This window comes from Boleophthalmus pectinirostris, unplaced genomic scaffold (assembly GCF_026225935.1).
Source record: "Boleophthalmus pectinirostris isolate CB_2022bp ecotype Guang Dong unplaced genomic scaffold, ASM2622593v1 HiC_scaffold_2, whole genome shotgun sequence".
NCBI classification, from domain to species: domain Eukaryota; kingdom Metazoa; phylum Chordata; class Actinopteri; order Gobiiformes; family Gobiidae; genus Boleophthalmus; species Boleophthalmus pectinirostris.
In genome coordinates this window covers 24,818,606-25,036,605 of record NW_026571152.1, presented here as the reverse complement: position 1 = coordinate 25,036,605, position 218,000 = coordinate 24,818,606, and the positions used below count along the sequence as shown (strand labels likewise).

General features: G+C 38.3%; 12 protein-coding genes, 4 non-coding genes and 1 pseudogene across 21 annotated transcripts; 7 read left to right on the top strand and 10 right to left on the bottom strand.

Annotated features, from left to right (window-relative positions):
• The first annotated feature begins 22,031 nt into the window (after window positions 1–22,031).
• On the top strand, window positions 22,032–25,241 carry LOC129409458 (uncharacterized). Its single transcript, XM_055155591.1, has 4 exons — window positions 22,032–22,268; window positions 22,661–22,716; window positions 23,505–25,109; window positions 25,185–25,241. Exons 1-3 carry the CDS (start codon window positions 22,087–22,089, stop codon window positions 25,076–25,078), a joined length of 1,812 nt encoding a protein of 603 aa, XP_055011566.1. The 5' UTR covers window positions 22,032–22,086; the 3' UTR covers window positions 25,079–25,109; window positions 25,185–25,241.
• A 6,054-nt stretch (window positions 25,242–31,295) lies between these two features.
• On the top strand, window positions 31,296–48,261 carry slc12a3 (solute carrier family 12 member 3). The gene is made up of 27 exons (XM_055155272.1): window positions 31,296–31,571; window positions 32,374–32,508; window positions 32,853–32,928; window positions 33,028–33,123; window positions 33,451–33,590; window positions 34,225–34,335; window positions 34,599–34,710; window positions 34,784–34,914; window positions 34,986–35,070; window positions 35,615–35,775; window positions 36,874–36,981; window positions 37,051–37,174; window positions 37,933–38,034; window positions 38,124–38,279; window positions 38,863–38,962; window positions 39,105–39,213; window positions 39,625–39,627; window positions 40,894–41,031; window positions 41,884–41,990; window positions 42,076–42,158; window positions 42,232–42,309; window positions 42,927–43,025; window positions 43,429–43,540; window positions 43,979–44,065; window positions 47,666–47,804; window positions 47,880–47,947; window positions 48,120–48,261. The coding sequence occupies exons 1-27, from the start codon at window positions 31,296–31,298 to the stop codon at window positions 48,259–48,261; spliced, it is 3,078 nt and encodes a 1,025-aa protein (XP_055011247.1).
• Window positions 44,184–44,255, bottom strand: trnap-agg (transfer RNA proline (anticodon AGG)). Its single transcript has one exon. It is a non-coding gene; the product is annotated as a tRNA-Pro (tRNA).
• On the bottom strand, window positions 45,821–45,892 carry trnap-agg (transfer RNA proline (anticodon AGG)). The gene has a single exon. It is a non-coding gene; the product is annotated as a tRNA-Pro (tRNA).
• trnap-ugg (transfer RNA proline (anticodon UGG)) lies at window positions 46,704–46,775 on the bottom strand. The gene has a single exon. It is a non-coding gene; the product is annotated as a tRNA-Pro (tRNA).
• Window positions 47,014–47,085, bottom strand: trnap-agg (transfer RNA proline (anticodon AGG)). The gene has a single exon. It is a non-coding gene; the product is annotated as a tRNA-Pro (tRNA).
• A 1,783-nt stretch (window positions 48,262–50,044) lies between the features above and the next one.
• On the top strand, window positions 50,045–55,094 carry herpud1 (homocysteine-inducible, endoplasmic reticulum stress-inducible, ubiquitin-like domain member 1). The gene is made up of 8 exons (XM_020934930.2): window positions 50,045–50,370; window positions 50,810–50,887; window positions 51,299–51,370; window positions 51,764–51,903; window positions 52,066–52,176; window positions 52,257–52,634; window positions 53,886–53,979; window positions 54,094–55,094. Exons 1-8 carry the CDS (start codon window positions 50,215–50,217, stop codon window positions 54,274–54,276), a joined length of 1,212 nt encoding a protein of 403 aa, XP_020790589.1. The 5' UTR covers window positions 50,045–50,214; the 3' UTR covers window positions 54,277–55,094.
• A 742-nt stretch (window positions 55,095–55,836) lies between these two features.
• On the top strand, window positions 55,837–60,042 carry cetp (cholesteryl ester transfer protein, plasma). The gene is made up of 17 exons (XM_055155692.1): window positions 55,837–56,128; window positions 56,336–56,450; window positions 56,538–56,669; window positions 56,744–56,814; window positions 56,968–57,055; window positions 57,155–57,224; window positions 57,377–57,437; window positions 57,505–57,596; window positions 57,671–57,770; window positions 57,884–57,963; window positions 58,027–58,077; window positions 58,383–58,538; window positions 58,928–58,995; window positions 59,097–59,139; window positions 59,217–59,292; window positions 59,384–59,469; window positions 59,561–60,042. The coding sequence occupies exons 1-17, from the start codon at window positions 55,993–55,995 to the stop codon at window positions 59,636–59,638; spliced, it is 1,503 nt and encodes a 500-aa protein (XP_055011667.1). The 5' UTR covers window positions 55,837–55,992; the 3' UTR covers window positions 59,639–60,042.
• A 9,245-nt stretch (window positions 60,043–69,287) lies between these two features.
• LOC110169373 (BTB/POZ domain-containing protein 10-like) lies at window positions 69,288–81,515 on the top strand. Its single transcript, XM_020934905.2, has 8 exons — window positions 69,288–69,442; window positions 75,596–75,825; window positions 76,521–76,809; window positions 77,398–77,500; window positions 78,367–78,487; window positions 79,486–79,683; window positions 79,768–79,878; window positions 79,992–81,515. The coding sequence occupies exons 1-8, from the start codon at window positions 69,414–69,416 to the stop codon at window positions 80,447–80,449; spliced, it is 1,539 nt and encodes a 512-aa protein (XP_020790564.1). The 5' UTR covers window positions 69,288–69,413; the 3' UTR covers window positions 80,450–81,515.
• Window positions 81,516–82,110: 595 nt separating this feature from the next.
• bmal1a (basic helix-loop-helix ARNT like 1a) lies at window positions 82,111–103,416 on the bottom strand. The gene is made up of 20 exons (XM_020934876.2): window positions 103,287–103,416; window positions 97,705–97,896; window positions 96,665–96,728; window positions 94,250–94,397; window positions 93,608–93,628; window positions 93,426–93,458; window positions 92,960–92,989; window positions 92,312–92,469; window positions 92,059–92,138; window positions 91,764–91,856; window positions 91,397–91,514; window positions 90,517–90,666; window positions 86,756–87,002; window positions 86,563–86,669; window positions 86,312–86,462; window positions 85,984–86,063; window positions 85,808–85,916; window positions 85,186–85,279; window positions 84,946–85,030; window positions 82,111–84,162 (listed from the first exon to the last, which is right to left on the bottom strand). Exons 3-20 carry the CDS (start codon window positions 96,708–96,710, stop codon window positions 84,008–84,010), a joined length of 1,905 nt encoding a protein of 634 aa, XP_020790535.2. The 5' UTR covers window positions 96,711–96,728; window positions 97,705–97,896; window positions 103,287–103,416; the 3' UTR covers window positions 82,111–84,007.
• A 2,552-nt stretch (window positions 103,417–105,968) lies between these two features.
• On the bottom strand, window positions 105,969–106,086 carry LOC129409653 (5S ribosomal RNA; annotated as a pseudogene).
• Window positions 106,087–116,805: 10,719 nt separating this feature from the next.
• Window positions 116,806–179,083, top strand: ppfibp2b (PPFIA binding protein 2b). 6 transcript variants are annotated; one of them, XM_055155206.1, is made up of 26 exons: window positions 116,806–116,988; window positions 133,624–133,710; window positions 135,605–135,813; window positions 146,525–146,611; window positions 150,435–150,548; window positions 154,295–154,459; window positions 160,619–160,816; window positions 162,549–162,641; window positions 166,688–166,799; window positions 167,673–167,734; window positions 167,825–167,900; window positions 167,981–168,063; window positions 169,015–169,082; window positions 169,162–169,227; window positions 169,715–169,775; window positions 169,938–169,985; window positions 172,369–172,519; window positions 174,143–174,278; window positions 174,951–175,070; window positions 175,167–175,317; window positions 175,917–176,028; window positions 176,149–176,237; window positions 176,313–176,435; window positions 176,531–176,656; window positions 177,087–177,275; window positions 178,042–179,083. In XM_055155206.1, exons 2-26 carry the CDS (start codon window positions 133,629–133,631, stop codon window positions 178,267–178,269), a joined length of 2,949 nt encoding a protein of 982 aa, XP_055011181.1. In that variant the 5' UTR covers window positions 116,806–116,988; window positions 133,624–133,628; the 3' UTR covers window positions 178,270–179,083. The 6 variants fall into 6 exon arrangements, with proteins under 6 accessions (XP_055011181.1, XP_055011183.1, XP_055011182.1 ...); XM_055155208.1 differs by lacking the exon at window positions 160,619–160,816; XM_055155207.1 differs by lacking the exon at window positions 169,938–169,985.
• A 154-nt stretch (window positions 179,084–179,237) lies between these two features.
• rep15 (RAB15 effector protein) lies at window positions 179,238–183,318 on the top strand. Its single transcript, XM_020935020.2, has 4 exons — window positions 179,238–179,545; window positions 181,142–181,204; window positions 181,659–181,949; window positions 182,369–183,318. Exons 3-4 carry the CDS (start codon window positions 181,698–181,700, stop codon window positions 182,912–182,914), a joined length of 798 nt encoding a protein of 265 aa, XP_020790679.1. The 5' UTR covers window positions 179,238–179,545; window positions 181,142–181,204; window positions 181,659–181,697; the 3' UTR covers window positions 182,915–183,318.
• Window positions 183,319–183,396: 78 nt separating this feature from the next.
• poglut3 (protein O-glucosyltransferase 3) lies at window positions 183,397–187,528 on the bottom strand. The gene is made up of 6 exons (XM_020934850.2): window positions 187,179–187,528; window positions 186,761–186,958; window positions 185,819–186,102; window positions 184,992–185,208; window positions 184,410–184,606; window positions 183,397–184,149 (listed from the first exon to the last, which is right to left on the bottom strand). The coding sequence occupies exons 1-6, from the start codon at window positions 187,420–187,422 to the stop codon at window positions 183,709–183,711; spliced, it is 1,581 nt and encodes a 526-aa protein (XP_020790509.2). The 5' UTR covers window positions 187,423–187,528; the 3' UTR covers window positions 183,397–183,708.
• A 313-nt stretch (window positions 187,529–187,841) lies between these two features.
• On the bottom strand, window positions 187,842–194,495 carry LOC110169327 (NADH-cytochrome b5 reductase 2). The gene is made up of 9 exons (XM_020934851.2): window positions 194,377–194,495; window positions 194,171–194,311; window positions 193,679–193,751; window positions 192,424–192,530; window positions 192,187–192,316; window positions 191,904–191,987; window positions 191,273–191,358; window positions 191,101–191,200; window positions 187,842–188,109 (listed from the first exon to the last, which is right to left on the bottom strand). The coding sequence occupies exons 1-9, from the start codon at window positions 194,389–194,391 to the stop codon at window positions 187,937–187,939; spliced, it is 909 nt and encodes a 302-aa protein (XP_020790510.1). The 5' UTR covers window positions 194,392–194,495; the 3' UTR covers window positions 187,842–187,936.
• A 673-nt stretch (window positions 194,496–195,168) lies between these two features.
• LOC110169478 (ovochymase-2) lies at window positions 195,169–207,435 on the bottom strand. Its single transcript, XM_055155884.1, has 14 exons — window positions 207,363–207,435; window positions 206,304–206,401; window positions 205,397–205,494; window positions 204,764–204,936; window positions 204,593–204,688; window positions 203,570–203,751; window positions 203,276–203,493; window positions 201,489–201,641; window positions 200,898–201,031; window positions 200,071–200,214; window positions 198,688–198,812; window positions 198,531–198,624; window positions 198,330–198,461; window positions 195,169–195,284 (listed from the first exon to the last, which is right to left on the bottom strand). The coding sequence occupies exons 1-14, from the start codon at window positions 207,433–207,435 to the stop codon at window positions 195,169–195,171; spliced, it is 1,836 nt and encodes a 611-aa protein (XP_055011859.1).
• Window positions 207,436–211,605: 4,170 nt separating this feature from the next.
• Window positions 211,606–217,993, bottom strand: far1 (fatty acyl CoA reductase 1). The gene is given in 5 exon segments (XM_055155577.1): window positions 211,606–214,009; window positions 214,846–214,887; window positions 214,889–214,971; window positions 215,335–215,464; window positions 217,729–217,993. Coding segments are annotated over 5 exon segments (621 nt in total). The 5' UTR covers window positions 217,935–217,993; the 3' UTR covers window positions 211,606–213,849.
• Window positions 217,994–218,000: the final 7 nt, after the last annotated feature.

The following is a 218,000-nucleotide window of genomic DNA, read 5'->3' as shown; positions in this document are numbered from 1 at the left end:
CCCCTGAAATCTGCCAAAATCGAGCGGTGGAAAAATATGACATTTTTCCAAAATCATTTGACAACAGTTGACAACTAGCTGCAATGTGAGGAAAAATAGAGAAGTAAACAATAAGTAGAACGTGCAAATAACATTCAATGCAGTTAGGTGCTCTATTATACAACACTGACTTTATGAGCTTTAAGCCATGTTATAATGTTGTTCCCTCCTCATAACCATACCTGGAGTTGTGTTTTTGTTTCATTCACACATGTTTGAATAACTCTTTATTATTACTAAGTCTACATCTTCAAAGCTCAAAATGCTCTGTTCACCCTTGTGATGTCATGGAGTGGTAGCTTTCATGTTAACAGCTGCCTTTTACCTTTAGTTCAGAAGAAAGGCAATTCCAGGGATGAAATCATCCAAATGATTCTAGGGAAGGTTTATGGCATTTAAAACACAGTGGAGCACATCCTGTATTTACACATAGCATCACAAGGTGGAACAGTTTTCTGTTCGAGAGAAGACCTCAGGCTACATATGCACTGTTTGTGTTTGTTAAAACACAACTCCAGGTTTGTTTGTGATGAGGAAACAACATTATAATGTAGATCGGAAACTTGTGTTATCTGGTTTGGTATTGGAAAAGGGCAAACTTGTCTTATCTATTGTTGGGAGTGAGCTCTGTTGTCCTAAAAAATAATCTGGTTATAAGGCAGTATTGATACACAGACTTGCATAAAGGACAAATGTAAGTATTGAATTCAAAATAAAATGGTCTCTTTTCTTTTCAACCATTGCTGCTGCCCTGCCCAGTGAACAAACTTTTCAAATGAACAGTGTACGTGTGTAGAGAGAGCTTGAGATAAGATCAGAATTAAGATCACCGTATCAGCTTTATAGCATGTAGAAAGGAAAGCATCAATCTAGCCAACAGGCCGTTTCATCTCCCTGTTCTTTCACTGCATTTGGTGGCAGGCAGCGTTAATCTGTCAGGTATACGGTGATAAGGTCGCTTGGGAGGAATGGAAATCTCTTAACATTTAGTTTTAATGCTAACAGTGAACATTCATGATAAAATCATTTACACCCTTCTGAATTATCAAATAAAAAAAAAAATCCCAGATACTAACCAACAATAAAACAAAAACTACTACAAAAAACACATAAAAAAGATAAAGTTGGACATTTCCTGACTAGTGCTGATCCATATTAAAACTAGGGGTGTCAAATTATCGCGTTAATTGCAATTAATTAATTACAGTCATATTTAGCTCGTTATGTTTTTTAATCGCGTTGTCATTTTTAATCTCTAACTTTACTGTTTCTGTATGCGAGTTGCTTTATTATAAAATCTGTTTTTATGTGTTGTTGGGACAACAACACACACACAAAAAACACATTTATAATTTTTTTTTATTTCGGTAATTCCACTCATTGCCGGAAACCCACACAAAATGCGCGCAGTAAGAGCGATGCAAACGTCATGTTAACGTTGGCGGCGTCAGTCGCACAATGGACGAGGTCGAAGAGCCAGTAGAACAGAGTCAGCAGTGCACAGGTAAAAACACATTCGTGTGTTGGAAATTATTCTCCCGATGTGAAATATAAAAGAAAATAACAAATATAAAATCGCCTACAACTTAAATGTCACTGGTGAAAACAACCTGCATAGGCTCATGATGTCTGCACTACTGTCCTATGACCACAAACACACACAAACACACACACACAACACAACACACACAACACACACACCTTCATCATCGTCATTAACCTGAGAACGCGCGGACCACGTTTCCTTCCGTAGTTACTGCGCGGACACCGCTGTCCTCCCGTGCGCCGCGTACGTTTTCTCGCGTACGCTGCGTAAACCGCGCTTCCTCCTGTGCGCCTCTAAACCAGAACTAACACCAAGACTAAAACCGGGACTAACCCAGCCCCGGACTAAACCAGGACTAAACCAGGTCTAAACCAGAACTAAAACCAGAACTAAAACCAGAACTAAAACCAGGTCTAAACCAGGTCTAAACCAGGTCTAAACCAGGACTAAACCAGAACTAACACCAGGACTAAAACCAGGACTAAACCAGAACTAAAACCAGGTCTAAACCAGGACTAAACCAGAACTAACACCAGGACTAAAACCAGGACTAACCCATTCCAGGACTAAACTAGGACTAAAGTAGGACTGAAGCAGGTCTAAACCAGGACTAAAACCAGTGATCTCATATATAAAGCATTTCTCTATCAATAATATTTTTAAGGAAAGACTGGACTGTTTATTGTCTTTAAGTAGACAAACGTTATTATGTTCAGATTTCCTTGTCTTTGCTACTTTACAGCAGTTTTTTATTCATGGAGACTTGGGCTCAACAGCCAATTTGAAGGGAACAAACAAGAACAACATTTGCAGGATGCGGTTGCTACATTCATGTAGTTTTAAAAAGCATGACAATATCAAGTAATCCAAAGTATTCAAATTACGTTACTCACTTTAAGTAATTAAATGGATTAAGTTACAAACTACATTTTGGGATATGTAATCTGTAATCTGTAGGGGAATACATTTTAAAAGTGACCTTCCCAACACTTCAGATTAGTAATAGTAATAATAATGATACTGTGGAATGTGACTGCATCTGTTAAAGTTTGTTAAACAATAAATGACTTTATAAAGTCACTTTTTTTGTTCTATATCAGTCTTTTGATCTGCCACAATAATGTAATAATGAATTTAAATGAAAATACCTCAAATTGAAGGCTTGAAGCAATTTTAGGTAAGATTAAAAAGAGATTAATTAGATTAATTAATTACAGATCATAATTAATGAATCTCTCCATTTTTTTAATCGCATGACAGCACTAATTAAAACTAGTAAAACACCACATCATGTACAAGTGGTATCAGAATTGGTACTGAGCTTTGCCCTAAATCAGAAGTATTATGCAAAATAGACTTTCTAGAGTTTTTAATCATGTTATAGTTGTTTCCCCTTCTCATTTCCCCTCTCAAAGTTGTATTTGCACTGATTTGTGCATGTTTGAGCACAAATTACTGCTTATTTTTAAGACGCCATATTTCTGATCCACAACCTCTGTTTTCACCGACACTTGTTACTTGTTTCTCCAATTTTATTTTCTTAGTCAGTGATACGCACAGGATAAAATGAAAAAATATATCTACTACTAGCCACCATGATATATCTGCAGCTATCCATCAACTCTGTCAACTCTTTGTTATGATGACATTTATGGTGACGTTGGCTCCCTTTGGGCACCGCAGTTTTCTAATGCGAAGGTCAGTGGACATATGTCTTTTATTAAGTTGTAAATTCATATTGCTATTGAAAATGTGCAATTTATAACATAATGGTCAAATGGTGTTGTGGATTATAACTAGAGCAGGCTCAAGCATAATATGTGTTCTTTGCAATCAATTGAGTTTGAAGCCTTCTATGATATAACACATAATAACACGTTTGAGAAAGGTCTATCAAAATATTTTAAAGAGTGAAACATGTTTATAATATGTATAAAGAGGACTGTATTAAAAAAGATGTACTGTTAATGCATTTTAGATGTCTTGATTGATGCATCTGTAGATGGTAAGAATCATTTTCAAAAAGCATGTCCTGGTTTTACTATGCCAGAGTGAATGAGCCCTCTTAAAATTTCAGTCATGGATCGCCTTAGAGCAGTGAGGTCAAAGGGCAGACAGGTAGTCACACATTAGAATACAAACAAGACAAACAAGGACAGCAAACCATAATGTGTTCAAATTAGGAAAAGGTGAGCTACAGGGTTCACTGCCACAGCAATACTGGAACAATAAACTAGCTTCTATTTAAAGGCCCTACATTAGGCAAAATTTATTCTTGTGAGCCTAAATATGAGGGTTTTGCATGTTAAATTTGTGAATGAAACAAAACACAACTCCAGGTATGTTTGTGATGAGGAAACAACATCCTAACATAGATCAGAAAATAGCATTATATGAGCCCTTTAAAAATTAGTTATAAGTACTGAAGGAGATTTTAATTACTCCTCCTTGTTCAAACCCCACAGATTTTTCATAGAAGACCTTTTACACAAAAAAGAAAAATCGCTGTAATCTTAAAAGCCAAGCTGTTTATTAAATGTGCTTGCAAACGCTGAGACAATTTTGAGCGGCACTGAAACTATTACAATATGTCCCTATTTTAAGCTCCACAGCCCCATCACTGACTCCATCCTTCTGTCATATTCATCACACTGGTTTTCTTGTCTCTTCCAAAGCAAATCTCAGGCCTGTACTCTTGCTGTCGCATGATTGGTTGTCAAACTGGCTTCTAGAAATGCTGTCTCTGTGGCTCACCAACCTGTTCAGGAAACTTCTGCCTGCCCTATGCTGAAATATCACTTCTGAGAGCTGTCATCTCTCCCATGCAGCCTGCACAACTCTACAAATGTCTTCAAACTCAACACTGGAACTATAGTGTAACTTAAAACTAGGCCTGTCATGATAATTACTATATATGAAAGCTGGAACAATATTTTTTGGGGTCAATGTTTATCATGTACACATTTTATTTGTACTACTGAGAATTTTTTTGTTATTTTCTGATTATTTTATAAGATTTAAAGGTTGTATGGAGGATTTTTTTTTGTTTCAAATTGTCAATGATAGCATTATAGAGGTGCAGTAGCCTTGTAATTATGATGACCAAAAAAAAGAGAATAAAAATTCATCAACTCTGGACGTGGTGGGGCTAAACATTTGCCAATAGATAACGACACTGCCTCATTATCTGTTAGCTGACAGGCTGTCAATCAAACTCCCTACGTTTCTAGAGTAACTGACTTGCCTGCGCGCCGCCGGTACGTGGTTTACGTACGCCTGTCACGCAGTCCACAGACGCAAGATGCACAGACACTGTTTACTCCACCAACGCAACGGTTCTTAGCGGCTTTTTTTACCTATATCTTCCTCGCAGTTCGCACAAAGTTTGTTGCAATGGCAGACAAGAATCCAGGAGCAGTTAGACGCAAAAGAAAGTCCGTTTTTGAGGTCGCTGAAAGAAGAAGACAAGGGGAAAAGCAGCGAAGCCAAACTAAGGTGATTCTTGTAGATTCATTCCAGCGATGGCGCGACTGAAGCAGACGCAGGGTCTAAAGACTGACGCATTGGTCGCCAAATTACTCCTGGACAGGTCACTTCTGCTTATTATGAAAACGTACTTTATTTCCAAGAGCTAGTCAAACGTTTTTCAGGACACGAATGCGATATCCTATGTCTGAAAACGTAATTTTCAAGGCAAAGAAAGAGTCCGCTTGCTGCTGCGTGTTGTAGCTAGTTCATTCGCACTGAATCTCCACGCACTCTTCTCTGCACCCCTTTCCTGCTCCTGTCCCCGCTGCCCGTTCCGCTCTTCCCCCTGCTCCTCACTTCTCCGGGCACGGAATCTCCGCGCACCGCTCCCCTCTCCCCTCTCTCTCTCCTCTCTCCTCTCCTCGCTCCCCGTTCTGCTCTTCTCCCTGCTCCTCACTTCTTGTCCGCGCACGAAATGTCCACACACCCGCTTCCCCCGCTCCTCACTTCTCCGCCTTGCCTAACCAACACTGTAGTTAGTTGTTTACAAGTCATGTGCAGCGCACCGGCTGTAAACAAACCTGTTTCTGGCGTAAGGAGGAGGAGGGAGGAGGCGTTTCTACGTAGGGAGGGGGGGTGGTTTCACGCATGCGCAACATTTGAAAAAGGACAAACAGTTGCTGGATTTCTCGTTCCTTGGAAAATCCTCTATACAACCTTTAAGTTGTAAATGGTTGAATTATTCATTACAGATGCAAACTGTACTTAGTTATTTCATTCTGCTGTTTATATATTGCATTTTTAGAATAGTTTTTGTGGTTTAAATCTGATCTAATCTGCTCTTCAATATTATCTTTTGTCATCTATATTTTCCTCAGCAAGATATCGCACTTCAAAATTTGTTATCATGACAGGTTTACTCAAAACAGTTTTCTTTTGGATGTAAAGATGTGTTTCTTCATATAGGCCTGAAATAAGCATGTCTTCTGAGCTAATTGAAAGGCAATTGCTAGAAACACCAACTAACCAAAAATGCATAAAAAACATCTTCAACATCCTCACTCTCTCTTAAAGGTGGTCCTACATTGCTCAAAAGTGTCTTTTATGAGCTTTAAGACATGTTAGAATGTTTTTACCTCATCAAAAACATACGCAATCCCTTACTATTACAATATTTTTTGGACTATAAGTCAAACTTTTTTTCATGGTTTGGGTGGTCCTTTGACTTATACTCCAGTGTTTTTGATGAGGAACAGTATAAAATAGATTAAAAAATAGTGTAATACGGGCCCTTTAAGCACTAAGCTGATCTGAGTAATGTCCATCAAGGGTCACTCCAGAAGAGCTTGTCCAACACTTATAGAAGGAGGACTTATTGGAGGAGGTAGGAGGCACTTTAAGACATGCTCCCTATGGCCCATGTAATATGTGGATACAGCGCATTAGGCTCACTCAGAGAGACAGACCAAATGTGCAATTACTTTCACATCATCTCAGCCAAGCGGAAGATTGGTGCCGCCCAAGTTTAACAAGAAATTGCGATCTTAACTACCTCTGAAACACAGCAGATGTCCCAGCCATAAAATGGACATTCAATCAAAAAGATGAAATTCAAAAGAAGAGGAAGGAACATTTTGCACTTCAAAAGATACTAGAAATTTGTAAATTTTAGACTTTCAATTTCACACAAAGGAGAACTCAATAGATAAAATGTAATTAGGAATCAATTCATTTTGATTGACGTTTTTGTTTGTTTGTACTAATTTTGCTGCGAAAAACCGATGGAAGATGATTAGTCTTATTAGTCTCATGTAATTATCTGTCTTATACACTTCAGTGGAACAGCTTTAAAATATTTTCTTTTTAGTCGGGAAGTTTTGGTTTAACACTTACTCCCAGATGTCTCCCAGCTGAACGCCTCACCTGCAGAGCTTAATCACATCCAAAATAGGCTGCACTTTTACCACATATAGGAGCCCCACATGTTAACTGAAGGGGTCGATGGAAGTCATGGTGAATACAAAAATGGATTGTAGAGATTTAATTAAAGCAGTAAGATTGTTGTGTTGTAGCTTTGGAATTTTCCCCATCTGTGCAAATAGGAACAATATGTATTTATCTTAAGTCTTTAGTCTTAAGTCTCGTTCAAAAATCCCTACTCTGTTTATCTGTTAAATGTGCTCTATAAATAAAGTCTTACATTCTTACTTAAATCTATGTCAAAAAAGACAACCAGTTGACGACACCAGGTCAAGATACAGATCATATTTGTGGAGAGGAGACCCCACTCACAGTAAAACTGCATGCTTTTCAAGGTATTTTATCAATAAAAACAGCAACTGAATAAATGCAAGTGTAATGTCATATAGTGGAAAATTCCAGACAAAATCCAGCACCTCCATGGAGACAAGCAGGTGGCATACCCCCTCTAGAAAGCCTACACATTGCAGCTACAAAGAAGAAATTTGGTAATGGTATTTCACATTTTTTTCTAATGTACTATAAAAATGTACAGTTGAACCTTAGACTTTGACAAACTTTATTGAACCAAATAAAATCCCATTTGACACATTTCTAATTCAATTTTACTTTAGTAAGGCTGAACATACTCCCACTTGTACTTATTGTTCCTGACCCACCATGAGAGAATCACTGCCCTTGGAAATAGTTTCTGAAGAATTTTTTTTTCATTGGTGGGGCCCTAACAAAAAGAAAAAATGCTCTTTCGTTTTCATGCTTTCTTCCTCTCTTCCTCTCTTCCACTTATCCTACAGCACATTGACTTTTCCCCCTTTTGTCTTGAGCTCATTCTAAGAAAACAAGTGCACAGAGCCGAGCAGACATATTGACTTTGTGTCACCCACCCTCACAGCCTGACCCCATCTATACATGGAGCTGTATATATGGGTCTAGCTCCAGAGAGCCCCACTGAGAGCAGGTGGCGTGACTGTGCAGAGGCATCATCAGGGGTCCAGATCTGACGGACAGGAGGCACACAAAGGAACAACCCAGGCACTCTTTGCATTACACTGTTGACATTGTCACAGTATCTGGTTATAATCAATCCTACAGTGTAAGCGGAGGAAAAAAAACTTGTGAAGCGCAAAGAAGCAGTGCCCTTTAGAAATCTGACAGACGAAGCATTTTCTCATATAGACTACAGAGAGACATAGCTAACTGCTGGCCACCACTGTTCACTGAGGAAGTGAGCATGGGTACATATTGGTTCTATACAAGTCTGCGCCCTGTTGACATCATGGACTGTATAAAGAAGTGGGACTACATCACCCACAGGGTTCGGCCCCAGTCAAATGAAGCTCACAAAGCTAGCAACTATGGGAGTGAATCTGGAACTGAATTCCATATTAGGAATTAGAATTTATGTATGGACAAAATATCAAAATAAAAACACCAGTATCATGTAGAGAGGGTTAATACGAACACTTCAGGACCAAAATGACTAGGCTTTCTGCAGCAGTTACAGAAAGTGGGGCAACAATTCCTCAATGTAAAAGCAAATGGAAACAGTGTTGATGGAGCCGGAAGCTCCCCCATGGTCACTTCCTGTTTAATCTCAGCAGCTAGCGGGTTACCTATGTCCATTTATATATACAGCCTATGGCTGCCAAGTGCACACTCCCTGCCAAACCAGTGGTGCATGCAGGAAGGGGGCGTGCACCTTCAACAACAGCACTCCTGGCTGGTTCTTTGGTTGTGTACTCTGATTTCCAAATAACCTTGCAAATTAACCTCTAGAACGGCTAGTCTTGATTGGCTTAATTTGGCTGCAACCAAACACCATGGGTGACATCACACTCCCACAGTCAAATGCTACTTAACATTGATGGTTCCAAAGCTTTTTTTATGGCCCAAACACTTAACCTAACACTATGAGATCTTGAAGGCCAGCATCAAAGGCTGGTTGCACTGGACATGACTAATCCACTACTTTGTACTGCCAGTGGACTTCACATGGTGGACTTCACACGGCAGACACCTCAGCGCTGAAACACTGATGTTATAAAACTTTGGATACCAAGAGACAGGAGTGAAACATGTCTTTGATACACCAAAATGCCTAAAATGCTACACAAGAAAACATAAATAAGACCCAGCCTCATTCTAGTTTACGACTTCAGTCCTCTGTTCATTAGAGGGATGTCAGTTGAATACAATGCTTTATAAATTAGTGCAGGTACTGAGTTCATTTTATGTACTCCAGAGACACTTGGAATAGTATCAAGTTTGTTGTAAAAATGTGTGTAGAAGGACATAGCATACCAGAGGGTTTGTGGTTCAAACCCTTTAACACCAGTCTTTGGGCAAGACACAAACATCTATAATGTTATCTAGTCAAAAATGCTACAGGTTAACAGTGCATGCAAAGAGCACAGCTGTTAATAATATTGAAAATACAACTGAATAGTTTACTTGCAAAAACAGACAAGTGCCATATGAAAAAAATTGGAACTGAAGGCTTGCAGTTGCCTTTTTCTGCATCTCCATTTTTCAATCTGACAGCTCAACTTTTCCTTCATAAAGTTTCCAAATCAGAATGTATATTCTGCTTGTGCCAATCTCTGCTGAAATCCTGTTTACATGAAACCCCTCCTGCTTGTCTGTTTTCAGGGGTTGAAGAGTGGGATTTGACATGAGATCAAATAATATGACCCAGGTCACAGGATTTGGATGAAAAATGTACTTTCAGCAGACCTACTCAGCCAATTAAATACAACTGTATATAGACACAGCCATGAACCAGAATTAGAAAGAAACACAAGACCTTCACTGAGGTAATGTGCTAAAGTACATTATTTTGCCTACTTTAAAAAAAAAAAAAGATTTATGAGAGGTTTGAGCTCTTGTGTCAGTTCATCAAATGCATAAATATGAAAGGCTGTGGACATGTTTATGTGAAGGTGCATGTGTTAAGGCAGTGTGTGGTCTAGACCCCATGTCCTGCTTCTCTGTGTTCACAGAGTCCACAGTCACAGTGCGACTGTCACTTTCCACATTGCCTCATTAACGGACTGACAACATGTCAGCGCTGAGCTAAGATTGGAAGCAGGCTTCAGCAGGTTTAACACATGAGCTGCTGAGGCACAGTATATGCTGTGGTTAGGTCTGATGTCTGAGTGACTGGCTCAGAGTGTATTAACCTGTGCTTATAATGCCAGGTCAACATTTTCAGTCATTTCACATTTAATCACAACTATTAACCCTTTTATTTCAGTCACACCACACTCAGCTCTGCCTTTTTGTTTACTTTACCTGTCGATGGTACTTTATACAAGTTTTGTGGCTGAAGATTAAAGTTTTGTAAAAGACACAGTCCTAAACTTGACTGTAAAGTTTAAAGTTTCGTTGAAGACACTTAGACAAAGAGACAGAAAGGTGGCCATGTAATATTCATTAATGATAAGCAAATCTCACACAGCCTGTTTATCTTGGTTTATTCTGTGCTTTTTCCCAGGCTTTATAAATATAATATCCCAGCTGAATAAAGCTCTTAGTAAAAGCAGCTGATATTGCCGTTGCCACAGAGCAGTACCAGCCCTGGCTCTTTGTTATCCTGACATGGCATACCTCCTGAAATGAGTCACCTATAGATTTTGTTCAAGTTATGCAGCTTCCCCCGTGTACAACGCTGCACAAATTCACTTTACTTATATTTTATGAAAAGCAAGTCAAAGTCTGTCTGGGGAAATAAAGAAATATAGTTGTGCTCTGAGACGTGTAAACAACGCAGTAATTTGATGTGATGTACATCAGTTTGACCACATCAATGAAAAGAGTTCAGTCCCTCGTGTGTGTTTTTCAAAAGCACTATCTTTATTAAGGAAATCTAAAAACACAGAATATGACTCAAATTACCGTTATATAGGGAAAATAACAAACTCCTAGATATTCGATTCAAAGTAATACATTAATTAAATATTCAGAACTATTTTGAATCTCATTAGCTGAAATTATGGTTTCATCTATTGAAAAAGAAGTGTAAATTTCCTCAGATCTAAAGCACACAATCACATCCAGCCAGTCCGGCCCATAAACACCTTGGACTTAACTAGTTTGAGTGAATACAAATAGACAGGTCATTACAAGCACCAGTAACCGTGGTAACAGCCTCTGCAGAGACTAAACATTACCTCAAAGGTAAAAGTCAAACGCCTTCCTGGTGGTATTTCACTTTTTAGAGGGCAAAATATTTCCATAGCAGACAATTCTGAGAAGTACTCTGCTGCAGAATGTAATTTACATATTTCACCACTGAATATATTTTTCTTTGTGTACATAGGCCTATTGAAATCAAATCAAACAAGCTTGAACATCTCACAAGTTTATAACATAATGAAATCATACCTTATACATCAATTTATCAGGAAGTCACAATTTCTTCTACCTAGTCCCTTCCTACAATTGTTTGTCACTGTCAACCAATCACAGCGTACCCTTGGTTCTCAATCAACCACCTGTCAAGCCATATAAATGTACTCTGCCCTCCTTTGTGTGGATTCAGTGTACTGTACCTCAGTGTATACAACTCTTCATCCTTTCTTCAGCGCAGCAGCAGAACCATCATCCACTACAGCCTTTCACTAACAGTACAAGTCTTAGGCTTTTAAATATATAATTTGGTTCACCATCACCATTGTGTCAGTCTGTCTCTGGAGGTCCCACAGGATCTTGGCTCAGACATTTTCCACTACCTTTCGAGGTGTTTCCCACCTTGACCATGGGGTGTGTTAGATCTGAGCTTCTATTGCGCTGGTTCTCAAGGCCTGCAGCCAGAATCTTCAGCCACTTCATTTATGTTCTGGTGGTACATCCCATGTAGGGGCTTGAAGCTACCTACCCCCTCTGTCTGAGACAATCACTGAACACCTCGTCTGTTGGGACCTTGTCCTTGATGTACTTATGTATTATACACACATGCACACACAGAGAGAGCACTAGTGTAGAGTTCATAGCTTTATGGATATACATATATAGGCTACATACCGTGCTGCTTTAGTTATGTTTTCAGATAAAAGCAAGAGTGTCAAAGTTGTTCAGAAATCTGTGACATTTGAAGGCACTCTCACATAGACACACACTCCCTCAGGATGGAGGACTCATTTTCTGTATCTGTTTTAATCTTAGCACAATGACACTAACATTTCATAGATCTACATATTCATGAATCCAACTTTGTACTTTTGTGTTTGTGTAACAGGCTTTTAAACAGTAAACACTCGAAGATTAAACGTTTAGTCAGGCACGGAAAACATACTGTATCTCCAAATTTGATTCTTTTAATTCAATATCAAACTACTTAAAGCTCAGAAGTCGATATCGTCCATAAATAATGGAATATTTTTCTGTATTACAGTGATGACAGTCTTTTGCATCTTTGGGTGTGACTGTCATGCACAAGTTAAACATCCAAACATTATTTTATTTGTAGAGTCATTCCATCCAATTCTTTCCTCACAATCAAAAATAATGGTGAGGGTCGGGGGCTGCAGTGCTCGTGATGTTTTATTCACATACATACATTTAACAGAGACTATAGTTAGGAGCAGCTCGGGGGGACCGTAGGGCACATGGACGATGGCAAGTCACATAGCAATAGGTAAAACACATAACATCATCTGACAAGGACAGGGACAGGTCAACACAAAGCTGGGTCATGGGCAATAAAACAACAAGTGAAAAACAAGTGATCCCAGACACAACTATGGAGCCTGTGAGTGAGAAGCCCCTATGAGGCCTCTGGCTACAGGACAGAGTAAAAGTCTGATTAACTTACACATTCACATAAAGGCTTACACAAGTGATTAAAGATGATTATGTAAAGATTCCCATAACACAACCCTATATTATATTTTCATTATATGCTAATTGTGTAGCTTTATTTCAGTTTTGTGGAAAGCCATTTTTAATTCAAATTCACTCTTTTGTCTGAGTCTTTGCTGATGTGATGAATGTTTTCATGTGAATGTTAAAGGTGCACTGCGTAACTTTTCTTGGAGAGGATACGGTTCGTGCTAGTCTCAATGTAGATATACTTAACTGTTCAGCCTAGAATGTTTCACAGTAAAACATAAAACGTATCTGTCTCAGAGGCAAGCAGGCCACATACAGATCAGTTTGGTGGAGAGGTGGGCCCGTTCACACAAGAATGAAAGTATTTCTGAACAATAAAATCACCGTTAATGAAAAAAAAGACCGAACAGACTTTCAATGTCATACTGTTGAACATTCGAAGCAAAGCAAAAACATCTCCCTTAAGAAAAGAAACGTGGCGTACCCTCCACCAGAAAAGATACACAATGCACTTTTAAAATCTACTGGCTTTGTGATTTGGGCCTATACCAAACTAAATTGAATTGATAGCTATAAAAATACTAAATAGTAGGTCAAAGTTAGGTATATTTTAACCTCTTCTCTGCTGGACAGCTTCAAATTGGTCAGTGCCAGAGGGCTGAAGATGTGAATCACTCAATTTTCTCTTTCTCGGCTCTCCTCTCCGTCACATCCTCCCCATCACTTGTGTGGAGCAACTCCGGAAAGCAGCAGGGTGTGGTTCATTACATTGAGTCATGTTGGTGATGGCAGGAGGAATAAACACTGGAGGGGAAAGAGAGGTGTTTGAGGGAGCTGGGACAGTTTGACTATCAACCACGGTCAGTGTCTTTGGAGCACTGGTCAAAATCACAAACACAACTGTTTAAGTTGAGAAAAACAGATGTCTATCTTTCTATTCTGTGCAGATTAAATTGGATACGTCATTTATCCATTACAAGAGTGTGGGTGTATGATTGAATAACCTTTAATCTTAACTAAACCACAAAATGAGGTTTTGGCTTTTTAATGGTCATTTATAACATTACCAATAGATGAAGCAGAATGCTGAAATGTGCTCACTATGACATATAATAGTTATCGATCTGACATTAAATGCAATAAATAACGTTTCTGGAGGACGGTCAGCCAGCTCATTTCCACGGAGATGTTATTGCTATGCCTAAAATGTTCCACAATATGACATTGAACTTATCTATTTTGGATTACAGATATTTTGGATCTATTATATGGAGACAAGAGGGTAACAATTCTAGCCCAAATTACAGTCAAATCTGTGGAGAAACAAACAACCTGCTCACAGTTAGAATGCATGTTTTTATGTATTGTTGAACAATAAAAACATGTGTAACTGAATAAATTCCAAATGGATATATTTATGTCATATTATCCAACCAACAAGCAAGAAAATTTCTATGGAGACAAGCAGGTAGCTCCTAGCCAGACTGGCGCCACCTAGTGCTCAATTTCATTTCTCTCCAGCGACTAGGTCAGGAATTGGAATACACTGAACGGTCTGCAAGAACCCTGGAAGTGGGAGTTCGGGCACCAGCCAATCAGCGAAGAGCCATACATTCTGTGTTGGCAGCAATTCCCGAGATTGAGGATTTAAAGCCAAAACAAAGAGAATGTTTGGTGAATTTTATCAAGGGGAAAGACGTTATTGCCCTTCTTCCTATGGGATTTGGGAAAAACAATATACTAGTTAGCCCCGTTAGCGGCGCATTACATACATCACGATCAAATAGCAGGGATTGGTAAAATTTTTAAAAAGTACCCGCCTACCATCGAGTGAACGAATTCTAACGTTGCGAGGTCAGACGGCTTCCACGAAGTGAAACCGGCTGATGAATTAGGCAACATAGCTTCACCAGAAAAGTTAAAAAGGGGTTGAAGGGCAATTTATAAATATGAGTGATTTTACTTGAACAAGTGAAATACCACATCATCACATTTGGAACCAGACTCCTGTTCTCTTCACCGACTTGCCAGTAACTTCACTAATTGCTCTCTCCCACAGTCGTGTTGTTTTGTCTCTATTGTGCGTATAATGATGGCATGTTGCATAAAATGATTTGCAGTATTTATGCAACAGCCAACTTTGGTAATGAAAAAAGAAAAAACTCTACAGTCCCAGATAATTACCAGGGAACAATGAGCAGTGATTAACTTCACCACTCCAGAAGCGACTGCAGATCCTGTGCAATGTGAGTCGCACAACAAGCATCAACACAGCGGGTAATCTGGTAAAGCATCACAGGGGTCAGAGGTGCCTAATGTAAATCTTACAAATGCAAACTAATTAAAAATGGTTTAATCAGAATGAGAGAGTTTGGCTGAATGAGATAACAGGAGACTGCAACCCACTTCACATCCACTCTGTTTTGGATTGTTCAGTGGGCTGGCTGGGGTCCTGCTGGAGGAGAGACAGGAAGAAAACTATGGAGCTTAATCTGAAAATTCAAGATAGTTAACAGAACTGGAGTTGCTAGATACTGTGGAATATTAATGTTTTTTATTAGAATGGTGAGGAGTGTTGGAAGTAAAATACATTTGCCTGGAGACTCGGTTCCTCTCTGTTCAGTTGCAGGAGGGTTTGATACCAGAAATTATAACGTATAACAAACAACACTGACAAAGTCCAGTCCCAGCCACTAATTTGTCTCTCATATGTGAAGGACATCTCTCAAATACCCACTAACATTCAGAATAAAGTCTATAACTTCCTTTATCTCATGTACATACAAGATAAAAATAATAATAATAACTTTACTTGTTGCTCCTGCAAGAATCCATACTGTTTCTCAGTGTTATGTTTTTTCGTTTGTTTTTACTTGTATGCCACCATGTTGCTTTAAAGGGACAGTCTGAAATTTTACACATAGGACCTAATTTCCTAGTGAGCCAGAGTGTTGGAGACGTATGGAGACACTTTTTAAAATATTCCATCCAGTCCTTGTATTTGCAGAGGTCGCTGGTGCTAGGCTAGCACATGTCAATGGCCATAGTTAGCCTGACACTAAAAACTTGCTCACTCCACAAAACACCCAAAGCAAATCTATTATTACACCAGAAAGTTGATGTAAATGTCTGGGTCAATAGAATAATTTTAGAAGTAAACCAATCTTGCATTTGAAGGATTTATGTCTGAGCAGAAGCAGCAAGTTGTACTTTCTGATAGAAAGGCTTGGCAGCAGCGGACTGGTATCAGCTAGCACCTATCTTATTGGCAAAGTAAAATTCCACTGCTGCTGAGAAAATAGTCCCTCAACATGCAATGATTTATGCAATGCAAGGTTAGTTTTATTTAGTATTTAGAATTTAGTGTTATTCTATCAACACAGACATTCACATCGATAGTTTGGCGAAGATTTAGAATAGATTTCCTTTGTGGGGTGGGTAAGACTGTTTTAAGTGGCAGGTTAACTATGCCCATTGACATGCGCTAACCTAGCACCAGCAACCTCTGCAAATACATGGATAGGATGGTATATTTTTTTTAAAAGTGAGGAAATAAGTGGTGGAGATATTTGCTTTACCTGTAATGTTTCACAGTTTGTAATTACTGTCAACATCTCCATGGAGACAAGCAAGTTCCAGATCTGTGGAGAGGCGACTTTATCCGCAGTAAGCATGATATATTTTCTGTATCTGTAAGTCAATAGATGCCTGATAGACAGTTTAATAATCTTCAACATCTTAGCAGACCCTCCATCAGAACAGTTACATAATGGACCTTCATCTACCACAGCTTCACTGAGATGTACTGAACATTTTGACAGCTTAAAATAAAATAAGAATTCCTGTTGAAGAAATTGCTATAACACCTCATACAGCTTTAAATTCACATGATTCTCGAAGCTCTACTGTAACAGGCAATGTCAGCTCACAGGAGACTGACACATGTGACAAACACCTCAGTGCTTCACTTTAGGATCCTGTTGACAATCACACAGCACGAGCTTCCCTGAAAAAGAAGTTTCTCTCAGTATTTCTCCTCATTACAAGGTCTGAGTAGTTCTAATTTTGAATGTAGGGACATTCGGTTGTCAAAATGACTATGTCAGTTTAACGTCAGGCAGGCAGCACAGACAATTAGATGAAGTATAATAGTGGGTTATAAGGTGGCTTCTACTACAATAGAACACATTATGAAATATTTTGCTTATTTTACTGCTTGAAAAGTGCCAATTGAAAGGCATAATAAACAAGACCTGTTACCTACGACGTCTAGTGTAAATGAAAAGTGCATTGTGTAGCATTTCTAGTGGGTCCGCTACCTCAGAAAGGTTATTGCTTTGCCTAGAACATTGTTTCCCAAAGACTGGGTCGCAACCCTCAGGTGGGTCACAAGAGATTTTTTTGGGTCACCTTGTCACGATCTGCATGTAGGTCTGCAATCTATAGTTCTGACACATGAGAGCGCTAGAGACTATTTTGTTCCAATATTTCTGATTCAATTAAATGTTGAAAAGAAAAATAAATGGGCTACATTTAATGTCCAAATAGGTGACTTAAATATACCTTTTATTGCTGGTTCAATTACTATTTTTCATTGTTTCATTGAAATGTTGAGTAATACTAATTGTTTAAAGAGATGCGATCACTCAGTCAACAATGAAATATCCTCATTAATGTTCAATAATGGTTAAATCCACTTTAATTTGTGATTAATGTCTATTGACTTCGGTTGTGAAGGTTTGTGACTTTTAAAATATGGGTGCCCAGAAAAAAAAAGCAACACTGGGAAACACTGGTCTAGAATGTTCCACAGTACAGATTAAACCAATCTATCACGAGGGGGAGAAGCAGGTTACAGCACTACACTTACACTTACATTACAGTTCAGATGTGTGGAGAGTCGCCGCTATTCACAGAAGAATTTATTGTATTTTTGAGTAACAGAAATACCCGTAATAAATAAATACTTGATGGATATGTTTAAAATCATACAATGAAACATTCCAAGCAAAGCAATAACATCTCCATGGATAAAAGTAGGTAGCGGACCCTCCACCAGAAAAGTTACACAGTGCACCTTTAAGCAAAAGGATATGTTTTGGGATACATCACCTATCTCGCAGTGGTTAAACTCTAGTGATCCATATGGCAAACTGTTGCATGTATTACTTAATGAGTAGAGTAGTAGTTTTAAATAAAGTATTAATGAGCCTACGCATTTGGACAGACTTTTCACAAAAGTTGAATTAGCCCATTAGCTCAGTAGCATTGCGTTTAAATCCATCTTTGAGGCGTTTCTAAGTAGATGGATGATAGCATTTGCATTGCCTGCTGTTCACCACTTCACATCCTCCATCACTGTAGAAGACGGAGGTCCAAGCCATTTATATAGCGGCATACATTTATTTCAAAGGAGATTAATCACAAATCTGCCCTACTTATTGAGAGAGAAAATCAAACAGAAACATTTTGTGTTTTAATTCTACAGAGTGGCTCAGCTTTAGTACAATTGATTTATGGAGTGAGTAAAGTTCTAATAATATGTACAGTCACATAAATTCAACCTTGACTGGCGGTAAATAGCATCTGCCTTAAAATGGAGTTAAGACACTGACACTGATTTAAAGCGATGTTTGGCATTCATTACGACATTGAACACATGGAAATTTGAAGCATACTACTCACTTGCTGAATAATTTACTTTAAATTAAAATCAAATCATCAAAAACATACCAGGAGTTGTGTTTTGTTTAATTCACACATGTTTAACACATAAACTCTATACACTTAGAATCATTTGGATTATTTCAGCCCTGGAATTGCCTATCTCTACTGAACAAAAGGTAAAAGGTAGTTATTAACTTGAAAACTAACACTACATGACATCACAAGGTCGAACAGAGCATTTTGAGCTTTGGGGATGCAGACAGTCCAATAATGCAGGATTACTCAAATGTAAATATGAATGTGAATAAAACACAACACAACTCTAGGTGTGTTTTTTTGGAGGTAACAACATTCTAACATGGTTTAAAGCTGACAAGAGTCAATTTTGTATAATATAGGACCTTTAACACTAGTTCTGTAAGGCTAGGGTTTTGATAATCTGAATCTTGAGAAAGAGCAAAATCCCTTTAACCTACAATAAATACAGTCTGTCTCTAAACCAAATGCATGATTTCAAGTCGTGATGAACAAATGCCTCCTAGTGGCCTTCAAGTGTACTGTCAAAAGTATAAGAATAGTTGATATGCTGATTGTTCATACCCATGGGAGAAACACATTGTAAAGATAATAACATAAGATAAGGTTAAGCAGCAGATCAATTGGTGAAGCTTTAAAATATGGATATGCAGAACAGAAATCATATAAACACATTATAAAGACAACTTTACTATCAGAATTCAGACTCCTTCCATCTGTGGCCAGTAGTTTTGTCTTGGGGCTGAGATTGCTGCAATGCTTCATATAAATCTCAATAATAAAGCCAGAAGGAACCCCCCACTACTCTACCTCCACACCACAACCCTCCCTGACAGCCAATGAAAGGACAAATAAATAAAGAGGCAACATAAACACAGCACCTTGAGGAGATCCATCATCATTACAGGGCTGTGTCAGGGTGCAGAGTTGGACCGGGCTGCTCTGCTCCGCTCCACTGAATTGGACTGGTCACCCTCTCACTGGTCTGCACACATACAGATGAAGGAAGGGAATAGCAGTCACACTTCAATCACTCACAGTTACAAGTAATGTGTGAAAAAACAATGTGATTTTTCAAACTACATTTTAGAGCTAAAATTGGTTTCAAAAACTGATATGTTTCAGATGAGATCACAACATCTATAGGCCGTTTTTAATTCATACAGATGGGGGCAGCAAAAATTAATATGAATGAAAACCAGATTTTTGCTGTTATATAGCGATGGGGTGTAGGCACAAAAATAAATGTATCAGCTTTTACATTTGTGAATTTACCTTTCAGATATATTACAATGTATTCAATACAAAAAACTGCCCTTGCCCCTGTCTGGGAGTGTGACACCTCTGAAAACTACCAATACTGAATAGTTTTAGAATGGTCTTCTTCATATCAGACCAAAGACCAAATAATAACTATTATTATGTTATGTTAAAATGACATTATATTGTCTATAAAATACTTTTTTACTATCATTGTGGTATTGGTATTGGTATTGGTATTGGTATCCTTAGTATTCTGTACACTAACCACTAACACAACAATTTTCTTGACTAGATTACACCAGCAGTACATCTGAAAGGGGTATACCCCATCTTTTTATGTTTTTTTTTTTTATGTAATGTGTATTATTTAACAAATAATAGTCAAACTTCTGACTTCACTTCAGACTGTCCAATGAAAAATTACACCAACAGATATAACTTTAGAATAGTTAAATCATTTTTTTTTAATGGATTAAAAAGAAATCTCTGCAAGAAAAAAAGTACCTCCTTTACCTCAAATTAGGCCTTTGATGATAATTATTATATTGACTCATCTTTCAAAACAGATGGAACAATTATTTTTGAGGATATTTATTGTAGGTACTTTTTCTTACTTTTCTGTAATTATTAGATTTGTACTGAAAAGGGTTGAATAAATAACTTGGATGACTCAAATACAAACTAACAGTTTCCTTCTGCTATTTATTCATTACAGTTTGTGTTTTTACAGTTTCGATATTATTATACATTTGGAATTTCTGGGGATAATTATTCTCTAGGGTTATTGCGTCAGTGGCATGAATTAGTTTCAGTTATTGTTTATCGTCATATTTTCTTAAGCAATATATTGAACTTCAAAATTTGTTATCATGACAGGTGTGTTTAATGTTTAACGTAGTTTACAGCTCACAGGAATGCATTTTGTTACCACATCAAAAACATACCTGGAGAATTTGAGTAAACCTTTATTATTACTCTGTCCACATGTCCAAAACTCAACATGTTATGTTCCAATTTGTGATGTTATGATGGTAGTATGGTCGTTTTCAAGTTAATAGCTACCTTTTACCTTGACACAGTTACTTTTTATTGAGTCCAAATCCATCTCCCGCCTCCAACTGGTTCAGAACGTAACAGCTAGACTCTTTACTTAGTTTAACAGACATCAACACATTACCTCTGTTTTAGCTTCCCTTCACTGGCTGCTTGTGTGTTTTAGAACTGATTATTAGAGTTTACTGATCATTTTTAAAGCTCGTTTAGGTCTTGCACCAAGTTGCATTTCAGAACTTTTAACCCCGTATGAGCCCTCCCGCAGCCTTAGATCCTCAGGCAGGTCCCTGTGGCTGTTACAAAGTCCAGGCTCCAGACGAAGGGCGATTAATTTTCAGTCTGGGCACCTCGGTTTTGAAATGACCTGCCTGAGGAGGTCGCACCATCAGTATCATCTTTTAAATCACTTCTAAAGAGTCATTTTTATTGGTTAGATTCTTTTAACTGGTTTTAGCTTGATTTTATCCCTTATTTATTTCTATTATATTTCTTTTATTTATTTATTATAATTTATTGCATTGTTTGCATCATTGCCTGTTTTTTATGCCTTGTGTATGCTATTTTTATGCTTTTTCTATGCTTTTTCTATTGTTCTTTGCTGCTTCTTTGTAAACCTTGTTTATAAAAGTTCTTTATAAATAAAGATTTATTATCATTACTATTTAGTTCAGTAGAGATTGACAATTCCAGGGCTGAATTCATCCAAATGATTCTAGTGAAGGTGTAGAGAGTTAAAAACACTGGAGTACACATCTGCATTACCACATGACATCACAAGGTGGAGCAGAGCATTTTCTGTGTGAGAGAAGAACTCAGCCTAAATATGCCGGGTTAGTGTGTTGGACATATGTGAATGAAACAAAACACAACTCCTGGTGTGTTTGTGATGAGGAAACAACATTATAACAGAGATCAGAAAATGGCATAATATGGGACCTTTTAATTTAGCGCTGAGTACTGTCCAAACATTATAACCGGATCCACTCTGCTCTGTATTGTAATTTTGGAGGTGATACAACCTCTTGGATGTAAGCCGCCATTAAACTCTCCAGAAGAAGAAGTCATCTCCATGTGTACGTATCTGGCAGTGCTTTGGTTTAGTTTAGTGCCAGGTCTGATCAGGGTGAGTGGAGGCAGCTGCAGCCTCGCCTGATTGGTGACACCTGTTTTTGAAGCAGTGCCAAAGACCATCTCCAGTGAACTTTATGAGGCTCACTTTGTTTGGCTTTGTGTACTGGGTGGAAAATACAGAAATACTGCATTTTCCCATTGGACGGCACCTGCCTCTGAGAGTTCTGCTGCGGAGAGCTGCAGACGCTGGTGTTTTGATTGTTCACATACTCAAGGTGATAGCTACAAATATGTCAGCTGTGGTCCATCTGACAAGGTATCAGCATTTGAGTTTTATTTCAAGTTTTAAAGGTGCTTTGTGTAACTTTTCTGGAGGAGTTTCCATCATCTGCTTTTCTCCATGGAGATGTCATTGCTTTGTCTGAAATGTTTCACAGTATGACATTAAAACTTTCTATCATCACGGAAACAAAACCAGGTCAGGTCTGTAGAGAGGCAATCCCATCAACAGTCAGAATGTTTGTTTTTCAAAGTATTTCTGAGCAAAAAAAGCACCTGTAATTAAATAAATGTGAGGTAAATCTGTTTAATGTCATGCTGTGGAACATTCTAAGCAGAGCAGTGAAGCCCATGGAAGCAAGGTGACAAACCCCGAACTGAAAATTTACAGTGCACCTTTAAGTGTTTTCTGGTGTTTTATGTTCACAGTATTTTGCTGGCCCTTTTGATATCTGATGTTGCCCATGCTGCAGCTCTTCCAAATGGTATGTGTCACTGTTTATGTTTACAGTACCTGGACCTAATATTGTGATAATGAGATACTTTTATGTGACCTTTTTTAAGTATTCATAAAAGCTATGGCTGCTGTTGGGAGGAGCTTTTTTCTAGTACAGTTTATATTTGGCAGACTGTCATGTACATTCATCAAAAAATGTACATGACAGTTCCAATTCCAGTATATGTAAGTGGTTGGGGCTAATGCATTTCATTTGTTAAAGGTCCTATATTGCACAAAATTGACTCTTGTGAGTGTTTAGTAATGTTATAATGTTGTAAACACTTCATAATCATACCTGGAGCTGTGTTTTGTTTCATTCACACGTTTGCATAAACTTTTATTATTAGGCTGTCTACTTCTCCAAAACTCAAAATTCTTTGTCTAAACCTGTGATGTCAAGAAGTAGTAGTTTTCAAGATGACCGCTACATTTTATGTTTTTGTTCAGTAGATCTTGGCAATTTGAGCTGAAATACATTCAAATGATTCTAGTGAAGATATGGAGTGGAGCACTTCCAGTATTACAACATGACATCACAAGTTGAAAACACTGTCTCTCTTTCGGAGAAGAAATATTCAAGGTGTGTGTGTGTCTTAAACATGTATAAATGAAACAAAAAGCAACTCCAGGTAAGTTTATGATGAGAAACCAACATCATAACATAGATCAGAAAATAATGATTATAATTGTGATGTTTCATCTGTAAAACTAAATTCAAGTCCTCATTATAGAAACCATAAACTTTCCTTTTTTTTTTTTTTTTTTTTTTTTAAGGTCATGCTAAGATTAGTTCAGAAGCCTGGCCGCCCCTGTATTGGGGGCCTCCTCCGCCTGCACAGAGTTGGGGGCAACCAGCGGTGCCCAACTGGCCACCTTCTGAAGGGTGGAGGGCTCCTAGCCCAAAATCATTAAATCCCATCATATTCCAGAACCCAAACACTGTCAAAAATATGGAAGGAAATGTCCCTCCTGAAAATGTCCTTCCTGAAAATGTCCCTCCTGAAAATGTCCCTCCTGAAAATGTCCTTCCTGAAAATGTCCCTCCTAAAAATGTCCCTCCTGAAACTGTCCCTACTGAAAAAGTCCCTCCTGAAAACCCTGAGACACAGGACCAAGGGGCCAAACCCAGGTCATTTCATATCAATTTTCAAGCTCCTATGTCTAACCCTGAGGATGGGAGCACGGGACAGGACTATTCTCAGTCACAGGGATCTGGTCACTTTCACATGGAGAGTAAAATTGAAAGTCCGTTCGAGGATTCTTCAAAGCATGGTTCATTCTACCCCAGTAAAAAGCACCAAGACTCTTCTAAGCACGGCTTTCATTTTAGCTTGTCTATCCCTCTACCTACAACAACTGCAGCTCCTAAAGCTCCTGCTAGTGTGTTCAATGCTGGACTTTCCAACACTGGTACCTCACACACAAGATTTTATAATTATCCTTATTACATGCCAGACGTAAATAAGCCAGTGTACCAAAAGCCATCAGGTACCAAGGTGGTTTCTCAGAGACCACCAGAGAGCAAGTTGGTATCCTTTTTTTCTGGGCTACTTGACCACAAGGGACAAAGCAACCAAAATGCCCAAACGAGTACTCGGACACAACAAAACCCAGTGTTTTTCAAGCCAGTGGGACATAATCATCCTTCAACACAAAGTCTAAGTGGCTCTCACCACTTAGACTTTGGTCATCACCAAACCCCGACAAACTACTGGAGGGGTCAACGGCACTTAAGTTCAGCTGATCCAGGAAGTGGTGTCCAGCATCCAGCCCAGTATCCGGCCCAAAATGTGCATTACTCTCATACGTGGTTCCCAATTACCAGTTCTGACAGTGCAGACGTTAGGAAAAGTGTTTTACAGTACGCTAAATATGTTAATGGTCAACTCATGATTCCATTAGAGAAGTGCCCCGGGTTTGAAAATTTTGCAGCCCTTTTACAAAATTACTACCAAGGTCAAGTTCACCACCATGGCCACACTCCCCCTAGTGGCCCAGTGCAGACAAAACCACACTATACAAATATGTTTCTAAATATGGAAGGCTACACACCAAATCCTACACAGGGAACAAATGTACAGCACTCAGGGGCATACCAAAAAACTCCTTTCAGATGGTGGCAAGACTCTAAAAATGTAAAGACTGATCAACCTAGTGTCCACTTTTTCAATCCTCAGTCCTACACCTCCTATGTGCACAAGGAGCCTAATTCACAGCAGTCTGTAGTGAAGCCTGGACAAACTAATTATATGGTACAACATGGGACAAATGTTGGATATGACCAGCAACCTGATCAGCAAGGTCAAAACCACTTTGAGTATGTACAACACAGTGGGCATTCCTACTGATGTGGCTGCAGCACCGGGAGCTCAACATACTGTGAGTACTTTACGAGTACTGTGTAATGGGGACTTTTGTCACTAATATATATTAATGTGTAGTTTTATGTTGCAGGTTCCAGAAGGAAGTTCAGGCAGAGTTTTTCAGTTCAATAAAGTGAACAATTTGTAATTCTGTTTCCTGATTACTCAATAGAGCCATGCTGCTGGCTACCTGAGGTTTAAATTTTACACCAGGAGTAAGTCTGGTACATGCATACATACTTATTGCTGGATTTTATGTAGTACAGCCAACTTAATATTATGAACAATATGTGAAAAATCCCTTAGTCATCCAGGTAGAATCCATGGCAAAGGAGAAACTCAGTTTGTCAACTGGACAAAAGTTTGTTTAGACCAAACTTTTCTCCAGTAGACAAAGTACATAATGGCAAAGGAGAAATTCAATCTATCAATATCATCTCACATGAGAGCTTCTGAGATGTGCTATCTAATACACTTTAGATACACTTTATTCAGTTATTTTGCATTACTTGTATGAAAATGCCCATCTTTTTAATAACTCCCCCGGCCTGAACCCTCAAACCTATAAATTAAAAGTGCTTCTTAACTTCTAAGGATTTATTTAAGGGAAATGGTTAACAGGCTGTCCTCCCCAGATACTGGAAGTACCATAGAGCTGTAGCTCCATAGAGACTTAACAGCTGAAAATATTCTAACAGATAGGTTTTATCTTTCGGATAAATGGTCCTTTGAGACATTTCTTTGTAATATAACAGTTTCAGTGTTCAAAAAGAAGATGGGAGAGTGCTCTGTCTGTACAGAACAGGGGTGTGTGGAGAAGAGCTTTTGTCTCACTGCTGCTGAATGAGGGAGCAGCACGGACACAGGCATGTGAACCTAGTGATCACTAAAAAAGCAAAACTATGATGGTGGATTTTCCCTAGCAGTTTAAGAGAATATTATAAAAAACTTAAAGGAACTAAAACACTTCACATATACTACTTTATAGTAGTTATACTGTAATTTGAGATCAACTCGATATCATGACCCTTGCATCGAAATACACATTGATTCATGGGATAACTGTTGTAGCATCCCTATTGTCTACAATAGTTGTACTATTACAGGACCATGTCAAAATGCAATAATAATCTTAATATTCCTTTAATAATAATAGTTTTGGTGTTTGCCTAAAGCTGATCTAAATAAAGATTGCTGATGACCTTGGAATCTGCCCAGTCATGTGGGAATTTGTGACTGACTGCAGTTACACATTACAGTAACACTACTTTGCAAACAGAAATGTTGCTCCATTAAGTGTTTTCCATTAGTAATTTGCATAAGTAATGATTTGTTTTACACAGTATTTGAACTGATTTTGAACTGATGTGAACAATGAAGGTGTAGCACACACATGTAAAGACATAATGCCTCACAATGAACAAGCAAAGACACACTCCTAAAATAAATAAATAAAATCTGATTTACTGAGATTCAGGAACACCTCAACCTCTTCCTGCTCCTCTTCAATGAACCACAGCTCACCTCAACCACAAATTACCCAGAAGCCCTTTTTATACAAGCTTATCCTGATAACAAATGTTTCTGTCTCACCTCTCTCGACCCCTCCCTCCCATGCCTCTCCAGACAGCGGGGAGGTCCTAAATCGGCTGGACTGACCGCCTGAGACAGAGCCCCCATCCTGAGTCTGTACCCGGCCATCACATCTATCCTTATCAATAATATGTTTATCGTATAATTGCTGTGGTGTAGTCCTTGCTTGTGATATGAGGAGATGAAAACCCCTTTGTCTAAGACCATGTCCCACCTGTGACAAGAACAGTAAAAGTGCTCATTTCTGTTTTGAGTTTCAGTGATGAAATTGATATTCAGTTAATATCAGTGGACTTGTTCAGTTGTTTTTTTGTTTTGGGCTTTGAAATCTGATTTGTTCCTTTGACTTATTTCAGCTGTAAATTTATTTCACTGAGGGACTGACTATAGACTAATAATTTTAGTTTTTTGTTTGTGTGTGGAGAAATGTTTTGGATTTCAGAATTGTAACCCCGAATTCTAGGGCCTATGTCAGTAGACCAGAGCCTTGTTTCTTTTATATCTCAGGCACAGGCCGGATTAGTCCTGCTCCCTGCACAGGATTTTCGGCTCTATTGGTTCAGACTTAAAACCAAGTTCTGTTATATTTTAGGGGTTTTGCAAAGACTACAATGCACAATAAAAAAGAATAACACATTAACAAATCATGAAAGTATTGATGATAATTGTAAAAGAAATATTGATGAATATTACTATTGGAAGATTTATCAACAGAACTTGTGGTGGGTAAAATCAATAACTGCAGTTAGAATAATAATGTGTCCTATATTTTGAGAGCTTATAAAGCTTCAAATGTAGAGATTTTGATAAAGAATTATTCTTAATTTGTTCAACAGAAAAAAATGAATCAACCTTTTTATCTAGCAGTTTGCTCAAAAATAAACCAGGCTTTTGTGGCAAGTCTCACACAAAAAATATTTTTAGTTCAGTTAAAAATGTAGTGGAGAGGAAAGTTCTGATACCTGCTCTCAAATGTTCTGAAGTAAAAGGAAAAAATGTACATTTTTAAAGTGGACATCAGAGAAGTACAGATACCTATTTTTTATGCTACATCACTGGTGTTTAGCTACAGTGGAGGAAGTATTTGATCCCTTGCTGATTTTGTAGGTTTGTCCACTGGCAAAGAAATGTACAGTCTATAATTTTAATGGTAGGTTTATTTTAACATTGAGAGATAGAATATCAAAAAGAAAATCCAGAAAATCACATTATAGAAAATATATTAATTGATTTGCATTTCATTGTATGAAATAAGTATTTCATCATTTACTGACCATTAAGAGTTCTGGCTCCCACAGACCAGTTAGACACTCCTAATCAACTCATCACCTGAATTAAAGATGCCTCTTTTAATTAATTACATGTATAAAAGACCCTTGTCCACAGAATCGGTCAATCAATCAGACTCCAAACACTCCAACATGGAAAAGGCCAAAGCGCTGTCAAAGGTTGTCAGGGACATGGGCTGGAATGGGCTACCAAAACCATAAGCAAGAAGCTGGGTGTTAAGGAGACAACTGTTGGTGCAATTGTTCAAAAATGTAAGAAATACAAAATGACCATCAATCGACCTCTCCACTCCACACAAGATCTCACCTCGTGGGGTTTCAGTGATCATGAGAACAATGAGAAATGACCCTAGAACTACACGACAGCAGCCAGTCAATGATCTCAAGGCAGCTGGGACCACAGTCATTAAGAAAACCATTGGTAACACTTTACGGTGCAATGGATTAAAATCCTGCAGTGTGGCTCGCCTGAAGTTTGCCAATGAACACCTGAATGATTTAGAGTGATTGTATCACACCACCTCCTCGTGTAGTCAATAAAGAGTTCTGTTTACTGATGGCTTGCCTAATCTTTATTGTGGCTTGTACAATCTTGAGACTTACAGGACACCTTTGATGCCACCAATATCACCAACGCCACCGTCGAACTAAAAAAATTAACAAAATAAAGACATGAACAATTACAAAAAACATACCTCGCTGGCTGACCCATACTTTGGAGGTAGAATGATCTTTCAACATAAGTTTATTAACTTTATTTTAACTTTAATTGATTTAAGTTTGCCGACACGCCACACTACTGCCTCTTAACCTTAAAGGTTGTATAGAGGATTTTCCAAGGAATGAGAAATCCAGCGACTTTGTCGTTTTTCAAATGTTGCGCATGCGTGAAACCCCCCCCACCCCCAAGTCCTCATCGCTGCAAATGACTTGTAAACAACTAACTACAGTGTTGGTTAGGCAAGGTGGAGGAGTAAGGAGTGGGGGGAGGGGGTGCGCGGACATTCCGTGCGCGGAGAAGAAGTGAGGAGCAGGGGGAAGAGCGGAGCGAGGAGCGGCGCGGACATTTCGTGCGCGGAGAAGAAGTGAGGAGCAGGGAGAAGAGCGGAATAGGGAGCGAGGAGAGGAGAGGGGAGCGGTGCAGAGAGGGGTGCGTGGAGATTCCGTGCGAATGAACTAGCTACAACACGCAGCAGCAAGCGGGCTCTCCTGGTTCAGTCCTGGTTTTGACATGGTAATAGACCTGGTTTCGTCCCAGTTCAGTCCTGGCTTAGTTCTGCTTTAGTCCTATTATTTATAAGCTCAACTAGAGCAAAACATGCACGGATGGCTATCCTATGCACACTGCTGTTTTTGAAAGCTTTCTTACTCCATATTTCTTACTCCATACGAATTAAATTAGTAAATTTACTCACCCTGAACAGCCCCTGACAGAAAACTGAGCTCCTTACAACAGACTCTCTCTGTTAACATTGGCAAGCACTTGTTGCAAAGACTCCATTAATTGTGACCAGCTCTCGTTTACTCATCTCTTTGATCGTCTTCATGCTCATCATTTACAGTATTGTCCGCCGAGTTGTCCTCCAAACTTGATGTGCACTCATGTTCAAACTGAAATGGCTCAACAGATCCCATGTTCATCTTGCTGAGACGGCGAATCCAAGCCCCCAATTGACTACGCTACCCAGAATGCATTGCGAAGTAAAGAAATACGGCAAACTACTAGTGATCGTATTTTCTCCTTTTTTATTAATGAAAATAATGCACGCTACTGACTCCATTTATGACCGCCCTGATGGTCAGACTTTTTTTTTTTTTTGATACTATGGAATTAATTTGGTCTCATTAATATTCACAAATACACAGATGGTGATCTACAAATAGTAATAGTGAATTCGCCCCTGCCTTCGCCCTATCAGGTGAAATTTCAGTCAATGAGAGCGAAGCGAATTTCGCTGTAATGGAAACAGCCGTTAATACAGTATTTTGCGGTGAAATAATACAATAAAATACTGTGAAATCCTGGTAATAATTAAAACAATAAAAATATTTACTGTGATGGCACTGTTTTTATCGTAAACTTCGAAATTACAGTCTCATACTGTGACCATTAAAGTTAAATACTGTAAAGTGACAATACGGCAATTTACTATATTTTACAGTTGAATATTGTGAAATCCTGGTAATTATTTACAGTGCACAGGACAACTTTATCACGTCAACAGGAGGATGAAAGGAGCCCTGTACTGTTAAAATCCTGAGTGACAACTTCCTTCCCTCTGCCAGGAAACTGGAAATGGGTTGTGGATGGGTCTTCCAACACAACAGTGACCCAAAACATACAGCTTAGGCAACGAAGGAGTAGTTCAAGAAGAAGCACATTTAGGTCATGGAGTGGCCCAGCCAGTCTCTAGACCTTATCCAGAAAGAAAATCTATGGAAGGAGCTGAAGCTGAGTTGACAAGCAAAACCCACAAAACCTTAATGATTTAGAAATAATCTTTAAAGAAGAGTGGGCCAAAATTTCTTCTGATATGTGTGCAAATTTGGTCAACGTACCAAATCTTTTTGGCTAGAGGGTTCAAATACTTATTTCACTCAATGAAATGCAAATCACTTTAAAGTTATTTTCTGCATTTTGTTTTTGACATTCTATCTCTCAATGTTAAAATAAACCTATACCATTAAAATGATAGACTGTTCATTTCTTTGTCAGTATACAAATTTACAATATCAGTAAGAGATCAAACACTTATTTCCTCCACTGTTTAGGCTATATTTTTCCCCTCCCTCATTATACTGACCTTCTGATACAAGTACTTTGTGTTGCCAAGGTCATGTTCCAGCCGAATTTTTGTCTAATAATGCTGTTTACAACATGTTCCATCATTGGCCAACTGCGCCCTCAGAGCAGATTATTCATTGACAAATATAATCTTTATTAACCATGCACACCTCATGTTTAGTGTCTTTGTCCAAGAAACAAATTCTAAAAAAAGAACCCATTAAAGTTTTGTAGTTACCAGAGTTCTCTTTGATACATGTCCTGACCTATAATTAACACTGGAGTAATAGCTCCTCTGGCCGCAGTAGAAACCGACCCCATGCTCCCCGCAATGACCTGGAGATGTAGAGATTAATAGTTCCTGTAATTGACCACTGGGTGTTCACTGAAGCAGCCTATTACATCCCTTTAGGCTGTTCCTGCTTTTTGAGGTCAAATATAAAGCTGCTTGCCTTGCCCGTCATGAATCACAACACACATTTAGCGCTGACACCACGCGCGCAAAATTATCACTATTTTGATTTTCCACTTGTAAATGGAGTTACCAGTGGTGAATGAAGGTGTCCGTCTCAATGCATTCAGACCCTCGGTGGTGTCTAATGGGAAGGCGGCCTCTTCGTCGGGGGAGTCGGAGTACTATGGGTATTTTGGTGACCGATGCAGCGTGGCGTCCAGCCGCGCCGACAGCTCGATAACCGGATACGAGACCCTGGACGCGCCCCCACACTACGACTTTTACGCCAACACTGAGGTCTGGGGCCGACGCAGAAAGTCCAGGCCCTCACTGTACCAGCTCTATGCAAACCCCCAGGTGAGGAAGACCCCTAAACCAGAGAGGACTGTTAAGCTAAAAAAAAAAAAATGTCTCTTACAACACGTGACTAGCTCAGGAGCAGTCGATTTTGTTCTAGTTCATAGATGGATTTTGGTTCAGTTAGAGAAGAAAAAAAAGAAACATTATTTACAGTAGTCTCTCAAAGTAAGACATATTAAAGGTGTACGATGTAACTTTTCTGGTGGAGTGTCTCCTATCTCTAAATGTTCCACAGGCATTAAACCGATATATCTCCATGAAGACAAGCAGGTGACACCAACAGGCCAAGTTACAAGTCAGATCTGGAGAGAGGTGACCCCACTCTCTGATAACTGCATGTTTTTGGCCAATAGCAATACCTGTAGTTGAACAAATGCCCGATAGTTAAGTTTAATGCCATACTGTGGAATATTTCAGGCAAAGCAGTATCATCTCCATGGACACAAGCAAAGGAACATAATGCAATTTTAGTTGTATATTGTTTCTATCTGTAAATTAGCCTAGATATTATGATATTATGTAAAAATAGTCTGGGATGCGGTCACACTTACACAATTATCACATCAAAATTGGGACTAAACACGGAACAAAACCTGAACCAGACCAGAACTGAACCAGAACTAGACCTGGGCCAAAACAAATCTACAGAAGTGATCTCAAACCAGGACAATTGTAAACACACTCTTACATTATGTGTTGTTATTTAAAAGACTAATTAAGAGTTCAGCAAAGTCTATACTGGTGTTATGATTGCAGCATTATAGAATAGTTTAATTGTTTTACATGCGCTGTGTTGTAGGAGGACTTCAAACCACCGGTGTACGAGGAGAGTCCTGTGGGACACTCTGGGGAAACCACTGATGAAGATGACGAAGATGAGCAGAAGGAGCCACCTGCTGAGCCCACTCGCTTTGGATGGGTTCAGGGGGTCTTGGTGAGTGTCAATTTTACACATGCAAAAATCCTACCACCGTAACTTATGTTTTACATTTATAGTAATTGGTTAATATCAGCTTCAGCTAAATGCAAAAGTGTTCCAATTGATTTCTCACAAATTAAATGTCTAATTACAATACTAGCTCTGATTGTTGCTTTAGTGCTATCATTCTTACATTACATTCTATTACACTTGTCTGTGGATGAAACAAAACACAACTCTGGGTATGTTTTTGATGAGGTAACAACATTACAACATGTCTTATAGCTCACTAGAATACATTTTGTGTAATATGGAACCTTTTTTACAGTATAATATAAAACTATATTTTCTGATTGCAGATTCGATGCATGTTAAACATCTGGGGTGTGATCCTATACCTCCGTCTTCCTTGGATTACTGCTCAAGCTGGTATCGGTATGTCCAGAAGATAATGAATGATTATTGGTAACTTGTGTCCAGTAGATGGCTATGATGTGAAATAATCTCTATGTCTCTTTGTGTATCGCTCACTAGGGCTAACCTGGGTGATCATTCTGCTGTCCTCTACAATCACAGGAATCACGGGCCTCTCCACTTCAGCCATCGCAACCAATGGAAAAGTAAAAGGAGGTTTGCATGACCCTTGTGCAATTTATAAAGAGATATATTCGTTAAAGGATATATATTACACAAAATCGCGAGCTTGAAGCCGTATTAAAATGTTGTTACTTCATCAAAAGCATACCTGGGTTGCTCAAACATGTGTGAATAAAACAAAACATAACTCGTTTTTTTTTTTGATGAGGAAACAACATTATAACATTGATCAGAAAACAACAAAACATAGGCCCTTTAATGACTAAATCATCACCTATTTATTTAGTTTTTTATGGTAAATCATCGCTCTGGCAGCTGTCTTATGTTTTTTATCATTCTAAAAGCCACTACTGTTCACAGGCGGGACATATTTCCTGATTAGTCGCAGTTTGGGTCCAGAGCTGGGAGGGTCCATTGGTCTCATCTTTGCCTTTGCCAATGCAGTAGCTGTTGCCATGCACACTGTGGGGTTTGCTGAGACTGTCACTGACCTCATGAGGGTAAGCAAAGTTTGCATAGCTATAGGCTCATCAGGATAATTACTATATCGACTTATAGTATAATACATGATAATTGGAACCATTATTTTTGTGATCAATATTTATATTTAGTTAGTTGGTACTAGCTGAGAACGTTTTGTTATTTTTTTTGTTCTACAGTTAGATTTGAGCTGAAGAAGGATGAATAAATAACTTGGATGTCTCATTATAGATACCAATTAACTAGTGTTTCATTATTCTATTTATTTATTACAGTTTGTGGTTTTAACCATATTATACATTTGGAATTTTTGGGGATAATTATTCTCCAGGGTTATTGTGTCAATGGCATGTTGTTTAATGTTATTCTACAACTATACATTATAGTTGTAGAATAAAATATAATATAATAAAGCCAAATTTTGAAGCAGAATATATTGCTACAGACAAATATTTTGAAATAATTTTGTGCCACTGATTAAGATTAAAATAAAGCAGGATAATCCCAGTAAACCATTTTAAATTTAAAAAGCATGGGCTGCAACAAATAAATAATGAATGAATAATTAGCCACTGCTTAAATCCTACAACTAAAATAACAAAAATGTACCCACAATAAATATTGAGATGATGATGAGATGACATGTTTCTGTAGGAGCATGGAGCTGTCATGGTGGATAAAACAAATGACATTCGGATCATTGGCATAATCACTGTCACCTGCCTTTTGGGCATCTCTTTGGCTGGTATGTCGTGGGAATCAAAGGTAGGCATCCACTTTCCTGTTTCAAGCTGTACTATGTAACTTTTTGGTTGGGCGTCCATCATCTGTGTGTTTCTGTGGATTTGTCATTGTTCTGCCTGGATTGTATGCACTTAATCTTTATAGTTAGTCATTAACTATGAGAGCTTTTCAACAGACATAATTGCGATCCCAGTGCACTGACTGTATAAGCAGTTTAGATAGATCGTTTTGTAATAAAGTCAATCTGATTCTATTTCAGAATAACAATACACCTTTGTTTCCAGGCCCAGGTTGTGTTCTTTTTCGTTATCATGGTTTCCTTTGCCAGTTACATTGTTGGCACTATCATGCCCGCAAGTGTGGAGAAGCAATCCAAGGGTTTCTTCAGCTACAGAGGTAGAGCTAATCCAACAAACAAACTCCATCATATTTTTCAGATGAATAAAATGATCTTTCTTGTTTGTAACAGCTGACATCTTTGCTCAAAACTTTGTGCCTGGCTGGCGAGGAAAAGAGGGTAATTTCTTTGGCATGTTCTCGATTTTCTTCCCTTCAGCCACTGGCATTTTGGCAGGAGCGAACATTTCGGGAGATCTCAAGGTTTGACAGCGTTTCTGTATCTGCTGACAATGTTTTTCCTCCTGAAATTAATAAGAAATATGTCCTGCTAGAATCCAACAGTGGCCATCCCTAAGGGGACACTTTTGGCTATTTTCTTTACCACCTTTTCATACCTCATCATATCTGCCACCATTGGTAAGTATTACTTACTGAAAAGAAAGTACATCCAAGCCTACTGCCATGTTAGAATGTTGTTACGTCATCAAAAACATACCTGTATTTGTGGGGGTTTTTTTCATTCACACGTTTGGGTAATCCTGCTTTATTAGTTTGTCTACATATCCAAGCCTGAACATGTTCTGCTCCACCTTGTGATGTCATGAAGCAGTAGTTTTCAAGTCAACAGCTATTTTTACATATTGTTCAGCAGAGGTTGTCAACTCCAGAGCTGAACTTGATGATTAAAATGATTATAGTGAAGACATGTGTAGTTTAAAAACACCTGTATTATCACATGATATGACAAGGTGGAAGAGAGTGTTTTCTGTTTAAGAAAAGGAGGGTCGGTGTTAAACATGTGAGTGAAACAAAACACAACTCCTGGTATGTTTGTGATGAGGGACATAATAGCATAGATCAGAAAATTGCATAATATGGGACCTTTACATTTTGAATATATGACTTCTGTAACGTATTAAAATTGGCAAGAAAATAGACTAACTTAATTGTCTTGTCTTAGGTGCTTGTGTAGTGCGCGATGCTTCAGGTGTATTGAATGACACGTTGGTAAACTCCTCAAACCCGGAGTCTTGTGTGGGCACAGCCTGTCAGTACGGCTGGGACTTCTCTGAGTGCACGCAGAATGGCACGTGCACATTTGGCCTTATTAACTACTACCAGGTGAAAACACACACCACAAATGCATTGAAGGAATAGTGTTGGTTTATATAAATGTAGTGTTGTTAAAGGTGCATTGTGTAACTTTTCTGGTGGAGGGTTTGGCAAATGCTTTTCTTCGTGGAGATGTTATTGCTTTGTCTGGAATGTTTCACAGTATGGTATTAAATCTTTCTATCTTTATGAAGACCAAACCAGACCAAGCTACAGGTCAGATCGGTGGAGAAGCAATCCATTCACAGTCAGAATACCTGTTTTTCTAGATATTTTTGAGCCATAAAATCAACTGTAATTGAATAAATGTAAAGTAGAGCTGTTTAATGTCATACTGTGGAACATTTCAGGCAGAGTAATGACATCTTCACAGAAATAATCAGTCGTCTTAGCCCCAACCAAAAAGTTACATAGTGCACCTTTAAGCTTGCAGGTTTTATTTTTTTTTATCAAACATATATATCATTAGCCTCATAGCCTGGGATGCACCAGTCCAGCTTTTTTATTTCCAATACCAGAGCAGAAACTAAAAACATGATTTATTTCCTTTACAACTAAAATAAAATAAGACAAAACTGATCCAAATATGGTACATAGCTGTTATTTATCTTCCAGCTAACTACAGAACAACTTCAACTACACGTTCAAACATTCAGAGACTTTCTGAGCCAACTATGACCAGTTAATGTTTTATTACATCAGTTCATACGTCCAACCTGCAAATTGACTGAACCAATATTTGGCAGCCGAAATTCGATCCAGCTAATTTTTCAGTATCAGCACCGACATTCAATACCAGTATCAGTATCAGTATCTGTGCATTCCTATTCATGGCATAAGTCATTTTTCAAGGTTTTCCGTGAACCTCCTAAAATAAATTGCCCAAGTCAATAAGATGCCCGGGGCAGTTTGTGTGTGTGTGTGTGTTTTTTGCCTCTAAAATGATTTATGATTGGCTGAGGACAGAACTAATGACACCTATAGATGCAGCCAGGTCTGGAGAGTAGAAATAGACAGAAAACTCAATTTGGCCTTTAAAATTACTTATACATTTATACTATGAGGTTTGCGATATAGTATAACATAGATCCATGTTATTGGTTCCAGACAATGAGCCTGGTCTCAGCCTTTGCACCTCTCATTACTGCTGGTATTTTTGGAGCCACATTGTCCTCTGCTTTGGCCTGTCTAGTGTCTGCTCCCAAAGTTTTCCAGGTCAGTCACACAGCAGAAGATTTCCTATATATAGAATAGTCTGGTTTAATCAATATTATTTTCCTTCAGTGTTTATGTAAGGACAAGCTCTATCCTTTCATTGGCTTTTTCGGCAAGGGTTACGGCAAAAATGATGAACCACTCCGGGGTTATCTGCTGACATACATCATCGCTTCCTGCTTCATTCTTATTGGTAAGACAACAGAGAATTGCATTTCTATGGTATATTCAGTGGTAGAAGAAGTACTCAATTCTGTGACTTCAGTAAAAATACAGATTCTGGAGCAAAAAAATATTCAAATAATAAATACTAAAGTAAAAGTATCACATGAAAACATCTACTTAAGTAAAAGTATTACAGTACCCATTTAAATTTAAAAACTTAAAAAAATATATTAAAAAAAATTTGTGACTATTTTAAGGTATAAGGCTTCTGAGTTACTGATTTTGATAAAGACTTGTACTGAATTTTCTTCAACAGAAAAAACTGAATCAGTTGTTTATTTCTAGCTGTTTTTATTTTTTATTTTTTGTTTTCTTAAATTATGAATGTGTTAAAAATAAACCCCTCTGGCTTTTCAGCAGGTCTCACACAATAATAAAAAATACTTAAAAAAAACAATATACTTTTACTTTAGTGTTCAAAAATGTAGTGGAGTATAAAGTAGATACCTGCTATCAAATGCACTGAAGTAAAAGTAACCAAAATATACTTAAATAAAGTGCAGATACTTGATACTTAAGTACAGTGCTTTACTATTTTTACTGTGTTATTTTCATACACTGGTTACATAAAAGTTTAAAAGAATACTTAAATGATCATCAAAAACAGTGCAGTAAAAATATATTACACATTGTTGCATTATAATATAATATAATAATTAGTAACTAGTGCAAGTAAACTAATGTTTTAATGTTTTGCTAACCAGACAAATACATTCTGTCCTATAGCTGAGTTGAACACCATTGCCCCCATCATCTCCAACTTTTTTCTTTGCTCCTACACACTCATCAACTTCAGCTGTTTCCATGCTTCAATCACCAACTCACCAGGTAGAATTTATTTATTACATCCACTGAAGGTAATATAATGAGTTATATACAGTTTGTGATATGAACACTGATGGGCTTGTGTGTGGCAGGATGGCGCCCTTCGTTCAGGTTCTATAGTAAGTGGCTGTCTTTGCTCGGGGCAGTTTGTTGTGTGGCCATTATGTTCTTGCTCACCTGGTGGGCAGCTCTCATCGCCTTTGGAGTAGTCTTTGTTCTTCTGGGATACACGCTCTACAAGAAACCTGGTATGTCTGGGCATTTTGTCTTCTCGTCTACCTCCTTGTCTTTCTTAAAGGTCCCATATTACACAAAATTGATTCTTGTGAACACTTAAGCCATGTTATAATGGTCTTACCTCATCAAAAACATACCTGGAGTTTTGTCTTGTTCCATTCACACATGTTTGAATAATCCTGGTTTATTAGTCTGACTAAATCCCCAAAACTCAAAATTCAGGTTAACAGTGACATTTTACCTTTAGTTCAGTAGAGATTGGCAATTTTAGGGCACAAATGATCCAAATGATTCTAGTGAAGTTGGACGGAGTTTAAAAACACAGTGGAGCACTTCCTGTATTACCACATGATATCACAAAGTGGAACAGAGTGTTCTCTGTTTGAGAGAACAACTAAACCTAAATATGCAGGATTTGTGTGTTAAGTATGTGACTGAAACGAGACACAACGGGTTTGTTTGTGATGAGGAAACAACATTATAACATACAGTAGATAAAAATAACATAATGTGGGCTCTTAAATAAGACAGAGATTCATAATTTAATGTTTAATCTTAAATTAAATTATGAACATAACATTCTTTTCTATGTAGCTGTGAACTGGGGCTCTTCGGTACAGGCCAGTTCTTACAATTTGGCTCTCAACCAGTGTGTGGGCCTCAACCAGGTAGAAGACCATGTGAAAAATTACAGGTCAGTTTTTTACATAGTATATTAGAAATATTGATATATTATACCAACAGATAAAAACTGAGATTTTGTTTCTGTTTCTTTTCATCACAATACTATGATAATAATATTGTAATAAAATAATAAGATTGTGCTGTCCTTTCAGGCCTCAGTGTCTGGTGTTGACCGGACCTCCCAGCAGTCGCCCGGCCCTTGTTGACCTTGTCAGCTGTTTCACTAAAGGCCTCAGTCTAATGATGTGTGCGGATGTTATGGTAAGTCATGATTTAAAGAGCCCATATTACACTATTTTTAATATCTGTTTTAATCTTGTTTCCTCATCACAAACATACCTGGAGTTATGTTTTGTTTCATTTACACAAACCCTTCATGCTTAGGCTGAGTTCTTCTTTCAAACTGCTCTGCTCTACCTTGTGATGTCATGTAATACAAGATGTGCTCCACTGTGTTTTTAAACTCCATACACCTTCACTAGAATCATTTGGATAATTTCCGTCCTGGAATTCTTTACTGGACTGAAGGTTGTTATGGCCCAAGATCTTCTATCTGAGCTATTGTGAATAGTGTGAATAGTTTTCCTGATGCGTGTTCCTGATCAAGAGGTCCAAATACTCCATTAAATGCTCTTTATTTCCAATACATTCCATTTAAGATATGGTCAAAAGACAGTACCTCCACACTCTGCAACACTACTAATTAGCCCTCTTAAATAGGGCGAGGTAACCATCCAAAGTGAACCACACTGTCACAGTCGTAGGAGGTGTATATGGAGGATACACCCCCTACAGTGTATAACAGTGGGTCCTCCACAGTGTTTGGCCCTTTGCCTCCCTGTGAGGTCAGTTTGGAGGTGTCTTCTTCATCTTTAAGGTTCATAACAGTTTGTTCCAGTCCATAACATGGTACATGTGTGTGTTCAGAGGTCAATGGAATAGTCTCTGTGTGTATGAAGAGGTAGTTGTCCACACCAGCCCCTGTGTCTTCATCAGCACAGGCTTTCATGTTAGCCTGAGGTGGTAATGAGGCAACAACATTTTGATCATGTAACACATTCTCTTCCTTTGATTTTACTTTTGCTTTGTTTGAAACAGTTTTACGGCCCCCTCTAGTGGACTTCATTAGGACTAGGTTAGCCTTGACTTCCAGTATCTGCATTTCAAGCTGAAGCTGTTCTTTCTTTCTTCTTATAATGGCCAACTGCCCTTCAAAAGCATGTTTCTGCTCTAGAGCAGCCTTTCTGACCAATAGTGCAGCAGTGTTTGCTTCAGCTTGTATGCGAGCAGCAGTGAGAGAAGATTTTAAACTTTTTGTAGTACTGTAGTAGCCATTGTCTATTGAATTTAACCCACCGTTTGTAGTATGTTGAACAAGTCGATCAAGGCCAGGCTCCACTGCTTTGTTCCAGTCCAAACTCCTGTGTGTCCTTCCTTCAAACAAACTATTCTGTGAGGTGTCTTTTGACTTAATATTGTGGCCCAAGGTCCTCTATCTGAGCCACTGTGGTTAGGCAAAGTGTGAATAGTTTTTCTGACACATATTCCTGATCAAGAAGTCCAAATACTCCTTTAAATGCTCTTTATTTGCCATACATTCCATTTAAGACACGGTCAAAAGTCAGTACCTCCACACTCTGCAACACTACTAATTAGCCCTTTTAAATAGGGCGAGGTAAGCATTTACAAAGGTATTGCAGCTACAAAGGTAAAAGCTAGTTGTTAACTTAACACTTTGGAGATGTAGACAGACTAATAATAATGGGTTACTCAAACATGTGAATGAAACAAAACACAACTCCAGGTATGCTTTTTATGATATAACAACATTACAACATGTCTTAAAGCTCACAAGACTCAATTTGAGTGATATAGGACCTTTAAAATCAAGAGGACGGTAGTAGTATCGGCTTAAATCTCCTGTGGTGATGTGTTTTGCAGTCTGGCCCCAGTGCCTCTGTGGTGCAGAAGGAAAACGGTGAGAAACATGTGTCATGGCTGAATGAACGAAAGGTCAAGTCCTTCTACAGAGGAGTGGTGTCCTCTGATCTGCGCACAGGGGTCAACGTGCTAATGCAGGTCTGAGTCACAATTAGTATATACAAATACTATACAATGTACAATGTTCTTAGCAATCAGCTATAGAGGAATAAGTACTCAATTTTTTTAGTTAAGTAAACGTACAGATATCAGAGTTAAACAATATAAAAGTGCCATATGAAAAATTCTACTTAAGTAAAAGTTACCTGTTTAAAAATGTGCATAAAATATTTTGCTCATGTTTAAATTTTTAAATGTAGTTATTTTGATAAAATATGTGTGTTGAATTTTGCCCATCAGAAACAATGGAATCAATCTTTTTATTCTGTTTTATTTGTTGTCATATTTTTTGTTTTCTGAAATTATGAATGTGTTAAAAATAAACCCTTTGCCTTTTCAGCAGGTCTCAAACTACATAACTAACTACATAACTACAAACTACTCAAACTACTACACTACTAATAAAAAATACTTTACTTCTGAGTACTATTTAAACATGTAGTAGAAAGTACACATACCTGCTCTCAAATGTAGTGAAGTCAAAGTAAAAAGGATCAACTACTATGACTAAAATGTACAAATGTGTATTTCCCCATTGAGAATCAGTAATGCGTGTTACACTTTGCAACATATATCACAAATTCAGTATGTAAATAAACAGCTGCATCATTTAAAAGCAGAAAACCCCTATCTCTAACTTTTATTTTACCCATTTTTATCTTCTCAGCGTGTTAAAAACATTTTCACACTCAAAAATTATAGTGTTATGTAACTTGATATGTACATTGTTTAATTTTCACTTTTTGTTCATGTTCTCAATGTGATTTTAAACTACAAATGGCAAAAAAGTGAAATTTGAACTGAGCTATGCAAATGTTTTCCTCACTCTAGGGGGCAGGATTGGGCCGCATCAAGCCTAATGTTTTGCTGTTAGGATTTAAGAAGTCCTGGTGCAGTGACTCTCCTCAGGCTCTCCATGAATACATTGGCATTCTGCAGTGAGTAGAGGAAGAAAGTCCCTCATATTATTGAAAGTCATTCTCATATATGAACAATGAGTATATTTGTATATTTGTGTTTCAGTGACGCATTTGAACTGCAGTATGGAGTGTGCATGCTGAGGATGAAGGAAGGACTGGACGTCTCTCACCCACCTCAGTCTCACGGTAGCATTTTCTCTCTCTCTCTCTCTCTTTACTTTCAGAAATCTATAGTAATACATTTGTTGTTTTTCTTTAGTTAATCCTGCCTTTGATGAAGGGCCAGAGAGTGTCTGCAGCACATTATCCAGAGCACACCTTCAGCCCAGCACTATTAGTATGTATATTATTATTTGCATATGGACAGTAGAGGAGGAAGTACTCAGTGTTGTTACTTTAGTAAAAATACAAATACAGGAGCAAAAAATACCCCAGTACCATCATATGAAAAAATCTACTTAAGTAAAAGCATTAAAGTACTTGTGTAAAAATGTACTAAAAAGTAAAAGTATTTTGTGCAGATTTTGAGGTCTTATAATGCTTCACATGTAGTGATTTTGTTAAAGATCTGTGTTGAATTTGGTTCAGTAGAAACAACTGAATCAATATTTTTCTACCTGTTTTTATTTGTTTAATTTTGTTTGCTCAAAATACAAATGTGTTAAAAATGTGTTAAACCCTCAGCCTTTTCAGCAGGTCTGAGGCAATAAAAAAAAACTTTTACTTTTCAGTCCAGTTCAGAAATATAATGGAGTAGAAAGTACAAATGCCTGCTCTCAAATGTAGTGAAGTAAACATAAAAATATCTACTTTAAAATGCAGTCAAGTAAAGTACAGATGCCTAAAATGTATACTTAAGTACAGTTCTTTACTACTTTTACTTTGTTACATTCCACCACTGCATATGAATTTAATGATAAAATAATGAAATATGATCTAATAAATGTGTTTTAGCCACTATCACAAGCTCACCCGAACCTCAGACGACGACAGTGTTCCGGAAAAAACAAGAAAAGAAGACTATAGACGTGTACTGGCTGTGTGATGATGGAGGTTTGTTTCTGTTATTTGTATCTAGTCTCATATTATCTCTCAACCTGCTACAGTATGAATATACAATCTTAGTATTACTAAAATTACTAACTAAGTATTACTGCTAACTAAGTGGAAATTGGTATACTAGTTGGCAGTTATTCAGCTATTACTATTATTTATAAAACAATGCTAGATAAGATAATATTACTTTTGTACAGTAATGGCTAAATACAGACAAAAATGTCAGTATGCTTTTTCTTTGTTTTGTTTTTTTCTTTGTTTTTTGTCAATAATCGTGGATAATCATAAAATCACAATATTTTTCCACACAGTAATCATGACTCAAAAATGTGATATTGTGACATCCATATTAACCACTTGGTATTAAGGCTTTTATTGTTCTGTTCATGAATTATTACAGGCCTTATCCTCCTGCTGCCGTACCTGCTGACCCGTAGGAACCGCTGGTCCAGGTGTAAGGTCCGAGTCTTTGTTAGTGGACGTCCAGACAAGAAAGAAGAACAGAAACAAGAGTAAGAACTTTTTATCATATACGGGACATTGTTTAAACCAAATCATTAATTACTAATTCGTCACAAGCATCCTTAAAGTTGCATTGTGTAACTTTTCTGGTGGAGGGCCCATCAAATGCTTTTCTCAGTGGAGATGCCATTGTTTTGTCTGGAAAGTTTCAGTATGATATGTATGACATTAACCCTTTCTATCTTCATGGAAACCAAACCAGACCAACTTATAAGTCAGATCTGAGGAGAGGGAACCACTCTCACAGTCAGAAAGCCTGTTTTTTTTAGTTATTTTTGAGCTGTGAAACAACCTGTAACTGAATGAACGTAAAGTACATCTTTTTAATGTGATACTCTGGAACATTCCAGGCAGCTAAATGACATATCCATAGAAACAAGCAAGTGACAGATCCCTAAACCTTTATACATTGAAACTATCTTTTTCAGGGTTTTGGCATTGATCAAGAAATTTCGTCTTGGCTTCCATGATGTTGAAGTCCTCACTGATGTCTACGACAATCCCCAACCTCACAAGTAAGACTCTAACAAAGCACCCTGCACCCTCAAATGAATGTTAAAATACATGAAATTGTTGCTGAGTTATCTATATATTTTAATGGTGCACTTTCTGTCAACTTTTAAGATAAAAAGAGGGCTCGTCCGGGATTTGAACCCGGGACCTCTCGCACCCTAAGCGAGAATCATACCCCTAGACCAACGAGCCACATCATTTAAGCTCAAACACAGACTTGAAATCTCCACCTCTGTCCTGTAAGGGGTCTGGAGTTGCTGATGTGGCAGCATTTATACTTGTCAAACAGTGCCACCCGATGGTCCAGGAGAACGCAGCAGCTACAGTATAGTTCAGTTCAGTTCATCTTTATTTCGGGCTCATGGTCCATTTTTAAAACAGACAAAGACTGTGGCAATACAAACAGTAAACATTTATGTTTTAAAAAAATATAAAATATATAAACATATAGGCTGGCCCAAGTATATATTTTGTTGAAGTAATGCAAAATAACCCAGATCTAATCACAACATTTATGTTTTGTAAAGGCCAGTATTTGATGTGACTGTTTCCACTTAAGCTTCATGCTCAGCGTATGAGTAATCAATCTAACCTCATTATTACGTTCATATGTCTCAGTTTTTGGTCTCAAATCACATCAGTTGTGCTCAACACCTGCCACAATTGTAACCTGTTGTATTTGAAAGCAGAAATCATATGCTTTTTGCTCTTCTAAATGAATGCAAATAGTTGTGATAGAAGGGCTCCAGACTTTGAAGAGAGAGAGAGAGATGCAGCCTAGGCAGAGGAGCAATCCTGTCCCTCACTAAACTCACTCATGACATGCTAAAACAAAGCTGGGAAGCACAGGGTCCCCCTCAAATTAAAGGTCCTTTATTACAAAAAAAATACCTGGAGTTGTGTTTTGTTTCATTCATACATGTTTGAGTAACCTTTTATTATTAGTCTACATCTCCAAAGCTCAAAATGCTCTGTTCCACCTTGTCATGAAGCAGTTCACAACGTGCAGCACAAGGTGGAGTATTTTCAGTGTTTTTCAGAACTCAACCTAAATACACAGGGTTTGTAACACACAAACATGTGTGAATGAAACAAAACACAGCACCAGGTATACAGAGATCATAAAATAGACCAATATGGGAACTTCAGTATCTGACTCACAATACAATAGTATCACGTTATGATCCCATGATATAGTGACACATCACATTAATTATGTGGTTTACATCACAATTTTCTTGACAATTGTTCTTTGCTAAACCACTGCTTGCAAATACACTCAAAACAGTGAATATGCCAGTTGTATTACTTAACCAAGTTTACTCTCTCAAAATAAGAAAAAAATAATACAGCAGCCCCCAGTATGCATTCACACCTCTATACTTTTTCTCTCATCACACTTACATGCAATTTGTCTTTTCTTTGATCAGTGATCTACAAACAAAAACATGGATTTAAGAAGCCGTGCTCTGGTGTGCATTTGTTTTGAGTATTAATTACATTCACTACATCTTTATCTTGGGCATGTCTAAACCATCTTCTGTTGCGACTTACTCTGGAACACAAAGCTTCAGTTTTTTCTATGATATGAAAGTTGCAATTCAACAAAATGCATATGAAAAGAGTATTTTTGTCCATGTCTTTGGTTCACATTGTACATACTTACAGGACCTATGAGCAAAATTTGGGTAAATTTTTCTGTCCGAGTTAATTAAACAATATTGTAATGTAAATTGGGCCTTTTTGATGTGGAAAAAGGGCTCGTCCGGGATTTGAACCCGGGACCTCTCGCACCCTAAGCGAGAATCATACCCCTAGACCAACGAGCCACAATTTTCAAACAAAAACACAGACCTGAAATCTCCACCCCTGTCTCATCCAGATGTTGTGATGTGGCAGGATTTGTACTGGTCAAACAGCGCCCCCCTATGACTCAGGAGAAACCAAGCATTGCATGAATTAGAGTTAAAGTAATACAAACAAAAACAAGTTAAATATGTTTTAACATTTCTCAGAGGGACCCACACAGACCTTCACATAGCTGTGAAGGTCTGTGTGGGTGAGAAATGTATGTTTGTATATAGTCCATGGTAAATACAAAACCATTAAAACTTCATATCTAACTCCAAAATGACACAGATTCTAGTGGGGCTGGCTCTGGTTACAGATCAATTTGAGTCTTTCACATGAAATTAATTATTGTACTCTGTTTAAGGCTACTTAGTTATGCAAAAAAATATATGCACATTTAAATACAAATTGAAATTGAACATACAGATGGAAGGAAAGATCTATATTCTAAGCTATTTTAAGCTTTGTATTTTACAAAGAGAATGCTTCTGTCCACTGATAACACTGTTTGAACTCATAAAACATCAATGCACAAAAATTTCCCATTAAAGTTTGAAAAAAGAAAAAACTGTTGATTATGTCTGTAACTGTATAATAACCACAATTAACCAGTTACTCTGATTAGTTAGAAAGCCCAATTTCAGCATGTCCTACCTACCTGTTGAACACCATTGTTTCATGTTTGTGCTACTGTATATTGTACGTGATTTGCTTTTACAGACCTATTATAAGGTGAAACCAATTACAGATTCTGAACTTCCGTATTTGGCAAGACAATTTATAAATTAAGGGCTCGTCCGGGATTTGAACCCGGGACCTCTCGCACCCAAAGCGAGAATCATACCCCTAGACCAACGAGCCACCTGTTAAACCTACCAATGACTCAGTTGTTTAAGCATGAGCCGTGCCTCAAAGTGAGTATGTCAACATTTGCTCTCAGCTTGTCCTTGGGCAAGGCACTTTGGCTGTGTGGGTGACTGGTGGCCAGTAAAGAGGGTAAGAAGCTTTATAGCAGTATGTAACAAGGATCAAACAAGTAGTTTTTTAATTGAACTGTGAAATTTAAACAATCAATTATTTTATTTGTGCAAGGTAGAAAGGGCTCGTCCGGGATTTGAACCCGGGACCTCTCGCACCCTAAGCGAGAATCATACCCCTAGACCAACGAGCCACATTCCCATGAACCACAACTCTAATCTCCGCCCCTGTCACCATGTCCCATCCTGTCTGGAGCTTGGGGAATACCCTGATGATGTGGCAGAATTCCCAATGGTCAAATAGCGCCCCCATGATTCATCAGTAGTAATGCAGCACAATACCTGCGTGTGTTGAAAAAAAGAGATCACTCTGGGCACTTCTACTAATCAATTTCTATTAGTGAGAGAGAGGTACTTTATTGATCCAGAGGGAAATTCACGTTTAGTAATGTGCTGCGCTTCTCTGTCACGTTTATGTGTCATAGTCACCACCTTGAGTCCCTAACTCTGGTACTACAAATAAATCAGTTTACTGTTGTAATATTTGTCAATTATTACTATTATATTTTCTATTATATTTTATAGGTTTTAATAATAATGATGTCCAAAATGCTCCAAATCCTTCTCAAAGGTGTACAAAATCCTAAGTGTACCCTGGTTAAATGCTTGCGTACCCCCCAGGTCCTCATACCCCTGGTTGGGAAACACTGGATAAGGCACTCACCTTCGATAAAACAAAAGTGCTAAAAAGTGTCACTGATCTCTTAATTTTAGTGTACAACTATTTGAGAATATGGTGGCTCCATATCGAAAGGACCAGAGCCCCAAACAAGACTTGGGCTGTACACCAACGAAAGTCTGCGATGGGCCCTGGATGATCACTGAGCAAGACTGGGAGAGGAACAAAGCCAAGGTGAAAGATCCAACACAAGCATTCAATTTAACTACATTTTGTTCCCAGCTCAAATTATTATTGTGTCTTATTCAGACTCTACGTCAGATCCGACTGAATGAGATTTTACTCGACTATTCTAGAGAGGCTGCGCTAATCCTGGTGTAAGTACCAAAAAAAAAAAAGTTGGCTAAATGTATTGATTTTGTTCAAAAACAGTTAGAAAGTATTTTATCTTCACCACACCAACAGGCCAGCTATGTGAAAAGTGCAACTGTGTAAATATAAGGGTGGCTGTTATCTGACTAAAACTTATGTAATAATTGAACCTTGCAGCACTATGCCCGTGGGAAGGAAAGGAGGGTGTCCAAGTTCTCTGTATATGGCCTGGCTGGACTTTATTTCGCGTGATCTTCGACCTCCCGTCCTGTTGGTCAGAGGAAACCAAGAGAATGTTCTGACTTTCTACTGCCAATAAGTGCCCTTTGTTATCCTTCAGTTATGTTATTATTTATGATTCAGTAGGAAATGTGAAAAAAATTAAGTATAATAGTTTGTGTATAGCCTGAATGACTTGTATATATAAGTATGGAATTATATAAGAGATTAATAAAAAAGAAAATAAGAAAGCTACTGCAGGGATTTGTAGGAAGCCATAATGTATTTGAAATGGTGGCACTTAATTGTATTTTATTGAGCTAATGTTAACAAGGATTAGTAGTTATAGGATTGCAATTGTAGTGTGTTGTGTGATTTTAGTGTGTGTGCACCTGTCCAGGGTCTGCAGATCTATCTACAAATAAAGAATAAACAATTTATTCACTGTTCATTGCCTAGCATCACAGTTGAGATAGAAATAATGACAGGTGTTTTGCTGAACCTTGGACATTGACCTTTCAGAGAAAAGAAAGTAATAAAACGAAATGTCATGAATTAGCTTACAATATTTATTTTTCTCGAAATGTTGTATTTAACCTGGTTAATCTGTGTGCTTCAATCTGGAACAATCCTAGTTTAGCTCTGTGTCCCCTGTCCCAGCAGATTTATACAAAACCAGTGATTTGTGTCAGTTTTATACAAGAAATGTCTCAGGTGTCTCTATTTTTGACCAATTTGATACCTGCCAACAGTAAAGAGATGCTTAAATTGAAATTTTTCATGAAAAAACAGAAATGCATCTTAAAAAATACTAAAACACAAAGAAAATGTGACTACACAGGCTCATGTTAGTTTTGAGTAAGTCATGAATGGGCCGAGTGCAAAGCAGTTCTCCTTAATAATGCACTTGTTTCACAATTTAATTATTACCAACTGCCCCAAACCAAAAGTGTCCCAGTTTCTGATTTTGAAATTCTGGTCACCCTATGCTTGATTGCATAACATAAATAACACCACACATGTGAAGTCCCTCCATTCTAAATGTGAATTAACATGCAAATAAAGTGACTGTTAACTGTTCAGATCTTTTCCCACCTACCTAAAGAAAATGAAACCATGCTTTGGTAATTTTAGAGGAAACAGGTTAATGATTAAGCTTTTTTTTGCAAAAATATATAATACAAACAAATTGGCAATGTTAAATGGTCAAGTAAATTAAGCATGACAAATTAGAGGTCAGACAGGAACAATGTAAATAAAAAATATAAATAAAACAAATTAAATGAGAGCTCATAGCTAGTGATAAATTCTTTATTTATAGCGTTTTTGATGTCCATAAAGCCGAGAGAGGCAAAGAAAAGTTGTAGCACTTTGATAAATTTTATGAAAAGGGGTTTACATTTCAAAAATGTGTTTTTGTAGATGAAATGTTTTTACTGATTAAGCAAATGATGTAACCATAGACTGCGAAAAGGTGCAACTGATGTAATAACGTGACTTTAATTTGCAAGAAGAGTCCTCCTCCTTTCCGCTGTTCAATGTGACAGACAGAACAATACACTCTCACAAAGTTGATTCATTTTAAAGACAATAAACTGAGAGAAGCAATTACCTAGTAGACATGTTTCGGAAGACAAAATTAACGTTTATTTTTTTGAGTATAACAAAACGACCAATGTGATGTGTTCTCAACAATAGACGATTTTAGCGGAAAAAAAACCCTCACTGCGCATGCTCAGATGTGCGGAGAGGGCAAAGTCTTTGCTGCACATTTGAGCATGCGCAGTGTGGTCTTTCTTTGCAAAGCCCTCACTGCGCATGCTCATATGTGGACGATTTCAACAGGCTCCACGTCGAGCACGAGCGTGGACCAGCCAATCAGCGGCTTCCACACTGTTTGGAAACAACTCACCACCTCCCTAAAGCCCCGTGTGTCAGGCTGCTCCCGAGATCTCATCAAGTGTCTTCAAACTCTGCCATTTCACGTTGATTATTTAAGACTTAGCGATTACTAACTGAATTTAAATAGTAATAGATCAGAACAGTGACAAACATGGAGGAGGCACGAGGTTCCCCACTGAAGACCATTTCTATCATCGTAAAAACGCCTAACCAGCATCAGGAAGATCAGACCGTCAATGGCGTCGATGTCAACTGGACTGTAAAGAACTTGAAAATGCATTTGTCTACTGTCTACCCCACTAAACCGGTGAGTTATCACGAGGAAAAGATCATCTATGTTACCGAAATAATTATATAGAAGCGCGCCATACCCTTCACGGGCTCTTCTGGAATGCCCCGGAAAACCCTGCCAAAATAGCTTTCTGACAATTTCGCTTTCGCAACCTCGCCTTCTAAGTTTTGACGCGTAATTCTCAAAGTTAAACTGTAAAAGAGGTGTTTTAATGATAATCCTTCGTCTTCGCCCATTATAGATACGACTAAAAGCTAAAACAGCCTTTAATGTTTACCTTTACGCTTTTAAGGCGTAAAAGCACTTTGTCAGCTGTAGATCACAGAGTACTGCTTAATGACTAGTGTCGAGGTAACAGTGTGGGAGACTGTACTCTTTTAATACCAGTAAACCTTTGAAAATTGTTTGCAGCATTGTTGTTTATAATATCCTTACAATTCTTGTTTTGCTACAGGCTGTGAATGAACAGAGACTTATCTATTCTGGCAAACTTCTTCCTGACCATCTCCACATTAAAGACCTCTCGAGACAGGTATATGAACCCACCCATGGCAAAGTCTGTTGTTGCTAATAGTGGATGTGACCTTGTTTTCCTTTGTTTCTTATCTGAACATGTCCAGTATAATGTTTCATTTGTTTTGTTTGTTGCATGGATCTTGGTCAAGCTCAAGTTACTGAAAAGGCTTTAACAATAAATCATAGCATTTTTGTGTACACATTAGAAATGTTATTCCCATCTACTTTGGTAACCTTCTTTAAAATTATAATTTTTTCAAACACTGCTTACAAGAAAACCATTTTAATAAATCAGGAAAATTACCAGTTTTGCCATTTCACCCATCTCAGCTTGAAAAAACTGAGAAACCATCAAACTTTGATCTTTTGGAAAAGTCTTTGTTTGAACCCTGTCTCTTATTGACATTTTCCATGTTTTTCTTTTCAGACTGACTCCACTGTAACATTGCACCTGGTGTGTGCAGTAAAGAACTCTCCACAAACAACAATGGCTGCAAAGGTAGGATAAAACATGTATTGCCTGCTGTTGTTTAATTCACTCATACAAGAGAAGGTGTATGATATATAAAAACAGATATTTTTACTGTAAAAAGTATTCAATGAAGGGCCGATTTGCTGTGCAGGAACAGACTGTACAGTCAGTTGAACAACAGGTGCATAGTTTCATATGGTGTCATTCTCAGCCAACCATGGAAGAGAGCACATTTTCACTTCAGGTTTTGGTTTAACCAAGGGGTTTTAGGCAAATTAAAAGAAGCCATTTTGATTTTCTTAAGAAAAAACGACACTGGGAATAGACAGATAATTACTAAATTATCTTAGATCTTCTGTGTACAATACAGAGCATGGTCTACAATAGTTCCCCTTTAACATTGTAAATCTATGTTTTCAGGGTAAAGAGGCAGTGACTTCACATTCCTCGCCCTCCAGCAGTGCTTCCACATCTGTCCAAGGTCCAGCTGCTCCAGAGCTAAGACAGAGGGGAGTGCCTTCCCCTCCCACTGGAGCTCCTGTGTGGCCCACAGCTCAAATGTAAGTTTATGAATGAAGCATTGGAATCCAGTCCAGCACTTTTATGAGAAGTAAACAAATTATTGAACACATTTTCTGTTCACATTTTTTTGTACTTTTGACATTATTCCAAAGTTTGATTTTTCCCAGTTTGCTTCATAGTTTGTTTATCTCTGTCCTTAGGTATGGAACACCAGCAATGACACAGCCATCATTCCCCACATACTCTTTGTACAGCGCCCAGCAGCTCCTATGGCTACAGCACGTCTATGCACGACAGTATTATATGCAATAGTAAGTTCACTAAAATATGACTGTCACAGCATCTTTGACCCTCTATAACTCTAACTGTGCACTCATCTTCTTCACTACAGCCATGCAGCATTGGCAGCAGCAAGCACAGGACCACTGCACCAAACCACAACAACAATAGCTCAGTACCCCCCTGTCCCTGCACCACATCAAGTACCAGTTCCAGCTCCTCTGGCCAATCAAAACCCAATCGACAACCTACCAGCCAATCAGAATCCAGCTCCGGACGCAGCCTTCATTAACCCCGGCGTAGCCAATCAGAACATGCGGATGAATGCACAGGGCGGGCCTGTGATGGAAGATGAGGAGGACATGGAACGAGATTGGTTGGACTGGTTTTACTCTGCTGCCAGATTAGGAGTTCTGCTCATGATTGTTTACTTCAACTCCAACCTCAGTCGCTTCCTGCTGGTGATGGGCATGCTGTTCTTCATGTACATGTAAGTGCACACAGCTGCATGTCCCACACAGCCTCAACATCTGAGGAATTTCAACCATAGTCCACAGCATAAACTACAGTTTCCCATTGAGTTTCCCATTATACTGTACTACATAAACAGTGTACAATAAGTACTGCAAAAGTCTGGTTCTCCACAGAGCTTGAGTGCCTGTTGCTTTAAAATGCTAAGTGTTAGTGTTGGACTCAGTTTGGAGACCTGACATAACATTATAAACCTGTTGAACAAGTGAAGTCTTACTGTAAACAAAGCAATAGCTGACATCTGAGCCTGTGCACCAAGAACACATGCAAACAAACCACTGCACAAACTCAGCTCTCATAGATGGGGCTTAAAGAAAAGTATAAAAAAAGTATAAAAGTATTGTTCAAGTGACTATTATCATCCAAAAACAATTATTTCAAAGCAGTGTTCTGTATTCTTTCTTACTGTACACTAACCAGTTAAACTCATAATAAACCAAGTGTTACACAGTTTCAGCAATCATATTGTTGCTGGAAGCCTGCTGGTAGTAGACAAGACAAGGATTTACACACAATAGTAAAATAACATAACTTTTTTGTTTCAGCTCATTTTCTCTTGTAACTAATTCACCTACTACCAAATATCTAGATTTATTATTACCTGTCTTTGTGGTTGTAATTCAGATGTTGTAGGAGTGTTTAGAGCACAATCTCAGAGTGAAAACAAACAGACTTTGCATGTTTTTTTCATCATATGTCAAAGTAGGAACTGAAATTCCCTTTTAAATAATATGAAAGATATTTCCTTTATGTTAAAGGAGCGTCTGTTTGCAATCAAATTAATAAATGTCAGAACATATTACTTCCTGGAATATTTTTCCTGACAACTAGAAAACTAGAGGAGCTGAAGGAAGTAACATATCTGAAGTTAAGATCATGTTGAGGGCTCACATGTCTCTCTCTGTTACGTAACTGCTGACCCTGATACACATTCCACTGGGACATGTGCCTCTTGAACCAGTGTGTGTGTACAGTGCTTTATTCACAGCTACACGCTACAAAATATATTGAGCATCAGTGGGTGGTTATTATGTGAAAAGTTTTGAACAGTTTACTGATGTGTTTTATCAGTACTTTTGATCAGGACTAAGCTACTTACTTAGGTGCTATTTTTATATAACAAATATTTGTTGCAGGAATGTCCCTCTTGAGGTTTCTAATGCTGGTATCCTGTACCTGATATTAATGTTTTTCTTGTTTTTCCTTACAGGTATACTGTTGGATGGTTCCCTTTCAGAAGACGAGCAGTACAAGTGCAACCCCCCATTCCTCCACAAGCCCCTGAAAACCAGAACCCAGAACCTGTAAGAATTCCTCTGTGCTCTTATTTGAGTTAGCGTCCCATTGTATTTAGATGTGTTTTGTTTATATGTACTTGCAAATGTGCTTAAATAAACATTCTTGTGCTTCTTCTTTAGGTTGCTGCTGATGAGGTGGACAGACCCAATGAAGATGGTTCTGAGGAGACTTCTGAACCAGGACCCATGACTGCTGTGTTAGTGCCTTCTCAGCAGGTGTCTGTGATGTGGACCGCCTGGGTCTTCTTCAAAACCTTCTTCTCGTCTCTCATCCCTGACGTCCCCCAGGGAGTCGCCAACTGAGATCCATCCTCTCCCTCACACACATGCACAGACAGACTTCTAAAGAAATATCCAAGGATTTTATTTCTGGAGCCTTATGCACAATAGCACTACCCTTTTGCTGTGCTAATTGTGAACTGGGAATAATCTGGACTGCAGATGTGTAAACTTAAGAGTAGGTGGCAGCAGTGAAGATGTACCTTACAGGTATACAGGTAATAGTGTATTTATCTTCTCAGTGCAGCATGTTACAGCCACCTGAAGCTGAAGTAGTAGAAATATACTATAAAACTTTATCAAACAATTTGATTTTAAAGTTTACAGAAAACACTGCATTGTGAGATGTTTCCTTGGAGAAAGAAAGCCTAATAATCATGACCAAATGTAAAAACTGCTCTTCACTTGTAAAATATGGACATATCTTGGACATTCTCTGAACATTTTGTAAATATATTGTGTATGTACTCAAAGCACTTTATAATATGTATCTTATGCAAGCCTTCACTCAAATGTTTAGGTGAATTTCAGTTTTTTAAAAGGGGCCCAATATCTTAAATCATTTAATGGTGCCAAAATGTCTTTTACTTTTAAAGTTGTTGTTTTTTTTCCAAAGTGGACTACAGCAGAACATTTTAAAATGTGGTAAAACACATTTGATAAGCTTTTTTTTGTTTTGTTTGCATTGAAAGTGAACTGCGGAAACAGAACACTGACGAGCACATTGGTTCATTGATTGTATATTTTGTTTATATTTTATGACACTTTTTTAGTTTATGGGAATACGACTGTTGTAGAAAGTGATGCAATAAGATACAATAAATATTCTTATCTGTATTATATTCTGCTTTTCTATTTGTCTTGGTTTATGTGAAAACAGGAAACACCACTACTCTTCTTTTCATGATTTACAGAATGACAAATATGTAGTACTGATGAATCTTTATTCGGATATCCTTGAAACAAATTTACGCTCACTGACCTTAAGTCAACTTATATGCAAACATACTTAGTAGGCGTAGACTTACACAAACTATTGATCCACTAAGGTCATAACTTGGTCACAGTAGCACAAACAGAAAGAAAAAAAGGGACACAGTGACTGGTAGCTTTGACACAATTTTGCACTTTTATAGAAAGCAATTACATTTTTGCATAAAACAAAATGATAAATAAGACCAGTGCCTTTATTCCCTATTTAAGATCTACCTTTTCAAAGTGGCCCCTCACATACTCGCCTCCTGTGTCCTTTGTGTTACAGCTCACAAAAGGAAAGGGCCATTAAGTCTCCAGGAGTCAGGACACAGTGTACTGTTACTGATGTACCTTGGCATCAGACCCTACTCAGAGCAAACTGAAGATTTGGATGCAATAGGAACGCAATAGTCATTTTAACTTGGTCTGGTGTGGTGTTAGACCAGAGGTGGGTAATTATAAAATTTGTTAAAGTTTATTTGCTTGAAGATAGAATTTTGTTAAATATTTATATATTTTTCTTCAGAGATTCTCTCAGTTTGGTGCATCCTACTCTAGTATTGATTTTTTCATTGTTTTATTTTACTCTGATTTTTGTCAGAACGAGTTGCACTTTGTCCAGTTTGCTCTGGGGTATTCTGTGTCCACTGTTTGATCACATCCCTGCTCACCATTGGCTAAAGACTCTGACAGCTGGAGAGTTAAAGGGACCACCAAGAAAGAGCCTGACCGATACAGATGTTTTCAGACAAGTCAAAGTGAAAAATGCCTTGGTGGTGGTCATTTCTTTTGCTGGTAGTGTGTACTGGTGGGATGTCCCAGGAATGTTTGAAGGATCCTGCCCAAGCCTACAAATTCACAGGCGTAGCCTGTCGTCTCACCTACCCTGCTGCTGTGATCTGTAAGTACTCATGTTTCTCTGTAGAGACTGCCTTTTGTGTGAATGAGAAACTAATGCGGCAGTTACTGAGGCCTATTTTTTTTACTTGATTTAGTAAAAATATTGAACAATCTATAGTATAATTGTTTAATACACATTATATAACAAACAATTAATGTTACATACAAATAATTGTATTCTTCAAATATTTTCTGTGTTTTGTTATAGTGAATGAGAAAACCACTAAAGTGATAGAAGCTGCATTCCAACACACCAAATATCCCACAATAAAAGGAGAGAAGGCTCTGCTGTTTGGGAGCAAAATTGTCTACGGACTGGATAAGTGAGGACACATTTGCAAAGATACATGAATGTTATTAACTATTTATTTAATAACTATTTATTTAAATGAGGCTTTTTATGTTCTCAGTTTAGAGATTCACAACCTGACCATTGGCCAGAGTACATTTGAGCTGCGCCCTGGTGAGGGTATCTCTTTGAACATCAGTAATGTGTCTGTAGTGTTCAAAGGCACCATACAGTATGCATACGGCAGCTGGCTGTGAGTCAAACATTAGTGTAAAATATGACAGTTATGTCACCATTTACTCATACAAATGTTGTTATATTTTTAAGTCTCAATTTTGGACATTCAGTGAATTTTGAAGTGGAGTCCCAAATTGACCTTGGGATCAATCCTAAACTGTGTATGTACCCAATTTTCACCTAAAAGTCATGAGTGTTTTGTCATTTTAAAATTGGCCTTCTTGAAAATGTTATCTGTAAAATGTTTCCGGTAAAAGTATTATGTTTTTTGCAAATGTTTTTGTTGTTGTTGTTGTTTATTTCTGACTTTTTAGACTGTGGTAATGGTAAAGTGTCAGCTGACACTTCTGACTGTTACTTGAAATTCCATAAACTGGACCTGCTGCTGCAGGGAGACAGAGAGTAGGTCAACTCTTTCTGCCTCAAAATCAAATGTTGTTTTTTTTTTTTTGTTTGTTTTGTTTTTTGTGTGTTTAACTTAAAATGTCAATATGTTAACAGACCAAACTGGCTAAAGAAAGTCTTCACCCATTTCCTCACTTTTACTATCAAAGTAGCCGTCAGAGGACAGGTAAGTTAATAAAGATAGATAAAGGTTCATTTGTTTCTGCAGTATTTTCATTAAAGCGTCAATAACAGTCTAATACACATTAACACATAAAAGACTTACATGTACTGGTGCTGCCTGGAGCGGCCTCAATCACATGTGTTATTTGTATTCAGATTTGTCAGGAGATCAATAAAGTGGCAAACATACTGGCAGACTTCATCCAGGACACTGCAGGTAGGTGTCTCAGCCTTCCTTGTGTGCTCCTGTGTGGACTGTCCATGACTGAGTGTGGCATTTGCAGAAAACTTCCTGACTGCTGGAGGCATCAGTGTGGACATTGGTGTCACTGGGAGTCCAGTCATCACCAACAACTACATCGAATCCTATCACAAGGTTCAGCAGACACAGATTTATTATCCCATAGTGTTCATTTTTTTCTGATTCAACTTTCACCACTTGTTTGTCAGGGCTTTACAAAATATAACAACACTACAGCTGTTATTGAAGAGTCTAAATTTAACCCTCGTCATCTGCCAGAGGATAGAATGCTGTACTTCTGGTTGTCAGGTACGTAGGTCTGAGCACACACCTCTATAGTGGTCTTTTGATGCTTGTAGCCTTAATTATGTGAACATGTTGATTTTCATGTTGTGTAAGGCTGTTTGTGTTTTTCATTTCAGATGAGCTGTTCAATCCACTCATCAAGGCTGCTCACGAAGATGGCCGCTTCCAACTCAACATCTCTGGACCAGAGCTCACTGTGAGTGTTGTAGTTATTCTCAGCAAATACTGTGATTATAAACATGTTTTCATGTCATTACAGGAACTTTTCAAGACAAATCCCCCTGATGACATGCCTGAGTTTTTTCAAAAGGTAAAACACAGTCCCATAACCACTGCCACAATAACAACAACCTCACAAAGAGTAGCTGACGCTGTGCACTGCAGATGCTAAAACAACTTTTAGTAGTATAAATGCTTTTTATCTTTTCTATGAACACAATTGCTTCTTATATTTTTCATTAATCTCTATAATTTTACCTAATGCATGTACATTACAGTTTTATCATAAAAATAGTAATTCAAATTTAATCAAGCAATCTCAGCATTTCCACAGTTTTTAGATTTATATAAAATAGTTCCATAAAAAGGTTCTTATTATGTCCTGTGTGAGTGTAGTGTATACTGGAGTCCAACTCTGCAGAGCTCAGAGTGTGGAGCACATCACCAGGATTCATGAACACATCCAGAGACTTTGGAAGCACTGTGTGGGCAGAGGCCTCAGGGCAGCTCCACTGTGGAGACTCCACTACACCAACCCTGTCCTTCGATACGGTCAGTGACAACAACAAACTCTCATAGGCTAAAGGCTAGTAAGACTGAGTGGTGACAAGAAAAACATGGTATCCTCATGTGCAATATGTACAGTTAAACACTGATGATATATTAATATTAAATCATCAAACACAACGTCTAGGTCAATACTAAACAAAAAAATGAATTTGAACATGTGTTGTCTTCATCTTACAAACATTCTTGGATCATCATTCTGGGCTTGAGTCTTGGTCTTGTTTTTGTGTACATACCCTTATAGCCTCTGCATCTTTTTATTACACTCTTCTATTATGCTCTATTTTTAGTAAAAATTTATAATTATTTTACTTTTGGGTGACATGGAGTAATATTCTGGCTACAGTGAGTTTGAAATAATTTTTTTCCTGTAGAATGTGATAACGGAGATTCGGACATCCTACGCTAATAAGAAAGTCTCCTTGCATGGTAAAGTCACAGAGTAAGTTCATGAAGCCAACAATAAAGGAACTTTGTACAGATTATTGATAGACTCTAAAATGTTTCAAAGCACTAATGATATATATTTTTTTTACTTTTTAGCATTTTTGTTAGTCCAAAAAAGATACCAGAAGAATATTATTCGGTAATATGTTTATTTACACACGACAATGGGAACTTGACAGATTATTAGCTGCAGTTTCTGAACTTTTGTTGTTTTAGATGGAAGGATACACCAAGGTTCAGGCATTTCTTGAAAATGCTGTGAAAAAGACAGGTGTGCTGAAGGTCTTGACTGGTAAATAACCTAATGAAATCTCTGATGCCATTGGAAATAAATATTGACAAAATAAAGAGTTTTTCTTTATTTCTCTTCTGCTGCGATACAGTTCTTGAGACAGAAACAACCCGACTACTCAACAAGCAAGGGGTCCATTTGTTTGACATTTACAACCCAGAAGTAATCCCTCAAGATGTAAGTGTCTTTTTTATTAACTACATGTTTTTGCATCTTAACATTATTTGGGGGGGTTTATGTCTCCTGCTCTTTTGCCTTTTGTCAACAGGGCTATGTAGTACTCCAGATGGACTTTGGGTTTCCACATCATCTTCTTGTGGAATTCCTTAAGAAAACTCTGGAATAGATAAACTGAAGAGTAGTGTGTGCACTGTATTTATATCAGTCTGAGTAATACAGTAACGCAGTCTAGTTAGGTCAGACTGGGCCATTTGTAGTCTACAGGCCTACAGCAGCACAAGTAAACACAACCCAGTGTGTGTATGAAACTTTGAAACTGTTTTGCTGGTTTTGTATTTGATTATTCTGAATAAATTGACATTAACAGATCCATTTTATTTTTAATTTCTTACTTTCACAAAGCATATGACACCATGCCATCATTGTAACTCTTGACTGCTTTGGTCTTGGTCCCAATTTTATCTCTACAGTTAAGATGCTCTACAAAAACATAAACAGTTGTGTCATGTTGTATCCAAATACTACTGTAAGATTCAGTAAAACACAGATGTCCCATAGCATCATTTCTGTTTTTGTTGTCCGTTAAAATGCTGTCATTACACATATTGAAAAGTACATTTTTAAAGGTATCTGTGTTTTTAATGAAGCAATTAAGATCACCCAATTGGCAGATGATGTTTTTGGAAGATTAACAGCAAGTCAAAACAGTAATGTCATTAGTTGATCAATTTTCTAAGGCCTCTGGTTGATATTAAACAAACTGAAGTGTGAAATATTATGATTATATGACACTAGGGAACAATCTGGGGAACTATATGTAACATCATTAAAAAGTGGTAGGTATCCACATAGGTAAGGAAATGGAAGTTTGACAATGGCTGAACTTTGATCCTAAGGTAAAGAAAACCCAACAAATCCTTAATTTGAGGTTACAGAAGGATGTCTCAATATTTGGTTCTATTAACAAAAGCAGAAGGCACCTCCAGACTTTCATATCCTGCACTTTCGCTGTACGTTAAAGATTCCACATCTAAGGACATAACCAGATTAACTGCAAACTTACAAATTGTATGGAAAAATAAGCATCATCATTTGAAGAAACAATCACTACATGGACCCAAAATAACAGAGAAACTGAAATGCTGGGCTTCACAGATCTCAGTCATACATTTGAAGTGAAATGGTTACAAGAATGTGACAAGAAAACAGATTCATTATTGTGTTTTATTCCTGATAATTTTTTCAGAAGGTGGACAACATAGACTGTATAACAAAATGGACTAAGAGAGTGCAACGTCATTCATAAAGTTCGGCTCCAGTCAAATGAGGCTCATGAGGCTGGCGGTTACAGAGGCGAATTTGCAGCCAGGATCACAGACAGAGCGGGTTAATGTGAACATTTTGAGACCAAAATCTTGAGGCTCATAGCAACAGTTACAGAGAGAGGGGTGACAATATTCCACTGTAATTGCATTGGAGCCAGAGTCAGAAGAAGCTGGAAACATTAAAATATGAATTGAATATACTGAAATAACTGAAGCTAATTTCATTCTGAAAACTTGGCCTAGTCTATTATGGCTGCGTCCCTCTAGTCCCCACAGTACGGCTAAGAGCACCATCTACTGGTCTAGATGTGCATGATACCCCAGTATGTGTATGATGACACATGAGAAATAATACAAAAAGGAAAAAAATAAACGGGGTATCTGTTTCTTTTTCTTTCTTCTAAACCTTTAATTATAGTTTTATTCCAACCTACTACACATGGCACCGACTATATGAGAGAAATACGCATATATAAACTCTATGTAAACTTTTCCAATTACAGACACAACAAAGGTGTATTTACAATCGGATAAAAATAGCTTGACAGATTTTTTAATTGCTTCATTAATCATATAATTAGTGCTGTCATAAAAAAATTGAGAGATTAATTAATTATGATCTGTAATTAATTAATCTAATTAATCTCATTTTAATCTCACCTAAAAATTGCTGAAAAAATACTTCAATTTGAGGTATTTTCATTTAAATTCATTATTACATTATTGTGGCAGATCAAAAGACTGATATAGATTAAAAAAAGTGACTTTATAAAGTCATTTATTGTTTAACAAATCTCTCCAAATTGTCTGTTGAGCCCAAGTCTCCATGAATAAGAAACTGTTTGCTGTAAAGTAGCAAAGACGAGGAAATCTGAACATGATAACTTTTGTCTACTTAAAGATAGAGAAATGCTTTATATATGAGATCACTGGTTTTAATCCTTGTTTTAGTCCTGGTTTAGACCTGCTTTAATCCTAGTTTAGTCCTGGAATGGATAATCCTGTTTTAGTCCTGGTGTTAGTTCTGGTTTAGTGCTGGTTTAGACCTGGTTTAGACCTGGGTTTTAGTTCTGGTTTAATCCTGGTTTAGTCCTGGTTTAGACCTGGTTTTAGTTCTGGTTTTAGTTCTGGTTTTAGTTCTGGTTTAGTCCTGGTTTAGTCCTGGACTGGGTTAGTCCTGGTTTTAGTCTTGGTGTTAGTTCTGGTTTAGAGGCGCACAGGAGGAAGCGCGGTTTATGCAGCGTAGCGAGAAAACACGATCCACACGCGGCGCACGGGAGCACGTCGGTGTCCGCGCAGTAACTACGGAAGGAAACGTGGTCCGCGCGTTCTCAGGTTAATGACGATGATGAAGGTGTGTGTTTGTGTTTGTGTGTGTTTGTGTGTGTTTGTGTGCGTGTCCCCTCATGTGGCAGGTCACTATAGGACAGTAGTGCAGACATCATGAGTCTATGCAGGTTGTTTTCACCAGTGACATTTAAGTTGTAGGTGATATTATATTTGTTATTTTCTTTTATATTTCACGTCGGGAGAAGAATTTCCAAGACACGAATGTGTTTTTACCTGTGCACTGCTGACTCTGTTCTACTGGCTCTTCGACCTCGTCCTGACGCCGCCAACGTTACAATAACGTTTACATCGCTCTTACTGCGCGCGTTTTGTGTGGGTTTCCGGCAATGAGTAGAATTACCGAAATAAAAAAATGTATAAATGTGTTTTGTGTGTGTGTGTGTGTGCTGTTGTCCCAACAACACATAAAAACAGGTTTTATAATAAAGCAACTCGCATACAGAAACACTAAAGTTAGAGATTAAAAATGAGATTAACGCGCTTAAAAAACATAACGCGCTAAATATGACTGTAATTAATTAATCGCAATTAACGCGATAATTTGACACCCCTACATATAATGTTTTAGCAGTTTTGTACGAACAAAAGAGTTGCAATGGTCCAAACAGTATAAAAAGTCAAATCCAAACCTTTTTAAGGTAGCGCTGAAGTTATGAGTTGAATTTCAAAGGGACCGATGGTGCCGCCAATAGTTCACGTGTCCTTCAGGTGCATCAAGAAAAACACATCAAATCTGCTTCAAACTTCTACATAAACCATGGCACTTCTCGCTTGGCCTGCTAATCATGCAGTTGATTCCTATGAAGAGAATATCGTGCAAGTTAGTGCAACATGATGTTTCAGTTTTTGTTTTTGTTTTTTTTATCCAAAAAATAGGCCTAGGCTAAATATACCCAAATATTAGGCCTAGGCGGCTCTACGCATAATAACAAAATGCATTTTTTTCTTACTCAAAAGCAATAGTCATTCGTTAGGCAAAGAGCCTTAAACACACGTAGTTGCATGCTATGAACAGAAGATGGTGCCATTTAGCAAAAAAAATAATAATGTTCACGCCTTTCCCTCAATTTTAAGCCTTGTTTTTAATCCATTCTTATTTAGCACACACATCGGTGTTTATGTGCACTTATTTTATGTATTTTGCAGCAACAAACTAAACATCTAAATTAACATAAAAACATCTGAAAATACATCTTCTGTAAATTCTAGGAATAATCCAGCTGCCATAAAGCGAAAGGGTAATCTAGTTGCTGTTAAAGTCATCCAGAACACACAAGCACCCAAAAAGAGGAGTCCACATGAATAGGACGAAGTTCAAAGTAGAAATACTTATCACCTCTGTATATTGTCGACTGTATTGTCACTACATAATATCTATTTTTATGTCTGTAAGTCTGGTCTGGTGATGAAGAGGCAGAAGACTTCATGTGGTCATGGCTTGTCAGCTTCAATTCTCAGACCCCAGGAAAGTTCACACTGTTAATGAAATTATATAAAAGCATTAATGTTTTTACCCACCAAGAAACACAAATCAGTCTTCACACCATCAAAAACTGAGGACACTGCCAGAAGACTCACGAAGAGTAACAGTAACTCAGGAGACTTTTTCTTCCTTTTTCAAATGTTTTTGTTTTCAGTTAGACTGATTTTTCTGTCTGCTTGAAGATATTTTTAAATACATAATTAGGTAATAATAGGAAAAATATTGAAGGTGCCCTATGATACTTTTCAATTGGGCGCCTGGGTGCATCATGTTTTTGTCTCAATGGAAATGGCATTGCTCTTCTTGAAATATTCCTCAGTATGACATTATACAGATCTAATGTGCATTTATTCAATTACAGGTAGTTTTATTGCTCAAAAATACAAACAGGCATTCTGAAAGGGGAATGGAGTTCAAATCACAGATCTGACCTGTAACTTGGCCTGGTTTGGGCTCCATGATGATAGAAGGTTTGATGTCATACTGTGAAACATTCCAGATAAAGCAATGACATCTCCATGGACAAAAGCAAATGGCAAACTCCACCAGAGAGGTTACACAATGCACCCTTTTAAGAATGAAGCAAGCCTTTTTTAAATATTGTCCCAACGTGACAAGAATTTGGATGTCAACAAATGGATTTCCTTCTAAAAGTTGTCAATTGTTTCACCTTTCGTTGCCCACCCATTGAGTGTATATACAGAGGGGGCCTGCGGACAACGGTTCCAGGAAAAGCGGGTCAGGACTCAATCATGAATGGAGAGCAGATGAGCTCACTGTTAAAGCCACGCTCCTCAATCATAAATAATGACCATCATGACATGCCTCGGATGCTCAGCAAATCATTGTCATTTTATGAAAGGTTTTTATAAATTTCAGTGACCTCAGTACCAAGGTATGTTAGATGTATCAAGAAAGAAAATGGAAGATGGAGCCTTTCAGTATGTGAGATAGACATTTAAAAAACAGAAATGCATTATCCTTATGCTAATCATCAGCTAAATGTATACCAGTAAACCAGCAGTATGGACTATTGAAAATTAAATATATAATGCCAGCAGCACTTGATTATTCTATTGCTTTAGTTAGAAATATGTAAAAATCCAGCATACCTTTAATGTAGAGAGCAAATTGGTGATTAAGTATTTAACCGCCAGCTCTAATGAACCTGCAGCTTGTCATCATACCACGTGTCACTGATCATATTCACACTTGTTTTAGCTGTGAGTGACTTGAAATGTGTAGCATTTGTGTTATGGTATTCCTCTTCTGTGTCAGCCTCTTAGGACATGCTGTCATTTACTACAAACATTCAAGCCTTACCTAAAATAGCAGGTCCCTTGCATATTACCTTCCTGCAGTCTATTAATAAAACCTAGTGCAGCAGCTTGCCTTACTGATACACCTGACGGCTGTGGTACAGTACACTGTAGATGTAGTTTTTATTACTGAAACATAAACTTTTGTTGCCACAATTATAAGCCTAGCCTGTCTAGTGTGTAAGTACATCTACTGCGTTTGTAAAATAACCACATTTTCAGAGGCAACAGACAGGACAGTTGCATTTAATAATAATAAATCTGATTTAAATCTTGCCTAAGGACACAACAACAGCAGTTTTTGCCACTGGTGCCCCACTGTGGCACCTGATGTTCCAAACAGTCTCCCATCCAAATACTAACCAGCACAGCCTTGCTTAGCTTCTGAGATTTGGCAAGATCAGGCTTTCTACTGGTCAAAAGTTGTACAGTATCCCAGAGCTCATTCAGGATGGCAGTGGCAGAGTTGTAGGATATTATCCACAAACACAGGGGCTGTCACTTGGATCCCAGCCCTGACCAGAACATACTGGTTGTGTCTACTCAGTCTCATTATTTTAATATGAGACATTTTGGGCAGTAAATTATTTTAATACACCAATTTAGAGACCAAAATGCTTTATCGGCTAAACTGATATCTTGGAAGCCGATATCCAATACACCAAAGTTTTCAGTATCAATAATGGGAACCACTGTCTTAGAAGATCTTATGTGCACATTATATTCTGTTGCTACATACCACAAGTCTTAGTTATAGAAATTATGTTTTGTCTTTTTGGACTGTGACTCGACATTTACTGTGCATCATTTAACAACTGTCCTAGAACGTATTATTCCATTATTTACAGTTTTGTGGGGCTGTTTACAATGGGGGGGGATTTTAGTTTTGTGGTTTGTCTTCCCACGCACCGTGATGCCTTTGAATGCTTATGTATCTTAGTCCACATAGAGTGAGCATGAGGTAATGAGGAAGACGAGGTTTAGGGTCCGTAGCAAAGGTCAGGGGAATGTGTTTAGCGGGTGTCATCTCAACAGGCTGTGAGTCTGTAATAGCATCACGGGAAAGCGAGGGAGGTCAGAGACTTTGAGGGGTGTCATCGAGCATCATAAATCATGTGAAGCTGGTATGTAAACAGCTTTAATATCTGAGCCATGTTTATGTAGGAACAGGTGCACAGATCCTTCAAAGAAATGTCTGTGAGCCCCTTAATGAAAAGAATGACTCAGTGTTATCTCTGTTTTCATAATTTTGCTTAGGAAATGTATAGATATGTATACAATAGATCATTTTGTATTTTAGATCAATTGGCTCCCATTATACACAAGCTTGTAGTGTTTTATGGATGAGGCCACCTTCAAAAGTTGTATTGCTGCATTTTTGCTTCTGTTTTTTACTACAGACTTTTCAAATACAAACTGTGACAGTTATTCACTGGAGTCCATTACATGTGCAGTTGTCAAAGCCCACAGATCAGTGAGGTGTCAGGCATAACGTCATACTCTACCTTCTCTAGGAATGCCCTGCTCTTGTTTCTCATGGGAACAGATTCTGGAGCCAGCAGCCCACTGAGATGATGAGGATATGTATTTGGACCTGTCACCCAAATGCCTTTAAAGCTGCAGTAGGCGGTGCTGGCAATGTTACAATACGATAAAGTAAGCAATAGTTACATACATTGTACAAAGTGAAATGACTGAAAATGATCATCCAGAGAATGAGGGTATACAGGCATACACAGGCACACACATATAAGCCTTCATTGCAAAGATCAGTCTTTCTGCATTAAAATGCACCATTGCTTAATGTAACAGACCATCACCATAGTTCAAATGGGATGTCATTCAGAGCTAAAAGGAGATAGCAGTGTCATAAAGGGTACATGACCTTTGACCTCTGATGTTGTGGATAAATGTAGGCATGAGCATAAATCACTAAGGCAGTGTATTATAATATAAATGTTTTAAAATATTGAATCAGCATATCAGCTCTAAAGATCCTGAACAAAATACAGGGTACTGGTTGTAAACAATGTCTTATTGTCAGTATTGTCAACATGTATATGACACGAAATATGTTGTGTGGTCACTACGGATGCCAGCATGCTGTCCGAGGGTCCAAGGTCCCATTGGTCAGAGAGGACAGTCTGACTTAGGTCATGTGACGGCTGCTTGGGTCAAGTGGACCTCACTTTTGAATGAGCAAGACATAAATTAATGTCTTTCCGGATGTTGTGAGCTAGCTCAGTCATATAGACTCATTCTATATCTAATACAAGCTACTTGCACATGTATTCCCACACATTTTAACTAAGTATACATTTTCTCAACTTTTGAATTGAAATAGTCTCATTAAAAACAAACAAACAAACAAACAAAAACAACAACAACAATAATAGCAACCAAACTTAACAAAAAACATTTGTATTACAAGGAAAATATAAAATACCACATGTCTCACAAGCACTTTCACGTCATTTTATGTTGACAACTGTCAGCTCAGTACTAATTTTATTTATTTACTTTTACGCAAAACATTTCCCTGACGTCAGAGCTACATAAAAGCTCTTTTAAAGTTGCCGCCTCATTAAAACTATGTTAATTCTTTAGTGAAATGCCTACGTAGCCAGGGAAACTACCTAAATGGCCAATGTGAGCCACAAATCTGTCCAGCAGTTACTGCCATTGTCATGCAGTAGACCTAAAGGTCGCAGAGAAGCAGGACAAATAGGTAGGACAAAAATCTGGGTGTGAAATTTTAAAAAGGTGAAGAACTATGACGGGGAAAACAGCGAGTGAATGTGTGGGGTTATGTGGGTTCACGACATTGGGACGCAAGTTTGGTCTGGTATGAGGCCGATGAAAGGGCCAGCTCAGGAGGTGCTGTCATTTCTGTCCTACCCAAAGAGGAGCAGCCCATGTGACATCAACAGTAATAATGAAGCTTGCTCATCAATGGCTGGGCTAGGGGCTATATAAGGGACACACACTAGAGGCCTCAAGAGTATAAGTATAGGACTAACCTGCTAAAGACCTCTCTAAAGACAGTCTTACACTGGATCTGATCTGAAACTAAAAAGGTAGGTCTGAAAAAGGAGATGTTTTTTATGGTTTTGAATCTAACGGATCACTAGATGTTAATGCACTTATACTAATTTTAAGTAGGGCAACTTAATTGTCTTACTGTTGGCTAAACTTGTTCTTTATATAACTTATATTTATATGTATATATTTGTTGTATTTTTTTGTATTTTACAAAGTACTCCATTGTTCAAAATTAATATGATTCATGTTTCTCTTCACAGATCAACAAAGAATTTCAAAATGATGAATGTGGACTGTAAAATGCTACTGCTACCGCTCATTATCATTTTATCAACAGTTTGTGAAGGACATCCTCTAAGGTACATACTTCCTCGAAATATACTACTTAGAATAAAAAATGTGCTATCTGGCTTTTCAAAATACCTTAATACCAATGTGTAATAAATGTCTGTGTTGAACCTTAACAGTTTTCTTCTATATGTTGTAGCAAAAGAACAGTGAGTGAAGTGCAGCTCATGCACAATCGAGGAGAGCACAAGCTGCAGAAGGAGCGGCGAGACTGGCTCCAGATGAGGTTACGGGGGATTCACCTGGGCCAAAGCTGGTCCAGAGCAGAGCCAGCCTGGAACAGAGGGGACGAGAACCGCCCACGCAGGAAGAAGATTCTGCCTAAAGGTCTCCCAGACTCTCTGACGCCTGAGGAGATCCAGTTTGCCATGGACTACCTGGAGGAGATGCTGAGATCTAAAAAACAATGATTTTACCCAATTTTTCCCAATATTCCACTGTGCCTTTTTACTCCAATATTGTTTTTATTTTATGGAATATATAATTTTATAGTTATCTTTTAGTTATTTAACTTATTGTTTATTTATTTTTTTTATTATTTTGTTTTATTTATTAATTTCTCAAAGAAAAAATGTAAATACACTTTAATTTTACAGGGGCATTGTATATTTTATTTAAGTTTTTTTCTTTTTCTTTTTTAGTATAGTAGGCAAAGTGGACCAAAATGATGAAAAATTATTTTTGATAATGCAAACTATGTCGGCCTAATTTTGTTTCATTGTGTCTTAAGAAATACATGTTATAAAACAAAACTTATGATTGTTTCTAATATCCTGACAGAGAGAATACGAAGATTAACAGAAAAAATAAAGTAAAATCATTAAAATATAACACAATCTTTCTTCATATTATTTTTTCTTATAAAAGATCCATGAGTAGAACATACATTTTAATCATACGCCCAAGAATCCGTGAACTAGTCTGGAGTTCTCGCGAGAGTTTGTGTGATTTTCTCTCGTTAGTCTGTGCTCCTCTTAACCAAACACAAATCTGTGGAACATTCAAGCTACAGCCAATCTCACACATTTAACACAACTTTTGAGACCCCGGGCCGGTGGACAGACCACTGCCAGGATGAATATCAGAGAATGTAGCATAGACAGGTAAGAAGTTTAAACAAGTTTAAACACGTACTTAGCTTAGCGCTAGTTAGCGTTAGCTGCTGTTAGCCAAGATCACTAGTTGGTGTTGTACCAAAGACTGTGTAGTACTGTAGACTGTGTGTAGTACTGTAGACTGTGTGTAGTACTGTAGACTGTGTGTAGTACTGTAGACTGCGTGTAGTACTGTAGACTGTGTGTAGTACTGTAGACTGTGTGTAGTACTGTAGTACTGCAGACTGCGTGTAGTATGTGTAGTACTGTGTGTGTGTAGTACTGCAGACTGTGTGTAGTATTGTAGACTGTGTGTAGTACTGTGTGTAGTACTGTAGACTGTGTGTAGTACTGTAGACTGTGTGTAGTACTGCAGACTGTGTGTAGTACTGTAGACTGTGTGTAGTACCGCATACTGTGTGTAGTACCACATACTGTGTGTAGTACTGCAGACTGTGTGTAGTACTGTAGACTGTGTGTAGTACTGTAGACTGCGTGTAGTACTGTAGACTGCGTGTAGTACTGCAGACTGTGTGTAGTACTGTAGACTGCGTGTAGTACTGTAGACTGTGTGTAGTACTGTAGACTGTGTGTAGTACTGTAGACTGTGTGTAGTACCACATACTGTGTGTAATACCGCAGACTGTGTAGTACTGTAGACTGTGTGTAGTACTGCAGACTGTGTGTAGTACTGCAGACTCTGTAGTACTGTAGACTGTGTGTAGTACCGCAGACTGTGTGTAGTACCGCAGACTGTGTGTAGTACCGCAGACTGTGTGTAGTACCGCAGACTGTGTGTAGTACCGCAGACTGTGTGTAGTACCGCAGACTGTGTGTAGTACCGCAGACTGTGTGTAGTACCGCAGACTGTGTGTAGTACCGCAGACTGTGTGTAGTACCGCAGACTGTGTGTAGTACCACAGACTGTGTGTAGTACCACATACTGTGTAGTACCTTAACTTACACAAACTCAAGACCCTTTTGTCGTAACCTACACCAAGACTCAATTTAACACGTAGATTTTCATGATATCGTCTGTGCAGGGAGTTTATCTGGAGGCTACAAACCTGGCGCCTCTTTTGACTGAGCAGCGCAGTTCCGTTTGTGCATTTTGTCCACAGTAAAACTATGCTAGGTTAGCACCATAAGCTGCATTAATATATACGGTCAGCACAGACCTTTGCATGTTACAGCGGTACAACCAGGTCTGTAATAGTATTGATTATAATATGTTTTCACGTCAGTCAACTGCCCACCTATAACATAAACATCTAGCTTAATGTTTAGGTTTGCTTGTTTTGTTTTTTCTTCGAAAACTTAATGTGCAGAGACAGATGTTGTCCTGGCTAATCCCATTCACTGTATTATGTGTCAAGCTGCTAACTCTTTTTAAGTCTGTCCTGACCCAGTAGGAAAACTACAATCGAGATTTGAGTTTGTAATCTATTATCAGCTTTATATGATGTTTGACTTTCATTATAATTTGTCAGTCGGAGAAGCTTTGTAACTTTGTAATGAATGTGATCTGGTGCCATCTGCAGGCCATTTCTTTAACTACATTTAAACTAGTGCTGGATGTGAAATGGATAACGCAGAATCATCTGCACTATATTGAGATAACTTGAGTTTATAGAGTCGCTTCAAGGTTTTTTTTTTACGGTAGCTATGTACTTGCGTGCAAATTATTCACAGTCAGATGTACAACAACTCACCCTTATGTAACAGATAACCTTATGTCCTGTCAGTCATCATATCATTGTTGCATTGTCTTCCTATGACCTCTTATATATAGCTGAGATTTTGTATTCTATTACTTATTTTTGTATTTAATTTTGACTTGTACGTTTCACACCTGTCTCTTTCTATCTTTTTGCTACTTATTTAGAATTTATTCTTACCATTTATATTGTTTGCTCTTTGTTATTATATTATATTGTGATGAATGAGCGACTGTGCCCAAATAATTTCCTTTGTGGATCAATAAAGTTAAATAAAGTCTAAGTCAAGGAGCACATGGAAAAGCCGGCTGCAGACACCGCGTTAGCTGTATGAGCACATTATGTATTGTTTATCCTTTTTACTTAGGCGTCCGTTGCTCGGTAGCCCAATTAAACTCGTTATACCGCTATAGCGTCGACAGCACTGCGCATTCCCATGGCACGTAAAGGCGGCAGCGCTCTGATTCAGTCTCGCACGCGGCCATTCACAAGCTCATGTCTCTCTCCTCTTCCTCCGCGGACTCTGAATGACTGACCAGCAGCAGCAGCAGCATCAGCGCGCCTCCTCCTCCTCCTCCTCCTCCCTGCTCAAACACAGCGTCCACACACACATCGGTGGTCTTTCCCCGCGAGCCCAGGCCCACCCCGAGCACTGAAACGATGTGGATTAAGTTGCAAAGTAATGTGCGAGGATGCTGCTGAAAGTGCCGGCCAGCCCGTTGTGTTCGGAGGAGCGGGAGGCTTTTGTTCCGCTGTCGTGCCCTGCTGCTTTGTCTTCACTTGGCCCTCGGATACAGAGTGGTAGGTACAGAGCCGCCCTCCCGGGACCTTGACAAATGACACGAGTCTCCCGTTATTTAGGCTAACCTTTCCAGTTATAGGCTCTTATCATTGTCAAAAAAAGAAGTCATTGATCCAAGGCATGCTGCTATCAAACTCGCCAGACAAAGGGACAGTCTGAGCTATTGGAATCTCATAAAATGTATTTGAATCTACTATATTTTTTTGTGTATTTTTAATTCTGTAATATTGTGTGCTGTATTTGACTATAGTGTTGCAAAAGCTTTGATAATCTGGATATAACTGACTCAGATAAAACGGGTTAGGGTTTAAAAACGGTTGCAACATTGCCATTCAGAATGCTTTTTTATTAAATTTGGTACTCTTCTTTGTGATTAGTGCCTTAATTCATGTAATTTGTCTCCCAAGTCGAGATGCAGCCATTTAGAGCCATCTCTGTTTCTGCCCTTCACTTGTTCGGTGTTAGCAGACCCTAAATAATAGATGGGACCCTCACCCCATGTGTCCCTCACCTCATGCTTTTTATAGACACTTTTTGTTATTTTGCCATTGTTCATTCTCAAATCTCACAGGAAAGCTTAAGGCTGCTTACAAGGAACAGGGAGGAGAGATTTGGACCTGGTAGAGTCTAGAGGTGGAATTGTAGCCCTTTGAGATTCAGCTGGGAGGTTTGCCTTACGAAAGATGAGACGCTGCTAGTGTAAGTGAAATATTGCCTTCTCCATTTCTTTGTTCCCTGCGCCTCAGCTGATGCCGGTCCCTTCTTTGGCTGCTGGCCCATGACTTCCAGAACACCACTGGTTTTATTTCCCTAATTTAGTTTCGGTGTTATCAATCTTTTCCCCAGAGGAGAGAAACATTGCCAGGCATTGTTTGAATCATTTTGTTTTGTACCATGTTTCCCCTAAGGTTACAGAAGAATAAGATGATACAGATGTATTTGACAGTTCTAGTTGTTGGAGCTTGTGTGTTTTTACTTTCTTTTCTCATACCTGCTGTTGTGACCCTTTTCTTCAAGGACACTGGCAGAGGCTCTGTCTGCAGCTCCTTTCAGAGGCTGCTTCTTCTCACTTTATATTTCATGATGGAAAGATACTAGTGGAGAAAGTGAGTGGTGAAAAAACATTTGGAGGCAAGATTAGTGGCCATATGTAAATTTGTCCCTACTGTGACAAGAAAATAAATGTATAAATGTTGCTATTACTCATTTATGGAGTGAACCCAGTGAACCATTTTCAGTGGTGTGTGATGGAGAGAGCAGGATTCTGAAGCACTTGCAGGTAGCTTAGTGCTGCTGAGTTTGTCCCTGTGTTATTGAGAAAACAACTGATTTGATTTTGTAAAAGACGTACACAGCTGAAACCCCAAAGCAAAAGGAGGTGGACTGCTTTTTTACACAGTGTTTAATACATTTAATGTTAACTGCACTATTTTTTGTTCTCAAACCCCACATTAAAGTAACACTTTAATTTACGTGCTCTGACCTTGCTATAGTCTATTTTCTTTTTTAAATGTAGTTGTTTTTTCATATGCTCACTCATATTCTAGAGCCAAGTACAAACCAGTGGTCTCTTTTCTTTTTCTCCGTATTTGCATTTTCTTGTAACCAGGTGTCCTGGTTCTGGCCAGTAGCCAGCAGCACAAAAGACAAGAGGGAAAACAATAAAGTTGTCTAAACATTTTTTTTGTCCCTTCTGGTTAATGGAAGTTAAAGCTAAAGTTCCCTATTGACATCTTTTACAATTTCTTGGCACAGTGTGCCTGGCTCCATGTGCCCCCAGTCCTGGTGGTTTTTTGTTATGCTCTTTATTTCAGCCTATATAAATGTGTCCCAGAGAGATCGTAAAGGTGTAGTTATTTACTGACTCCCATGGTGCATTGCTGTGATTGGACAGGCCTCGTTAGACTCTTCATATTTCATAGCGGCTGGTCTCTGGAGAGTGCAACCTGGATCATTACAGAGATGTGTTTGTGCCTCATAAGCTCCACCACACCATCGATCAGAGCTGCATTTTCAAACAGGCAGACGGATACATCAGACAAACTTTATTAATGTGACTAATGTCCCGTGAGGTGCCAGCAGCAGTGTTATTACAAGTTTCCATCAAGATTTGTCTTATGAACAGCTCTACAGATGCATAAATCCTATGTCAGCTGATCCCAGGGCAGTGAAGGCATTTGCTGTGGGGAGGACTTCAGATTTTATATGAATACATTGTATTTTTTGTGACTAAAAGTTTGTTTTTGTCCATTACTAAAGCCATAGTGATTTAATTTTATTCAGGGGAAAATAATTAGTATTAAATACTTTAACCTACCTAATTTGAGGTGGGGTACAAGATTATGGATGTTCTCCAGTCTCCATTTGCTCAAAACAAAATTTTTAAATTTTGCTGTAAATTTGTCAGTTTAAATTTTAATGGGATATTAAACCTTTCTGAGACCATTAACAGTGAGTGAACATTGAAATACTGACTGCTTTGATACACGTGTCTTTATTTATTATACTACAGGGATAGCAGTTTTTTCATTTTTCTAGACCTCATTGAGATTAAGTATTTTATTGTCTCAGAGACATTACATTATACACGATACCCTTAATTACAGCCTTTGAATACAACCATTAAAATGTCAATTACCTTTTGATTGCAGCCTTAAATTACACTGATAGACAATTTCAATAATAACCAAAACCACTAATTACCATTGTGTGTGTCCTGGTCTGAACCTACCTACTTTCACAGGAGGACTCTTTTGAAGTGTCTGTCATTCACTCAGGTTTCTTCAGTATCAGCCCGTGCATTCAGAGCTGTGCTGCTCTTGCTGGCTGCAGATTGAAGGCTCACTTGATTTGACAGTTTGTCAACTCAAGAGAATGAGATGTGCACTGGCTAAACTAGAGTGTTGTTTCATAAAACCACGCCTCTGTGTTCACTCATGTGTGCCCCCTCTAAGAGTTTGTGTTTGTGCATAGAAATTTTAACTGAGCATGTCTATAAAAAGTTACTGTCAGAAAGTATTTCTCTGCAGAGCATAAAGGAGTAACTTTGCACAATCAAACAGTTTACTAAGTACATGACTGAAGAAAGTAAACTACTACTGCGACTTTGCACTCCAGACTTCTTTTGTATGGATTCAAACAATTTTCCTGTCATTGTCATGTTACTAAAAATTCAAACTTGGTTTTGGTATCACTTTAATACTAAAAACATTTTTAAGACATTGTTGTTTCTACTATATTACCATGTGTTCTTCTACTAGTCCTAGTACTGATCAAGGAAATTCTAAAACTCTTCAGGAAAAGTTCATTTCTCTCCTATTGACAGTGTGTTTTTTTTCAGGATTGCTACAGCTTTAAATGAGCATATAGTTTTAGAATCGATTAGTGTCTGGGTATTGTCACCAAATACTTTAAAATATATATTTTTTTTTAATTGCAAAATGACAAAGGCCAAAATGTAATCAACATCTGAACCAGAGCCTCTGTAAAACTAACTTTGGCTGTGGTCTGTATTTTAAAGAATTGGTCAGAGAAAGGCGAACTGGCGATGTCCATTTGACGACACAGAGGCCGAAGTTAAAAGTGTTTCCTCTATGGACCCACCATTAAGTAACATGTCTTCTTGTTCCTCTTGTGCCACAGTGAGCCGTTGGGTGGGTCCGTCGTGGACCTGGAGCGGCAGCAGCAGGTCATGAGTGTGTTCGGGGGCGGGGCCACAGGAGGCGGAGCCTCAGGTGGAGCCCGACCAGGTGAGCACTACAGAGAGCAGCGGCGTCGCTCCAGTGACCGCTCACGAGACTCCTCCCACGAGAGAGGAGAGAACCAGCTGACCCCCTGCATCCGCAACGTCACCTCTCCCACTCGACAGCACGGTGAGGACCACACGCAGCACTTTAATTCAAGTGATACTTTGCAGCGCATGTCATCAATATTCTCTAACTGTAAGCACTACTCTGTCTGAGGCTCTGTCTAATCTGATCTTTATTTTAACATAATCTGAGAAAGAAAAGACTTAGAATTACAATAGGTGAGCTGACATTGTGCCTCCATGGTAACTGGTGAACATTCTGCCAATACACATACATGTAGAACACCCCCAGCATGATGTTACTGCAAGGATCAATAAAGTGATTGTGTGGATCAATTTAAATATCAAAGAATGCTATTGTCATTATAATGTAGCGTCCATGTGGAGCTCTGTTGGAACAAACAAGAAAAATGTGCTCTCAATAAGAATTAGTTTTGTGATGATGAGTGGTTCAATTTCATTCACCTCACGCTTACCCGAATGTGACAGAGTTAATACAATTCTTACAGCTGCTTTCTGCTCTCACGTCGTAAAGTGTCTTTATTCATTTGGACCCCTCAGGCACAGACTACTTTTTTAATATAATATGCTTTTATATCATTTAACAATACTGTTAAATCAGTTGGGTGTATGAAGAAAAACGGGATTTAAATTTTCTGTTGGTTAACAAAGGTCCAAATGAAAAGAATCTATAAATTGAAAAAATGAAACATTTCTACAGATCTTATTCTTACTCTGTTTTGTGTGTGTGTGTTTCAGATCGTGAGCGTGGCGATGGCGGCTCTTCGTCGCGCTCGTCCAGTCCCCGCCCACCCAGGGTCCCTCTGACCTACTCCCATGTGGGACACGTGCCTCGCTCCGCAGACCTTCACCCCAAACTGATGGGACAGGGCCCTAATGACATGATCTATGTGTATGACCTGGGCAGCAAGGAGAGTCACAGGGGGGCGCTAAGGCTCGGCGAGAGGGTCACGCTCATCGTAGACAACACCAGATTTGTGGTGGACCCCGCCATTTTCACAGCCCAGCCAAACACCATGCTGGGCAGGTGAGTCCACTTGACTTTTTAACTTTCACTCTAGCTTTTTCTTTTGGTCACATTTTTATACAACGCTTTTCCACCTTCAAGGCACTCAAAGCACTTAGTTTTGATAATGAAAGGACTTATATTATGCTAATTTGACTTGTGAGCTTTTTTAGTCATGGTATAATGTTACCTCATCAAAAACATACCTGGAGTTGTGTTTTGTTTCATTCACACACTGAGTAAGCCTTTAGTCTCTCTACATTTCCAAAGTTCAAAATAGCAGCTACCTTTTGTCTTTTGTTCAGTAGAGATGGACAATTCCAGGACTGAAATTATCCACATGATTCTAGTGAAGGTGTATGGAGTTTAAAAACACAGTGGAGCACTTCCTGTGTTACCACATGACGTCACAAGGTGGAACAGAGTGTTTTCCGTTTGAAAGAAGAACTCCGCCTAATTATGCGGGGTTTGTGTGTTAAACATGTGAATGAAATAAAACACAACTCCAGGTATGTTATTGATAGAGAAAGTAGTGTAATACGGGTCCTTTAATCTACTATAACAAGTATAACTTTGATCATTATTTTACATTTGCTGATGTGCTTCCAGGATGTTTGGTTCTGGACGTGAGAACAACTTCACCCGACCAAACGAAAAAGGAGAATATGAAGTGGCCGACGGGATCAGCTCCACTGTGTTCAGAGCCATTCTGGTAAGAAACACTCCTCCACATATATATTTCTGTTATTTTGCCATCTCAGCTGGTTACTTGTATTATGTTAAGCTTTTTGATGTGTTCTGCTGGACATTAAAAATAAGAAGAAAGTTTAGATGACACAGCCAAAATATGATTCTTCCTTTCAGGTGCTTTAGCAGGTCATATTTTAACAGCACTCAGGAGTGTTGATGTTGTAACCCTACAAGGTGCACTGCTGTGAATAGCTAAAAATAGGATGTTTGCTGAATCATAGACTTGGACAAAATGGGGGTTGTATCCGCTGACTCAAGTGGCTTTTCAAATCAATATCACAATATTTTAAAACATACGACTTGTATAAGAAGTCAGAAAATGGGTAAATAATTTATAACTACTTAAGTACCACAAAATCGTTGCCTCATTTGATCTATATTTTCCACCCACTCACAGCTATTTTTACGAACCACTTTAGTTCTTCATAAATGCTGACTCTAAACCTGGTGCTCCTCCGTGTTGCTCGGTCTAGCCTCTTTTAGCTGCACAATGGCTGGCAGTGGCAGAGCTTAAGGCAGCAGTTCGATGATGGAAAGTGGAGCACGGAGCAGGAAGTGACATCACAGCCCCTCCCCCTCCTGTAAACAGAGCATCCCTCACTCACCCCCCCCGTCCTCCCTCCCTCCTGCTCTCATCCTCCGTTTCCCTCCCAGCAGCATCAGTAATGGCGTCGTGCTTCTCTCTCTCCCCCGCTCCGGTGTGAACGCTCCCCCCTCTCTCTCTCTCCTCTCTCTCTCTCTCTCTCTCTCTCTCTCTCTCTCTCTCTCTCTCTCTCTCTCTCTCTCTCTCTATACCTGTGTGTGTGTGTGCTCTTTTCAAAATGGCAGGATTACTACAAGTCGGGGATAATCCGCTGCCCTGACGGCGTTTCCATTCCTGAACTGCGGGAGGCATGTGACTACCTCTGTATCTCCTTCAACTACAACACCATCAAGTGCAGAGACCTAAGTGAGTACGCTCTCGGCCACTTCACTGCATTTTTTTCTTCTTTTTTTTGTTTGTATCGCTGTTTTTTTTTACGGCTCTGGCTGCTGACGCTCCACACTGAGTAGCTCCATCGGTGTGGGTAAGTCCTGTGTGTTTTGGTTTGCACATAACATTTCCTTATTTCAGTACATCAAATGAATACTGTGTTATCACTCCTGGTATTCTCACTATTGCTACTACAAGGACTATTATTGATGCTGGTATTGTTTACTGTAATTGTTGTCTATTTAGAGTGTGGGAGGTTTGCGTGTCTGTAAGTAGGTCATCATTAGCAGTGAGTTTTAAAGCTTGGTTTGTAGTTACATAAACATTGCACTAGCCCGGGTTGGCTGGATTTCACTGTATTTCTAGTGGATTTGTCCATATTTACTCATAGAAGATTGATTCAGAAGACACTGATCCATTTGTGTCATTGTCCACAGCCGTACTATCCTCTGGTTTTCATTTCTGTTGTCGGCTCAAATGTCTGTAAATGGCAAACCCCGTTAGTGCAGCACTGAGACAAAGGTGTTAAATACACTGGCTGCTAGATATGACCTACATTTGGTGCAGATTCAGCCCACTTTTGCTGAATATTACACCCCCACAATTTACATCACAATGCTGTAAGCAATCTGAAAATACTGCGAAGGATCTCTTATGTAACCTGCAATAACTGCACTAAAGACTTTGGATGTCTCCAGTACTGCTGGATGTGATACAGATTAGTCACATTTCACCATGTTTATCAAAGTACATGATTCTGATGCGACTAAAGCTGATCTGCGTGTTGTACTGGTTTGTGATGTACTTTTTCATCAGTCAGTGTTTGTGATCAGAAGTCACTTAATGATAATAATAACCCTGGACACTGCACAATGAGGAGTTACTTCTTAAAGAAGACAAACAGGATATGTGCTCTTCACTGCTTTAAACCGCTTTGCCCTGGACAGTGTTTGAGACTATTCCTCTTTCTGCAGGTGCCCTGATGCACGAGCTGTCTAACGACGGCGCGCGGCGACAGTTTGAGTGTTACCTGGAGGAGATGGTGCTGCCGTTGATGGTGGCCAGTGCACAGAGTGGAGAGAGGGAGTGTCATGTGGTGGTCCTGACTGACGATGATGTGGTGGACTGGGACGAAGAGTACCCCCCACAGATGGGAGAGGAGTACTCCCAAAGTAAGACTGAAGCACACGCACAATAATTCAACGTTTGCAGTTCATCATGTAACTCTTCTTCTAACTCGTCTTTCTATTTTTCAGTCATTTACAGCACCAAGTTGTACCGGTTCTTCAAATACATTGAGAACAGAGACGTGGCCAAAGCTGTGCTGAAAGACAGGGGCCTGAAGAAAATCCGCCTGGGCATCGAAGGTACTGACTGCAGCCTTACACAGCCCTTGGTTCTGTATTACAGTCCTATACAGAGCACAGCACTGTTTCACATAGACTCATGGACCTAACTCTAGTACTCTGTATCTCCGCAGGTTATCCCACCTACAAAGAGAAGGTGAAACGGCGTCCCGGGGGGCGTCCGGAGGTCATCTATAACTATGTGCAGCGTCCGTTCATCCGCATGTCCTGGGAGAAGGAGGAAGGCAAGAGTCGCCACGTGGACTTTCAGTGCGTCAAGTCCAAATCCACCACAAACCTGGCCGCTGCAGCCGCAGACATCCCTCAGGACCAGCTGGTGGTGATGCAGCCGGGACCCCCCATGGACGAGCTGGACACTGTGCCCCTGGGACACGAACAGCAGCCCCCTACAGCCCCCCTGGAACCTCTGCCTCCACAGGCAGCTCACAACTCCCCCCACCCACCACAGGATGTACCACACCAGGCAGTGCCCAGCCTAGCCCACAGTAACCACGGTAACCAGCACAGCAGCCACTCTCAGGCCACATATCACTATGAGCCCGGCCCGGACCCTCCTTCCCCCTCTGCATGAGTCCAGAGCCGCATTCACTCTCAAACAGACCCCTACCACGAACAAGAAGCAGCAGTGGACTCATGTCCAAATGCACTTGAATGTGTTATGTAATGAACAGAAACTTTGTACAACACAAAGGCAAAAGCAATAAACAAAAAACATCCACACAATGTATTTAAACATTTAGGCACATTTCACCCACATCACACAGCACAATGTACACACAAGAGCTGTAATGCAGACATGTCCCTGTATCTCACTTAACTGGACATTTATGGAGTTGTACTGTAAATCTAGAAGAAACATATAGAGCCCAAAGCGCCTGTCTGTTATCGGGCATTGTGCTTAATGTCTGAGGTATCTGTGATGACCCAGGTCTCTTTACACATGATCTGGTGGAAATGACGTTGCTTTTTTGTGGTAGTGCTACAATCTGCAATATGTGTGAAATATGCAGTCAAACATACTTTATTTTTGTGTATTGCATTGTTTGCTATCGCTGGAATCATTTAATCAGTTTCTCAGTATAAGGTTTGCTACCTCAATGTTGGAAGAAATGAAATCTGTGAGACGGCAGTTAAAAAAAAATCTTCAAAGTAATTTTGGATTTTTGTGAGACATTGTTTTGAACACTTCATCACACAATACAGTATTAATATTTATTATTTATTGTAGAAAATTATTAACCGAACCACAACTGTTGATGTGACGACACCATCGCACACTTCATATTTATTTAATGCATACATGCTTTTAGGCTGATTTTGTTGCCAAAAAGCACAGGGTCAGTCTTTTCTGGTAAGAGAGTGAATGCGGCATGTTTCCCTAAACCTCCCCCTCCTTTTGGCAGAACACCACTTTGCCTTTGCTGCCCTTTGACTGGGACTCTACAAGGTTCTGCTGAGACAAATACTGTGGATATGATTATTCACATAAAGATTGCTGTAGAAATGGAAATGTGTCTAAAGATTAAAAAGGTTCAATGTCCTACACTCCAGTTTTTACTAAATGCAGGAACACATGATGTCACAGATGTTTATATAAATGTTTTTTTGTTTTTCAATAAATACTATTTACAAAAAAAGCTTGTTTACTATATTGAGTTGACAAATTGCAATAAGACAAGAAAGATAATCCACAAAAATAGGGACAAGCAGTATATACTTGATTTTTTTTCTAATTTGAATTACTGTTTTGTAATTACTTCGTTAACAAATACTTTAAAACAAACTGCTTAGTTGCTAAAACTGCTAAAAGTAATTCATAAGTAGGTTTCATTACAGCAGTGGTTGCACAATCAGCATGTTGTATTTATTGTGATGGAAAAAACAAGTAACCAAGCAGACAGAGTAATGATTGCAAAATGATCTTTTGCATAACACATCTAACAGTGGAATGAAGGTGTGAATTCAATGCGCTGTAGTTTGTGAAACTAAGTGAGCCTCGTGCAAAATACTCAAAGTAAAATAATCTATTTACTTTCCATCCAATTACCACAGAATACGCATTATGGTGCAGTAACTTTGAGATTTGTCCTATGCAGCAAAAAGGTGACCTGCATTCTTCCTCTCTCGTCATCCTTAAAGCTGCTACATCTGGATGGCAACGTTATAAAAATACCAGGGCTGTTCTGATTGGCTGAGGCAGCACTTAGTCATAAATGAACCAAGAACCCAACATGACAGAAACAAATAATTTTATTTGAAAAATATTTCACTGCTGATACATACAATACACTCATCATACTCATATATATTTGCATAAAGTATACTCTTACATGATAATATTTAAAGATCTGATACATTATTGTCAGTGGGAGGGGTAGCAACATGGGGACACTGTGTTGTAGTGTAGAAACATTGAACAGAAAACCACTGGACCAGAGGAAACAGGGGAAGAAAGCTGCCGTCTCATTGGAGGAGGGCTGGGCAGACGCTGGATACATGAGGGAGTTTGGGTGTAATACAGCAAGAGGCCACAAGGTGTCTCCAATGTTGTATCCATTTTCTATGTGGAAACGCTAAGAACAATAGAGTGGGAAACAATGGGAAAAAATTCAAGATTTGTTTTCATTGCCAATGGAAGAAATCAAGCTTAATTTTACATTTAATCGCACTGTGGTCCCAAAATATATAAGCCCCATTTTAAGATTTTTGTTTTACTAATAAACTGAACATTGACAGCATTTTTACAGTTTTTCATTAAGTGTATTAATATCAAGACTACACTAAATTAGAGAGACAGGTTAACAATTGTGTAAACTCAATTTATTTTATCTTGTTTGGTGGCTTTAATGTAATGATGTCTTCTGTCTCCATGGCAACCTTTAAAATGTAAATAATAATTAAGTTCTTATATGACAGGACCCTCCTTCAGGCCCAGTCCTCCTCTAATCACACAGAGCCTTTGTAAGAGCAGAGTTCTGTTGGAAATATGAGAGACCCCCCCCTCCACCTCCGACCACAGAGAGTGATTAGAGAACATCATTCCTATACCAGTACTACCCTGTTGCGTAGCTTTCTACAGATTAGCCCTCTCAGCTCGAAGCTAGTTTGCATTGAATGTTTTAAGTAGCCACCTTTTGGCTCACAGAGTATCACAAAGCACTAACCAGCTCAGAGGTATTTGAACATCACCCATGATCAGCCGCACAAAGCCACCCAACAGCCATTTGTTTGAGCACATTTCCTGTGGTAGTATTTGGGCTTTGGGCTCAGTGAACCGTATGTGAAGTAGTGGAGAGGCAGTGTGACCCTGACGTCAGAGCTTTCTGCTGATGCTGAACAGGGAGCGGTACAAGAGCAGAGTGCAGCTAATGGCAGTGAACAATACTTTTCCTTCTAGATCCAAAGCCTTAGAGTTACAAGATATTACATCTCAGGTTTTAATTCAATAGTAGAGGTCTTCACAGTCTGATACAATCCAGTTTCTCATTGTATTTCACTTGATTTGTGCATTGCATTAATATTTAGGAATAAATCAACTTGAATGATTGCTCTTTGCCAATGCTGGGAGTCATTTACTGCAATATGGTGAGAAGCAGTCTAGAAAAGACCTCTATTGCACACTTGACCAGAGCAGCCTAATCGTGTAGACCTTTTGGGGTTGAGTGAAGGAGGGACCGTTCCCAGATGAACCTCCAGTAGAGGAGCGCTGTGCTTTCTGCTTTGTGTCTGTCCCATGAGACCTGCTGTAACTCTACTGTAAAGATAAACCATCTCAGGATAGCGCAGGAGTCCAGTGTTGGCCGAGGCAGAGTCACTGTTAGACAAAGTTCAGTCAGACGTGTTACTCTGGTTATGAAAAACATTTTACTAAACACTGCAAAGCGGCCATCTCATCACAGCATAGAAAGTTAAGTGTTGTTTAATGTTGAAGCTGGACCGCTGGGATAATCTGTTCATATCCTTCTTGTGTTCCGGGTCACTTGGAATGATGACTTGGAGTGGATCCAAACAGCGGCAGCTCTGCACCCTGTCTATACCTAGTGATCTTTTAAGAAGGCTTGTGTTTTTTACAGTGTAGTCATGGGGTAGTCCAGCAGTGGCTCTGGGGCAAACAGGAGTCATTGGACCATTACAAAGGCCAGGGCAGGTCACTGAAGTCCACGGGACCCCCTAGCCCGGCGTCTGCCTCCAAAAGGGACATGATGACCGCCATCGCCGCCTCGTTACTGGGACTGCTGGATCCCGGTTCGTCTATGATGTCTATACTGAGGTGGGAGTTGTCACCTGGACACAGAGACAAATATATGAAGAGGGGGAAGAACAGCATCAATAACTGTATAAAGTGGACTAAGTGAGTGTGATGTCCAGTGGTGGAGTAAGCAATTTGGGGGCCTCACTATAATGCACCGTTTTTTTTGTTTTGATTTGTTTTTGTTTTTGTTTTTTTATATATATTTATTGTCTGTTTTTCCCCATTGTTCTTGAGACTCATCTCTATTTATCTGAATTATGGTGGATTGGAAACTTGTCTTATTAGTTCGGTCGCCTACTAGAACTGAAAGTAGTTTTTTTTTCCCTATGACAATACATTTTTTGTTTATATCCATTACAAATGATTATTATTATTTTTCTTATGATTATTGTTTAAAAGTAAACTACTCTCATTTAATGTCATATTGAGAGAAAATCAAACTGATCAGTCAAATGAAGCTCACCGAGTCTAGCAGTTTTTTGGAGTTGAGGTTCATATTAGGAATGGGAATTTATTAATGGACTAAATAGCTAAATAAAAACACCAGGATCATGTAGAGCAGGTTAATATGAACATGTTAAGACAGAAATGACAGAGAGAGAGGTGTTGTTTTTTCAATAGAAAGTGAGTCAAAGGAGCTGAAGCACACCCACGATGACTTCCTATTTGGAATGTGGCCGCTAGCAGGTTGGCCATGTCTATTCTATATACAGTCTATGACAGCATCCATAAATGGCTTCATTATGATCAGTATGGGTAAGAAAGAATCCATTATTATATTGCATTTTTATTCAATTTTAATAACAACAACTTACTCATAATGGACTGGTTCGAGTAGGGGTAGCCCACAGAGTCAGGTCCAGGAATGATCGGCAGCTCAGGCGTTCCTCCATTTTGAATCTGTAATTGTCAAAGACACATTTACAGCTGCTCAACTTTTGGGTTCATTACACTTGAATATACTTATTGTTATGTAATAGATATTATGTGATGACACAGCCCATTTCTGTGGGAAATGCCTTCATATTTCAACAGTGCTGGGACTGAGGAGTTACCTTTTTCCCTCCCGGTGAGCAGGTGTCTGGAGGAGGGGTGCTGGTGATGTTCAGAGGACTAGAGCCACAGCTGGAAGGTGAGGAACCTCGGATCCTGAACAACACATGAAAAAAACACAAAACAAAACCAAAAAAAAGCAGACAAATCAGATTGTGTCAAACTGTTTTTTTACATTTTGAAACTATTCCATAGCCAAAACAATGAGAAGACAAAGCCAACTGGTATAATTTTAGCACCAGACTGTCTGCTTGGAGCAAGTCAGTGAACAGATGACAGACAAAAGACTCTCCTGTTAACCAAACTTTACTATATACAAGTTCCTTTATAGGGCTCATGTTGTCTTTGCTAAAATGGATGCTTTCTTTGGTTTGTCATCAGTAATTGTCAGAAGTGGCTTGGAAGTTGAGTAATTCAGTTTGTTAAAAAAACAACAACAACAACAACAACAAAAAACAAACAAACATTTAAACCAGGAAGGCTGCACTATATGAATCAAGAACAGAATTACTTTGGAGATGCTGCACTACCAATACCATAACCAAAAAGGGGTTATCATAAGTACAAATAGTTGGCCCATAGTCAAGCTGAGCTGTGTGACATTTTAACATTAGAAAATATTACCTCTGAATCTCCATCACTTCTTCAGCGATCATGCGGCCAATCTTGCCAGCCCCTGCTCTTGTCCCACCTGGAATTCCAGGCACTGTCTGCAATGCTCTTCGCCCCCCGCCTTCAAAATCCAAAACAGAAGATTTAGCCAAGAGCACAAATACATTTGCATAGTTATTCTAACTTACCCTCTGATGTGAGAACACTGTCCATACTCTGTGGAGAAGCTGCAGACTGAGGGTAGTCTGACCCTTCCATCATGGGACACCTGCAACATCAATCACAAAGAACACCCCTCAGTATTGGAGGAGGAAGGCTACAATCTACGACAGGGACTATTTCTAGTTTAATGCATTTTAGAGCTACATTTTCAAAATGCTATATTTAGGAACCATGACATTTATCTGCATCAAGTCGGAAAGGTGCAGGCACCATTCTCCTCATAATTCTCTTCATAATTATTAGAATTTGAGACATCCCAAATTCAGTATTGCAGAGGACTAAAAAGATACTTACGATACAACCGTGTTTGTGGACACGATGTACTCCACCTCCTTTGTCCAGGGGTTCATGAAGCTGAACCAGCGGCTGCGGAGCGTGATGAAGGAGCCATCTTTTATTTTAAACTTGTAACAGTTGGTGTTTATTTTCTCTCTCATCTGCAGCACTGTTGAGGAAGAGCAACAAGCACATGTTCATCATATTTTCATATTTTATATTGCTGTTTTTCCTATTGAAATACTTCATGCACAGTGTAATCCACATACCTTGTCTGTGACACTCTGCCAGATGACTGATGTCGTCCTGATGGAAATATTCATAGAAGGAGGTCCCGAGCAGCTCTTGGGGCAGGTAGGCGAGGATTGCTGTTGCTCTGTACAAAACAAGGCGCACCATAACATTATCATACCTGAACTGTATAACATCATAATGTACAGAGAAGTGAATCTATGATCTTACCTCTGGTCAACAAACACAAACTTGCCGTCGATGGCATGTCTGGACACATACTCCGTGGGTTTGACTCTGATGTCTGCGAGGCTGGGCTGAGGGACGATGTGAGGATGCAATCGGCCAATAGCCACTAGGCAGCTCAGGTTACACCCTTCATTGTCTGGCTCATTGTCTTCATCAAGGCCCATCTTTGTGGGAGGCCAGCTCTTCAGGTAGCCTGTGCTGTGGATGGTGCAGAAGCTCTTTCGATCAGCTGTAACCAAACAAGAGACAAGTGTTATATAGAGATACACAAGGGAGATCCCAATAGGAGCCTGGCCAGCACCATGCTGTGGGGAGGAAGGGGAATCTTACAGGCCAGTGAGCCGAACATTAGCTCTGGTCCTAGAACAGGACAACAGCTGTGCCTGTCTCACCTCTTCATAAACACTTACACAACATTCACAAAGCTGAAGGATGTGGATGTCTACTTGGTGACTGTTGTCATTTTATTACTATCTTATTATATGTTCAATAAATACTAAAGCTGTCTGTAAAATATACAAAGCTCAAAAATTGTGTTTGCTCATTTTAAAAGTAAAAGTAAACTAAGTACGAAATGCTACCCAAAACATGCTACATAGGTCTCCAGGAAGAACAGCTGATAGCTAAGGTCAATTAAATACAATCAATGAATGAACCTGCCCAGGGACGACAGGTGGAAATTAGCACTGCTGTTACAACCTGGCACAATTAATCTCTTCTGTTAAGGTTAATGTAAAAATTGTGCACTGTACCAGTCTCATTAAATAAAAAAAAAAATGGAATTGAATGTACTGTAATGAATGTACTGCATGTACTGTACTGAATGTTCTGTAATTGAAAAGGCAATTAACATATGGCACAAGGCCACTGGTGTACAGTTTGCAGTTTTAGTTTGTTTAGGTCAATAGTAGTTAAATCTGCCTAAAACTCAATAGTCCATTCTGGTCTGATTTAGAATGGTCTGCCTGACTGGACTTGAATGCTCCACAATGAAAGCCACTTAGAGCACACTCTACTTCCCTTCATTGAACAGATCCAGACATATGTTTCCTCTGCTCTCAGACCCTGCAGCACACACACACACAAACCCAATTCTGCTGAGCTTGTTGGATTTTAATATTACTTATCTGTCTGTGATCTGTCTGTGTGTGAATGTGGGGGTGTCAAACTTTTATGGACCAAAATTACCAAAATTTGACCAAATGGCATTTTAGAGTAAAATCATTTATAAAAGGCCTGTAAATCCATACATCTTGCTCTGGTACATTGAATCCTGTTGTGGATTGCAGAAGCACTTCTGATTTACATTTTGTTAAACAGCTTTGCCTTATGTTGCTCTCAACATTTTTTTTTTAATTATAACAATGTTTGCAGCCACTCCAGACTTCTCAAAATGAGTGATTAGGGTGTAGGTACAGTACTAAAATACCTTAGGAGATAAATACAGGTGTGAATTTTTGTCTAATGACTAGTCAGACTGTCTAGGAGAAGCATGAATTATTATCACAATGTCCTGTCATAACATACAGTAACAGTAATATATCATTCAATTCCAATGTAGATTATGCTTATTAAATACACACACACACTGGAGGGTCTGTTTGAAGATTTGAGAAGGTCACATGAATAAGTAACTACAACTGAAGGAGCCTACTTCCTGTGTTGATTAATAAAAAGGGTTGGGTGAGAATTGAGGTGTGATTCCTGGTTTAATGAGGATGTGGCTCTAAACATAGAAAGCCAAACACAGAGGAGGCAGAGCTTTCATTTCAACAACTCAGAGAACAAACAGACTTAAAAGTATGAAAGAGAGTGGAAAAGCCTTTGTCTGTAACTCCCAACACATCATAAGCCATGGGTGGTGTCCAGAGCTCTTTGCGTTGAGAACGAATGAATAATAATAGAAGCAATGTGTGCCACAGGTTAATATTCAGACTACAAATGACCCATATTTGAATCATGCCATTTACTACAGTTTATGGAGAATACGTCATTAGGCTTGTCATGATAATACTATATCGACTCATCATTCATTACATGACAGACGGAACAATAATGTTTGGGAGTCAATATTTTCTATGCTATGATTAGATTTGATTATGATTAGATGTGAACTGAAGAGGTTTGGAAAAAAAATAAAAAAAATCACTTCTCTGAGCCTTTATATAGATACAAACACAATTGAACTACTTAAGTGTTAAATTGTGCCATTTAATTATCACAGCTCATGATTTGTAACCATATAATATGATAGTTCAATAGGGAATGATTCTGCTTTTTTTTTTGTCGATGGCACAATTTTGTTTCAGTTTTATTGTTTCTCATCTATATTTTCTTCAGCAACACATCACACTTTAAACTTTATTATTGTGACAGGCCTAAATGTAACTGATAAAACTGACTGATTACAAAATATGCTTATTAGTGATGTAACAATAACTAAAATATCGTGATATCATCTCACAATAATATTGCAAGCTGTCAAAATGTATCGAATTACAAGTTCCTTTGCTTAAATGCATGGTTTTATAGTAGCAACATCTTATAAACACAGGGAACTACAAATCCCATGATTAATTTCAGTGCAGACAACATGAAGAAATATGTTTTTTATACTTGAATTCTTGGGATCATGACGGAAATGATTCACACCAAAATCTTGTCAAGGTATTTTAAAGCAGTAATGTGTCCTATCTATAATTGTATTAGTCTCTCCAAAATATCACAATAAATATTGTACCGTGAGCTGCATATCGTGATAATATTGTATCGAGAGATTTGGATATTGTTACATCCCTAATGCTTTATGTATGTATGCTTAAGAGAATACTACAAGCAGAGCTGGCCAGTTAATCAAATCTGAATAAAGACTGGATTTCAGTCATGTCTAATCATCAATGATGTGGTTGTGTCTTTTAAATCAGCTAATCCTCAATCACTAAAAGCATGTGGTTTGCAGCAGAGTCCAGATCTTGTAGGAATAAATTTAATTTGTGTTCAATGGCTCTGATTAAAAGCCTGTCTTGTCAATGTTAATTAAATCAATACCGATGTTATTCATATTTTTGCCATATTGCCAAGCCCTAACTACAAGGATTAAGCAGAATTAGTTTAACAATTTTTTTGTTCAGCTATGGGACTATAGGAGTAAAATTAAGGATATGAGGGGAAACCATAGTCTCCTCTATAATGGAAAACTCAGAATAGACATATAGGCATTGGTGGAAGAAGTACTCAATTTTGCTACTTAAGTAAAAGTACAGATATTGGCCCAAAGAAAAGTAAAGTAAAAAAATCTACTTAAGTACATTTTTAAACAGGTTCTTTAATACTTTATTAAAACTTATTATCTGCACAGAACACTATTCATTTTTACTATAAAGTTTAAAATATACTGATTTTAATAAAGATTTGTGTTGCACAACTGAATCATTTTTTCCCAGTTTTATTTGAATGTTTTAGTTTACTCAAATTATGAATGTGTAAAAACAAACCCCTCAGACGTTTCAGCAGGTCTTGCACAATAATAAAAATATATTTTTACTTTTCAGTCCATTTAAACAATGTAGTGAAGTAAAAAGTACAGATACCTGCTCTCAAATGTAAAGACTCTGCATAAATAAAGTCCAGATACCCAAATTGTGTACTTAATTACAGTACTTATCTACTTCTACTCTGTTACACTCCACCACTGTGCATTGGGATAAGCATAAATGTACATAAATCTGTGTAGAATTGTGCACCTTTTTTCTTGGAGCAGGTTGAAGGGAAGTCTTTGTCCTCCACTTTGACAGACGGCCTGTTACACTTCATTCTGCAGAAAAAGGAGCGTCTGGCCCCCGAGCACAGTCGAGAGGGTCCGGGGGTGATGTCTGTCTTAACGGGAAGACCAGCTGCCAACACACAATACACAAGAGCATGTGTTCACTTCACAATAAGCACTGATGTCATAGTGCAGCCCTTCACATGGCTCCGTCTGTTATCCAGGGCCTGATAATAGACCGAGTTGCAAAACATTTTCTTTTTTTGAAAATCCATTTTCAGTTCAATCTGAGGTTTCTCAAAAGGATATCAGACCTTCAGTGTTGTAATATAGTACAGAATGAAAGCACAAATAGCTGTTGCATCACATAAGAGCCATTACTAACTAAGCTTTGAGCCAGAGACATGAATAGAAGCATAAAGAACTTTCCTTATATGCATTTTTGTTCATTATTTAATACATAGTGCTGGACTCCGATTTGATAATTGCACCACTCATTCATTAATTGTGCAAAGACTGCAGTTCAGGAACCATTAAAAGAGATAATGCATCTCAAAGGGCTGTATTTAATAAAATATTTAAAGTATTTAGATATAATGTTCTATTCAAAGAACAAAACACCTTGTTGTACCTATAGTTAAGAAAATGAAAACATTTCACTAACTGAAATGTATGGGATTCTTGTAGTAATTTATGAGTTCATACTTTATGCTTTTCTCAATTGTTTTTGCTCCTGTCGTTTACAGTATGCACTCTAAACAGAATCCTACTTTTAAACATGTATTTAATCTAATTGAAATTGCACACTTTTCTTCCTTCCAAAATGGTGCAGCCCTACTCCAGTGTGTATCCTGACTCACTCTTAGCGTCGATGAGCCTCTCTCGTGGAGCTGTATCAGAAGACGACAGCTGTTCTTTGACCTTTGCGATATCCTTGGGGTGAAGGTAGTCAAACAGACTCTGTCCAATCAAGTCATTCTGGACACAAGAAATAAGGTTCAACATAAGATAAAACCCAAGACTTCACAGACAAGTGCATAGAACAGACATTTAACTTAATCTAGCACATCAGGAGCGGGCCCAAAAGGTTGCATAAATAATTCAGGTTTTGGATTTTAAAACTGGAGTAACTTAAATAAAAATACAAATCAGTTAAGCTTAAGTAGAAATGAAATATATTAAATTGACATATGTTTTTGAGGTAAAAGTATATTTTATTTTACATACCTGACTGTAGTTTAAAATCTTATAAACAGATTCGGAAACAAAGAGGATTTTGCCACGATCACACCCAACAACAAAGAGGAACCCATCTGCTGCCTGCAGAAATGAAAAGGACAAGGAATATGAATAATTAAATGGTGCCTACTGTACAAATGTGACATTTTAACAAAGCACATTATCGTTATGTGGACAACAGGAGCAGGCCTGGACTTGTCATGCAGTTCTATTATAAATACTGCACAAAACTGCTTTTTCATTCAAGAAATAAAAGTGACTGCATCTAGCCTAAAGTACTTACTCGCAATATTAAGTGTTTGAGCTCATCGTCTGAGAGAAAAGAAGGTTTGTAGTTTGCTTCTGTGTATGGGTTTGCAGCACCTGTACAACAACAAAACCACCATATTTCGTCTGATCAAAGAATTGTATTCCATATCAACTTAAATAAAAAAGTCAGCATAGTTAGCATAATGTTTTGTAAGCATAAGTATTGTATGTATGTTTTGATACAATATTAAAGTAAGGTATGTATTAGTTAATTGAAGTTATCTGACCTCTGAGTGTCTTCATATGCTGGACAGCCATGCGCAGCACTGTGAGCTTGTCCAGTTTGCGGGACATGGCGTTGCATGTGGGCACCAGCGAAGCCAGCTCATCGATGAAGCTGTTCATTTTATCCCGACGCCTCTTCTCGATCTGACTGTGAGCTTCCCTGAGGGTGAACAATATACAATATACATTTAGACAATTGACCCACACTTTCAGTTATTGTCAGTCTTTAACAACTCAAATACCACACACTAGAAAATATGGACCATTAAGCATTGACATACTACAGCCAGGCCAGCCCTGAACATTAAATCAGTCAATCAGACAAACACATGGTCCATATGTGTCAAAACAAACCTGACAGTTTTCATGTAAAAAAAAAAAAATGACCATCTACCTGAATATGAAGACTAAGCACTGGCAAATTGAAGTAAGAAGTTATAGATTTGATTCTAAATGATACAAGGATATTAGAGAAGATATTTAAGAACAAATGCCTGCTGTAGTTGGACAGGCAAATAATTTTTCTAAGAAAGTATTTGCAGAGCACCTGATTCCAGACCATGCTGCATATAAACAGAAAGTAGGGGAGCTGGCCAGAGTAACTGACAGCCCTCTGTACAAAATCAAAGGAAAGATAGGAGTCATTTTACCTGGCATTTTTTATCCGGCCCTGTTGGTCACTAGAATGGGAGAAACAGAAAATATTACATTAGAATTTTCATCAATGAATTTAAAGCTATTTTAAGTAGAACTTAAAGAGAGCAAGAGAGGTGTGCTGGCCTGATTGTGTAACCTGAATTAAGTTAATCATCAGCATCAAAGCTTACGCAACCTGCTAGGGTTACATGGCACAGTACAGCCAGACAGCTGATTCAATACAAATACTGTATGACGTAGGCTTCAGTTATGTAAAATGTAAGAATGAGGAAAAAGTATCCCACCACCTGGACAATACTAGATTACATCCTCAAACACTGCCCACTTCTTTTCTCTTTTCATTTTGGAAACTACCATTTTTCTTCAATGTTTTATCAAAATGAAATTGATACCTTTAACAGTAAGTATAGTCATATGTGCTGTTTAGATCAGATTTCCATGGTAACGGCATGATCTTACCTCCCCAGTTTATCCTTGTCTGGGTCCATGTCACTAATGAAAGAGAACACACATGAGTTGAGTGAAAGGATACAGAACAGTCAAACAGAGTTCACAGGGAAGGGCTCAGACTTTAGTCACAAATCATTACAGAAAAAATACAAGATTTCATTTTTATGTCTGTGTTTTATGTTTAGACTTACTCAAATGAAAATCCGTCAATTCTGTAAAGAAGCACAAATTTATACCATCAGTTTTTCTGTTTGTATGTTACATGACAACACTGAATTAACAGTTAATTATGTTACCAATTATGCATTTATATGGTTTTCCAATTAGCATGATCCAGTATGTTCTACTTCATCAAAATGTGCAAGTAACACCATCACTTCACATTCTAATTAAAGGTACACCATGTCACTTTTTGACTGGTGGTCCGTCACCTGCTTGTTTCCATGGATATATCATTGCTCTGCCTGGAATGTTCCACAATATAACATTAAACACCTCTAACTTACATTTATTAAATTACAGGTGGTTTTATATCTGTAAAATACCTAGAAAAACAGGCATTCTGACTCTGAGCAAGGTTGCCTCTCCATAGATTTGACCTGTAACTTGGTCTGGTTTGGGCTCCAAGATAATAGAAAGGTATAATACCATACTGTGGAACATGCTCAACAAAGCAATAACAACAAAGCATTTGACAGACCCTCCAATAGAAAAGTTACACAATGCACCTTTACTGTTTTTTTTTTTTTCAATTTTAATATTTATTTGATGTAGTTTTGATATAACAACAGGCTCAGTGAGAGGAGCCTGTGTGAGTAGTGGTGTGCACTCACTGGTAGTCCGTGGTGCTCCCCTTCCTCTTGCGGGTGTAGTCCATGCCGGGCGTGCTGATGGAGCTGGAGATGAGATCAGTGGAGCCCGGGGACATGAAGTCTGACATGGTAGACGAGATGTCCATCCTTTGATCTGCCATCAGGTCATCTGCACAAATGAAAACACTGTCATTACAATGAATGTCATCTCTTAATTAGGGGTGTATAAAAACATTGAAATATCGATATATCTACTGTTTAATTTGATTATACAGTATTGATATCATGGGCTGCTATATCAATAGATTGCCAAGAGTGTCTTTTTGGTATATTTTACAAAATTATTTTGTGAAACAGCTACAACTGTGTTGCTTGTTTGGCGAAAGGAAAATTTTACAGTTTTGTACACATATATTGTGAAGTGTATCGAATCAAATGGAAATATATTGTATCGAACTGTATTGAATCGAACGTGCACGGTATCAAACAACGTATTGTGCTCTATATATCAAAGTATGCATTGTATCTGCAACTTTTTAATGATACCTAGCCCCACTCTTAATACTATTCAATATAAATGCAACATAAATAATTAGGTGTGTAAAAATATCGAAATATCGTATAATTTAATGTGATGATACAGTATCTATATCGGGGACTGTTGTATCGATATGTCATCAAGAGCATTTTTAGTATATTTTACAAAATTATTTTGTTACAGCGCTACAGTTTTGTTGCGTTTAGAGAAAGGAAACTCATTTATATGACACATTTGACATTATCGCTGTTTTGATGATTAAACTGTGCATGTTTCATATGAACTTTGCACAAGAAGTGGTTTAACAAAGACTTTTAGTATCACAGCCATGAATTAGCCATTATTTTTTAATGAACCGTATCGAATCGATTTGAAATATATTGTATCAAACCAAAAGCGCACTGTATCGAGATGTGTAAAGTATTGTGGCCTAAGTATCGAGGTATGTATCGTATTGGCAACTTTTTAATGATACCCAACCCTCTAAATGATAGTACAGTATAAAATTAGGGTTGTAACAATATCCAAATGTCTCGATAACATACTTTCACGATATTCATTGGAATATTTTATGAAGGCTAACAAAATTATGAATATGCAACTTTTCTCTCATCATAATCCAAATGATTAAGATTTAAAAGTGCTTAATAACAGTTATTTCACCATGTAGGTGGACAAACAGAGCAAAGGATCATGGTGTATGAAGTTCTGTTTTTTTAGCTGTTGCTGCATCATAATAATGTATTTAAGCAACTTGTAATTTGATATATTTTCATGGTCCATGATATTACTGTGAGACTTCTGACAATACAATATCACAATATTTTGGTTATTGTTACATCCCTAGTAATAAATATGCATAAATGTATGACATGGTAGACGAGATGTCCATCCTTTTATCTGCCATCAGGTCATTTCCACAAATGAATACTTATACTTAGACAAATTTTTATTGAAGAACAAAAACACTGTCATTACTGTGAAGACAATCTCTTCATACTACTCAGTATAAATGTATTTTTATTGGCCAGGAGAGGGGTAATAACATGACAGGCCAAACATTTTTGTATATGATTGGCCTACTATAATTTTAGCTCCAAAGCCTTGGGTTATGTTCCAGTGACTGCATTAATCAAGAATTATGTCATATACAGATTTCTTTCAGCTGTGACTGTAAAATTATAGGCTACTGCTTGAGTTTTAAGCAGTAGCCTATAATTTTACATATTTTACATAATTGTTTTGTTTGACCGCTGTTTTGTCTTTGTCTTATCAGACCAGACTGAACTAATAATGGGCTGGTATTAGGCTGGTTAGTAGCACTTGGATGGGAGAGTGCTGAGAGATATGGTACATCATCATTTGGAGGCAATATTAAAAATAATGAATATTACAATATATGAGCACATGCACAGTAGTTGCGTGGGAATGTAGACAGATTTTGCATATAATTGCTACAGCTAATACCCAGACTAGCTGTGGAGGCTTTGCAGATGCTAAAAACATCAATAGACATATTAAAAGAATGTGAGAATTGAAATTAATTTATGTCAGACAAAAAAATCTAGGCCATATCTCCACTCACCTTGCTTCTTGTGTGTGTGCACACTGGTGTATGAATGTGAACTACTTAAATTAGACTGTCGTAAAGTGTTGTGCAATTAAAAAGTCCCTAACAAATCCCACACATGTACAGAAAACACAAAACGACCAATTTTTAAACTCTTTTCTGTAGTGAATCCAATGTGGTGTGTTAAATAAGAAGTGACATCTCTACTGATGGCCCTCAAGGTAAATCTGTTGTATTGAGCACAAAAAGTCCAGTGTAAAGTGTAAAAGGTTGTGTGATACATTTCTTTACTGCCTCCCAGAGAGAGTCTGAGTGTCTGAATACTCACCACAGATGTTCATCACAGCTTCTGTGTTAAAATCATCTCCTTCCATCCACACTGGAGCCCTCAACTATGAACAAACAAACAGAAGATTTACCCTTTAACAATTTACTGTGAGTAAAACAGCTCAGAGAAAGACCTTCATCTGGGTCAGCTACGTGAACAGGAAGCTGCCATTGTCCTTATATCTGGATGTATAGTATTCAGTCTGTTATGTGGAGCTTGAACCAGGTCATGGCAAAGTTGTAGCACAATCACAAACAAACACAATGAACAGAACACAAAATAACATCTCCTTCAGACACACAGCAAACATACAATCATACATGTGATTGTACAGAATTTAACATTTAGTTATATATTATAAAGTTGATAATTAAATCAAAAGTTAGTAATTCGTTTTCACTCAGTGTGCCATCTTCAGAACATCAGTTCATAATGTCATTTGACCTGAAGTAAAAGAATTCCCAGTGCTGAATGAAAGAAATGTGTGCAGCTTGTTTAATAATGTAAGTCACCTGGTCTATAGCCATTGTATTTCTCAGAAATTACATGTTTAGTCCTGTTAACAGTTTTCTGAATTGTTTGCCAACACTAATAGATCAAACTAACAGTCCAAAAAGGCACAGGCACAAGCAATTGCTATGACTCTGTGCAGAACAATACGATTTGATTATTATGTGAATCCAAGCATTGCAATGCATTGTATTCTTGTAAAGCGCTTTGAGTGCCTTGAAGGTGGAAGAGCACTATATAAAAATGTGACCATGTGTGACCATTTATTCTGACATCTGTTTTACCAATTTAAACTACAGGGGTCCATCTGCTAGATTACACTCCAGGGACCAGACCAACACCAGTTCACCAGTGAGACTCTTGAAAGACGCTGACTGGAAATATAGGTTAAGCTCTGACCCACCATCGGTCGCACAGTTTAGCCTTTGGCCAAGTAGCTTCCTCCTCTTTATTGGCATAACCAATAATAATCCAGTGACCTTACAGAAAGCCTGACTGTATGAAGCTGGAGAGGAGACTGCAGTCATTACCTGGACTGGAGACTGGAACAGCGCTCCTGGATGGCCCTGGCTTTGGGTGGATCAGTCTGGTCTGCTCCGTGTTGAATTGGTCTGGGTCTGATGGGATTCGGTCTGACCTAGTTTCATTCGGTTTGGTGGGGTTTAGTCCTCCTTGCCTCGATATGATCTTATGTTTCAGCTACAGGCACAACTAGTCCAACTCTGGAGAGAGACAAACATTGAAAAGTCATCAGTAATGTGGAGAGTGTTGTGTTTTAAATGTGAAATGTGCAGACACACTACTCATACTCAATCCTTTTTTATCAATAACATTCAGAGCCATTACGACTGTGGGGAGTGGACAATACAATATTAAACAGTTTTTAGAGCTGAGATCACAATTTCATATTCATTCCCATTCATGCAGTTAGTATATTTTCATCCTTCATTAAGGGGGTAACCAAAGTCATCAGCAGATTCTGAAAGTTCACACTTCACTGTGATTGATTAAATCTGCCTGTCACTCACTCAGAGTATGACAGAGACTGACCAACAGGAGAATTGGAAGGGGAACTGTTTTTGCTCAACACAGACACTGGATTTGATCACAATTGGATTTTTTATTGCCTCTCTAGCCAAATCCTGTGGCATTTTATAAAATCTGCTAGCAATTTGAAGTTGTAAAAGGAAAAGTCACAAAAGGACATTTTCCAAAATCATCCAGCCCTATTTACGGACATTCCATTGAGTCACTATGTCTTCATGGACTGATATATGTGCACCTATCATGTCTGTATGTAATGAACCAAACCAGTGCAGCTTTGAGACAAAAATGTAACTCAGTGAATGGAGCACAGTGAGAACAGCATGTATGACCCTGGTGTGTGACGTGCAGTGACGGCAGCAGAGCAGGCTGGGACTGAGGTGAGGTGTGAACACAGGCTGGGTCAGGACAGACCCAGGCTGAAGGAAAACAAGTGTCACAAAGGCACTGGAGGAGCTGAAGGGAAAACCACAGAGTCAAGAGACACTGTACAAGCTGAAAGAAAAGCACTGAGTCAGAGACACTGGAGGAGCTACAGAGGGAAAACCCAGAGTCACAGAGACACTAGAGGAGTTGAAGGGAAAACCACAGAGACACTGGAGGAGCTACAGAGGGAAAACCACAGAATCACAGAGACACTGGAGGAGCTGAAGGGAAAACCAGAGAAACACTGGAGGAGCTACAGAGGGAAAACCACAGAGTCACAGAGACACTGGAGGAGTTGAAGGGAAAACCACAGAGACACTGGAGGAGCTACAGAGGGAAAACTACAGAGGCACTGGACAAGCTGAAGGGAAAACCACAGAGACACAAGAGACACTGGAGGAGCTGAAGGAAAAGCCACAAAGACATTGAGACACTGGAGGAGCTACAGAGGGAAAACCACAGAGTCACAAAGACACTGGAGGAGCTACAGTGGGACTGGAAACTGGGTCAGCCAGTCTCTACGGTCCAGCCGCCTCATCTTCCTCCTCCTCTGCCTCAATGAGTCAGTTGCAGACTCCAGTACTCAAACTGAGATACTGCTCCAGAACCACTCCTCCACAACAAGGACAATAGTAAAGCTGCCTTTAGGTGCTAGGGAGAAGACTAACCTTTCCACTTAGGCCAATTCACCCATTCCTGTTCCAGAAAACAGGTTTGGAGTGGTATGGGCCACTCCGAGTTTAACATAGGTGAAAAGCCTGAGCCGGAGACATTTCTGGACAATAACAAATATACAAGCATAGTGCACAGACACTAAGTGGAAATATAGATGAAAGAGAGATTAAGACTACCATTCTAAACTGGTGAGCCCAGCCATGATGTATTTTCACATATCACCACTAGATGCTAGTTACTTTATCTGTTTATATGTCTGACAGTGTGCCAGCTGACAGAAGATGACCAGAGAGCACAGGTGAGCCTGAACAAAGACCAGGTGAGGGAAATGTCTGAAAATAGAGGTTTAAGAATCAGCTAAATGTGAAAAGACATCAGTGTAATCCCTCAGTCACCCAGGTAAACTCAATTGCAAAATAATAATCATTTCTCATCCATGTGGCTTCTTCAGATCTGGTCATCTTAAAAACTTCTGCCCAGTTGACAGTCCAGTTCTTTTACTTCGTGAAATTACTGTAAAACTACCCACAAAAATGCTGCAACTCCATTATAATTATAAAATGCTCAAATGTGTCGCGCATAATAGCTCGGTGGACTCAGATCCACAAAAGACATACATGATTGAGTTCAAAAACAAAGCCAGTTTGATTAGCAGCCTCCACCAAATCCACAGGGTTTATTTAAAAACATATTCTCACCATATTATGCCTGCAGCTTTATGATCTCTCTATGAACAACACAGGCATGAACCAGTGAGTCATTCATGTAAGTGTTGGCTCCGAGCACTCACACAGGTGCTTCAGGAAATCTGGCCTTTAGCCACTGCCTAACCACAACATCGCACGAGACATTAACTAATTATAGGCTAAATATAAATCTGTATCTTGAATCCTCCAACTATTTAATGATCAGACAAAAAGGAGAATGACCCTAGTGACCTGCTACTGTACAAGACTCACTGCACTGTGCGTACTAGCCCCTGAAGCACTTACAGCACATCACACAGATATCCTTTAAAAATGATTTACACCCACTGCTGATGTCTGTTAAATCATACAAAACGTCCAACTACTTCCACACACAAGCAATATTTTTATAATCTAAAAACCTGGAAAAAAAAAACACAACTAAATTGTAGAAGCATAATTTGTTTAAAATATTACATAGGAGGATAATTTCAAAGTTGTGTAAAATAAAAGTTACCTAAATAAGTCTGAAATACTGACTGTTTTGAAGTCTGGATAGTTTATGTGGAAAGAGTCTGATTATGGCGTCCAGCTAACACACACTCACATTTACGTCTGCGGTTTATTTGCATTGAGTCAGAGCAGAGCACATACTAGTTCTCTCATCTCTCCCTCACACTGTGCTGCAGAACTCAGCCTCTTGATGCATTTAAATAAATCTGGAATAATGCAAAAAAAAAAGTAATACCTGTCTAGCCAATTTCCCTTCTATATTCTGTTCAAATCCAAGAGTCTGGAGCCATTCAAATATGGAAAAGATTTCTTCTAGAATATTGTCATAACAATCAGAACAAAATATATTACTTCTTTTACCTGCGATGGCCAATAGTTTGGTGCTTCAGTTGTTGATTCTGAGAAAATCCATGCTGTTTCTCAGTCCTTTATGTTTTTTTTTTTTTCCATTACTGTTTGGCCTGGGTAAAACTACATACCACATATACCGCATTCTCCTCTAAATATTCAATTTACAATACTTTAAATCATGGCTAAAAAGAAATTTAGCAGAATCAAAATAGGGGTGGGCAACATGCCAAAAAATGTATATCATGATTTTTTTTAGAGACAAATTTCTATTTTCTCATTTTTCATTTAAACTTTGTTTCTTTATATTTCCTTGCAGAGGAAACTAAAGTCAACATCTTCTTCTGAAAATTCTTTGCTGAAGCTGACGTGAGAGGGAAAAGTGTTTGCGGGTAGAGCTCTATTCAAGTAGCAGATAGCAGATCCTCATAGGGATGAGAATGCAATTCAATCACCATATCGCCCGGCCCTACTTCAAGGTGGTGTTAACCAGGGCTAGAGTACTTACTCTGCAGTAATTATTACTTTAGAGATCCCCATCTACAATAATAAAATAATGTAAATCAATACACAACACCTTCAGTAATACTACACCATTAATACTTTCTCATTTCAGATAAAATATTTTTTTGGAGGAGGTTAACTATTTATTGAAAGTACTTTTTCTTTGTACTAGTGTGGATGTTTTGTTATTTTTCAGACATGTACAATTAGATTTGAGCTGTAGAGGGTTGAATAAATAACTATGGCACATTATAAATGCTGTAGAGGGTTGAATAAATAACTATGGCACATTATAAATGCAAACTAGCTAGGTGTAGTGTGTACGTGTTTTATTCTGCCATGTATCCATTGCAGATCATGTTTTAATGATGTTGTACATTTAAAATATTTTTTGCCAGATAATACATTAGTTTCAATATTTTGCTTTACATTCTTCTATATTTTCTTCAGCAAAATATCACACCTTGGTAGCATTGTTAGAGAATCATGATAAGTTATTATGGCCAATAGAATTTTAGGTTTAGGTTTACTTTGCTTTGGAAAGCAAAATGTTTTAAATGTTAAAATGCTGCCATCTCCAAATAACTTAAGATCAAACTAAATTAGGATTCTTTCTTCCTGAAAGACATCTGTTAATTTAAGTATCTCCACAGTTTAGCGGGACAGATGGTCTCTAGCCATGAGTGTCAGCTTCTTGTTAATAGGTGGTATTTTGAGGATTATTGTTCATTCAAAAGGCACAATACTTAATTTTAACTGTTAATTACTATGGCAACAGAGCAAGATTTTCACCCTGAAATGCATGGATATGCTGCATCTTTATCATATTTATCATAACTGTATGGCCGTAGGTCCCAGCATCTCATATATCAGGACCTGATCCCCAAGAAGCTGATCTTTTGGTGAAATCTCAAATATAGTGATTCAGTGTTTCGACATTTTAATGAAGCTCTATACTCAAACAAAATTTCTTAAATACTCACTTGCACCTTCGGTGGGTGATGGGTAGAAGTCACCAATTACACTCTGTGTGTGTGTGTGTGTGTTTGTGAAAAAATATAAATGAAAAAACGTTAACTGCACAAATTTTGATTTTAAAAAAACGTGATATGTCAGACAAGTATCAAATAAATCAAGATTACCAGCATATTACAATGTATGTTTGTTAAGTACACTCACGCGATATTGTGCAAATATTAGATGTTTGGGATAAATTCGAAAGAAGTAAATCGTATATGTTGCATTATCATAAAGTTGTCCATTGAGAAGTCATCCTTTGGCACACGCCGCAGAGGACTGCAGAAGCAGCAGTCACACACATTTCCACAGCTTATGCCAACACAGTGTCACGATACATGTTATAACCACCCTGGCTTAACACTTGTGTCCTGCTAATAGCTCGGTATGTGCTACGATCACCGTGCGAGCGCAATGTGATTCAGATACATTACGATGGACCCACCGATGTCCAGTCCCGACAACAGATTGGGTATGGGGGGAGAAGCCCACCGAGGCCTGTTTACATAGCTTTAGCTTAGCCTTTTAGCATGGTTCGCACTACTGGGGTCACGTTAGTAAGCACATCCCCTGGTACTTACCAAACATCGAGCTTCTTAGTTCGAGGTTTATGGACTGACACATTTACTCCGACAAAGAATAGTATATAAATAAAAGGCACTGCGTTGTATTTCAACTATATTAACCTCGACACCAAATAGTAGCATAGCGCTAATAGCTAAGCTAACTGTGAGGACTTGGCCAGCAGCTAGCGTCCCTCCTCCTGCTCCAGAAAACCACACTGACATGACCACAGCGATGGGAAAACATCGACGCTACGAGACGCGGATTGAAGCCTTGCAAACCCCACAGTGCAATGCCACGGACACATAGCAGTCCCGTTATCATGTCATACTTACAGTACATTCAGCAGAAGTCAGGATCCATTTAAAGTCAGTGAATAACGCGTAATAGCAGTCCATAGAACTGTGACATAAACGATTTTCTGTCGGTGACCCAGTTTCTCTTCACCGTCATGCCTGTCGGACCACTAACCTAGTTTTTCCACCAATGGCGTGCGTGATTCCTCCGTGCAGGCCCCGGCAGCCAATCAGAGGCAAGTTCACCGCGGGGAAATATGACTGACGTGCGGGCGGACCAATGGCGCGGGGGGCAGAGCGGAATGTACGAGCTGCTTATGAGCGTGTGGAGAACACTGCATTACGAGACGTCCAGTGGCTTTGGCTCCTCAGGAGTTGGCCCCACTCCTGATTATGCTCTACGCAGCCAGACCATGTCGGCTATTCTGATACCTACGTCTGATATTACTTTTGCTATTCTTAAATATCAGCAATGGAGCCAAAACACAGGGTATTACGTGTTTCTTATGTAAGAGTTCGTTCATTCAGTGTGACAAGCATGTCCTTACCGTATCTATCATTTATACGCGCCCATGAAGATACTTAACGAAGGTTGGCAGTTTATTTACCAACGTTGGGCAGGATTATAATGGATGATCAGTTTATGTAGCTGTATTTAAGTGGGAGCCTTTCGTATAAGCAAAAAGACGCCAAATCATACCAAAAGTACACTTGTGCCCCCTCTGGTGACCAGTCTAGCCTATAACCAGAGACTGCATGCCTATAACTTACAGCAGTCGAAAATTATATGCAGCCTTTGAGACCAATCAAGGCTAATCTAATGTAGCCTACATTTTTGAAAATTACAGAGAAAAAAAATCTGATGCAGAAAAAACTAAATTAAAGGGTAGGCTCGTTTAAAGTAACAAAAGTAACTTCACACCATGATAAACAGTCCTTGTTCACTTCAAAATACTAATGTCTATCTTAGGGAGGAACAGGCTGATGTGGCAGTGTTTGAGAATGTAATTTGACGATAGGATACTCATGGCATAATCAGTGTGCAGTCCGCTGCTCTTCAGTTTAAATCACGTGGCCGAGAGAAAGGGACTTTGTTAGTTCTGGGATATATAAGAACAGTATATCAAAATAAACCAAAAATATATCATTGACATTATAAACCATGCAACAAAGATAAAAGTCTTTGACATTTTATAATTCCCCTGTAGCTTTTTTAAGCAATCAGTGCTCTCTTATGAGTGGACACAACAACTGAGAATTACGTTCATATTAAGAAGTTAGTTGACGCAAGAACAGAAGAAGCAGTAGACTTCTCAAAACACTAAGACAGGCCTGGGCACTGTACATTCCAGTGCCACATACGGCTCTTTGGTTGACTTTGATCGACCACTTTAAACTAATTTGGAATTACAAAATAAACATATTTTATAATTTTACCTCATGCAGGGACTAAAGCTGCATTGCTTTTTGTTTAGAAGTGTTTTTTTTTAATTCACATATAAAATGAAGGAATATGTGTGCGTACAATTAATATTATGCAGAACTGAGTTAAGCATTTTGGCCCAGCCTGCCACAATATTTTCTGTTTCTCATGTGGCCCCATGGAAAAAATAATTGCCCATCCCTGCACTAAGACGTAGTGGTATAGATTCATGTGTTACAGCTTAGCGTGATACTTTATTGGTGATGAGGGAAATTCAAGTTTTGCTGCAGCAACATTTATACTGCACTTCTCAGTTGCCTTTGTGTCTCAGTCAAAGGTCTGAGTGCAGTTTAACAGAAGGCCTGGTCAGGTAGGGTCAGCAGATCCTGTATCAGAGCAGTTTAGGGAGAGGAAGATCCAAAAGTGGTACACTTTAGTTTAATGTGCGTATTTGGGAAGGCAAAACAAAAATATCAGGGAGCTCATGCGGCACTCTTTTACAGTTTGGTAAAAATGTGATGAAAATAAATAAAATTAAAGAATGTCTCCAACATAAAAAAAAAAAGCAAAAGTGGTGAACAATGGTAACACGTTACCCCAGGTAGCTATGAGCTTCCCAGCGGCTGCCCCCTGCGTTACCACCAAGCCTGCTACTTGCCCATAAGCCTTTATGATGAGTACAGCCACAATTACATAGACACCATAAACACAACTTCCTCTGAGAAACTGCAGCTATACAAGATCTAGCCATCCATTTTCTTCCGCTTTATACGGGGCTAGGTCACAGGGGCAGCAGCCTGAGTAAGGACTCCCAGACTTCTCTCCCCACACACACACTTCCTCCAGGTCTTCTTGGGGGATCCCAAGGCTTTCCCAGGCCAGCCGAGAGACATGGTCCCTCTAGCGTGTCCTGGGTCTTCCCTGGGGCCTCCTCCCAGTGGGAAATGCCCAGAACACCTCTCCAGGGAGGCATCCAGGAGGCATCTGGAACAGATGCCCGAGCAACCTCAGCTGGCTCCTCTCTACGTAAGTAAGTTTTTTCATTTATATAGCACATTTCTCAGACATTTGTCAGAAAGACGCTTTACAGAGCATTATTCATTCACTCCATACCCGGTGGTAGGGAGCTACTATTGCCACACAGCCACAGCTGCCTTGGGGCAGACTGACTGAAGCACAGCTGCCATGCCAATCAGTGCCATCGGTCCCTCCGACCACCACCATCACACCACTTTCATACTAGGCAATGTGGGTGACGTGCCATGCCTAAGGACACAACAATTTTTGTGACTGACGCCCCACTGTGGCTCCTGATTTTCCCAGCGGTCTCCCATCCAAGTACTAACCAGGCCTGGCCTTGCTTAGCTTCTGAGATCTGACGGGATCAGGCTTTGACAAGCCGGTATGGCCACAAGGAACAGCAGATCTACTCCAAGCTCCTCCAATGTGACTGAGCTCCTCACCCCATCTCTAAGGGAGCGCCCAGCCACCATGCGGAGGAAACTCATTTCAACCGCTTGTATCCACGATCTTGTCCTTTCGGTCATTACCCAAAGCTCATAACCATAGTTGAGGGTAGGAACGTAGATTGACTGGGATATCGAGAGCTTTGCTTTTTGGCTCAGCTTCCTCTTCACCACAACGGTCCGATACAGTGACTGCATCACTGCCAACGCTGCACCGATCCACCTGTCAATCTCACACTCTATCCTCCCCTCACTTGTGAACAAGACCCCGAGATACTTGAACTCCTGCACAGGGACTCCCCACCCACCCAGAGAGGACATGCCAGCTTTCGAGAACCATGGCCTTGGATTTGGAGGAGCTGATCTTCATCCCAGCTGCTTCACACTTGGGTGTAAACCGCCCCAGTGCATGTTGCAGGTCCTGGCTTGATGAAGCCAGCACCATCAACAACATCATCTGTGAACTGCAGAGAAGCGGTTGATGGTCCTCTCAAAATAACAGCGTTTGTTCGACTGAAAAAAAGAGAAAAAAATGACTTAATAAAAAGAATTTCAAGTTTACATTTAAACCCTGGCATTGTATTGCCGGAACAAGGTTTGTTCAGGCAATACAATAATTCAGAGAAAACTTTGAAGTTACCCATATAAATATATAGTGAAACATCTATAAATAATTAAGTCCCCAGTACAGATATATTGTATAAGCAGCTCTGAGGTCAAAATAAGTCTCCTGCACACTGTCTACTCTATATTAGAAAGCATTTTTTTGCCTGATGATCAGGAAGTGCGTGGCTAGCATGTTAGTTATTGGTTGGTGTATAGTCATTGCAAGGTAAGTAAGGAAAATTAACTAGTTTTTTTTTCTGTTTTAAGACACTGAAAATCAGGTAGATTTAACTGTCTCTATGATTCTCTGTGATTGTTTACATATCATCAGACCTAACTGACCCAAACCTCACATTATAAAAATATACAGCTGAACCCTGAGTTTCCAGACGATGGTGCTTTTGGTGGTCATCTTGTGGAAGTACTTGTTCGTGAACTTCCCTGCCCTCAGGACTGAATCTGGAGGAATCAGCACCGTTCGTACAATGTGACACAGCTGCAACACAAAACTTTTTATTAGAGATAACTGTGCACAATTCCAGATCTAAATCTGGTCTAAACTAGAGCAAAACCAGGACTAAACCGGGACTAGTCTTAACCAGGTCTATGAGTTATAGTGAGTACAGTAAAGTATGTGACTGGTACCATGTCGTTTATGTTGCATCCAGGAAACAGCACTTTTCCTGAGAGCATCTCCAAGGCGACACAGCCCAAGGACCACATCTCAATCGCCTCACTGTAGCGCATCCCCACCAGCACCTCCGCAGCCCTGAACACAAGCAACAACTTTAATATGAAGAACTACACAGCACTTTCAATATGTACAAATGTAATATGTATTAATGAGATCTTTCATATAACACCCACAGCAAAATTCTCATAATGCGGTGTATTTGGTATAATGTTCTTTTCTTTTTTATTTATGGCCAAATAAGGCATAAAGTATCTTAACTGTAACAACCCGTCTGCACTACATCTCCTTTCTTTACAAAGGAGGAGGAGTGAGTCGACCCAAAGTCTATGACCTTCACCCGGTAACTGGATACGTGGTCAACCAATATGATGTTTTCAGGCTTGAGGTCTGCATGGATCAAACCCAAACCATTCAAGAACTGGACTGCTGTCGCCACCTGCACAGAGGAACCACCACAACCATGACTTACTACAAGGCAATGCATTTCAACAATTAGCTAATACTAATACAAATAAATACTAATAATAACTCATTAACCCTAGCACTTAAATCTATTTGATTGATTGATTGATTTATCATTCACTTCCCGTCAACTCCCAGAACAAACTTTATTTGCCTCATGGGGCATTAATTGCTAACATCTAACACATTTAGATCACCATGTTACATTTTACTGTTTTGGAAAATCTATAGCCGTAGAAAACAACATATGAACATGCTCCCTGCTCAAAATCACTCTGAGTTAGTGAAGTTGCTTTTGCATATTTATAAAAAACTGGTGGCGTAAGAGGGCTCAAATAGTGTGTGTGAGACACCCCTAAATCACTCAAACATGTACAGATCTCTTCAGGCATGTTTTTGATGAGGGGATGTTATAACATGGTAGAAAGCTCCCTCTCCCTCTTTAAGACAAAATAAAGGTGTTGACAAGAATCATGATAAAATTTATCCTTAATATTTCTCATAGAAAAACATGTTCCCTGCATTTGTCACATGTGTAAAATTGACACTACTATTACTACTACTAGTACTACAAGTAGTAGTTGTTGTAGTCTACAACAACTACTACTGCTACTAGTACTACTCAGTGTGTCCAGACGTGGAAGAGCACGGGCCGGATCTGCAGCAGAGACATCCTCTTCGTCAGTTTCAGGAACTTGTACAAACTGACGTTTAGCCTTTCAAACTCCAGGCAGTATGTGCCCCTGAAGTGGAAAGAACTGAATCAGCGCACAATGTTATAGTGCTCTGAGCCATGTTCTCCGAGCATCTGCAGAATGTCTTTCTGTAGAGAAAAAGGGAAATATTATTATTACTACTGCTAGTATGTGTAGTATGTATGTAGTACTACAAATACTATCTCCTTCTGTACAATATATTGGTATTAAACATAACATTTTTTTTGTATTATCATAAATGTATAGATGGAACTTTATTTCTGATGACATGAACCACACAGTTATTAAAAAAATTGTATTCAAAATTACTATAAAATTATTTTTTTAAATTGTATTTATTTATTTATTTATTTATTTAAACTTCTAGTCATTGTCATAGAAGAACAACGAAATTGCATTTGGAGCATCCCTTAAAAAACAGTAGGAGCTCCGGGCCGCTGCATCTGTGCACGCCGCCATCTTGCCATCTTGCCATCTGCAACACTGAACTCCTTCAGCAACTGAATACTAGTTTACTACTACTACTACTACTACTGCTGCTGCTGCTTTTACTACAACTACTACTAGTACTACTAACTAGATAATTCTTCAAACTTACTGTTCAAAAGTATCAAACACTTCTCAGCTCTACTTACTTAACTGTTCACTGTTAACCTTAACTACTACTGCTAAAGCCCGAGATACTTGAACTCCTCCACTTGAGGCAGGGACTCTCCACCCACCCGGAGAGGGCAAGCACCTTTTTCCGGTTGAGAACCATGGCCTCGAATTTGGAAGAGCTGATCTTCATCCCAGCCGCTTCACACTCGGCTGCAAACCGCCCCAGTGCACACTGCAACATCATCTGCGAACAACAGAGATGAGATTCTGTGGTCCCCAAAGGTACCCAATCCAAACCCCCTCCGGCCCCTGACTGCGCCTAGAAATTCTGTCCATAAATACAATGAACAGAACCGGTGACAAAGGGCAGCCCTGGCGGAGTCCAACATGCACCGGGAACAGGTCTGACTTACTGCTGGCAATGCGAACACAGCTCCTGCTTTGGTCATACATGGACCAGACAGCCCTTAGCAAAGGGCCCCGGATCCCATACTCTCAGAGCACCCCCCATAGGACACCACGAGGAACACGGTCGAATGCCTTCTCCAGATCCACAAAGCACATGTGGACTGGTTGGGCGAACTCCCATGAACCCTCGAGCACCCGATGGAGAGTGTAGAGCTGGTCAAGTGTTCCACGACTAGGAAGAAAACCACACTGCTCCTCCTGGATCCGAGGTTTGACTATCGGCCAGATTCTCCTCTCCAGTACCCTGGCATAGACCTTACTGGGAAGGCTGAGAAGTGTGATTGTCCTGTAGTTAGGAACACACCCTCCGGTCCCCCTTCTTATACAGAGGGACCACCACCCCGGTTTGCCAGTCCAGAGGCACTGTCCCCGACCGCCACGCAATGCTGAAGAGGCGTGTCAACCAAGACAGCTCCACAACATCCAGAGACTTAAGATATTCGGGACGGATCTCATCCAGCCCTGGAGCCTTGCCAGCCCTGGAGCCTTGCCACCAAGGAGCGTACCAACCACCTCAGTGACTTCAGTGAGGGTGATGGACGAGTCCGCCTCCGAGTCCCCAGCCTCTGCTTCCTCCTCGGAAGACGTGACAGTGGGATTGAGAAGATCCTCAAAGTATTCTTTCCACCGCAGGACAATGTCCCCAGTCGAGGTCAACAGCTCTCCCCCCACACTGTAAACAGTGTTGGTGAAGAACTGCTTCCCCCTCCTGAGGCGCTGGACGGTTTGCCAGTATCTCTTTGAGGCCATCTGATAGTCCTCCTCCATGGACTTCCCAAACTCCTCCCAGCTCAAAGTTTTTGCCTCTGCAACCACACGAGCTGCAGCACACTTGGCCTACCGGTACCCATCAGCTGCCTCAGGAGTCCCACAAGCCAACAAGGCCCAATAGGACTCCTTCTTCAGCCTGACGGCATCCCTTACTTCTGGTGTCCACCACCGGGTTCGGGGATTGCCGGCGCGACAGGCACCACAGACCTTACGCCCACAGCTATGAGCGGCCGCATCAACAATAGAGGCAGAGAATGAAGCCCACTCAGACTCCATGTCCCCAGCCTCCCCCGGAATCTGAGAGAAGTCCTCCCGAAGGTGCGAGTTGAAAGTCCCTCTGACAGAGGGCTCCACCAGACATTCCAAACAGACCCTTACTACACGCTTGGGCCTGCCAGGTCTTTCTGGCTTCCTCCTCCGCCAGCGAACCCAACTCACAACCAGGTGGTGATCAGTTGACAGCTCTGCTCCTCTCTTCATCCGAGTGTCCAAGACACGCGGCCAGAGGTCAGATGACACGACTACAAAGTCGATCATCGACCTCCGGTTAGGGTGTCCTGGTGCCACGTGCACTTATGGACACCCTTGTGCTCGAACATGGTGTTCGTTATGGACAAACTGTGACTAGCACAGAAGTACAATAAAAGAACACCGCTCGGGTTCAGATCAGAGAGGCAGTTCCTCTCAATCACCCCTCTCCAAGTGTCACTGTCGTTGTCCACGTGGGCGTTGAAGTCCCCCAGTAGAACAACGGAGTCCCTGGTTGGTGCACTGTCTAGTACCCCTCCCAGGCACTCCAAGAAGGCCGGATACTCTGCACTGCTGTTTGGCACGTTGCTCGTTAGGGCTGTGCCCGGCCGGGCCTCGTGGGGGAAGGCCCGGCCACCAGACGCTCACCTTCGAGCACCCACCCCAGGCCTAGCTCCAGGGTGGGGCCCCGGTACCGCCATTCCGGGCGACGTAACTGGCCTCTGATAAGAACTCATCATACAGGGACTTCTGAACTGTTCTTCGTCTAACTCGTCCCCCAGGACCGTTTACTTTGGGTGACCCTAGCAGGGCCATGAAGCCCCTGACAACATAGCTCCTGTGATCATTTGGGCACTCAAACCCCTCCACCATGATAAAATGATGGTTCAAGGAGGGGTATGTTTTAATAATAACTGTTAATTGTTATCTGGAATTGACAGACTCAAAAAAGACAGCAGAAGAATAATAGAAGAAGAATAATATATTTCAGTTTTTTATGAAAAACACACTTTACACATTCTCTTTAGGAGCCTCCATTCATCATATTTCAATCGTTATTTGGTCATATCCTGATCCTGGTCCTGATCCCGGATTTAATGGGCTTCAGTGAGAACTGTCCCAAAAGGAAGAGGGAAGGAGATCTGACCGCACCAAACAGGTTTGTACAGGACTCTGATATTCACCACGATTTCAAGAGAAAAATGACATTGTTCAGTATGACTTCCAACAGCACACCGTGGTGCTTGACCAGTCAAAATGTTCTAAAATCAAGATGTGATCTTTTTCAGATTGTGCACTCAGACCTCAAGAAGCAGGAAGAGGAGCCTAGTGGAGCCAAACCAAACCAGGTTTGTTCAAGAGGATAATAATTTTACAAAACTGTTTCAGATTGTTTAGTCCTGGATAAGTCATCCTGTAGTGCAGGTTTATTCCTGGTTTAGAGCCAGATCAGACCTGGTTGAGCTGTGGTTTAGTCCTGGTTTAGACTGAAACTATGACTAATTACATATATTTTCTTTGACTAAAAGTAATTATGTATTTCTGTTGACTAAAAGTTGAATGAATGAGTGGAGTAAATAGATTTAGATTTGTGTTGACTAAAACAAACAAAAACTAAAAAGAATTATTTGACTCTTGACTGAAACTAAAAACACTAAAACTGAATAAAATTTCTTGTGAAAATGAACACTGCTACGTTAATCTGCATCAGTGTTGCTCACTCCTAACCACATGGTCACTAAGTCTTTATTTCTCTGTATAGGTGTACAAAGCGCAGGAGCAGGTCCCCCTTGGGCCCTCACCACAACCAGTAGAGGGCGCAATCCAACAGCAGTTACCTCCGAGCTGCTGTTAAACTGATAGAGAGCTCTTTAAGCAGACCAGAGTCAGTATTCAGTACTGGTCTGGGTCTGCCTTGGGCTCTATGGAGGACAGAGAGGGCTGGGGTAAAGGGGGAAGACAGAGGACATCAGATTGGGGTAAGTATTGATATAGAGCTCTTTAAGCAGACCAGAGTCATTATCAGTACTGGCCCAGGTCTGTCTGGAGCGCTACAGAGGACAGAGAGGGGAGGGGTCTGTTCTTTAAGCAGACCAGAGTCAGTATTCAGTACTGCCCCGGTTCATCCTTATAGCGCTACAGCCTACAGAAAGGGGAGGGGTAAAGAGGGTGGACATTTTTTTCCAAAGAAAAACATCTGATCTGACTGATGCAGAGCTCCAGACCACAGTCGGCATGCAGTGCCGGCTGGGGTCTGGGTTAGAGGTCCACGTGGGACAGAATTTTCAGTCCCATCAGTCGCGGAGGGGGGTGTCACACTGCGACACGGGACGGTCTGCGCAACATACGAGATGGGAGGATGGTCTACGCGGCGTACGAGCGGGGGGACGGTCCGCGCAAAGTACTCGAGGGGGTACGGTCTGCGCGATGTACAGGAGGGGGTACGATCCATGCGACGTACGGGAGGGGGACGGGGGGACGTACGGGGGGGGGACGGTCCGTGCGGGGCCTACGGAGCGGGGGGCGGTCCGCGCAACGTACGGGTGGGGGGACGGTGTAATGGGGGGGGGTTTGGTTCAATCCCCGGCCCGGTGGTTGGGGACCCTTGGTCTAAAATGTGCACGAGATTACACCACATACACAAATTTAGGCTTCTTTAAATTTTTTTATTAATGCCAAATGAAATATCCAGCACAAATTACGCATGATATGCTTACATTCACCATTTGTATTTTTTTCTTTACATTCATATTTAGTTTGCGGGACTGCAGTTTATCATCCCACCCGCCCGCTCCTGCGTTGTATAGTCCTACTCTCGCCCCTCCCACAATGATTTTTCAAAATGTGTTCCGCGCCGCACTGTTTCGCGTCGGATCCCTGCAGGGCTTTAGTCTGGGTGCTGCATGTGTGAACAGTCAGAGCATTACACTGCCCCCTGGAGGAAAGAGCATTTGCGCAATAGTGGAGCAGCAGACAGAAGTGATGGAAGAGGAGGACCTCCTCTGCAGCGGAAACAAGTATTTCAGTTGGTACAATAAAAAACTCAAACTGACTTGTATGTAGCCTTTTCATTTTTTTCCCTCTGGTTTGCTTTGGAGAGGTTTGGTGCAGCCGTCAAGTACCTCCACTGTCTAAATTCAACTGTACTGCCCCATTTTAGGGGTCCATAGAGGAACCTGGAGGACACCAGATCCCGGAGAGGATCACCACGAATGGCAATGACTAGACAAAAGAGAACGCAGACTCAAATGTGGCATAATGTAGATATAAATATAAAATAATTTCTCACCAAACACTAACTGAAGGAGAAAAAGAAGAGAACAGAACAGAGGAAGCAGTGAGCATCTCAAGACACTAAGGCTGAGCTAGTTGATTTCCAGGGAGTGGATGTAACAGTAGACAAGCTAAAAGGTATAGGCTACAGCAATAGCGTTACTCTACAGTGGTACACTTAGTTCTATATATACTTTTGGGGGAGGGTAAAAATGTCCATAGAACACGTGCAGCACTCTTTTGTATTTTAATGCAAAATCTTTAAAGTGAAGAACACAGTCATGGTTAAAAAAAAAAATCTATCAAAATACATTAAATCAAGAATGACTCCAACATATATAAAAGCAAATGTGGTGAACAATTACCCCAGGTAGCTATGAGGTTCCCAGCGGCTGCCCCCAGTTTTACCACCAAACCTGCTACTTGCCCATAAGCTTTTGGAAATGGTACTGCTGCTATTGCCACATACATGTACACAGACACTGACAGCATAAACACAACTTCCTGCAATGAACTATATCTGTGCAAGATCTGTGGCAAAACCATAAAGAGTCACTCAAAATAAAGCATCAACAAAAATACAGTACTTTCAAACATGGGTCTGATGGTGAGATAAGGAGGCAGGGCTAATGCAATGATATCCGCAGCAAAAAATTTTCAAAAATAATGTTGTACATCAATTTTTAGAGCCAAAATATAGCCTTATACAGAGTTTGTAATGGGCTGAAAGTTGTACAGGAAGTAAAAGATAGGTGATGATGCAGGATAGGATTGTCCAGCTGCCTCCAGTGACACCTACAAAGAAGAAAAAAAATGTTTTCGTTGCTGAGACTGAATTGCATATATAGAAGTTTAAAGTACACAAAGAATCAAGCAATTGATCAGACAACGTGCTTCATGTTCATATTTCCAAACAGTAAAACCAGTTACCCACCCATTTACGACACATTCAGTTCAATGGGCAAAGTTTGAAGGGCCTATATTGTGACATTTTCTGATCGATGTTAATGCTGTTTCTTCATCACAAGCATACCTGGAGTCGAGTTTGCTTTCATTCACTCATGTTTAATGCAAACCCTGCATATTTTGCCTGAATTCTTCTATCAAACAGAAAACACTCCACCAAACCACCTTGTGATGTCATGGGAGTGTTCCACTGTGTTTTTAAACTCCATACACTTTCAGTAGAATCATTTGGATAATTTTAGCTCTGGAATTGCCAATCTCTACTGAACAATAGGTAAAATGTAGCTGTTAACTTGAAAACTTACCTCGCACGGTGGAACAAAGCATTTAGAGCTTTGAAGACTGATGATAAAGGGTTACTTAAACATGTGTGAATGAAATGAATGAAACGAACCACAACCTCAAGTGTCAATTTTGTATAATATAGAAGCTTTAACTGTCAGTATTTGCTTCTGCCAGTTAGTAAGTATTTCTACCATGCCGCCATGTCTCAGTTTTCTTATACTACTGTAGCAGACCAAGTGGGTGAGGAGGAATGAGACAGACAGGTAGTTTTTTGGGGGACACGGCCAGCATTGTGACTTCTTTATTGTGCAGTGAACAGTCCCAACCAAAGCGGGAATCCACTCTTATATATAGGCACCAGGTTCAGGAGTACAGAGCATGCGCAGGCAGATTTATGCCTTACACCACACATATATTTGATATTTTAAACCCTTTATATTTCTATATACCTGTCCAGGGACATTTGATATTCTCTGTATTTTTTTATTTTGTCACCCACCTGATAAAATAAAACTAACAAGCTTCTAGGCATAGAAAGTATGAAAAGAAAGCTGTAACCTACTCAAAACATAAACTACTTCTAAACACAAATCAATATGACTCAATATGACTATTATATTAATCCCACCTGGACTTTTAAACCTTTGAGGTCTCTAAATGTCATAATCTTGGCTTCAGTTGTAAAAAAAAGGAATTGCCAAGACCACACAAATTCTCAGTCTCCAGTTTGTGAGGTCCATACCTCTCAACAGCAGCATTACTCCTATTTATATTTACCAAAAGATATCCAGGCGGGATCTGAAATCAGATCCCCTTCCTCTGTCCAGCTTGTTCCCAATGATAATTACAGTAAATAAGACAGCAGAACCAAAAATTGCAAGACTTCAGCTTCACAAAGAGCCCAGCATTTGTCTGTGTCCCTCGGGGTTCAGAAACAGCCTCACTTTAAAATGAGGGAACTTTCAGATTTTAGATATTACACAGGTTGTCGACACAGGTTGTGTAATACCTCGTTTTACCACTAGATGGCTGCGTTTGGTTATCTATTCACCTCTCGTTTATTTCACTTTTCATCTTTGACTTCTTTGACATCTTTAACTAAAAATCGTCGTGTGGAAAAGTCAACGTTCTAACTTTAAATAAAATGACAACAAATAAAGCTTGTTGGGACTTTCAAGGCACAAGCCTTACACCATAAATACTTTTGAAATGGTATTTGTCTTCAGGTGAGCTTATGTTACTTGATTAATTGTTTATTTGCGTGTATTTTAAAACATTAATTTCCTGCCCAACTTCTACCCAGTGTCTTTGGCTATTTTGGGACATTCACGTAACCTCGTAATTATTTAAAATCATGTGACATGTTCAATAAGCTAACGGCTTCAACGGAGAAATCGACCGATACATTTATATCAGATATCCAACCAAGCAGTTACTAAATAAAAAATCAACATGCAACCATATAGTTATTTTTTATGTTTTGAAAACACGCAGGGTTTTTAGGTAGGTTGTTACTGTAGATGTGTGAATTTCATGTTTCCGGGCCCGCCCCAAACGCAGCTCGACTATCACATGGCAGGTGAGTGTGGAGCAGCTCCGCGCGCACAGACGACTCCTCTCCACGGGTCTGCGCGTGTCGGAGCAGTGTGTGAGTGACTTTATGTGGACGCCAGTGAATATGTGTGAATGAAAAACTCATGTAACTATTCTAGGATTTTTCTGTGACGGAATTATTACAGGGAAGCTACGGAGAAGTCAAACTGTGAGTAGACTGAATGATCAAACTCCTTCACGCGCTTATTTCACCATGCTAGCAAACTACTAATAAGCTTGTTATATAAATTGAACCCAAAAGAACAGATACACGTGTTATGAATTGTATATAAATTGATTATACCCAGTTAACATAATTTATATCCAAATAATATGGCATGATGTTAATAGTCCACTATACTAGTATACAACATCGATAGTCATTAATCTATTTTGATTGACATATAAATCAACTGTGCAATCTTTTCATTTCTACTAACTGAATAATTTTGGAAAAGTTTATTTAATGTTCAGTCATTTACTCAAGTAATGTTTAAGAATGTTATGAATCTTTATGTCCCAATACTTAATGTTGCAACTATCTCCACCCTTGACTAAATTTAACACATGCATAAATGTTAAGTCATCACTTCTTTTTGCAATGACTTCTATTGATTTCTGCCACTCTGCACTCTACTCTTCCTTTTACTGATACAGCCTGATTGTTTTTGCATGGGTTGAACATTTGTCTGTTGGTGAAGGAGATCCTGAAAGCTGCAGGGTTCAAACTGGGCAGTTGTGTTGTGAACTGGTGGCTCTCTGCCTGCTCAGTGCCGTACCTTCACCCTGCAGCTATGAAATGATGTTGAGTTGCAATGACACATGCTGTGTAATTGCAGATCTAGATTTTGTGACAGCGTGAGTAAGAGAGGGGGAGGTGGGAGCGCGTGTGTGGTAATGGGGAGAATCGGGACTGATGTGTGGCCCCCCTTGGCTCCGGCAGCTGCTCATTCACTGTAAGAATACGCCCACTCTGATATACAGTACACAACTGACTGCATTATCTGATTATTCTGTCACTGTGCACATCACAAACTGATCTGCTAGTAGTTGGATCTGTGATTATATTCCCTTTTATTAATATTTATTATTATTAACATACATTTTTGTCTAATACTTAAGCGTTAACATTCATAACTTATTCTGCAAGTTTTCCTTTTTTATTGAACATTGTGAATTATTTTGATACCACTTTATAATAACTACACCTTAATTTGCCTTGTAAAGCAAGATTGATTTGGCATCTTATAACAGCGTTTTGAAAATAAGTGATTAAAGATTGTTTAAACATGCACGAATCACTCCAAAAAACAACTTTGAGAGGGGAAACGAGAAGGGGAAACAACTATAACATTGTTAAAGGCACTGAAAAGTCAATTTTGCACAATATGTCTGCTTTAAGGGGTTAGATTTTTAAGATGTTGTTATTATAAAGTGTTACCATTATTTTTAGTGAGTCCAATTCTATGTTCTGCTATCTCTCATGAAAATACAATTTTGCCATTCATCCTTTTTACTTAGGGGATATCTTCTTGTGAACTAAAGAGAGTGGAAGCAGCAGGTATTTTATTTGTTAGATTAGATTAGCCTTTGTTGGAGCAGCAATGGACACAAACACACTACACGTACAACAGACAATAGACAAAGCAGTCACACCACATTCACATGCTACATCAATCCAATAGTGGCAGTTACTATGAAAAACATACTGACAAGATGCAATACAATACAAATTTCTCAACCAATTCATTGATACTTTCCAGTCCAAGGCACCTGCAAATTGTGCCCAGTCCGGCTGCTAAAAACACATCCTGATTTACACATGTCTGAAAAAAGGTATAGCACATTATCACCCAAAAAATACAAAACAGTGCACTAGTAGCCATCAAGATGTGACCAAGATGACATATATGACACTGTATAAAAATAGTAACCAATGTGAATTTGTAAGCCTGTCATGATAACAAATTTTGAAGCACAATATACTGAGATAAACGATAGTACTGAAACTACTTTATACCACTGGCATAATAACAACAGAGCAAAGTAATCCCAGTAAACCTATTTTTAGATATACAGTATCGTTAAAAGATATGAACTGCAACAAATGAATAGCAGAATGAACCAATAATTAGCAATAAAAGTGATTTATTCTACCCTCTACAGCTGAAATCTTACCTTATTACATTAAAATAGTAAAAATCTCCACACCTTTTGAAAGAACTTAAATGATAATGGTAAGTCAATATAGTAATTATAGTGGTGACTGTGTATTTGGTCATAAGTGTAAAAATATGCTCAGGCTCTATCTCATAAACTGCATGAGTCTGATAACAGGACAGTGCCACAAGTCGCAGCAGAAGCAGTTATTTAACAGGTGTGCAGCAGTTTTACAACTTTAGTAAAAAAGATGAATGATCAGACATTTATAGCTCACGCGCTCAACTCTGTGATCGAGTGATATTTTACAGCTGCTACAGAGGAAATTACAGTTTGGAAAAGATTTATACTCATAGTAAATAGCAAATTATGGCTATTCCTGACCATCTGGGAAAAATAAGCGAAAGAATTGGCGGTGTTCACTATGGTACGATATAGAAATTTGGTGTCACGATTATCATGGCCAAAATAATTCAGATTAACGATAAATATGAAAGTTGCTGACAGATAAAAAATGGATATGAATATTGATCATTTGAATATTATGAATAGGGGTGTGCAAAAATATTGAAATATTGATATATCATTTAATCATTTAATGTGATGACACAGTATTGATAGCGTGGCCTGCTGTATTGATATATATCGCTAAGAGTATTTTTTTGGTATATTTTACTGAATTATTTTGTTAAAGCCTTACAGTTTTGTTGCTTGTTCAGAGGAAGGAAACTCGTTTATGCAGCATATTTGACATTTTCACTGTTTTGATGAGTAAAATGTTTGTGTTTCATATTCACTTTGCACAAGAAGTGGTTTAACAAAGGCTTTTAGGTTCACAGCCATGATTTTGAAGTTATTTTTTATTGAACCATATCAAATCGATTTGAAATATATTATAGAGGTATGTATCGTATCATGGCCTGTGTATGGAGGTATGTATCGTATTGGCAACTTCTTAATGATACCCAGCCCTAATTATAAATAGGTTCCATATTTAAACAACTGTTATAGTGTTGTACTTTTTTAATGAAAGTAAAAACAACAATGATCTAAAAAAAAAATAAAACATCATGAATAAGTATATTTTTCTGCACATTCTGGTGATTTAAGATTTATTATCTTTCTTGTCAATTTTCACGATTATATAAAATACAGTTTATTGCCTCATCCCTAGTGTTCACATGAGAAGATGTCCTATAGTATAAAATATAATTTGATGATGGAAATATATATCTCTGTAATTACTGGGCCTAATGTTAGTATAAATAAAAGTTAAATATAGTTTCACAGTAGCTTCAGAATGTTGCGCCATTGTTAATTGTTGTCAGCTGAAAGGACCTTCAGCTATAAATTTAATATTGCGTGTTTGTTGAGCCAATCCTCAATAAATAATTATAAGATTCAACATTTGTGTATCATAAGTTAGTTCTTCCAAAATAGTTCTTCCAAAAACGCTGAACCTCCCATAGAGTTTTATAGACCCCTGTCCCCAATCCACAAATTCTAAACTGTGAACATAACCTGCTCACTGCACTGCACTTTGAAGGAAATAGTAGTTTTGATTGTTAATCTATTAGGGAAGTAATGATATCCAAAATTCTCTATATAATATTTTCACAAAGAACATCTCATGGTATGAAATTTATCGCAGTATTTTATGGAAGTTAACAAAACTGTGATTCTGCTAGTGTTCTCTTATAATCCAAATAATTAAGATTCAAAAGTGCCTATTAACAGTTATTTCATCATGTAGATTGGACTGAAACAGAGCAAAGGATCATGGTCTATGTAGTCCCATCTGTTTTTGCTGCACCATAACAATTAATTTAAGCAAAGAGACTTAAGATTCGATATATTATGATGGCCCACGATATTACGACTTTTAATGATATGATATCACAATATTTCTGTTATTGTTACATCCTTACAGTCTATCCTTAATATTTGCTGACCCAGTATTGTGGCATTGCTCATGAAGACATTTGACTGCACTGAAGCCAGGTTTGTGGATTTCCATTAGAGCCATGTTGTGCCCACGAAGCTGAAGGAGCCAGTGCCTCTTTTCTCTTGCAAATCTCCATTTAAAAGACTGGGTTGAAAGGCATGGTTGCCATTGAGGCAGTGAATTGATTATGGGTGCTTTGGTGGGCTCTGGTTTGGCATCAGCAGCAGGTACATCAGAGGTGATAGATGTGATGCCAGTTAGAGCTGTGGCTACTGCAAAACATTCTTAAAGGGTCCATATTACGCGATTATCTGATCTGTGTTATGTTGTTTCCTCACCCTGTTTCATCTTGTGATGTCATGATGTGATACAGGAAGTTTGTGTTTTTTAACTCAAAATCATTTGGATAATTTCAGCCCTGGAATTGCCCGTCCTTTCTGAGCTAAAGGTAAAATGTAGCTGTTAACTTGAAAGCTACCACTACATGACATCACAAGGTAGAACAGAGCATTTTGAGCTTTGGAGATGTAGATAGACTAACAATGCAGGATTACTCAAATGTGTGAATGAAACAAAACGCAACTTCGGGCATGTTTTTGAGGAGGTAACACCATTATAACATGTCTTAAAGCTCACAAGAATAAATTTTGTGTAACATAAGGACCTTTAACCATACTGTGCATTGCAAATAGACACCGGTGAAACAAAAATAAAAGATTACCTTGCGAGTATTTTATTTCAGTTCAACCATTTTGGCAACTTCATCATACACAAGTTTAAATTGTCTCTACAAAACAACAATTTTGGTATTACTGGATATTTCTGTGTATTGTCAACCTCAGTTGTTAATTCATTGTTGTGCCTGGCAGTCTGTGGTTTGTGTGTGAGATATCTTGTACCTTAGATCCTCCTAATGTAAGGTTCTTTCGGATAGAATATAAATCAGAAAGCCTGAACAAATATTAGAAACTGCTGCTTTGTGCATTTTGCTTATTGTGCAAATAGTGAAAGTGCTGGTGCCTGAGATGTGTGTTAATGTGTGTAGTATTAACACTTTGTCCCAGCCCTATTGAAGAATCTGGTTAATGTACTCACACACATGGAGCAGAGGCTGGCACTGATCCTGTGATCAAAGTGCTGCTCATAATACTGCTGTGATTTCCTCTGCAGCCCGAGCAGCTTCATATTGGCCTGTCATCTTCCTCTAGTCGACTGGACCTAATCCACGCAGCCTCCAGTGTGAGTTGAGGGGAATAACAGCAGAGATAGAGGGCAGATTAAGAACGCAGTCAGGAATCAGGAGCAGGAGAGAGCACAGGCAGAATTAGACTAAGAATTAGACTAACTACAGTACTGCATATGGTTAGAGAGAGGTTTGTTATAATGCTGGTAGCTCCTTAAAAACATACCTGGTGTTACTTTTTGTTTCATTCACACATGTTTGAGTAACCCTTTATTCTCTCTTCCACCTTGTGATGTCATGACCGATACGATAGATACCTCGATACATAAGCCATGATACGATACGTAACTCGATACAGTGAGGTTACGATTAGACACAATTCAGTATGATATATTTGAAATTGATTCGATACTGTTCAGTTAAAAATAACGGCTAAATCATGGCTGTGATACTAAAAGTCTTGGTTAAATAACTTCTTGTGCAAAGCTGAAATATGAAACACAAACATTTTAATCATCAAAACTGTGAAAATGTCAAATGTGTCACATAAACAAGTTTCTTTCCTCTGAACAAACAACAAAACTGTAGCGCTGTGACAAAATAATTTAGTAAAATATACCAAAAAAACACTCTGTGATATATACAGCAACCCACGATATCGATACTGTATCATCACATTAAACAATATGATATATCGATATTTCAATATTTTTGCACACCCCTTGCAAAAAGCTATAGTTTTCAAGTTAAAAGCTATGTTTTACCTTTTTGTTCAGTAGTCATTGACAATTCCAGGGCTGAAGTCATCCAGATTATTCTAGTGAAGGTGTATGGAGTTTAAAAACACACAATTGTTTTCTGTTTAAGAGAAAAACTTTTAAACGTGTGAATATAGAGAAAAATCCCACACGCTGTCTTACTTGCAAATTGTGAGCTTTATTAGGACAAACCGTGCAATGTTTCGGCACTAGTGCTTCAACTCCAACGCACCCGTCTCAAGTAACTGATGTGCGAAGTTCTCATTCTTTTAAACATGTGTGAATAAAACAAAACACAACTCTAGGTATGTTTTTGATGAAGAAACAACATTAAACCATAGATCAGAAGATAGCGTAATATGGACCCTTTAATAGTTATGTAAAAGTTTTGGTATTGAATTGGGTCAGTAATGTCTTCGTGCAGTTTTGAGCATTGACAGACAGTGATACAGGAAGCGCAAAAGGCCAATCATTGCTAATCAGTTGATCCAAGAGTGTTGTATTTCTGACTATATTTTTAGGAAGGTTATTTGTAAACAATTTCCTAAAGGTGATTAAATTTGGTAATCCTTGTACTGTCACTTAAGTAAATATATTATCTGAATTAAGTCCTAGAAGTAAAGAGTTTGCCGTAAAAATACCAGACGAGCTTTGATGCATAGTTTACAGTTTTCCCTGCTGTGTTCAAACAAGCGGAAGATAATAGCTGTTTTTATTAGATTTACTTCCCATCAGCTCTGGCCTTGAGAAAAGAGACCACATATCAGAGTACAGTACTTGAGTGTAAGAGTGCATGTGTTTTTACAGTTTTAATGGCCCAATATTACGCCATTTTCTAATTTATGTTATAATGCTGTTTCCTCATCAAAAAAGTGGTACTTGGAGTTGTGTTTTGTTTCATTCAGACATTTTTAACACATAAACCCTGCATAGTTTTTCTCTCAAACTGAAAATGCTCTCCATCTGATGTTATGGAATTGCCAATGTCTACTGAACTAAAGGCAAAAAGTTGCTGTTAAGTTGAAAACTAATGCTTAATGTCATCACAAGGTGGAACAGCGCATTTTAAGCTTTGGAGATGTAGAAAAACTAATAATAATAAAGGGCTACAAAAACATGTGTGAATGAAACAAAACACATCTCCAGGTAAATTTTTGAGGAGATAACATTATATCAACAACATGGCTTAAAGCTCATATCGGTAAATGTTTGCTCAATGTAGGACTAAAGAATAGTTCCATTCTCGGTTTGAGGTTGAGTTCGTCAGTGTAACGTTAATCTGAAAGGACAGGACTAGTCTGTGCAGGTGCTGATGACTACAGGGCATAATCATCCAAAACATCACACATTTAAATTGTTGTAATGTTTTTATTTGTGGCAGAGAAGGCATGTTGAGTTTCCTGAAATCTAATACTGCTTGCAAGAATGTAATACCTAGTGTGTTCTTTTAGGAAGTTCTTCTAAGTCTTGTGACTTATGTCAATATTTATATCCTATTTCAGCGTTTCATATTTGCCCTCTTCTTTAACAAAACTTAAACTCAATTGTGTGGTATTCAGCTGTAAGTAAATTAACCTATGTCAATCTCAATAACTAATACAATCAAGACTTTTTTTGTATTGCTATTGGCAATAATCACAGTTAAAATGTAAAAGTAAACTTAAACTTCTCCTGCTCATGGGTTTTAGCTTCCTGTTTTATGCAACATTATACTGAGACTCCCTAAATCCTCTGCATTTTGTCCAGGGGTGGGGCTTAGTCTTCCATGTCAATCAAAGTCAGTCACACTAACTGCTTTCCATGGAAAGTAAGTCAATTTCATAATCAGCAGATGACGTAATTATAGCAAATATTAAGGTTCAGTGACATTGACAGTATGCTTTGTAATTCATTAAATAGGGTTCAGTAATACCTTTATTTATTTATCACAAAGGATAAATGTATTTGTTTATCATTTTATTTTGTCTCAAAATTGCAGCTCAGATTCAGGGTTAGTCTTAAGAACTTACCTGATCCAAACTCTAACTTTAACTTGTGTTTGGGGGAAAATCGTGCCATGATGTTTCACCGTAAAGTAAAAGAAAAGCTGGATGCTTTTTTAGTACAATTTTAGGTCTAAATTTGCTTTGTCTTGTCAAAAAAAGTCAGTTTTTTTAGACTTGGCAGCTCAGGCGACACTGTTTAACATGGGTTGCCATGGACGCAATAAAATGTTAAATCCCGCCCATGGACGAAATGCTGAGCTTGTAGGAAGTCTTACCATACCTTCTTATATTCAAAAGGTGTAATATTTAGTTTTAAATTGTTAATTGCTATGACAACAGTCTTAATTTGTCATCACTCTGAAACCCATGGAATCATTAGTAAGACTTGAGGTCCTTTAAATTTGCTCTGAAAATGTGTTTTATGAGCCTTATGTAAGGTGTACTGTTTACTTGACAGTGGAAGCGTTGCATCTCCTGTCCACACGCTGCAGTAACAGAACACTGTAAACTGACACGGCAGCTCTTCTCCTCACAGTTCATTAGTCGTTTGTGACCAGGGCTCTCGGTAACAGTAGTCCATTGTGTCCTGTGAAGTGCAGGGCTAGACTTTTGTCCGCTTCATGGTTGGCAGCAGTTCCACCTCATCTACAAGTCAAGTCATGATCAGGCTGTTTGAGAGCATGTGTCAGCCTCTTAAAACTTATGAATGAACATGAATAAGAAGAGGGACTTGATGACTGCACGTCCACGGCCATACAGGAGGAAAGTGTCTGTTTGTCAGTCCTAGCAACAGGACTAAACTGTTGTGTTAACCACTTCACCCGAGTGCATGAAAAATAATCAGTGAGCAACATTTAATTGGTAAGTTAAATGACTACGTAACTTGCCTAGAGAGATTGCCACCTGTTTTTCTCCATGGAGATGCTACTTTTTTCACTCAAAGATTCTATATGGCATTAAACATATCTACATAACATAAACATATGTCCATATTAAGAAAAGTTATTTTTTGAACGGACAAAATAGCGAAATAAAAAAAAAAAAACAGGATCATATCGGGTGGGTTAATAAGAACATTTTAATACCAAAATGACGAGGCTCACTGCAGCAGTTACAGAGAGAGGCAATAATATTCCAATGTAAGGCAACGCAGAATGCAGCGGCTGGCACGTGAGCTATGTCCATCCAGTCTGTGCTCTCATCTTTAGCCTTAGTTTGTTATGTTCAAATCCATGGATGGATGCTTTAGGCTCATAGACCTATGGTAAGTTACCTGACCAGGCCAGCATTACAGAGCTAAGGATGGTTGGACAGTTGGTTTGGGGATCTGTGGTGTTGCTCAGTTGAACACAACACACCTCGCTGACCACTGTTTGCCAAAAGTTTTTAAAACAATTTACAATGCTGTCTTTAAAGGTCCTATATAACACAAAACTGACTCTTGTGAGCTTTAAGGCTTGATATAATGCTGTAACCTCATCAAAAACATCCCTGGAGTTGTGTTTTGTTGCATTCACACATGTTTGAGTAACTCTTTATTATTAGTCTGTCTACATCTCCAAAGCTCAAAATGCTCTGTTCTACCTTGTGATGTCATGAAATGGTACTTTTCAAGTTACCAGCTCAAATTAGCCAGATGATTCTAGTGAAGGTGTATAGAGTTTAAAAACACACTGGAGCACTTCCTGTATTACCTCATGACATCACAAGGTGGAACGGAGTGTTTTTTGTTTGAGAGAAGAAATCAGCCTAAATGTGCAGAGTTTGTTTGTTAAACTGTGTGAATGAAACAAAATAACAGTGTAATGTGGGCCCTTTAATTGTCATAATACTTTCCTCTTGTCCCCTGCACAATGACTTAAACGTCCATCTGATTAACAAGAGCGGCTTCACCAGGTCATCTCGGCCTTAGCTTGATGCTGATTGGTGGATTGCTGTTGTCACATGACCTGATGATTTGTTTAATGTGAGAGTATTAAGTGGTGTTGACATGTTTTTTTGCTGCTGACACTGGTCTCTGAGCCCAAGGCTGTGTCAGGGCTTCAGGAACCAACCAGACAGATCTGCAGTGACTTGAACAAACAGACATGATGTAACCATCTGAGAACATCAAGACGAGAGAAAATATCTGATGGATCAAGAGTTTTATTGTCTGTTAATTAATCAAAAATGTTCAAAAGAGAGCCTTTAAATGTCAAATATTGCATGTGAATATACTGCAAAATCAACCATCAAAGCTCAGGATTATCACTCCTTACTAGGGCTGGGTATCCTTAAGAAGTTGTTGATACAGTACATACCTCGATACAGTGAACTTTCCATTCAATATGATATATTTCAGATGAATTCGATATGGTTCAGTAAAAAATAAAAGCTGTAATACTAAACCTTGTCTTTGTTAAACCACTACCTGTGCCTAGTTAATATGAAATACACCCTTTTTAATCAACAAAACAGTGATGTTAAATGCACTGCATAAACAAGTCTCCTTCCATTAAACAAGCAACAAAATTGTAGCACTGTCACAAAATATTTTAGTAAAATATACAAAAAATACTCTTGGTAATATATCGACACACTTCAATCATTCTCTATGGTTTTTACTATAATATACTTGATTTTTAAATTGTCTTTCTTTTTTGCTGTCCTCTAAATGAACACCATTGTTAATAGCAATTAACAACTGCAAATCATGGCCACCACTAACTTGCTTACATTTCTCATAACATCAAATAGAGTCAAGACTTCTCCTCATGTCTGTCTTGCAAAACTTGGCAGCCATTTACCCCATGTGATCAGTGAATATGAGAGCTCATTCAATACATTTTAACTTTATATTCTCAGACACTTTATCAGCTATCCATTATTTTGAAACAGGAAGAAGAAAATGCTATTTTAGAGCTTTATAGCATGTAATATTGTTTTGTTTGTTATGTTTTGAGGCCATTATTCAACTGAGCTTCTGCTTGAGCACATTTTTCACTAATTACTAACTCACTAATTACTTTGTGAACGCTTGTAATATACTCTTCCTGCCAACTATAATCTTACTGACGCAGTCTTCTATCAACTTTTAAATACATTTTCAATCAACAACAATAAAACGTGAAGCTAACATACTTAATGGTTATTTTCCAGAATTGTTAGCCATTAGCACATAGTAGCTTTCGTGGTCTAAATGCTTCCAACGAAAAACTTAATGGAAGTGGGTGTTGATTTGATCTGATGTGGCAATGTTAACTCAAATGTTCTTCATGAAAAATGATAAAATGTTAAGTAACAGCAACATCACAGTTGATGCAAGTACTAAGTATGCATTTAATTAAGCCTTAGAGGTATAAAGATAGGCTAATCTAATAAAGCCTTACTGAGGACTGCAACTGATTAAAGGTCCTGTATTACGCAAAATTGACTCTTGTGAACTTTAAGACATGTTATAATGTTGTTACCTCATCAAAAACATACCCACAGTTGTGTTTTCACATGTTTGGAGATATAGACAGATTGCATTATTAGTCTATTTATATCTCCAAAGCTTAAAATGCTCTGTTCTATCTTGTGATGCCATGTAGAGGTAGTTTTGAGTTGCCTTTTACCTTTTGTTCAGTAGCTATTAAAAGGGCTGAAATCATCCAAATGATTCTAGTGAAGGTGTACGGAGTATGCTGTTTTTGATGAGGAAACATTATAACATTGATCAGAAAATAGGCACTAACTGGCGCCAGCTAGTGCCTCCGCTCACTTTCATTTCTCTCCAACGACTAGGTCGGGAATTGGAATACACTAAATGGTTTGCAAGAATCCTGGAAGTTGTAGACTGCGTACTGGCCAATCAGCGAAGAGCTGTGAAGCCATGACGTCAAACTCAAGCGCCTGTCTGGGTCCCTTTTGTGGTGCAGCACAACAGTAAACAAAGCGATGGATGTAGACGAAGTCAGACATTCTGTGTTGGCAACGTTTCCCGAGATCGAGGATTTAAAGCCGGAACAAAGAGAATGTTTGGTGAATTTTACCAAGGGGAAAGACGTTATTGCCCTTCTTCCTACGGGATTTGGAGCATTACATACATCATGACGAAATAGCAGCAATTGGTTAAATAAAAAAAAGTACCTGCCTACCGCCAAGCGAACGAATCCTAATGCTGCGAGGTCAGTGAAACCGGCTGATGAATCATGCTAGTAGTATGGGCCCTTTAATTCAAATGTCCTTCATAAAAAAAACAATAAAATCTTAAGTATCATTATCATCACAGTTTATGTAAGTATTAGTATGCATTTCATTAAGCCTTAGAGGTATAAAGATCAGCTTATCTAATAATGTCTCACTGAGGACTGCAACTGATTAAAAGTAACTGCTCGTAGTTAATTCCTCTCGGCTGGTTTATTGATAAATGCTTTTCACTGAACTCCTTTCAACCCACTGTTCAATATTCTCCAGTAATCTGCATCCTCTATTTCCTCTTGGTTTGAATGGTTTTCTGAGGCTGAGTTAAAGGCCAGAGCTCCCAAATGCCACCGCTCCTCTGCTGCTCCAGTGTGGCATTGATGTAAATTGTTGGAGAATGTGGTGTTTCTTGTTGGCTGGGCTCCTTTGGGTGCGTTCACCTGGTGTGACAGCCTGGGCTGGGGCAGAGGGGGGGGGGTCTGAGGGTGACACAAACTCTACCTGTGTTAATGGTTAATCCACTCAAAGAAAGTCAACGTTTGCTGCTGAGGTTTCTGCTTCACACATCTCTTTGTTCTGTTCACGCACGGTTCTTCATGCTCTTCAGGTAGGAGTCTTTCATTCTCAATTACAGGTTGTATATTATGCAAAACTGACTCTTGTGAGCTTTAAGTCATGTTATAATATTATTACCTCATCAAAAAGAAAGTGTGCAACAGACTAAAGTAAAAAGTTCTGTTTATTTTCATTCATGCTTATGGTGTTTGTCCAGGACACAATACTGTACTTCATTATGGCCTTATGTTAAGTTTCCTTTCCCATTGACCTTTCCTTAAAGATTTTACCTCATCAAAAAAATACTTGGATTTGTATTTTGTTTCATTCAAAATATTTAAGTAAGCCTTTATTATTAGTCTGTCTACATCTCCAAAGCTCAAAATGCTCTTTTCCACCTTGTGATGTCATGAAATGGTAGTTTTCAAGTTAATAGCTACCTTTTACCTGTAGTTCAACAGAGTCTTATGAAAGTGTATGGAGTTTATAAACACATCGGAGCACGTCCTGTATTACCACCTGATTATTACAAAGTGGAACAGAGTGTTTTCTGTTTGAGAGAAGAACTCTATGCAGGATTTGTGTGTTAAACATGTGTGAATGAAACAAAACAATCTGTTGCTGTTGATGAGCAACAGCATTATAACTTCAGATCAGCAAATAGTTTAATGTGGGCCCTATAACAGTTTTAATGCTGTATCTCTCTCTGTACAACTATAATAATTTATGCAAGCTTAATAATAAGTTGCAGATGAGTCGATGTGTCAAAGGCTGTTGCATCAGGAGCAGCCGGTGCATTCACCTCCATTGTGCAGCTCAAGTGTTAGCAAAGCCACAGTGACTGATGGGAATGTGGTAGTACTGGATCAGTGCCAGCTTCCTGTTAGCTGCTCTTCTGTTCCTGCAGGCTAAACAACTGTTGCATTTATCACTATTCAAATACAGGACCTGCTAACTCCACAATACATGTGGTTTTCTTATGTGGCGATTGCTTTTCAGTACTACTACAATATTGGTAGTCGATTAATCTGCCGTATTGTTTAATTGCCATTAAATTACACCCAGATTAAGCTAAAACTGATGTTGCGTGATACAAAATAGGTATTTAATCAAAAAACACAAAATCTACATGTTTTCTTTGTAGAAGTGGATAATGTATAACCTTTTTAAATAATATTGTGAATGTTATTTTTGATATATGCGATTCCTGTATTGATGTAATTATGATCTGAGGCTTTAAACCTCTTCTCCCAGCACATGCATTGTCCTTTTGCAGAGCCATCTAGCTGTTGTTTGTTTTATACAGTTGCCTGTGATATCTGAATGACATTGACGTTGTTCTCCCTGTGGGGATTGAAGTCATGCGTTTCTATGCTTCATTAGGCTGACTCTGGATGAACTAGATACAAGTGAAAAAGCTGAAATGTGACTGGATCAGGCTTGTTCAGATGTGAGCAGGTCACACTGAGTCCACTGAGTGTCTCCAGCCCAGCGGCACTAACAGAACACGTGGAGCAGATGAGTCCAGTGCAGTACTCCTCGAACGGGCAGTAGTCAGGCCTGCACAAGACTCACCACTGATTGTGGTTGAAGTCTTCTTTGTTTGCAGAATTATATTTAATTTATTAATTTGCTTTACTTTAATATAACATGGGAAGTCAAACTAATTTTCACAATCTCTAGGGGACTCAGTGGGAGGGGGATACAGAGGCATAGAGAGACGTCGCACACAGAAAGGGCCCATGTGCCGTCCAGAAATCAAACCTTGCCAAACAGCCAGAAGATTGTGGAATCTTGTAAAGCTTTTCAATTGGAAAGCAATTCCAATATATGCTATCCAGACTTTTGTGTCATATTATTATGGCAGTATCTGAAAGTTACATCAACATCTGCCTCTCATATTTTCACTGCTTCTGCTTTTCTGGTGGTAAAAGTGTGCAAAAATAAACTCCTTTCACGTGAAAAGGCTTAATATGTATCCAACACTGAGCCTAAATGAGCTTTTTTAGCACAAGAGGAAATCCACCCTCACACTGTTAGAGAATAGACTGGTGCTGCCTGTGCTGCAATGGTTTAAGCCTATGGGGGAATAATCCCAGTGCAGAGAAAGCAGGATTCACCGAGGCTTCCTGACGAAGCAGAGCTGCTGTGTGGAGAAGCTCTAAGAAAAGAAAAGGTGTTTGGGGCATTTCCCGCTCTGTGGATCTGAGCAACTTTAGGGTAGTCACTATCTTCATCTCTGTGTGAGTGAATGCAGAGAGTAATGAATAAACACAGGAATTAAGTTTGTTGTTATTGTTATTTTTGTCATCTCATCATTTGCAGTACCGCGTTACTGAAACAATATTTACTCTGGCTTTCTACCAAATGGATAGATTTGATTTTATTTCATGTACTTTTTTATCTTCTGAGCTCCTTCATCTCCTCTGACCATGCACAAACAAATGTTAAGGTGCTGACCCATGACTAAACATTCTTCAGCACAGAAAAAAAAAAAAGCCTTTATAGTTTAAAACTCTTCTGCAGATAAGGACTATCTTTGTACTGCATGGTTCACTTCTCAGGGCTTAAACGTATTTTTGCATTGCAGCTTAGCCCACTCAGCAGGAGTGCAATGGCCTGTTAAACTCCATTTACTATACTGAACTTTTGCTGTTTTTAGCAATATTTGTTTTTAATAAATGTTGTTTCTTGTGTTTTAGATTTTGTATTAAATACTTAACATGAATGCAAGAGCATTGTGTGTTTTAAGAAGGCCAATAATTGCTTAGAGTATGCATTGTATTCTGTTCATCTGTTGTCTGTTGTGTGGCTAACTTTAGTGTCTCCTTGAAGACTTGGTCAATATAGGATTAGACACGCCTTTAAGCGAAAAGAAAAACTGGTTTGTCCTCCGTAGTGAGAGTGTTTGAGTGCTGACAGAGCTGAGCTATGTCATCAGTCTAGCTTCATTGGCTCCATGTTTATTATTGTACGTGTGTATGTATGTGTATGTAAATGAACAGTAGCTAACATGAATTGTACATAAATCCAGTGTAGTGCAAAGTCTGAATGGGTATTAGAAAAGCTTCTTCAAAAAACAGAACAATACAGTACGTAGCCAAACCAAAAAGGAAATTACAGATTTTAACACTAGGCGGTGCTGTTTAGCACATGCAAATGTTGCAGCACATGCTACATATGAAAAATTGCTTTAAAAGTATACTGTTCAAATCTAGTAGTATCAGTGAAAAAACAGCACAACAGCACCCTGTCTGGTCTGACACAGTTGCAGACTTTAGTCCGACACGAGCTAAATGTCTAAAGACAAACTCGGTTGGACCAATCACCTTCAAACATGTCCCCAAACAATAGTCAATGAAAGTCCTTTAAATCCCTGATGTCCTTCACTCACACAAAGCTGTGCTTGTCCCATAGAGCTCACGTCACCTCTGTCTCGTGTAATTATTAACAGAGCATCTTTGCTTCATTTCACTTGGGCTCCGTGATTGAACAGTAAACATAAAACATACAAATTCTACTGTTAATTCAAACCAAATACAACAGCAGAAGTTTTGACTTTTGTTTTAATACGGTTGAAATTAAATTCAGTAACTTTCTGTGTGAAATTGTGAATTATGTGAAAGTAATTGTAAAAAGGTCCATTATCAGCTGCAGTTTTCAAATGTTTAAAAACATGTGACTTCATTAGTGTAACAGGCACATGATGGTCCCAGCGGCTGTCCTCATCAGAGCATATAAGTGTAGCTCATGGTGTTGGAGGGACATGGCTTGAAAACACAACTGTCCTTCCTCCTGATGTGCTCATGTTGATGTCCACTCATCTGTAAGTGACTGTGACAGGTCCACAGAGGGCGGGTGGTAGGAACAGGAGCAGGGCCAAGGGTGCCACTGGGGATAGGCAGACAGCAATACTATATGAGAAACTTTCCAGATTTACACAGATGTATTATAGGAACAGGACATGCTGTCTGCTGCAGTCTATATTATTATTATTACTTGTTTTTGTAATTAATTAATAAGATTTTCCACTTTTTTTTACTCATGTAAACAGATCTGATGCTGCCCTCTGTTGCTGTGGAGATGGAGGCCAGTCATATGTTGGAGGCTGCTCTGGAGCAAATGGACGACATTATCGCAGGTGATAAAAAAAATAAATAAATAAACAACTGCAAATGCAGACCAACATTTCACTAATGCAGACCAACATTTCACTGTATTTCATTGTATCATAAATGCTAGTCTTTTCTTTATCACATTTACACTGTCTGATAAAACCTTGGACAGGCCTTGTAACTACTTTTTGTATGTAGAGGAGTAGGAATGGACCAATATGGATTTTTTTCAGGCAATATCAATGTTCAATATTTGTCTTGTTGTTGTGGGTGACTTGCTGTTTGTAGATATCAAAGTCAATGTTAAAATCAATGGCCCACAAACTATGGTGAAGTTTGTGAAGAGATTCATTGCTCTTCTGTTTACATTAGAAATAGAAGAAAATCTGTAGAACCCAATTTGTCAGGACGTTTTTGTAATACCGATATAAAACCATCCCCAATACAAAAAAGTACATGTGATCAAACTATCAAGAAAGTAAACACATTTTAAAAAATATTACTGCTACTGCTGCCACACTGAGCAGTTCTTAGTGGACACAAATAGAAAGACATTAACATCCCATTTGTGATAACATCAACCAATCAGTGATGAGGAAATTGGGGCTGCTCTCATATCTTATTATTTAGAGTGTGCAATGTGTTATCCAAACATCTGCAAAGGCTAAACGAGACCACTTAGGCCAGTCACTATCATCTGTGTGCGTGTGTGTCTGTGTGGCAAGAGTAGTTTAAGTAGCTACGGTCAGAAAGCTTGTTAGTCTAATTAAAAATGCTATTTGTCCAGTATCAAGGTCCCCAAGACTCATTATACATGATACAGTTCACAACTTAAAGGTCCTATATTGCGCAAAAGTGACTCTTGTAAGCTTTGATATGATGTTGCTACCTCATTCTGGAACATACCCGGAGTTTCATTCGCATATGTTTGAGAAATCTACATCTTCAGAAATATCAAAATGCTCTGTTCAGTCTTAGAATGTCATAAAGTGGTAATTTTCAGTTACCTTTTAGCTTTAGTTCAGAAGAGACTGACAATTCCAGGGCTGAAATTATCCAAATTATTCTAGTGAAGGTGTATGGAGTTTAAAAACACAGTGGAGAAGTTCTATTACATTTTTAATCATTAGTCTGTTAAAAATGACAATTCTGAAGCAATGAGGAGAAACTGGGAATGACACACACAGAACCATATCAAAACTAGAGATATGGGTTTTTTTCATGACCTATGCCGAATCTGATTGTGTAGCATCCAGAGAAACCAATGGCCGACAAACACTGCTGATGTTTTTGGGCCAATATGTAAGGCCGATTTCGATTATTTTACACAAACTCTGTAATTTAAATGACTTACAACTGTAATTTTACTCTTACCTAATGCCCTATTTTACAATAAGCCTTTAAGAAAGCAATGTACTCATGTTTTGTGCTGTTCTCTCTTTGCACTAAAGTATTCAAATAAAGCTTTATGTGTATTTTTCGGCCTGATATATCGGCCAACTGATATATCTCTAATCAAAACGGACAGAAGTACTTGGATGAGTAAAACACAGGTGCCACGTACTGCCTAAATTACAATATCAGACGGATACCGTTACCTGGGAAAGCCCTCTCGATATCAGTATTACCTATATTGAAAATAAATATATTGTCAATCCCTAGTTTGAAGCATAGTTTGTACTTTGATTAGCAATTAGCATAATAGAACTAAATCTGACATTGGCGTCAGCATTAAGGATACAGCTGTGTGCATGAGCTGCTGTCATGAGTGCATGCAGATGTGTGGGAAGAAGTCCAGCTCACACATAGCCATTTGGAGAGACCCTCACAAAGAAAGAACTCTTCTGTCTTGCTTAAAGTGCTGTGTTCAGATTCAGCTCTCATCAGACTGAAATAACTAGACCACATTTTCTCTTGCAGGCTCAAAGACGGTAACAGTGGCGTCTTCGAGCGGTATTTTCGAGCTGACTTCCCCAGGCGACTTTGGTCCACTGCGGGTGCTGAGACTGGCAGAGGACCTGAAAGAAGCCTTGGAGCTCCAGTTCAGTGCAGAGGAGAGGGAGGGTCTGAGAGAACAGCTGCCCACACACACCGCAGATGCCCTGATACAGTGGCTGACCAATGGAGACGTGAGTACTGCTTCTAAGCCTGCTGTCTTAAAGATGCATTGTGTAACTTTTCTAGAGGATGGTCAGTCAAATGCTTTTCATCATGGAGATGTTATTGCTGTGTCTGAAGTGTTTCACAGTATGGTATTAAACCTTACTATCTTCGTAGAGACCCAACTAGGCCAAGTTACGGGTCAGAGCTGTGAAGAGGCAACCCCGCTCACAGTCAGAATGCATGTTTTTTTTTTAAGTATTTCTCAGCTGTAAAACCACTGTAATTCAATAAATGTAAGGTTGAGCTGTTTAATGTCATACTGTGGAATATTCCAGGGAAAGCCATGTATATCTCCAAAGAGACAATTAGGTAGCAGACCCTCCACTTGGGAAGTTTCTCTGTGCACCTTTAATAATTAGTCAAATTTAGCACATTTTCTCAACTCATTCTTTGCTAGCTTGTGTGCAAAGATAAGATTTGTTTCAGCATTTGGGGAACTTGCTGCAGCCCAGAGATCTCGAAATTATAACAATGTGAGCTTCACTGAAGTGACAGAAGAATAGTTATGAAATTAACGCTGAGCCAGGCGTTCTTGGCGGGAGAATTAGTCTGCTTTTAGTCTAGTTTGACCGAACTAGCAAACTACTTGTGTTTGTTGAAATTTGTACAGTGAACATAACCAAGGTTAAGCTTAAGAGACCCATCCTCCTATGTAGCTGGGGCGTCTCATCAGGAGAAGTAAATTATTACTCACTAACAGTTAATACATTTGACCCAGTGTTAGTGTCTTGTTTACATTTAGTGTGACTGAATAAGGAACAATAAAGCTGCATGACCAGTTGCCCACCAGCCGACCACTGAAGCTGCAACAGAGTCTTAAACCTACCCCTGTTTGGAATGGGCCATAATCATCACGTGCTGCATAATAATTAATTTTCAACACTTCTTAAATGACAAACATTAAAGAAAAGCATGAGACTTGTTTATTGCTGTAGCTGTAGTTGAGTGCATCCCTTGACAACTGTAAAATTGACCGGCTGTCTCCTGATGTTACTGCGTCAGCTCTGAAATACCGCCTTGTTGCTCAGGGCATAAAGATTGCCTGCTGAAGTTACATAAGTGCATTTATCAAAGCGGACATCTTGTGTAAAATGAAGTTGGACTCACAACATGAAGAGAAGGCTCCAGCTGTGGAGCTCAAAGGCCTCTTTCAGCACAACCATGTTTTTACACCTCCTGAAACTGAGGCTCAGATTAGCACACAGAGGCTTCATTAGCTCACATGTCTGAAGTGGAACTGGTTATGTGTTTTGCTAACCGTGTAGTTAACAGTGCTGACTGTGCCCTTTAGTCTATATGCATCATAGCACACTGAACATAAGTTACATAACACACTGTATTTCTTAAAGGCGGCAAACCAATTTCTCCTGTTCTACGGAAAAAATTATGGACTTTCCAAAAATAAATAAATAAATAAATAAAATCAACGTCAATGTAACTATCATCACAAGACCTATAATTTTATTATAGGTCTTATATTTATTATAGATATTAGTTAGAACGTTGTTGGTTAGCCTCAGTGATGTCTTTGAACTCTTAATGTTTGAATTTTTGGAAAAGTCTGGAAAAAATTAATGGAAAATGTACTTGCAGAGCTGGAGCAGGCAGTCTGTTGAGCTACACTGCAATAGTGTACAAAAAATACCTCCAGTACAGTGTTTGTTATCTGGTTATTAAAGGTTATAATACTCCCTACAACAGAAGCATGAGCAGACTTAAATGAACAATACTACCACAATGGATGATTGTTCATATCTCTGGGTATTGTACTGAATAAACTGCTCCTCTTTTAGACATCCTGTAATAAGTTGTATGGAGGGCTTCCTCACTCTGACTAATATCACTACTTCTTACTAAAACTGGTACAACAGTTTCTAGCTCAACAAATCATTCTGCACATCAGAAGTTTTCTATATGCATGAGTTTAGTATTCATACTATAAAACTTAGTTTATTGTCAATTTGTCATAAAAACAAAAAGCTATGACCCTGTTGAGTCAACCAGAATCAGCCTATTGTGCATGTTTAGGGGGTTTTGTGTACACATATTTTACATATATTTTTGCAGCCTAACAATTTAAGCGTACATCCCCTTTGTTTGCACTGATGTGGCAAAGAGAAAAGTTTAGTTTTAAATAAGAGCTGTGAGGATATACACTCTCCTTGTGTGTCCCCTTATCTGTCTGCTGGCTTGCTTTATTTTAGCAACCCAGCCCTCACTTGTTTTCGTCACTCTGTCCGTTCCACTCCCCTTTTGGACCTAAATCCAGGTTTTCCCCCTTTCCCATTTTGTGAGTTTGTTTGTAAATGAGCCGTTCTGTGTGGTGTGTGGTCACCTTGGCAGTGGACCCAGAGACTCTGGACTTTAGGTAAGACTCTCTTCTTTTAGAGCATACATTAGTGTTTTATTGTTCATGAGTTTAAAAGTGAGAGTCAGTGATCCAGTTGAACAGCTGTGGGCACTGGCTGTTTCAGTAGCAGATGTCTCACATGTTGCGCAGACTTTTTGTGCCTGGATTTATTTATTAGGTCCACTTCTCTTTCCCTCCTTTTTCTATTGAGCTCTTGTTTTATAGTCCATTGGCCTCAAGCTGTTCTAATTGTGTGTGTTGGCTGTAGTTCTGTTTGGTAGATTTATGGGAGTCAACACTACTTTAAAAATATTAATCAACTGTCCTCCCACTTATTATTTGTATTGTTTAAGTATAAAAGAACAAGGTAGGGCAAGCAGAGGAAACTGATTTGACTGTTCCTGTGTGTGTCCTCTGAAATGTTGGTGGTTAATAAGGTGATTATTTTATTTGTCATGTTGAGTTTGTAGCTACGAACAGCAGATGGCAGTGTGGTGCAAAAAGTGTATTCATTAACCCAGTGAAGCATGTGACAACAATTGGTTATTCACGGTAAACGCTCTTGTGTAGTTTTATGGATGATCCCAGCATGGAGGAAACCTTAGATTATTAGACCTCAGATGTTGAGCCTTTCTTGTTTTCAACCACTTTAGTTAAGGAAAAAATATAATTGTAATTTAGCTATTTGTGGATATTTGTGGTAAAGATCTAGAGCATGAACAGAGTCAGATCAGACTATAGAGCTGGAGCAGGAGCCACCAACAGAAAACACTGCAAACCTTGTTACATTGGTATGTCATGTGCAGTGGTGGAAAAAGAACTTAATTTTGATACTTAAGTAAAAGTACAGATACAGGAGCAAAAAATACTCAAGTAAAAGTAAAAGTATGACACAAAAAAATCAACTTAAGTAAAACTATTGTTTAAAAATTTACTGAAAAAGTAAAAAGTCATTCGCACAGGTTTTGAAATCTAACAAAGCTCAATTCAAGCTCAATTATTCAATAGTTTCTGCTGAATTTTGTTCAGCAGAAACTGTTGAATAAGTATAGTATTTTTTCCAGCTGTTTCTATCTAATAAACCATTTTCTGCAGGTCTCAAACAATAATGAAAAATACTTCAGTTCTGTTAAAAAATGTAGGGGAGTAGAAAGTACAGATACCTGCACTTGAATGTAATGAAGTAAAAGTAAAAAGTATCCACTTTAAATGCTCTTAAGTAAACAATAGATGCTTAAAATGTATACTTAAGTGCAGTACTTTACTACTTTTACTTTGTTATGTTTCACCACTGGGCATGTGCCAAAACATAAATATTTTTTTTAGATTGCCAAACCTGTTCCATTATAGTTATTCAGATTGGGGACAAAATCTTTGGGAGCTGCGACTAACTTCCTCAAACTTATTCTGACTATGTTTTCTAAAATAGTGCATTCGATTTCTTAAAAATGTTTTATCTTCTCTGCTCGTGCTCATCACCTGACCCAGTCACAGGATCAAAGAGCCCCCTGTGCTTCTGTCTGAGGAGCAGATAGCACCATGTAAACACAGGAAACACCAGGGGCATTACAGACAGGAAGTCCCCATGTCCCAGGACGCCGTTCATTACACTGACCCACAAACAACTCAACTACCTTTCTTACTAAAGTCAACATATGAAAATTTGAAGATATACTTGCTAATGCTAATTGTTTAATTGACTGATTGAAATGCCAATATTAAGTTTGGCCCAACCAGCAGCCTAAATATGCACGAAATATATGGTGCATAAAGCTTTTTTTGACCACTAATCTAGAAAAGGTTCTGCAAAAGTGTGACTACACTGGACTTTGCATTAAAAAAGGTTGTGGGTCTGTTGTAGGCTGCTCAGTTTTTATTCAATAATTTGGGAAAAAATTATCTAAATTGAGTAATTTTTACAAATGCATATCGGTCCGTCTCCATTGTTAGTTGATATTTGCTTACTTATAAATAACTGGTGCATCATTAACTGAACCTGTTTCAGTCCAAAGTCGCTCTTTTAGCTGAGTGCTCATTCCTACCTGGTTAAACAGTGTTAAGAGACCAGGATCTGTTCTCATTTTGTACATGCTGGGGGTATTCTACATGCATCTCTGTTGGTGGGATGTTCGGCAATTACCATGGCGACACAGTGCACACATTAGCAAACATAGACAAAAAGTTTTAAGATAGTTTGAAATCTCAAGAAAAACACAAATGGATTTAAACAGCACATTTTTAGAAGCATGTGATCAATATGTAGCCTGATTCATCAGCCGATTTCACTTCGTCAAAGCCATCTGACCTCGCAGCATTAGAATTCATTTGCTCAGCGGTAGGCGGGTACTTTTTTATTTAACCAGTCTCTGCTATTTGGTCATGACGTATGTATTGCGCCGCTAACAGGGCTAACTGGGATATTAACCCATTGACGCCGGATGCTGCGCAGCGCAGCGCTGAGTCTCCTGTCGGTGTTCCGGATTGTCTGGCGATCAGCGTAACTGGTAAAGGCGGAGCCACATCTGGAAGCATGGGGGGCGTGCCCTCCTCTCGCTTCCATTCCCATAGAGAGACGCAAAACTGCGGGAGCTGTATTGTCACGTTAAACCTTCTTTATCGTGGCATATTATTTCCCCATTAAAAAATAATCCAAATGTATCCCGCACATTTTCCCATCAAGGCCTGGCGTTTGAAGTAACAAATGTTGCGCTTTACTGCCAGCGCATGAACGCGCTCAACCACTTGATTTCCTCGCTGTTCCAGACGCTCCTATAACAGGTGCCATATCGCTATGTCGTGTAACAAATAAACATGGTCAAACACAAAAATGTTGTCCGTGTCTTCACTGTCATTGTCACTGTCAGCATTTTTGTGCTTTTCCCAAATCCCGTAGGAAGAAGGGCAATAACTTCTTTCCCCTTGATAAAATCACCAAACATTCTCTTTGCTCCGGCTTTAAATCCTCGATCTTGGGAATCGTTGCCAACACAGAATGTATGGCTCTTCGCTGATTGGCTGGTGCCTGGACTCACACTTCCGAGGTTCTTGCAAACCATCTAGTGTATTCCGATTCCTGACCTAGTCACTTGACAGAAATGAAATTGAGCGAAGGCTCTAGGTGGCGCCAGCCTGGCTACTCAGTATGAACGTTTAGGTGAAAATGGAGAGAGGGACTAACTGAGAAACTGTTTACTAATACTAATAATAAAAAATAAAAAAGTTAGTTCCAACCAAATCAGCTTTTTCTGGTCATATTGTGTTAAAATAAAGCTCAGATCTCATCTAACTTGAGTAACAGAGATGCAAACAGAGTAGTGCTTTCAGTTAGCTTTACACCCTCAGGGAACATTGATGATCAGCTGCAAAGTATCAATAGAGCAATTTAAATTATCAGTAAAGAAATGTATTTCCATCACAGCAATATGTTAGATATTGTCAAGCTTTTTAGGTTAAATAGAATACTGACAGTAACATATTACACCTACAAATGTTACTTTTAAACATTTTACAACTGAAAGTAGATTGTATTTTAACGTGAAGCTTTATGGGGTCCTTATATTTACTACTTACACAGTTTTTATATGCACTTTCTCTCTTGTGCCTAGATTGCTTAACCCAATTTGAACACTGACTGAAAGGAGAGGCAGTGTGGTGTACCATTGTGAACACTGTGGCTATTAAATTATCATTACCAAAAAGCAGAACAATACAGCTACTCATGAATGTTGTGAGAGACAGAGGGAGCCATAAACATTTGAGAGACCCTCGTCACCCGCCCCCTCCGCTTCGGGACCATCCCATTTGTCCGTCATTGCCAGAGCAGAGGAGGAGTGACCAAGGAGGGGAAAAAACTTAAGGAAAAAAACTCAAGACACAAGGATATACAATCAGCTACACCAACTCTGAGGCAACACGCAAGGACTGAATAGGAATGCGCTAGTTAAGATCACAAAGAGGAAAAACAGAGAGAGAGAGAGAGAAGGAGAGGAGGGAGGTGAGAGGCTGTTAAGACCTCCTCCAAACTGTGACCATCGCACTCAGACAGACTTTGGTGACAGCTGGTGGTCCGGGCCGCGATGGGCTGCAGAGAGAATGGACACTCCCATTGACATCTACAGACACTTCTCTTGGCTCAAAAAGGTCAGAATTATTTATAACAGAATCAAGAGCAATTCTGAAAAGTGTAAAAAAAAAAAAAAAAAGGAAGAAGTTTGCGTGTATGTGGATATGTTCAAAGTGTGAAACCACAGAGATCTTGGAATGTTGTTAAACAGTCACGGAATGTCAGGAAAATGAATGACAAGTTCTTGGAATGCTGGGATGTGGAACAAGTTAGTCAAGTTTGAGTATTGCTATGTGAAGAGATTGAATTGTCCTGGAAATGTTAAGTGATCATCACAAAATGAATTGAAATTAGCTTGACTGAATTTCTTGGCAAGATGCGTGCCATTTAAAGCTTATTATACCGTAAAAATGTGCAGAAACATCTTGCAGTTATCCTTGTACCAGAGTCATTTTACTGTTATTATTACGACTTTAACTTCTATCAAACTTACAGATTGTCATAATGAGTAAGAACATTTCATTTTTGATTTTTGGGCACTTTATAATGAATGAAAATGAAGCACTTTGGTATCTAAATTAGACCATAACGTTGTAAACCACCAAACTGTCTCTCAAACCTCGTTTCTATGAATACAAATTAATCACAACAAAATGTGCGCTGGGATTCACCGTAAATTTCTACCCCATTTTTTATTGTAGGAACGGAAAATGACACTTATTTCCTTAAAACACAATTAACTTATTACTATGGATGTAACAATAACCGAAATATTGTGATATTGTATCGTCAAAGTTCTCACAGTAATATCATGGACCCTCACAATATATCGAATTACAAGTCTCTTTGCTTAAATTAAGAGTTATAGTGCAGCAATTGCTAAAAAAAGACAGAGGGAACTACATTGACCATGATCCTTTGGTCCATTACAGTGCAGCCTACATGAAGAAATAACAGTTCTAAGCACTTTAAAGTCTTTGGATTAAGTCTTGTCAAGGCATTTTAAGAGGAAAAAGTAGCATATTAACAGTTTTGTTAGTCTCCACAAAATATCGCAATAAATATTGTACCCTGAGATGTATATTGTGAAAATATCATACCGAAAAATTTGAATATATCGTACCGTGAGGTTCATACCGTGACAATATCGTACCGTGAGACTTGGATATTGTTACTCTCCTGCTTATTACACAAGAGATATAAGAGATATAACTGTTATTTATACTTCAAATCACTACTAAACAGCTTTGTATGAATAAAAGTTCAAATATTATGAAACATTCTAGGACAAAATCAGCCTGTAAATAGTCTTATTATATCCAATTAAAGCCCCAGCCGATATCATGGAGCCGATACCTTATCCAGCTAATTTTTCAGTATTGGCGCCAATATTTAACACCAGTATCTATATCACTGCATCCCTTGTTGAAAGCTGAGTTTGACAAATGACTTTGTTTTGAAGATCATTTTCTCTTTGTTATATTTGATGTATTTTCTTCATTGTCTGGATCTTATTGTATTCCTTCCTGTGGTACGGAGTTTCCTTATGTAATTTCCCTCTTCTGATTAAGTGCCTGAAGCATCCATATTTGTTTGTCTTCTTGTTACGAAAACATGGAGAGTGTGCTGGCGAATGTTGTTAGTATCACATTAGGAGATCATCTGATGGAGTCTGACAATGGAGCGTGTGATACAGGAGGATTTAATCAGCCCGGTTCAGTACAGGGGTCAGCTTGAGTGTCTTCTCTGCTTTAACACTTCAGATATTTTCAAGTAGTTAAGGGCATCTGTGTTTGTTACTCAGTGAAGTTGTAGTAAATCACTGAATTTTGAATTGAATTGAGTCTTCTGGATCTACAGTGTTTGTGTATTTTTGTGGTACTTGTAACTTGGTCTGGTTTGGTCTCCATGAAGATAGAAAGGTTTAATACCATATAGTGAAACACTCCATACAAAGCAATAAACTCTTCATGGAGAAAAGTATTTGACTTGAAATAAAATAAGATTAAGCTGATCCAACTGTGTTATGTACTAGCTTTTTTCTATCCCTCAAGTAATGACAAAACAACAATGTATTAATAACATTTTAAACATTATGAGACTTTACGGGCCGACAACAACCAGTAAATAGTCTTACTGCATCGACTGACCCAACCCAGCACATTTGTCAGTATTGGTGCTGATATCCGATACCATTATCTGATCGGTGCATCCCACGGTTTAACTTGTAAGACGTAATGAGTTGTGTTAATTGAGGACCCCCTCGAAAACGAGATGGCAAGACATCTCAAGGGGCTTATCCTCCAAATAAATAAATTCTAAATAATTAATTGTTTTGGACAGACCTAATGGATTCACACATGACCTGTTCTAGCCCTTTGAACACATTTCTGTTGTATTGCATGTCAGAAATGTACAGTACACTGTAAAGATCTTATTCAAATCATGTGGTTGATAGTTCCCCAAAGGAGCCTGACACATGGTGAAGCGTGCGAGAACAACCTTCATTAAGCTGTTCATTATAGGGACTGTCTTCTGTACTGTGCCTCAGTGGAAGAGTTCAGGTCAAACAAGTAATGTAAATGTAACTACCTTGGGCTGGATGATATCATTTTTTATATTCATATGATCGATCATGGTTCATAATTAGGGCTGGGTATCATTAAGAAGTTGCTGATATGATACATACCTCGATATACAGGCCACAATATAGTACATATCTCGATACACTGCACTTTCCGTTCGATACGATATATTTCAAATTTGATTCGATACAGTTCAATAAAAAATAATGGCTAACTCATGGCTGTGATACTAAAAGTCTTTGCTAAACCACATTTTGTGCAAAGTTCTGTTTTGTGAAACATGCACACTTTAATCATCAAAACAGTGAAAATGGCATAAATGAGTTTCCTTCCTCTAAACCAGCATCAAAACTGTAGAGTAACAAAATAATTTAGTAAAATAAAGCAAAAACTACTCCTGGTGATATATCGATACAGCTGTCCCCAATACTGTATCATCATATTAAACAAGAGGATATATCGATTCCCGTATTCACAATTCAATTTTGTTTTCTTTTTATGGCTTTCATTATTAAACTCCGCTCCAGACAACATGCTCATACTGCCACTGGATTAGATTAAAAAGCACCAAGCATAGCATTGACGAGTTGAATCATTTGTATCTTGTTTTGATTAATTTCCGGCCCGACTACCACCACATTAAACTACAAATATTAAAACTTTGAAAAGAAAGTTTGTTCTGGTCAGACTGGATACATAAAATATTTACACACATAACACAATCTGTACATTTGCTTTTCACTCCCATGTTTCTCCTAAAAAGTAAACTTTATTATGATAGCAGGAAGGAAGCCATTACAAGCACTCTGGACAATCATGTTAACGCCTATGATTTAATGTGTTTCAGCAGTCAGTTCTGTTTTTGAAATAAGTGCAGAGAATTGGGGTTTGCATGGTGTCCCCCACAAGGCATTATCAGTGACTCATTTCAAGTTTTAATCCAAATTTATATATTGGGATGTGGTTTTGGAGATTGTGGGAGAGATGTGCGTGAGCAGACAGCAGAGTCAGATGATGTGGGCCTCATCATGCGCTCAGTGAAGAATGCTCATCTGAACAGCAGTGGGTCTGTGCTGTGCAGTCTTCCACTACATTTATAGTTTGAACTAATTTTATTTAACTCTGTGATTCATCTGCAGCCAGACCTCTCCCAGAGTTCCTCAAATGTGATTTTCTCCCAGAGCCAGAGTTCAGAGGAAGTCTTATCTTGTAGGCTACTTTATTAGTTTTTCTGTGTTGTAGCCTTAAGAAATGACACAAGGGATTGAATTTGTATTAACCCATATCAACAGTTTTAACCAGTAGGACCTTGTCAAAAATACACACAAGTATTTTTTATTTATTCTTCATTTAACTAAGAAAGTCCCACCAAGATTTATTTTTCCGAATAACTAAATGTTTAGACAAAGAAACTGAAATAAACATGAGCTTTGTCATAATAACAATGAGTTCGTTGTGTATTTTTCCACTGTGGAAGAGTCAAATTGGCACAGTCTGGACAATTACTTTAAGGCATTGCCAAAATCGCTTACATAAATCTATTTTTGTAGACTCAATATTATAAACAGGCACTCTTTCCACTGTATTTTAGCCAGGATACAATCTTAACAATGTACACTGTATCTGTTACCATACTGTAAATACTAAACATCCTGTTAACATCTTATCTTTGTGTCCAGGTGAAGCTCTGCCCTCCCTCCAACAATGAAACTTACCAGGACCGACTGCTACGCCTAGAGGGAGACAAGGAGTCCCTGGTGTTACAGGTGAGACCTGCTCCAAACATGCACCATTACAGAAAGTTTGATTAGAATGACTGTTCATTTGTATAGTGAGCAGCAACTATACGCCATTAGAAGCCATAATGGTATAGACATTAACACATTTTCAAACATCAGTTGGTTACTTAAAGGGCCTACTGTATATTATGTTTTCTGACCTATGTTATAATGTTGTTTCCTCATCAAAAACATACCTGGAATTGTGTTTTGTTTCAGTCACACATGTTTAATTCACAATAAACACTTTAGTTCTTCTCTCAAACAAAAAACACTTGATTCTTTCTTATGATGCCATGTGGTAATACAGGTTCCACTTTGTTTTTAAACTCCATACACCTACACTAGAATCATTTAGATGATTTCAACCCTGAAGTTACCAAACTCTACTGACTAAATGTAAAAGGTCGCTGTTAACCTGAAAACTACCATTACATGACATCACAAGGTGGAACAGACAATTTTGAGCTTTGGAGATGTAGACAGACAAATTTATTTTATTTATTTATTTTGCACATATGTAACATAACAATAATAAAAAAAAAAAAAAAAACACTAGATGAAAAACTCAAAAGGGCTTATATTAAAGCCTCCACCTTATGAATACATTAACAATTGATCATTATTGCTGTGCATAAAAAAACAAAAAACAAATTACATTTACACACCTTGGATTAAATTCATTTGATTCAAACATGGATTAAAATACAATGAAACATCTACAATTGAATGATTATCACACATTATCATGAAATATCAAACATTTCCTCACACTCTTTTTAAACAACGCTTCTGATATGCCATTACTATCCAGATGTGAAAACTAACTAATAAACCAGGATTACTCAAACATGTGTGAATGAAACAAAATACACTCTTGTTTCTGAAGAGATAACAACATTCTAAGACAGATGTGTAAGCAGATACAACAGTGTAGAAGGTCACATCCTATCAACGTGTTTGCTGCTTTACGCTCTTTATTAAAACACAAATAAAACTGTATCAAAGCATAATACCTTCAGGCTAGGATTTTATTAACATATTTAAAACTATGTAGTGAACGAGCCAGGGATTTATCTGAAGCAATAGAAAAACATCTTTAATCGTGACTGCTGTATTTTGAGTTGATCCATAACAAACGTGTTGGGGCACATAGGACTGTCTGAGCAGGTGTTTACAGTAACAACCATGTGCTGCTGAAGCCTCAGATTATACAGCTCATAAGACACAAGGCATCAAGATCTGTCTGCATTCCTACAAAATGCACCTTTGCTTTTAATTAACATTTTTCTTCAGAAGATATATAGTGAAACGCAGTACTTATACTTGACGATGCAGAGAAAGTGACTATTGGCTGACTAGTAATTATTGGAGTATTGAGTGAATACCCAGAAACTAATTAGACTGACAGGATGCAGGAAATCTAAATATCTGTGATTTTTCTTGTTAGTGAGACAACTTTTTTTTTTTTTTAAGTCCAGACTTTGCAAGATGGAGTGAGAGAGAGGGCTGTAATTAATTAAAAGCAATTAAAGGGCCCATAGTATGGTATTTTTAATGTTTTTTCCTCATCACTCACATAACAAGTAATAAGTAGCTCTTAAACTGAAAACTGCTGCTTCCTGACAACACAAGGTGGGATAGAGCATTTTGAGCTTTTGAGATTTACAGACTAATCATGCACTATTACGCAAATTAAACAAAACACAACTCCATGTATGTTTTTGAGGAGGTAACAACATTTTAACATGACTTACAACTCACAAGAGTCAATTTTAGGTAATATTAATAACTGTGTTGCTCAATGAATGAAGCATTTCACCTCTGAATTCAGTTTTCACTTGTCAGTATATCTTTAATATTGAGGAAAACATTAATGCTTAGTCAATATTATCAACCACTTGTAATGTGTAGATTGGATTCAGTTTAGTTTTTCATGTTTAATAAAACTAAAGTATATTTCACTATTGTGTTAGATGAATTATTGTTATCACCACTTTATCACCACTTTGACGCATGCCACATACCTATTTATCTCTTAAGTCTAACTTCTGTACTGTTCCACATTCCTTCTCTCTGGTCTTCTGTGATTGGCTCTTACCTAAAGGGGCTGGGGCTTATTTTTGTAGACTCTGAATCTGATTGGCTCACAGCAGGTTCCCCTTTGAGTGTTTGCGCTTTTCCTTCACTTTCTTTTCTTTATGAGTGTCCTTCAGGTGAATCATTGTAAATTAGTGTGTAGACCATGTGGACATCCACCTCCTTTTCTGTTTTTCATAACATGTGCTGAGTTCTGTGCAGGTAAGACAAAGGGCAATTTTATATTTGAACGTAGCTTTTTTGTAATCATTATTTGTGTAACAAATAACATTACATTTTGTTGTGGATTACTTTCTTGTTTAATATTGTATCATATTTTTATTGTGTTAATTAAAAAAAAAAAACAACAACTTGGGAATATTTTAAAATACTAATCTTTTGACTCCAAATCATGTTTTGGTAAATGCTGTCAGTTGTGTGTAACACGTTAGGACTTTAAAGGATTCTGAAAATAGTTGTGCTTTAGCTGGTATTTCATTGTTTTTATTGTAATTAATTAACATATGCGTGTGTTTAAATAATGTTCTTTAAACTTTGCCTTTTATCCAACGATCTTTTCATTTGCTTGTGAATTGCATAATTTTATGTGAAATACAGACTTTCTATGATGACTTCCCTCTATACATTATTTTTACAGACTTATGCTGTATTTATTAGCTGTGGTACAGAGCTATTAGTGTAGGTGCTGATTGTAGTCTGTTAATGGTGCTGAAGTGAGCAGTCAGCTGTGTCTGGAGCCCTGTGGGTGTGGAGATGTAGTATTGTCACTGTCTGCACATTCCTGACTCTGTGGTTCTGTAGAGTCTGAGCTAAACCAGGAGCTCTTCTATCAGTGCAGCATGAGGATGACCAACCACATTAGATTGCAAATTACTATGACTATTATATCAACCTCTCTTATATTGGTCAAAGTTCAGTATGTAACTTTTCTGGTGCGGGTGGGCCTGTTAAAGCATAATGTTTAGATTTTTTTTCGATAAATATTGCAATAAATGATCATATTGAAACTGCTTTATGCCACTGGTATAATTAAAATAAAGAATAAGAAGCAGGATAATCCCAGTAAACATTTTTTAAGTAGTTTACTGACAGTATCATTAAAAAAACATGAGTTGCAACAAATGGATAACAGAATAAGCTCAAATCTTAGCGTATTATTACAAAAATAACAAAAATCTCCCCACTTTTGCAAAGAAAATGTACACATGATATATACTGAGGTCCAAAATAAATTGTATATTGCTTAAGTTGATATAGTAATTAATGACAGGCTGACCCTCCAGACAGGTCACCCTGCTCAGTTAGAATGTATGTTTTAAGTTATTTTAATAGCAGCAAAAACATTATCTATTCTATATCTATCTATTTGAATAGAGATATTACTGTAAGATTCAGGGCAAAGCAATAACATCTCCATGGAAATAATCAGGTGGTGGACGGTCCTTCAGAAAGATAACACCTTTAGTATTTCATTCTTATTTCATCGTCGTATTGTTGACAGTATATTAATTTTAATGGGCATAGGTAACAAACGAATCACCAATCCACAAATACACCTTAAACTGTCAATATAATACTTTTTTCCCTCCTATTATGCATGAATAGAAAGAAATACATAAATTATACGACAATTTCAAGTTAGTAGTCCTTCATGTTGTACTTCATCATACTAATCACCCTTGTTTTTATTGACTGAATGTTTGTTTTACAGGTGAGTGTTCTGACAGACCAGGTGGAGGCTCAGGGCGACAAGATTCGAGATTTGGAGAGTTCTCTGAAGGAGCACAGACAGAAGCTCATGTCCACTGAAGAGATGCTACAACAGGTAACAAAATACCTTCATGTAGCTTTAAAGGTGCATTGTGTAACTTTTCTGGTGGAAGGTCTGTCAAATACTTGGTAATGTTAATGTTTAACAGTCAGAATGTCTGTTTTTCTACGTATTTTTGAGTTATAAAATGTCTGTAATTGTAAGGTAGAGCTGTTTAATGTCATACTGTGGAGCATTCTAGGCACAGCAATGACATATCCATAGAGACAAGCAGGTGACAGCTCCACAACCAAAAAGTTACATAGTGCACCTTTAAGATTTGTATTTGGTCTACCTTTTCCAGCTGAGGGCAGGAAAGTAGGGAGTGGCTCATTGTTGGGATTTTTCAGATTAACTCCGGTTGCTTTGATAACAACAGAACAAATCTATTTACAGTCCACAGCTCAGATCTCATGTTTAATGCTAACACAATTTCAATGGTAGCAAATACACTCAATCTAATTAACCTATTTCTGATACCAGTACTAACACACAAGTTGTATTACAAAAACATAGACTTAGATTTAAACGTGCAGAACCTCAAAATTATTATTATGTTTTTTATTTGTCTATACCCAGAGCACATGTGCAATTCTATTTCCCAGAATATGACAAAGATTTTCTTAGTTCATACTAGTTAAGATTTAATTCACATAGTTTCATTGTAATTCAATTCACATTGTTGGAGTGAATCGCATTTCCTGTTGTCTGAGTTGTGTGAGTGTTATAAGAGGCCATGGACTGGTCATAAGGCAAATAGTTTTGTTAAATTGAATAAAATCTGAATTAAAATGGCAGAAATGCCTAAAATAAATCATGCACAATTTCCAAAAACATATGAAAATTGCACTACATAACTGTGTATTGCATTTTGAAGCCAGCATGAAGTACATCTCCATTGCTCTGTACTTTCTAAACCTTCCACATATTGTTACATAAATTAAATCAAATTACTCTAAATGTCTACAAACTATTATTTTAGTATTATATTTGTATTAACCTCACAGACTATAAATTTGGACGTACAAGATACAAATAAGAGTATGTGTCTTTTAGTACTCACGCTTCCTGTTATAGTTACTGAAACAATAGTAAAATAAAGTTTAAAGAGCCTGTGCAGCTGTAAATAGCCTCATAACTACAGAGAACAGAGTGAGTGTGTTCAGATGTCTCCAATTGTTGTTGACGTCAGCTCTGAGGCAGTCTCGTTTGGGACCAGTAAACTCAGGCTCAGAATCAGTCCTCTGTTAGGACAGCTCAACAGGCCCTTTGTCCTGCTCCTGTCAAGCACTGGGCATAAAAGGAAGACCTACCAAAATAAAACAGCTCTGTGACTCAGCTTCAAAGATGCATCGGAATCCACTATATTGGAATATTTGTTATATCATAGTATGTTATAGTTATCTAAAATACACTTATTCACGCTTACGGTAAGTTGAGATTCCAGTATAATACAGTCCCATCATATTATACCATGTAGTTTTTCTTGTTTTTTTCTTTCTTTTTCCATAATTTGTAAATTGAAAATGACTTCTGGGTGTGAGCCAAAACATCTTGATTGCAATTTTTCTTGATTGCATTTATAAAGGGCCCATATTGCACTATTTTCTGATCTATGTTATGTTATAACATTTCCTCATCAAAAACATACTCAGAGTTGTGTTCTGTTTCATTCACACACATTAACATACAAATCCTGCAGGTTTAGGCTGATTTCTTCTCTCTTCCACCTTGTGATGTCATGTGGTAATACAGGAAATGCTCCATTAGCATTTGCATAATTTTGCCCTGGAAATCATTTTCAGCTTTGCATATGCAGATGGACTAATAATGCAGGATGTCTCAAACAATAAATAAAACAAACAATAAATCACATTTTTTGCATAATACAGGATCTTTAACTAAACTATGAGATGTAATGTTTCCCTCTAACCTGTTAAAATGTTAAAACATGGCTGAGGTGAGGTCTTCAGGAGTGGTGGTTAAACAGTGTTGTGATTAGGCTGTTTGACTGTAAACAGATGAAGGAGTGTGCGCACAGTGATAACGTGAGCTTTTGTTCTGCTCCAGTGTGAGGGTAATGGTTTGTCCAGTGACCTCTTGACTCTTTTCCTAAACACATCAGAACAAGTGACACCAGCAGAAGGAACATGTGGGCATACTCCTTACTAAACTGTTTAACTGAAAGGAAAAAGCTGGGTTATCTGGCTGAGTAACTGAACATTGTGTGGACGGTTTTGGGGGAAGTGGCTGTTGAAAGCTGATAATTCAATAAGGTTACTTCCATATATGCACTGTAGGACATGTTAGCACTCAAAACAACAGATTTAGGGCAATGATTTTGGATTGTTTTGTTGCCAATTCAAGCCATTCCTTGTAGTTATTTACTTACTTGCTTACTTGTATACTATACAGTTACATTTTTTCTCTTAAATCAAAAACAAACTGCGCTTGAATTAACAGATTAAAAATGCTATAGTTTATTTGAAGTCTTAAGACACATTTGAACAAGGCACAGTTCATACATCAACAAACTGGTGGCCAGGGGCTTGTGGTCAGACAGAGTCCGTTGAGACTACAAAGCAGAGATTTTATAGTACAGAATCTCGTTGATCAGCTGTGGTGCAAAAGTGTGACTTTTTGCCTTGAAGTCACTCCTTTGGGGTGTCCCATTGGCCGCTGCTGCTCAGTGCACACTCCGGATAAATGGCCCAGAGAGATGTGTCTCTGGAGCCACTCTGAGCTGTCAAAACTGGACAGGTTTAGACAGAGAGAGATAGAACTGAATACAGACAGAGAGAGACACACACAGAAGTGAAGAGATTAACACAGAGAGAGGGGGCTCATTAGAGGACTTTACTGTCTGAGCACTGACAGCATTTGTTTACCATGTGATGTGTCCATTTGAGGACTACAGTCTCTGCTCTCTGGAGGAAGAGTGGTAAGTCCAGGAGTTATGTATGTGCACATGTATAAAGAGGGTTTAACATAAAAACATGAAGTTGACGCCTTTTGTTACAATGCTTGAGCTGAGACTGCTGCTTTTTGAAATCACAATTTAACTGCAGAAATAAAATACATAGTTGAAGTATTTGGCATGAGTAAGTATAAGATAGAACTTTTGCATGAGATTATCTGTACGTCTAAATTAAATCTTCCACTTCGTTCACTGGGGTTTCCCCCTCTGGTGTTTATGGTCTTCTAACACGAAGGTACCACAGCATCAAAGGGCATGTTTTTTATTTCCATATGCTTATTAAATCAGATTTTTGGGTATTTTTAACAACATTTCTCATTGAAAATTGAAGCTACATTTGGCTTAAAACTATGGCTCAACAGAACATCTTATTGTTGTAGCAGAAAGTTTTGTAATATTAATAATTAGTACATGCTAGTAAAGCATGTGTATTCACTAAAATAAGTTTAAAGTTTAAAGAGGAAGATACACCAGAGTCTGTCTGCATAAGGAACTGAAACAGAACGGTCATGTCCTGAGCATGTTGCTAATAAACAAGTTTAGACTCTCTTTATTCTTGTTGTGTCCCATTCCAAAGAAGCCCACTGATGTATTAATAGTGTTCAAGTGCAGTGTGTGTGAGTGTGTATTTTTAGCCTGGAGCCCTGGCCCCTGCTCGGCCCCTGTTTGTGTGGGACTGTCCTGAGTAGAGCTGCATGCTGAGCGCGCACTCTGCTCTGTGTTTTGGAGGAAGAGGAGGGAGCTGGCCATGACCTAACTCTGCTGTCTGTATGTGGGTTACCAGGAGCTCATGAGCAGGACTTCACTGGAGACGCAAAAGTTGGACCTGATGGATGAAGTGTCATACCTCAAACTGAAGCTTGTCAGTATGGACGAGACCACTGTCAACGGGACCACATCACCAACACTGGAGACTGGGGACGCCAACGCCAAGAACAACAAGGCTGAGGTATGAGAGATTGATTTTAAAAAGACTAACTTTAATACTTGAATAGTTTACACTCCAAACAATATTATTATTCAACTGGATCTAGTTCTTTTTGCTTTTCTTTTCTTAAAACATTTTGGTTCTTAAATAAGTCCAGTTGACCTATTAATATTGTTTTAATCATTGTCATACCTGGATGAGAAAAAAATGAACACGCATGGAGTTTAATAGTTAACATTTGTTCATAGTAGTTAACAGGTTTTGTACAGTATTTCTGTTTTCTTGGGTTTTTTCAGTGACAGTTGAAGGTAACATATTGATACAGTAGCTGATTGCATTGAAACAAGTTCCACTGTCTGCCAGCAGAGTCAAGTCTTACAATTTGATTTATTAATCTGTTTACAGAGATTTGAATGAGATGAAAACATAGTAAATAATGGAAAATCTACCAGCCAGGTTCACAAAATTACACATACTACAGCTTACCATTTCTACACCCCTGAAGACGACAAACTCTGTGGTTTGTGTGAGTTGGGAGAAGTGGAAATTGAAACTCATTTTTTGTTGTATTGTCCTTTTTATGATATGGCTTATTGGCCCATGAAAGGGCTGGGCAAGACACAATAATAAAATTGATTGATTCATTCATTCATATACAGAGTTCAGTACAAATATAATGTTTTATACTCGTAGATCTTAATTGATTTCAAAAACCTTGACATATGCTGACATAATATTTAATGGCTTTATTGGCGTCTGTTCACAGTGAATAAATAAAAGCTGGTCAAAGCAGTAGGTACAGGAGTAAGTTTGTGAAGTTTCAGAGTGTTTTGACTGGCTCTCGTAGGCACAGTATTCCACTACTCCAGAGCCCAAACCAAAATAGACATTTCCCAGACTTGCTAAGACCCTGGGAATAGGACCAAATTCTGGGCAAATCCTGGGACCCCTACCACTGTGGACTTTTCTGGATTAACTGCTTATCTGATCTAGTTCAAGTCTTATCTCTAGGTTTTTCAGTTGGTTTTCTTTAACAACAACGACTGTTTTTACCACATACTTCACTAATTATTTTGACAGATGGGTTGTATATAAGTGTATGGGGTGTGTAATGAAATTTCTTAATTACCTGAAGAATGTGATTGGAGGAATGCATGTGAAAGGGTGTGAAGTGGGCCTCTTGTACCTCTACACACTTGAACTGCTCATTGTCAGCTGCTGGATGTAACACTGACAGCTTCTTCTATGTCTACACAGTTTGCAGTATTTATAGATATTGGGTCAAACGTAAAAAATCCAATGTCAATGTCAACATAACTAATTAACTACACAGTAAACAAAAGAGCAAGTCTTTTAAAGGCTACGTCAGAACTGGAGCTCAACAGTGATCGCTCACCCCCCATTTCTACATTTCTCATTCATTTTTCCCATGGACTTTCCAAAAAATCATCTATGTGGTGACTAATGACCACAAGACCTCTAATTTTATTTAAAAGCTGCCTCTGAAACTTTATAAACTACAAAGTTATTAAACTATTTTGCTGAATCTTGCATTTTTAAACATGCTTTTTGGACTTAAAACAACCATGTTATGGATGTTAGTTACCAAGCTGGTTAGCCTCGGTTAGCCTGTGATGTCTTTGAACTCTTAACATTTGAAATTGTCTAAAAGTCTGTGGGGAAAATGAATGGAAAATTTACTTCCGGATCCAGAGTGGGCGGTCACTGTTGAACTCCATGTATGTGTCACTATAATGTCAGAGTACATTGTGAACTCAAGTAGTATTTTAAAATCTCCATACTCCAGTTACTAAGAGGAAGTTGCTCTATATAATCCCAATCCCAATAGGGTGAAAAGCACTGATACACAAATAAAACTACTATAAAAACTAGATACACATTTGAACAAGCACTGATACTAAAGAAATAACTTAAACAGGGCATAGTTTGTCCATTGCTCGATTGTTGTGTTATTACTGGGGTATTGAAATTGAATATGAAACCATTTCCTTAGTGTCAACATTTCTGCTTTGTGACAACACTTATATCATGTAAACAAAATGGTGTTTAAACGTTGTATTATAAATTATTCAGGTTTTCATTTATTTCGTCCCCTTGTGTAGAAATTTGGCTCGGAGCAGGGGTCGTAGCATTTAAATAACATACTGACATGACATAAAAAAACAAAAGGAAAAACATGTTGAACTGGACAATATATAATCACTCAGTCTCCGAACATCAGCACAGTTAGACCATGTTGTTAATAAATAAATAAATAAATTAGTCTTTATTCTTTTGTAATTCATTTTAGTGGTATATATTCTGCAACATATTGTCAATTGAGCAGTCTGTCCTCTACTGCTCCGTAGACAGAGTTTTTAATGACGTTGAGCTGCCACCACCCCAGAGCTGTTGCTGTGTGTGGGTTGGTCCTGAGCCTCTTTCACCCGGATCGTCCTGATACAAAACACTGATAAAAGTGTTGGACTCAGTGAGATTAGGATGTGAGGACCCATATGAAAGAGGAGATAAGGATCCAAGGAGCAGGCAGGAGCAGGCAGGAGCAGGACAGAGAAGATGGAGGTGGACAAGATGAGGCACAATGACCGGCTGATAACAGTGATATATGACAGGAACTGGGGTGGGAAAAGTGGTTTTGTGTCCAGGAATAAGTTTGTTAATAACAAAGAGAATGCAACAGCAGGTATCCTGTGCTATTTAGCTCAAATATTGGCTCTTGAAATGGTGCTATTGAGTGAGAGTGGAATTTATTGCGAATTATGGTGAGTTTGTTCTGGCAATTGGTGCACATTTGTATTAGAGCTTGAACGATTTACTTTTTTTTTCATATCTGATGAATGCCGTTAAGAGTTGTTTAGAATCCAGAGGAACTGATAGCCAGTGACCTCTGCTGATACATTTTGACCAATTTTGGTTATTTTCCCCAAATTGTCTAATTAGTAGGTATGTAACGATATCCGAATCTCACAGAATGATATTATCACAATGTGTATCTCACGGTACGATATTTATTGCGATATTTTGAAGAGGCTAATATAATTGTAGAAGGGACACTTTTTTGCTTTTAAAATACCATGACAAGATTTTGGTGTGAATTATTTCTGTCAAAATCCCTAGAATTCAAGTAAAAAACATATCTCCTCATGTTGTTTGCACTGAAATGAATCCTGGGATATGTAGTTTCCGATGTTCATAAGATGTTGCTACTATAAAACCATGCATTTAAGCAAAGGAACTTGTAATTCGATATATTGTGACAATCCACAATATTACTGTGAGACTTCTGACGATACGATCACAATATTTGGGTTATTGTTACATCCCTACTAAATAGAACTCATCCACAACCTTATTTTGCTCCCAACTGTGTACAGAGCAGTGTAGTCATATTGCAGTACTCTCTTTGGACTAAAGTGTACACATAAAGCTTTATGCATTTATATTTTTCTAAAATATTTAGGCTTCAAGTGGAGCTTTAAGGCTGATAGGATCTCTTATACATATACAAAACAAGATTAAAGTACATTGCTGATAGAATAAAATGCATAATCTGATCATTGGTATTGACAATTACACAAAAAACAATGTGTATTTGTCCATCAATCAATTTTGAAGGTTGAAACAACTAGAAAACATTTATGAGTCAATGTCAGTGAGTATCAGTAAGTGCAGGATAACTCAGTACTATCAGGTCTGGCCCTCCTGGTTAATACATAAGCCATAGACCAGCACAGGCCTGACATGGTTAGAGTATTGTAGAGTGACAGTGCTCTCGTCTTAGTGGAGAACAGCTGCTCGGCTCCGGTGGGCTGGAGGCAGGAATGACAAAAATCCACTCGGAGCATTCTTCTGTAGCGGCCACTTTCACCTCTAGAAGACACGCCCCTCACTCAAGCGTCTGTCACTGTCTACTTTTCAGGAACTGTCCCACCCCAATGGACAACTTTCCTAACTTTGTCTATAACATCAGAACATCATATAACTTGTTTAAAGGGCCCACTGATTGTTGTTTATTTGTTTTATTGTTGTTTCCTCATCATAAACCTACCTGGAGTTGTGTTTCATTCACACATGCTGGACCCACAAACCCTGCATATTTAGGCTGCCTTCTCTCAAATAGAAAACACTATGTTCTACCTTGTGATATCATGTGATGCACCATTGTGTTTTAAAATCAATACACATTCAGTAGAATGATTTGGATCATTTCTGTCCAGGAATCTCTATTGAACTTTGGAGATGTAGACAAGATAATAAAGGGTTACTTAAACATGTATGAATGAAACAAAACACAACTCTGGGTGAGGTGTGTTTTAGAGGATTTAACAACATTATAACTTGACTTTAAGATCACAAGAGTCAGTTTTGTGTAATATAGAATCTTTAAGAATCCACTGAACTAAACTTTTCACACAGTGCAAATAATGTTAATAAGATGCATTACCTATACATACCTATAAATGTGTGGGTTGAAGTTCAAGTATAGTACAGTAGTTAAGTGAATGGATTGTCAAATTAACTGCAAGCATGCAGAAATATAACTTTGAAATATAGTTTGACAGATTACACAACCAGTTTCTTTTTTCAGATTTTCTTGCATTTCTTTGCAGTCTTTTTACAATATAGACAATTGCAAAAAAAACAACAACAACTGGCCACCTGTTTATCTTTAAGATGATACCTCTATATGCAGAATTAAAATATGTTGATTTAAACATGGATTAAACTACTGACAATGATCATTTTTGTTATATAATATAAGTTTTATTTTGGTCACATAGAAAATATAAGAAAATATGAAAGTAAAGCTATGAATTGCACTAAATGGGCACTATTTATGCTTTAAGTTTGTCCCACACTTTTGGCTAAGTCTTTATTTTCTGTAGACATTCAGCAGATAGAGCTTGCTGTTGCATACCATCTTTTCATAGCAACCCAGCTGAGAGGCGACGACCCTTCATACCTCTTACAATACAAAAACAATCCAAGTCACGCCATGCTAAATCAACCACCCCTGCAGCACTAAGCCAAACAGAGGCCCATGGAACAAGTACATAAAATACATGTGAAGTGTCTTGCATCAGTCCTTCATTCCTCCACTTCCGCCTGGGGCTCATTTCAGGGTCTCAGTGCCATTTTTGGCTGTAATACAAGTGTGTTATAATGACCGTGGTCTTGAGGGCGGGGCCAGAACATGCCAGCTGTGCCAGAGAGCTGCATGTACTGACAGATGGACTGCATCACGGGTCTAGGCTTTGACCAGTGTTTTCTTTACTTAATGCATAACCTTTCTTTTTGTTGTTATTTAGCTTTGTAAATAATAATTGTAGTTGCCAGATACTTCCAATCCTGTTAGATAAAATAGCTACTTCAATGATAAATACGGAATGAAAACTGTCAACTCAGACCTTTATTCATTCATTTATTCATTAACTTTAAAGGACCCTTACTGTGCTATTTTCTGATCCATGTTATAATGACATTTCCTCATCAAAAACATACCTGGGGTTGTGTTTTATTTCATTCACACATCTTTAACACACAAACTCTGCATATTTAAGCTGAGTTTTTCCTTCAATCAGAAAACAGAAAACACTTCCACCTTCTGATGTTATGTGCTAATGCAGGAAGTGCTTCACTGTGTATTTTAACTTCAATAATTTCAATAATTTCAGACGTAAATTTGCTAATCTTTACTGAACTAAAAGTAAAAGGTGGCTGTTAACAGAGCATTTTGATGTTAGGAGATGTAGTCATTAATACTAAGGAGTCTCTCATTCACATGTGTGAATGAAACAAAACACAACTCCAGGTATGTTATTGAGGGGGTAACAACATTGTAACATGGCTAAAAGCTCACAAGAGACAATTTTGCATAATGTAGAACCTTTAAGTGTAAGCTGACCTGTACTCAAACATTATTTTAGTATTTGTCAACAGTTACAAATGACAATATAATGTAAGAAAAGCAAGAGTGACTGCAGTACATGAAACATTACTATCCTTATTATTTTATTTATTTATTATTTGGTGTAATGTAAAGAGCTGTACCTTTCTACAGGTCAACATTTGTCAAGTGTATTATAAAATTCCTGAACTATCACTCCCCCATTGACTCTCTCTATCATACCCCTGTCGCTGTTCCCTGGTCCCGTGCAGTGTGTGGTGAACCTGATCAGTGAGCTACAGGAGCAGATGTGCAGGTTTCAGGAGGAGATCAGCTGTAAGATCCAGGAGAGGCGCGCCCTGGAGGAGCAAGAGGCCGGACAGTGCCCTCCTCACAGGGGTCACAGCCTGTCCTTCTCCGAGCCCCGGACCTCTCAGCAGCACAGCGGAGCACACGGCGGCGGCGTTCACGTAGGGAGACTCCACGGATCTCCTCCTCCTCCCCCTCTCCCCCCACCTCCCCCCCTCTAACAGTCCACTCCAGCCGGTACCGGACCACCACCAATCACACTAACCGCTTTCTGTACTCATCTACAGTCTGTCTTTGTGCAGGGTGGGGGCAGCTGATGGACCCTCTTCAAGCGCTATTAGTTTGAATGGGTTTTCCAAATCAACTTCTATATGTTTGTCTACATTAATCAGAAGTACAGTATTATGATTTGAAATGTATGTGTCATGAAAAAACTAGATGTCTATTCATGTGTGCTTGTAACCAGAAGGAATAGGCAACCAAATAAATTAAAAGTGCATCGTGTAACTTTTCTGGTGAAGGATCTGTCACATGCTTTTTTTATGGACATTTGATGGTATTTATGGTTATTGCTTTGTCTGGAATGTTTCACAGTATAGCATTAAACTTTTCTATCATCATGGAGACCTAACCAGACCAAGTTACAGGTCAGATTTGTGGAGAGGCGACCCCACTCACAGTCAGACTGTGTTTTTCTTGATGTTTTTTAGCATCTGTAATTGAATAAATGTAAGGTAGAGCTGTTTAATGTCATAATCTGGCACATTCCAGGCAGAGCAATGACGTATCCATAGAAACAAGCAGGTTGATGGACCCAAACCAAAAAGTTACACAGTGCACGTTTAAATTTTCAGTGTTTCAGAAAAAGACCAGTTGTCTTTCTAACTGAAATTTCTAAGGGCCGAACACTTGCAGGTAAAAACAACAAAATATTTTATTGGAAGTGCCTTTCGTTTAGATGGTGACGTGTTTTTGGGGCTTAAAAACTCAAAAATCTGAAACCACCCTCCAGAGTGGAAAGTTGATTACGCTCTGCTGTAGCATTTCCATCTACACAGCCCAAGACGCAAAACTCTCGTCATATCTGCTGTACGCGTTTACGTCATATACATCACCACCTGGCCGCCTGGCATGCATACCCAATCGAATCCCACACACTTGTGCGTCACCGTATGCGTTTCCTCCTGAAAACGCTTGTCTAAACGAGGAATAAAAAGTGAAGAAACGACGCCACTTCTGAGTCTTTTGTTCAGACCGTCATCATATAAACGTAGCCTATATTTACGATAATACCAGTCAATGCCATGGCCTGTAATAGAACATTGTACACATTGTAATAGACTGTACACATTGTAGACATTGTAACAGAATATCTTATCCAGGGACACATGCAGAAGCAATTAACTGACCATCTGTTTCAAGTTAATTCTCTTTACACAGCTTTCAATAGTGTACTTAAACACTCAGCACTTTCTGTTGTGAAGTATTTGGAAAACCTGTCAAACCCTGGTCAACTCTTTTAAATGGTTGTTGATTTGAAGTTGCATGTCTGTGGGTCTTCCCTGTACTAACAATGTTTCTATACTCAGGTGGATGGGAGGACTGTACTATTGAACCAAAGTGTGTAATAATAACCCAATGGGAGTGGAGGTGTTGGTGGATGGCTTGCAGATGTTGTATCCAGGTTGTTGATAACTGCACGCTGTGGTGTTGAGGCCCCTCCCCTCTCTGCATCGGCATGATTCCTGGATTCCCGCTGATTTACAACCGAATCCAAATCAGTTTCTGATTTTACTCACCCATGCCAAGAGCAGCATGCACATTTAATGCTCTGCTCACACGGATTTGAAGATAATTACAGTCTTTTGTGTGTGTTTTTATGTGTTCACGCAGGATTTGCTTCAGGAAGTTAAAAAGCTGAAGAGCAGAGTGGACGAGCTGGAGGCAGAGAAGAGTCAGTATGAGAGGAAACTCAGGGTCACCAAGGTAACGTCAACCAACTCACTGTTTGTCGAAAAATAATAAAAATAAAAAAGTAGTATTAGTACATAGTATATGGACTAATATGTCTTCTATTCCCATTGTAAGTCACTAGTCTGTTTACTGCAAAAAATTGAAAAAATACCAGTAAAATAAGTAAAATATCGGCCAAATCTTCAATATCAAGGAAAACACTCTTATACCACAGTTATCGTATTAACACCTATATATTGACCATAATAAAAGAGCTACAAATGTTTCTGTTATTTTAATGGATGAGAGTCAATTTCATTTACAGTACACAGTTTTTTAGTCTATGATGACAATATATATTTAAAATTCCAGGCAGCCTCATTCGATTTGCCACACCAATTGTGTTTTCTAACCTATATCTTTCAGTTTAACCTCCAGTGGTGATTGCCTTTTCCCTGTGCTAACACTTTTTACTGATGCGCTGTTTTACTTTATGGCTTCCTCTTTGGTTACCTAAATGCTTCCCCTCTTCTCCCCTCTCTCTGTCTCTCTCCCCGTCTCACCTTCTAACCACTGGTTTGGGGCACTTCCTGTGTATGTAGCTGTCCATCTCCTCCTCTCTGCATGTGTGTTACCAGTCTCTCATGAGCCAGCTGTCAGGCCTAAAGCTCACGGTGGAGCACACTCAGCTGGAGAGGCAGCACTGGGAGGAGCGCTGGAGGAGTGCTCAGGTGCACCTTTAATGTCCCCAAACCCACTTCATTTTTCTCCATTATACGTATTACATTGTATTTTTCATACCTTCAGTACATTGTGGTTGTGTCTTGATTAAAGGTACACTGTGTAACTTTTTGGTTAGGAGTCTGTCACCTGCTTGTTTCTATGGATATGTCATATTTCACCTTACATTTATTCAATTACAAGCGGTTTTACTGCTCAAAAAAACTGAACAGTTATTCAAAATTAAAAAAAACAAAAAAACAACTATTTTCTTCATTATTTGCCTCCAAAACTAAAAACAAAAAAGGGATAATGATACGTTTTTCAGTTTTCATTTTTGTGTTTAAATGAATAATGGAAAAAACAGATAATGGCCCCAGACTGAACCAGGACTGAACCAGGAATAAAACAGGACTACACCAGGATTAAACCAGGACAGTCGGGAGTGTCAGGACTGTCGGGTACTCAGGACTGAGACCAGGACCAGACTGGGACTGAGACTGGGACCAGACCGGAACCAGACCAGGACCATGACCGAGACTGGGACCAGACCGGGACCAGACTAGGACTGGGATGTTTTTTCTATTATTCATTTAGGCACAAAATCTAAAACTGAAACAACAAATCATTATCCGTTTTTTGTTTTTTTTATCATTTTGGTTTGAAAAATTGTTTTTTTCATTTTCTTATTTATGGTTTTATTTTGAAAAACAAATGAACACGTTTTTTTAATTCCGTACTGTAAAACATTCCAGACAAAGAAATAACATCTCCATGGAGAAAATCGTTTGATGTGCCCTCCACCAGAAAAGTTACACAATGCACCATTTAGTATATGTTTGTGTTGTCCTAGAAGAGTGAGCGCTTCTTGTTTAGTTTGTTTAATTTTCTGAGCTTGTAGAAACATTCTGTGTGCTATTATTTTAAACTTCACACCAGCTGTTTTGTGTCCCTTTTTACCATTACAGTTATTGTAAAACACAGTTCAAGTGTCTGGTGATTTATTTTGTTGTAGAAAATGTATTACCATGTACCTATGCATTCTTTTCCTTATACTTCATTTTCTTAACATAAATCAAATGTCTTTGTATAGTCAGTTTTGTCATAGTTGGTTTGGTAGTCACTAGTTCTTGCTCGTTTTATGAGTTATTATTTAAAGCCCAAACTCTGCCCCTTTTACTGCCTTGTTGAATTTCTAATGTTGAGCAGGTGAAGGATTTGTAGAGCATATATTTCAAAAGTAAATTCTTTGTTTGGTCCTTATAGGCACCTGTCGTCTGCAACTTAAGCTCCTGCAGCTGTTTCCATTTAAGTCGTTTTATCTGCCCACAATAATAGAACAACTGAAGACAAAGTGAACGGGGCTGAGCCATTAAAGGTGCATTGTGTAACTTTTCTGGTGGAGGTTCCATCAAATGCTTTTCTCCATGGAGATGCTTTGTCTGGAAGGTTTAACAGAATGAAACCAGATCAAATACCCTTTCAGATCTGTGGAAAGGCAACCCTGCTCACAGTTCCTGTATTTTGAGCTGCAAAACCACCTGTAATTTGAGGCAGAGCTGTTTAATTCCAGGCAGAATAATGACATCTCCATAGAAACAAGCAGGTGATTGACCTCCAACCAAAAAGTTACACAGTGCACCTTTACATCCAACTGGCTCCATCACATCACATTGAATCATTTTTTAAAAAGACAACAAACTACTTTTATATTTCAAGTTCAAAATTATAATTGCCAAAATAAAAAAAGAAGCACTAAGTCAAGTTTATTAACACAAAGAAGTGCCTATGGATCTGGCTACATGTGTCTAGATTTTTTCCAAGGTATCTGGGTTCACAACAAAAAAGACCATAGAAAATGCAATAAAATAAATCTAATGAAAGAGAATGAGTTTAGAGGTTGTTTGCCTGAAGCAGTTTAATTCTGAACTCACATGGAAGCCCTTAATGACTGTTTAATAGGAACGCTGATGGTATTTAGCTCTGGTTGGTGAAGAAAGCTCTTGACTTGGTTTGGAAAATCCCTTTATTCTGTTCATACGTCCTCAGAAGACTGGGCTGGGCTGAAGTGGGCCATTCCTGAGCTCTGATGTAGTGAAATAGTGTATACTGCTCTCACATTTACAGTTGTAAACCTTTTCCATCTGCAAAAAGCACGAGACATTTCAATAGGAGGGACAGAGGTCCATGGCAGCTTCAATTTTTCCCAGTCCATAAATTGAGTGTTGACTGGGGCTTGCAGAGGAGCATAAGGATCAGATTTGCATTAGTTTACGCAAGTCAATATTTTGTCAGTAGAAATGCTAAATAAAGATGTTAAGTTCAGATTTTGTAGTATAAATGGAGGTGAAGACGTAAAAAAGTAATCACTAGTTATTTAAGGCGTTGCTCATATGTGATTGTTGCATAGTGGGTTCTTTTTCAGGCCTCAATCGTTTGCCGAATGTCTCTACCCTCTCTCTTTTCACGCTTTAGCTGTGCTGTCCAATTGAGCCAGAAAAATGCAAATAAAAGAAAAAGTATTGTAGAAGTAGAATTAAGTAAATAGACTTAAGGCTGCCACACACTACAGGAGAATTTGCTTGATTTTGGCTGTGATTTGCTTCTCTCCGGGCGTGACCCAACTTTGTGTCTTCATGTGTGAATATGAAGCTGCTGCGCTCCTTGTGTGTGGTGTCAGTGTGATTCCGACTTGCTCTTTCATATAGAGTTACAGACACAAGATGCAAGCTTACTCAAAACTATAAAACTTACTCAAGATACAAACTCATTATAGCAAAAATAATTATTACTCACCTCTCGTAAAGTTGTAAAGTTAAACTGCACATTATTCATAGAAATTGCCCTCTGCAAATGACACCAAGTCCACAAAATGTCGCTATTAATCTAAACTAGATGTGCAGTGCTCTGATCTTTTGAACACTTAAGAGTCTCAAAGTGAGTGGTTTCACTGTAGAGAGGAAATAGCTGATGTGAGGTGCGCTCACAGGGTTGTAGCCTGTGGTGCTCAGCTTTATCCTGCAGCAGTCTTTGCGATCAGAGATTTAAAATCTCATGAGATTCTGCTCGTGTCTGTGGTGTGCACTTTTTGTTGCACGTTTAAAAATTGTTTAAGACCAAAAAATCCTGTTGTGTGTAGCAGCCTTAAGACTTAACTAGACAAGAAACTGGTGTCAAATGGTGTCATAATTATATAAATATGTACAGGTTGGAGAGTTAGAAGAATATAGTGTATCCAAATATTAGTGTTTCAAATTCAGTCTGTTTTTGTGTCACATTTTGTCCCTGTGTGGCCCTCCATAATCCTTGTACTTCTTTAATGCTTCATCTTAAATCATTTCCTCTTTGTTATTCCACAGGCTGAGATCTCCGACCTGCAGCAGCTCGTAGCCTCCAAAGACGCAGAGATCGAGTGCCTACAGACCCAGCTGTTGGCCAGAGGCGGATCAGCCAATGACAGCGCAGACAGAGGTATGCTTTAGAAGGCTAATATAGGAAATGACAAGGCACCTATAGCAACAACTAACACACCTGTTTATTTTCTGTAATTCTGTGTTTCTCTGCTGCCCTCTGATGTAGAGGAGGTGTATATCAAGCAGCTCATTAACAAATGTAAGGCATGTATAGAACTTTGGAGAAATGTCACACAGAGTCATCTACTGAAACAATATTAATTAAATAAAAATGACACATCAAATAAATAAATATATGTTCAAGTTATTACAGTACCCAAAACATAATTCATTTTGCTACTAGGCAATTAATCCAAATAAAGATTCTGGTTTCAATTTGACAGTATTTTGACTTGTCTCCACAGTTACCTTTTTTCTCTCATACTGACTTAATGAACAATTTTATAACACTTTAAGATTTGTTTTATCAAATGTAAAGTGCAATATAAATAAAATGTATTATTATTATTATGTATTTATTTTTGCATGATTTTGTAACAGTGCATGTGCAGAGCCTAGCGTTTACCCACATACTAAATCATTATATTTGCTTGTTTTCCCTTGATTTGACATGTGTAATTTTGTGTTACATGTGTAAAAGGAGATAAAAAATATTATTATGATTATCCTAAATCCGATGTCATGAAATTCAGTTATCCTGCAAATATCTTGGACATTTCATAGACCATTTTATTATGCATTATTCAGCCTTTTCCAGGTGTTGCATGCTGGCCTTTGTCATTCGTTGTGCCTGTTTATCCGTGTTAACATAACTGTCCTGTTAGCATGGTTGTCCTGTCTGTCACTAGTTTCCCATCAGATCCCTGTCACCTGTTAAATGCTCTAGACACAAGGAACCAAGCAATGAAAAACAATTAATATTCTGTTTTAGACCATGAATACCAGAGACTCAAGGTCGGCATGGAGACGCTTTTAGCATCCAATGATGAGAAGGTATTTGAGTCCTTTGTTATTATCATTTCTTTTATGAAACATGTTAACATGAGCTGTAATATACATGCAATATACTGTGCTTATGTTTAGGATCGCCGAATAGAAGAACTCACACTACTTCTCGCCCAGTACAGAAAGATGAGAGAAATTATGGGGCTAACATTAGGTAAGTAAATAAAATACTATAATGTGAATTAATATTTTGAATTTAAGCTGTACGGTAAATGTAATGTTTGTAATGTCCAGGCAGCAGTGAGGAGGAGCTCAGCTGCAGTCCCAAACTCAGAGCCATCACACATAAAGCACACTCAGATATCATCAGGTCAGGGGTAAGTTTTTTCATCTGCTTGAATTTAGAAAAATGAAAAAGAGGTCAGGAGTTGTGTTGACATTCTATTTACTTATTAGCTTTGATAAACCAGTAGAGATCTTAACTAACTACTGAAATAAGCGTTTCCTGAAATACACTCGGATCAGTTCACCAGTATAGTGGTTTTAATTGCAAGATTTTAAGTTCAAGACATATTGGCAGAAGGAGAAATTCAATTTGTCACCTGGACAAAAGTTTATTTGGTCAAATAAGTTTCGCAGCTCATCCAAGCTGCTTCTTCACTTCTGGTCAGACACTGGTGGACATGTCCTTATATCTGACTGAAGGGAAGAGCTAACTACAATGAAACTACTCTGAAACTAACACCATACTTGTTTCCAGTTTTTGTTAGTTGGCTAGGCCTATTGAACTTACGCTGAGTATGGGGTCATATTAGCCTAACCATTCAGGGCCATAATGGGTGCTTTCACACTTCTGGGCTTGATCTGGTTATCCCTATTGCTTTCTTTGATTGTTTTGATTTGGGTTTGAGGATGAAGTTGTAGATTGGAGAAAGATGATGTCTCCATTTCTGTTTAAGGAAGGATTCTCTTTCTTAACAAAAATAGCCTTTTTAACTCCCCTCTCAAACCAATTATTTTCTCTGGCTAAGATCTGATCTGAACATATTCAACCAAATAAACTTTTGTCCAGTTGACAAATTGAATTTCTCCTTTTGCCATGGACTCTTCCTAGACGACTGAGGGATTTTACACACTCCAAGACATATTAATAACAAGTCATACTGATTCAAATAACAAGACAGAAAACATAACGGGACAGTTTGTGGACAAGACAAAATAAATTAAATAATAAAGTAGTGGTTTAACAGTTGAAAGTCACCTGTTTTCTACAAAGATGATGGATTTTTCCAATAACATATACACACACATTTATCTCTGCCACCCAGATGTCCTCTAGAGGATCTTCACCCCTCATGCTTTCATCATCTCCTTACCAGAGAGACCTGGAAAATAGGTACGATCAGTCAGACCCTTTTTTGTCATAATAGATCTTCCACTGTCACTTACACTGCCCTGTCTGTGCTCTTCTGCAGCTTTCAGAACTCTATGGAGGTTTCTCTGATGTCGGCAGGAGACCCAAGCTTATTCAATGGGTCATGGTAAAGTTTTAACATTATAATTTATCAATACTTTGCACCTGATCTCATTGACATTCCCTGTGGGTGTGAAGCTAACTGAAAGCAGTACTCTGTTACAAGCTCTGTTACTCCAGTTAGACTTAATCTGAGCTTTATTTTAACACAATCTGACCAGAAAGAGCAAATTTGGTTGGAAGTCGCTCACACAAAAAATTACTATTAGTCACAAATTAGCAAGCATTAGCCACCAGTTTTTCAGTCATTCTTACCTTTTTAGTTGAAAATCTAACTCCTAAACTGGATCATGGATACTCATTAATCACAGGCTCTCAGACTATCTTAAAACATTTTTGGCAGTTTTTGCTAAGATCTGCATTCTGTCACCATGGTAACTGTTGAACTTTCCGCCAATAGGAATAGATGTAGAACGCCCCCAGCCAGTGTGTTGTCAATGCAAAGTATCAGTTGTCTTGCTTTGGTCTTGTTCTGAAGTGTCTCCTCTGCCCAGGCCTCAGCGTCGCCTCCTGTCCACCAGCCTAGAAGAACTGCAAAGTGGATCCTTTAAGAAGGTTACCATCTATAGTAGCATTTCTAATATTATATACTACCATAATAATCTTTTCTTATGGTCTAACAATTAACATTATATGGTGGTGGTGTTGTTCTTTCCGAGGCGTGTGTGTCTAACCTCTAACTCTGGTCTGTGTGTCTCTGTCCGTCTGTCGCTGTAGGCCATAGAGTTCCAGCCTGTTGAAACTGAAACTGAAGTAGTTACTGAGGTACTGGAGTGCTGCTAACTGCATCACCATCACCGCTGCTCCTGCCTCGTGTTTAGCATGTCTTTGACCGTGTGTGTTTTTGCTTGTGTTGTGTTTTTACTTAAACATACCTGGAGATGTGTTTTGTTTCATTCACACATGCTTGAGTAATCCTTTATTATCAGTCGATGTTCTTTTCCACCATGTGACGCCATGGTGGTAGTGGTAAATTTCAAGTTAACAGCTGCGGGACCCGCGGGACACGGCACAAAACAGTGCGGCGTGGGACACATTTTGAAAGCTCATTGCAGGCGCAGGCGGGAACGGGACTGCACACTGCGGGAGCGGGCGGGTAGGATGATAAACTGCAGTCAGTCAAACTAAATATGAATGTAAAGTGAAATATACAAATGATAAATGTATGTCTATTATACATCATTTGTGCTGGATATTTTATTTGGTATTAATACAAACATTTTAAGCAGCCTAAACTTACAGACATGGTCTTACACACATTTTAGACAATTCCTTTCCGCTTCTCCGTGTTTGATAGCGCTTAAGAAAGCAAACGTCTCGCATCTTGCGGGACTTGTGGTCGGGAGCAGGACAAAGTATCACAGAGAAAATTACAATTCTTTGCGGCCGTAGGAGCGAGACTGAAAATTCTGTCCCATGCAGACCTCTAATTAGAAATTTCAGAGCTGAAATGATCCAAATGATTTTAGTGAAGGTGTATGGAGTATGGAGGAACAGAATGTTTTCTGTTGAAGGAAAAAACACAACCTAAATATGCTGGATTTGTCTGTTAAACATGTGTGAATGAAACACAACTCCAGGTATGTTTTTGAAAGGAAGCAACATTATGACATGACTGAGACAAAAGCTCGATATGTGCCCTTTAATGTAGACATAGATACAAACCGACTCATTGGAAGTAGTGAAGTATGAGCCTTATTTCTTATGGACTCTCTGACCACAATGTGACATCTAAAGTGCACTATTTTAAACACACATCCAGTTTGTCCACACATTAGTTTTGCTGTGTTCACGTTCACTGAAGTGGCAGGGAGAGGGCCAACCTGAGGAGCCTGTCACTGCTGCTCTGTCTCCACTGTGTCCTAGACCTTTCTGTGTCTGCCTTCTGCACACCACAAACAAGGAGATCTCTTATGTAACAGAGTACATACCATGACTCATACTTAAACAGACATAAAAACTGTCTATTGATACTTTGCAGTGCCATCATGCTTGGGGTGTCCTACATGTATCTCTAATGGAGGAATGTTCATCAATTTACCATGGCAAATACAAACAAAAAAGCTTTAAGATAGTCCAAAAACTCATTAAAAAAATACAAAATTGATTTAAATAACACATTTAATTTTTAGGAGCTGTTGGATAATGCTAGCCTGTGACTGTAATTTTATTTGAGAAGGACTTGTTTTTTGTTTTGTTTTTTGTTTGTTTGTTTGTTTTTTCAGCAATAATACAATGATTTAAATCAATGCAAACATTTCCATTTTCCTTGTATTTATTTATTTCCTTTTTAACAATATAAGTTTGTAACAAAAAAGGAAATAAGCAAACAACAGGGTAATAGTGACTTTAACGGCACAAATCGACCAGCCTTTTTGTTCGGTTTGTGTTATAGAGAAAAAGTCCCGCACACCGTCTGACTTGCAAATTGTGAGATTTATTAGGACAAACTGTGCAACATTTCGGCACTAGGCCTTCATCAGGCAAACCTCTCCTCCAACACACCCGTCTCAAGTAACTGATGTGTGAAGTTCTCATTCATTTAACTGGTCAGACTGTGTTAAAATAAAGCTCATATTAAGTCTAACTTGAGTAAAAGAGCTTCTAAAAGAGTAGTGCTTCCAGTTAGCTTCAAACCCCCAGGAAATGTTGATGACATCAGCTGCAAAGTATCAACAAAGCATCGTATAATAGTGTTCTTGTAGCATGCTTGAACAATATCAAATCGGTATCAGCAAGAAGCCTCTGGTGACAAAATGAGGCTTTTGAAGTGTTTATAATTACTGAGTACTAAACAGAAATAGGTGGTGGTGGTTACTGTATGTATTTCTCAATGAGTGCTTTTGAAATTTAGCTTGAATTTCCTGTACAAAAACACGCTCACCAGTGTGTAAGAACTGTTCTCTGTTAGGTCTTCCACTGTGCACGACATGAAAAGCTCATAGACTCCAACAATCTGCTGCCCAAAAATGATAACTGCACTAGACGTGGCTCACAGAATTACCATACTCATATTTTTTCCATAGCAAAATATAAACACAAATATTTTTCCATATTTTTGAGTTGCCCATTGTTGCACCGTACTGCATGTGAATGACTTTGAAATGTTGATGTGTACTTGAATATTCACTTTGTTTTTGTTGTGCAGAACACCCACATGGAGTTAAACAAGTACCAGACGTTACCAGGAAAACTGAGCAAAAAGAAAGCACAAAACAGGACGACAGAAGACGATGGGGAATACTTGTCTCCTGTCCAGCTATCTCCTGTCCACAACCACGATCAGAGCTACACTCCCAGTGAGTTTAACTTCAAGAATATATAACATTCCTAATGCGACTAACTAACTAACTAACTACTTTGCTTAACTGGGGCTTGCTTTGGTCATTGTCTTAACACTGCTTCACACGCTGCCTCTCTTCTGTCTCCTCTGGCCTCAGTCCGCTGCAGGAGTGCCAGTGCTCCAGTGTTAGGTACTGTATATTCACACTAGAGCTTTGTGTTGTGGTGTTTGTCATTGGACTATCAAAGTGGGCCCAACATGAGTCCCAAAGGATCTCCATCTTTTTAGGAACCATAGACTTGCTAATTATTCTATTATACAGTCCAAGACCATGACATCTTTACATATCTAATTTACCTTGGTTAGTTACACTTTGCTAGTTAGATGAATTCACTTAAATACTGTACCTCAATGCCCCATATTCAGTAGTGAGTAGAGTGGACACCTTCTTAATAGTAAAAATGCTAAAGCTGCTAAAGATGTAAACCCAGATTTCTCTTAACCAGGGCAAAGGCTAATCAGAAAAAAAGTGGGATCAGCTTATGAATTAGCTTCCATTTTAATGATAAACAAACTACAAACAAAATGCAGTGGGACCTCATACATCCACACTCCCATCCAGCAGGATAAAGTACAACCTTACATAAACCAGCTGTATGATACTGCAACTACTGTTTAAACTTTTTAAACTTCTCAACAAAGCAAAGGGTGGCTACTTTGAGGATTTCAATATAACATATAAAAACATTGTACAGTCATTTAACTTTTTTTTTGCTACATAATTTCATCTGATGTTTAAACAAATATGTACATAATAGTAAAAATAGTAATAAAAATAAAGAAAAAGCTTTGAATGAGATGGCGTGTCCAAACTTTTGACTAGTAGTGTATGTGGCATTTCACAATATAGCCTCAGAACTAATAGAACTAAAACAGGACTTTTAAATGTGACTAATCTTAACACAAGCCATGTCTTCATTTCACAATGCCTTTAGTCTCTCTCATGCATGTTTCTGCAGTCAGTGAACAGGCACTACCATATTCACTGGCTCTTCTCTGGGATAATAATGCGTGACTAATACTGCTTCTGCTCTCTTCCTCACTGCACTAACACAGGATCCCCCGGAAAACATGACCTTTATGATGTTGGTGGGTATATTAAACATCATGTAAATATTGTGCAGTGCTCATTGGCATTAAGATAAGTTCATTTCTTTAGCTTCATTGTTTAGTAAGTTATCTTGAGGCAACATAAATAGACATTTTAAAGGTCCTCTATTACACAAAATTGACTCTTTTGAGATTTAAGACATGTTATAATGCTGTTACTGTCTCAAAAATCATACCTGGAGTTGTGTTTCGGTTCATTCACACATGTCTGACTAATCCTTATTATTAGTGTGTCTATATCTTCAAAGCTCAAAATGCTCTTTTCCACCTTGTGATGTCATGAACTGATAGGTGTCTTCTGTTTGAGAGAAGAACTCAACCTAAATATGAAGGGTTTGTGTGTTAAACATGTGAATGAAACAAAACACAACTGATGAGGAAACAACATTATAACATAGATAAGAAAATAGCTTAATATTGGACCTTTAAATAGTATATAAAAGTGGAGTTTGTTTTTTTCTTGTGCCAGGACGCTCCGATAAGTTGGACGAGTGTTTGCTGTCCGACCAGTCTCCTCTATCCTCAGGAGTGGACTCAGGACAGCAGTCCCCAGTCTCCCCAGAAAACAGGAAGACCCATCGGGGCATCAGGAAATTGTGGGGGAAGTAAGTACTTGAGACGTGATTACCAAGAGTTTATTTCAATTGCGTAATATCCCAGTTGATGTTTTATGAATATGAACCTTGGGCAGCATACATAGCCATTGTACTCTCTTGTGGTATTTGCAGCTTAAGGTTAAATTTTGCAACTTTTCCACCATATGAAAATGTCAGGACAGGGCAAATTTCAAGTGCATTTGACAGGTTTCCAAGTTTTTCTAATTATCACTTTGTTTGGTGCCATAATACTTGGTAAATATTTATCACATTTCTACATCAGTGAATTGACAGTTAGTGAAGAAACTCAGTAGAAAAATACAGGTCATTAACTAACTAACTAACTAATTTAAAGCCACAAAATTCTATTAAAAATAAATGAACAGAAGATGCATATTTTATCAGTTTTAAGGAAATTAAGTAATCTAGCCTCATACGCACTTCGAATTGTAAATCAGAAATGTTCTCATTGATGTCTGGATCTGGGATACACATCAAAAACCACAAGAAGAAGCTTTTTTGCTTTTTCTGTTTTTGTCTAACCAGATTCATGTCACTCTTACGGCAGATATGATGTGACATGTGATCTCAGGTGTGAGGAGAGCCATTAAATCTACCCTGATGTATTGAACCATGTCAAAACGCTTGTCTAAACCGTCTCTTCTGTCTGTCTGTCTGCAGGATCCGACGCAGTCAGTCAGGCAGCCCCGTCCCTGTTCACGACTCAGACATGGGCGACTTCAAGAGAGGCGGGTTTAGGGCCACAGCAGGACCAAGATTAGCACGCCCCACAAATGCAAGGTACACATCCCACATATGCAGTCTTTATTTTTGTTGTTTAACCCAAATTTTGTAGGTTATTGTGACTAATATTGTGATTGTGTTGCGATACATAAGGGAGTTGAGGGGGCCGTTCTCTAAGTGGACAGTGGAGCAGGTGTGTGATTGGCTGGAGGACATTGGACTGGGTCAGTACAGCAGCTCGGCCAGACACTGGGGCTCCAATGGGCAGACTCTACTGTCAGCCAGTTCACAGGAAATTGAGAAGGTATGTAGCCAACAAAAGAAATATTAAATTCTGTCAACTGCACAAAAGTTTTTTTTGTTTTTTTTTTGGAGCCAACATTATTTCTTTAAAATAAATTGTATGATTTAACATTATCAGCCTGAATGATAGATTAGTAATTGCTATTTAAATTATAACAATATTAATTCCTAATCATTGCCCCCTCTTCTTATTTGCTTTAAAGCTGAATTACCCAACTTTCTTTCTTTCTTTCTTTCTTTGTTCCCCCCCATTAAAGTGTATTATAACAGAAGAACTTTGAGACAAAAATCAGACCACAGTACACTGTCTTTATCTAATTATAAACATTTTACAGATCACAAAGTTGTAATGAGAATTGACTGAGTGTTTTGTTGGTCCACCCTGCTTCTCTTCTCCCTCTGAAAAAGCTGTTCTAAACCTGCTCCATGCTAAGAAAATCTATGCACATGAATACTTGCAATGAGCCAAAGGGTTTGTGAGAGCTAGGAATAAGATTTCTCCTTTCATAGTTCTCCAGCTTTAAGTGAAATATAAAACTTGAGTGTGTTCCCAGCAAAGTGTAAACATGAGGTGATGAAATACTGTGCATTTATTTTCAGGAACTTAGTATAAAGAATCCACTTCACAGGAAAAAGCTGCAGTTGGCCATCAGGTCGTTCAGTGGCAAACGGCAGGAAAAGTCTTCTGATCTGGATTACATCTGGGTCACACGTAAGTACACACCTTTCATACTTAAAATACTTTACTTTACTTTTACTTTTTTACTTTACCTTTACATACTAAAAATACAAACAATTCATCTATTTAAAATCATTCAATATTTTTTCATAGGTTGGCTTGATGATATTGGTCTCCCTCAGTACAAAGACCAGTTCAATGAAGCCAGAGTAGATGGGCACATGCTGCAGTACCTCACAGTGGTACTTTACTCTTTACTTTTCTTAGTGCTTAGGGTTGTAATGTATTTTGCCTAAACTGTATTTTTTTTTTCTTAGAATGATCTTTTATTCCTGAAAGTGACTAGTCAGCTCCACCACCTCAGCATCAAGTGTGCCATTCATGTTCTGCACGTCAACAAGTTTAACCCAAACTGCCTCAAGCGTAGGCCCAGCAATGAGGTATCCAGGACACAGTGTGCCTAGATTCAATACATGCAATAAAAAGAACATTAAAGCCAACATACATGTGTCTTCTTTATATTACTTTATTTCAGAGCCAGTTCACACCCAGTGAGGTGGTGCAATGGTCCAATCACAGGGTCATGGAGTGGCTCCGGTCAGTGGATTTAGCAGAGTATGCACCTAACCTGAGGGGCAGCGGAGTACATGGAGGCCTCATTGTGAGTAAATATTAAAAAATATATAATATAAACTATATACTACACCGATATGATAAATCTATGGAGCTCAACAGTGACCACTCGCTCCTGAAATAAATTTTCCATTCATTTTTCTAGATAGACTTTTAAAAAATCTTTTAAAACAATTTATGTGGTAATTAATATCCATAACGCATTTGTTTTAAAATTTGGCAAAAGGTTTTAATTACATTGAGGTTTACAAAGAAACTGATTTTAAATAAAATTATAGGATTTTTTGGTAATTTGTTACCATGTAGCAGATTATCCCTGAGAAAGCTTTCAAAGTTTTACTTTTCTTTTCTGTAAAGTCATGAAAAAATAATGTTGACATCTTGAATGTGAGTGGCTTTCTTCTTGATGATCAGATAAACCTGCCTGATCAGATTAACAAAACCCTGTATTGGTGCAGATGCTGGAGCCCCGGTTTAGCTCAGACACACTGGCCATGCTTCTGAACATCCCCCCACAGAAAACCCTGCTGAGACGCCACCTCAACACAAACTTCAACAGCCTGGTGGGTCCACAGGCTCAGCAGGAGAAGAGGGAGTACACAGAGGCGCCCGGCTACACCCCACTCAGCATCACAGCTAAAGTCAAGGTACAAAAACAGCATTAAGAGAACACAGGCCAGCCTCATGTGCACAGAAAATAACTAAGCCCAGGCAGTGTGAATGTGGTGTAAGTCTGAGCCACATAATCCCAGAGCGACAAACTCAGCGAAGTGTCTGTGAGCACAAATATCACAACGGACACCCAAATATCTAAATTAGAGGAGGGAATAGGAAACATTTTTCAAGATAACTGTTATTCATATTACATTGTAGGACATTCTTGGAGTGTTGTTATGCTCTAATACTAATTAATCAATTAATCAATCAGTACTTTTGACCTTTTTTTCGTTTGGACAATATAGTGTATACAGAAGTGGACTAAGGGAGTTTGACATCACCCATAGCATTTGGCTCCAGTCAAATGAAGCTCACGAGGCCAGCAGTTATAGGAATGAATTTGGAGCCAACTTAAATATTAGGAATAAGAATTTATTTATGGATAAAATAGCAAAATAAAAATATGCAGATCATGTAAAGGAGGTTAATACAAATGAGGCTCACTACAGCAGTTAGAGAGGGGTGACCATTTTTTTATGTTAAATCACTCTCGGGTTAGCTATGTCTGTTTATACAAACACTCTTATGGTTTGGACACGGGCTCAAAAAGTGAATTTATTTATTTTTTGCCTATAAAAAAAGTTGATTTTTTAAAATACAGATTAAATTGAGTAGATCAGATGCCTAGAGTGTAAATATATATTATATATATTATATATAATATAATAAGAATAATATTCTCTTCTGTTTTTTTAGCCAAAAAAGCTGGGCTTCTCAAACCTGGCTCACCTGAGGAGGCGGCGCCAGGAGGAGGCCACAGATTACGTTTGTCCTGTGGATTCGTCCTCCGCTCACTCTCTGTCCAACGGGACACAGGTACGGCCCTACACTGGCTTCAGAGGCCTAAGCCCCATTCTGGACCGCGATGATCACCCCAGAGACCAGGTGGGACTGGACAGCAGGACAATTGATTCATCGCCATGACAACAGCTCTCACCATGGACCATCAAAAGCTGTCCTGCTTTGGCCCCTCCCCTTTTTCCTTTAACACCTCCCTCCCAACATTGTCCTGGGCCTTGTGCTGATCCTGTCCAGAGGAAGACGCCTTTTTATCAGCAGCCCACTGCAGACTAACCCAGCTATGCCCCCATGTGGTCATGAGCTGATCTCAGGATTATTTCTTAAGGTTTTGTCACAGTGAAGAAGAGTGGACATGCATTGACATCTGTAAACCAGTGTTTGTATAAATACAAACAATATTATAGAACTTTAAATGCACTGCTAAGTATGTTTGTTAAAAATACCTAATGATAATAGAGCAGATTTAAAAACGGTATCCAGAGACCTAAATGAACACAGAAGGTGCCAGCAGGACTGTCATGTAACCTCATGTAGTTATGAAACTAGTTTTATACCACAGTGAACACCTTATTAGCTCATTTTACTATTATATAAACCAACAGGCATATCCTTAACAGATTTTTGTGTAAAATGTAAATGGCAATTTATTCTCGGTTGTGTTTGTGAAGTACCACCATATAAATATGGTGCTTTGTTTGAGATGGATCTGTGCAATATTTGCATAAAACAGGAGGATCTATTTATGATAGTCAGATATTTATATCACAGTATTATAATGGCTGAGCAAACTGAGCATGCTTGTTGAACACTAACCTGTGATATTTTGTATGGTTATTTTTCATATTTGACTGGATTAGTATTTTTATAGTGATGAACATTCTCTTCCAATGAAAACTGTAAATTCCAGATTTTCTTTTAATAAAAAAACTACAAAGCACTTCATCCTAGCTGTTAGCAAATCATGTTGCAAAAAAAGCTAGTCCATTTTTAAGTATCACTCTTTAATACAAAGCTTTTTTCTATGAATGCTTATTTTATTAATATGTGCGAAACAAATGATCAATAGACACTACAAGAACACAATTATGTTGCTAAACTCTAGTTTAAGGAAAATTCTACATAGATATCATGTTAAAACTAATGCTGATGTAGCTTGTATCCTCAACTAACATTTTCCTGCTATTATTCACATCGCATGGCAAACTGAAAGGCCTCCTTCCTGTTCAGACATTGCTGAAATTGTGTTATCGCTAAAGCAAAACATTGAATGTTCAATGGACTATTTGCATATGCGTGTCAGTGTCGTGGCATGACCGGTTTGTGTGTGCTGCAGATGGCGCCCTCAGAGGAAACCATGTTAGAGATAGGGACTTCATCTGAGAACATCAGCAGCCCCACAGTGAGTGTCTCACAGCCCAATGCTGCTTAATGAGCCTCTACAGCAGCACTCTGCTCACGGCACTAACACAAGACAATCTCAAGAGCTCTGGTTTAACACCAAACACATATGTGCAAGTGACAAAGGCATTTGTCACAGAGCAAGATGCTATATTCTTTTTATAGCACTCAGCATTCACAATGTTGGACAGAACTTTCATTATTACCAAGCACGCTGCAATGACAAAGTGTATTTATAAAAAAAAAAAATTAAAAAAAAGCCAAAATCAGATTATATTTACTTTGATCATATTGTGGGAGATATCAAGATGTAGCAAAAATAATAAATGGAATGTTTGAAGACAAAGGGCAAACATAAGAAATGCAGTTTTAAGACCCCAGCTGATCAGCTTTTAACCCTTGCTTTCCCAACATGCTTTGCTTGCAGCTCCAGCAGAAGGAGTTTTGGCGCCCTCACATGGCACAGGTGTGAACAGTCACTGTACCTCTCACCTGAGCTGTACCTGAGGACCCCTCAGAAATCCAGTGAAGATGAATAAAGCATATCAAATGGAGTAAAACAGATATCTTTGCACATGGGCGGGTTTTAAAATGCCCCTATTGTCTTATACAACATATCATCTTGAAGACAAGATGGACATGGTAGAAAAAAAAAAACTGCAGCTTTTTTGTCCAGACCATCTTTTTGTATTTGAAGATACTTGATTTACTGAAATACTGTTGTATTAATATCTCCTAAGATTGTTTATTTTATTATTATTATTCAGGTATCGTCTGAAGTCATATTTTTTGTCAAACTTATATGCCACCATCTTGTTTACAATAAACCAAGCTTTTTGCTAACAAAAGCAACTAATGCAAATGCTGACATAAGCCAAGGCTGTTTTTTACTGTGTCATTTGCCCAAAACTAAATGCTGTAGCAACAAGACCATTCCCCAAACATGAAATGTGCTGTGTCAACTATCCCAGAAATACATAAATGTATTTAATTATGGTTGTTGTGTGCCATGTTCAGTTAGTCAGTCCCCTGAAAACTAGTGCGCTCTCTGACTGAGTCTGTGTCTGTTTCTGTTTCTGATTGTGTATATGCTCAGTGTATTTGTACACCAATATGAGACTGGGGGTTTCTAACCATTATTGACACCAAGCAATTGAAAAATTGCAGTGGTCTGATCCATTTTTGATAAATTACTGATACAAATGATATGATATATTTGTATCACTAAATAGGCATTGTGAGTTAGCTTCCACTGCAATAATAAATAAATAAACAATTATGTTTTAAATGGTTTGGGGCTATTAAAGACTGTTGAGCCATTTTCAATATTAATTTATTCACAAAAAATATCTTGTGGATGTGACAGTTCTTTGCTGTTTGCAATTCAGATCCCTCGAGCTTCCACAGGTAGACCTAAACAGGTAAAGTGAGTCTTCTGTTGACTTAAATAAATGTGTAGTTTAACAATTTTAAGTTATGTCAAGCACCACACCCGTGCTTACATTGTGAGGCTAAGCTTCTTCGGGATGTTGGGACAGAAAAAAGTGGTGGTTCAGTTGGACCCACACACTCCAGCAGAACACACTGTGTATTTCAGCAGGGTCCAGGACCAGAGACCAGGACCAGACCTCAGACAGGGGGCTTTCCATCACTCATCCTGGTGAGTACATTTATGCACACTCATTCATTCCTGTGAAGAGAAATGCAGACTTCCTTTTACCATTAATAGCACAAAACAGCAACAAAAAATATTTGTTTTAGTCATTCAGTCCATAGGAATGTTACTACAATGTGTGTTACAAACTTTATCCTCCTTTACAGACTTAATCTGGGTCAACAGTCAATAGAATGGTTTGGGCCCATTTGAGTTATAAGGAAACATTATGAGAGGAAACAATCAGTTAGAATTATTAGATGAGACTTCTGTGAAAAACACAATGTACTCCAGTATGAACTGCATGTAGGCATAGTCTACCATCTGGTAAATGGAACTTGGCGTCAAATGTTAACAATGAATTTTATTTATAAGTGCCTTTCTTACGTCCAGTGTCACTTTACAGGACATAAACACAATAAAAACAACATTAGTACAATTTACATGTATGCTTTTGCAGTACATCAGAGAAACAAGCCTCTGACCTGAGGTCCACGTCATGGGAACATTAAGCAGTAAACCAGACCAGCTGCTCTCCTCTTTCAAAGTTCGGCCCATGTCCTGTGACCAGAGCACTCACCCCCAGAAGAGCATCTTTGCCACCCTGCGGAGGCCCCCCACCTCCAAACCCACTGACTTCATCCCCCTGTTCAACGATTGTGTCTCTGTGGCAGCTGCCCGCACTCAGGAGTACCTCACATTCAAGGACCCAGAAAACAAGTTCTCCCCAAGTCCAGAGGCACTCACTGAGGTCTGGGTCCATCTATGTAACTGAACGTATGCGGAGCGGGTTAAAGTCAAATATTGCTTTTGCTGATAGTATAATTGCCAATAAGATTATCCAATCAGAAAGCAGAATGTTTCTCATTTGGGTTACGAGCTTTAATGCTGAAATTCTGTGGGTTTAATAATAATATTGCATTGAATTTATATAGTGTCTTTCAAGACACAAGCAAGGCTAATACCAATGTTACTCAAATGTGTATGAATGAAACAAAACACAACTTCAAGTATGTTTTGAGGAAGCATTATAACATGGCTTAAAGCTCACAAGTCAGTTTTGTGTAATGTAGCACTTTTAAGGTACTGGCAACTCAGGTACAGTTGTTTTTGTAGAGCGCAGGGCACATACAGTTCCTTTAACCGTATAACTGTCCTTTCTTCTCACAGATCTTCCTCATGACCTACATCTCAGAGACAGTGATGTTCAGTTTGATGGACACGTTTAACTGCACGGTGATGACTCCGGGGCAGAAGTTTCTGCTGGGGGCCGACTGGGTCTGGGCAGTCCTGGACAAACCCACCAAGAACCCACGTATCCAAATCGCAGTCCAAGTCCTGCACCTGCCCGAGCGCGAGGGCAGGTCCCTCTACAGTAAAGCAGAGGAGATGTCTGATGAATCCATGCAGGTGGCACAGATGGCAGCTAGCAACAAGAACATGTGTGAGAAAATGGTGGACTTCTGTGCCTCTATTGGAAAAGACTGCTATGCCCTGTTCCTCTTTATGGGTCGGAAGAATGACAAAGATAATATTTATGGTGTCCTCAGTAATAATTTTCAAGCAGCAATAGGAAAGTGTGACAAGATCGATAGAAGTCTGATTGAGAATTTCTTTAGAGGGTCCAGGTACCTCCATACACCAACAGGGATGATGCAGGCTATTGTTACAAAGAGAAATGACGATCCACTTACACTCATGATAAAATTTAGCTAAACCAACAAGACATAATAAATTATTTAGATTAGCTCTGTCCACTAGCCAGGGTTCAAACTGCTGTTGGGTTTGGCAGTATACCAACAAGTACAGGATTTTTGCATTGCATCTTATTGCTTAAACTGTGAGAATACCAAAATAGTCATTCCTTATTGTGGCTTAAAATAACCCAGATACTTTACTGTTTTCACTGCAGCACTGCCTGATTCTGCACATACTAAAACACTAATAATGACAGAAAAGATTGGTGGAAGTGGAAGCAGAACTTAAAACTAAAACTTAAATAGCTCAAAAACAAAATGTCACTAATAGGGTAGAGGCCATGGTTCTTAAGTATTTTGCCTACCATTAGTTTTAGATTGATTAGTCTACTATAACATGATATACATGCTAAGCCATGTTATCCTGCCCTAATGTGTTAATGCTTTTGTTATGCTTACAATTTTAAAATCGTAAAATTTAAATTCAATAAAAATATACAATTTACATTATTACTTTATTAATTTAGTATTTGTGCAAACAATACATTCATTTTTTTGTGTTTATTTGAAAATTTAAAAAGAAAATTCTATAATAAATGGTATAAAATATTTTTATAACAATTACATCACATAATTTGTTAGGCAGTCTTTAGTCTTTGTAAACAACACAGGCACAGTATTTTAAAAAAAACATAATATATAAAACGTACAAATGCATGATTGTTGCAATAAACACCCTGTAACATTCTGTAACAACTGACAATAATTCTGTCAGGAATGTAAACTGTTAAAATTGGATGACATTTTTGTGGTTCAAAGTTCATCATTCAGTCTGCGTTTCTCCTCTTGCGTGCGTCTCTTGCATGTACAAATGGCAGTGTGGTCATTGGGCTGAGGCACGTGCTCCATCTCTTTGTGGCGTTGTGGTTGACCAGTCTGCCGTTGTGAGTACATGAATAGTGCGTTGTAGTAGTAACAGTAGAGTCGGCTAGGTTTAAGAAGTTCTCTGGCTGCCTCCTGTCCCGTCCTGGCCACCTTCTGTGCCTCTTCGTCATTGTCCTTGGCCCACTGTATTTTGTCCATGAGATCAGACAGGTCTCTCTTCACTGAGATGTAGTGAGTCCCAGGTTTAAGATGGATGTAGAAGTGCTCGTAGTAATGTGAATCCTGCTTCAGAACTAGACTGTTCCCCAGCATCAGGTATGGGAAACGGTAAGCTGCCACTGTCCCATCAATGTTTACTTGGTACTTGTACTGAAAAAAAAAGGAGTTATGATAAATATGTAATCTCCACAAACTTCTTAGTAGACTCTAGAAATGTTTTTGAGCCTAGAGTACTGAGAATTTTTCATTTTTCACTACCCCACTGCTTTTAAAAAAAATGCCACTAATGTCAGTTCTGCCGTTTTATATCAACATCACAATGCACAATGAACGAAATGTAAGATAATGAAGTACTTGTGTTTACTTTAACTTAGGTGAATGTTTAGGCTTATTCCACATGCCAACTTTACCTTGAAAAAATCAAAGAATCCCACCAGTGGAGCTTTGCCCACTTGTTTCTCTCGGTCTCTAAAGAAGAACCAGCCCGTGATTCCAGCATCCAACAGCTCAGGGTGTTTCTTGGACAAAGCGACTAACTGCAGGCGCTCCTCTCGACTGTCCCGGCCACGGAAAAACGCTCTAGATGTTTTGTTGATCCATGGAGGCCCTAAAGAGAATACTATCTTTTAGTTTTTTGGATCAACTGAGAATCTTATACACAGAGGATAATTTTAATTTTGTATTCTACCTTATATTTAAAAGGCCCATATTACCCTATTTTCTGTTCTGTGTTATAATGTTGTTTCCTCATCACAAATGTACCTGGAGCTATGTGTTTTGTTTCATTCACATGTTTAACTCATAAATCCTGCATATTTAGGCTGAGATCTTCGGCTTTTTGAGCTTTGGAGATGTAGACAAACTATTACGCAAACATGTGTGAATGAAACAAAACACAACTCTAGGTATGTTTTTCATCAGGTAGCAACATTATAACATGGCTTAAAACTCATAAGACTAAATTTTGCGTAATATAGGACCTTTAACAGTACCAGTGTGTCCCTGGACAGACAGCAGGTCGTTGGTGACTCCTCTCATGGTCTCCAGAGTGGAGTGTGTGACCTCATATGTGGGCAGGACAATGTCTCTGGTGTCAGTGGATCCACACCAGGAGAAGATGGGGAGAGGGCCAGGGCTCGCATCTGCACTCTTTGTCTCTAAAGGCCAGTCCCCGACATTTATGTAAAACTCCACATCAGGTACTTTGACCTGCAAAAATTATTCAACTTTAAAAGACATTCTCTATCATTTCCGTCAGTCTGCCACAGGAAATTATAATTATTTTCTTCCTGTATACTTAATGGTACACTATGTAATTTTCTGAGTGGAGGATCTAGTCTCTGCATAGAATGTTCCTTCCCCAGTACGACATTCAATTGATCTATATCTGTGGAGACAAGTACAGATCAGATCCTTGAAGAGACAACCCACTCAGAGTAAGAACAGAACTCAAGAGCAACAGGTTTAATGCCATACTCTGGAACTTTCCAGGCAAAGAAATAGCATATCCTTAGAAACAAGCAGGTGCCAGAACCCCCCTCCAGCAAAGTTACATAGTGCACATTTAAATCATACTTTTCAATAAATGGTAAACAGCACTGAAGCAAAGGCAGAACATTAAAATCTATTTAATTCATATAATTCACAGAGATTTTGCCTTTTAATCAAAAGGGGGTTTCAGTGAATATAGGTGGGAGGTGTGGGGTTTAAAAGTGGGAAAAAATGTAATCAAACTGTAACGTATATAGCTGCAAATCATCAATACTTAAAAATGTGATCACAAAAAAATATAATTCTCAGAGGTCGTGATAAAACCTACCTTCCTAGTTAGAGACAAGAGTATTTCATCTGAAAACATCTTGAAGTCTGTATATTTCCCTTGAGTGCGTCGGTAGATCTGGTTGTTAATAATGGCGTAATGAATGAGGCCACCTCGGTTAGAAAATCTTTTGGGCACGTCCTGTCTAAGGCGCTGGAGGTCTACGGTGGGGAAGGATTTGAAGTCTGCCAGAATCTGGGGTTCCTTTTTGGGACACTGCAGCTCTTTCTGCCAGGCTGAACCATCAGGCTCTGGGCAGTCACAGTATTCATGGTAAACTGGACCTGGAAGAAGAAACATCAGTTACAAAAGTAAAATAAGTTTAACCAAGATCTAAAGTTACATGTATCTAAAAAAACAGAATAATACTTTGGCTTGGTGCTCTGTTTTCTGTATAAAACAATGCAGCAATACTTGTCCCTTTACAATGCAAAATTAGCCTTCATCATTCTACATATTGATTATGTTAGAAAGATTTTGTGTTGTTATTCTAGTGTAAATTATTTAATTAAGGATGCACTGATCTGATACTGGTATCACAGAAAAATGACAGAAAATGTCCTGTATTGAATATCAGCTTCCAAATATCAGTTCAGCCGATATCTTGGTTGTACATTTGAATTTATGTCATAAGAGAATTTCCTGGTCGTAGTTGGTTCCTGCTTTCATGGTTGTAGACTCATATTGTGAAATTTTATTTACACAAAGCTAACCTATAGTTATTTGAGGGAAAATAACAGCTACATAACACATTTAGATCAGTTTTGTCTTATTTAATTTTGATTAAAAGAAAGAAATGCTGTTATCAGTCTGATATCAGTTGATATCGAGTATCAGCAGATACTTAGAACCATAGTATCAGAATTGGTATCAGAACTGAAAAAGCTGGATAAATGCACTCCTATACTTTTTAGATCTAAAGTTATTTAAGAAAAGACAAACCTTGTATAGTGTATGGTGATTTTGCAGCAGGAACATCTCCGTGAAGGACTTCCACCTTTAGGCCCTTAGATGCTGTCCCATAAAGCCTGTATCTGACCAGAAAAGACCCATCTTCTCTGTCCAGGGGTTGAGCGACGTGGATCCGAATGTACTCCTTTGGGTCCAGGGAACTTATTTTCACCTTGAATGCATCTTTACCTAAAAGAATAATAAAATATGGCCTATGACTTTAGATTACAAGTCAGTAAAAAGCTATTCTCTTTGTCTTTTGGAACAGTTAAGTGTGTCTAAACCTTAAACACTAAAACAACATCTGTCTGTCAGCTGATTGTAAGTGAGCAATAAAAAGATTTTGCTATGACACCCACAGAAATGACACACAGTTCCAGATAATTTGAGTTATTGCTGTTTACATTACCTGGAGATGCAGTAAGGTTGTGTCCATGTGAACCTACTGCCTGGATGTAGAAGTAGCGGACTGGTAAAACGGTGTCCGCCTGCAGCCCCGAGCCCCAAATAAGACATTTCTGTGGGTTGATTGCTGCTGAAGTGCCATACACCGGTAAGACTACTGCGAAAACCCACGCAAATAAAACTACACACCAACGATATACGTCCTTTGAGAAAGTGCTGGTTACGTTTAGTGCGTGCTCCCAGAACATATTCCTTGTAAATTAGGTAAAATCGCGAAACTGTGTTAATTTAATTTAGCATAAAGTTTCAGCCTCAGCCGACATGTTGTAGTGAAGACGGACACGCCCACTTCCAAAGATGCGTTCGTGTGTGTAGGAAATGTAACCTCTGGTCGTTATTGCGCTAAAAATGTCACGACAAAAAAATAGAATATTGAAGTGTCTGTTCTGTACATCAGTCATAAGTCGTTCTGTAATCTGATGGCCGAGATAGATGTTAAGTAAAAATACGAACAGACATTCAAAGTAGGCTTCTTTTTTGTTAGCCAAATCAGTACACTTTGTTGTTGTTAATAAATTGTCAGCTTTATGACACGGCTCTAAATGTATCACCATACCTATACAATAAAAATATATTGGTCATTGTACAAAAATACTGTAGTAAGTCATTGTGTGAAAATGTGCTTTATTTCACATAGTTACAAATGTCAAGTATAAAATAACAAACAGACATTCAAAGTTGGTTGTTTCTGTGTTAGCCAAATCAGTATGCAAAAATATTATCAGCTTTGTGACCCAGCTTGTCCAGGTTTGGCAAACATGCATACTGTATCATAGGTGGGGGACCACACAACACAACCAGGACATCACTGGAGGGAGCAGGGAGGTGGTCCTTGATCATGTCCGCTGTCACGAACCCTGAACTGTAGCTCCAGTCTGAGGAAAACATGCAAGCAAATAAAAATCAACAGTAGTATGCAAAATAAAGTAAATACTGTATATATGGGGTGTATATAAGATTATTCTTTATAGATAATATGAGAAGGATGAGAAGGTTCTTGAAGGATTTTTATTTATGTTTTGTCCCTTGATTTAGATTTGCTTCTTGTCTATGTGCCTGCCTATGCAATGGACATTTTTTACGCTATAAGACACTACACTACTTTAAATCTGGCTAGCATGGCTTTGTCAATCTCTCAGTAATGCTTTAACAGACAGGACATTAGCACGGAAGTGTGAGTAAAACCACAAGAAGAAACCAGAAGTGACATTCAAAACCAGATTCACACCTTCAAAAAAGGAATTCAGTTTTCAGTTAGAAATATATTAGTATAAGCAAACTGGCAATGATGTCATCTGTTCCTGCATGATTACTAATTAATACACAACATGAAAGCAAAAACTGAGAAAGGATCAAGGGCCTTTTCTGGGTGGTATTACTGGATGCTAATGTCACAGCTTATGTAATACTGTCACACATGATTAGTATGAGTTTTTTGAAGGATTAGATGTACTAAGACATGGGCGCAGGGCTTAACTTCAGTAAAACCTTGTGGTAAGATGCAGGTATCATGCTGGGCTCATGGATTTTCCTTTAGTGCCTGTAAAGTCAAACAGACTTCAATAGCTTCTACTCTGTCTCTGTTCTTAAGGTATCCAAACACCATGGCAATACCATTCAATGCACCTTGTTCTATATTTGCATAAGCTACAAGCAGTGTTGGGAAGGTTACTTTTAAAATGTAATCCCCTACAGATTACAGATTACACACCCCAAAATGTAGTTTGTAACGTAATCCATTAAATTACTTAAAGTGAGTAACTTAATCTGATTACTTTGGATTACTTGATATTGTCATGTTTTTTTAAACGACATGAATGTAGCAACCACATCCTGAAAATTCTTGTTTGTTGTCTTCAAATTGTCTGAGTCCAAGTCTCCATGAATAAGCAACTGTTTGCTGTAGAGAAACAAAGACCACGATATCTTAATATAAGAGGTTTTGTCTGTTAAAAGACAGAAACAAGATAAGCCTTTCCTTCACCATATTAAAAAATATTATTGATAGAGAAATTATTTTTATATGAGATCACCTTTAATTATGTCAACCTACTGTTAGGTGTCATGTTGTTTGACCTGGTTTAGTCCTGGTTTAGTCCTGATTTTAGACTTGGTTTAGACCAGGTCTAGACCAGGTCTTTAGTTCTGGTTTAGTCGTGGTTTAGTCCTAGTTTAAACCTGGTTCAGTCCTGCTTTAGTCCTGGTTTAGTCCTGGATTAGTCCTGGTTTAGTCCCGGTTTAGTCCTGGTTTAGTCCTGGTGTTAGTTCTGGTGTTAGTTCTGGTTTAGAGGCGCACAGGAGGAAGCGCGGTTTACGCGAGAAAACATGGTCCACACGCGGCGCACGAGACGGCGGTGTCCGCGCTGTAACTACGGAAGGAAACGTGGTCCGCGGGTTCTCAGGTTGATGACGATGATGAAGGTGTGTGTTTGTGTGTGTGTCCCCTCATGTCGCAGGTCAGTATAGGACAGTAGTGCAGATATTATGAGTCTATGCAGGTTGTTTTCACCAGTGCCAGTAGCTCCTGTTTCACATTTAAGTTGTAGGCGATTTTATATTTGTTATATATATATATATATATATATATATATATATATATATATATATATACACATCGGGAGAAGAATTTCCAAGACACAAATGCGTTTTTACCAATGTACTGCTACTTCCACTGTGTGACTGACACCGCCAACTTTAACATGACGTTTCCATCGCTCTTATTGTGCGCGTTCTGTTTGGGCTTCAGGCAATTAGTGGAATTACCGAAATAAAAAAAATTATAAATGCGAGGTAGCACAAAATGTGAAAACAGGAAAATACCGCCTTGTAATCCACTTATTTCAGCAAAGTAACTGTAATCCAATTACCACTCATTGAAACAGTAACTGTAACGGAATACAGTTACTCACAATTTGTACTCTGATTACGTAACGGCGGTACATGTAATCCGTTACTCCCCAACACTGGCTACAAGTTACAAATAGGTGTAGGGCTCAACAGAAATATAATTTTAGTCTTAGTAAACAACTTGTGTATCTGCCAAATGGGAACACAACTCAAGCAGAATTTATTAAGACACACAGTCACCCGTCGAAGTTGTAGCTGAGTTTTAAATAGTCTTTAGACTGGGTTATAAGTTACTCTATAGTTACACCTAACCAGTGGTGGAATGTAAGTAAGTAGAAGTAGGAAATAACTGTAGATTTTAGGTATCTGTATTTTAAGTCAAATTTAAAGTGAGTACTTTTTACATGAAAGCAAGTATCTGTACTTTCTGCTCAACTACATTTTGGAACTGGACTGAAAAGTAAAAGTATTTTTTATTATAGTTTTGGACATGCTGAAAAGGCTGACGGGTTTACTTTTAACATGTTCAGAGTTTGAAAAATCTGATCTGTATCAAAATTACTACATTTGAAGCCTTATAAGACCTCAAAAAACACACTTTTACTCTTACGTTTCAACTGAGACTTTAATACTTTTACTGATGTAGATTTTTTTTTTTCATTTGATACTTTTTTTCTTTTGCTCTTTTTCACTTAAGTAACAAAACTGAGTACTACTTCCACCACTGTACTTAACCCATAAACTGACCTATGAGTGAGAGACCTCAACATACTGAAATACTGGCATACATGTTTCACAAGTCACAATTTCAGTGCTATTTGTGAAACTTTGGCTTTTATGGTAGGCCTACAGACCAAGCTGTAAAGTTCACAAAGTTCTTAGCCAGTCTAGGAATGTGCTATTAAAGTACAGTTAAAAGTTACCCACAGATTTCGTGTGTGACGATGATATGCACAAACTGGAGAAATAAAATTTTCTATCCAAATTTGGTATTGTACGTAGGATAAGGAACAGTTTACCCTGTGGAGGTTTGTCCAGTGTGTACCACAGGCTGAACTGGTCAGGATGGTTCTTCTTTACCTCCTCCAACTCTTCTCTCAATAAAATATCCTTCTCTGTCTAGGAAAAAAAAAAAAGTCAGCATCTTCAGCATTTGGGAAAGTACATTTTAAGTGTTGGAAAATGGCTGACCTGATTGGCAAATATGAGTGAGCATTTGGTATTGTCGGAGGGGTCTGCTGTGATCCTGCGAACCAACTGGAGCATTGGAGTGATCCCTGACATGATTCAAGAGATTTCTGTTACTATAGAAACCATGTTTATTAAGCCATTTATACACTGGTCCACTAGGCCAATATGAAAGGTGTAGATGTAGTGTGTAGCTATGGTACAGATAAAAAAAATAAAAAATCATAGTGTTTAAGGCCATATTTACAAAAATAACAGAAAGCTTTAAGGTGCACTGTATAACTTCTCCATCTCCAGGAAGATGTTATTGCTTTCCCTCGAATGTTCCATGGTGTGACATTAAACATGTCTGTCTAGCATTTAGTCATTCTGGGTGTTTCTGTTGCTCAAAAATACAATAATTCCTTTTGTGAATAGGGGTGACTCTCCACAGCTCTGAATTGTAATGTAATGTAGTGCTAGTACCTGCTTGTCCCCCTTGTGATATAGGTTTAATCTATACTGTGGAACATTTTAAACAAAGCATTTCCATAGAGTTAAGCTAAAATCAGATCTTCCACTTGAAATATCATGCAGTGCAAATTAAATTAATAACTATGTTTCATTCAGTGACAGAAAAGACAACGTTGTGTACCTGTTCCTCCAGCAATCATAGCCACGTGCTTAAACTTCTTTATTTCTGGCTCTGACTTCTTGTCTGGTCTGATGGAAAACTTTCCTAATGAAGGCATTACAATAAGGGTTAGAGAAGTTTGGGCTGTATTATAACACCATCTGCTGGAGAAAGGAAGGAAAGGTTCAGTTGTTAAACAGCCTTACACAAGAACACAATTATTTGCACGTAGGCTGTACAAATGTCAACAAATCACATCGGGTTACTATCGGGTTACTATTTGACCATGTACAACAAAGCCTACCATTGCCTTTGTAAATCAGAAGTCCATTGGGGCCTCTGAAATCAATGCTGTCTCCAATGGCCATGTTGTCCAAATACTGAGACATCTTTCCTCCTTCTGGATATGAGGGGTGCACATTCTTGTAGTACACCTGCAAAATGAAAAATTGAAACTTTAGTCGTGTATATCCACTATAGTCTGTACATTTTACAGTAAATAAAACTAGCTGAAAACACTTTTTGACTTTGTGGTCAGTACCTTCACAACAAGGTCCACGTAGCCCTGGTCTTCATCACTGGACACTGGGGTGTATGCTCGAACCACAAGAGAGCCATTGACTTTTGCTGATAGATACACATGCTGACCTGAGGAAGAGAAACACCGACCAATCACTGTGATAGTTTGTTCTTTTCAACTGTACAGATATTTCACTGTGGTCTTCTGGGGGAGCAGCACCAGCAAAAGGGACATTCGATGGATTGACAAACTGAGCCATGTGGTTGACTGTGAGCTGGAAACATTTGTCACAGTGAGGGACAGGAGGACACTGAACAAACTGCTCTCCATCATGGACACTCCTGATCACCCACTGCACCAGACTATAGAGGGACAGAGAAGCTCATTCTCCAACAGGCTCCAACAGGCTCCAACAGCTCCGCTCAAACAGTGAGAGCTACAGGACTACATTTATACCATACTCCCTACAACTGTACAACAACTCACCCTTATGTAACAGATAATGCTCCCTACAACTGTACAACAACTCACCCTTATGTAACAGATAACCCTATGTCCTGTCAATCACTATTTCATTTTTGCACTGTTTCTCCTTATGACCTCTTGTATATAAATTACATATATTAATTATTTCTATATTTTATTTTTACTTGTACTTGTACATGTACATTTATATAACTATGCCCTGTTTGACTCCAGTCTCTTGTTAGTTTTGCTACTTATTTTGAATGTATTATTATCAGGGGATGTAACGATATCCAAATCTCACGGTACGATATTATCACAATATGCATCACACGGTACGATATTTATTGCAATATTTTGGCGAGGCTATTATAATTGTAGATTGGACACTTTTTTGCTTTTAAAATACCTTGACAAGATTTTGGTGTGAATTATTTCAGTCATAATCCCAAGAATTCAAGTCAAAAACATATTTCTTCATGTTATCTGCACTGAAATGAATCGTGGGATATGTAGTTCCCTGTGTTTATGAGATGTTGCTTCTATAAAAGCATGCGTTTAAGCAAAGAAACTTGTAATTCGATATATTGTGACAACCCACGATATTTTTGTGAGACTTTTGACGATACAATATCACGATATTTCAGTTATTGTTACATCCGTAATTATTATCATTTATATTTTTGCTCTTTGATATTGTAATATGTTGTGATGTGTGAGCTGCTGTGTCCAAATAATTCCTCTTGTAGATGAATAAAGTTTGTCTAAGTCTTTATCTATATTTGTATAATAGTGAGGTTAGATACAGTACCAACTGGCAGCCCAAGGATATGGGACTCAGAGGGAAGGCCAAAGCGAAATTTCTTTGTATCGTGGTTGATTTCCTGTTGAAGGACAAAATGGGGGAGAAAAATAAAAAATCAAGAACACAGGAACAACATTGTAAAAAAAACAACAAAAAAACTGCAGAGTTAAGACTACAGAGTGAAGATTACAATTTGGACTAATATTATTTTGATGCAATTTCTTTACCAAATATAATAAAACTACACAGTATTAATAAAAAAACTATACATTATTAACATTACTAAATTAAAATAGGTCTACTGAATGTTTGCTTGAATAACACTTGTGCACCATTATGAATGCATGTTTAACAGTTTGGAAACAAATAAAGTAGAATATAGAGTATAGTACATTCATTCATTCATTCATTCATACATACATACTGTGATATCTAAGCATGCATGTGTTTGACTGTGGGTGGAAGTAATACAGAGAACATAAACTAATATATTCTCACCTGTTTGTCAGTGAGGCGGAGAGGATATTTTACTGCAGGATCCTGGAGAGTGACTGGCAGGTTTTTTTTCTTTTCACCACCAGAAGATTGGAGAATGAAGAACAGCACTGTGGCTACAAGTACACATGCTGCCACCACAATCTGCAAGAGGAAATTGTGTAACAAAAGTATGCATACCAAAAGAACAAGGATAAAGTTGTTCTTACCAGTGTTGGGTCCATGATTTTGGCTGAGGCCTTGGTAGTGTTTCCTGAAACCACTACACTCTCAAAGTCCACTCTTGGGCAGAGTTCATGCTGTCAGAAAGTAAAAGGAGGTGTGGTCTCTCAATGAGTGAAAGGTGACACGCTTGGTTTAGACCAATAAGAGGCCAGAGTCCCACCCGCTCTGCACAGCCCAGAAGTGGTGCACTGTCAGAGCTGAAGATCCTGATATCACCCCACCGTAAGGGAGGGGACGGGGCAGGAACTCTACAAGGCTGTGTGCGGACTACCAGAGTTCACTTCTGTTTGATGAAATTGTGCAGAGCTTTTGGGGATTTTCAAGGAAACTTAGATCACTTTAGCCATAATCCATTTATACATTTATTTTCTTGTGCAGTAATTTATCAATGAAATGCTTCAGTTTGACTAGATAAGGGCCTTATAACAAGGTAAACAAGATTACTGTCATCTGAGGACAGTATTGTCATTACGTGTAGATAACCCATAAGTAGGGAACAATACAAAAAAAAAAAAAAAAAAAAAAAAAAGAGGGGGAGAGAGAAAAGAGAAAAAGAGAGACAATAATGACTCAATGAGGCACTCAGGGCATGTGCCTTTATCTAGTCTTCAAAATATAGTGACACAATATTTCAGGATGAAAACTGTTTTCAAAACATTTCGAATAAACAGAAACAGAAACATGTTTACTTTAGTCCTCGAATTAAAGCACAACTTATTATGTTATTCATTTATTTTCTTATTTGCAAATAATATTTAAAATGCATTTATTGTCCTTCACTCAGTCCCAGAGGATTCGTATGGAAAGTCCGAGCCCAGCCTCATTTGCACAGAAGGCTCTGAGCTCTGCTGTAGATCCTCTGATTCATGGTCCACTCTCCTTTGACCAGACTCTGTCAATACAGAGAGAAAAACAGAAATACAGTCATTTTTTCCCCATCAAATCTTTAATAATTATCTTTCAACAAGTAGTCATTTTCAAGTACACTTTCTAACCACAAGATGGAGCCAAAGTGCTATTTGTGATATTACGGCCCATAGTTTTTTTTGTTACTATCACTAAAAAGACACAGGGTAATTAACACTAAATATTCTGCATTGTAATATATAACAGTTAACTGTGACATCATTATATAACTGTATTTTTGATTGTGTTGCTTGGATTAAAATGCAGTTAAGTTTCAAGAGAGAAACAATAATCCTGTAAACTACATGTACACTGTAAACAACAGAAAAGCACATTGCTCGAAAAGGAGTGGGAAGAAGAAAAACTCATATTACCCTTCCCCTGTTCGTTACATTGTTTCAAAAATGATGTGGTTGCTCATGTAGTAAGTAGTGTAAGTTAAAAATATATAACTCAGAATATGACACTAAACTGTATTGATATGGAATTAATAACATCTTGGCCTAAATTCAGGGTTAATCTTTGTGGAGACAGTTAATAAAAGTGTGTGAGTCACTCTTTATTGTAAAGAGCCTGAGAAAATGTGAACTCCTGGTGCAGTCCCAGAGGAGCCGGGGTGTGGCGAGAGGAACAGGTATCACCAGCAACAGCACAGCAGGGAAGAACAAACATCTGAACATAACGACTAAATCTGACTGTACCACATGCAGTTTCAAGAATTTTTATATATTAGCTGTTAAAGCATTTGTAATTCATATTATTTTAATGTCTAAATTTCCTCATAATACTTTATTTCAGAGCAGGGAGTGGTTGTGTTTAGTTTTTTCAGCTGCATTGTCTAAAAAAAACACATGATAATTGGTATTCTTCCACTGTTTTTAGAGTGCATTAGGACTATGTAATGTAGTTGTAGTAGTTCCAAGAAAACTATGAAACTATTACTAAGCCAAGTACCATCTGTGAACAGCTTGCAGTGTATATTTGGGTAGTAGGAGGTGTTTTCTGAAAACAAAGATGAAGAAAAAACAAAAAGTAGGCTATTTCTGTTGGGCAAACTTATGCACCATCCGGCAGAACAGTACACATCTAATTTACTGGAATATATTCATCTGATATTTTGATTGCAAACATTTATAATAGATGTGATAATTTAACTTTCAAAACTTCAAACTTTAAAACTAACAAAGGTTATTTAAACATTTTAGTGAGTTAAACCAGAGTAACAGGTCCATTGCAGCCTGAGTGTGAAATACCCCATTGTCTTACTAAATGTCATTGACCCTAATATTTGTTTAGCTCATAACATTACACTCAGACTCCCTTTGCAGCCTTGTGTACAGACAAATAATGATTAAAGATTATGAGAAGTTTGACAGTAGCCCCAAATCAGCAGATAGATACACTGCAACTCCTTGGTATAATGTTTCATGTGGCTTATTAAATTACATAAATTACAGCAGTAATGTAGAAAGCATCTAGCGGTGTAATGTGAGAATACAACGGGGCCAACTGAGCCAACTGAATTACAAATGGTAGCTTTAAGGTTTATTAGTGAGAAGGAAAGTGACTTAATTAAGGTGTAAACTGAAGTAGTGAATGGGTTCAGTAAAAAAAAAATAACCCTGAGATGTAGTGAGTATCTGATTTCCTCTTAAGTCCTTGGTGCACCTTTTCCCACATGGCTTATCCTCCCGATGCAAATCTGTAAACATGATATTTGTGGATTGTTATGCAGTGCAATATTTGACATGTACACATAATTAGACTTTATACTGGTTAGGTGAGCTATATAAGGTATATAAAACAATCTGAAGCAACTGTATTATATTTATTCATTGATTTTTCTCTGCTTATTATTATTGCCAGGCCTTTTTCAAAGAGCAGGATTTAACCTTGCAGCTTTGGGCCTTACTGAGTCTTTGGACAGTAGTCAGTTCATTCCTCTGTTAAGACATACACACATATAGTCACTCTCGTATTACAGTTTTTTTATTTTATTTTTTATTTTAGCACATTTTTTGGAACTTGGCTCAGTTTGATCATTTGATTCAAACATGTATCTGGACAGGAGCTCAGGTGGTCAAATCATTTGGAACATTTCTTTTTGGTTCAGACAGTTCTCAGGCTCTTTCTCAGAACCTTTGACACAATTCTCATTCACAAACATACGTGAGCACTGAATTCAATGTTTTCTTTTGTTTTTTGTTTGTTTTACAGGTCAGTTTACACATGGTAAAGGATGTTGGTCCAAACTCTGTCACTTTGAATATAGAAACTCGTGACAGCAGAAAGCAAAAAAACAAATATTTGTGAGCACCCAAAATGTATCAACAAAGGATTTCAAATGTGTCAAAGAGAAAGAAAGGCCTCAGCAGTGAGTACAGACTGTGCAGGCTACATAGAGATACACACCCTGTGAGACATGCAACTGTCTCGTTTGATTTCAAGAATATATTACATATTACAGTTCAAAAGGAGTATTTAAGTATCTTCTATTCAAACATCTATCTGTTTTCTACACCATAAATATTTTGGATCAAATATTGCTAAATCTTCTTTGCAGTTAGTACTGTGTACATTTATATTGTACATACAATTCAGACAGATTTTAAACAAAAAAGCAAAGCTTTTCTAGTCCAAAATCCATCTGTTTAATGTGTGAACCCATCTGCAAACTGCACTAAACCAGTGATTCTCTGTGGTCACTGAGAGAGGGACTTAAACTTCTGAACTACTCTGTCAAATGACTAAAAGAGTCCAGAAAAAAAACACATGATGAGAGTTTGAGAGTTTTGATGGTAAAAACTTGTTTTTGCTAGATGGTTGATTAGTTTTGAATGAAAAACTGCATTTTACTGAGATTGAATTTTCTTAAGGAAAACTAAAAATCTGTTTAGGATTTTGTGGGAGCTGTTTTGCAAATGTCAATTCTCAATTAGATCAGAAAATAGTGTAATATGGGCCCTTTAAGTAAAATGTATATTAATAATTCTAATACATGCCTATACAAACACACATCAAATTCACAAACCTGATTGGTGGATGAACTCTATACTGGCACTGAAGCCTCTGTGAGTCACACTGTTGTCTGATGTAAACTGAAGGACCATAACACTGTGGTAGGAGATGACAGGAGGAGGAAGACTGGTCCCACAAAGCACAGCTACAAACACCATCAAAATACACCATAATAGTCAGCTTGTTTTGTTGTTTTAGCATTTTGTCTGTGTACCTATCTCATCTGTTCCCTCCACGTCGCCGTAGACAACCAGGGAATCATACAGACATCTGCTGGACTCCTCCAACTCAAAATCTGTTAATCTCAGCTGTGGGCATAAACAATTGTTATTGCATTTAAGAATTTATTGCATGTCTGTATTTAGTTTTACCTTAATGATGTGGCCCTGTGTTGCATAGACCACCCATCTGAACATGCAGTTGTTCGTGTAGTGTTGTGGGAATCCAGGGCTGTGGATGTTCGTCTCATTCTGCACCAAAACAACTGTGCCACATCCTAAACAAAGTCAACTGAAATATTTTAGTTTTGTACTGACAACTACTACAAATGTTTACTACCATCAAAACCTGGAGTTGTGTTTATTTCATTCACACATGTTTGATTAAACCTTTATTATTCATGTGTCTACATTTCCAAAGTTCAGAATGCTCTGTTACACCTTGTGATGTCATGAAGGGGTAGTTTTCAAGTTAAAAGTCACCTTTTACTTTTAGTTCAGTAGAGATTGGCAATTCCAGGGCTCATATCAAATACATGATTCTATTGAAGTGAAGTGGAGAATGAAACAAAACACAACTCCAAGAATATGTTAATGATAAAACTAAATTATAACATACAAAATTGTGTAATATGAGCCTTTTAAGTGCCAACCTGGGAAATGCTTAACTCAAATGACGCTAAGCGATCGCACTGCATGTACAATATCTCTGACTCAGAGCCTGCTATCTGTAATTCTCTATTCTTCAATACCCATGAGCACTATGGTAACACAGGCCTGCTGTGTGTCTTGTGCAGCTCATTATGTCTGTCATGGGACAACCACCTGCACTCAAGAGTCAGTCGGACTGGCAATGTTCTGTTCTGTCTACACACTTTATATTGGATACTAGAGCACGTGCACTTTCAAGTTCATTTAAAGGGCCCATATTACTATTATATTACTATTTTCTGATCTGTTATAATGTTGTTTACTCATCAAAAATATATCCAGATTTGTGTTTTGTTTCAGTCACACATTCCTGTTTTTCTCTCAAACAGAAAACAGGTTGTTCCACCTTGTGATATCATGTGATAATGTGGTAATACAGGAAGTGCTCAACTGTCCTTTTAAATTTTATACATCTTCAACTAGACTCGTTTGGATAATTTAAGCCCTGGAAATTTAAACCCTATCTCTACCAAACAAAAGGTCTTAACTCTTAGCTTTTAATTTGAAAACTATCCATTCATAGCAGAACATTTTGAGCTTTGGAGAAACAGACTAATAAAGAATTAGTCAAACATGTCTGCACTCTGGGTATGTTTTTGAGGAGGTAACAACATTATATCATGGCTTAAAGCTCACAAGAGTCAATTTTGAGTAATATAGGACTTTTAAAGTTAACAGTGGCATGACACTTTGAATGTATTTTGTCAATTGCCAAAGAAACATAAAAAATACATGAGTACAAAGTGAAATTGACTAACACGAAAAAAGAATGCGGCATTGAAACGAGAGAAGACAGTCTGTTTACAGTTGACTGCTAGTTCCTACCAGGATCAGTGAATCTCTGAACAGCACGGTACTTCATGGCAAATCCTGTTCCCACTATGCTCACATCAGAGGAGAAAAGCACTGTTGCATGATGGGAATTAACAAGGAATAATTGGCTAGGATAGACATTTCCACAAAATACACCTGCAAAAGATAAACAATTGTCACTAATATACAGTGATGGGAAGAATACTTTGAACATATATTTAGTTAGAGAATACTTTCATTCACATTTTGTAACATATTCTGGTACATGGGCCAATCAGAGTACTGTATTCTGAGTAGTTGGAATGCGTTTCCATAGAATTTTATTGTATTATAGTGAAAAAACATGACATGTAATTACAAACAGCTTTATTTTTGTTGCACTGTTTGTTATGCATAAATTTTTGTCTAATTAGAGACAAAAAAAAAAAGCACATGCACGTACTACAAGAGCTGTGTTTTCTATTTTTCTTATTTCTTAATGCCGCACTGCTCAAAGCCAAAACTGCATGATCAGGTATTGTTTTTTTTATTTAGGAAAGTAATTATGAATTCCCCCAAGTTAAAAAAATACCTGTATAATAATACAGGAATACAGCTCCAGTCTTCAGAATATTTTTGATATGTATTCAGCTACTTTCCAAAACTGCTCACAGTTTTCACAGACCAATTTGTTTAGACAGAGAACTACATTTTCAAAACTGTGCTCAATGTCTACCTATACATTATTGAATAATAATAATGCAGTAGTCTAATAAATCACTTTTGTAGATGCTCAAGGACACGTCTATATATTTGTACTTTACACATTCAGTCCATGTATGAAAATGCACAGAACTCACCAACAGGTTTTTGAGGTCCGACAGACAGAGTAAGTCGATCATAGAGACAATATGAGTCATTCTCCAAATCCAAATGTTTAATCTCCAATAAAATGCTGGACCCATGAGGGGCACTGATCCTCCATACACACAGTCTGTAAAAAACACAAATAAAGTCATAAATAGTAAAAGTAATAAAATACTGTACTTAAGTACTAATTTTAAGTATCTGTTCTTTACTTAAGTACATTAAGTTAAGTGGATACTTTTTACTTTTATTTTACTACATTTGAGAGCAGGTATCTGTACTTTCTCCCAAACAAAATGTTTGAGCAGGACTAAAATGTAAAATAATTTTTATGATAGTTCGGGACCTGCTGAAAAGGGGTTTATTTAAGTTCATAGTTTGAGCAAACTAAAATATACAAATACTTAAGTAAATTTTTCAAGATACATTTACTTTTTTTTTTTTTTGCATCATTGTCTGTACTTTTACTTAAATAACAAGATAAAATACTTCTTCTAACACTGTATTGCTCCTGGCCTACTCCGGGAAACACACAGTTGCTTTTCACCTCAAAGCCCATAATGAATCAATTCTCTGTCACTCACTCATTGTTGTCATAGTAACGGTGTTGGGAGGCGGGGTTTCTGATGACCCCCTCCGTGTCAATCACAGAGCCATCCTGCACAGTGCACAGTCCTGGCACACACAGAGCACTGCTCACATCAAACAGGCATGCATGAAAAATAGATGAAAAATGACTGTAATGAGAAGAAAAACACCTCACTGGATAAAGGTCTCCCCGACTGCTTTGACTCAGCTGTTCGGAAAAAACATACAATATCATTTATTATTTATTATTTAGTATTGAATTAAATGATTCAACTACAAATACATCGTTTTGTCCAAGGCTTAAAAGCAGTATGTTTTTTAAAGGTGCATTGTGTAACTTTTCTGGTGGAGGGCCCATCAAATGCTTTTTTCCACAGACATGTTGCTGGTGTCTGGAATGTTTCATAGTATGGTATTGAACCGTTCTAACGTCATAGAGACCAAAGCAGATCAAGTTACAGGTCAGATCTGTGAAGAGGCAACCCCGCTTACAGTCTTAATGCCTGTTTTGCTAAGTTTTTTTGAGTTATAAAAACTGTAAGTGAATGAATGTAAGGTAGAGCTGTTTAATGTCATAATACGGAACATTCCAGGCAGAGCAATGACATCTCCATAGAAACAAGCAGGCGACAGACCCCCAACTAAAAAGTTACAAAGTGCATGTACATGCTAATTGATTTGCCAAGATGCAATTTCTCATTTCTAATGCAAATTACTACTCTTGATTCAGCTTCATTTTATATGTGGAAGACTTCAGAAGATATAATATTAGGTTTAAACTGTGAATCGCTATGGCAGCAGTCCTATTTTTTCTATTATTCTGAAACCCATGGACACATGCTAAATTGTAGCCTTCACAATAGTAGAAGTAGTTACAAGAACTAGCAGGGTTAGCTGGTGCTTGAAGAATCCATTCACAAAGACAAACAGGGAGCTCAGACTGAAGTGTGTTTGAAAACCTATGTGCAGTTTTCAATGTGCAATCAAAACTGCACATAGATCAGGGGAATGTGCAATCAAAACTGCACATAGGCTTAGGGAGTGTGCAAGCATTAATAGAATACAAGACTGTGAAGGGCTTGTCTGTAAAGAGTGACTTAAAGGTCCTGTTGGTGTGTCACTCGTGGTCATACTTGGTCTCTTTTTATGCATTTATTTTCTATGGTGGATGTTTGTGTGGTGCTTTTGTTGTTGTTTTGTCCTGTCTCTGTGATAAAGCAAATTTCTCCCATGGGACACGATAAAGGATTATCTTATCTTATCTTAAAATGCTCACTACTGTTGCTGTTGTAGTAGAACAATGTGTTTGAACTGACTACGATTATACGAGTTACCCTGTCCAGTGGTGGAAGGTAAGCACTAAAAAAAGTAAAAAGTAAAAGTACAATTCTTAGGTATCTGTACTTTACATAAGTCAGTTTTGGATACTGTACTTTTACTTCAGTACATTTGAGAGTATGTAACTGTATTTTCTATTTCACAACATTTTAGATCTGGACTGAAAAATAAAAATAATTTTCTGTCTATCTAGTTTCTGTCTCAACTTTGAGCAAACCAAAAACAGAAAAATAGCTAGAAAAATGAAGAAATCAATTGAATAATTTAAAATCAGCCAAATTCTTGATAAAAATTACATTTCATGCTTTAATTTTAAAAATAAATCGCTGCAAAATACTCTTAAAGCACAATTTTAAACAGGTTCTTCATTAGTTTTACGTTTTTTTTACCTGAGTAATCTTTTGCCCCCATATCTGTACATTTACTTAAGTACCAAACTGAGTACTTCATCCACCACTGACCCTGTCGTAGTGTTAGCTTTATCCAGGGTAGCATCAGTTTGACATCAGTGAAAACCCCAGGAGAGCCTCTTTGCGAAGGGGGGCGACTGGAGTTAAATTCCCAGCTCCGCCCACAGCCTTTGCCCCAGGAAGTTACACCCAGAGCTACCCAGTGACCGCCGGCCGAGCCCACCGGACATACCAGAGGTCCGCCAGAGTCCCCCTGAGGAAAGGGATACTATTTACAGATGTCCGTGGGGTTATGAGAATGAATACAGTCTAATGTGGTAGTGTTTTACCTGACAGGCGTCTTTACCTCCTGTCTCTGGACCTGCACACAGAACAGTCAGAGCTGGTGGGGGTCTGTGGAGCCTCTGTGGGGACAGTATGGCACTTTTCAAAGTCTGGAGAACATGTTTACACTTAGCTGGGTCTACTAAGTTTAACTGGACCTCACGAAGAGTTCTAGAAAGATGTCCCCCTGAAAGAGATATGCAATACAGTTCACTTTATGCAGCCTCAGCTGAACTTGTACTTGTTCTGCTGTTTTATTGATGCAGCTCTTCACATTTATCTAGACCTGTGTGGTGTTTCCACTTTTATCAATGCCTGATCTTGACTGATCTTGAAAGCTAAGCAGGGCCCAGCCTGGTTGGTACTTGGATGGGAGACTATGGGGAATACCAGATGCAACAGTGAATCAGCAGTGGCTATACAGCAAACATTGTGTCCTTAGGCAAGACACTTTATCCACCTTGCCTAGTGTGAATGTGGTGAGTGGGTGAGTGATTGTCTTGTTAAAGGTCCTATGCACCACAAAATTGATTCTTGTGAACTTTTAGCCATGTTATAATATTGTTACCTCATCAAAAACATACTTGGAATTGTGCTGTGTTTCATTCACATCTTATCCTTTTATATACAGTACTATAGTCTATCTACATCTCCAAAGCTCAAAATGCTCTGTTCCACCTTGTCTTGTGATGTCACAAATGGTAGCTTTCAAGTTAATAGCTGCCTTTTACCTTCAGTTTAGGAGTGATGAAATTATCCAAATGACTGAAGTGAAGGTTTAATGGAGTTTAAAAACACAGTGGAGCACTTCCTGTATGACCACATGACATCACAAGGTGGAACAGAGTGTTTTTCGTGTGGGCCTAAATATGCAGAGTTTGGGTTAAACATGTGTGAATGAAACTAAACACAACTTCAGATATGTTTATGTTTGTTTGTGATGATGAAACAACATTATAACATAGATGAGAAAATAGTGTCATATGGGCCCTTTATACCGTACATATATCATAATCAAGTGCACTTACTTTCTTTGGTTTTTCCCCACCCGGCCACAACGCATTTAGCATCAGGTTGAGTGTGGTCATCAAAAAGAGGAAGGCATACAGGCTGCACCAGCTTCCCTGTAAAAAACAGGTTCATTACTAAATCAAGCTTCAGTGTGATGAGGGCAGACTTCAGGACAGATGAGATGATACCTAAACAAATGGGCTCATTTAGTTCCAACAGAGCGAGGTCATAGTTCATAGGGAGAGTGGGATGGTACTTCTCATGAACTGTGATGTTCTTGATGGTGAAAACCTGCTCCTCTTCATCGATTACATGTTGGTCAAAATCCCCAATCACCGCCCTCACACCTCTGAGGGCCTCCCTGCAAAGACAAGAGAATGACAATATGCAGCATTAATATCACTTTTTAAAAGATATTTTTATATTGAAAGATTAACAAAAACACACAGAAACAATGTATAAAAAAAAAAAAAAAAATAATAATAATAATAATAATAATGATAAAAACCGACAGTTGTAAATGATAATTACAAGCTGCATACTGGTAAACAATGACTTTGGGTCTCTAAATGTCCTCAGCTTTTCCTCTTGACATAAATAAATCTTTCCAGTGCAACACAAGATGCCAGTTCTATAATCATAGCCACATTTTTCCAAAATAAGGCAATAATTTTCCAGGCCTGCAGGAGACCAAAACAAGTAAATCTTTGGGATATAAACCCAAGAGTGTTGCCTCTATGTATTAATATTAGTTTGAATTAGTTGGCAATTATTACGAAGGCATGCTAAATATTCTCAGAAATAGAGTTGCTTGTATTTACCTTGAGGCTGATGAAAAGCAGTGTGCCGCGGTCATCACCCAGCGGGGGCTCAAAATGGCTCCTCCACAGAAATGATAGCTTTGTTTTCTGAGAGAGACCTAAATATGACCAAAACATATAGACCATTACAGAGGAAAGGAGTTTAAAACACAAACAATGACATTTATAGTATGAATTTAAGGGCCAGGAAAATGTTGCTGAGGTTTTAGGTCATGGTAAATAAGATGCATTTACTATTTTTGTTTGGTATGAACTTGTAGATTTGTTAAAACATCATATATTTTTGAAAAATATAAATAATTTCATAAGGAAGTTACTTAAGAAATTATGTGACCACTAGTAAATGTCACACTAATTACAAAAATGTGAGATAACTTTTGAAATAACAGTAACACAAGCAGTATAGTGAGAGATACAGGACTACACCCATATACTATGCTCCAAACAATTATACAAAAACTCAAACTTATGTAGATAACCCTGGGTCAATCATGATTTAATTGTTACAATGTTCTCCTTATACAATGTTCTCCTCATTTACTATATTTCTATATTCAGTCATTGTACGTCTACAATACTTATGCTTTACTTGACACCAGTCCCTTGCTATTTTTGTAACTTATTTTTAATTTGTTATTGCCGTTTATATTTCTGCTGTTTGTTATTATAATATATCGTGATGTGAGACCTACTCTGTCCAAATAATTTCCCTTGTGAATAAATAAAGTCTAATGTTTACAGGAGGCAGAATTTATCAGCTGTGGTTCTTCTGTTGTTTAATATAGGTCAGCACAGAGAGCAAGACACAGAAAGCAATGTGGTGAGGCAAGTGTCACTTTCTGTAACAGATCAGGAAGGAGGAAGTGTGGAGACATGTGGTTGGTGTAACAGCATCAGAATTACTGACCAGCCATGGGTGTGATCCGTGTGTGGCTTCAGCTCCACCAACCACCCTCAGAGCATGGACCAGGGGGCTCCACACGCCAGGAACTCCACACTTTGAACCTAGAGCCGAGAATCATGCCAGCAAACAAAGTTTAAAGAGCCCATATTGTGCTATTTTCTGATCTATGTTACAATGCTGTTTCCTCGTCACCAACATACCCAGACCTGTGTTTTGTTTCATTCACACATGTTTAACACACAAACCCTGCATATTTAGGCTGAGTTCTTCTCTCAAACATAAAACACTGTGTTCCACTTTGTGATGTCATGTGGTAATACAGGAAGTGCTCCACTGTGTTTTTAAAATCCATGCACCTTCACTAGAATCATTTAGATAATTTCAGATCTGGAATTGCTAATCTCTTCTGAAGTTAAAAGTAGTTGTTAATTTGAAAGCTACTGCTTCATGACATCACAAGGTGGAACAGAGCTTTTTGAGCTTTGGAGGTGTAAACAGACTAGTAATAAAGGATTATTCATACATATGTGAATGAAACACAACTCTTTGTTTTTAATGTATTTTTTATGTTTATGTTTTTATGTAACTTTTCTGGTGGAGGATCTGCCACCTGCTTGTCTCCATGTTTGCTTTTCCAGGAATGTTCCACAGATAGGCATTAAACTGATCTGTCTCCATGGGGACAAGCAGCTAATGTAACCAGTCTAAATAACAAGTCAAATCCATGGAGAGTAGTACAATATTTTTTTTAGAATTCTCAGTAGTAATAAAAACACCTGTAATTTTATTTATGAATGTATTTATGTGTTTATTTATTTATGCATTTATTTATTTCAGACACAAACCAGCCCATAAAGTTCATTAAAAAGTACAGAGTTTCTGTGTCCAGTACTTTCTCGAGGTTTAATGGCATGAACTCATTTGAGGATTGGTCAAAGTCTTTATGGTGGCGTTTTCAGATACCTGAACATTTAGACGATAGATACGGAACATTCAAGGTAAAACAAGAACATCTCAACACACAAGCAAGTAGTGGAAATAAATTGAATTGTTCTGACTTACCTGGTGGAGCAGTGTAAGAGCCAGTATTAGTCCAGAGGCACAGAAACACCAGAGTAACAAGTGTCTTCTTCATGTTGAAAGCACACGGATCCAGAGAGGAGCAGCAGCAGTTATACTTTACAGAGGCTTCCGGGGCGGTCAGAGCTTCAAATGTTACAAGAACATTGTCAAAAGGCCTGTGCTGTCAAGGTCATCTGTTGCCTGGTGTGGGCAGACTACCATGGGGAGTGGGTGGTGATGAATGCAGTTGTAAAATGCACACAAAGCTTGGAGTTGGAGACTGATGCATTTTTATTTTACCTGGGGACCTGATAGTAAAAGTAATATTCAGGTATTACAGTTTTTAATTATTTTGTAGTCTTGTTTTTTTTTTTTTTTTTTTAACCATGTGGAGAAATTAAAGACATTGTGATTTTGATGTAGTGCCTCTTAAAGGGCCCAGGTTACACTATTTCCTGATCTGTTATAATATTGTTTCCTCATCAAAAAGAGGCCTTTCCTGGAATTGTGTTTTGTTTCATTCAAATGTTTAACACACAAACCCTGCATATTTAGGAGGAGTTCTTCTCTCAAACAGAATATATTTTGTCACATTGTGATGTCATGTGGTGATACAGGAAGTGCTCCACTGTGGTTTCACTACATCATTTGGATGATTTCAGCCCTGGAATTTCCTATCTCTACTGAATAAAAGATAAAAGCTAGCTGATAACTTGAAAACTACAGCTTCATGACATCACAAGGTGGAGCAGAGCATTTTGAGATATGGAGATGATAATAAAAGATTACTCAAAGATGTGAATGAATCAAAACACAACTCCAGATAGATTTTTGTTGAGGAAACAACAATCTAACATGAATAAAAGCTCACAAGAGTAAATTTTATGTAATTTGAGTAAGTCACATTTGCTGATATATGTATGTACTATGCATGTATGTAGCCTGTAGAATATTCAGATACAAATAACTATAATTACATCTCCTGCAATTACTATTCTGTATATATATCAAACTAAAATGCACTAAGAAAAACAAAAAAGTTGTTTCTGAAATTTCTGAAAAGAAGTGTTTTTCATAGGGAGACTACATGACCTTTGACACTGAAGAGGAGAGAAAGATGTGAAAAAGAAACAAAAAGTGGGTTAATACCACACAGCGCAGTCACAGAGTTAGACAATCACAGTGAGTCTTTGTGGGTCAGGATGACCTTTACCACAGTCTTTACAGAGCTGGAAACCCTCTACCACAGCACAGTGTTATTAGCTCTGACACAAATGCATAAAGGTTAACAGGCTTGATTTTGTCATTTTATTTCATAGTGTATTAAAACAGCTCAAATAAATCAGAAGTTGAAGGCACTTACTGGACAAACAGCATAGCCTGTTGTGATTAGAACAGTACATGAGGAGCAGTACTTTGTGTCATCTTTATGTGGGACAGAAGGTGCACTGTGTATTTCACTGTAGCAAGACTAGTATCCAAGGAAGTGGACACATGTTACCAATAATTTACCCCTCAAGACTTTACATTTACTTGACATTTGAGATACAATAGTTCTGTCTTTTCTGACTGTTAGATATACTTGCAATCAGTGTATTTGTCCTTCAAGCCCATGGCAAGAAACCCAAACTCTGAAATTGATTGTCACAGTATAGGAAATAAAGGAATGAGAACCTCCCACATCAATTTCTTGAAACTGGTGCATTAGAGAAGAAGGAGCAGCCCAAAAACATGAACAGAGAAAAGTCCTTCACACTGTCTTACTTACACTTCTTGTCTACACTTCTGTTCTTAAATTGATCACATCAGATTTAGATTTTCACCATTTTAACAACTCCAACTCCAGATAACAGATGATGACAGATTCTTGGTATTTTTAAGCAATACATTTTTACTGAATTATAATGACTAAGACACAGCAGCTGATTTGGCAGGCTGAGAGACTCTATGTGGTTTGCTATATTTATCAGACAGACAGGTGTTATTTAGGATCTAGCTGCTCCATGCTGAGTACTGGGTGCATGTTGTGTGAGGGTGTGTGTGTGTGTGTGTGTGTGTGTGTGTTGGGTGTGTATGTGTTTGGGCCTCTGAGTTAATCCCTGAAAGCCACTGTTTCCTGTTGATTCAGAGCAGCAACAGTCCCACTGGAGCCATGAGACACTACAGGGAACTCAGGAGCAAAGGCTGCTGGGAAATGGCAACCTGGAGGCCGTTACCAGGTGTAGCATGGTGCTCTGGGAATCATAGTACATTTATAACAGCCTACAACCACTTACACAGAGGCTGACTTTAGTGTTTTCTGCCATTCCTCTACTTAATTTACTACTACCACTACTACTACTTCTACTACTACTATTTAATATATTAAGAAATGTTATTAAAAAATTAAGTCTAAATGAATTCCATTTAGACTTTAAAAATATTGCAGTCCATATGCCAAGATGCCATAGCATTTATTAGCAACGCATAAAGCCAGTCAATGTTATAGCCCCTATAAACAAGAGATATTAATATTATATTGACGAGGTCTGTTGGCCAAGGAGTTTCATAATCAGTGTTAGGAAGCAACTGAATAATGTTCCAAAAATACATATTCTGAATACTAATTTTGAGCATTCTTGTAGTTACTTTATAATTTGGTGACATTCAGAATGCAATTAATCAAAATCAAAGGAATACTTGGTGGCATTTGATTTGATTTTAGCTTTGTACTGGTGAGAAAAAAAACACAGCTCTTGCAATGTGTGCAATTCCTTTTCTAATTAGACATAATTGAATGCATAACAAACTGTGCAACAAAATCAAGCTGTTTGGAATTTTCACTATAATATAATGCAACTCCAAGTATTCTAAATATTCAGAATTTACTGAAATCCTCAGTGTACAGCATCATTTTTTACAATGTCTGAGTATGTACATGTTTTAAGCATAGTTACTGTTGAAATAGTTTATCATGGCCTCTCATCATGTTATGAGAGGTCACATGAGAGCATAGAACACATAACAATCAAACTAAATGTATTTGGCACATAAACATTGAAATAAAACGTGAATGTAAAAAATAGCTGTAGTAATGGTTGAATTTACAAAATTGGTAAAAATGTGAAGACACAGTATTCATGTTAATTGTACACTTCAAATAATCTCATTATTCTAATAGTACTAGATGTGGGATATATTGATTTCAAGGTATGTATAATTTGACTATCAAGTTTATCATTTACAATTAGAAACCAGGCAGCAAAAGTAGATGATTAAAAGTAAAAAGACCATTTAATCTCACTGTGTTTCAGCACATTACAGATTGACTGACAAAATATTACCTGGTCATCCACTGCTAATTAACCCTCTTGGTTTACTGTGTTAGGAAACAGTTGCTAGTATCATCAGAAGGAACAACCACAAATACACCAAAGTACTTGTGTAATGGTGTGTGGTTAACTACCACACTAAATATAGCCTTCAGGCCTACAAAAAACACAGACACATCTACACAAGTCTGTCTTAACCTCAATTTAATTGTAATGTTAAAATAAGTTGATTTTTGCATATCTTCTCACAGCCTCTTCGAGATCACCTCACAGGAGGACGTGCCTAAATGGTACAGGACCACTGGACCACTCAGTTTGGACTTCTCATCTGAGGAAAGACCTGAGGAGGATCAAGACCCTGAATCCTAAAATCCCTCGACATCTTCCAGTCTCACCTGAACATTGCGAAAGGGTAATCCGAAATTTAAAGTCGCTGTTTCGGCTGACCAAGTGCTTGGCAATAAATGTTCCAGAGTGAATCACGGAACAGGTTGGTGGCAGATTTGTCCCATTTGGATCCTACACTTTGGGCATCAACCCAAAGGAAGCTGACATCAACCTGAGATAACATTTATATGTCTTTTTTTAAGAATGCAGATGGGTGTACACCATTATGAACCACTCTATATCGTGCAAAATAAAAGAGTACCAGGTCCTCTATTAATACCATAGTGAGATGATTAATACATCGTAGTTGTTCCCTAAGGCGTATCTTTTCTAGGCCATTCCCATAAAGCCAGCTCACACATTCAGTGTTAATCCTGAATGGCACTATTAAATCTTAATGGACTCGTTCAATATCCATCCAGTGTGTGAGGTGATCTGTTCTGCATCAGGAAGCAGGTCACATGGACACAATGCTGCTAATGGTCCCATTGCATTGTTGTCTATTCTTTTAACAGCATCTGGAAAAGTAACACACATAGGCCATAGAGGATTTTAAAGGTTTATTCCATTTGGGTATACAAACTAAAGGCACCCATTGAATTGTTGTTGAACATTTGATATTACTGAAAGTACAGGGAACATTTACAAAAAACAGAAGAGACAGAACCCATAGGAACAGACTGTCACATTGGTTATAAGGGACTTAGGGCTTTTATATCTTGTAAACATCAGTAACAGACCAGAAGAAACCACATGAAAAAGTTGAGACGTAGCCGTGAATGACTAGAATGCAAAGGGATGAAGGGTAAGAAAATGTAACAGAAAATCTATGGTTGTTACAGTAATTGTAGCTGGCCTCAAACTTGGAAGTAAATTTAAAGGTGAATTGTATAACTTTTCTGGTGGAGGGCCATCAAATGCTTTTCTCCATGGAGATGTTATTGCATTGTCTGGAATGTTTCACAATGTGGTATTAAACATTTTCTAGGCATTTTTGAGCTATAAAACTGCATGTACTGTAATAAAGGTAAGGTAGAGCTGTTTAATGTCATACTGTGGAACATTCCAGCCAGAGCAATGACATATCCATAGAAACATGCAGGTGACAGACCATCCCTCCCAAAAAGTTATAGTGCACCTTTAAATACAGATTGATTTTTACAGCTGAATGCCATTACACCTCTGCTCACATTATTAACATTCAATAAACCAATAACTGACAACTACCACACAGTCCAATCTCAGACAACCATATATGGATGAATATTTGACATGAACTCAAAATAAACTTGCTGCTTGTGCCATGTCCTTCACAGAAGGGCGAATTCATCACGTTATCAAGACTAAGAAATCTCAAGAACTGGTCATTTCTCTTACTTCTCAAACAGTGGAAAACCCTGAATAAGACACAGCATAAGTCCAAGAGCATCATTCACCATCAGCATCAGGCAATTTCAACCGTAGAAAAATTAACAGTATGGAATATTTCTTCATCTGCATTATCAAAATATCCAGACTGTTAATTACATTCATAGCATACAAAACACACACAGAGCAAGAAGCAGAATTCACTCATAGCCCCTTGAGTAACAGCCGACAATAACAGCATAAAAATACATACTTTTGTCTACGTAAATATAGCTTTACACACAGTCAGTACAAAACATACATCTGATTTCTCTGTTTCACATTGAGACCACAGACCAATGTTCAGGCACGATTCTTGCACCATGGTTTCACAAAGGGTGGGTTTTTTCAACACACTGGCTCCTGTGTGAACTGGATTATGTGTGAAGGGTTGAAACTTAGAAGACTCCAAGAAAAGTAAAATAGCCGGTTTAACATGAAAGCACACATATTTGGATTCATTAAATTTAAAAAAATATATTCATGAAAATGAAATAATTACTGAACTACACTAGATGGAATGGTAAGAATGTACACAAAAGTATAAAATAAATGAACAAAAAGTGAACTGCAACTGCTAAAGAGTCCATGGTCCATGTTCAAAATTTTCAACCAAAATCAGCTTTAATCCACGCAACTTCAACCCCTTCATCCTCCAGTGTACTACGAGTCAGAGAGCTAAGAGGTCAAAGGTTACTGTAGGCACTGAATGAAGGTAAGCAGTTTTGAAAATTATAACTGCCATTTGTGAGAACAAGTCAAAGAGCAAAAACAAGTCCAGAAATTATCCATTATCGTGAACAAAAAGGTGTTAAAGCCATACAAGTTGCTCTTTACTGAAGTGCTCACATCAAGTATTTTACAGTTGATTATTGGTTAAGTCATCCAATTTCCAAATACATGCAAACAAAACTCCTTTAGGCATTATATCATAACATTTTGCAGATGGTTCACACAAATGGATTATTAATGCTTTGTATTGATGGCAGTGATCGAGATTTTCATTCAAAATGTAAGATTTCATAAAGTGAGTTGAATAAGAGGTGAATGCTAAAGCACTTGGGGTTGTCTAGATACCTGTAATGTTTAGGGGTTCAAAACTCAAATTTATTTCCATGCATAGCTTCATGTACTGCAGCCAGGTGAGAGAGCAGATCAGCAGTGCTTGGTAGTATGAGGGTTTGAGTGAAGGGAGCTGGTTCGTCCTCTGAGCATTGATTCATGTCCTTTCGGATGCTTACAATCCATCTCACCATCTCCACTTCTGTAACGACGATCTCTGCAGCTTTGTTCCTTCGTGCTGTGACTTTGTGGGTTATGTTTACGCAGCTTTTTAAAGAGAGAGCTGCATGCAGTTCAGTCCAGCGGTCGTCTCCTGGTCATTATCTCATGGTGGAGGAAGCTCTGAAGTAAGACAGAAACTTGAAGCACATGCTGACCACAAAGTACCAAATGTTTCTGGCCATTTGTGAACGAGCGATGAAAATGCGCCAGATTAGCACAACTAAGACTGTGTTGAAGGTGTAACGGATGTTTCTCAGTCTGAAAAACAATGAAAGATTATGTTAGAAGAGTACCTTAGACATTAGATGAAAATTGTTAGTTTTAATCATTACTGGTCAAGGGAAATACTCCTTGAATAAGCAGGTGCAGGTGACTTTATATGCAAGTTAGATGATGATGATGATGTTATACTCTGTTCAGTCAGTGTTGGGAAGTAACTGAATATATGTAGCATAAAAAAAGTGTACCAGAATACAGGTACTCAAAATGGGTATTCTGAATAGTTACTTTTTCATCTGGTGGTATTATAAAAATAGAAAACATCACTCTTATGCAAATGTAATTTTTCCTTTTCTAGAAATGCATAACAAAAAATTAAACAAAGCTGTTTTCTATTCTATATTGCGTCTTTAAACTTTAAATTATGTGCAACTCTGTGTGAAAGTATTCTAAGTATTCAGAATACCATACTTTGATTGACTTATGTATCAGAATAGCTTACAAAATACTAATTTAACACAGCTATTCAGTATTTTATAACTAATTACATTTCCTTCTTTCTTCCCATCACTGTATTCAGTAGCATCATAAAGGCAACAATATGAAAATGGACATGGGGAAAGTTCAGCGCACCAAGATTACAATATTACATGCAAACTGATATATGGTTTACATAAAATTCTGTTACAATAGAAAGAATTTACATGGCATTTGTTAAAGGCAAAGATTAGTCCACATGACAGATGCTCAGTTTAAAGCATTCAAGAGGCTAATGCTAGGATGAAGCCAGGCAGAGAACTAATGTATGAGATAATGTATGCAGTCTAATGATGCAGGAGTAATGCAGTGGCAGATGGTAGTACACAGTCTCTTACTTGTTGAGGTGTTTGCGTGCAGCGGGCAGCCCTGACAGTTCCATTTAGGACATATTTTTTGGTGCCCATGCAGTAACTTTCCATGTACTCTGCCCAGTGAAGCTGCCGCACGTCAAAGTTGAACACCTGGAAGAATGAAAACAGATTATGGGTTGTTTCATTTAGCAACTCCTATCCTGCCCTATAACAATACTTAATTCATCCTGATGAGTTCTACAGATGAGGAGATGTTTTATTAAGGTTAAGGAGCTACCTCAAGCCCTCTTCAACTAGAGGTATTGTTTAAGTATGTACAGTTCACGAAGTAAATCTGCAAGTGCTTACAAAAATATGCAAATTGTCCTTGCATCTACTGAAAGAACCTCCTTATTCTTAATTTCCTACATGCATAGATTAGTCAGGTGGCCGAGGTGATTACTGTAAGAAATCATTTGTTCTGCAGATTCTGCCAGATAGAAGATCAAATTAAAACAACAAATATAAAGTTACCTTCTTATCCTCTGGGCTCATGTGGGTCATGAGCATGGCCACGTTGTCTGTGTGCCACACCCACGAGTGACTGGTGAAGTACTCCAGCACCATCATGGCTTTGTGCAGCCGACTGATGGTCTTCATCATCCTGACATTAAACACCACCCAGAGGAGCAGGTTAGAAACACATGATCAGGGGTCAGGGCAGTAACGCTAATAGAGAGGGTCCCCACTGTTCTCTGGAAATGGATTTCTGATTGATTGACCTTAAATCTCCAGGAGAGGCGGAATATTTAGTTTGAGTCAAGCAGGTGCCTGAATAATATGTATAATGCTTTATTTAAACAGTTTAGTGTGTGGAGGATGGGGGCACAACACAAAATGCAAAGACACCATCTTCTATTTTAGTTTTTAAGGAGAAGTTTGTAGTCAATTAAAATTCTATAAATTCAGGCAATATATAAATCGACTCAAAAATACTGGTAGAGATTACTGGCCATGAGTTTCTCTGGATTGTAAACTATCTGTATTGGTGATGAAAAAAACAAAAAACAAAACATTGGTCGATCTCTAATGAGAACATACAATGTAAATTAGTCAGCTGAATAAATTCCATTTCCAGGACTCTTGGGAACAGATTTTTGTAGATGAAAATATTTAGAGAAATCACATGTAAAGAATGGATTAACAAAAATGAATAAGCAGGAAAGACTGAGCTAATTTTGTATCATTTAGCCATTAGTCAAAATGAGGGGATCATGGTTCATTTCACAAATGCACACAAAACACACAAAAGAACACAATGCTGAGAAACATTTAGAATAAATAGATACACATTAGTGAGTGGTTTACAATGAAAAACATAGGTTATTTGTGAAGCAGAGAAGCAGATGTTTTCTGAGCCTTTATGCAAAAGAGTAATCAAATTTAAGACCAAATGATAAACACATGATGTAGATTTGATAATTCACTTGAACATTCCAACAGGCTCAGAATAAATCTTTGAAAGGAAAGTGTGGGAAATCAGCCTTAATCTATCAATATGCAAGCACAGCTAAATGATTGTTAAAATGAAGATCAGATCACCACAACTTAAGTCTGGAGTTACTTCTGCCCTGTCTTCAACCAGAGGGGATTATAGCTGGCCCATGCACAGCCCTCGTTATACTATTCACCTCATGATTAGCCGTATTGCTGTGATGTATGAGCCCTTTCCAGTGATTGGAGGAGAATGACAGAACGCCATGTTCACAGCACAGCATTCCCACACACGGCAATGCTGACGACATGTGACAGGGACGGCATCACACAGGAAGTACACCTCAAACATTTTGTTCTGAGCCTGTCATCGGCACAGCTCTGCACTGACAAGCTGCTTTATCAGTTCATGCATCAGGTAAGACTATTACGTAAACCATGTTGGTTACTCTGACAACCATGGAGAGGTGCTGTATTAAATATAAAATATTTACAATAAAGCTAAAATAGAACCCATTGTTGTCAGTGGTAGATAAATATAACAGTAAGAAAAATAGACAAACTAGGAAAGGTAATATCATTAATGCAGTAGAAATAAAGTTACACATACCACATTTAGTACTTGCACCTTTACAGCTATAATCAGAAGATTGTGTATTAAACTTTGTCCATTCTACTGCCCTATAGATAAGATTTTGATGCAAACAACTGGAAACAGCTGTAATTCTGAAATAGATCAGACTCCAGACCCAGAACAAAGAGCTGTAAGAACATAGTGGAGAGGGTTGGGGAGACAGGCAAGACTATTATGGCCTTACCGGGGCTTTTGACCCGTTAGCTTCATGTAGCAGTCATATAGCAGGGCCGGCAGCGTGTGGCTGACCGCGGTCCAGTACTGATTAGTAAAGGGGTTGGAGCGCAGGTTAACATTGGGCCTTCTGAAAGCCTGCTCTAATGGGTTGGTCTTGAACGTCATGTTTATACAATACTCTGTAGGGAGAGATACATATGGCATATACATATAGCGGGTCAAGAACTGAAGTAAAACTGGGAGAAATTTTCAGGACTGCACCAAAACTGAGGATCAGTACAACTGCCCTACATTGTTACCACTCACTTCCCCCTGCATCAATACTTTTTATATGAGCTGAACTATGAGAAATTTTGTGCTGACATTTTATAAATGCAGACCTACGTACTCACTGCAGGCAACTGAGATAAAGCATTTGGAATCCCAAACCTGCACAGGGAACTAACTCAGTGGTTCAGAGACTACAACTACAAAAAAGGACGCACAAACCTAAAAAAATAACATTAGTACTGCATTTACGAAGCGTCTATAGTCAAAAATTGCAAATAAAAAAGGAGCTGAGAAGTGAGAGACAGAAGTGCTGGCGTAAGACGGAGAGGCAGAACATCCTGGTCACTGATTACCTGGGCTCTCGACCAATCATCCTTAAGTACAGATCATACATGAACGCTGGGGCCTTGTGGCTCACAGCGATCCAGTACTGATTGATCAGGTGATAGGACGTGAGATTAACATTGGGCCGGCGAAAAGCCTGCTCAAGTGGGTTCCTCTTGAATGTGGATATAACATGGTACTCTGAGAGACACAAGGTTGTCACACAGGTCAGCATTTTAGACTCTATGGTCTTGTCAAACAGGCAGCAAAATTTGCACTTACCTTCTATATTTTATATGTG

What these genes read in the sequence shown, in the direction of transcription:
- LOC110169373 (XM_020934905.2), top strand. Translation starts at nt 69,414, where the DNA reads ATGAATATCAGAGAATGTAGCATAGACAG. An exon ending in CCAAACACCATGCTGGGCAG is followed by an intron (nt 76,810 to 77,397) that starts GTGAGTCCACTT and finishes ATGTGCTTCCAG; the next exon opens with GATGTTTGGTTCTGGACGTG. An exon ending in CTGTGTTCAGAGCCATTCTG is followed by an intron (nt 77,501 to 78,366) that starts GTAAGAAACACT and finishes TCAAAATGGCAG; the next exon opens with GATTACTACAAGTCGGGGAT.
- LOC129409458 (XM_055155591.1), top strand. Translation starts at nt 22,087, where the DNA reads ATGAGGCTCACTTTGTTTGGCTTTGTGTACTGGGTGGAAAATACAGAA. An exon ending in GCTGTGGTCCATCTGACAAG is followed by an intron (nt 22,269 to 22,660) that starts GTATCAGCATTT and finishes TTATGTTCACAG; the next exon opens with TATTTTGCTGGCCCTTTTGA. An exon ending in TGCTGCAGCTCTTCCAAATG is followed by an intron (nt 22,717 to 23,504) that starts GTATGTGTCACT and finishes TTTTTTTTTAAG; the next exon opens with GTCATGCTAAGATTAGTTCA.
- herpud1 (XM_020934930.2), top strand. Translation starts at nt 50,215, where the DNA reads ATGGAGGAGGCACGAGGTTCCCCACTGAAGACCATTTCTATCATCGTA. An exon ending in TTAAAGACCTCTCGAGACAG is followed by an intron (nt 50,888 to 51,298) that starts GTATATGAACCC and finishes TTTTCTTTTCAG; the next exon opens with ACTGACTCCACTGTAACATT. An exon ending in ATGCTGTTCTTCATGTACAT is followed by an intron (nt 52,635 to 53,885) that starts GTAAGTGCACAC and finishes TTTTCCTTACAG; the next exon opens with GTATACTGTTGGATGGTTCC.
- ppfibp2b (XM_055155206.1), top strand. Translation starts at nt 133,629, where the DNA reads ATGCTGCCCTCTGTTGCTGTGGAGATGGAGGCCAGTCATATGTTGGAG. An exon ending in AATGGACGACATTATCGCAG is followed by an intron (nt 133,711 to 135,604) that starts GTGATAAAAAAA and finishes TTTCTCTTGCAG; the next exon opens with GCTCAAAGACGGTAACAGTG. An exon ending in CAATGACAGCGCAGACAGAG is followed by an intron (nt 166,800 to 167,672) that starts GTATGCTTTAGA and finishes ATTCTGTTTTAG; the next exon opens with ACCATGAATACCAGAGACTC.
- bmal1a (XM_020934876.2), bottom strand. Translation starts at nt 96,710, where the DNA reads ATGGAAGGAGATGATTTTAACACAGAAGCTGTGATGAACATCTGTG. An exon ending in CAGTGTTCTCACATCAGAGG is followed by an intron (nt 85,917 to 85,983) that starts GTAAGTTAGAAT and finishes TGGATTTTGAAG; the next exon opens with GCGGGGGGCGAAGAGCATTG. An exon ending in CTCGAACCAGTCCATTATGA is followed by an intron (nt 84,163 to 84,945) that starts GTAAGTTGTTGT and finishes CTCTGTGTCCAG; the next exon opens with GTGACAACTCCCACCTCAGT.
- LOC110169478 (XM_055155884.1), bottom strand. Translation starts at nt 207,435, where the DNA reads ATGAAGAAGACACTTGTTACTCTGGTGTTTCTGTGCCTCTGGACTAAT. An exon ending in ACGGATCACACCCATGGCTG is followed by an intron (nt 205,495 to 206,303) that starts GTCAGTAATTCT and finishes GGTCATATTTAG; the next exon opens with GTCTCTCTCAGAAAACAAAG. An exon ending in GTGGGGAAAAACCAAAGAAA is followed by an intron (nt 203,752 to 204,592) that starts GTAAGTGCACTT and finishes TATCTCTTTCAG; the next exon opens with GGGGACATCTTTCTAGAACT.
- LOC110169327 (XM_020934851.2), bottom strand. An exon ending in TCCGCCTCACTGACAAACAG is followed by an intron (nt 193,752 to 194,170) that starts GTGAGAATATAT and finishes GTCCTTCAACAG; the next exon opens with GAAATCAACCACGATACAAA. An exon ending in TATCCTTGGGCTGCCAGTTG is followed by an intron (nt 192,531 to 193,678) that starts GTACTGTATCTA and finishes TCTCTTCCTCAG; the next exon opens with GTCAGCATGTGTATCTATCA.
- poglut3 (XM_020934850.2), bottom strand. Translation starts at nt 187,422, where the DNA reads ATGTTCTGGGAGCACGCACTAAACGTAACCAGCACTTTCTCAAAGGAC. An exon ending in CAACCTTACTGCATCTCCAG is followed by an intron (nt 186,959 to 187,178) that starts GTAATGTAAACA and finishes TTATTCTTTTAG; the next exon opens with GTAAAGATGCATTCAAGGTG. An exon ending in ATCACCATACACTATACAAG is followed by an intron (nt 186,103 to 186,760) that starts GTTTGTCTTTTC and finishes TTCTTCTTCCAG; the next exon opens with GTCCAGTTTACCATGAATAC.
- rep15 (XM_020935020.2), top strand. Translation starts at nt 181,698, where the DNA reads ATGGGAACATTAAGCAGTAAACCAGACCAGCTGCTCTCCTCTTTCAAA. An exon ending in GTCCAGAGGCACTCACTGAG is followed by an intron (nt 181,950 to 182,368) that starts GTCTGGGTCCAT and finishes TTCTTCTCACAG; the next exon opens with ATCTTCCTCATGACCTACAT.
- slc12a3 (XM_055155272.1), top strand. Translation starts at nt 31,296, where the DNA reads ATGGAGTTACCAGTGGTGAATGAAGGTGTCCGTCTCAATGCATTCAGA. An exon ending in CACGCTCTACAAGAAACCTG is followed by an intron (nt 38,280 to 38,862) that starts GTATGTCTGGGC and finishes TTTTCTATGTAG; the next exon opens with CTGTGAACTGGGGCTCTTCG. An exon ending in GACAATCCCCAACCTCACAA is followed by an intron (nt 44,066 to 47,665) that starts GTAAGACTCTAA and finishes TCTTAATTTTAG; the next exon opens with TGTACAACTATTTGAGAATA.
- cetp (XM_055155692.1), top strand. Translation starts at nt 55,993, where the DNA reads ATGCCTTGGTGGTGGTCATTTCTTTTGCTGGTAGTGTGTACTGGTGGG. An exon ending in TATGCATACGGCAGCTGGCT is followed by an intron (nt 56,670 to 56,743) that starts GTGAGTCAAACA and finishes TATATTTTTAAG; the next exon opens with TCTCAATTTTGGACATTCAG. An exon ending in TCTCTGGACCAGAGCTCACT is followed by an intron (nt 57,964 to 58,026) that starts GTGAGTGTTGTA and finishes ATGTCATTACAG; the next exon opens with GAACTTTTCAAGACAAATCC.